This window comes from Ranitomeya variabilis, chromosome 4, assembly GCF_051348905.1.
Source record: "Ranitomeya variabilis isolate aRanVar5 chromosome 4, aRanVar5.hap1, whole genome shotgun sequence".
Taxonomy (NCBI): Eukaryota; Metazoa; Chordata; class Amphibia; order Anura; family Dendrobatidae; genus Ranitomeya; species Ranitomeya variabilis.
The window spans coordinates 444,978,800-445,267,157 of record NC_135235.1 but is presented as its reverse complement, the minus strand read 5'-3'; the positions used below and the strand labels follow the sequence as shown (position 1 = coordinate 445,267,157).

At 44.2% G+C, this 288,358-nt stretch overlaps 2 protein-coding genes across 4 annotated transcripts; one reads left to right on the top strand and one right to left on the bottom strand.

Moving 5' to 3' along the window:
* Nucleotides 1-89,652: 89,652 nt before the first annotated feature.
* PLCG1 (phospholipase C gamma 1) lies at nucleotides 89,653-206,205 on the top strand. Its single transcript, XM_077251520.1, has 32 exons — nucleotides 89,653-90,282; nucleotides 153,970-154,122; nucleotides 154,366-154,459; nucleotides 157,380-157,427; nucleotides 159,663-159,747; nucleotides 161,922-162,005; nucleotides 162,414-162,436; nucleotides 168,612-168,684; nucleotides 171,632-171,733; nucleotides 171,822-171,940; nucleotides 172,065-172,150; nucleotides 172,894-173,014; nucleotides 173,346-173,514; nucleotides 174,520-174,642; nucleotides 174,720-174,821; nucleotides 175,117-175,304; nucleotides 176,332-176,532; nucleotides 176,718-176,837; nucleotides 176,933-177,113; nucleotides 177,202-177,279; nucleotides 177,392-177,495; nucleotides 177,965-178,061; nucleotides 178,565-178,634; nucleotides 178,725-178,882; nucleotides 189,578-189,674; nucleotides 189,796-190,020; nucleotides 190,326-190,474; nucleotides 190,989-191,103; nucleotides 194,706-194,867; nucleotides 194,955-195,043; nucleotides 195,501-195,664; nucleotides 203,665-206,205. The coding sequence occupies exons 1-32, from the start codon at nucleotides 90,069-90,071 to the stop codon at nucleotides 203,705-203,707; spliced, it is 3,837 nt and encodes a 1,278-aa protein (XP_077107635.1). The 5' UTR covers nucleotides 89,653-90,068; the 3' UTR covers nucleotides 203,708-206,205.
* Nucleotides 206,206-254,853: 48,648 nt separating this feature from the next.
* On the bottom strand, nucleotides 254,854-287,659 carry ZHX3 (zinc fingers and homeoboxes 3). Of its 3 annotated transcripts, none has more exons than XM_077251517.1 (3): nucleotides 287,488-287,659; nucleotides 265,829-268,687; nucleotides 254,854-255,640 (listed from the first exon to the last, which is right to left on the bottom strand). In XM_077251517.1, the coding sequence occupies exons 2-3, from the start codon at nucleotides 268,572-268,574 to the stop codon at nucleotides 255,630-255,632; spliced, it is 2,757 nt and encodes a 918-aa protein (XP_077107632.1). In that variant the 5' UTR covers nucleotides 268,575-268,687; nucleotides 287,488-287,659; the 3' UTR covers nucleotides 254,854-255,629. The 3 variants fall into 3 exon arrangements, with proteins under 3 accessions (XP_077107632.1, XP_077107633.1, XP_077107634.1); XM_077251518.1 differs by lacking the exon at nucleotides 287,488-287,659 and adding an exon at nucleotides 287,291-287,371; XM_077251519.1 differs by lacking the exon at nucleotides 287,488-287,659 and adding an exon at nucleotides 287,321-287,355.
* Nucleotides 287,660-288,358: the final 699 nt, after the last annotated feature.

The window sequence follows — 288,358 nt, the reverse complement described above, 5'->3', positions numbered from 1 at the left end:
AGGCCTTTTTGGACTATCGAAAACACAATCCGGATGTTCTTTGTCTCCAGGAGACCCATTTTTCTAATTCTTCATGCTCGCACTATTTTTATTCTGCCTATTCTCGTTTTTTTTATATCCACCTGGGGACATAAGAAGAGAGGTGTGGCTACTGGCTATCTTCCTTAAGAATAGTTTTCCGTTACAGCCTGTAAGTTGCTGACCAAGAGGGCAGATTTTTGATTCTACAGGGACCATTACAGGAACAGAATATTTGTATTGTGAATAGTTATCTTCCAGCATCAGCCCAACTCTAAGTTTTTAAGTTGATCCTATCCAAACTTAACACGCTCTCTTTTCATCACCTGATCTGGTGTGGCGATTTCAACTTTACTATTAATCCAACTTTAGATAGCAGGGCCGTGAGACGCTCTGATGTTCCTAAAGTAGAGAGGAAAAAAATCCTTAGTCTTATTAGAGAGTAACATTTAACGGATTTGTGGAGAGAATTGAAAGGGGTGTCAAGTGGTTATACATATTTTTCTCCAGCACATAAAGCTTACTCTAGAATTGATCTTCAACTGTCAACAGCTACCTCTCTCCCGGCAGTTTTATATACACGTCATATACCCTCTTTGTGGTCTGACCACGATGCGATTTTTTCAATCTTCAAATTCAATATAACTACGTCCAGGCTGTATAGATGCAGATGAAATGAGTCTTCATTGGCTGATCCTGTCAATATTACCCTTATTAAGGAAGACTTAACTACATTTTTTTAAATTAATCCAACGGGAGAGTTTTTACCTGGAGTGATCTGGCTAGGATAAAAAATATATCACCGGCTCCTGAATCAAATTAGCGGACAACAAAAAAAGAGAGTTCAAATATTTGTACAAAACAAGGCACTCTGCAAGATGGTGAGGTTTGGTGCTCAAGTAGGGTGTCCAACCCGTCAATCAATATATGCAATAAACTTGGCACTCAAATTGGTTGTAAGGTGAAGTTAGTTATCTTTATTGCACATCCAGACACAGATTCAACAGTTAGTTAAACGTTTTCGGTCCCACTGGACCTTCTTCCGAACAATTTCCAATTATCAATAAATGGGAGAATGTGGGGGCGCATCCCTCACTGGCGGTTCAGCGCCACACAGTCTAGATCTCCTTCTCCTGATCATGGGCCATAGTCTCCATTAGCGGCTTAGTTCGCCTAGAGCCGCCACATTCTCCCATTTATTGACAACCAATTTGAGTGCCAAGTTTATTGCATATAACAAAAAAAAGAGAGTTCCGAGTTACAGACTAGATTGGAAAATAAACTTTTAAAACTAGAATTGACTAGTCAACTTTCTACATCCCCGTATTTAACAAAACAAATCCAAGATACAAAATTACAATTAGATGCTATTCTCACTACCAAGACAGAGAGGGCCTTGATCTAATATTACATCTTCCAAATAAGACCCTAATGGATGGATTTTGACACACCCTGATGCCATTTATAATATCATTCACGCGTACTACCAGAACCTATACTCCTCTACTACTGAAGTCATTCCTCCATGGATAACTGCTCATGGAGTGCATCAAAACAACGCAATACTGTCTATGGGAACACATTGGTACGCAAGGACATACGTACTTCACACTAATCATGTCCAGGAAATTATGTCACCACCTGCAAAATCCCTGATGTATTAAAAAGGGGTCTGGAGACAGGTAGTCCATTACTCTCAAGACTCAGGATGGAAGCAGAAGACTCAGCACTGAAGCACAAGACTCAGCACTGAAGCACAAGACTCAGCACTGAAACACCAGACTCTGCACTGAAGCACAAGACTCTGCATGGAAGCACAAGACTCTGCACGGAAGCACAAGGCTCAGCACTGAAGCACCAGACTCTGCACTGAAGCACAAGACTCTGCACGGAAGCACAAGACTCTGCACGGAAGCACAAGACTTTGCACAGAAGCACAAGACTCTGCTTGGAAGCACAAGACTGGTTGTCTCCTGGTGCTGCTATCTGTCTCTGGTGCTGGCGTCTCTCCCGGTGCTGCCATCATTCTCTGGTGCTGGTATCTCTCCTGGTGCTGCCGTCTGTCCCTGGCCTGTGCTGACTGCTGTGCTGTTGGGCTACTGCCTCTAATGTAAGTATTGGTGTCCATTTTTATATTTTCCAACATATTGTTTGGCTCTTAACAACTTTAATTTTTCTTCTCTGTTCTTTACTCTAGTGTTTCACTTGACTGCTGCCAGCTATTACAAGACGTCCTCCAATGAAGCTTCCGAATGCGGACATGACACTGACTATGTAATCTCATTTGATTACTGATTGGTATCTATTGACTGACAATACTATACATGTGGTAAATCATGTATTTTATTTACAGGTACCTTCCAGTGGGGACAATCAGGAGCAGTCAAGTGAAAATGAAGCTTCCCGGGGTTGTCGGGCCCATGTGTCTCAGGAGGAAAGATGGGGTGTAAGTATTCTTTTCAGCAGAGTTGTAATAAAATTTGTTTCCAGTTTTACTTAAAATGTATTTTTGTTCTATTTGATCTATAAGTTCCACAATGGGAAGAAGCCAATCAAGATATTGACAATGAGAAACTCATCAACCTTGTCCAAGAGCATCTACCGTTGTGGGACACCCGTGACCATCAGCACTCCAATGTGGTGATTCGATGACTCTGGGAAGAAGTGGCAACATCACTGCTGGCTGATTGGGACCGTGCCACGCCACATGCCAGAAATGATTTTGGTAAGTATTGTGTCGTAGCTGTTTGCTTCTGACCCAATGTCAGTACGCCAGATCACCAGTGAGGCCAAATTGTGGAAGGTTACGCCCATCATTTTACAAGCGCGCTTAGAGACAAAGGACACCTCACACATATTCCTGTGAGCAAGTCACTTTTATCTGATATATCAAAAACCAAGGCAATGTTTTATACCATTTACAACACATGCATTTCAATGTAACTCATGTAGCCCTCCACCATCACCCAGGGTCATACTTTATTTACCACGCACCCAGAACATATTGTGGCTGACTATTGAAAGCATACATGATAAGAAGTGTAGTCTCCTTGAGAGGAGACCATCAGACTACTGCGTCAACAGATTCTAGTAATTATAGCAATTAAAGGAAAAAGGCACTTAAAGGCAAACTATTAACCCTTCTATATCAATGTCCCCCTTTTGTAAATGGTATAACCTCTGCCACAGGGTCAGCTGATGTCCACAAAGGAGCTACTGTCTCATGGGTCTAGTACCCACAAGGGGGCTTTCTACCTGCTTCGCCCATCCACCCTCAGTGTGGACACTCACCTCCCCCGTCAGCAGTGGCCATACGGGGCCTATGATACACTACAGAAGGTTCAGCCTTAGGTAATACATATATTAGCGCTTTTACGGCCACATAAAACAATAAGCAAAGCAACAAAATTTGCGTACAAGTCTGTAAAATACCAAAAATAATCCATCCCTCTAGGCCGCTAAGCCAAATGGCTGGATTTAAAAAGGAGTCTCTATATTGTATTAGTCTTATTAAGAACCTTAAGGAACCAAGAAAATCTGAGTCCAAGTCTCATTGTGTATGCAGTGTGGTGTTAATACCTTCCTTGGCTCCTGGGGTAAGGCTAAGTACAGCATAGTCCTTGCAGATACTGGGCTGTGTGTACAGATCCAACAGTCCAGCAGTTTTTGTCCTTCCGCGTCTTTTATAAGAAAAGCAAGATGTTGATTAAGTTTGTTGTCCTTGTCAACATTTAAAAGTTTATCCAGTGTCTCTGTAAGGTGCAAACATCCTACCACTGCCAGCAAGGTGATTAGAACAACAGTCTTTCTGCTAGTGAAAAGATCTTTTTGCAGTGACTGGCATGGATCCAGGTGGGCTTTCCCTCAAGTTTACCTGAGGTGAATGTGGTCAGCTGGACTTTAAAACGGGCCGTCAAACCGTGGGTCTAGGCTCCTTCTCACGTGTCTGTGTATGACCACCAATCACCTGGATTCAGCTGATGTACGTCTGCACTGGCATTAGGATATGGAATGGATGAAAACACATGTTTATGCACCACATTAAGTCTTTCCTGCAAGGCCTGGACAGGGGCTGTCATAGCACCGTGTTGCATTTGTAGCACCTGTGGGAAGTACAGACCAGTCTTTGGCAAACTACTAAACAGGACTTCGAAAGGAGACAAGCCTGTCTTTCTATTTGGAGTGTGTCTGACTAGAAAGAGTGCAAGAGACAAGCACTCTACCCAGTTCTTTCCTGTGTCTGCCATGGCCTTTGAATTTTCAGTTTAATTGTCCCATTTAGTCTCTCCACTTTCTCACTACTTTGTAGTCTATATGGTGCATGATATGCTTGCTGTACTCCCAGGGCCTGCATGACTTCTCTCATTATTTCTCCCGTGAAGTGTGTACCCCTATCGCTCTCTATGGTTTCTGGGACACCATACCTGCAGATCAGTTCCTTCATCAGTTTGTCTGCAGTCGCTTTAGCATTTGCACATTTTACCAGATAGGCTTCCAGCCAACCAGAAAAGAGATCTACACATACTGGGACATTTTTCACACATACCTACCTTGGGTAGCTGTATGTAACCAGTGTATAATCTCTGAAACGGGTAGAGAGGCCTGGTTGTCGCTTTCTTAGGGATTTTTACTGTTTTACCTGGGTTGTACTGTGCACAGATGAGGCATGACTGTACGAGTTTCGCAGCTGCGTAACTGAAACGAGGAGCGATCCAGAAGGCATCTACCATGGACACATGTGACATTTTGAGGTGTGAGTGGGGCCATGTGCTGCTTGCGCCATAATTAGGAACAGGGACCTTGGTATATACAATTTATCCTTATTCTCCCATACTCCTTCTGAGTTCAGCTCAGCTCCCATTCTTCCACAGTGTTCCTTCTCTGTTTGGGCAGCTGGAGAGATTTCAGGACATCTAGGCTTAGTGTGGCTGGAATACGCTGACTCCCCGCCACAGTCCACTGCTCCCCAGGCCGCCTTGCTGCTACTTTACAGCCTCGTCCGTCCTTCTGTTGCCCTCTACCTCCACAGAGTCACCATTCGTGTGTGCTTTTACCTTGACGATGCCAACCTGGACTGGTAACATCAATGCCTCCACTAATTGTTTCACCAGCTCTGCATTTTTAATGGGCTTACCGGCTGATGTAAGAAACATTCTGCTTCTCCAGATAGGGCAATAATCATGGGATATTCCCCATGCACAATTCAAATCTGTGTAAATATTAGCGACTTTACCTGCAGCAGCTCTACACGCCTCAGTGAGTGCCTTCAACTCTGCCTCCTGCACCGACATGTGAGGAGGGAGTGGTTCAGCTCGGATTACCTCATGTGAGGATACTACTGCATATCCAGTGTAGAACCGCCCATCCTGGTGGTATCTGGAGCCATCTACGAAAATAAAAACCTCAAAATATGCATTAGGAACAGGTTTTTTTTTCCATGAACATGTGTAAAACCCACTGTCTCCTGACTCATCAGTTCCTATGCAGTCATGTTCGTGCGTCATGTCACCAAAGTACTTTTTTTTTTTTTTTTTTTCCTTTCTTTCCCACCTGCCAACGCTGTCACCAATTCCCCCTTTTCTTAATCCACAGGCAGATGAGTGGCTGGATTCAGAATATTATATCTTTTGAGGGTGACGTATTCAGGAATTAGTATTTGAGCACATTCAAGTGTGATCTGTCTAGCCATAGACAGGTGTTTTAGTTGAACTTGTACGAGTATGGCATTAATGTCATGTGGGGAACAAATTGTCAAAAGAAAAAGTCAGTGTGAGCTCACATGCCTAGCTGTAATACAGCAGCTCTTACAGCACGGACACACGTAGGAGACCCTCTAATCACTGGGTCTAATTGTGCTGAGTAGAAAGCTATCGGTCTCTGTTTTCCTCTATGCTGTTGTGTCAGCACTGCCTGTTTTTGTTTTTTTTTCCTTTTAATCAGGCGTCTTGTACCTTTAGCATACCTCCCAACTTTTGAAGACGGGAAAGAGGGACAAAGTTTGCGGCAAATTTTAGGCCACGCCTCTGACCACACCCATTCATAATTAGTCACACCCATATCCACGTCCCAACCACACCCATTTAGCACTGCTGATCACACTGTATCATATACAATAATTATAAACAAAAAAATATGGCCACACAGTGCTCCATACTGTATAATGACCACACATGATGCCCCATACTGTATAATGGCCACACATGACGCTCCATACTGTATAATGAACACACATGATGCTCCATACTGTATAATGACCACACATGATGCTCCATACTGTATAATGACTGCACATGAGGCTGCATACTGTATAATGACCGCACATGATGATCCATACTGTATAATGACCACACATTATTCTCCATACTGTATAATGACCACACATGATGCTCCATACTGTCTAATGACCGCACATGATGCTCAATGCTGTATAATGACCGCACATGATGCTCCATACTGTATAATGGCCCCACATGATTCTCCATACTGTATAATGACCACACATGATGCTCCATACTGTCTAATGACCGCACATGATGCTCAATGCTGTATAATGACCGCACATGATGCTCCATACTGTATAATGGCCCCACATGATTCTCCATACTGTATAATGACCACACATGATGCTCCATACTGTCTAATGACCGCACATGATGCTCCATACTGTATAATGACTGCACATGATGCTCCATACTGTATAATGACTGCACATGATGCTGCATACTGTATACTGGCTGCACATGATGCTCCATACTGTATACTGGCTGCACATGATGCTCCATACTATATAATGACCGCACATGATGCTCCATACTGTATAATGACCGCACATGATGCTCCATACTGTATAATGGCCGCACATGATGCTCCATACTGTATAATGACCGCACATGATGCTCCATACTGTATAATGACCGCACATGATGCTGCATACTGTATAATGACCACACATGATGCTTCATACTGTCTAATGACCGCACATGATGCTCAATGCTGTATAATGACCGCACATGATGCTCCATACTGTATAATGGCCCCACATGATTCTCCATACTGTATAATGACCACACATGATGCTCCATACTGTCTAATGACCGCACATGATGCTCAATGCTGTATAATGACCGCACATGATGCTCCATACTGTATAATGGCCCCACATGATTCTCCATACTGTATAATGACCACACATGATGCTCCATACTGTCTAATGACCGCACATGATGCTCCATACTGTATAATGACTGCACATGATGCTCCATACTGTATAATGACCGCACATGATGCCCCATACTGTATACTGGCTGCACATGATGCTCCATACTGTATAATGACCGCACATGATGCTCCATACTGTATAATGACCGCACATGATGCTCCATACTGTATAATGACCGCACATGATGCTCCATACTGTATAATGACCGCACATGATGCTGCATACTGTATACTGGCTGCACATGATGCTCCATACTGTATAATGACCGCACATGATGCTCCATACTGTATAATGACCGCACATGATGCTCCATACTGTATAATGACCGCACATGATGCTCCATACTGTATAATGACTGCACATGATGCTCCATACTGTCTAATGACTGCACATGATGCTGCATACTGTATACTGGCTGCACATGATGCTCCATACTGTATACTGGCTGCACATGATGCTCCATACTGTATAATGACTGCACATGATGCTCCATACTGTATAACGGCCACAGTTCTCCATACTGTATAATGACATACAGGCACGCAGCTCACACACACGCTCACACACATCTCACACACACGGCTCACACACACGCAGCACACACAGCTCACACACGCACGCAGCTCACACACATGCAGCATCACACACACACGCAGCCACACACACACGCAGCCTTCACACACACACGCAGCCATCACACACACGCAGCCATCACACACACACGCAGCCATCACACACACGCAGCCATCACACACACGCAGCCATCACACACACACAGGCAGCCATCACACACACACACGCAGCCATCACACACACACACGCAGCCATCACACACACGCAGCCATCACACACACGCAGCCATCACACACACACACGCAGCCATCACACACACGCAGCAATCACACACACGCAGCCATCACACACGCAGCCATCACACACACACAGCCATCACATACACACCAGATACCTCATACACACATGACACACACACATGCAGCATCTCACACACACACAGCATCTCACACATACACATGCAGCATCACACACACACACACATGCAGCATCAGACACACACACACACATGCAGCATCAGACACACACACACACACATGCAGCATCTCACACACACACACACATGCAGCATCTCACACACACAGACATGCAGCATCTCACACACACACACACACATGCAGCATATCACACACACACACACACACACACACTCCTCTGTGGTGCAGGGGCGGCTGATGTCCATGTGCAGCTCTTCAGTTTCTCCGGCTGCTCACAGCTCTGCACTGTCCCGGCACCTCCACCGTCTCTCCTTCTCTGCCGGGATAGCAGATAAGAGCAGGAGAAGCCGGAGCTCCGTGCACACACAGGAGGTAGTGAGTCGCTGACCTCTCATCTTGACCGCTGCTGGCTCTCTCCCTCAGCGTGGCAGGCAGCGCCGCACAAGGGGCGGGGTCGGTGGGGAGGTGACCCAGCTTTTATAAAAAAAAAAAAAACAGCCACAAACCTAAGTTACTCAGGTGCCGCCCCCTGCATTGTCCCCGCCCTAGGCACGTAGTGTGGGACAACTAATGTCCCTCCCGGGATCCCGGGGCTGACTGTCAAAATCAGGACAGTCCCGCGGGATCCGGGACGGTTGGGAGGTATGCCTTTAGCAATATTGTGGCCTAAAAATTTCACCTTTTGTTTGCAAAACTGTAGGTTGTCACGTGAGACTTTGCAACCCTTTTTGGCTAAAAAGCCAAGGACATCTGGTCCGGGCAGCAGAGCAGGAGGTCATCCACGTACTGTAATAGTACAATCTGTGGATGAGGTGAAGAATGCATTTGACAAATCAGTGATTGTGAAACATTTTGATGTGGCTGGGATCTGTGACCGTACGGTGTGTGTATTAGGGACAGTTGAGGTCACACTCACTGTAACATCATTAATAGCCTGTGAGCCATGAACTATTCTGTAAGTGTCAGGGGAACCCTTGGGTCCTTTTTCTTCTTAATGGGATACAAAGGGGTGTTGCAGGGGGAAGATTTCTGCACTAGAACCCCTGCCTTAACATACTCTTTAATATCCCTGCTCAGGGCCATTGATTTGACTAGGTTCAAAGGGGTATTGCCTTAACCAAAAGGGAGTGGTTCCTTCTTTTAATTTAATCATGACAGGGGGAATGGGCAGCTGACCCACATCAGATTTTCCCCTTGCCCAAACAGTGTCTGGTACCTGACTCATTTCCCTGTCCTCAGACATTCTGGTGTCAGGTGTTACTTTCACTACTCTTGCCATATACACCATTTCTGCAATATTTCACAAGTCACACATTAATGTCCAAATATTATTTACACCCGTATTTGATTGGGTAGAGTACGCCTTAAGAACTAAATTTGATTCACAAAATATGTTACCAAAAGAAAATTATATATATTAAAATATATATATAATTACGAAATGTGCTGAGTCATAAAATGGGGGAGCACAATGTCATAGGGCACAGCAAAGCACAAGCTTATTCTAAGAAAGTAGCAGCCCTATATAAATCCATAACTAACAGTTTCAAATACAAAAAGAAAGGATTTGAAAAATACCAAATATCAATGCCAGTTGCTTGAGATAAGGTATAAGAAGTGGAAAAGACAAATAAACAGTGACTAGGGTTTGAGCCAATATAATGAATGGCTAAAAAAAACCTATATACTGTATCATATGAAGACAACCTAGAAATACACGGTAACTATACCATCTTGTGTAAGGAAACTACTAAACTGGCAAATTAATGGAATTAAGTGTAACTATAATTGGGCATGATTTACCTGTGGTATAATATGCACGTGGAAGACCCTGGCGTCCCTCTGCCCCAAGTGTTTAAAATGAAAGGGGACTTGTGACTGTAATACCCTCAGGAGAGTACTGTATGGTGGCCTGGATAGCACTCAACACATCTGCTCCCAGCAAATTCATAGGGGTATTGTCACTAATGTAACAACTCTGCTGGCATCACGGCATGGCCTCGCATTTCTCACACTATCTTACCCACTGCTCCAGGCCATGATGTGGTTTCTGTTTCTTGCCAGCTCCATGTTCTGTGTCTCTGCTCTCTGCATGCTTCATAGTTCTGTGTATAGAGGGGCGGTGCCTGAACTCTCTGGTTCTTATAGCAATCAGGTGCATCTGTCCAATCTGTTCCTGACCAATTGCCAGGAGACCTCCAGTATTTAGTTCAGCTCCACCCAGTGGTCTGGGCCTGTGCAATGTGTTAGCTCAGTTAGTGTCTTGCTTCTGAGTTTGCCTGGCCTTTCTCTGAGTTACTCCCTCTCTGGAGGATTCTCTGTGTTATTTCCTTGGTCTTGTTGTCCGCCCACCAGGAGGCAGTATATCCTGGTCCCAGTGTCTTTGTCCTTGTGTCTTGTTCCATTGCCTTGTCTGCACTTAGTCTTACCTCGGTCTCCTAGTCTTTGGCTTCCTTCCCTGTTGTCTTTCCTTGTATTCTCAGTCTGCTTACACTCCGCACTCTTGCAGCTCTGCCTGCTCTGAACCTTTGTTACTTTACCTCTGCTCCTCACTTCTGCGTTTCTGCTCCTTTCTACTCAGCTTATCTTCTGCTGTTGCAGTTATCCCTTGCTGCAGCTTCTCTCCACATTCTTTGTGGCTCTGCTCAGCTTTGCTGCAGAGACCCCTCCCGCAGCTCCTCTACGCTCCTTGCGGTTCTACCTGGCTCCGCTCCTTGCGGTTCTACCTGGCTCCGCTCCTTGCGGTTCTACCTGGCTCCGCTCCTTGCGGTTCTACCTGGCTCCGCTCCTTGCGGTTCTACCTGGCTCCGCTCCTTGCGGTTCTACCTGGCTCCGCTCCTTGCGGTTCTACCTCTCCTGCACTTGGCTCCGCCGCCAGCTCTTGGCTCCGCCTCCTGCCTGTCTGCACTTGGCTCCGCCTCCAGCTCTTGGCTCCGCCTCCTGCGGTTTTGCTCTTGGCACCGCCTCCTGCATTTCTGTTCTTGGCTCTAGCTCCTGTGCTTTCGCTCTGCATCCGCTCTTGCGGTCTTTATCTACTTATTCCTAGGTCCTCGTGTCTGAACAGGTTCTTACCCGTTCTACATACCTGCCTGCAGACCGGTCCCTACCGGTTCTTCCAGTGTACCAGTCTTGTCCACCAGTCCTGCCAGAGAGCCAGCCGTGCCCGCCTGCCTACCAGAGAGCCAGCCGTGCCCGCCTGCCTGTGTTCCTGTTGTACCCGTCTGCCTGCCTATGTGCCATCCGTGCCCGCTTGCTTGTCTATGTTCCGTTCCCCGGTGGGATCAGCAGCCACAACCAGACTCCACCCTGGAGTGGTACCTGGTAGCTTCCTATTGCACAAGTCTGACCTCACCATCAGAGGCTCCAGCGAACACCTAGGAAGCTACTTAGTTACGCCCCTTCCAGGGAGGTTTGGTCTGTGGCACAGTGGGGCCACACATACCCCCGCGTGCTCACGCCTTCCAGTCAGGGCGCGAGCGTGACAGTTTGCACAGGCCATGGTCCCCGCTGAGTCCCATGTGCCTTCGCTCTCGGAGCAAGATGCTTTAATCGTTGTCTCTGATGCTATCTTTAATAAACTTTTGGCCTATGAAAAGCAGGCTCCTGCGGATCCGCCAAGGTACTATGGGGATCCGAAGCAGTGCCATGTGTTCCTGGAGCAGTGTATGCTGAACTTCGAATAGTATGCTTCTGCTTTCCCCTCTGATTTGTTCAAGGTTGGATACATAATGTCTTACCTAAGAGGAGATGCTTTGCAATGGATCAACCCCTTGTTTGAAGCAGGGGATCTCATCATCATGGACTTGGAGGCCTTCCTGGCGGCCTTCCGTAAAGTCTTCGATGTGCCTACCTCTGCGTCTCCTGAAAAGTCTTCCCCTCCAAGCTCACAGAGACGGTCCAGACAAAAGAAACCTGAAGATAAACCGTCGCTTCCGTCCATGACCATCCAAGACTCACCTGTTCCACAACCTGCCGAAGCAGCTACCCGAGCAAGATCCGAGAGGTCTAATAAAAGGGGGCTGGCAAATCTGCAGCCTGAATCTGGTGCTGAGATTGAAATTCGGTATCCCTGTGGTTGTAAAGAACATTCAGGTGGTCTTTGCCCTGTGAAGCCTGTACTCCAAAACCCTGGGCCAGTAGGAGAGGCTGCCCCTGGTGAGAGTACTCCCTCTCCATCTAAGTTAATGACTGTTTCTCTGCCTTCTGGGAGCTTTGGTGTGTTTAAGCCGCCTGTCATGCGGAGTCAGTGTATGGTCTCCGTTCTTCAGCTCCAGAACCCGGTGTGGGCGTTGCCTGATAATGGCCGAACCCTGCTAAAGAGCAGTCTAGTCCTGCAAGGACAACTACAGCTCCAAATTGGAGCCTTATACACGAAGAAGTTTGTCTTCCACATGCTGTCTGTTATGCCCATGGGTCATTCTGAGCCAAGGACTCTACCACCCGCTCTGGTCAAGGGTTCCAGTAAAGTGCTTCGTTTGAACTTACCCAGTCTTGAGAACTGTCTGGTTCCCATGCGTCAAAGACACTCAGCAGTGTCATCTTCTTCAGCTGGTCTGCTAGTCGACGAGTCAAGGTGTGCTGATGTCACCGAAGATGGGGAAACGGTGACGATGTCTCCACACATCTCCAGCGACTATACCAGTAAACACTTAGTCGTCGAGTCAAGGTGTGCTGACGTCACCGAAGATGGGGAAACGGTGACGATGTCTCCACACATCTCCAGCGACTATACCAGTAAACACTTAGTCGTCGAGTCAAGGTGTGCTAATGTCACCGAACATGGGGAGGCGGTGACTATCTCTCCACACATCTCCAACGACTATACCTGTAATCCGTTCCTAGGAACATCCCCGCCGCTTGGACGATTTCTTCTGGATAACGGGCAGAAGATGGTTCCTATGTTTATACCTTCAGCGTCCTTGTGGTCGGCTGGTGAAGACTTCAAAACAGAAGTTTGTTCTCCTCAACTTTTTCCCTTCCCCATGACAGCACCGGTACATGAGAGATGGTCCCGCCCCCAAGAACAGGAAACCTGCATAGGAGATAAAAGATGGGGGCGGCACCTCTCTCCTCAGTTTGGTTTCCTGTTCTTGCGGGGAACCTGCGGTGCTGCATGGGGAGAGGTCTCCCTTGCTTTGCCGGTCTCTGACCGAGGTCCGCGGTGGGAGCAGCGGTGGCGGCGTGTGCGCGTCGCCTCCATACCTGGAGCTGCAGATGCGTCTTTCCCACTGGGGACTCCCCGGCGTCCGCTCCTGGCCGGAGGCTGGGCCGAGGGAGAAAAGTGAGCGTACCCATCACGACGCTGGCGCCGACTGAATGGGGGAACTTCCGGGATTGAACCGGAAGTGACGCTACACGCTGAAGAAGCGGTGTGCTGACACTCCCCGGGGGGGAGAAAGTTCAGAGACGCACACACCGCTTCCTGCCCGCCATATTTAAAAGTGCAAGGCGGCAAGCAGGCGCTGGGAACAGTCTCCTGCAGGATGGCAGATCTGAAGGAATAGACGATCCCAGCTGAAATCCCACAGCCTGTCGTGGTACTAAGGGTCCGGTGGGTGAGTGCCTTTGTAAGGCAAAAAACATGTCAGTGACACTGTGTTTTTTGTATATATGCAGGGAAAAAAAGTCACCTCTAAACAAAAGCATAAAGTATGTGCACTCTGTGATAGAAGCCTCCCCAAAACGTATGAAAAGCGTATGTGCCGCTCATGCATAGAAAAAACTGTGTCTGAAGAGTCTTCATCTTTGCTTCAGAATATAAAAGATATTGTTAGAAGCGAAGTACAAAGCACTGTAAAGGAGCAGTTAAAACATCATGGATTGCAGAGCTCCGTAAACCCATTCCCTACGTCTGCCCAGGCATCTGACGTAGAATCCGAGGGTGAACTGGGTGAGCTTCCGCCCGACGAGGGTTCGGACCTGGACTCTTCAGATGAAGAGTGTGGCCGGCCTTATGTGTTATCAGAAGATGTGGGGAAGTTGCTAAAACTGGTCAGGTCCACCCTGGGGGTTGAGACGCCAAAAGAGAAGCAAACAGTTCAGGACTCTATGTTCAGTAATTTGGAGGATAAGAAACGAAAAGTTTTCCCGTTTCATGATAACATTCTAAATCTCATTAAAAAAGAATGGAAAAAACCGAATAAAAAGATTTCAGTTCCCCAGGCCTTAAAACGTAAATATCCCTTTAGTGAGGAAATTTGCGAGAAATGGGAAAAGGCGCCTAAGTTGGACGCGGCTATCGCAAGTACCTCCAGGGGCATAGCACTTCCCTTCGAGGACATGGGGGCCCTAAAAGACCCCCTAGATAAAAAGGCGGATGCCTTTCTAAAATCAACCTGGGAGGCCTCAACTTGGGCGTTTAAACCTGGAGTAGCGGCTACTTGTACTGCCCGTGCCATGGTTAAATGGCTGGAGGAACTTAGCGACCAAATAAAAAACAAATGTCCAAGAGACAGACTTCTAGAAGTCATCCCTCCACTTCAAAATGCAGCGGGATTCCTGGCGGACGCTGCCATTGATTCTGTGCGGTTTGCTGCCCGGGCTAGTGCCCTTTCAAATTCAGGAAGAAGGGCGTTATGGTTAAAGAACTGGAATGCTGATTTCCAATCCAAAGTGAAGCTCTGTGCAGTCCCCTGTGAGGGTCAATATCTATTCGGCAGCGCTTTAGATGAGATTTTAGAAAAAGCGGCGGACAAGAAAAAACACTTCCCTCCACCTCCCTTCTTTAGACGACGTTGGTATGACAATCGTCGGTCCTTTCGAGGATCAGGTAGGGGCCGAGGCCGCCCAACGGATAGAACCACACGGGGGAAACCCTGGGGTGAGAAAAGAGAAAGAGGTTTTCTTTTCAATAAACCCCCAAAACCAGATCCTAAACAATGACGCCATATTCCAGGTGGGAGGAAGGTTACGATTTTTTGTCCATCAGTGGGTAACCTTACAGCCGTCCCAATGGATAATCAACTTGTTATCAGACGGTCTACGGTTAAATTTCATCTCCCTTCCTCCCCACCGAATAAAAGTTACTCGTGTGGCCAAAAAGAACCAGTTAGTTCTCGAAAAAGAAGTTCGTCATCTTCTAGACAAAAAAGTCCTGGTAAGAGTACCTTCACAGGAAATAGGAAGGGGATTTTACAGCACCCTTTTCCTCACTCCAAAACCGGATGGATCTTTAAGAACTATTTTCAATCTAAAAGAATTAAACAAATTCATCCGAGTAGAAAAATTCAAAATGGAGACTCTGAGAACGGCGGTAAAACTGCTGTATCCAGGATGTTATATGGCAGTGATAGACCTTACCGATGCCTATTATCATGTGCCAATCAGCAGAGAGCATCAACAATTCCTGAGGTTGGTTGTGCAGCTGGGGCAGGTCTACACCCATCTACAATACCAATGTCTCCCCTTTGGGGTATCGGTAGCTCCTCGTATTTTTACAAAAATAATTTCGGAAGTAGCATCCTTCGTAAGGAGAGAAAACATTCTGCTAGTGCCCTATTTAGACGATTTCCTCTTGATAGCAGACAATCAAGAAGATTGCATAAAAGCAGTTACGACAGTACGAGAGCTACTAACCAAACTAGGGTGGATAATAAACTTAAAAAAATCAAGATTGATTCCGGCCCAGATACAGGAGTTCCTGGGGATCCAATTAAATTCAATCAAACAGATCTGTATCCTTCCAGACAGGAAAATCGAGGTCATAAAACAAAGAATAACACAAATACAGGTGGCCCAATACGTCTCGGTGAGGGAAGCCATGTCTCTCCTAGGCATGCTTACTGCAACAATTCCGGCGGTCCAATGGGCACAACTTCATTCAAGAGACCTACAGTGGGAGATCCTGTCAGAACAAACAAGAATACCCTACAATCTAAACCGAAAAATCGTATTGTCACAACATGTCCGGGACTCTCTAAGCTGGTGGCTAGATTCCGGGAATCTAAAAAAAGGGGTCCCATGGTCAATCCAGAATCCGGTGGTACTGACCACGGATGCGAGCCCGTTAGGTTGGGGAGCACACCTATCAGATCGGATCCTACAGGGTCTATGGGATCCACAGATGCAATCAGCCTCCTCAAACCTGAGGGAATTGACAGCAGTAAGGCAAGCAATTCTTCAATCAGAAGAAGACCTCAAAGGAAAACATTTAGTAGTATTGTCCGAAAACAGCACAACGGTGTCGTATATAAATCGACAGGGAGGAACCAGATCAAGTTCCCTAATGGAAGAAGCAGGAAGATTATTTCTTTGGGCCGAAAACCACCTTTTATCCCTCACAAGTACACACTTAAAGGGGTCGGAAAACTTTGTCGCAGATTTTCTGAGTCGTCACGTCCTGCACCAGGGCGAGTGGTCGCTAAATCAAAGAATATTTGGAGAAATCTGTGCAGTCTGGGGGCTTCCTCAAGTGGATCTTTTTTCCACAAGGCAGAATCGAAAAGTAAAAAGGTTCTACTCTCTAAACCCGAAAGAGAACCCGGAAGGAGTAGATGCGTTACTACACCAATGGAAATTCCAACTAGCCTATGCGTTTCCCCCGATCCCATTGATCCCTACAGTCCTGAAGAAGATCCGAGAAGAGAAATCACGCATAATCTTAATCGCACCCTTCTGGCCAAAGAGAGCTTGGTTCACTTGGCTCAGACGTATGTCCATCTCGGACCCGTGGATACTTCCAGAGGTCCCAGACCTTCTGCACCAGGGTCCGGTGACACATCCTCAGGTTCACAGCCTACACCTCACTGCTTGGAACTTGAGAGGGGACTTCTGCTAGCAAAGGGGTTCTCGGATCCGTTAATTACTACTCTACTGTCCAGTAGAAAAAAAGTCACAACTGATAAATACCAAAAGGTATGGGGAAAATTTTTTGAATTCTCAGGCCGAGGGATAACTGATACCGTTCAGAAGGTCCCTATATCTGAAATCCTAGAGTTTCTCCAAAAGGGTCTGGAGAGGGGATTATCTACCAGCACTCTAAAAGTGCAAGTTTCGGCGCTTAGCGCCTTGTTTGACCAAAAATTGGCTGATCACCCCTGGGTGTGTAGGTTCATTCGGGCCTCCTTTACAGCCAGACCATTCAAACCTCGTCCAAAGGTCGCTCCCTGGGATTTAAATTTAGTTTTAAACGCCTTGACCTCCTCTCCCTTCGAGCCTCTTTCCTCCATATCGGAAAAAGCACTGACTCTAAAAACAGTTCTCCTGATTGCCCTTACCTCAGCCAGACGCATTAGTGAGCTTCAGGCTATATCTATTGACCCTCCGTATACTGAAATTCTGGAGGATAGGGTAATTATAAAATCTGATCCGGCCTTCTTACCTAAGGTCAACTCGAAATTTCACAGGGACCAGGAGATAATCTTGCCTTCATTCTGTGCCAATCCAAAATCCCAGGGAGAAGAAACCTTCCATTGCTTGGACGTCAGACGTTGCCTTCTTCAATATATAGAAGTGACAAAACCATGGCGACAGTCTACAGCCCTTTTTGTCTCCTTTCAGGGGGCAAACAGGGGAAAAAAGGCCACAAAATCGACTATTGCACGTTGGCTCCGTATGGCTATATCACTTTCCTATTCCTCTTCGGGACAGGTCCCTCCACCTGGTGTTACGGCCCACTCTACGAGGGCTATTTCCACATCTTGGGCAGAGAGGGCAAATGCATCGATAGAGCAAATCTGTAATGCAGCAGTATGGTCTTCTCCCTCTACTTTCTTCCGCCATTATAGATTGAATCTGGGGCTATCAGATCTTGCCTTTGGTAGGAAAGTACTATCTGCTGTTGTCCCACCCTAGAGGTTCTTTCTATTTCTTCCTCTCATGTACCGGTGCTGTCATGGGGAAGGGAAAAAATGATAATTACTTAAGGGTAATTTGATTTTCCAGATCCATGACAGCACCGCTCTAGTTCCCGCCCTATCTTGGTGATGGTGTGTGATTCACAAAAAAAAAAAAAAAAAAAAAAAATCTTAAAAAAAAAAAAAAAAAAATCTTAAAAAAAAAAAAAAAAAAGAGACACAAATGAAAGATGGGGTAATAACCACTTAACATAACAATAGATAAATAGTCTTAGAGTTAAATATAATTTTTTATATGCCTAAAACTAACATAGCGGTTACCTTACATTCTCTGTAAACAAACTGAGGAGAGAGGTGCCGCCCCCATCTTTTATCTCCTATGCAGGTTTCCTGTTCTTGGGGGTGGGACCATCTCTCATGTACCGGTGCTGTCATGGATCTGGAAAATCAAATTACCCGTAAGTAATTATCATTTTCTCTGACCCGGTGGAGCTGTTGTTCTCCACACTCATTTCTAGTGATTTTTCCTGTGTTCAGTACTCTAGAACATCTCTGCTATCTGAAAGTTTGTCTCTGGATATCGGGCAGAGGGTGTATCCTGTGAGTATTCATTTGGCTTCCATGTGGCCGGCTGGTGAAGATAACAAGTCGGTAGCTTCCAAGTCCCTGCTTCTTGTCTACCCTGAGAAAATGGTCCAGTCCATTGAGAAGGCTAACCCTATTGGGTACAATGAGACTTTGCTATCTGAGATTTCTGATGAAGCTAAACCTGGTGAGCACAAAGAGACTTTGTTTCTTGAGATACCTGGTGACCCTCCTGCCGCCTTCTACCCTGAAGATATTATGTTGGCCTGGACTATGTATGCTCCCATCCTTCTTCTACAAGTTATTCTGGCGGGATTGAAGAAGAGGGGCCGTAAAGGGGGGGGGGGGTACTGTAACAACTCTGCTGGCATCACGGCATGGCCTCGCATTTCTCACACTATCTTACCCACTGCTCCAGGTCATGATGTGGTTTCTGTTTCTTGCCAGCTCCATGTTCTGTGTCTCTGCTCTCTGCATGTTTCATAGTTCTGTGTATAGAGGGGCAGCGCCTGAACTCTCTGGTTCTTATAGCAATCAGGTGCATCTGTCCAATCTGTTCCTGACCAATTACCAGGAGACCTCCAGTATTTAGTTCAGCTCCACCCAGTGGTCTGGGCCTGTGCAATGTGTTAGCTCAGTTAGTGTCTTGCTTTTGAGTTTGCCTGGCCTTTCTCTGAGTTACTCCCTCTGGAGGATTCTGTGTTATTTCCTTGGTCTTGTTGTCCGCCCACCAGGAGGCAGTATATCCTGGTCCCAGTGTCTTTGTCCTTGTGTCTTGTTCCATTGCCTTGTCTGCACTTAGTCTTACCTCGGTCTCCTAGTCTTTGGCTTCCTTCCCTGTTGTCTTTCCTTGTATTCTCAGTCTGCTTACACTCCGCACTCTTGCAGCTCTGCCTGCTCTGAACCTTTGTTACTTTACCTCTGCTCCTCACTTCTGTGTTTCTGCTCCTTTCTACTCAGCTTATCTTCTGCTGTTGCAGTTATCCCTTGCTGCAGCTTCTCTCCACATTCTTTGTGGCTCTGCTCAGCTTTGCTGCAGAGACCCCTCCCGCAGCTCCTCTACGCTCCTTGCGGTTCTACCTGGCTCCGCTCCTTGCGGTTCTACCTGGCTCCGCTCCTTGCGGTTCTACCTGGCTCCGCTCCTTGCGGTTCTACCTGGCTCCGCTCCTTGCGGTTCTACCTGGCTCCGCTCCTTGCGGTTCTACCTGGCTCCGCTCCTTGCGGTTCTACCTGGCTCCGCTCCTTGCGGTTCTACCTGGCTCCGCTCCTTGCGGTTCTACCTCTCCTGCACTTGGCTCCGCCGCCAGCTCTTGGCTCCGCCTCCTGCCTGTCTGCACTTGGATCCGCCTCCAGCTCTTGGCTCCGCCTCCTGCGGTTTTGCTCTTGGCTCCGCCTCCTGCATTTCTGTTCTTGGCTCTAGCTCCTGTGCTTTCGCTCTGCATCCGCTCTTGCGGTCTTTATCTACTTATTCCTAGGTCCTCGTGTCTGAACAGGTTCTTACCCGTTCTACATACCTGCCTGCAGACCGGTCCCTACCGGTTCTTCCAGTGTACCAGTCTTGTCCACCAGTCCTGCCAGAGAGCCAGCCGTGCCCGCCTGCCTACCAGAGAGCCAGCCGTGCCCGCCTGCCTGTGTTCCTGTTGTACCCGTCTGCCTGCCTATGTGCCAGCCGTGCCCGCTTGCTTGTCTATGTTCCGTCCCCCGGTGGGATCAGCAGCCACAACCAGACTCCACCCTGTAGTGGTACCTGGTAGCTTCCTATTGCACAAGTCTGACCTCACCATCAGAGGCTCCAGCAAACACCTAGGAAGCTACTTAGTTACGCCCCTTCCAGGGAGGTTTGGTCTGTGGCACAGTGGGGCCACACATACCCCCGCGTGCTCACGCCTTCCAGTCAGGGCGCGAGCGTGACAACTAACAATAAGTTTGTAAGCACCTCTTGGCTGTCTTGTGATTCTAGTCTTATTTGTTTAGTCATAGGGGCTTCAGTCGCTTGTCCCTCTACCCTCACGCGCTCCACAGTCTCATCAATAATCATGTCTGGCATTATCAAGTCTTTGTGTACCACAGTTCCGGCTGCCCCAGTGTCAATTAAGAATTTTGTCTCTTTCCCTCCCGGCATTGGTATGGTGGTCATCAAGGCAGGACCAGGTCCGGAGGGGACAAGAACAGGGCACACATTTCTCACTGGGTTGTCAGTTTCCTAGTCTGAAGGTGAAGGAGGTGGAAGATTGGTCTGAGTGTCCATTTTCTCCACAATTCCAGCACTTCACTGTTTCTAAGTCTTTAGGACCCTTACTACGTCTCTACTGTTTTCCTTGTACTCCAGCATACATGACACATCGTCTTATTGTCCTAGTTTGTTCAACTCCTTTAGGAACCTTCAGGTCTTTTGGATCTACATTTCTCCATTCAGGTCTGGCTGTCTGTACTGCGTCTTGTAAGCCTTTGGTCATACCGTCAATGAATGCATTTACCAATATTTTAACATCAAGTGGGTTTACTGGACTGTACCCCATGTCTGCCCATTTCAGCTGTAACTGTCCAAAGTACATCTGTAAAAGTCTTAATTTGTGTCCTAGCACGTCACCTGCTTTTGTGCTCACTAACTCTCTAGGTCTGCCCGGGTGTACTTATACGTCCATCATATTGTCTTTATTTGTCTGTAAAATGGGAAAGGTTGGTTCTCAGGGTCAGCCAATTGTTTTAGCGTAGCTAGCTAGTCAGAGGGCCTCCAGGGATAATACTCCTGTATCTGTCTTACCCTACCTGAGGTGGTTGGTTCTCTGGTGGTGGGGGTGCCTAGGTGACCGGTTGGGGGTGCCATGACATGCTGGTCTACAGCTCCTTCCCAATTGGATTACTGTCAGCTTACTCCCCAAAAAGTCAATGTTCCCACTACCCACTAACCATTATCCTGTGTCAGCTTCTTATGTCACTACATGTGATCTTGTCTGGACAGGATTCAGGGCAATTCACTTAGGTCGGGTTGCAGCATAGATCATACAAGTATTTCTCCAGTCTGGGTTTGTCTGACCACAGTGTTTACAAGTCCATCTGTCTTGTCTGGGTCTCTGGTTATACAAAGGTATAACGGTAGCAGTAATGTGTCGGTCATAGTCGGACTTTTGAGCATCAAAACATTAATAATATACCTTACTTCCGTCCTGCTGCACTCTCTCAGACGCCATTTATTCACATGCTATTTTCTTCCCTTGTCTGTGCCTTTTTGTACATCCAAACATCCACACTCTGGCATTTTTGCCTTTTTCAATATTGGTCTCACATCTTTCACTGCTTCCTTTTTCAATCTGTACAGCGGTTCTGGAACCCATTGGGGGCCCTGACTGCACACAGAACAAGTTGCCCATGGCTTCAACTTATTCGCTCAAACTACTCACCTTTATTCTGCAAATGCCCTTTTTAGTGTGCCTTGCCTTCACCAGGCGGCCACACGTGACAAGTCAGAGCGAGTGTCAAGGTTTAACGGGCAGGTTAAAACCACCTACCACCCGGTAGACCTAAAGGATTTAGCGGGCAGGTTACTCCACCTACCACCCGGTAGATCAGCTGGCTAGCTCAGCTCCATGGAACAGCAAGGTTAAAACCACCTATTTGCCGTAAGCTGACTGTAGCAGGAAGACTCTCACCTACTACATCAGCCGTGAAGTTGGCTACCTCCTCTGTTGATCCTCAATGTGCTATATATATACATATCAATTACTCAACTTGAAGCAGGTGAATCTTTTACCAATTTTTCAATCACACTGATAACCAAACAATCACTTACAAGTTTCCTTCTAAAACTAGGCACAGTTCTTTTACTTTCAATGTCCAACTTCAACTTACAATATTTCTTTCTACTTCAATACATACAGTACTATTGCTTTAAACACAAATCTCTCAGCGCGTACTACACCAAGGACAGAATATTTGAGCGCAGCTCCATGCCCCCCTTCATCTGGCACTCAGCACAGATAAGTAGAGAGGAGAAATCACAAGCAAGTCGCGCAGGGGTTTGACTCACCCCTCCCATCAGGTATTCAGTAGAGATCTTAGAATCTAAAGAGCTTAGTGTCTTACACACAGAAACAGAATGCAGCAGTTTTCAGACTTAATCTCTACAAAACATTCATTCTCTCGGAACTAAAAACAGTTTCTCTATACAGGCAGATCACTGCATAACTTGAATAAGCTGATTCTGACCGCATCCGGCCAAAGCACATATAGAAACCTATCTAATGTCAAACCATATATAACACGGGTTTCACTGAATCTCAGATGTAAGTTAAATGTACATTAAAAATATCCACAACTCATTCATCCTGGACCCTCAACAACAGTTAGATAAGTAATGATACTTCTGTGATCATTCATTCATAAGTGCTCATTCAGGGATTGTTTTTTTTCTTTTTCCTTTCACTTTTCAGTTGATTTTTTTACAAGAAGAAAATCCCTTATCTCAATCACTCCACCTAACTCAGCTCAAATTGAGTTGAATAATGTCTTCTGTCACATACAGAGGACCACACCTAACGGAACCCTATTGGACAAACAATCAGTAGATTTGGTTTCCAGTACCATCTCTATGCTGACGACACCCAATTATATACCTCTTCTCCTGTTATCACGCCGACCTTTTTAGAAAACACCAGTGATTGTCTTACCGCTGTCTCTAACATCATGTCCTCCCTCTATCTGAAACTGAACCTGTCAAAAACTGAACTCCTCGTGTTCTCTCCCTCTACAAACCTACCTTTGCCTGACATTGCCATCTCTGTGTGCGGTTCCACCATTACTCCAAAGCAACATGCCCGCTGCCTTGGAGTCATCCTTGATTCCGAGCTTTCATTCACCCCCCACATCCGATCACTGGCTCGCTCTTCTTATCTGCATCTCAAAAACATTTCCAGAATTCGCCCTTTTCTTACTTTCAACTCTGCAAAAACTCTTACTGTCTCACTTATTCATTCTCGTCTGGACTATTGTAACTCTCTACTAATTGGCCTCCCTCTTACCAAACTCTCCCCACTCCAATCTGTCCTGAATGCTGCTGCCAGAATCATACTCCTCGCCAACCGTTACACCGATGCCTCTACCTTGTGCCAGTCATTACACTGGCTACCCATCCAATCCAGAATCCAGTACAAAACTACTACCCTCATCCACAAAGCACTCCATGGCTCAGCACCACCCTACATCTCCTCTCTGGTCTCAGTCTACCAACCTACCCGTGCCCTCCGCTCTGCTAATGACCTCAGGTTAGCATCCTCAATAATCAGAACCTCCCACTCCCGTCTCCAAGACTTTACACGTGCGGCGCCGATTCTTTGGAATGCACTACCTAGGTTAATACAATTAATCCCCAATCCCCACAGTTTTAAGCGTGCCCTAAAAACTCATTTGTTCAGATTGGCCTACCGCCTCAACGCATTAACCTAACTATCCCTGTGTGGCCTATTAATAAAAAAACAACAACATAATCACGTTCCTCCATCATGTTCTCATACACTTTATGCAGTTAATAGCCTCTGTGTCTGTACTGTTACATACTTAGGCAGTTAACTGGTTCATGCAGCTTTACATGAACACCCGAGCCTTACACTATGGCTGGTCCAAACAACTAAAGCAATTGTTACCATCCACCTCTCGTGTCTCCCCTTTTCCTCATAGATTGTAAGCTTGTGAGCAGGGCCCTCATTCCTACTGGTATCTGTTTTGAACTGTGATTTCTGTTATGCTGTAATGTCTATTGTCTGTATAAGTCCCCTCTATAAGTTGTAAAGCGCTGCGGAATATGTTGGCGCTATATAAATAAAATTATTATTATTATTATTATTTTAATATGATTCACCATATAGCCTCCTATATACACACAGACCCCTACATAAAGTATGAGTCCACACAGAGCTCCTACACAGTATGAATCCTCACATAGCCTCCAATATACAGTATGAGTCCCACATAGCCCCCTAGATACAGTATGTGCCCCCATATAGCCTGCTATATAGTATGAGCCCACACATAGCTACCTATAGACAGTATGAGACCCCATATAGCCTATATACAGTATGAGACCCCACATAGCTGCCTATAGACAGTATGAGACCCCATAATGCCTCTATACAGTATGAGCAAGTTGTAAAGCGCTGCGGAATATGTTGGCGCTATATAAATAAAATTATTATTATTATTATTATCAATCAGGGGTTTATTTATTTATCCCTTATACTCATTTACTCTCCTCTCATCTCATTCAGAGGTTCTCATAGACATACATACAAGGTTCACACAGCCTGCCTATTTTGGAATTAACACAACTCTATATTAAAAAACTGCAGCAGTGTCTACTGACACTCTGAAAGCACTTAAGGCCAAACAACAAAAACCACAGCCCTATACAAAATACAGCTTCATATAATGTACTGCCAATCCAAAATGACCAAAACAACAACACTGCACAGAGTCTATCCCAGCTCTGTACTTCACACTTACACAAATACACAACCAATTAGTATAGTGACAGAAAATACAGATAACAATTATCATCTTAATACTCTATTATTCAACTCTCATATGGACATAAACAGACAAAACACAAAACTCACTGGTGATGTGGATTCTTTGAACCGTGTTGGCAGCCTTTACCCAGAGATATGGAGAGATCCAGAAGAGAGATTGCAAGTGCAAAACAGTGTAAGAATAACATTTCTCACCTTGCTGCAGCTGGTGTTTTGCATGTCCAATCTCCCAGGAAGCTCCCACATACGGATTCCGAATAGGCTGGTTACCACGGCCCCCGTTCGGGTGCCAAAACTGTCATAGCTGTTTACTTCTGACCCAATGTCAGTACGCTAGATCACCAGTGAGGCCAAATTGTGGAAGGTTACGCCCGTCATTTTACAAGCGCGCTTGGAGACAAAGGACACCTTACACATATTCCTGTGAGCAAGTCACTTTTATCTGATATATCAAAAACCAAGGCAATGTTTTATACTATTTACAACAAATGCATTTCAATGTAACTCATGTAGCCCCCCACCATCACCCAGGGTCATACTTTATTTACCACGCACCCAGAACATGTTGTGGCTGACTATTGAAAGCATACATGATAAGAAGTGTAGTCTCCTTGAGAGGAGACCATCAGACTACTGCGTCAACAGATTCTAGTAATTCTAGCAATTAAAGGCAAAAGGCACTTAAAGGCAAACTATTAAGCCTTCTATATCAATTGCAATGTGGTCTGCTGCGGCAGTGAAAATATTAATGTATTTTTTTTACAATTAATTTTTAACTTTTTTTCCCTTCACAGTGAAAAAAATCAAATTCTGCTGGCGTTCGATTAAGGACCGCTTCAACAAGGACATGAGAGATGAGAATCAGGCTAAAAGTGGTGCTGCACCAAGGTTAAGAAAATACAAATACCACAAGAACCTTGCTTTCCTGAGGCCTGCGCTTGCTACGTGAACGTAAGTATATATATATTTTTTATGTTGTTTTTAAAATGTTTGATTTTCTTTTCCACACAGAACCTGGAGCAACACAACACAACACAACATGTATTTTTTTACTAATGTGTTTTTTTCTTTTCCACACAGAACCTGGTGCTGCACAACACAACCTGGATCATCCTCTGTTGAAGCGGCCCCTCATCAACAACCCACTCGACAGACGCAGTCCTAATGATCCACCAGCAATGAAGCAACCTGGCAGGCTTCACAGGCTGGGGAAGAGGCAGCCGGTCGATCTGGTTTTCCCCTCTCCCAGCCCTCTTCCTCTGCTGTGTCTTCTCGTCAGCGGCAGAGGACCTGGGAGAGGGTAGGCATGCCCGAGTTTATGCACTTAAGCTCGGTCTTCCAGGGTGGAATTAGGGTGCTTGGTGATAGACTGAAGAGTGGGTTCACCCATGTGAACACACTTTTACAGGATGTCAACAAACGCCTTGACCGCCTGGAAGCCGACCTTGAGAGACAGGCGCAACATTTTTTTTCAGCTTTTGAGCGGAGCGTGTCGCAAAACCTTACGCCTCAACTCCAGCTGGGCGTCATGCAGTCCTGCCAGGCTGCTTACAGCTATGCATTTCAGCAGCAGCAGTCCCGAAGCTTCCATCCACAGGTCGGAAGATATTACCAGCAGCCGATCATCTTTCCAACTTCCACAGCACCGAACTATCCTCCTTCACCACCACCGCCTCCAGTTCACCAATCCACCATGCTGCCAAGTCTAGCACCCCTGCCCACTCCAGCACACATGCCCACTCCAGCACCCCTGCCCACTCCAGCACCATGGCCAATCACTTCAACAGAGGCAACCACTCCCACTGGGCCAACAAAAAAGAGGATAAAAACACATCATCTTAGGACCAGGACGAAGACCCACAGACAGAAATCCCTCCCAAAATTGTACCCACCACCTCCACCCTCACAAATGTTTCCCTATCTTGCTTCCCCAATGTGTCCACTCCCATCCCTGATCCAATCCTTCAATTTGTTTCCCCTTCCCCTGTAACCCCTTCCTCAACTACCACCCAATCCTCACAGCTCCACACCCCCAAGGTTCACCCCATTTCACCCTCTGATACACCCTGACCCTAAACCTAATCACCAACCCGAACCTTACCACCCTTTTTTTTGTTATTATTGTAAATAAAATGTATATATTTTTTCAACAATATCTTGTGTTTTCTTTTATAGTTGCGCCGCCGCCCCAAAAACATACATATGTCTATTGTATTTTTGAGGGAACTTGTAAGTTTTAATGGAACACATTTTAATATAACAGGTACATTTGAATAGAACAGGTAAATTTTAATATAACAGGTACATTTTAAAATTACATGCACATTTTAGCATAACACGTACATTTTAACATAACATGTACATTTTAACATAACATGTACACTTTAAACTTACAGATATATTTTACAATTACAGGTAAATTTTACTTAGCTGCTTAAACCATTGTGTCTTGCCATTCTGTAAGAGGGTGGTGCTGTTATGGATAGTAACACGCTGCCACTTTAAGAGACAGCACCCCCTTGTCTGGTGTGATGGAATGTCCTGCTTCCCCCTGCTATAGGTTGTGAAGATGAACTGCCCTAGAATTAGGGGAGGAGTTGAGCCTGAACTGTGTGTGTGAGCTGAAGCTGCTAGAGAGAACTGTGTGCTGTTTGCTACAAGAAAGATCCCACAGCCTGGGTCAGAGTGTACTTGTGAAATTTGCAAGACTTTTCCGGGTACAGCAAAGGTGGCTGTTCTGTGCTAGTTTGTGAAGCCACGAAGTTACTGAGAAAGGGACTTACAGTTTCGAGGAGCATCCCTAGGATCCAGAAGCAAGGAGAAGACCACGCTTCACAGAGCTGACAGAAAGACGTGCGCACCGCCATATTAGACTGCTGGGGGCCCCCCTGGGACTGGACCTGAGTCCCCAACATCACCGTGAGTCTGTTTCTTGTTTGGTGCACCTGTTAGGGCCTAGCGAAGGCTTCAGTAGTCAGTACACGGGAGCCGTGTGGCCTGCTTATTAAGGGACAGGGAGGTTATACGTAGAGTAGTATCGTTATTTGTTTATTGTTTAAAGTTGCTTGTGAGACATTTTCTGAGTCTGTAATAGTTGGAGCACCGTGCTATTTTACGGACAAGATAAAGTTTATAACTCGTGTAAAGTGTCTCTTGCCATTGCATACCCCTGTTTGCATCTTCCTCACCCACTTCATTCCTTGCCTCCCAATAAATCTACCCTTTGTTGTTTGCACCTCATCTTGTGTACAGTAGTCTTCCTGCACCGTGGTGGACCCCCAGCCATCGCTTCAAGTGGCGCTGCGAGCAGGGTACTGTCACCAAGATGGAGGCAGCAGACAGCAATGGAGGGAATGCTAATGTTAATCGAGATGCCGTGGGCATTGGTGGAACCCCTGCAAGGACACTCCCTATGGGTACCATATTTAGTGTGCTACCAAAGTTTGACGGCAAGAATATGCCACTGTCCAACTGGGTGTCCCGGCTGCAAAGCACCCTGAGGATTTATAACATCAGCCCAGCCCTTGAAGTGGACATTGCGTTAACTGCCCTAGAGGGGGAAGCCCGTAGAAACATCTGCCTACAACCAGAACTCACCCGCAGTACCCTGAAGGAGCTAGTGAAGTTCCTGGAAGAGATCTACGGCGAGACTGCTAGCGCCGGACACCTTCGCGCCAAATTTTTCTCTAGGCTGCAGCGGGAAGAAGAAGGAATTTCTCAGTATGCAACAGCACTGCAAGAAGTGTTAGCAGAGGTTCAGAGAAAGGAGGCGGATGGATTTGGTGGCATGGGCTCTAAAGACCGGATACTCCGGGAGCAATTCATTCTGGGACTGCACAGCACATCCTTGAGGCGAGCACTGTCAGAATGGGTCCGGGCAGATCCGGCTCTTAGGTTTCGTCAAATCCTGGCGGAAACAGTGGCCCGAAGTAAAGAAGAGAGCTATGCGTCTGGGGTGATGCGTGTCCAGGGCGCCAATACCAGAGGGGACCCAAACTATCAGGAGGTGCTGGTCCAGGTGGTGCAAGATTTGCAGCGGTCTCTTGTCAACATGCAAGAGAAACTGACCCAGGTGGAGCAAAGAGTGGGGGAACTACAACAGTCTGACCCACCATGCTCATGCAACTATTTTTCAGCCCGACCGATAAGGGATCAGTGGGAGCAAGCCCCCTCCTGTCAGGAATCGGAGGCACGAGGACAGGCTCGAAGTACCCCCCGGCGAGGAGGAGGCATCCAATGCTGGGAATGTGGAGGACGGGGGCACCTTGCCAGAGACTGTCGGAACTATACTCAAGGCCAGCGGAAGCCGCCGTTAAACTACCAACCCCTTCAGTAGTGCGGCACTCTGCGGGGGAAGCAAGAAGAGAGGACGCTCCATATCATAACGAACACTTGATTGCTGGGAGCCCCATCCTACGTGCTGAATTCAAAGGAGTTCTAGTGGATTGCCTGATAGATACCGGGTCACAAGTGACAACGATGCCAGAAGCGTACTTCAAGCAGCATTTCCAGGACCTGGCCAAGCCAGAAAAAGAGACATTGATCCGGTTGTTGGCTGCCAACCAACAACCGATCCCGGTCACAGGGGTCATGTGGATGAATATTCGAATCTGTGGGCAAGAAGTTGGGAGAAAAGGGATCCTGCTAGTCCCTGAACCTATCAAGGAAGATGTGCCTGTAGTACTGGGAATGAATATCCTACGTGAACTCAATCAGATTATGTTTACCAAACGGGGACCTGGATATTGGAAGAAGGCTACTCCACATAAGCCTACTCAGGAAGCCCTTCAACAACTGATCTGATCCGCGTCTGTGGGACGCAGAAGAGTGCCATCTTATCAGACGGTAGGGGTCATCAGTATAGGGTTGAGCGAAACGGGTCGACCATTTTCAGAAGTCGCCGACTTTTGGCAAAGTCGGGTTTCATGAAACCCGACCCGACCCCTGTGTGGGGTCGGCCATGAGGTCGGCGATCTTCTGAATCTGGTATCGGGATTCCGATACCGAGTTCCGATATGTTTGCGATATCGGAAATCGGTATCAGAATCCACATTTAAGTGTAAAATAAAGAATTAAAATAAAAAATATTGATATGCTCACCTCTCCGACGCAGCCTGGACATCGCCGCTGGTAACCGGCATCTTCCGTTCCTAAAAATGGCGCTTGAAAGACCTTTCGAATGCTTCACGGCTTGTGATTGGTCGCGGCGGCCCACGTGACCGCTGAGCGACCAATCACAAGCCGGTGACTTAATTCTCAGGTCCTGTTCTGGTTCTCAGGTACATGAGAATTACGTCACGGCTTGTGATTGGTCGCTGAGCGGTCACGTGGGCTGCCGCGACCAATCACAAAGCCGTGACGTCATCGGAAGGTCCTTCACGCGTTCATTCTTAAGAAGCCGAGGGTGAGTATATTCCTATTAGGTATATACTCACCCTCGTACGCGCCCTGCTTCTTTCCGGCAGCCTTCCTCAGGACCTGAGAATTACGTCACCGGCTTGTGATTGGTCGCTCAGCGGTCACGTGGGCCGCCGCGACCAATCACAAGCCGTGAAGCATTCGAAAGGTCTTTCAAGCGCCATTTTTAGGAACGGAAGATGCCGGTTACTACCAGGGTGTGTCAGAGGGTGAGTATATCAATTTTTTTTATTTTAATTCTTTATTTTACACGTAAATATGGATCCCAGGGCCTGAAGGAGAGTTTCCTCTCCTTCAGACCCTGGGAACCATAGTATCCCATTGCACTGCATTGGGTTTCGCGTTTCGGCCGACCCCGACCCCGACTTTTTTATAGGATCGGCCGATTTCGCTCGACCCGACTTTTGAGAAAGTCGGGTTTCGTGAAACCCGACCCGATCCTATAAAAATAAGTCGCTCAACCCTAGTCATCAGGGCTCCTGATAAAGAACCTGTAATCCTACCTCCCGAGCGAGAAACTATAGTATACCTTCCAGTGGGGACTCACCGCAACCTTGATGGGTTGGAAGTGGTTGTTCAGCCTGTGGTAGGTGGAGGAGTGGACCAAGAAGTCATGATAGCTCGTACGATAACTGTGGTCCAGCGAGGACATGTCCCCATAAGAGCTTTGAATGTGGGCCCCAGGTAGGTCACCTTGCCACGAGGGACAGATCTGGCCCTGGTGTACCTACATAAGGGTGAAGTGGTGAGTCAGGAGATGTCTTTATCACCGAAAGAAGGTGTGGGGAGGACCCTAGCAGTTGCTGCGGGGGACGAAGAGACACCATCCCTGGAGTGCAGTGGACGGGTCATCCTTGATCAAATGGAAGTGGATGTGAAGGCTATGGGCCCTGAGCGTGTCCAAGCAATAGAAACTATGCTGTGGGAAAATCATGCCGCATTCGCCCGTCACGCCGAAGATTTCGGCTGTACTGAAGCCATCACGCATGAGATCCTGACTGGGGAAGCTCGTCCAATTCGAGAACGATATCGGCAGATTCCGCCCAAAATGTACCAAGAGGTGAAAACATTACTGAGGCAGATGCTGGATTCAGGAGTGGTACAGAGTAGTCAGAGCCCTTGGGCAGCCCCGGTGGTGCTCGTCAAGAAAAAGGATGGGACCATCCGGTTCTGTGTAGATTACAGGAAGCTCAATGCCTGCACTGTTCGAGACTCGTATCCGTTGCCCTGCATCAAGAAATCCTTGACAGCGTTGGGGAAAGCCAAGTACTTCTCCACCCTGGACCTAGCAAGCGGATACTGGCAAGTAGCCGTGGCAGAGAAAGACAGAGAGAAAACTGCCTTCATCCTCCCTATGGGGCTGTTCGAGTTTAACCGAATGCCCTTCGGGCTCTCCAATGCTCCAGGCACCTTTCAAAGGCTGATGGAAAAGTGTTTGGGAGATTAAAATTTTGAGGCTACCCTGATCTATCTGGATGACATCATTGTGTTTTCAGCCTCATTCGAAGAACACCTTGCCCGGCTTGGACAGGTACTCGGAAGACTGTGGGCCCATAACCTGAAGGTGAAGCGAAAAAAATGCCACCTCTTCAAGAGAGAGATCGAGTACCTAGGCCACATAGTGTCACAAGATGGAGTTCTACCCTCGCCAGAAAAAGTGGCTGCTATCCAGAAGTGGCCAGTCCCTCGAACAGTGAGAGAACTCCAGGCCTTCCTGGGACTCGCTGGGTACTACCGCCGGTTTGTTAAAGACTTCGCAAAGGTGGCAGGTCCTCTCAATGAGTTGCTGAGGGGGACCGCTGGAGTGCCGAAGACCCAGCGCATCCCCTGGGCACAGGCCCTGATTTTGGCCTACGCAGACTTCGATCAACCGTTCCTGTTGTACACAGATGGTAGCCTTCATGGACTCGGTGCCAGAGGTGTATCTAGGGTTTCTGGCACCCGGGGCAAGAATTCAGTTTGGCGCCCCCCCAGAACATATGCGATTTTCACACTTAGTTATGTACCCACAAGCTCCTCTCCCTAATGCTCACAATGTTCAGTGAAGAACTGAGAGAAGCAGAAGAGAAGCTCGTTGTCACAGGACCACAAGTATGAAAGTGGCATATGAGTGAAGTGTCCATGTGACGACGACTGGAACCTGCAGAGCTGAATCCTGACATCGCAGCTTCTGAATTCTCACAACGCATGCACTGCACACTTTTAGGATTCTCCCTTGCCAGTGGACAGTCATGTCAGCACAAGCATGTGATTTGTATACCTCTGGCCACATTCCGACTAGATGTGCCTGGCCTCGCACAAGTCCATTTTCATTGAGTGAGGCCACACATATCTAGTCAGCATGTGACCGCATGTATGTAAATCACCAGCACGAGAGAATCCTGACAGCGTGCAGTGCGCACTGTGAGAATTCAGAAGTCTGCAGTCACAAAGAATGACTGCAGACTCATCACAAACCTGGACATCCCCTTTAATGCTCCTAACATAAATAAAAACATGAGAGTTAGTCAGTATCACAAATAACATTTACATCCAGGTACCTTTATAGATGACGTCGTCTCTGAAGTCGTTCTCCTTTTCTTCATGTTGTCCAGACCCCATGATGAGTTTTCTCATCCACAGCCGTCTCTGCAGACTTACATCTTCTCCGCTCTTTTGCAGAAAATCTCCACATGATACCCTTAAAGATACAAGTGTCATTATAATGCTCCGGAATAAAAAATTGCCCTTCACTATATTGTCTGCACAAAATATGACCCCCACACTGTCCCTCTTATGGTACATGCTCTTCACACTGATCTCTCCTTTCCATACTGGCCCCCATTTTCACACTGTCCTCTCACACTGTGTCCCCCTCTATATTTTTCCCAGTTTTTATACTGTACTCTCTCATCACACTCCCCCTCCTTGGTATACTGTCCCCTCTTGGCTGTGCCCTTACACTGTCCCTCCATGCTACGCATGCACACATCCCAACACCCTCACTCCCCGTACTCTGTCCACATACGTTTTTCACATCGCTACTCATACTGTGTCTGCATATATTCCCCCGTTTGCTCCCCAAACTGTCTGCACCCATCCCCCATACTGTTTCCTCATAAATGCCCCCCATCTCCTCCTTTGCTCTTCATTTTGTGTCCTCAGATCTCCCCCACACATTAAATCCCCCCATCCCCATGACAAATCTCCCCCCACACACATTCAATCCCCCATCTCCACTCCAATTCTCCCCCCCCCACAATAAATACCCCCTTCTCCACTCACATTAAATCTCCCCCCCCACAATAAATCCCCCCTCCCTACTCACATTAAATCTCCCCCCCACAATAAATCCCCCCCGTCTCCACTCACATTAAATCTCCCCCCCACAATAAATCCCCCCATCTCCACTCACATTAAATCTCCCCCCCACAATAAATCCCCACTCACATTAAATCTCCCCCCCACAATAAATCCCTCCATCTCCACTCACATTAAATCTCCCCCCCACAATAAATCCCCACTCACATTAAATCTCCCCCCCACAATAAATCCCCCATCTCCACTCACATTAAATCTCCCCCCCCACAATAAATCTCCCCATCTCCACTCACATTAAATCTCCCCCCACAATAAATCCCCACTCACATTAAATCTCCCCCCCACAATAAATCCCCCCATCTCCACTCATATTAAATATCCCCCATCCAATAATATATCCCACCACCCCCACTCACATTAAATCCCCCCACAATATATGCCCCCCATCCCCAGTTACATTAAATCCCCCCCACAATATATGCCCCCCATACTCACTCACATTAAATCCCCCCACAATATATCCCCCCATTCCCACTCACATTAAATCCCTCCCTGCACCTTCGGTGTCTTCAGCTCCACTGGAGCACTTACCACCGATGTGCATCTCCTGCTCTGCCGCGCAGGTGAGTGACGTCAGCAGCGTGATCACATGACCTGATCACACTGCAGGCGTCGCTCTGACCCGGCAGTCAGAGCTTCAATTGTACTCGCATCTCAGATACGAGTACAATTGAACACTGGGAGCCGGCGGGCTGCAGCTTCTCTGTGCCGGCTGTCAGCTTGACAGTCAGCACAGAAAACAGCTGACTCCCAGTCCGGGGGGCGGCAGAATGCAGCCGCTGGGGGAGACACTGCGGACCGCCGCTTTAGGCGGCCCGACTGCGCCCCCCCTGCTGGCTGCTCCCGGGGCACATGCCCCGGCTGCCCCCCCCCCTAGATACGCCACTACTCGGTGCAGTACTTTCTCAGATACAGGATGGACATGAGAGAGTCATCGGGTATGCTAGCAGGTCCCTGCGAGACAGCGAAAGAAACCCTCACAATTACAGCTCCTTCCGGTTAGAGCTCCTGGCCCTGGTGTGGGCCATGACAGAAAAGTTTGCAGGCTTCCTGACAGGTACCAAGATTCAAGTTCGAACAGACAATAATCCCCTGGCCCACCTTGAGAATGCTAAATTGGGGGCCTTAGAACAACGGTGGATGGCTCGCTCGACTTTACCATCCGTTATCGCTCTGCTACCGAAAACGCAAATGCTGATGGGCTGTCAAGAGTGCCTGTGGAGACTCCAGTGGGGGAACTTGATGAGCAACTCGAAGAGGAGGAAACCCCAGACTTTAATAAGTTTAAGCCCCCAATGGTTGCGGCCCAGTCAAGAAGGGAGGTGTCATGGTTCCCAATGGCAGGGGAACGTCAGGACACATAAATAACGGACGAGCTCTTGGGTGATGGAATCTCGAGCTGACCGTGAGCTAAACCTACCACACAACTAATAGTGGCCGGGGGGCGTGCCTAAGTTTTATCCCTAGACGTCTCTCGCCAGCCGGAGGACTAACTAACCCTAGTAGAGGAAAAAACAGACCTGGCTTACCTCTAGGGAAATTCCCCCAAAAAGGAGACAGAATCCCCGCACATATATTGACGGTGAGTTCAGAGGAAAAGACATACGCAGTATGAAGGTAGGTTCAGCAAAGCGAGGTCCGCTTACTAGATAGTAGAAAGATACAAAAGGGAACTGCACGGTCTGCTGAAAACCCTTTTAAAATACCATCCTGAAATTACTTTAAGACTCATGTGTCAACTCATGACACCGGAGTGGTAATTTCAGCCCACAAGAGCTTCCAGCTACAGAGAATGATATAACTGTAAACTGGAACAAAAAATGCAAACAAACTTAGGACTAAGAGTCCAACTTAGCTGATAGTAGTCTAGGAGCAGGAACAAGCAACAGGAAGGCTCTGGTTACATTGATGGCCGGCAAGGAAATGACTGAAGAGCAGGAATAAATAGGAACTCCCCACTACTGATGAAAACAGGTGAACTGAGAAAGAAAACACACCCGAGTCACCAGTACCACTAGCCACCACCAGAAGGAGCCCAAAAGCAGATTCACAACAGTACCCCCCCCCTCAAGGAGGGGGCACCGAACCCTCACAAGAACCACCAGGGCGATCCGGATGAGCCCTATGAAAGGCACGAACCAAATCAGAGGCCTGAACATCAGAAGCAGTTACCCAAGAATTATCTTCTTGACCATAACCCTTCCACTTAACCAGATATTGTAGTCTCCGTCTGGAAATACGGGAGTCCAAGATTTTCTCCACAACATACTCCAATTCACCCTCAACCAGCACAGGAGCAGGAGGCTCGGTAGAAGGAACAACCGGCACCTCATACCTCCGCAACAACGACCGATGGAAGACATTATGGATAGCGAAAGATGCCGGAAGGTCTAAACGAAAGGATACAGGGTTAAGAATCTCCAAAATCCTATAAGGACCGATGAACCGAGGCTTAAACTTAGGAGAAGAAACCCTCATAGGGACAAAACGGGAAGACAACCACACCAAGTCCCCAACACGAAGACGAGGACCAACACGACGACGGCGGTTGGCAAAATGCTGAGTCTTCTCCTGGGACAACTTCAAATTGTCCACCACCTGTCCCCAAATCCGATGCAACCTATCCACCATAGTATCCACTCCAGGACAATCCGAAGACTCCACCTGACCGGAAGAAAAACGAGGGTGAAACCCCGAATTGCAAAAGAAAGGAGAAACCAAAGTGGCAGAACTAGCCCGATTATTGAGGGCAAACTCTGCCAACGGCAAAAAGGCAACCCAGTCATCCTGATCCGCAGACACAAAACACCTCAAATAAGTCTCCAAGGTCTGATTAGTTCGCTCCGTCTGGCCATTAGTCTGAGGATGGAACGCAGATGAAAAAGACAAATCAATGCCCATCCTAGCACAGAATGCCCGCCAAAATCTAGACACGAACTGGGTCCCCCTGTCAGAAACGATATTTTCCGGAATACCATGCAAGCGAACCACATTTTGAAAAAACAGAGGAACCAATTCGGATGAGGAAGGCAGCTTAGGCAAAGGTACCAAATGAACCATCTTTGAAAAACGGTCACACACCACCCAGATGACAGACATTTTCTGAGAAACAGGGAGATCAGAAATAAAATCCATAGAGATGTGAGTCCAAGGCCTCTTCGGAATAGGCAAAGATAACAACAATCCGCTAGCCCGAGAACAACAAGGCTTGGCCCGAGCACAAACATCACAAGACTGCACAAAAACTCGTACGTCTCGAGACAGGGAAGGCCACCAGAAGGACCTAGCCACCAAATCCCTAGTACCAAAGATACCAGGATGACCTGCCAACGCAGAAGAATGAACCTCCGAGATGACTCTACTGGTCCAATCATCAGGAACAAACAGTCTACCAGGCGGGCAACGATCAGGTCTATCCGCCTGAAACTCCTGCAAAGCCCGTCGCAGGTCTGGGGAAACAGCAGATAATATCACCCCATCCTTAAGGATACCTGTAGGTTCAGAATCACCAGGGGAATCAGGCTCAAAACTCCTAGAAAGGGCATCTGCCTTCACATTTTTAGAACCTGGTAGGTATGAGACCACAAAATTAAACCGAGAGAAAAACAACGACCAGCGCGCCTGTCTAGGATTCAGGCGTTTGGCAGACTCAAGATAAATCAGATTCTTGTGATCGGTCAATACCACCACCTGATGTCTAGCCCCCTCAAGCCAATGACGCCACTCCTCAAAAGCCCACTTCATAGCCAAAAGCTCCCGATTACCAATATCATAGTTTCGCTCGGCGGGCGAAAATTTTTGAGAAAAGCACGCACAAGGTCTCATCACGGAACAGTCGGAACTTTTCTGCGACAAAACCGCCCCAGCTCCGATCTCGGAAGCGTCGACCTCAACCTGAAAAGGAAGAGCAACATCAAGCTCCTGAAAGGCAGAGACAGCCACAGAGGACCAATTTGTCACATCAGCGCCTTTCTTCGTCAAATCGGTCAAGGGTTTAACCACACTGGAGAAGTTAGCAATTAAACGTCGATAAAAATTAGCAAAGCCCAAAAATTTCTGAAGGCTCTTCACAGATGTGGGTTGAATCCAATCATGAATGGCCTGAACCTTAACCGGATCCATCTCTATAGATGAGGGAGAAAAAATAAAGCCCAAAAAAGAAACCTTCTGCACTCCAAAGAGACACTTAGACCCCTGTCACACACAAGGAATTAGCCCGCAAAACCTGAAAAACCCTCCTGACTTGTTGGACATGAGAGTCCCAGTCATCCGAAATAATCAAAATATCATCCAGATACACAATCATAAATTTATCCAAATATTCACGGAAAATGTTATGCATAAAGGACTGAAAGACTGAAGGGGCATTTGAAAGACCAAAAGGCATTACTAAATACTCAAAATGGCCCTCGGGCGTATTAAATGCGGTTTTCCACTCATCCCCCTGCTTAATTCGCACCAAATTATACGCCCCACGAAGATCAATCTTAGAGAACCACTTAGCCCCCTTTATTCGAGCAAACAAATCAGTCAGCAGTGGCAAAGGATACTGATATTTGACTGTAATTTTATTCAGGAGTCGATAATCAATACACGGCCTCAAAGAGCCATCTTTTTTAGACACAAAGAAAAAACCGGCTCCTAAGGGAGATGAAGAAGGACGAATATGTCCCTTTTCCAGGGACTCCTTAATATACTCTCGCATAGCAACATGTTCAGGTACGGATAAATTAAACAAACGACCCTTTGGAAATTTACTGCCTGGAATCAGATCTATGGTACAATCGCAATCTCTGTGAGGAGGGAGTGAACCAAGCTTAGGCTCCTCAAAAACATCACGATAATCAGACAAAAATGCCGGAATCTCAGAGGGAATAGATGATGAAATGGAAACCAAAGGTACGTCCCCATGAGCCCCCTGACATCCCCAGCTTAACACAGACATTGCTTTCCAGTCAAGGACTGGATTATGAGATTGTAACCATGGCAATCCGAGCACCAAAACATCATGTAGATTGTACAACACAAGGAAGCGAATCACCTCCTGATGGTCTGGAGTCATACGCATAGTCACTTGTGTCCAGTATTGTGGTTTATTACTAGCCAATGGCGTAGAATCAATACCCTTCAGAGGTATAGGGACTTCCAGAGGCTCTAGATTAAACCCACAGCGCCTGGCAAAGGACCAATCCATAAGACTCAAAGCGGCGCCAGAGTCGACATAGGCGTCCGCGGTAATTGACGATAATGAACAAATCAAGGTCACAGATAGAATAAACTTAGACTGTAAAGTGCCAATTGAAACAGACTTATCAACCTTCTTTGTGCGTCTAGAGCATGCTGATATAACATGAGTTGAATCACCACAATAGAAGCACAACCCATTTTTTCGCCTAAAATTCTGCCGTTCGCTTCTGGACAGAATTCTATCACATTGCATATTCTCTGGCGCCTTCTCAGAAGACACCGCCAAATGGTGCACAGGTTTGCGCTCCCGCAAACGCCGATCAATCTGAATAGCCATTGTCATGGACTCATTCAGACCTGTAGGCGCAGGGAACCCCACCATAACATCCTTAATGGCATCAGAGAGACCCTCTCTGAAATTCGCCGCCAAAGTGCACTCATTCCACTGAGTAAGCACAGACCATTTACGAAATTTTTGGCAGTATATTTCAGCTTCATCTTGCCCTTGAGACAGGGCCATCAGGGCTTTTTCAGCCTGAATCTCTAAATTAGGTTCCTCATAAAGCAACCCCAAAGCCAGAAAAAACGCATCCACATTGAGCAACGCAGGATCCCCTGGTGCCAATGCAAATGCCCAATCTTGAGGGTCACCTCGCAGCAAGGAAATTACAATCCTAACCTGCTGTGCGGGATCTCCAGCGGAGCGAGATCTCAGAGACAGAAATAATCTACAATTATATTTGAAATTCAAAAAACGAGATCTATCTCCGGAGAAAAATTCTGGTATAGGAATTCTAGGTTCAGATATAGGAGCATGTATAACAAAATCCTGTAAATCTTGAACTTTTGTGGCAAGATTATTCAAACCTGCAGCCAAACTCTGAGGATCCATTTTAAGCAGGTGAGATCAGAGCCATTCAAGGGTTAGAAGGAGAGGGAGACAAAGACTGCAATTAGAGCTGAAATGCAACTGATTCAACTATAGAGCAAGCACCAAGGAAAAAAAAAAAATAATAAATTTGCAGACTTCTTTTTCTCTCCTTTCTTCTGCCAACAGTTTTAACACTTGGCCGGCCATACTGTCATGGTTCCCAATGGCGGGGGAACGTCAGGACACATAAATAACGGACGAGCTCTTGGGTGATGGAATCTCGAGCTGACCGTGAGCTAAACCTACCACACAACTAATAGTGGCCGGGGGGCGTGCCTAAGTTTTATCCCTAGACGTCTCTCGCCAGCCGGAGGACTAACTAACCCTAGTAGAGGAAAAAACAGACCTGGCTTACCTCTAGGGAAATTCCCCCAAAAAGGAGACAGAAGCCCCCCACATATATTGACGGTGAGTTCAGAGGAAAAGACATACGCAGTATGAAGGTAGGTTCAGCAAAGCGAGGTCCGCTTACTAGATAGTAGAAAGATACAAAAGGGAACTGCACGGTCTGCTGAAAACCCTTTTAAAATACCATCCTGAAATTACTTTAAGACTCATGTGTCAACTCATGACACCGGAGTGGTAATTTCAGCCCACAAGAGCTTCCAGCTACAGAGAATGATATAACTGTAAACTGGAACAAAAAATGCAAACAAACTTAGGACTAAGAGTCCAACTTAGCTGATAGTAGTCTAGGAGCAGGAACAAGCAACAGGAAGGCTCTGGTTACATTGATGGCCGGCAAGGAAATGACTGAAGAGCAGGAATAAATAGGAACTCCCCACTACTGATGAAAACAGGTGAACTGAGAAAGAAAACACACCCGAGTCACCAGTACCACTAGCCACCACCAGAAGGAGCCCAAAAGCAGATTCACAACAGGGAGGCCTGCGCATTACCCCGGTCCCTGGGGAGAACCAATGAGGAATGGGGACACGTTCAGGATGAAGACGAAGGGCTGAGACAGATGAAATGGTGGGTAACGCAAAAGTGGAAGCCTGGCAAGCAAGAGAGAGATGATCTGGACTCTGAAATGAGGAGTGTGTTGCACCAGTGGGATAGACTGGAAGTGCGAGAGTCAGTGTTATATCGTAAGAGGCAACAGCCAAAAGATATGGAAGTAAGGTGGCAAGTGGTCATCCCAGGAAGAATGGCTCAAGAAGTAGCTAAAGAAGCCCACGAATTCGGAGCGCACTTCGGCCCCACAAAGACCTACCAATGGTTACAGCGGTATGTGTATTGCCCCCGGTTGGAGCTTGTGGTGAATGAGGTTTGCCGGCAAGGTTGAGTATGTAACCTCATTAAGAGTACTGAACAGAGGGCACCCAGCCAGACCATACAAACTAAGGAACCGCTAGAAGTCTTGATGATCAACTATCTCCTCGTGGGACACTCGGCCCGGGGGCTGCAATACTGTTTGGTGAGGACCGATCATTTCTCTAAGTTCGCAGTACTCACTCCGACTAGAGATCAGACTGCGGAATCAGCGGCGCGAGCCATCTATCAAGACTTCATCCGAAGCGCGTCCACTCCGACCAAGGCGCACGTTTCCAAGGCAAGGTGATGGAAGAATTGTATCGCATGTATGTGGAGCGCCCCCAGACGCAGGGCAATGGGGTACTCGGTACCGGGTCCCTCTGTCTCGGTTCTGGGGATGTCACGGTGGCTCGACCCGGTCCGTGGCCCTGCTAAGGGGCGTCCAATTAAAGGTGTAGGTGGTGGTGATTTAGGTCGCGGTAAATAACGAGGACAAAAGGTTGCAGTCTCTTTACCTTTTACTGTAGACTTTGGCATCCACAATCCAGAGCACTGCTAACAGGGCTTGCTGAGACCGGCCGGTCCGAAGGCACATCCAGAGTTCCCTTTGCAGGTGGAAATCAGTAGCCTTCCTACTTGCGCCTGTGTGTTGTAGTACCTCCCTGCTGAGCACCACGGGATAGTCCTCACAACTCTTGTATCTGTTTCTGATGTTCTCTCTCTCCGTCCCCCAGTTTGGATAGGACGCACCCGTATGACAGGGGTAGGCCTGGAGCTATTTTATAGGGACCCTAGAGACGCCCCTCCCCCACAATTTGCCTCCGTTGTCTGCTTAGGTGAAAAGGTGAGACAGCCAACCTAAAGTCAACTGCCCTGCCATGATTGAAGTAAAGTGTAGAGCCAGTACTCCCTCGGTGTTCCGGCCACCGGCTACACGCCTCAGAAGGATGTTGCCACGATCTTAGGGCACGACTCCTCCCGGTATTATCTCCTTTGTTGCTGTGATCTCGTTTCTCACTTCTCCACAATATACTTCGCTTCTTGTCCTTTCTTAAGATACTACCGCAATTAAGTGCAGGTGCGGCTCTGTAACGATCTGTCTCTTGCTAGGCCTCTGTCAGGATCCCACCCCTGACAGGGACCCCCTGAATCTTTCCCCGCAGCACCCTCTCTCACTGGATGTTGCCTGGACAAAACCCAGTCAGCTTTCTTCCTAACTTCCTATCCAACCCCCAGTTTTACCAGAGTGTGAGGAGTGACCTAATACATAGAACCTTTTGCTCCCCCTGGTGGCCGGAGTGTGAAGTGTAATGTGTGACTGTGATACCTGGTCAGGTGAACTCCTTTAGTACAATCAGACGTACCATCACTCCCCTTAGCGGCAGAGCGACAATACTGCACGACCAGGACTCTGGGGTGCTGCATATGGCATCAAGCGGTCCCGGACCACCCCTTACCACCCTCAAGGCAATGGAGCTTGTGAATGCTTCAACAGAACCTTACTTCAAATGCTGAGAACGCTGGAGGAGGATAAGAAGGCGGGTTGGCCAGACTATCTGCCAGAATTGGTCTGGACCTACAACAATCGGGTCCACTCCACCACGGGTTATACCCCCTATCTACTGTTGTTTGGAAGAGCTGGATGAGAGATCATTGAGCTGAATTTGGAACAGCCAGAGGAGCTGATGGAGCGAACTGTCACCTCATGGGTGAAAGAGCATCGGCAACGATTGCAAACGATGCGGCGGTTGGCGGGTCAGCAACTGCAAGAAAAAGAACATACGGGCCGCAAACCGACTCAAGAGTTACCGCTCCAACCTGGAGACCGAGTATTAGTCAGAGAGAAACGCCCTAAGGGAAAACTAAGTGAGAGATGGGAAGTACAGCCGTACAAGGTTATCGAGCGAGTGTATGCTAATGGCCCTGTCTACAAGGTACAGATTGAGAATGGGGCATCCGCCCCTAGAGTACTTCACAGAAATATGCTGCGGCCTTGCCGGTCTGAGGTCTGTTCTACGCCATTGTCGCCTGAAGGCGCCACTCCACTTCCTGAATCTGTCATGCCTGATGGTGAAATCAATGATGAGTGGTGGACCGTCCCTGACACAGTAGGGGATCCTCAGCCGCACAGAGACGGTAATCTCATGGATGTACCAGTCCCGCCATGCAAGGACGAGACCAGACAAGAGCTCACAGTCTCCTACAACAAGTGTTCCTCTGGAAGATAGTCAAGCCTTGCCTGACAGCCAAGAGCTTCAGAGATCCCAGAGGTCTAATGCAGGGGTTCCACCAGTCCGATAATGTAGAACAGTGTGCTCTGTCTGTTGTTACACCTTTGTTGCCTCCTCTATAGGTGCTGTTCCGCATTGCACATTCCTTCATTACGCTTCAACCTTGATTCTGTGATGGTCGAGGACAACCATCATTAAGAAGGAAGGCATGTAAGAGGGTGGTGCTGTTATGGACAGTAACACACTGCCACTTTAAGAGACAGCACCCCCTTGTCTGGTGTGATGGAATGTCCTGCTTCCCCCTGCTATAGGCTGTGAAGATGAACTGCCCTAGAATTAGGGGAGGAGTTGAGCCTGAACTGTGTGTGTGAGCTGAAGCTGCTAGAGAGAACTGTGTGCTGTTTGCTACAAGAAAGATCCCACAGCCTGGGTCAGAGTGTACTTGTGAAATTTGCAAGACTTTTCCGGGTACAGCAAAGGTGGCTGTTCTGTGCTAGTTTGTGAAGCCACGAAGTTACTGAGAAAGGGACTTACAGTTTCGAGGAGCATCCCTAGGATCCAGAAGCAAGGAGAAGACCACGCTTCACAGAGCTGACAGAAAGCCGTGCACACCGCCATATTAGACTGCTGGGGGCCCCCCGGGACTGGACCTGAGTCCCCAACATCACCGTCAGTCTGTTTCCTGTTTGGTGCACCTGTTAGGGCCTAGTGTAGGCTTCAGTAGTCAGTACACGGGAGCCGTGTGGCCTGCTTATTAAGGGACAGGGAGGTTATACGTAGAGTAGTATCGTTATTTGTTTATTGTTTAAAGTTGCTTGTGAGACATTTTCTGAGTCTGTAATAGTTGGAGCACCGTGCTATTTTACGGACAAGATAAAGTTTATAACTCGTGTAAAGTGTCTCTTGCCATTGCATACCCCTGTTTGCATCTTCCTCACCCACTTCATTCCTTGCCTCCCAATAAATCTACCCTTTGTTGTTTGCACCTCATCTTGTGTACAGTAGTCTTCCTGCACCGTGGTGGTCCCCCGGCCATCGCTTCAATTCCACACGTCCATTATTATCAGACACTAAGTAATCAGCACACTTATCTCTAATCTGGGCAATTTCCACAGTAGTCCTCAGAGGGTGACTTTGGTAATCATGCAATGTAACAGGTTCCTCAGTTTCTAAGTTGGGCCGCTCTTTTGCCATGATGTAGTTGTGTAGAAGAACACATGCTTTCACAACCTCATCAATAGTTTTCAATTTTTAGATTAATAGATGTTCCCAAAATGTGCCATTCACATACCAGCAATCCAAAGGCACACTCCACAGTTCTCCGTGCCCTTGTCAGTCGGTAGTTGTAAAAAATTTTTTTGTGTGATTTAAGTCCCAACTTGAATACGGTTTTAGGAGGTTGGCACACATTTGGAAGGCCACAACACACGGCATTGGTGATCCTTCAGTGTTGGGAAGAGGTTGTGGCTGTGGGAAATTAAAATCATTACCATACAACCGTTGGCCCATGTACGACTTTTTGAAAGTTTGTGAGTCATTTCCTCATCCAAATGAGCCAATGTCTATGGCGACAAATCTACACTGAGCATCGGCAATCGCCATTAGAACAATGGAATAGTCATAGTTACTCACCGATAACGGTGTTTCTCCGAGCCCATGACAGCACTACCAGAGAGAGAGGGGATCCGCCCTTCAGGGACAGGAAACCTACAGGATAAAAGGGCGGTACCTCTCCCCTGCATCAGTTTTGTTTACAGAGCATCGGAGGTCCTCCAGGTTAGTCACAACAATAAAAAATAAACAATTTTATCATATCGCTTAGCAAGTAAACACCGTGTCTATATGGAAAACCACTTCACACAAAATAATGTGCTCACCGCACACATGATGAGGGGGGGAATAAGCAAGTGCTGTCATGGGCTCTGAGAAACACCGTTATTAGTGAGTAACTATGACTTTCTCAGTCGCCCATGACAGCACTACCAGAGAGAATTTCAGAGATTATTGCTTAGGGAGGGACCACAGCCTGCAGAACCCTTCTCCGAAGGTTAAGTCAGATGAAGAGGCTAGGTCTAAGCGGTAGTGTCTGAAAAAGGTTGAAGGTGATGACCAGGTGGCCGCCTTACAAATTTGATCTAATGGTACCTCCGACCTTTCAGCCCAGGAGGTCGCCATAGCCCTCGTAGAGTGGGCCTTCAGTCCCTGTGGAACGGCGTTTCCGGTGGATGAGTACGCCAAGGCTATTGCGTCTGTTACCCATCGAGCAATAGTGCCCTTAGAAGCTTTGAGTCCTTTTCTGGGCCCCTGAAAACAGATAAAGAGAGACCCTTCCTTCCTATGCTGTTGGGTGATTTTAAGGTATTGGACTAGACACATTTTCACATCTAGTGTGTGGAATTTCTCTTCTTTCTCATTTCTAGGGTTTGGACAGAAATAAGGAAGGATTATTTCCTGAGACCTATGGAATGTGGAGACAACTTTTGGTAAATAGGCAGGGTCTGTTTTTAGTATAACCTTATCGTCCAGGATTTGTGTAAATGGAGGGTTTGCAGATAGGGCTTGGAGGTCACTTATCCTACGGGCCGATGTCAGTGCTATTAGAAGGGCCGTTTTAAGTGAGAGAATCTTAAGGGGTAGAGATTCTAAAGGCTCGAATGGGGATTCTGTTAAGGCTGACAATACCAAGTTCAAATCCCAGGATGGTAATCTATTTATAGTTATGGGTTTAGACCTTGCAGCTGCTCTGACAAACCGCACTACCCAAGGGTTGGCTGCTATGTTTTCACAGTATAATGCTCCTAGAGATGCTATTTGTACCTTTAAGGTACTTACTGAAAGGCCTAGGTCTAACCCTCTTTGTAGAAATTCTAATATTTCAGCAACTGGAACCCCGTCCTGCAACCTTACCCCAGAAGAGGATAGGAATTTCTTCCAGGTTTCCCCGTAGATTTTTTTGGTCGCAGGTTTCCTACTTTTCATTAGAGTAGATACTAGTTTGTCAGAGAAACCTCTTTCCCTCAGTAGTGACCTCTCAAATTCCACGCTGTCAGATGGAGATCTCTGACTGAGGGTGGAATACCGGTCCCTGTGACAGAAGGTCCGGAAGATCCGGAAGAACCCAGGGATCGGTGATCAATAGCATCCTCAGCCATGAGAACCAGGCTCTCTTGGGCCAGAAGGGGGCTATTAGGATGAGTCTGGATCTGTCCTGCCTGATCTTCCGTAGGACTGCTGGAATGAGAATAGTGGGGGGAAAAACATACGCAAGTGTGTGTGTACAGGGAATTGTGAATGCATCCACTGCCTGAGGGTTCCCCCTGGAATCTAGGGAGCAGAAGGCTTCCACCTTCCTGTTGTGAAGATTGGCAAAGAGGTCTATCACTGGGATTCCCCATAGATCTGTGATTTTGTTGAAGATCCCCTGATTTAGAGACCACTCTCATGTTTTAATTGGGTACGACTCAAGAAGTCCGCTTTCTGGTTTTCTACCCCCTTTATGTGTAGGGCCGATAGGGAAAGAAAGTTGTTTTGAACCAAGCTGAAAATTTCGGAGGTGGTTCTCATTAATGTTTGGGATCTGGTTCCCCCTGGTGGTTTAAGTAAGCCACCACTACTCTGTTGTCCGAGAATACTCGGACATGATGTCCTTGTAGCTCGCCTAGAAAGTACAGTAACGCATGATTTACCGCTCTCAGTTCTTTTTGATTTGAGGAAGACTGGAGCTCCTGATTTGTCCATAACCCCTGAGCGATTCTGTTGTCCAGGTGAGCCCCCCTGTTATGACCTGGTGGTTAAGAGGCCACACTGATATGACCTGGTGGCTAAAACGCAACATGGGACGAGCTCTGAGAAGATGGTATCTCTACTGACCGCAGTCCCTAATCCTAACAACAACACTAGTAATAGCCGTGGGATGTTCCTAACTCTCCCTAGACACCTCTTCACAGCCTAAGAACTAACTACCCCTAAAGAAGGAAATAGAAAGCTATCTTGCCTCAGAGAAAACCCCAAAAGGAAAGATAGCCACCCACAAATATTGGCTGTGAGTGAAGAGGGAAAAGACGTACACAGAAATGAAATCAGATTTCAGCAAAGGAGGCCAATACTAAACTTGATAGACAGAGAGAAAAGGATACTGTGCGGTCAGTATTAAAAACTACAAAATCCACGCAGAGTTTACAAAAATGAACTCCACACCGACTCACGGTGTGGAGGGGCAAATCTGCTTTCCCAGAGCTTCCAGCTAGCCTGAATATGACATAGTGACAAGCTGGACAAAAAGACACATATTTGCAGAGAAATAGAGTCCAAAAAAATGGACAAACAAGGACTAGCAAAAACTTATCTTTTGCTGACAAGGACAGGCCATATGAGAAATCCAAGGAGAGAACCAAATCCAAGCCAAGGACATTGACAGCTGGCATGAACTAAAGCCCAGAGCAGGTTTAAATAACAAACCCAGGCAAGGCGATTAGTGAAGGCAGCTGCCACAGCTACCCAAAGGAGCAGCAGTTCCACTCGAAACCACCAGAGGGAGCCCAAGGGCAGAACTCACAAAAATACCATTAGCAACCACAGGAGGGAGCTCCAGAACGGAATTCACAACACCCCCCACCCTGTGGGACTTGCGTCTGTAGTGACTATCTGAGACGCCTCTATCACCCAGGGAACCCCTTTTGATAAGTTGCTGGGATCTAACCACCAAGCTAGGGAACGAATAGTAGGCAAATCTAGAGTCATGCGACCCTCTAACCGCCCTCCCAGTAGTTTCTGGTTTCTTAAAACGTCCCACTGGAGGGGTCTTGTGTGGAGCTGTGCCCACTGAACTGCTGGAAGACAAGCAGAGAGGGACCCCAGTAATGACATCGCCTTCCTTAGGGTCATGGTAGGGTTTGCACGTGCTTCTGACACTAAGTGGATTATTTTATTTTTTTTTCTCGTGCGGAAGGAGACACATTTGAGAATTTGATTCCAAGGTGAGACCCAAAAATTCCTGAACCCTGGCTGGTTCCAGCTTCGACTTTTGGAGGTTCACTAACCACCCCAATTTTTTTAAAATGTCTATGACTCTGTCGCGTTGCTGGCGGCAGAGTTCGGCCGAATTGCTCACAATCAGACAGTCGTCTAGATATGGAATAATCAAGACGTTTTCCTCTCTCAGATGCGCCATCATCTCTGCTATCAGCTTGGTGAAGACGCGAGGTGCAATTGATATGCCAAAGGGAAGAGCCTTGTATTGGTATTCCCTTGTCTGTCCTTTCATGACTACCGCCAGTCTGAGGAATTTCTGAGAAGACTTGTGGATGGGGACGTGATAATACGCGTCGCTGAGATCTAGAACTATCATAAAACAGTTTGGAAACAGATTTTTTTATCGTTGACTTTATTGACTCCATTTTGAATCTCTGTTTTTTAACATAGGTATTCAACTTCCGTAGGTTTATTATGGTCCGGAAGGTTCCGTCTGGTTTGGGCACCAGGAACAATGGAAAGTAAAATCCCTTCCCCCTCTCCAGAAGGGGGACCTCTTGGATGACAGATTTGTTTAACAGTTTTACGATTTCTAGCTCCAGAGCCTCTTGTTGTAGGGGAGACGACCTCAGCGGTGTTACCACATAGTTCCTTGGGGGTAAGGATAGAAAGTTTATGTGAAGCCCCTTCTCGTAATAAATTTAAAATCCAAGGGCTGGTCGAAATTTTCTCCCAGACCGGGAGGAATTGAGATAACCTCCCTCCCACCCTGGGAGAGATGTCACTTGGAGGGGGGTTTTCTATCGCGAGGGGAGTTACCAAAAAGGAACCCTCTATCCTTCCTTCTCCCGTCATCCCATCGGGTTTGTTCTCTTGGCGGTCTCCTTTTAAAAAATTTCCTATTCCGAAAGGGCCGCTTATTATATGTTGGGGCCAGGATGGGAAAACCTTTCTTTTTATCACCCGCTTTTTGCAGGATATCGTCCAGAGTTTCTCCAAAAAGAAACTTGCCCTCACACGGGATGGAGCAAAGTTTCTGCTTAGTTTGTAAGTCCCCTGGCCAGGTTTTTAGCCATAAGGTTCTACGCGCTGCATTTGAAAGGGCTGCAGATTTAGATGTCAATTTAATTGAGTCAGCCGAAGAGTCCGCTAAGAACACCGTAGCTCCTCTAATCATAGGGATAGACTCTAAGATTTTATTTCTGGGGACCCCCATCTCTGAGCTGTTTCTCTAGGTTATCGACCCAGATCATTAGAGACCGTGACGTGCAAGCTGCCGCTATGGTAGGCCTTAAGCATCCTCCTGCTGACTCCCAGGCCCCTTTGAGAAAGGTATCTGCTCTCTTATCGAGAGGATCTTTCAGGGTTCCCATGTCCTCGAACGGTAAGGCAAACTTTTTTGAGGCTTTAGCCACCGCACCGTCTAGTTTGGGGGCTTTATCTTGTTGGGTTGAACAATTAATAAAATGTTCAATTCTCTAGTTGCCTACTCCTGGCCTAATGGATATTGATCAGGTGCGCACCAAAAGAAATACACCACACAGTTGGATGTATACTCCTTGATCAATCTGTGGCTCAGCTCCAAGAAGGAAGTTTTATTAGTCAGACACAAATTTATATATCTCCTGTAAGGGGGCTCGGTTAGCTCTCAAATGGGAGTGATCGAATGTATTTCATTGGTTAGTGGGTTGGGCAATGAGCAAGTCCATGGGCATATCCATGAGGTCATCAGGGTGGGTTGGTCCATGAGGTCATCAGGGTGGGCGTCACTGTGGGTGGATCCATGAGGTCATCAGGGTGGGCGTCATCTTGGATACCAGAGCACACGGCATGCTGACACAGGAAATGGCAGCCATCTTTAGTTTCTTCATTGTTCATCTTGGATACCAGAGCACATGGCTCTGATACAGGAGATGGCAGCCATCTTTAGGGTCTCACTATCATCTGAGGAAAACTTATGTAAGGTTAAACAATACATGTTATGGGTTGCTTCTCTCAATTACCTTATGTCTTGAGGTTAATTAAGTATTTGATCTTATGGCTCTCCTCAACAGTCCCCCCTAAATACTTTATTAACCACCTTTTTTTTATCTTGATCCCACCGTGGTTCCCTAACCCACCGGTGTTAAGTGTCACTATGACATCAGAGGCTTCATGACAATACGGATGCTATAGACACCAGAGAATGTGCGACCAATTATGGGTATACCGAGGAGGTATATCGGAGCGCGTTACCCACGTCCTACCTGCTGGATCTATTACTCTCCAATCTCGCATCTCCATGGTTACATAAAATACACATGTCACTCGCCCTGATGTACACATCCTAGATCTGACCGTCTTGCCCGGGGGAGGAAATTGGAGTTTTCACCAGTTTGAGACAAGTTTTCCCTTGTGGAAAACCTCCCTTTGTAGCTGGACTTTGACAAGCAGGTCAGATCCTACTCTGTCCCTAACTGTCTAACAAGTTTATAATGTGAGAGATGGATCCAGGAGGCGCTCAGCAACCCTGACCGAAATAGGAGTAATCAGGAGCACTTGGTAGGGACCCTTAAATCTCGACTCCAGGGATGTCTTTCTGATGAACGTCTTTACCAGCACGTAGTCACCAGGTTGGAAAGTATGGGTACCGTCACTGGAATCTGGACCTGGAATGGATGATAAAACTTGTACATGTGTTATTGACAGTTCTTTAGTAAGGGCAATGGCATATTTTACCAGAGTATCACTTCCTAAGGCTAGCTGTTGTGGAAAATATTGACCCAACCTTGGAGGCCCCCCAAAAAGAATCTCGTATGGTGTGAGTTTAGTGGGACCCCTTGGAGTGTTTCTGACTGAGTATAAGGCAACGGGCAAAATGTCTGTCCAAGTCTGACCTCCTAACTGGCTTTCAGTATTTTATTTTTGAAGGTGCCATTCAGTGTTTCTACTTTCCCACTGCTGTGTGGGCGATATGGAGTATGTAAACCCAAATCAGCTCCCACTAATGTTCATAGTTCCTTAGACAGTGCTGCAATGAATGCGGGTACTTGGTCACTCTCAATTACCTCTGGGACCCCATATCTGTATACTACTTCAGTCATCAGTCTCTTAACAGTCACCCTGGCAGTCATGTTTGTTACTGGATAGGCTTCGGGCCATCCTGAGAACATGTCAGTCACTACCAGTACATACTCGTACTTCCCTACTTTTGGCATTCGAATGTGGTCAATCTGAATTCTCTGAAAGGGATAAAGTGGTTTAGCCAAATGTTTCTGAGTAACTTTCTGGGGTGGTGCTGGATTGCATTCTGCAGACACAAGGCAGGACTTGAAATAATTTTGGGTGACAGTAGAGATCCCAGGTGCCATATAAATCTTCCAAATCAGGTCATTCATCCGATTCTTGCCTCTGTGGGTGATACCGTGTGCCCATTCTGTCACTGAGGGGTACAGATTACGGGGTAGACAGAGCTTTTTGTTCACCCTCCAGACTCCATCTTCATCCTTTTTTAGCTCCTCCTTCTTGCCATGACTGCTTGTCATCATCTGATGTCTTGTCTTGATGTAGATGGATGATCCTCATAAGAGAGCCTTTAGTCCCTTCTTCAGCGTCTTGTGACACGTACACCGCTGCTTTCTCTTTCCCAAATGGATCCACAGCATAGGTTTTTGCTGTTTTGTCAGCAAAGAAGTTCCCCCTTGCTTCTGGAGAATCCAGTCTCCCATGAGCTTTGATCTTGATCACTGCAACCTCCAAAGGTAGATCTAGAGCGGCCACAAGTTCTTGTATGATAGCAGCATGTTTTACAGGAGCTCCACTGGACGTTAGGTATCCTCTGGCTGCCCAGATACTGCCGAAGTCATGAGCCACTCCGAAAGCGTATCTTGAATCCGTGTAGATGTTGACCACCTTCTCCGTCGCTTCCTGACAAGCCAACGTCAAAGCTTTAAGTTCCGCTTCTTGTGCAGACATGTGCGGTGGTAGCGATCCAGCTGAGATGACCTGGTCATGTGTAACCACGGCATATCCCGTATGGAATCTTCCTGTTTCATCTGCAAATCTGGAACTATCAGTGAAGAACGTCAGGTCAGCATGTGGGAGTGGGTCTTCAGACACGTTTTTCTTGGAGGCTGCTTCTTCCTGCATTTGTTCGAGACAGTCATGATCCTCTGAGTGTGTAGAGGCATCTTCTCCGAGAGCATCAGTATCATCATCCACATCCCCCCTGGAAAGAGGAAGCAGCGTGGACGGGTTGAGGATGGTGCAGCGGACAAGAGTGACATTATCCGGAATCAAGAGGGAACATTGGAGTCTCATATGACGCTGTAGCGACAGGTGTTTAGGTTGAGTCTGGCCTAGAATAGCTTTTATGTCGTGTGGAGCCATTAAGAGAACCGGATGTCCTAAGATGATATCAGAAGTTTTGTCCAGAAGCATATGTGCAGCATGAACGGCTCTGAGGCAAGTCGGGGAAGCTTGAGACACAGAGTCCAGGCGGGCAGAGTAGTAGCCGATTGGTCTTGTTCTTCCCCCATGTTTTTGTGCTAGGACTCCGGAAGCATGTCCTGCTACTTCACTGACAAACAAGTAAAAAGGTAGTTGATAATTTGGGATTCCAAGAGCTGGTGCAGACTGTATGGCCTGTTTAAGAGCGTAGAAGGCTTCAACAGATTTGGGACATAGTGGAAACGCTGACGTCTTAAGGTCATCGTACAATGGTTGCATCAGCTTGGAGGCGTCTGGAATCCATTGGCGACAATATGTGATAAGTCCTAAAAAAGCTTGTAACTGCTTAGGTCCTTTTGGTAGAGGAACGGTCTTAATAGCAAGCTTCCTTTCATCCGTTAGGTGTTTAAATTTTGGAGAGAGACAGTGGCCTAAAAACACGACTTTAGGCTGACACCACTGGACTTTGTTGAGGGACACCTTACAGTTTTGTTGTGCAAGATGAAGAAGAAGACTGAGACTTGACTCTTCAGCGGTCGCCTGGTTAGGACAGCATAGTAGGAGATCATCCACATATTGAAGGAGGACAACTTGATGGTTAATCTCTCTCCACGGCTGTAGACAAGTGGCAAGGGCCTGAGAGAAATGACTTAGTGAGTTCTGTGCTCCTTGTGGTAAGACCGTCCAGGTATATTGTGATCCTCTGTAAGTGAAAGCAAACAGGTACCAATCTTCTGGATGCAGTGGTATGCTGAAGAAAGCATTGGCCAGGTCTATGACAGTGAAACGTTCTGCATCTGATGGTATTTCCGACAGCAATGTATGTGGATTGGGCACAATTGGACTTTCTAGTACAGTTGCTGCGTTAACAGACCGGAGATCTTGAACCATACGATACTTTGGAGCTTCTCCTTTTAATGTCCTCTTGTTTACTGGAAACAAAGGTGTGTTACAGGGAGAGTTACATTTGACTAGTGCCCCGTTCTCCAAGAGAGGCTTGATTTGAGTGGCCAAAGACTCTTCTTGGACAGATTTGAGTGGATATTGGGGCACCCTTGGAAGCTGAGCTCCAGGTTTAAGAATGACCCGTATCGGGGGCACAGCAAGACGTCCAATATCTTCAGGGCCAGTAGACCATAGAGTAGATGGAACTTGTGACATCACTTCTGGCGGAACACTCGAGACTGTTTTAGCAGCTTCATCCATCATCATAAGCAGAGGTGCAGCTTGAAGTTGACACTCTTCGCTCGGATCGAGCGGGTCAGTGATGGTGATGGTGAGACCATCTGATGAATAGGCTATAGTTGCTCTCAGCTTTTGGAGAAGGTCTGCTCCCAGAAGCTTGGTAGGACAAGTGGGGGACACCACTAGACGCATAAACACATCTTCGTATGGTCCAGCCTGTATCTTACGGGTGAGCTTGTTAGAAGTAGGCTTGCCATCCACTCCCACGCATGTCACGGCTTCAGAGGATATCAGATCGGGAAAAGGCAGGTCCTGTAATCTGATAACACTTCTGGCTGCACCTGTATCCACAAGAAACGGTAAGGGTTTGCCTTGAACGTTGATCGTTACTTTGGCTATAGGACCAGACATAGAAGCCAAAGTAGTGGACACGGGCTTGCCCTTGTCCTATCGGGTACATAGATCCATCAGAGCTGCGGTGTGATTGACATCGGGATGCATCTGAGCTTGTAGTGGTCGTTCGTAGTATTGGTCATTGTAATGAGGATAGTTGAATCTGCGATTATCCTCGTTGTAATTCCTGAATCTGCGTCTTGGAAAAGGGACCCTACAATCTCGTTTTTGGTGACCTGGGTTGCCACAATTGAAGCAGACGTCTTTGCTATGAGGTGATAGAAGTCGCTGGTTTTGATATTGCACATCAGTCCATAGAATATGGGTCTTTTTGTTCGAGGCTATCGATTTCTCAGGGAGTGTTTTTTCAAATCCCTTAGCTATTGTTAAAACATCCTTAGGATCCAATGTAGCATATTCAGGTCTGATTGCTTGAAATTGCTTCCTCAGGGCTTCTCGAAGGCCTTCAACAAAAGAGGAGACGAGCAGTGTCCGTTGAACTTTTATTTGGTTACTGAAGCCAAGGTCATTAAACATTTGGGCTAAGCGAGCATGATATCTCTCCACCGATTCCCCTGGTTCCTGCGTGACATCCTTGAAAGATGTTGACTGATCAGCCAACTTATCCGAGGCCCATGTCTTAAGTTGTTGGCAGAACAAAATACCAGAGTCCCATGTGATGTCACTGGTAAGTGAGGCATCATTGAATGCGGCCTCCATAACAGGCCAATACGCATCGCCCGCTTTAAGATTTACCAGGGAAATGAGATCTTGCCACGTGGCTGAGTAATTCCTTTGTATTTGAAGCATGCTTCTGTAGAAAGGCATCGGCTGTTTTTCTGGATCTGGAAGCAAGTTCAACAGAGTAGCAGCTTGCTGGGGTGTAAACTTGACATAGAGGGTGGGCTCTTCAGACATGAGCATCGGCACTGTTGGTGGTGGCACCTGAGGCGGGAGTAGAGATGGCACCGGGAGTACAGATGTAATCCCTTGTTTATGAGGAGCAGGAGGAGGTAACAGTCCTGGAATGAGGGGCTCTATTTGGGCAGCTCCAGTATCATGGTGTGGGGTCCAGGTTATGCAGGCAGTCTTAAAAGCTTTAACAGTCCTGTCCTCATTACTAATTAACCTGATTTCAGAGAGGCAGCAAATGCTTGGGGGGCTACACTTGTTTATTATAATTTCAACGATTTCCCTTGTACATGCATGAACAGGGAAACCGAAAATGCCAACACCAATGGCGGGCATTGTCATGGTCTCAATGTGCTCACTAATATTTGCATACTCTAAAATGCGAGTTATTGCTGCACGAAGTTGTTGAACACTAACGTCTGGATGAATAGGGTCATAAGTAGGGGTCACAGCGTGTATGATCATTCTACATGGAAGATTGCCAGCTTTAGTCACCGCTATGTCCCCAACAGCTATCTGACCACGTGACTCAACAATGATTTGACTGTCAGCTTGAATAGTCGCCCCTCCTGCTTCCACTATAACTCTAGCTACACCTCCATTGTGCTCTGACCGAGAATTGGCAGCATTAACAATAGCATCTGTCTCCATTGTTGTTATGTCACCCTTTCCCACCACTAACAAGGGTCCCTCAGGAAGTTCTTTTTCAAAAATAGGTTGCCAACATTCCCTCCCCTTTGTGCTTCCTGTGCTATTGGTATCCTCCTCCCAGATTGAGCCCCCCTTGTTACAGTTGCCACCGTCCCATACAGGTGTGCGCTTGGCTGAGAGACAGCCTGTGAGGTACCGGGTATAGGGTTAGGTAGACTGCGTGAGAGTGCTGTTGTAGTGGAAGCGTTGGGAGGAGAGGCCGCTGCTTGGAGCATCTCATGTGGGTGTGTGGCTAAATTAGCAGTGGAAGTGACAGTAGAAAGGGTCGGGGCCGGGGACGATCCAGGTGGGAGTATTGCTGGATTCACGACAGGAGTGATAGGGGAAAGGGTTGGTGCCCCATTGGAAACCACTGAGATAGGAAACATGGGTAAAGCCTGTTCACTTCCCGAAGGAATATAGTATTGGCCGTTAGTGGTCATTACCGGGTAACAAGGATTTGGTGATGTGGTGTGTAGCCTTAGTCTGAGACATTCACCACCAGGAGCAGCACATTTGCCATCCACAAAATGGCCGGTGCCAGCATTAACACATTTGCCATCCACAAAATGGCTGCCGTCAGAATTACATTTGCCATCCACAAAATGGCTGCTATTAGAATTAAAACATTTGCCATCCACAAAATGGCTGCTATTAGAATAAGCACATTTGCCATCTACAAAATGGCTGCTGCCATCAGAATAAGCACATTTGCCATCTACAAAATGGCCGCTATTAGAATTAAAACATTTGCCATCCACAAAATGGCTGCTATTAGAATAAGCACACTTGCCATCCACAAAATGGCCGCTGTTAGAATTAAAACATTTGCCATCCACAAAATGGCTGCTGTCATCAGAATAAGCACATTTGCCATCTACAAAATGGCCGCTATTAGAATTAAAACATTTGCCATCCACAAAATGGCTGCTGCCATCAGAATAAGCACATTTGCCATCTACAAAATGGCTGCTATTAGAATTAAAACATTTGCCATCCACAAAATGGCTGCTATTAGAATAAGCACATTTGCCATCCACAAAATGGCCGCTATTACATTTAGCACATGGCTCTGGGCCACCATTATGGCTGCTATTACATTTAATACATTTGTCATCAACAAAATGGCTGCTATTACATTTAGCACATGGCTCTGGGCCACCATTATGGCTGCTATTACATTTAACACATTTGCCATCAACAAAATGGCTGCTATTACATTTAGCACATGGCTCTGGGCCACCATTATACGGTGGTGGCCGCTCACAGGATATATTTTTGTAATACACAACTCAAAACTCTACTCTTTCTATTCCTTTTCTCTTCTACCCAATTTCCAATTTTTTTTTTTTCTACAGGCTTTCAGAGACTCTTTCTCCTGCCCTAGCAATAGACAACAATCCATTATCTTCTAGGATACATTTTCTTTCTTTTAAGACAATCTTCTACTCCAGGGGCTGTAACCATCCCCCTTCTGGCATTCCACACAACTTCCACTAATTTACACGAGTCTAACTTGCCATCTGAATTTGGCTTAGTGCCAATACGGCAGAACTGCATTAATTTCTCCATCTTTCTATAGATATACTATATATATATCTATCTATCAAGATAACAAACACCAAACAAACAATAAGACGGGGGAGATGACTCAAACCTGAGATTCTAAAAGGGAACTGAGTCTGCAGTACTCAGTTCCTATTGCTTCTTGTCACGTGGTCCCTGTCTGACTTCCGTGCTCCGTACTTTACAAACCAATTATTCCCTACTTTGTCAAATTGCTCCCTAACTTACCAGTCCCCGTGCAGAGTCACTCACTCGATGTCACGGGGCAAAAACTATAAATTTATTTATTTGGCTCGAACTGAGTCATTCACTCTAAGTTTTAATGAGCCGCTACACAATTTATTAGGCCCGAACAGAGTCATTCACTCCAAGCTTTACCGGGCCCCCCTAGGCCGAGTCAATCACTCCAGGTCCTAGTCTCTCTTATACAGAACTGAAAATCTTATCACAGGCGACAACCGTATGCCACAGACAAAAATTTATTTATTTATTTTTATTTCCCTCTTACACTTGCTCTCCTTCTCTAAAAAACCTGGACGCAGAACTTCAACTAAAGCACGGCAGGTGTCTCCAATAATCCCAGACAGTGTGGAGACTCCAATCCTGAATTGAAAATGGATTGATAATAATGTCTCTCCAGTAGCCAGGAATCTGCGGAACAGAAAATGAGAAAAAAAGTCAGCACATGGCTTTTTGAAAAAAATGGAAAAAAAAAAGGGAAAAAAATCCGGACATGGCTTTTATTACAATAATACTAATGACATGTGTTTGTTTTTCAAAATTACATACCTCAGGGTGACCAACAGCCGTTCTTCAGCAGGAATTGCTCGACGGGGCTGTGTATCCTGCCTGGCCATTGATCCTTGGACACGTTGCAACAAGTCATCAAAGCTCTGTTCTGTCATCCTTGTATAGTCTAAAAACTTCTGATGCAGCTCTGTGTACAAGGAGTGGTATGCTCCACGGCTCTCTCAGAGTTCAAGGATGGGGTGTTGCCAATATCGAGTACACTCCCTGACAGAAGTTTTGTTGCTTATCCATGTTATGTAAATAAAAGCTTATAACATGACGTTAAATTCATCTATTGGTTGTATAAATAATTATTTTGAAAGCTGAAACCCTCCAAAATGTGGTTTAGGTTAGGAAAATAAATTGGCATCAATGCAGAAATACTGATCACTTAATGGACACAGAATGGTCAGATTTTGGCAAGACAAAAGTTTTGTCGCCTGGTCATATAATGCACCCAATCATAGTTTACATCCTCACCTGTGCTCAGTAAATGATCGGTTAATTAGTGTGTGTGTATAAAAAGAAACCCAGCACCCCAGACCTTCACTTGAACTGCAACTTGAGCTCTGACAACATGCCAAAAATCCACCCTGCGACCAAAGCCTGGTCTAATCTCTCTGGTATTTATTAATTTTGTTGCCCTACTTTGTGCTCGCTCTGGTTCCAATATATCCTTTCTGAGCACCGGTGCCCAAAACTGTACAGAGTACTCCATGTGGGGTCTAACCAGGGATTTGTACAGAGGCAGTATAATGCTCTCATCATGTGTATCCAGACCTCTTTTAATGCACCCCATGATCCTGTTTGCCTTGGCAGCTACTGCCTGGCACTGGCTGCTCCAGGTAAGTGTCATGGCTCTGGACGAGAATTCCTTTCCCTGTCCTGGGCTGTACGGAGTTAATTTTGCTGGCCTCTTTTTGGTTTGGAGAGGGCTATATGTTATGATCCCAATGGCAGAGGATCTCTGATATTCCGACAAGATAGCAAAAATATAAATACTGCTCTAGGGAGGTGGAAACTGGGCTAACCGCATACCTGATCCTGACACAAACAACTAAAAGTAGCTGGTGAACGTGCCTACGTTGGTTCTAGACGTCTCGAGCCAGCCGGAGAACTGACTACCCCTAGAGGGAAAAAATAAGACCTCGCTTGCCTCCAGAGAAATTGAACCCCAAAGATATAGAAAGCCCCCAACAAATAATAACGGTGAGGCAAGAGGAAAACACAAACGTAGAGATGAACTAGATTCAGCAAAGTGAGGCCCAATTGTCTAGATAGCAGAAAATAGATAGTGGACTATGCGGTTAGCAGAAAACCCTACAAAACATCCACGCTGAACATTCAAGAACCCCCACATCGACTGACGGTGTGGAGGGAGAATATCAGCCCCCTAGAGCTTCCAGCGAGTCAAAAATCAAATGTAAAGCAAGCTGGACAAAAACACTGAATAATGCAAACGATCCAAATTGTACAAAACAGACTTAGCTTTTCTTGCATAAGGCAGACTGAAAGGAATCCGGAGGAGACCAAATAGGTCTGGATACAACGATGCCAGGCAAGAGACTGAGTCCAGAGGAGACTCAAATAGGAAACACCCGCTGCTTAACGACACAGCTGGAGCTCAGGCCTGCAACAAGACATACCTAACACAATACCGTTAGTGACCACCAGAGGGAGCCCAGAAACACAGTTCACAACAGTACCCCCCCTTGAGGAGGGGTCACCGAACCCTCACCAAGACCCCCAGGGCGATCAGGATGAGCAGCGTGAAAGGCATGAACCAAATCAGCCGCATGAACATCAGAGGCGACAACCCAGGAATTATCCTCCTGACCATAGCCTTTCCACTTAACTAAATACTGGAGTTTCCGTCTAGAGATACGAGAATCCAGAATCTTCTCCACCACGTACTCCAACTCGCCCTCAACCAAAACCGGGGCAGGAGGCTCAACAGCAGGAACCATGGGCACCACGTACCGCCGCAACAAGGACCTATGGAACACATTATGAATAGCAAAAGACGCTGGAAGGTCCAAGCGAAAAGACACCGGGTTAAGGATTTCCAAAATCTTATAAGGACCGATAAAGCGAGGCTTGAACTTAGGAGAGGAGACTTTCAAAGGAACATGCCAAGAAGACAACCAAACCAAATCCCCAACACGAAGTCGGGGACCCACACCGCGGCAGCGGTTGGCAAACCGCTGGGCCTTGTCTTGTGACAATTTCAAATTGTCCACCACATGGTTCCAAATCCGCTGCAACCTATCCACCACAGAATCAACCCCAGGACAGTCAGAAGGTTCAACCTGACCCGAGGAGAAACGAGGATGAAAACCAGAGTTGCAGAAAAAGGGTGAAACCAAGGTGGCAGAACTAGCCCGATTATTAAGGGCAAACTCGGCCAGTGGCAAAAAGGTAACCCAGTCGTCCTGATCAGCAGAAACAAAACATCTCAAATAAGTCTCTAACGTCTGATTAGTTCGCTCGGTCTGGCCATTAGTCTGAGGATGAAAAGCCGACGAAAAAGACAAATCAATACCCATCTTAGCACAAAAGGATCGCCAGAATCTGGACACAAACTGGGATCCTCTGTCAGATACAATATTCTCAGGGATGCCATGCAAACGAACCACATTCTGAAAGAACAAAGGTACCAAATCAGAGGAGGAAGGCAACTAAGGCAAGGGCACCAAATGGACCATTTTAGAAAAACGATCGCACACCACCCAGATGACAGACATCTTCCGAGACACCGGAAGATCCGAAATGAAATCCATGGAAATGTGCGTCCAAGGCCTCCTTGGGATAGGCAAGGGCAAAAGCAACCCGCTGGCACGAGAACAGCAAGGCTTAGCCCGAGCACAAATCCCACAGGACTGCACAAAAGAACGCACATCCCGCGACAAGGAAGGCCACCAAAAGGACCTGGCCACCAAATCTCTGGTACCGAAAATCCCAGGATGTCCCGCCAACACCGAAGAATGAACCTCAGAAATAACTCTGTTGGTCCATCCATCAGGGACAAACAATCTCTCTCGTGGACAACGATCAGGCCTATCAGCCTGAAATTTTTGCAGCCCTCGTCGCAAATCTGGGGAAATGGCAGACAAAATTACTCCCTCTCTGAGAATACCAGCCGGCTCAGAGACTCCCGGAGAATCAGGCACAAAACTCCTAGAAAGTGCATCAGCCTTCACGTTCTTCGAACCAGGCAGGTACGAGACCACAAAGTCAAAACGGGAGAAAAACAACGACCAACGGGCCTGTCTAGGATTCAGGCGCTTGGCAGACTCGAGGTAAATCAGATTTTTATGATCAGTCAAGACCACCACACGATGTCTAGCTCCCTCGAGCCAATGTCGCCACTCCTCAAATGCCCACTTCATGGCCAACAACTCCCGATTACCAACATCGTAGTTCCCTCAGCAGGTGAAAATTTCCTTGAAAAGAAGGCGCATGGCTTCATCACGGAGCCATCAGAACTTTTTTGCGACAAAACAGACCCTGCACCAATTTCAGAAGCATCAACTTTAACCTGGAAGGGAAGAGAGACATCCGGCTGGCACAAGACTGGCGCTGAAGTAAACCGACGCTTCAGCTCCCGAAAGGCCTCCATGGCCGCAGGAGACCAATTCGCAACATCAGAACCCTTCTTGGTCATATCCGTCAAAGGTTTAACCACGCTGGAGAAATTAGCGATAAAACGACGGTAAAAATTAGCAAAGCCCAAGAACTTCTGCAGGCTCTTAACAGACGTGGGCTGAGTCCAGTCATGAATGGCACGGACCTTAACTGGGTCCATCTCCACAGTAGAAGGGGAAAAAATAAAACCCAAAAAAGAAACCTTCTGTACCCCAAAGATACATTTTGAGCCCTTCACAAATAGAGCATTCTCCCGCAAAACCTGAAACACCATCCTGACCTGGTTCACATGGGACTCCCAATCATCAGAAAAAAACAAAATATCATCCAGATAAATAATCATAAATTTATCCAGATATTTCCGGAAGATGTCATGCACTGAAACACAGAAGGAGCATTAGATAATCCGAAAGGCATCACCAGGTACTCAAAATGACCCTCAGGCGTATTAAATGCCGTTTTCCATTCATCTCCCTGCTTTATGCGCACAAGGTTATACGCACTACGAAGATCTATCTTGGTGAACCAACTGGATCCCTTAATCCGAGCAAACAAATCAGACAACAATGGCAAAGGATACTGAAATTTAACAGTGATCTTATTCAGAAGACGATAATCAATACAAGGTCTCAGAGACCCGTCTTTCTTGCCCACAAAAAAGAATCCTGCACCAAGAGGGGACGAGGATGGGCGAATATGTCCCTTCTCCAAAGACTCCTTTATATAACTCCGCATCGCGGCATGCTCTGGCACAGATAAATTAAAGAGTCGTCCCTTAGGAAACTTACTACCAGGAATCAAATCTATAGCACAATCACAGTCCCTATGAGGAGGAAGGGCACTGGACCTGGCCTCATTAAATACATCCTGAAAGTCTGACAAAAACTCAGGGATCTCAGAAGGAGTAGAAGAAGCAATAGACACCAATGGAGAATCGCCATGAATCCCCTGACACCCCCAACTAGACACAGTCATAGCTTTTCAATCTAAAACTGGATTATGGGCCTGTAACCATGGCAGACCCAAAACGACAACATCATGCATTTTATGCAGTACCAAAACACGAATCACCTCCTGATGTACAGGAGTCATGCACATGGTCACCTGCGTCCAATACTGAGGTTTATTCTCTGCCAATGGCGTAGAATCAATTCCTCTAAGAGGAATAGGATTTTCCAAAGGCTCCAGGACAAAACCGCAGCGCTTGGCAAACGACAAATCCATCAGACTTAAAGCAGCACCAGAATCCACAAAAGCCATAACTGAGTAAGAAGATAATGAACAAATTAAAGTCACAGACAAAATAAACTTAGGCTGAAAAGTACCAATGGCGACAGGATTAACTTTTTTCTTTAAACGTTTAGAGCATGCTGAGATAACATGTGTTGAATCACCACAGTGGAAACACAACCCATTTTGACGTCTATGATTTTGTCGCTCGGCTCTGGTCAGAATTCTGTCACATTGCATAGAATCAGGTGACCGTTCAGACAGCACCGCCAAAGGATTATCAGATTTGCGCTCCCGCAAACGTCGATCAATTTGAATGGCTAGAGCCATTGAATCATTTAGACCTGTAGGGATAGGAAACCCCACCATCACATCTTTAATGGCTTCAGAAAGACCATTTCTGAAATTTGTGGCCAGTGCACACTCATTCCATTGAGTAAGCACGGACCATTTCCGAAATTTTTGGCAATATACCTCAGCTTCGTCCTGACCCTGAGAGATAACCAGCAACATTTTTTCAGCCTGATTTTCAAGATTAGGCTCCTCATAAAGCAAACCAAGTGCCAGAAAAAACGCATCAACATTCACCAATGCAGGATCTCCTGGCGCCAGAGAGAAGGCCCAATCCTGAGGGTCGCCGCGCAAGAAGGAAATAACAATCTTAACTTGCTGAGCGGAATCACCAGAGGAACGAGGTTTCAGAGACAGAAACAATTTACAATTATTCCTAAAATTCAGGAATTTAGATCTATCTCCAAAAAACGGCTCAGGAATAGGTATTTTTGGTTCAGACTTAGGGCTATGGATAACAAAATCCTGAATGCTTTGCACCCTAGCAGCAAGCTGATCCACACTAGAAGTCAAAGTCTGGACATTCATATCTGCAGCAGAGTTTAAGCCACTCAGAGAAAAAGGGGATGGAAGAAGCTAGGCAAACTGCAGCAAAAAAAAACAAACTCAGAACTTCTTTTTAATCCCGCTTCTGCGATGCATTAAACATTTTCTTTTGGCCTGGCATTCTGTTATGATCCCAATGGCAGAGGATCTCTGATATTCCGACAAGATAGCAAAAATATAAATACTGCTCTAGGGAGGTGGAAACTGGGCTAACCGCATACCTGATCCTGACACAAACAACTAAAAGTAGCCGGTGAACGTGCCTACGTTGGTTCTAGACGTCTCGAGCCAGCCAGAGAACTGACTACCCCTAGAGGGAAAAAATAAGACCTCGCTTGCCTCCAGAGAAATTGAACCCCAAAGATATAGAAAGCCCCCAACAAATAATAACGGTGAGGCAAGAGGAAAACACAAACGTAGAGATGAACTAGATTCAGCAAAGTGAGGCCCAATAGTCTAGATAGCAGAAAATAGATAGTGGACTATGCGGTTAGCAGAAAACCCTACAAAACATCCACGCTGAACATTCAAGAACCCCCACATCGACTGACGGTGTGGAGGGAGAATATCAGCCCCCTAGAGCTTCCAGCGAGTCAAAAATCAAATGTAAAGCAAGCTGGACAAAAACACTGAATAATGCAAACGATCCAAATTGTACAAAACAGACTTAGCTTTTCTTGCATGAGGCAGACTGAAAGGAATCCGGAGGAGACCAAATAGGTCTGGATACAACGATGCCAGGCAAGAGACTGAGTCCAGAGGAGACTCAAATAGGAAACACCCGCTGCTTAACGACACAGCTGGAGCTCAGGCCTGCAACAAGACATACCTAACACAATACCGTTAGTGACCACCAGAGGGAGCCCAGAAACACAGTTCACAACAGCTATATTAACCCGCTCTCCTGTGGGGGGTTTGTCAGTGATAGTTCTGTCCTCGGCTGAGCAGCTACCCTTGCTATACCTGTGTATACCGTTTGTTCCCGTGTGCTTGTCTAGTGTATGATCCGGCTTGTCCCTTGTTTTGTGTCTGCTCTCTGAATCTGTACCTCTACTATTTCTCTGGTTCTGATCTCTGGCTTGCTCTCTGACTGCTCTCCTTGTCTGTGCACTTGGTTGCTGCGTTCATGTCTGGCTTTTCTGACTTCGGCTTGTATTTGGCTATTCTTTAGTCTGTGTCCTTGGATACTGTGTTGCCCTCTGGCTATTGTACCCGGCTTGTCTGACCACTCTCTCTCTCCCTTGCATGGAGCTTAGCTCCTTCTCCAGCCACTCCCCCTGTGATCACGTGTCTCAGGTCCTGTTAGTGCAGCTCGCACTCTGCAGCAGCTATACACTTCTATTAGTTACTGCAGTCTCCCCATTCATTCCCTCTAGCGTTCATTCCCTGGACACGCATGTAGAAAAGCCGCGGAGACACCATCACGTGTTTCTCAACGCAAGCAATTGACAACCTGTGTGTCCATCACAACACATATCATGTGTCATTACAGTAAGTTTATCATTACTTAGGATCTCCTAGTCTTTCTCTATGTCAGATTTACCCAGTGGTTTCCCGTTCAGTGTGTAATGGTGATATTGATTCCTTCTTCCCATATATATAACTTTACATTTATCATTGTTAAACCGCATCTGCCACCTCTCGGCCCAAGTTTCCAACTTATCCAGATCCATCTTTAGCACAATACTATCTTCTCTTATATTGACTGCTTTACATAGTTTTGTATCATCTGCAAATATTCACCGGAGTTCATCAGCTGATCAGCTGCGATGCTCTCACTTACAGCACTGCTGCGTGGGAAAGTTCTCACACAGCGGTAGTGCCATATGTGAGAGCACTGGTGCTGATGAACTCCAGTGAACTCTTACAGCAGCTCGGTGATACACTACTGGAGTGATTACCTTTTGTCAGTGTATCGCCGAGGCCAGGTAGAGCAGTCACATCTCTCGATGTGACTGTTCGACACGTGAAATCGACGTGGGACATTTGGTATTAAATGGACTACGTCGGACAGATTAGTATTATATGTTAGTTTATTAATTTTTGATTGTTTGCAGGACACGAGGGTGTCGGGGATTAGGCATTCAGTAAGTATGGTTAATTTAGATTCAATAAAGGAGTCTGTGTGATTATTTCAAATAAAGGACTTTATTCTGGCTGTGTGCTTATTTACCATAGAACTATAGGATTAGTAATGAATAGGTGTCTTATAGACGCCTCACCATTACTAACCTGTGGGCTTCATGTCACCTGACAATACAAAGGTGACATCAACCCCACAAATATGAACCCCACTTGCCACTGCTACAGCCTGGGAACCTTTATGGCTATTGGCTCCTTCCCAGAATATTAACATCAGCCCTCAGCCGTTGGCTTTTCCTCTGATGGTTATTAAAATTACGCGTGAGCTCACGCAATTTTTTTTTAACATTTTCTGAAAAATAAACATATTGTATTTCACGCAGATTTCAGAGGATATGTTCCCACGGTCAGTAAACTCTGTAGGTTGGACGCTGCGTACATCCGCAGCGTTCAACCCATAGCGGCCAGATGTTACAGCATAATGGATGGGTTTTCAAGAAATCCCATGTCAACTATGCGTGCACTGGCGCCCACGGCTTCCCTGCAGAGACGGACACGCGATGCGTCTTTCCAGACTGCAACATGTCTATTTATCTTTCGGAGGCGCTCAGTCTCCGCAAGAGAAAAAACACCCGTCCAATGCATAGGGTGCAGTGATTCCGCATGGTTCAATGAACACATGCGAAATCACCTGGGTTCAAAAGCCGGAAGCGCTTTGGACAAAGCGGACATGTGCTTTTTCCAAAGCGCTGCCGATTACTGACCGTGTAGACGTAGTCACAGTTGCTGTTTTGTTACAGCATATGTAGGTTAGTTATGTTAATGCTCCTACATATGCTGGTGACTGAGTGTGTGTGTGTCTTTATTTATTATTAATGAGGGTATCTGGTTGAAGAAGTTGAACAAGGAAATGGAAATTACATCACAATTCTTTTTTTTTTAATAATATATCTTTATTTAGCTTACAGAAACGCATACAAAACCACATGAAAAACGGTATCAAAAACGCAACAAAAACGCATAAAAATCACATAAAAACTGCGCAGAATTTTCACTGCATTTTCTGCCAGATTTGCTATGGCAAATTTCTGCGCAGATTCTGCATTGCTTGACAGAAAACTCAGTGTAAATTCCACCTGTTTGTTATGCGGATTTGATGGGGATTTTCATGGGGTGCTGTAGATAAATAAAGATATATATTGAAAAAATAGAAAACAGCTACCTGCACTACTGGTCCGGTGATCCTTCAGCCTCCTGGCTTGCTGCGCTCCAGCTGGTCCGCTGACGTCGGGTGCTATGGCCGTGAATGGAAATCCACCAATGACTGCATACAAACGAATAAAGATTCAGCCGCACTCACCAATCTCGGTTTTCCAGGTACTTTATTGTGCAAAATACTTCACGGCACGGGGGTGTTTACATGACAAAAAGAGGTGCAGGCAGAACGACGGCCGTTTCGCGCCCGTGTGGCGCTTCAACGGGTTCTAAGGGTGGACGGACGTGACGCCCTAAGAAGTGCATGAAACGAACACCACTCCCCCTGACGTCACTGCATCCAACCCCCGGTACGATACAGATTTAAAAACAACATTGTTTAAAAAGACAAACTCATTTAAAAACAAATATAATCTATAAGCACAAACCTATAAGTGAACAATATTGTGAGCAAATACTGACTATTTATTGATACTCCTTACCTAAACGCATTACGGAATCTCAAAAGTGCACTCAGATTCTCATATGAGACACCAAATATAAGCTTACTTAAGGAATGTTGCGCTACATTGCTCTATCCTTCAAATTTCACCTACATGCTGATATTCTTACCAACTGCGACAAAGGTAATACTTTAGCCAAATATTAACTAGGAATATAAAGTACATTAATTAGATGTCCACACCAATATGGAGATAACCAGGCTGCCTTATGAACATGCGGACCAGTAACTTATAGGAAGATGGACATGTCGACTTTGTCATTCAGACCTGCGGGACCAGTGGCTCCGGTCCGCATAATCCAGGACGCTTCCCTCCTTAACAATAAATTATGATGGTCTCCCCCTCTATTGGGAGATTTAACCTGTTCTATTCCCGCAAAAGTCAATACTTCAGGGTTACCACCATGTGCCTCTAATATGTGATTGATTAATCTCGGTACTCCTTTACCTGTTTTGACCGACCTCAGATGTTCACTAAACCTGACATATAAACATCTGATAGTTTTGCCTATATAGTACCTGCCACACGGGCATAGCACCACATAGACAACATATTTCGTATGGCATGTAATTAATTGTTTCACAGTATGTGTGATGGAACCAAACCGCAACTCTTTGTCAGTGACATGAAATTTACAGTAAGAGCAGTGTCCACACCGATGATTTCCAACAGGGGTACAACGTTCCAGCCAATTGCTGGTACTTCCCTCCGTTATACGATTTCTAACTAGTATATCCCTGATTCTAGTACTCCTTCTATTAGAAATTAGAGGACCTCTGACCACCATCTCACCTAATTCTCTATCACTGTCTAACAGGTGCCAGTTATTTCTAATAGCGGCCCTAATCTGTTGGTCCATTGGGCCATACTGGAAGCAAAAAGTGAACCTTTTGCCTATCGGTTTGGGCACGTCACTAGTTCTACCATGTAAGTTATCATTCATTTTCCTCCGTGCTCCCTGCCACATATAGTCAGGATACCCTCTTTGCTTAATTCTCTGTTCGAGATCTCCTAATTGTTCTGCCATGCCTTCCTGTGTATTATTGGCCCTTCTAGTTCGCACTATCTGGCCATAAGGTAGGGCGCGTTTTGTATGGCTAGGATGATAACTATCATAATGCATGAGGGCATTGGTAGATATGGACTTACGGTATAGCGAGGTGTGTATCCTATCATCTACTATTTGTACGGACACATCGAGAAAGTCTAAATGGGAGCCCCCAAACGTCGATGTGAAGGCCATACCCATACTGTTATCATTCAGATAGGTGACAAATTCTCTGAATTGTTCTTCAGTCCCGTCCCACACAAGAAACATGTCATCGACGTACCGTAAGTACATCTTGACATGTTTTAAAAAAAATAAATAAATAAAGATATATTATTATTTAAAAAAAAGAGAATTGTGATGTAATTTCCTTGTTCAACCTCTTCAGCCAGATACCCTCATTAATATTAAATAAAACACACACACACACACACACACACACACACACACACACACACACACACACACACACACACCAGCATATGTAGGAGCATTAACATAATGAACCTACATATGCTGTAACAAAAAAGCAACTGTCAGAAAGCTGCGTGAAATGCAATATCTGTTTTGTTTTGTTTTTTAATTAAAAAAAATTGAGTGGGCTCCCGCATAATTTTCATAGCCAGCAGAGGGAAAGCCGATGGCTGAGGGTAGATATTAATATTCTGGGAAGGAGCCAATAGCCATAAAGGTTCCCAGGCTGTTAATATCAGCGCACAGCTGTTTGCTTAGCCTTTACTGGCAAATTTACCCCAGAAAAAAATTGACATAGGATACCCCTATGAAATCGAACCAGAAAAGGCTACGCAGACAGCTGCGGGCTGATATTAATAGCCTGGGAAGGGTCCATGGATATTGGCACCCCCCAGGCTAAAAACATCAGCTCTCAGCCACCTCAGAAATGGCGCATCTTATAGATGCGCCAATTCTGGCACTTAGCATTGCTCTTACCACTTGCACTTTAGCAGTGGCAAGTGGAGTTCATATTTGTGGGGTTGATGTCACCTTTGTATTGTCAGGTGACATCAAGCCCACAGCTTAGTAATGGAGAGGCCTCTATAAGACACCTATCCATTACTAATCCTATAGTTACATGGTAAATAAACACACAGCCAGAATAAAGTCCTTTATTTGAAATAATCACACAGACTCCTTTATTGAATCTTAATTAAGCATACTCTCTGAACGCCTAATTCCACCGAAGAACTTTCCCACGCAGCGGTGCCATAAGTGAGAGCACTGGAGCTGAGCAGCTGATGAACTTCAGTGAACTCTCACGGCAGCGCAGTGATACACTGCAGGAGCGATTATCTCCTGTCAGTGTATCGCCGGTGGCCGGGTGACAACAGACATAGCCGGATGGGAGTAGTCAGGGGTAGATTAAGGGTAGCCAGAGCCCTGGGCTGTTCAGACACTGTGGGCCCCCGGTCATGTGACGGGGTCATGTGATGGGGTCATCATACACCGGAACCAGATTATTCCAGAAAAATAGTTGCTGTGTGAAACTATAACCTGTCATACATCCATTGATCTAGTCAATTTACCCTTCAGTTAGGAAGAAAAAAAAAACAAATAACAAAAACACAATACTATTATTATAAGTGCCAGTATTCACAGGAGATCTGTACTTAGTATGCAGTGTCTGTGTAGAGGTAATACAGTGATCACCAGTGACATTATACACAGGACCTCTGTATATAGTATACAGTGTATAGTGTCAGTGTATAGGTAGCACAAGTACTCACCAGTGACGTCTCTAGGTGAAGTCCTTCATCTTTTATCCAGCACAGACCGCCATCACTTCATCCAGCCAGGACTCGTCTCTGCAGGAAATAACACAGTTATCTCGAGCTCCGCTTGCAGAACACATTACTTAATTTTTCCCAACTTCTACATTACACCACATGAAGAAAAAGAGGCAACATAGTATCACTCTACACAGTAACAGAACCGCCCCCCATTTAAAACAGTGTCCTCAAAAAATAAAATAAATACATAATTGCAGTAATAATATCCCTTAATTAGCCCCTATGGTAATAATAATATCCCCCATCCTGGCCCCGTGTATCTCATTCCTGGCGTCAGCCATATGTTCTCCCATCCTGCCCTCATGAGTATCCATCCTGCCCTCATGAGTATCCATCATGCCCCATATGATCTCCCCATCCTGCCCCATCAGTCTCCATCGTATCCATCCTGCCCCATGATCCTGCACGATCTGTCTCCAATCCTGCCCCATGTCTTTCATTCTGCCCCGTGTCTCAAGTCCTGCCCCCAGTGTGTCCAGCATCTCTGCCCCCAGTGTCCAGCATTTCTGCTCCCAGTGTAGCAGCATCTCAGCCCCCCCAGTGTCCAGCATCTCTGCCCCAGTGTGCAGCATCTCTGCCCCCAGTGTCCAGCGTCTCTGCCCCAGTGTCCAGCATCTCTGCCCCCAAAGTCCAGCATCTCTGCCCCCAGTGTCCAGCATCTCTGTCCCCAGTGTCCAGCATCTCTGCCCCCAGTGTCCAGTATCTCTTCCCCCAATGTCCAGCATCTCTGCCCCCAATGTCCAGCATCTCTGCCCCCAATGTGTCCAGCATCCTGCCCCCAATGTGTCCAGCATCCTGCCCCCAGTGTGTCCAGCATTCTGCCCCAGTGTGTCCAGCATATTGCCCCCAATGTGTCCAGCAATCTGCCCCCAGTGTGTCCAGCAATCTGCCCCAGTGTCTCCAGCATATTGCCCCCAGTGTGTCCAGCATTCTGCCCCCAGTGTGTCCAGCATTCTGCCCCCAGTGTCTCCAGCATATTGCCCCCAGTGTCTCCAGCATTCTGCCCCCAGTGTCTTCAGCATATTGCCCCAGTGTCTTCAGCATATTGCCCCCAGTATCTCCAGCATTCTGCCCCAGTGTGTCCAGCATTCTGCCCCAGTTTGTCCAGCATATTGCCCCCAGTGTGTCCAGCATTCTGCCTCCAGTGCTCCAGCATTCTGCCCCCAGTGTGTCCAGCATATTGCCCCCAGTGTGTAAAGCATATTGCCCCCAGTGTGTCCAGCATTCTGCCCTCAGTGTGTCCAGCATTCTGCCCCAGTGTGTCCAGCATTCTGCCCTCAGTGTGTCCAGCATTCTGCCCCAGTGTGTCCAGCATATTGCCCCCAGTGTGTCCAGCATTCTGCCTCCAGGGCTCCAGCATTCTGCCCCCAGTGTGTCCAGCATATTTCCCCCAGTGTGTCCAGCATATTGCCCCCAGTGTGTCCAGCATTCTGCCCTCAGTGTGTCCAGCATTCTGCCCCAGTGTGTCCAGCATTCTGCCCTCAGTGTGTCCAGCATTCTGCCCCAGTGTGTCCAGCATATTGCCCCCAGTTTGTCCAGCATGCTGCCCCAGTGTCTCCAGCATATTGCCCCCAGTGTGTCTAGCATTCTGGCCCGGGCCCCCCGGATTGCCGTTCGCAATTTAAAAAAAAAAAAAGTGTTCTCCTCACCTGTCCGGGCTCCTTTGGCGAAGCAGCTCCCTCCAGCAGCGCGCACTCGCTGGCGACTGACAATGACGTCAGATGCCGGCGACCTGCGCGCTGTGGCTGATATCAGCTGCCAGGCTCCGATTGGCTGGCGGCTGTTAACTATTGACGTGCCGGCGCGCGCCCGCACATCAATAGCGTTTAACTGCCGCAGTGCCGGTAGGGGCCCGGTGAGCACATGACCACCGGGCCCATACGCCAGTCAGGGCAGTAATGCCCTGATGGGGGCGGGCAATCTGAGAAGTATCCCAGGGCCCCCCCACACCACTGGGCCCTGGGCTACCGCCCAGATTGACCCTATTATAATCCGCCCCTGGGAGTAGTAGTCCCATCAGACGACACCTGGGTACACACGTCGCATGGGTACACACACAGACACCCGCAGATAGACAGACAGACTCGCACATATTCTCCGCCCACACACATATTCTCCGCCCACACGCTCTTCCTCCTTCTGACATAATTTCCTTTCTGCAGGGTTTGTCACGCAACTCCGCAGAAAATCCACAAACCTTTTTACACATGCGGTTTTGCTGTAGATTTGACTGACTCAATGGAAGTCAATGGGTGTAGAAACTCTGCAGATCCGCAAAAAGAATTGACATGCTGCGGAAAATAAAATGCTGCAAATTAGGACGGAAATTTCCGCAGCATGTGCACAACAATTCAGGAATGCCATTGATTAACATTGCTTTAATAATCCATTGTGGATTTATAGCATTTCAGTGGGGAAAAAAAGCTGCGGATCTGCAAAAAATCTGCAACGTGCGCACATAGCCTTAGAGTTATTACTTTTATGGTAAGTAAATAGTTTTTTTTTGCACCTGATTATGTATACTCTCTTTTATTACATCCATATGAAGGTCACTGATCACTTTTAGGCTATGTGCCCACGTTGCTGATTTCTGTGCGGATTTTACCGATCAGTTTTTGAAAAAGCCACAGGTAAAATGCACTGTGTTTTACCTGCGGATTCACTATGGATTTCCAGCATTTTTTTGTGCGGATTTCACCTGCGTTTTAACATCTGCGGATTCCTATTGAGGAGCAGGTGTAAAACGCTGCAGAATCCGTACAAAGAATTGACATGCTGCGGAAAATAAACTGCAGCATTTCCGCAGCAGGTGCACTGCGGATTTTGTTTTCCATAGGTTTACATGGTACCGTAAACCAGATGGAAAACTGCTGTGAATCCGCAGCGTCCAAACCGCTGCGGATCCGCAGGCAAATCTGCAACGTGTGCACATACCCTAATAGCCTTCTTCTGCTTTCTGGGAGCCACCATTTTCAGGGTGCTAGGCAGCTGTTTAGAAGAACCTATGGCTGCTGTTTTTTGGCACAAGGTTAGAGGAGGCAGGTTTTTATAAAGTTGGAAAATGTACATCACCTGGCCTTTCCTAACGATGATAGTGGACAAGCCATCACCCTTAGGGCTCATACTCACTTGCGAGAAACTCGGATGAGTCTCGCATGTTAATACCCGGCGCTGCTGCTGACACTCGGATCGGAGTGTGCGGCCGCACACTCCTAAGTGTCGGGTGCAGTGCCGGTATTGCCGTGCGAGACTCATCCGAGTTTCTCGCAAGTAAGTATGAACCCTTAGGCCGGGGTCACACTAGAAAAGAATACAGACGTATGAGAGGCGCAAAAAAAAACCGCATTACACACTGACCAATGTTTCTTTATGGGCTCATACTCACCTGCGGAAACTCAGATGAGTCTCGCACGTCAATGCCCGGCACTGCACCCGGCACTCAGGAGCGGAGCATGCGGCTGCATGTATTGCTATGCGGCTGTACGCTCCGCTCCTGAGTGCCGGGTGCAGTGCCGGGCATTGACGTGCGAGACTCATCCGAGTATCCGTAGGTGAATATGAGCCCTATGGGGCCGCTCCTATCTGGCGTATATTTCACGGCTGCATTTTACGGGCTAAAAAAATGGCAGCATGCTGTGTTTGTCAGTGTATTGCGCAAAAATCCACCACTGAAAGTCTATGGGGCCAGAAAAATACGGATTACACACAGACCATGAGTGTGACTTGAGAGAAATACGCACCGGTGTTCTATAGAAAAGCTGGTAATTCAGCGCGGTGTACAGTAAAATCACACTTACAGGTTAGAATAGAATAGATAAAATAAATGTCTACACATAGTATAGGTATATATATATATATATATATATATATATATATATATATATATATATATATATATATATATATATATACTAGATGGTGGCCCGATTCTAACGCATCGGGTATTCTAGAATATGTATGTAGTTTATTTATGAAGTTTTCAGAATAATGCAATTTATACACAGGATTCAGCCAGCCGGGCGAGACCAATTAGCGAAGCGTGGTTCAAATTCCACGCCAATTTGCGGCCGGACTGCGCCTGTCGCTGATTGGTCGTGGCTGTTTTACCGCGACCAATCAGCGACTTGGGATTTCCGTTACAGACAGACAGAAAGACAGACAGACAGAAAGACGGAAGTGACCCTTAGACAATTATATAGTAGTAATATATACACTAGATGGTGGCCCAATTGTAACGCATCGGGTATTCTAGAATATGTATGTAGTTTATTTATGAAGTTTTCAGAATAATGCAATTTTTACACAGGATTCGGCCTGCCAGGCGCGACCAATTAGCGAAGCGTGGTTCAAATTCCGTGCCAATTCGCGGCCGGACTGCGCCTGTCGCTGATTGTTCGTGACCGGCCAGACGTGACCAATCAGTGACGCCAGGGCCGGCTCCAGGTTTTTGAGGGCCCCGGGCGAAAGAGTCTCAGTGGGCCCCCTTCTTTAACACATACCACGATTCATGATGCACAGATACAGCAAAGAAATATACCACAGCCAAGTAGCATATAACACAGAACACATAGCATATAACACAGCCCACGTAGCATGTAGCACAGCCACATAGCATATAGCACAGGCCATGTAGCATATAGCACAGGCCACGTAGTATATAGCACAGGCCACGTAGCATATAGCACAGCCACGTAGCATATAACACAGCCATGTAGCATATAGCACAGCCACGTAGTATATAGCACAGCCACGTAGTATATAGCACAACCCACGTAGTATATAGCACAGCCCACGTAGTATATAGCACAGCCCACGCAGTGTATAACACAGCCCACATAGTATATAGCACAGCCCATGCAGAGTATAACACAGCTCATGTAGTATATAGCACAGCCCACATAGTAATAGCACAGGCCATGCAGTGTATAACAGCCCACGTAGTATATAGCACAGCCCACGCAGTGTATAACACAGCCCACGCAGTATATAGCACAGCCCACGTAGTATATAACACAGCCTACATAGTACATAACACAGGCCACGTAGTATATAACACAGCCCACGTAGTATATAGCACAGCCCACGTAGTATATAGCACAGCCACGTAGTATAAAGCACAACCCACATAGTATATAGCACAGCCCACGTAGTATATAGCACAGCCCACTCAGTGTATAACACAGCCCATGTAGTATATAGCACAGCCCACGAAGTGTATAACAGCCCACATAGTATATAGCACAGCCCACATAGTATATAACACAGCCCACTCAGGGTATAGCAGCCCACGTAGTATATAGCACAGCTCACACAGTATATAGCACAGCCCACACAGTATACAGCACAGCCCACACAGTATATAACACAGGCCATGTAGTATACAACACAGCCCGCATAGTATATAACACAGCCACGTAGTATATAACACAGCCACATAGTATATAGCACAGCCATGTATATTGCACAGCTACATAGTATATAGCACAGCCCACATAGTATATAACACAGGCACGTAGTATGTAGCACAGCTCACATAGTGTATAGCACAGCTCACGCAGTATATAACACAGCCATGTAGTATACTGCCCAGCCACGTAATATATTGCACAGCTATGTAGTATATAGCACAGCTCACGTGGTATATAGCACAGCTCACGCGGTATATAGCACAGCCACGTAGTATATTGCCCAGCCACATAATATATTGCACAGCCCCGTAGTGTATAGCACAGAGACGCAGTATATAACACAGCTCATGCAGTATATAACACAGCACATGTAGTATATAGCACAGCAATGTAATGTAGTATATAGCACAGCCCACGTAGTATATAACACAGCCACGTAGTATATAACACAGCCATGTATATTGCACAGCTGCGTAGTATATAGCACAGCCCATGTAGTATATAACACAGCCACGTAGTATATAGCACAGCCCACGCAGTATATAGCACAGAGACGTAGTGTATAACAAAGCCCACTCAGTATATAACACATCCCACGTAGTATGTAACACAGCCCACGTAGTATATAGCAATGTATGCACCATATCCCTGTTAAAAAAAAGAATTAAAATAAAAAATAGTTATATACTCACTTTCCTTCGGCCCCCAGATCCAGGCGAGCCATTTAGCGATGCTCCTCGCGACGCTCCGGTCCCAAGAATGCATTGCGGTCTCGCGAGATGATGACGTAGCGGTCTCGCGAGACCGCTATGTCATCATCTCGCGAGACCGCAATGCATGGCCCGAAGCGTCGCGAGGAGCGGCAAAGATGCCGAAAGGTGAGTATATAATGATTTTTTATCTTTTTAATTATTTTTAACATTAGATCTTTTTACTATTGATGCTGCATAGGCAGCATCAATAGTAAAAAGTTGGTCACACAGGGTTAATAGCAGCGTTAACGGACTGCGTTACACCGTGGCATAACCCTGTGCGAGCGCTGACTGGATGGGAGTATGGAGGGAGCACTGACAGAGAGTAGGAAGTGGCGAATTCGTGGCCGGACTGTGCCCGTCGCTGCATAACCTCGTATGAACGCTAGCGTGGGAAAATATTCTGAAAAATTCCCACGCTAGAGTTCATATGAGGTTGTGCCAGCAGGGGGCGCAGCACCGCAAGTCTAGGTAGCTACGTTCCCCTGCATTCCATTCATTGCCCAGTTTTTACAGCCAGGGGCAGCTGCATTAGCAGGCTCCTGGTTGTAAAATTATTTAACCCTTTCAGATGGATTTACATCGTGGGACATAACTGTATGGTGGACAGGTATGGGATATTGTTTTTTTGTTTTAACTTTTTTTCAGAAGACAAGGTGCGTCATTTGGATTGAGCATATAGTAAAGCTATTACAACACCATGTGTATTTAATTCATTAAAATACTTTTTTCCTAAGGTGTGTGTAGGTGTGTGTGTGTTTAACCCTTTATTAATATTGGATTAAAATGGAGAGGTGTCTTATTGACACCTCTCCATTATTAACCAGGCTTAATGTCACCTTACATTACCAAGGTGACATTAACCCTTTATTACCCCATATCCCACCCCTACTCGGGAGTAGGAAGAGAGAGGCTAAGTGCCAGAATAGGCGCATCTTACAATTGCGCCTTTTCTGGGGTGGCTGGAGGCAGATGTTTTTAATTGGGGAGGGGGGGCAATAACCATGGTCCCTCTCTAAGCTATTAACATCTGCCCTCAGTCACTGGCTTTCCCACTCTGGCGGAGAAAATTGCACGGGAGCCAACACCAGTTTTTTTTTGTGATTTAACCCTTTATTTTAACACCTAGAGCTCCCAAATTTTACACACAGACTCTTCTAACATTATTAGTGAGGAATATGTAAAAATATAAGGGATATGAAATGGTTTACTGTATGTAAACCATGTCTCATATCCTGTCCAGGAGATTGCAAAAGCCGGCAATTGAATTATCGGCTTTTCTGCTATCTAGCTCTGTATTAATGGGAACCTGTCACCCCCAAAATCGAATCCCACCAGCATCAGGGGATTATCTACAGAATTCTGGAATGCTGTAGATAAGCCCCCGATGTAACCTGAATGATGAGAAAAAGAGGTTAGATTATTCTCACCCAGGGGCGGTCACGCTGCGGTCCGGTCCAATGGGCGTCGCGATCTGGTCCAGGGCCTCATATCTTCTTACGATGACGTCCTCTTCATGTATTCATGCTGCGGCTCCGGCTCAGGCGTACTTTGTCTGCCCTGTTGAGGGCAGAGCAAATTACTGCAGTGCACAGGCACCAGGAAAGGTCAGAGAGGCCCTGCGCCTCAACAGGGCAGACAAAGTACGTCTGCGCCAGAGCCGCAGCGTGAATACAAGAAGAGGACGTCATCATAAGAAGATGGGAGGCCCCGGACCGGACCGCGACGCCCATCGTACCGGGACCACCCCTGGGTGAGTATAATCTAACCTCTTTTTCTCATCTTTCAGGATACATCGGGGGCTTATCTACAGCATTACAGAATGCTGTAGATAAGCCCCTGATGCTGGTGGGCTTAGCTCACCTTCGATTTTGGGGGTGACAGGTTCCCTTTAAATATAAATATATGTATATATGTGTCTCACTGACATATATATATATATATCATCGTCTAAAGGGCACTTCCGTTTGTTTGTCTGTCTGTCTGTTTGTCTGTCTGTCACGGAAATACCAAGTCGCTGATTGGTCGCTGCCAGCCGGCCGCGAACAATCAGCGACGGGCACAATCCGGCCACGAAATGGCCGCTCCGCACTCCCCTGCAGTCAGTGCCCCCTCCACACTCCCCCCCCAGTCAGTGCCCGCTGCCCACATAGCGTTTTAGCAGTCCGTTAAACCGACTGCGTTACACCGCGGCATAACGCGGTGTAACGCAGTCTGTTAACGCTGCTATTAACACTGTGTGATGAACTTTTTACTATTGATGCTGCCTATGCAGCATCAATAGTAAAAAGATATAATGTTAAAAATAATTTAAAAAAAATAAAAAATGGTGCTATTCTCACCTTCCGCCATCCACCGATGCGCGCGAGCGGCTAGGCTGCCGCCAGCTTCCGTTCCCAGAGATGCATGCGAAATTACCCAGATAACTTACCCAGAAGCTGGCGGCAGCCTCGCACGCATCGGGACAACTTCGGTGGACACCGGAGGGTGAATATATAACTATTTTTTATTTTAATTCTTTTTTTAACAGAGATATGGTGCCCACAATGCTGTATACTACGTGGGCTGTGTTATATACTGCGTGACTGATATATACTACGTGGGCCGTGTTATATACTGCGTGGGCTGTGCTATATACTGCGTGGGCTGTGTTATATACTGCGTGACTGATATATGCTACGTGGGCAGTGTTATATACTGCGTGGGCTGTGTTATTTACTGCGTGGGCTGTGCTATATACTACGTGGCTGCTATATACCACGTGGCTGCTACATACTATGTGGCTGCTATATACTACGTGGCTGTGCTATATACTACGTGGCTCTGCTATATACTATGTGGCTGTCTGTGTTATATAGTACTTGGGCTGTGTTATATACTACGTGGCTGTGCTATATACTATGTGGCTGTGTTATATACTACGTGGCTGCTCTATACCACGTGGCTGTGCTATATACTACACGGCTGTGCTATATACTACATGGCTGTGCTATATGCTACAGGCTGTGCTATATACTATGTGGCTGCTATATACTACGTGGTTGTGCTGTATACTACGTGGCTGTGCTATATACTACATACTACATACTACGTGGCTGTGCTATATACTACGTGGCTTTGTTATATACTATGTGGCTGTACTATATCCTGCACCCCGAACCCCTGACATCCAGCACCCGGAACCCTGACATCCTGTGACCAATCAGCGACAGACGCAGTCCAGCCGCGAATTGACGCAGGATTTAAACCACGCTTCACTGATTGGTCGTGCCCAGGAGCGACGACCAATCAGCGATATTGGCACGGGATTTAAACACCGCTTCAGTGATTGGTAGCTCACGGCCGGCAGCGACCAGTCAGCAACAGGTGCAGTCCGGCCGCGAATTGCGCCAGATTTGAACCACGCTTCGCTGATCGGCCAGCCGGGCGCGACCAATCAACTATATTGGCGCGGAATTTAACCCCCACTCACAGTGCGACGTACATACATACATACATATTCTAGAATATCCGATGCGTTAGAATCGGGCCACCATCTAGTGTATATATATCTACTATATAATTGTCTAAGGGTCACTTCCGTCTTTCTGTCTGTCTGTAACGGAAATCCCAAGTCGCTGATTGGTCGCGGCAAAATGGCTGCTCCTTCCTTCCCGCAGTCAGTGCCCAGCGCCCGCTCCATACTTCCCTCCAGTCAGCGCTCACACAGGGTTAATGGCAGCGGTAACGGTCCACGTTATGCCGCGGTGTAATGCACTCCGTTATCGCTGCTATTAACCCTGTGTGGCCAACTTTTTACTATTAATGCTGCCTATGCAGCATCAATAGTAAAAAGATCTAACGTTAAAAATAATAATAAAAAATAAAAAATAGTTATATACTCACCGTCCGTCGGCCCCCCCGGATCAGGAACAGGCCTTTCCCGCTCCTTGCGACTCTCTTGTGACCACTCCATCCATGCATTGCGATCTCTGTCATGATCTCAATGGCAAGAGAACATAGCATCAGCCTATATAGGAACTAGCTCTTGGAAGATGGGAACTGAGCTGACCATGAACTAAACCTAACGCACAACTAGCAGTGGCCGGGTAGCATGCCTACGTTGATTCTAGATGCCCAGCACCAGCCGGAGGACTAAATAATGCTAGCAGAGGAAAATATAAGTCCTAGCTCACCTCTAGAGAAATACCCCGAAAGGAGACAGAGGCCCCCCACATGTATTGGCGGTGAATTAAGACGAAATAACAAACGTAGTATGAAAATAGGTTTAGCAAATTTGAGGTCCACTTACTACATAGCAGAAGACAGAAAGGACACTTTCATGGTCAGCTGAAAACCCTATCAAAACACCATCCAGAAATTACTTTAAAACTCTGGCATTAACTCATAACACCAGAGTGGCAATTCCTGTTCACAAGAGCTTTCCAGACACAGTAACGAAACTACAGCTGTGAACTGGAACAAAAATGCAAAAACAAACATGGACAAGAGTCCAACTTATCTAGTAGTTGTCTAGGAGCAGGAACAAGCACAGAGAGGCTTCTGATAACATTGATGACCGGCAAGCAACTAACAGAGCAGCAAGGTTATATAGCGACTCCCACATCTTGATGGGAACAGGTGAACAGAGAAGATGAAGACACCAGTTCAATTCCACCAGTAGCCACCGGGGGAGCCCAGAATCCAAATTCACAACAGTACCCCCCCCTCAAGGAGGGGGCACCGAACCCTCACCAGAACCACCAGGGCGATCAGGATGGGCCCTATGAAAGGCACGAACCAGATCAGAGGCATGAACATCAGATGCATTCACCCAAGAATTATCCTCCTGGCCGTATCCCTTCCACTTGACCAGATACTGGAGTCTCCGTCTGGAAACACGAGAGTCTAAGATTTTCTCCACAACGTACTCCAACTCACCCTCAACCAACACCGGAGCAGGAGGCTCAACGGAAGGCACAACCGGTACCTCATACCTGCGCAATAATGACCGATGAAAAACGTTATGAATAGAAAAGGATGCAGGGAGGTCCAAACGGAAGGAAACAGGGTTAAGAATCTCCAATATCTTATACGGGCCGATGAACCGAGGCTTAAACTTAGGAGAAGAGACCCTCATAGGGACAAAACGAGAAGACAACCACACCAAATCCCCAACACAAAGCCGAGGACCAACACGACGGTGGCGGTTGGCAAAAAGCTGAGTCTTCTCCTGGGACAACCTCAAATTGTCCACCACCTGCCCCCAGATCTGATGCAATCTCTCCACCACAGCATCCACTCCAGGACAATCCGAAGATTCCACCTGACCAGAGGAAAATCGAGGATGAAACCCCGAATTACAGAAAAACGGGGACACCAAAGTGGCAGAGCTGGCCCGATTATTGAGAGCGAACTCCGCCAATGGCAAAAAAGCAACCCAATCATCCTGGTCAGCAGACACAAAACACCTCAGATATGTCTCCAGGGTCTGATTAATCCGCTCGGTCTGGCCATTCGTCTGAGGATGGAAAGCGGACGAAAAAGATAAATCTATGCCCATCCTAGCACAGAATGCCCGCCAAAATCTAGACACGAATTGGGTCCCTCTGTCAGAAACGATATTCTCAGGAATACCATGCAAACGAACAACATTTTGAAAAAACAGAGGAACCAACTCGGAAGAAGAAGGCAACTTGGGCAGAGGAACCAAATGGACCATCTTAGAGAAACGGTCACACACCACCCAGATGACAGACATCTTCTGAGAAACAGGCAGATCTGAAATAAAATCCATCGAGATGTGCGTCCAAGGCCTCTTAGGAATAGGCAAGGGCAACAATAATCCACTAGCCCGAGAACAACAAGGCTTGGCCCGAGCACAAACGTCACAAGACTGCACAAAGCCTCGCACATCTCGTGACAGGGAAGGCCACCAGAAGGACCTTGCCACCAAATCCCTGGTACCAAAAATACCAGGATGACCTGCCAACGCAGAAGAATGAACCTCAGAGATGACTCTACTGGTCCAATCATCAGGAACAAACAGTTTATCAGGTGGGCAACGATCAGGTCTATCCGCCTGAAACTCCTGCAAGGCCCGCCGCAGGTCTGGAGAAACGGCTGACAATACCACTCCATCCTTAAGGATACCTGTGGGCTCAGAGTTACCAGGCGAGTCAGGCTCAAAACTCCTAGAAAGGGCATCCGCCCTAACATTCTTAGAACCCGGTAGGTATGACACCACAAAATTAAACCGAGAGAAAAATAATGACCAGCGCGCCTGTCTAGGATTCAGGCGCCTGGCGGTCTCAAGATAAATCAAATTTTTGTGGTCAGTCAATACCACCACCTGATGTCTGGCCCCCTCAAGCCAATGGCGCCACTCCTCAAAAGCCCACTTCATGGCCAAAAGCTCCTGATTCCCAACATCATAATTCCGCTCAGCGGGCGAAAATTTACGGGAAAAGAAGGCACAAGGCCTCATCACGGAGCAGTCAGAACTTTTCTGCGACAACACTGCCCCAGCTCCGATCTCAGAAGCGTCGACCTCAACCTGAAAAGGTAGAGCAACATCAGGCTGACGCAACACAGGGGCAGAGGAAAAACGGCGCTTAAGCTCCCGAAAGGCCTCCACAGCATCAGGGGACCAATCAGCAACATCAGCACCCTTCTTAGTCAAATCGGTCAATGGCTTAGCAATATCCGAAAAACCAGCAATAAATCGACGATAAAAGTTAGCAAAGCCCAAAAATTTCTGAAGACTCTTAAGAGAAGAGGGCTGCGTCCAATCACAAATAGCTTGAACCTTGACAGGATCCATTTCAATGGAAGAGGGGGAAAAAATATATCCCAAAAAGGAAATCCTCTGTACCCCAAAAACACACTTAGAACCCTTCACACACAAAGAATTAGACCGCAAAACCTGAAAAACCCTCCTGACTTGCTGGACATGAGAGTCCCAGTCATCCGAAAAAATCAGAATATCATCCAGATACACAATCATAAATTTATCCAAATAATCGCGAAAAATATCATGCATAAAGGACTGGAAAACTGACGGAGCATTTGAAAGACCAAAAGGCATCACCAAATACTCAAAGTGGCCCTCGGGCGTATTAAATGCGGTTTTCCACTCATCCCCCTGCCTGATTCGCACCAAATTATACGCCCCACGAAGGTCAATCTTAGAGAACCACTTGGCCCCCTTTATGCGAGCAAACAAATCAGTCAGCAACGGCAATGGGTATTGATATTTAACAGTGATTTTATTCAAAAGCCGATAATCAATACATGGTCTCAAAGAGCCGTCTTTTTTTGACACAAAGAAAAAACCGGCTCCTAAGGGAGATGACGATGGACGAATATGTCCCTTTTCCAAGGACTCCTTTATATATTCTCGCATAGCAGCATGTTCAGGCACAGACAGATTAAATAAACGACCCTTTGGGTATTTACTACCCGGGATTAAATCTATGGCACAATCGCACTCTCGGTGCGGAGGTAACGAACCAAGCTTGGATTCTTCAAAGACGTCACGATAGTCAGACAGGAACTCAGGAATTTCAGAGGGAATAGATGATGAAATGGAAACCACAGGTACATCCCCATGAACCCCCTTACATCCCCAGCTCAACACAGACATAGCTCTCCAGTCGAGGACTGGGTTGTGAGATTGCAGCCAAGGCAATCCTAGCACCAAATCATCATGTAGATTATACAGCACCAGAAAGCGAATAATCTCCTGGTGATCCGGATTAATACGCATAGTTGCTTGTGTCCAGTATTGTGGTTTATTATTAGCCAATGGGGTGGAGTCAATCCCCTTCAGAGGAATAGGAGTCTCCAAAGGCTCTAAATCATACCCACAGCGTTTGGCAAAGGACCAATCCATAAGACTCAAAGCGGCGCCAGAGTCGACATAGGCGTCCGTGGTAATAGATGACAAAGAGCAAATCAGGGTCACAGATAGAATAAACTTAGACGGTAAGGTGCAAATGGAAACAGATTTACCAAGCTTTTTAGTGCGCTTAGAGCATGCTGATATAACATGAGTAGAATCACCACAATAGAAACACAACCCATTTTTCCGTCTAAAATTCTGCCGCTCGCTTCGGGACAGAATTCTATCACACTGCATACTCTCTGGCGACTTCTCAGTGGACACCGCCAGATGGTGCACTGGTTTGCGCTCCCGCAAACGCCTATCGATCTGAATAGCCATTGTCATGGACTCATTCAGACCCGCAGGCACAGGGAACCCCACCATAACATCCTTAATGGCATCAGAGAGACCCTCTCTGAAAGTCGCCGCCAGGGCGCACTCATTCCACTGAGTAAGCACAGACCATTTACGGAATCTTTGGCAGTAAATTTCCGCTTCATCTTGCCCCTGAGATAGGGACATCAAAGTTTTTTCTGCCTGAAGCTCCAAATGAGGTTCGTCATAAAGCAACCCCAAGGCCAGAAAAAACGCATCCACATTGAGCAACGCAGGATCCCCTGGTGTCAATGAAAAAGCCCAGTCTTGAGGGTCGCCCCGGAGCAAGGAAATCACAATCCTGACCTGCTGTGCAGGGTCTCCGGCAGAGCGAGATTTCAGGGACAAAAATAATTTGCAATTATTTCGAAAATTCTGAAACCCAGATCTATTCCCCGAGAAAAATTCCGGCAAAGGAATTCTCGGCTCAGATACAGGTGCATGACAAACAAAATCTTGCAAATTTTGTACCTTTGTGGCGAGATTATTCAAACCTGCAGTTACACTCTGAAGATCCATTACAAACAGGTGGAAACAGAGCCATTCAGAGAAAAAAAAAAAAAAAAAAAAAAATTTCAGCAGACTACTTATTTCTCTCCTTTCTCAGCCAAGGATTTTAACCCTTTAGTGGGCCGGTCAAACTGTCATGATCTCAATGGCAAGAGAACATAGCATCAGCCTATATAGGAACTAGCTCTTGGAAGATGGGAACTGAGCTGACCATGAACTAAACCTAACGCACAACTAGCAGTGGCCGGGTAGCATGCCTACGTTGATTCTAGATGCCCAGCACCAGCCGGAGGACTAAATAATGCTAGCAGAGGAAAATATAAGTCCTAGCTCACCTCTAGAGAAATACCCCGAAAGGAGACAGAGGCCCCCCACATGTATTGGCGGTGAATTAAGACGAAATAACAAACGTAGTATGAAAATAGGTTTAGCAAATTTGAGGTCCACTTACTACATAGCAGAAGACAGAAAGGACACTTTCATGGTCAGCTGAAAACCCTATCAAAACACCATCCAGAAATTACTTTAAAACTCTGGCATTAACTCATAACACCAGAGTGGCAATTCCTGTTCACAAGAGCTTTCCAGACACAGTAACGAAACTACAGCTGTGAACTGGAACAAAAATGCAAAAACAAACATGGACAAGAGTCCAACTTATCTAGTAGTTGTCTAGGAGCAGGAACAAGCACAGAGAGGCTTCTGATAACATTGATGACCGGCAAGCAACTAACAGAGCAGCAAGGTTATATAGCGACTCCCACATCTTGATGGGAACAGGTGAACAGAGAAGATGAAGACACCAGTTCAATTCCACCAGTAGCCACCGGGGGAGCCCAGAATCCAAATTCACAACAGATCTCGCGAGATGATGATGTAGCGGTCTCACGAGACCGTTACGTCATCATCTTCCGAGACCGCAATGCACTCTTGGGACCGGAGCGCGCGAGGAGCATCGGTAAACGCTTCGCCTGGATCCGGGGCCAACGGAAGGTGTGTATATAACTATTTTTTATTTTAATTATTTTTTAAACAGGGATATGGTGCCCACATTGATATATACTACGTGGGCTGTGCAATATACTACGTGGGCTGTGCGATATACTACGTGGGCTGTGCAATATACTACGTGGCTGTGCAATATCCTACGTGGGCTGTGCAATATACTACGTGGGCTGTGCAATATACTACGTGGCTGAGCAATATACTACGTGGGCTGTGCAATATACTACGTGGCTGTGCAATATACTACGTGGGCTGTGCAATATACTACGACTACGTGGGCTGTGCAATATACTACGTGGGCTGTGCAATATACTACGTGGGCTGTGCAATATACTACGAGGGCTGTGCTATATACTACGTGGGACGTGGGCTGTGCAATATACTGATGTGGGCTGTGCAATATACTACGTGGCTGTGCAATATACTGCGTGGCTGTGCTATATACTACGTGGGCTGTGCTATACACTAGTGGCTGTGTTATACACTACATGGGCTGTTATATACTACGTGGGCTGTGCTATATACCATGTGGGCTGTGCTATATACTACGTGGGCTGTGCGATATACTACGTGGCTGTGTTATATGCTATGTGGGCTGTTATACACTCCGTGGGCTGTGCTATATACTCCGTGGGCTGTGTTATATACTACATGGCTGTGCTATATACTCCGTGGGCTGTGCTATATACTACGTGGCTGTGCTATGTACTACGTGGCTGTGCTATGTACTACGTGGCTGTGCTATATACTACGTGACTGGCCGCGAACAATCAGCGACAGGCGCAGTCTGGCCGTGAATTGGCGCGGGATTTGAACCACGTTTCCCTAATTGGTCGCGGTTGGCCAAATCCTGTGTATTCAATGTATTATTTTAAAATCTTCATAAATAAACTACATACATATTCTAGAATACCCGATACGTTAGAATCGGGCTACCATCTACTATATATATATATATATATATATATATATATATATATATATATATGTGTATAAATATATATACTTTATATATGTTTTCACGAATCTTTGAGCTCATGGATCCATTTGTATGCCCGTTTTGCAAGCCGGCGAGAAAATCTTGCTGTACGGATGCCATACGGATGACACACGGATAATTTTTTGAGAAAAAATCGCATCCTCGCGTTGAATATGGATCACTGTTCATGAACTTTTCTGCGTATCTCGGCAGTAAAAACGGACCGTATTTTCCTACGCTAGGTGTGACCTCGGCCTTAGGGTATGTGCCCACGTTGCAGATTCCATTGCGGATTTTTCTGCATGGATTCGGCAAAATCCGCAGGTAAAATGACCTGCGTTTTACCTGCGAATTTTGCCTGCATTTTACACCTGCGGATTCCTACAATAAAATAGGTGTAAAATGCTGCGGAATCCGCACAAAGAATTGACATGCTGTGGAAAATAAACCGCTGCGTTTCTGTGTGGAATTTTCCTCAGCATGGGCACAGCGGATTTGGTTTTCCATAGGTTTACATGGTACTGTGCACTGCATAGAAAACTGCTGCGGATCCGCAGGGCGAAACCCGCTGCGGATGAGAAGCCAAATCCGCAACGTGTGCACATACCCTAACTGGCCAATCAAGGTCTGAAAGTAACCCTGGTCAAAGTTATGAGTGCACAAATATCCAAAGGTGCCCAATCTTTTGCATTGACCCATTTTCCTTTTTTGCTATTTTTAAAATATTAAAAAATAACTATATATATTTATATATATATATATACATATATATTGCCTAAAATACAAAGGAAAAGTGTTATCTTTAACTTTAGGCTTTTTAGAGATCATTCCATATTCTACTTAAAGGGTTTTCTAATGAACAAATGTTAATTTTATTCACTAGACCGTGGAATGACAATAAGGTCCACAATAGGAGGTGATTTAAAAAAAATGTTCCTGTGCTGAGATAATCATATAAATATGTCCCTGCTGTGTACTGTGTAATGGCCGTGTCTGACCATACAGGGACATGGTCTGATCTTACCACAGCTCCTGGGCAGGGGAGGAAGCAAAAGAGTATACAGGCAGGACAGCAGGGGATCACAGCTGATTGTTTTTGAGAAGTAAATAATTCCTCTGCCTGTTTTTAAACGTTTTACCTCTCAGAATCAGCTGAGATCCCATGCTGTTTCACTATCTATATAGTCTGTTGGTCCTCCCCTGTCCAGGAGATATGATATAATCAAACCATGTTTGTCCACATGCAGCTGCGGCGCCCGACACCTGATTATCGGGAGCGCTCCAGGTATCCGGGTTCCTGATGCAGCTATTCGGGAAGCACTATAGCTATTCGGATAAGGAGTTATCCAAAGCTATTCACTCATCCCTAATTATTTGTAATGTGAACTATCTTACGGCCGCATACACACATTCAGTATTTGGTCAGTATTTTCCATCAGTATTTGTAAGCCAAAACCAGGAGTGGGTGATAAATACAGAAGTGGAGACGTGTTTCAATTATACTTTCCTCTCATTGTTCCAGTCCTGGCTTTGACTTAAATACTGAGGTAAAATACTGACCAAATACTGAATGTGTGAACGTGGCCTAACACAGAGACTGAATGAAAAGTGAATGTTGTGACTATAACAACATTCACATAAGTTGACTATTGCTATGTTTCGCTCTAGGCAAAACCCCCCTTAACCTTCAAAGCTTAGTGCCTCAGGTCAGGTGGAAGCAAATGTAACCCAGCAGTGTCTGCTCCATAGGCCAGCACGGAGTTAAAGTGTCTATCCCTTTAAGAGGCAGTCCCAGTATGGAAGGGGTGTGGAGTGCTGGCTCCAGTTCCTCTTTGCTTTTAATCCCACTGGAATCTCTATGGATTCACTCACTGCAAGGAAGCACTGGGTGGGAATGTGCTGATTGCAGTCTGTGCCTCCCCAGATGAGACACTGGCCATATTTGCTGGATCCTTGCATGTACATGTATGCACTGCAGATGTTTGCTTTAGGGGCAGGGGAGATGTGAGGGTCTGCAGGAGGGACACTTCCTCAGATCATGTTCCTGTGACCAGTGCATGAATGCAGAGAAGGAGGAGGAGGGGAGAAGAGGAGGAGGAGGAGGTGGAGGTGGAAGAAGAGGAGGAGGGAGATCTCAGCTCAGTCTGTGGCAACAATAGAGAGGGCTGGAAATCCTTCTTCCCTGGGCTGATATTGCACGCAGCAGCACTTGCAGGATTGCATTGTCCTCTCATGGCCTCTGATTTGGATTGTGCACTCTGAGAAGCCCCTGGAGTGGAAGGATGATGGATGCTGGGGCTATTTTAAATGGCTTTGCCCCTTCTGGGCAGAGTGAAGCTGAGCTGACCCATCTATGCAGAAGCCTGGAGGTTGGCACAGTGATGACCCTCTTTTACTCCAAGAAGTCTCAAAAACCAGAGAGAAGGACCTTCCAAGTGAAGCTGGAGACGAGACAAGTTACATGGAGCAGGGGGGCTGACAAAGTGGAAGGAGCAGGTAAGAAGCCATGAAGCCTGCTGTCTGTCCTCCATGTACAGTGCACATGCCTGTGTGTAATTGCTGTGTGCAGTCACTCACTCTTCTGCACCATGGAGCAGTGATAGACACATTTCTGGTCTATGTGCTCTCCTCATATTCCCACCCTGCTACAGAGGGGCCTCTCTGAGAACAAGTCACAAGTTACTCCATTGTATGCCACCGCTTAAAGGGTCAGATACAAAAAAAATGTATCCAGGTAATATTATGTCTCATATGAGACCGTTATTGACTCCTAATTTTTGCACCGCTGTCAAACATTTCTGACTTGCTGTACTGCAAAGTGGTGCTCGACGACTGACTCCTCATTAAAAGTTGGGTTTTTTTTTCAGACTGAAAAGTATAAAAGTGTCCTAATTACCAAAGGTTGTTTTTTTTTAAATTAAAAATAGAATGTTGCCTCCAAATTTTGTCATTATGGGCACAGGTAAATAAAATAATACACATGCTGGACACATCAGGTCCGTTATACAAGTGCCCAAGTTTATTGACCTGTATATAATCATTTATTTTACATATTTTCTTATTTTTACTTTTAAGGAGCATTTTCCATGATATATAATTTTTTCCTTTTCACTTATTTTTGGAAATATTTTTATTTTCTGCAACTGTTTTATATGATGTATGGGCTTATTATTAGACGAGAAGCCTTCGCACCCAGCCTGGGACACGTTCTTGTCTCCGGTCCTGGTGGAAGTACACTTGGAGTCTCCTCTAGTTCTGGGAATAGCTCTATATTTCCCCTGTCTATTTGTGGCTTCCAGGTGTATCCTGGATGTTATTGTCCCACTTCCACCCCTCAGTTAACTCCTACTCCACTGGTGGAGCGGATATTGACCAGTAGGCCTCTTATTCTGCAGCCTAGGAGCTGGCTTCCAGATCCCTGGGTAGTTTATTAACTCCTTGGATTGCAGCCTGTATCATTTGCCGGGGCAGGTTCACCACGGTGTATGGTGGCCACTCCACTATGGACAGAAGAATCTAATTCAGCAATATTGGACATCTGTTGGCAAGCATTAGGCCTACATCACTTTAAGCCCCGTAGTCACAGTAGTGGCTTGGCTGAGAATTGCAGCACCAGATAGCTTAAGCTTCTACTGCACCTTTTCCACATGATTTTATTTCTCCCACAAAAAAATTATACTAATATTCCTAAAACTATTTCTTTTAAAAAGCATTGCTTTTACACAGAAGTCTGTCTTCTCATGGAATCCATGTAAATGTGAATTGTAGGATCTACCAGTACCTTACCTATCACGGAGGTGTAGGACATAGTGTTTAATTGCTCCAAAAATGGGTATTTTCCTATGCTTGGCCTATAATGTAAGAATAGTTGATATCAGTTTTATTAAAAAGAAATGTACTTGAAATTGAGAAGATCCTAAGGTTTTGCACATAACCTTCCGAGGAGATTAAACTTGACCAAAATCTTGTTATTTTTAATGGGGTTCTCCTCTACCGTTCTTTAAGATAATGGCGATCAATGGTCAAAATAGTTTCAGGCTTGATGACTTCTATAAGTGGAACATTTTGGTTTTATTTATCAAGGCATTTTTGAGACATCATCCAAACCCCATCAATACAGAAATGTAAGATCTCATGTTTCAACGATACTTCTGGGGCCTGTAATGGACCATACCTTGGCTTTTTGTGATCACGGTTTTACTATGTAAACCTCTGTATACCTAGATATGAAATCGGAGATACGGTAGGATCCAACTATTTCTATAGCTACTGTATTCCAGATCTGGACAACATAAGGCCTCATAAATCAGGCCTAAAGGGGTCTGTTTAAGACCGTAATAAGGCCTATTATACTTTATAGAAAAGTTATAGCTCCAGTTCATCAGCTTTGCGTCACGTCAGAACTGTTAATTTTGTAGTACCTACCAAATTAAGTAATTATCTTCTCTTTGTCCATGAGAGATATTTCACAAGTAGACCAAGGGATATTTGGCGTTGTTCTTCTTACCAACCAATTACATTGCATCCATTATTGTCCAAAAAGCCTGTGAAAGTCTTTTTGATTGCTCACTATGGCAGCTCCTCCACTTCTTAGGCTACTTTCACACTAGCGTCGGGCTCGGCCCGTCGCTGTCCGTCGGACCGACGTTCCCGACGCTAGCGTTGTCTCCGCCGCACAACGGGGGCAGCGGATGCATTTTTCCAGCGCATCCGCTGCCCCATTGTGAGGTGCGGGGAAGTGCGGGGAGGTGGGGGCGGAGTTCCGGCCGCGCATGCGCGGTCGGAAAAAGCGGACCGTCGTGAGCAAAAAACGTTACATGTAGCGTTTTTTGCTCCCGACGGTCCGCCACTGCACGACGCATCCGTCGCACGACGAGTGCGACGTGTGGCAATCCGTCACAATGCGTCGCTTTATGTTAATCAATGGTGAAAAAACGCATCCTGCAAACACTTTTGCAGGATGCGTTTTTTCGGCAAAAACGACGCATTAACGCTAGTGTGAAAGTAGCCTTAATTAAACGACTTTTAATAAATCCTCTTCAGTGAGTGATAAATGCTTTTGGCTAAAAGTGAGAAAACATCTTAAACGTTTTTTAAAATAAGATAATTTTTATTGATTGTTTATGAAATCAAATGATGACATACATTATAGTACAAGCACAATAAACTTAAACAAGTTTTAACCCTGAAAGTTTATATAGTCTACCAGGGTAGTCCATGCCAAACAAAGTTATCAATTTTGTCCAAACACTGGTGACACGTTATTAAATACAGGGATTATACCAATATTAGTATTGGTTGTATGTTCACTAACAACATGTTTATGAACAGAAAATAATTGGTAACTATATGTCCTCAACACACAAACATCTTACACTTTTAGAAGCGTTTTTTGTGGTTTATCGGTAATACTTGCAAAAGCTAAGCCTCATTCAGACATTATTTGTCCTATTCCTGTTTTTCAAAAAAGGAACATTCACCCATTATAGTCTATGGGCATGTTCACATGTTGTGTTTTACTGCAGACCGAGTGTCTGAAGAGAAAGAAAATGGGAACGTCTGTTTTGTTCGTGTCACTGATCAAACTTTAAAGGGAACCTGTCACCGGAAAAATCACTGTTAGGGTATGTTTCCACCTTCAGGATGGCCGGCGGTTTGGACGGAGCTGCAAACCCGCTCCACCCTAAGCCCCGCCCCCTTCTGTGACGCGATGATGCCGGATGTGTTCATTGCACACATCCGGCATCATCGCACCCCACACATAGGGCCCTGTGATATACCTTGCAGCGGCGCAGCAAGGTACACGGACATGCTGCGATCTAAAAAGACGCGCAGCATGTCCGGAATCGCAGGGCCGCCGGGTGCGTGTTACCACACATAGTGGAGACGGGATTTGATAAAATCCCCTCCACTATGCTGTAACATCTGGAAGCTGCGTGTTTGACGCTGCGGCTCTGCGCAGCGTCAAACGCGCATCGTTTCCTGCACGTGGAAACATACCCTAAATCTGCAGGTTAATGGCGTTATGATGCTGCCTGGCTCCAGCACCTAAGCCAAACACTGCGGGGAGAAAGTGAACTTTATTCCCCCTCCAGCGTTTTGGTTTCAGTCACGGGGGTGGCACTTGCGCTGGTTCAGTCACTGCTCTGAATATACAGAGCGGCGTCTGTAGCCGTGGCCCAGGCACTTACTGAGAGACGGCCCTAATGCCGGGGACACGGTTACAGCTGCCGCTCAGAGCGGTGACTGAACCAGTGCTGCCTCTGTGACTGAAACTGCACCCCGGGCCCTGACTGGCATTGGCTCTACATTGGGGCCGACTGTCAGTCAGGGCCGGGGGCATGGTTTGTCACTGGGGCGGCGCTTGTTCAGTCACCGCTCTAAGTATACGGAGTGGCGGCTGTAACTGTGCCCCCCAGCCCTGACTGGCAGCTAGCCTCAATGCAGAGCCAGTGTCAGTCAGGACCAGGTGTACGGGTACAGCCGTCGCTCTGTATACTTAGAGTAGTGACTGAAACCTGTACACTGCCTGGGAGAAAAAAATTCATTTTCTTCCCGCAGCGTTTGATTACGTATAGGCGACGGGCATAATAACTATTTACCCCATATAAGCAGGTTAATAGCATGTTTTTTTTTACTGGTGGCAGATTCCCCTTAAAGGGAATCTGTCACCCCCAAAATCGTATATGAGCTGCACCCACGGCATCAGGGGCTTATCTACAGCATTCTGTAATGCTGTAGAGAAGCCCCCGATGTAACCTGAAAGATGAGAAATAAAGGTTAGATTATACTCACCCAGGGGCGGTCCTGCTGCAGTACGGTCCGATGGGCGTCGTGGTCCGGTCCGGCGCCTCCTATCTTCATCAGATGACGTCCTCTTCTTGTCTTCACGCTGCGGCTCCGGCGCAGGCTTACTTTGTCTGCCCTGTTGAGGGCAGAGCAAAATACGGCAGTGTGCAGGCTCCGAGCCTCTCTGACCTTTCCCGACCCCAGCGCACTGCAGTATTTTGCTCTGCCCTCTACAGGGCAGACAAAGTACGCCTGCGCCGGAGCCGCGGCAAGAAGAGGACGATTTGCCAGGGTTGCCCACATGCATTTTTTAGTACTCATTTACAGACACATTAGGAATATGTAAATCTCTACATGATCTGATATAAAATATAAGTAACATTTACCGCGACTTGTCACACAGTAATATTTAGGCTATGTGCACACATTGCGTATTACGCTTAGGAATTTTTGGTGCGGATTCTGCATCTCTTGGCAGAAAATGCAGGTGTGGATTTGCTGTGGATTTACTGCGTTTTTTACCCCTGCGGATTTCTGTAATGGAATGGGTACAAAAACGCTGCAGATCCGCAAAAAAGAAGTGACATGCTACTTCTTTTAATCTGCAGCGTTTCCACACAGAATTTTCCGCACCATTAGCACAGCATTTTTTTTCCTATTGATTTACATTGTACTGTAAATCACTTGCGGGTCTGCAGCGTTTCTGCGCGGAAAAAAACGCTGCGGTTCCGCAGGAAATCCGCAACGTGTGCACATACCCTTACTAACATCATAAAAACAGCCCGCCTTACTCAGTGATTGGAGCACTGGTGCACATGTGCAGCCAGTACCGATGATGGTCAGATTCTGGTGATCACTGTTATTACCTATCCAGTGGTTAGAGAAGTAGTAATTCCATATAAATCCCTGATTCCAGTGATGTATCACTTACTAGGCTGCTTGCTGTAGTGGTTTTTTTTTTTTGTTTGTTTTTTTAAATCATTGATTTCTCTGCTGCAGATCTACCAGTTCTCTGAATTCTGAGCTCTGTATAATCTCGTCCACACCACTGGTTGCTTTCTGCCTATGCACATTTTACTAAGGCCAGGTTCACATTACATTTTTGGCGTCCGTTAGACGACTACGTTACACCGCGGCGTAACGCAGTCCCTTAACGCCGCCACCCTTAACGCCGCCATTTAGTCCAATGTCGGACGCATCGCTAGCGCACGCCCATTGTGGGCGTGCGCTAGCGATGTGCCGTCATTGAGTCACGGACCCTGAGACGCGGGCTGCAGCGTTTCCGGGTCCGTCACTGCTAGCGCAGATAGAGCATCTGCTAGCTCTATCTGCGCTAGCGTGACGACATAACGCAAGTGCCGATAACAGCAGCTCGTTAACGCATGTGTTGAACGGGCTGCTGTTAACGCAGTGTGAACCTAGCCTAACAGTTGCCATTCAGTGGTGGGGGGCCAGGGAGAGTGTATGAATATTGAGGACTACATGGCAGCAGTTTCCTAGTCCTCTTGTGATTAATTTATTAATAAAACTTTTATAAAAACTACAGCAAGCACCCAGTAAGTGATACATCACTGTAATCAATATCTCTTCATCTAAATTGTTCTGTTCTCAAATTAGGTGGCAAAAAGCTGTTGACAGATTCCTTTTAAGAAAATTTTCATATACGTATAATATCGGTCATAAATTCTGGCCCAGATGAGGAAGTACCGTAAATGTGCAATCTAAGGCCGGCCTCACACTGGCGAGTTTTACGGACGTATGAGCGCATAAACTACGTCCGTAAAATACGCATAACACATGGCCCAATGATTCCCTATGTCCCAGCTCCTATCAGCCGTATTTTACTGATCCGTATTATACGGTCTTGTACGGCCGTACAAAATCGCAGCATGCTGCGTTTGTCACCGTATTGCGCAAAAAAAATCGCCAATGAAAGTCTATGGGGGCGAGAAAAATACGGATTACACACAGACCAGCAGTGTGACCTGCGAGAACTACGCAGCAGTGTTAGAGAGAAAAGCCGGTAATTCAATTGCCGGCTTTTCATTTCTCCTTCCCAAACCCGACAGGATATGAGACATGGTTTACATACAGTAAACCATCTCATATCCCTTTTTTTTTTTGCATATTCCACACTACTAATGTTAGTAGTGTGTGTGTGCAAAATTTGGGCGCTGTAGCTGCTAAAATAAAGGGTTAAATCGCGGAAAAAAATTGGCGTGGGCTCCCGCGCAATTTTCTCCGCCAGAGTGGTAAAGCCAGTGACTGAGGGCAGATATTAATAGCCTAGAGAGGGTCCATGGTTATTGGCCCCCCCCTGGCTACAAACATCTGCCCCCAGCCACCCCAGAAAAGGCACATCTGGAAGATGCGCCTATTCTGGCACTTGGCCACTCTCTTCCCACTCCCGTGTAGCGGTGGGATATGGGGTAATGAAGGGTTAATGTCACCTTGCTATTGTAAGGTGACATTAAGCCAGATTAATAATGGAGAGGCGTCAATTATGACACCTATCCATTATTAATCCAATTGTCTGAAAGGGTTAAAAAACACACACATGATTACAAAGTATTTTAATGAAATAAAGACACAGGGTGTTGTAATATTTTATTAGACTCTTAATCCACCTGAAGACCATTGTTCTGTAACAAAGTTAAAAAAACAAACAACAATATTCCATACCTTCCGTTGTTATGTCCCACGATGTAAATCCATCTGAAGGGGTTAAATCATTTTACAGCCAGGAGCTGTGCTAATGCACTCGCTCGTGCCTGTAAACCCCGGGTACTGAAAGGAAAGCTGGGTGATCTGTAGTTACCTTGAATTGCGGTGATGCGCCCTCTGCTGGATGTCCTCATATGAACTCGAGCGTGGGAACTTTTCCAAGGCTCCAGTTCACCCAGCTTTCCTTTCAGTACCCGGGGGTTTACAGGCACGAGCGAGTGCATTAGCACAGCTAAAATACTTTGTAATCATGTGTGTGTTTTATTAACCATTTAGTACTATTGGATTAATAATGGATTGGTGTCATAATTGACGCCTCTCCATTATTAATCTGGCTTAATGTCACCTTACAATAGCAAGGTGACATTAACCCTTCATTACCCCATATCCCACCGCTACACGGGAGTGGGAAGAGAGTGGCCAAGTGCCAGAATAGGCGCATCTTCCAGATGTGCCTTTTTTGGGGTGGCTGGGGGCAGATGTTTGTAGCCAGGGGGGCCAATAACCATGGACCCTCTCTAGGCTATTAATATCTGCCCTCAGTCACTGGCTTTACCACTCTGGCGGAGAAAATTGCGCGGGAGCCCACGCCAATTTTTTTCCGCGATTTAACCCTTTATTTTAGCAGCTACAGCGCCCAAATTTTGCACATACACACTACTAACATTAGTAGTGTGGAATATGCAAAAAAAAAAGGGATATGAGATGGTTTACTGTATGTAAACCATGTCTCATATCATGTCGGGTTTGGGAAGGAGAAATGAAAAGCCGGCAATTGAATTGCCGGCTTTTCACAGATATCGCGCTGAATTAAGTATAAATACAGAATATATATATATATATATATATATATATATATATATATATATATATATATATATATATATATATATATATATATATATATATATATATATATATTATACACACACACACACACACACACACACACACACACTGTATATATGTTTTAACGAACATTTGTGCACATAAATCCATTAGATGTCGGTTATGCAAGCCTGCGAGAAAATCGCGCAGTACGGATGCCATACGGATTACATACGGAGGATGCCATGCGCAAAATACGCTGACACCCCCTGCCTACGGATGACATACGGATCACTATTTTGGGGACTTTTCTGCGTATTTACATACGCTGAGTGTGAGGCCGGCCTAATAGTGTGTTAGATCCCTATTTATAAAAACAATCAATTATGCTGTATCATATAGAGACAGCTCTGGTCTCCAGTTCTAGCTGTACATGATGCCTTCGCGGATAGTATAAAGCCAATCTCCGTCCACCTGCCCCTTAACATGACATATAGGATCAATGTCTTATCACCAGGGTCTGAGCACTATCAACCTTGCCGATTTGCTCCTGTGTGTAGTACTTTTAAAGTAGTTGTCCATTACTCGAACACCCCTTCTCAATCCGTATGTTTGCTCCAGTACAGTAATGACACTGATCGTCGCCTCCAATTTCAGCACTGCCTCTCCCAGCGATTGTGTGATTTAACAATGTCCCTGCAGCCATTCAGCCCTGGCAACACTCTCTCCCCTGTGTTCAGTAATATCCTTTTTTAAAACTTAGGCTATGTTCACATGTAGTGTGGTGTTTTTTTTTTCTTTTTGCAGCCGAAACCTTATCACTAGGCAGTAAAACACTACAAACAAAACCCAGATTTTTGCTGTTCATCTTTGGTGCAGATTACCTATGTGATTAGTTCACGGTACACGTTTAGTAAAGTTAGTTTTATTCACCAAAAACGCAGCAAAACCTGGTTGCAGTCTTAAGGTACCTTCACACTGAGCAACTTTCCAACGAGAACGACAACGATCCGTGATGTTGCAGCGTCCTGGATAGCGATCTCGTTGTGTTTGACACGCAGCAGCGATCTGGATCCCGCTGTGATATCGCTGGTCGGAGCTAGAAGTCCAGAACTTTATTTGGTCGTCAGGTCGGCGTGTATCGTCGTGTTTGACAGCAAAAGCAACGATGTCAGCAATGTTTTACATGGAGCTAACAACCAGCGAGAACAATAAGTGAGTCACCGTTACGTCACAGGATCGCTCCTGCATCGTTCTGGAGCTGCTGTGTTTGACGTCTCTACAGCGATCTAAACAGCGACGCTGCAGCGATCGGCTCGTTGTGTATATCGCTGCAGTGTCGCTGAGTGTGACGGTACCTTTATACAACTTTCTAATTGCTTGCAACTGGTGAAAAAACGCTGAAAGAATTGACATCCTGCAGTGCTCAAATGCAAACAGGAAAAAAAAAAGCGTGTGCATTAGTGTTGAGCGATACCGTCCGATACTTGAAAGTATCGGTATCGGAAAGTATCGGCCGATACCGGCAAAGTATCGGATCCAATCCGATACCGATACCCGATACCAATACAAGTCAATGGGACTCAAGTATCGGACGGTATTCCTGATGGTTCCCATGGTCTGAAGGAGAGGAAACTCTCCTTCAGGCCCTGGGATCCATATAAATGTGTAAAAGAAAGAATTAAAATAAAAAATATCGCTATACTCACCTCTCCGACGCAGCCTGGACCTCAGCGAGGGAACCGGCAGCGTTGTTTGTTTAAAATTCACGCTTTTACTTGGTTACGTGAAGTCCCGGCTTGTGATTGGTCAGGGCGGCCATGTTGCCGGGACGCGGACCAATCACAGCAAGCCGTGACGAAATTACGTCACGGCTTGCTGTGATTGGTCCGCGTCCCGGCAACATGGCCGCCATTAACCAATCACAAGCCGTGACGTCACGGGAGGCTGGACACGCGCGCTTTTTAAAATGGGCGCGTGTCCAGCCTCCCGGCTTGTGATTGGTTGCGCCGCGATCAACCAATCACAAGCCGGGACGTCACGGGAGGCTGGACACGCGCCCATTTTAAAATGCGCGCGTGTCCAGCCTCCCGTGACGTCACGGCTTGTGATTGGTTGCGTCTCCCATGTGACTGCGACGCAACCAATCACAAAGCCGGGACGTAATTTTAAAATCCTTAAGGACCTGAAATTACGTCACGGCTTGCTGTGATTGGTTGCGTCCCGGTCACATGGGCGGCACGCAACCAATCACAAGCCGGGACTCACGTAAAGGAAAGAAAAGCGCGAATTTTAAACAAAGAACGCTGCCGCTTCCTTCGGTAAGGTGCAGGCTGCGTCGGAGAGGTGAGTATAGCAATATTTTTTATTTTAATTCTCTCTTTTACACATTTTTACATTAATGTTGTTTCGATACCGATACCCGATATCACAAAAATATCGGATCTCGGTATCGGAATTCCGATACAGCAAGTATCGGCCGATACCCGATACTTGCAGTATCGGAATGCTCAACACTAGTGTGCATGAGATTTCTGAAATCTCATGGCTCTTGTTGGTACTTTAAGGCTGTGTGCCCACGTTGCGTGTTTTTTTTTTTTTTTTTTTTTTATTATGCATTTCTGCCACGTTTTTTTGCTTAAAAACCACATTCCCATGCAATCCTATGGGATTCCGCAGTTGCTGTGCCCATGTTGCGGATTTTCTCCCTGCAGAATCGCATAGTGGTAAAATCCGCAGCATGTTCATTATGTCCGAACAGCGCCAGAGCAGTGTTTTAACTTGCGAGACCCAGACATATTTCACGCAAGTGAAAAGGAGCCCTAAGTCCTGTTATAATCACCACGTGTCCATATCATGTGTAGACGACACACAAGCCACTTCTGCTACATTGACGAGTGGATGAATGGCGCATTATTCTCTGCCTACTACTTAATAACATCATTCTGTGTAGGCAACAAAGTTCTGGGTGTTTAGGAAATAGACATATTTCTGTGTGTGCTACACTTGCTTTGTTTGCCTAGAGAGCTCAATTGCCAGCTTGTTTGAAACATACGGATTGCTTTTTCCTGTTTTAATGCCCGTTTTGGCTGAGGGCACTGACTTTGTTGGTAAGACCAGCGTATTGCTTATGCCCGTACATTGTCATCATGTGAGGGGCAGTTTGCATTCTTCATATTTTACAAGCTGGTATGCTTAATATATAAATTAAGGATAAACTCGGATATGATTTTTTTTCGGAAGTGATGTGGCTTTGCAGCTCCTGGCAACTAATCGCAGTACAACTTTTATTTACTGCTTGAGTAGTTTAATTACTAATTGGTTACCTTGGACAAAGCACCAGACTTTCAGTAAAAATAAATTGGTCCTATTGTATCAATTGCATTGTTTCAAATCTTATCTATTTGCAAGACCTTGGCTAATAGAAACTCTCTAGTTTCTGTTTGCACAGCTAGCCCTTCTCGCTAATGCCCCTTTCACACATCAGTTTTTTGCCATCAGTCGCAATTTGTCGTATAGACTTGTATTTGCCGTTCGCTGGATCCGTCACAAATTGTTTGTCTGGCGGCCAGAGAAAACGGACATAGTAAAGTTTTTTTTGTGTATGTCAAAAAAACATTTGCTAGAATGGAGAAGCCTATGGCGTTGGATCCGTCAAACGACGGAATCCGGCGACAGATTCCGTTTTTTTTAATTGAGCATGCTTCGATCCAATTAGCCGGATCCGCTAGTTGGATCCGTCGCATCAGTTTTTCACAATCTGCGACCGATCCATTAAGCCAAAGGATTGTGACCGACAGCAAAAAACTGATGTGTGAAAAGGGCCTAAGAAGAAATTTATTACCTTTGACAAAAAATAGTGGTAGTGACTGCTACATACATCTCCTCTGTTCTGGCGACTAGTAGGAGTCCAGGTGGCGGGAGCTGTAATACCCCTTTTGTCATCAAAGATTGCATACTGTGTGTAGGAGTCATATTGGCGAGATGCCACATGTATTATATAGCTGACATCTACCTGTAACAGCAGGGACCAGAGCTAGCTCTGATTGTTGCTGTTTAAACCACTTATATGCCAAGGTCGCTGGCACCCATTTTCCCCACTTTAAAAACTAAAACATATTTCATGTGGTCATGTCCGTAACAGTTTGATCGATCAAAATCTAAAATTACTTAAGCTGCTGGAAAGTAAATAGAAGCACAAGAATGGTTGTACTTCCTAAAAGTAATGCAATAAAAAGTGGTAATTTTTGCTGTTCAGTGTTCGCTGTGAAAACAGAACCCAAGAAACAATAGTGGAAATTCTGTTCTTACACCCCCACTTGTAACTTGTAACAATTTTTATTATGTAATGAGGTAATTAAATGTAACTTGTCCTGCATAAAACCAGGCCTTGTGAGGCTGTACCGATGTCAAAAATTATGGCTAGCAAAAGAATTGGAGGTAAAAAGATCGCCCTTTCATAAAGGGGTTAAGATGCTTTTGATCTGACTTGAAAATTCGAGTCACTAGATTGTGCATGCAGATTCTTATCCGTCCTCTATCTGGTGGTGTCTTCTAGACACGTACACTCATTTAGGAAGCCTTTCTTTCTGAGTCAAGGAGGTGACACACCTCTCGCCCCATACGTGGTGACACATTCCAGAAGTATCTTTACCGCTCTCCAAACAGAATGATTGATTTCTCCTGTGTTCAGATCATCCTTGTATTAGAATCAATAGAGCTGCATAATGGATGTCGTCATCCCAACCTTGGTCAGCAGTCTGGTCCTCGGGAGGATAAGCACCTTCATACATTTGGGATGGGCTCTGGGCAGCCTTAGAGCCCTGCCGCAGTTCATCGGTTTGCATGTTTGTGGCGATGGCGGTAGCACTGTCTGTGGTCAGGAGTGAAAGGCCCTATTCACGGTCAACACTTTTACTGCAGTTGAAAAACATTGGTGTACTCTATATAAAGTCGTCATTTCCTGCTTGTGCGGGTATCATAATAAATACATTTAGGAGGGCTGAATAGGTGTTACACTCCTAGACTGGCATATTTTTGCACTATCTGGGCTAAACTTGCCCACACATTTGCCCAAGAGGCAGTCGCCAATCTATTAACTGTCAGTATGTTTAGCAATTCATGTACTAGTGGAAAGCCCCTTTAAAGTTAGTCTTAAAGGGAGTTTGAAGGCTTTGGACTCTGACTGCAGACTGCTGAAACGTGACCGTGAGCGCTGTGCATGCTGTCAAGATTCCCTTGTATTGCCAGTGCAAATGGGTGGTCACATGCAGACTAGAAAGTGTTCGGTTGCTGGCAACTCACTTTTATGGAGAGAAGCCGACCGTGTCTAGTCAGGATTCCTTGACAAGTTTGCAAACCGGTCACGTATTTGTCATTATGTGACCTCCTTCACGCATCGGGAATTGCAACACTGACATGATTCAGCAGTTTCATTGGTTGACTGCAGAGTTTGCCAAAACTCCCCCCCCCCCCCCCCCCCCAACCTGCAAAACACCTCTAAAGTATAAAGTCGGATAATGGCGGGATAGACGCAGACTAATGTGTATAGGAGGCTACTAACTCTTCCCCCAACAGAGAGGGATCCAGCCTTCCGAATTTGAGTGGTCAATACTTTTATTCTCCACCTCTACTCTGTCGATGCGGCAATCAGTATGACATCAGAGAAGATGCTGCCCTGGCGACATGATGTCAGCGGAAGCCACGGAACAAATGATGCCGTTATTAATGGTCAAGGCCTCTGGTACTACTACTGCTCCTGTACCTCTTATAGCCACAGCTGTGATTGCTGATAGGCTTACAGAATGCAGACTACTGTAAGCCATAAATGCATGGCCTCAAGGTGACGGCGCACTGTAGGATTTCTGTAGCTGGGAGCATGGTTATGCCCAAAAAGAAAATGCTTGTGTCTTTTTTCATTATTATAATACTTCTTCCGTCTTAAGATGCCTATTGGTGCTGTTCTAAGCAGTGTTTGTGATAAATGAGCAGGTCTGTGCTGGCCGGGCATTTTCCAGCAGTGGATTATAACCTGTAATGATGTGCATACCTCCGCACAGCTTGCCACCCTGGCAATAAGTTGTACACAGAATTCTGTGTCCTTTTTGGTAACAGGGAGTCTTTGTGTTCTCCATTACCCCTCCCATGTCCCTTATGTCTGTTTTCCAAACGTCATTCACCCCTTCAGTGCTGTGATCCTGAAATACCGTATATTGCTGAGTGAATACTATAATTTATCCAGCTACTACTTCTGTTGCGGAAAAGGAAATGAATGAGTCAAATTGCAAGTTATAGGGTTGCTTTACTGGGAACCAGTTTCAATGGTCAGTATTAGTGTTCTTTTTTTTTTTTTTCATTTTCCTAGTGCTATGTGGCTTGTATCTTGTGTCCTTGGCCGGGTCCCTATGGGACGCCCTCTCTGATGCGTATTGATTTATCTCTGCAGATTCCCTTACCTGCAGATGAGCCAGTAATTGATATGGTGATGGGGCTGATTTTTATCTCACCATTTGTAAACTTCCTGTGAAGTCAGTCAATTGTTTTTAAGACTCATCACTTTTCGCTGGCTTGTCTATCATTTTGTGCTATATACATTTTCTGGGGTCCTAAGGACCACATCAGTCTCTTTATCCAAAAGGGTCTATTCAAATAGCTTGATGGCTCGTGACGTGAGTAATTGATAAGGGCCATGATCTCCTTTACTGATGATCTCCATCCCATTCGATATGTTTTAGTTTGATTGCAACTTAAAATTGCCCTTTCCAAATAACTCAGTGTCATCGGTCACATGACGCGGGGGCAGGTGACTTCTGGTTTCCCCAGACATGCATGCGCTGACCATTTCCGGACCCTCTCCTATCGGCGGCCCACATTAAACACTATATAAACCCCCGGTATACACCAGCTGATACCCTCTGACGAAGGACAAGCTTCCGAAACACGCGTTGGGGTGTGCTATACACGGTGAATCTAATACACCCAGGTATTCTACTGTTTTTTGCCTATGGATCTGGCTTAATACTTCTTGTTCGCTGACCATTTTATGCCGTAACTCTTCCCATATACAGCTTTATTATATATATATATATATACACTCACTGGCCACTTTATTAGGTACACCTGTCCAACTTCTTGTTAACACTTAATTTCTAATCAGCCAATCACATGGCGGCAACTCAGTGCGTTTAGGCATGTAGACATGGTCAAGACAATCTCCTGCAGTTCAAACCGAGCATCAGTATGGGGAAGAAAGGTGATTTGAGTGCCTTTGAACGTGGCATGGTTGTTGGTGCCAGAAGGGCTGGTCTGAGTATTTCAGAAACTGCTGATCTACTGGGATTTTCACGCACAACCATCTCTAGGGTTTACAGAGAATGGTCCGAAAAAGAAAAAAAATCCAGTGAGCGGCAGTTCTGTGGGCAGAAATGCCTTTTTGATGCCAGAGGTCAGAGGAGAATGGGCAGACTGGTTCGAGCTGATAGAAAGGCAACAGTGACTCAAATCGCCACCCGTTACAACCAAGGTAGGCCTAAGAGCATCTCTGAACGCACAGTGCGTCGAACTTTGAGGCAGATGGGCTACAGCAGCAGAAGACCACACCGGGTACCACTCCTTTCAGCTAAGAACAGGAAACTGAGGCTACAATTTGTACAAGCTCATCGAAATTGGACAGTAGAAGATTGGAAAAACGTTGCTTGGTCTGATGAGTCTCGATTTCTGCTGCGACATTCGGATGGTAGGGTCAGAATTTGGCATAAACAACATGAAAGCATGGATCCATCCTGCCTTGTATGGAGCATCTTTGGGATGTGCAGCCGACAAATCTGCGGCAACTGTGTGATGCCATCATGTCAATATGGACCAAAATCTCTGAGGAATGCTTCCAGCACCTTGTTGAATCTATGCCACGAAGAATTGAGGCAGTTCTGAAGGCAAAAGGGGTCCAACCCGTTACTAGCATGGTGTACCTAATAAAGTGGCCGGTGAGTGTGTGTATATATATATATATAGCATCTGTGTTCTATTAGTTCTTTGCACGTATTTATATCATCATTCTGTGACCGGACAATATTCTCCTTCCTTCCTCCCCCATTTTTTTTCTATTTTCTGCACATGCACATTATTTGATATACATTATATGTTGCTTTATTTATATTCCATTCATCATGATTTATGATTGCACTTGGTTTTAAATGATATCACAGTTGTTTTCTGTTGTCACTTCGTACATGCACTTTATTGTGTGACATATACCGTATATTTATTTTTATATAACTTTAGCATTTTTTGCTGTGTTCACATATACTCACACTTCTTGCACTTTTTATCGTTAACAAATTATAATAATATATCCTTTCTATCACACTGACAGTAGAAAATTGTTCCTCCCCTCCTTTTTTTTTTTTTTATCATTATGTACAACATATCTATATTTCTTTTTGACTAATTTTTTTTTTTTATCATTTTTTGTAATTGTAATCTATATCATATCAATTGCTATTTTTTTTTTTTTCTGTCGGCACCTCGTTTTATTTGTAGTGCTACATTTTTACCCTCCCTAATAAAGGTATTTTAGCTGTAATTTCTTGACCCTTGATCGGTGCTCTCCGCGTTTGGTTTTGCACTATTTCTGAATGGTCTGCCATTCCCTTTGATACAGCAGATATATATCACCTTTGACTTCACTTTACACCTTTAGCGATATACATCTATTGCTGTGTCCAATATATACTCCTTTCCAAACAAGGCAAATCTTTCTATATGAGGCATACTTCTGTATAAGACTTCAGATAGCCAGAGAAAAAAAACTTTGCCACCAAATGTAATAGTCACACACAAAATATATATAATATATAATTTTATTGCGTGTGTATTATACACTTAAAAGACCAAGGTGTGTGTAAGAGGCCAAAATAATTATGGGCATGCATAAATCAGTTAAGTATTTAGATCTAGAATCTATTTGCTTGAGCGATAGTCAGTGGTGATGAAGACTATCAAGGAAATTAAAGTAAGCTACCTTATACGGAAGAACGTATCGAACGTCAACACATTACATCTACAAAATATTTTATCACCTAAACCCATAAGCGTTATTATTGAGTCGGTCCCCACTTTGCTCTTGCTCTTAAAGTAATCAGTGACTTACATAGGGATGTATTAAGAGCCCATAAATTGAGATAATTAGATATTATAGGCAGTTTTCTAATCCATGCCTGTCAGGGGCGCTGCTCCTGAACTCAGGAGTGCCAGAGATGCACCTGACACAGGGTTTAAAACTGTTACTGAAAGCCAGGAAATAGGAGTCTAAAAAGCGCCAGTGGCTACAGTGAATAATTGCAAGATTTCTATTTTAATCATACACAATAGGTCCTGGGATTGTAGGCACCACAGGACTCCCGTCCAACTATAAACCCCAAATTACCCCAAAAAAAAGACTACCGACTCTCTTCTGGTAAATAAAGGCCATAGTGTTTAATGGGTTACCTAATAATTAAAGGGAACCTGTAACCCCCAAAATCGAAGGTGAGCTAAGCCCACCAGCATCAGGGGCTTATCTACAGCATTCTGTTAGGCTAAGTGCACACGTTGCAGAATTGCCGCGGAAATTTCCTCTGCAATTCCGCAACTCCTGCTGCGGGTATATCGCATGCGGAACTGGCATGCGTATTCCCGCTAAACACTAGCATTTTACAAGCGTAATTAGCTTGCAGAATTCTAGCGTTTTCCAAGTGATCTGTAGCATCGCTTGGAAAACTGATTGACAGGTTGGTCACACTTGTCAAACACAGTGTTTGACAAGTGTGACCAACTTTTTACTATTGATGCTGCCTATGCAGCATGAATAGTAAAAGATCTAATGTTAAAAATAATTTTAAAAAAATGGTTATTCTCACCTTCCGGCGTCCCGATCTCCTCAGTGGTGCACACGGCGGCTTCCGTTCCCATGGATGCTGTGTGCGAAGGACCTGCGATGACGTCAGTCATGTGACCGCGACATCATCGCAGGTCCTTCGCACACAGCATCCCGGGGAACTGAAGGCGCCGCGTGCACCGCTGAGAGGCGGGAGGACTTCGGGGGCCATCGGAAGGTGAGTATATCACTATTTTTTATTTTAATTCTTTTTGTTTAACAATTATATGGTTCCCAGGGCCAGGAGGAGAGTCTCCTCTCCTCCACCCTGGGTACCATCCGCACATGATCCGCTTACTTCCCGCATGGTGGGCATAGCCGCATGTGGGAAGTAAGCGGATCAATGCATTCCTATGAGTGCGGAATCCCCGCGATTCCGCAAATTAATGAACATGCTGCGTTTTTTTCTGGAATGCGTTTCCGCTCAGGAAAAAAACACATGTGCATACAAAATGCGGATTGCATTCTTTTAATAGGATGCTTAATGTGAGCGTTTTTATAGCGAAAAATCTGGAACGTGTGCACACAGCCTAATGCTTTAGATAAGCCCCCGATGTATCCTGAAAGATGAGAAAAATAGGTTAGATTATACTCACCCAGAGGCGGTCTCGGTACGATGTCCGGTCCGGGGCCTCCCATCTTCTTTCGATGACGTCCTCTTCTTGTCTTCACGCTCTGGCGCAGGCGTACTTTGTCTGTCCTGTTGAGGGCAGAGCAAAGTACTGCAGTGCGCAGGCGCTGGGTCTTTCTGACCTTTCCCGGCGCCTGCGCACTGCAGTACTTTGCTCTGCCCTCAACAGGGCAGACAAAGTATGCCTGCGCCGGAGCCGCAGCGTGAAGACAAGAAGAGGACGTCATCGTAAGAAGATAGGAGACCCCGGACCGCAGCGGGACCGCCCCCTGGGTGAGTATAATATAACCTGTTTTTCTCATCTTTCAAGATACATCGGGGGCTTATCTACAGCATTACAGAATGCTGTAGATAAGCCCCTGATGCTGGTGGGCTTAGCTCGCCTTCGATTTTGGAGGTGACAGGTCCCCTTTAAACATCCAAATAAATGATCATAAAACCAATCAAATCACATGTAAAACAAAATTACTTATTAAAATTCCACAAACTTATAGTTCAGATGATGTCCACCTAACTAAAGAACACTGCGACTAAAATAAAATATCCAAGTGCAGGTGAGGGAGCTGCTCCCATCTGCTTCACTGGCTGGCAAAGATGGGACTCGCTGGCTTACATCCATCTAAGATTCGCGCTCACAACCATCTGCCAATCAAAGGACTGTTACTGAAAACTGGGGTACCATTTAACCCCCGTGAAAAAGAGGTGGGGGCAGAACATACCATAACTGTACTCCTGAGGTGAGGTAACTGTCATTGAACATATAAAAAACACTGCCTTCCTTAATATAACACCTCAACTACAAGGGGAGAATGAATGGCGTGTAGGGTGCCACAATCCCATGCGTCCCCCATGCTAATTGCTCTAAAGGGGTCTATATATTTTCTGATGATGGCTTCCCATTAAGCTTTCTCTTCACTGGAGGGAATGGAGCGAAGGTGCTTAGGCCACCGCTGAAAAGCAACTTCATAATATTGTCCCTCCTCTTCCTAACTTTACAGCTGGCACAGTGCAGTCAGGCAGGTGACATTCTCCTGGCATTCACTAAACCCAGACTAGTCAATCAGCCTGGCACATAGAGAAGTGTGATTTGTAAGGCCTCTTTCACATTTCCGTCATTACGGGGCCCGTCGCAAACCGTCGTTACGGGGCCCGTCGCAAACCGTCGGCCCGACGTACCGACGAACGTTGTGCAAAATTGTGCACAACGTGGGCAGCGGATGCAGTTTTCCAACGCATCCGCTGCCGATTATGAAGTCCGGGGAGGAGGGGGCGGAGTTCCGGCCGTGCGTGCACGGTCGGAAATGGCAGATCCGACGGACGAAAAAACGTTCCCTTGAACGTTTTTTCGTCACGACGGACCGCAAAAACACGACGCATCCGTTGCACGACGGATGCGACGCGTGGCCATCCGTCGCAATCCGTCGTCAATAAAAGTCTATGGCAAAAAAACGCATCCTGCGGGCACATTTGCAGGATCCGTTTTTTTTTACCAAAACAACGGATTGCGACGGATGGCAAAAAACAGAAGTGTGAAAGAGGCCTAACAGAACACCTTTCTGGTTCCAGAGTCCAGTGGTGGCTTTACACCTCTCCATCCGATGTTTGACATTGTGCTTGGTGATGTAAGGCGTGCATGCAGCTGCTCAACCTTGGACATGCATACTATGAAGCTCCCGGCACAGTTTATTGTGTTGATGTTAACTGGAAGCTGTGAAGTGGACTTACTGCTATAATGTACCGTATTTTTGTGGACTAGAGGACACACTTTTTCCCCAAAAAAATTGGGAGGAAAATGCGGGGTGAGTCTTATAGTCCGGACGCAGGTTTACCGGGGGGGGGGGGGGGGGGGGGGAGTTGCAGCAGTGGTGTAGTAGCGGAACCGGCGACGGAAGAGGTGTGGTGATGCTGAGGCTCGGTGTCGGCGGTGCGGAGTGCGCAGATTAATTACAGAAAATTACAATATAAGCACTTTATCGGCCAACAAATATCATTTTTAATGATGCCTTTGTTGTAACTAAATGTTACTGGAGTGTTGTGTAACAATGTTGAATCGCGTATACCTGGACTAGTCCTGGAGTGTCGTCGTTCATCCTTGCAGTTTACTGTTCTGTAAGAATGTGTTATGTATATAAATGAAAAATAATAATCTATGAATTATAATTCATTTTGTTTGGGGCCGATTCGTTAAGGTCTTAACAGAGTTCTGGCGTAAAACGCCTTGAAAAGTCAAACATTTTGTGCAACTCAAAAAAAAAAAAAAAAAAAAAATTGCACAAAAATATTAGACCTTTTTAGCATTTTCATGAGTCCTGGCCAGGATGGGGCATAGCTAGGCCCATATGTCAGTCATGAGACTAACTAGCTATAACTAACTCCTTGACTGGAGAAAAATTTTTGGACGCTGCACACACCAGTTAGAGGATGTGCCTAATTCATTTAGTGGAGTTCTCAAAATGGAAGGTGCATAGTACTCCAATGAGGCCATTCCTTAAAACTGGAACACGCTGCCTCGGTCTTCATGAATCGTCGACCTAGTGTGTGAACTTTTTACAGCACGTCCCTTAAAAATCTAATTTATCAGTAATATAATTCAGAATTCTGCATGCCTGTGTGCTGTAGCCCACCATACATACTCGCAGTGGGGAGCTACTGCACCACAGCTCTGCTCTTATGTTCCCCTGGGTCTGTCTGACTGGAAATACATCAGGCTGATCTGTCAGGCTCTTCGGACAAGTCCTAGGCAGGATATGAGGAGATAATGTAGCTGCCCCCTGGGGCCCACATGATGTTTAGAGGATATCGGGAGCTGCCTTGTGTCCGTTCCACCGATGCTGCCTGTGTCTCTTATTACATAAGCTGTAAAACATATATGGTATGGTAAAAGCGATTAAGTAATTAAAGATTGATTTTCTTCTTTTTAAGAACGTAAATTTAATTTGTTGAAATCTATTAATATAAGTGGAAAGTAGAGAGCACTTCATCTTTTGTGAGGTGACAGGCCTGTTTTGGCCTTTGTGAGCCACTTGTGCTGGAATTGACTGCAGTAAGGCAGGATTACATAAATAGCTGGCTCCTAGTAGTCAATGTGGCTAGAAATGTGCCACAGTAGCACAACTATAAAATCTCTTCTAAGGCTACGTGCAAACGTTGAATATTTTGAGTTTTTTACCTCAGTATTTGTAAGCTAAAACCAGGAGTGGAACAGTTAGGAAAAGTATAATAGAAACACGTCTCCATTTTTTTTGCCTTTTACAGTTACTGAAGTAAAAGCTCCCCAAACAATCAGCGTTTGCATGTGGCCTTGGATACCTGGAAGTTTTACTAGGTTGCTAAGTTTTACTAGGTTTACTAGGGGGTAAACAGAAAAATGTAGTATAGTAAGATAGACCTCTAATATTTGGGAATAGGACCTGCCACTTTAGCGCACAATTATTTAACCCCTTCCCGACCTTGAACACGCCCAGTACATCATGGTTGGGAAGTACTTCCCTGCCGATGACTGGGACCGTCCTATCGATATTGCGCACACAGGAGCCATGCGCACACTATCGCTTCCGGGTGTTCAGCTGATATCACGACTGACATCCAGCTCTCATGCTGTCACTGCTTCCGGCAGTTTAATCTACTAAATGCTGTGATCGATATCCATTGCAGCATTTAGAGGGGGCTCCCTCTGCTCTCCAATCGGCGCCCATGCGACGTCATCATGGGGGCCCGATTGTTGCCATGGTGATAAGATGTCGTCACCAGGCTATGGCAAGCGCCTTAGACCACGCGCAAAGCATGATCTCAGGGGCTTGTCAGTGCGTCACTGACCGGTATAAACCATTTCAATGCTCGCGCATTGCAATAGTTTCTAACAGTGATCAAGCTGCTGAAAGTCAAAGTCCCATGGAGGGACTAAGTTAAAAAGTAGAAAACGTTTAGAGAAAAAGAAAAAATGTGTAGATTTTTTTAATTTTTTTATTATTATTTTTAAATCACAATAATAATCAAATGTATGTAGTAACCGTTCATTTGTACTTTTATATAACAAAAAAGTACACGTTTGGTATCGCCACCGTAATGACCCACCCACCTCATAAAACTGTCACACTAGTTAAACCCTTTAATTAAAAAAAAAAAAAAGCAAAAAACAACTTTTTCATCATACCTCCGAACAAAGTGGAATAAAATGCGATCAAAAAGATGAATGTAATTAAAAATTGTATCACTGAAAACTAAAAAAAAGTTATAGCTCTCAGAATAAAGTGATGCAAAAGTAATTTTCTTTCTATATTATAGTTTCTATTGTGTAAAAGCTCAAAAACATTAAAAAAAATGCCGTTTTGCTGTAATCGTACTGACCAAAAAAAGAAAGTTGCCTCGTCAATTTTACCATACGCGGAACGGCACTCAAAAAAATCCTGAATTACTGTTGTTTGTTTATTCTGCCTCCGAATAATTGGAATATAAAGCGATCAAAAATGTAATGTGCCTGAAAATGGTACCAATAAAAATGTCAACACATCCCACAAAAAACAAGCCCTCACATGACTCTGTGGGACAAAATATGGAAAAATTATAGCTCTCAAAATATGGCGATGAAGTTAAAAAGCGTTTTTTTAGTGCGTAATAGCAGCCAAAGAGGAAAAAAAAAGAGATAAATCTGGTATCGCTGTAATCGCACAAACCTGAAGAATAAAGTCATCTAATCATTTTCTATCGCACGAGGAACGGCGAAAAAAAACAATTCTTCACCTGATTTTTAATTTTTTTTTGTCCTCCCAAACATCACAGTAAGGTTTGGTGTACATTTATCCTGCACTGAGCATTTACACCAGAATTTCCGTGTAAATCTCTGAAATACGTGATTCAGCCGGAACCCCCAGCCGAAGATTCCATATAATGAGGCAGATGGAGACACTGTGGACGCAGTCTGACCTATAATCTGGCGATTGTCAGTCTTTTTAGGATTGCATAAAAGTGCGGTTAGCCACAGTTTTGTGCACTTCTGAAAAGGACAACGCTGAACAGAGGCTAGATGGAGTCCAGAGTAAGGCTGTGTGCACACGTTGCAGATTTGGGTGCAGAATTTTCTGCATAAAATCTGCATCTCCTGGCAGAAAATGCAGCTGCGTTTTTGATGCGTTTTTTCGCGGTTTTGATGCGTTTTTTGCGCGGATTTTATGCAGTTTTTACCACTGCGGATTTCTATTAGGCTATGTGCACACCTAGGGAGGGTCCTCTGCGGGTTCTCCCGCAGCGGATTTGATAAATCTGCAGGGCAAAACTGCTGCTGTTATCCCTGCAGATTTATCGCGGTTTGTTTTGCGGTTTCCGCTGCGGGTTTACTCCTACTATTGATGCTGCATATGCAGCAATATGCAGCATCAATAGTAATGTTAAAAATAATTTAAAAAAATGGTTATATACTCGCCCTCTGACGTCCCGATCTCCTCGGCGCTGCACGCGGCGGTCCGGTTCCAAAGATGCTGTGCGAGAAGGACCTTTGTGACGTCACGGTCATGTGACCGCAATGTCATCGCAGGCCCTGCTCGCATAGCAACCCTGAGACCGGACGGCCGCGTGCAGCGCTGAGAGGTGAGTATATCATTATTTTTTAGTTTACCGTATATACTCGAGTATAAGCCGAGATTTTCAGCCCAAATTTTTGGGCTGAAAGTGCCCCTCTCGGCTTATACTCGAGTCACGGTCGCCGGGGGAGAGGGCACTGAGGCATACTCACCTAGTCCCGGCGCTCCTGGCGCTCCCCCTGCCTGTCACACTGTCTTCGGGTGCCCCAGCTCTTCCCCTGTTCAGCGGTCACGTTTGACTGCTCATTAGAGAAATGAATATGGACTCCACTCCCATAGGGGTGGAGCCACAAATTCATTTCTCTAATCAGCGGTGCCAGTGACCGCTGACAGAGGAAGAGCTGGGGCACTCGAAGACAGTGTGACAGGCAGGGGGAGCGCCAGGAGCGCCGGGACTAGGTGAGTATTTTATATTCACCTGTCCACGTTCCACACGCCGGGCGCCGCTCTGTCTTCCCGTCCTCTGGCTCTGACTGTTCAGGTCAGAGGGCGCGATGACGCATATAGTGTGCGCGCCGCCCTCTGCCTGATCAGTCAGTGCAGAGAGACGCCGGGACGGGACGCTGAGGAGCTGCAAGCAAGAGAGGTGAGTATGTGTTTTTTTTTTGTTTTTTTTTTATTGCAGCAGCAGCGTTATATATGGCACAGATTTATATGGCACATCTATGGGGCAACAATGAACAGTGCAGAGCATATATGGCACTGCTTTATAAGGAGCATCTATGGGGCAATAATGAACAGTGCAGAGCATATATGGCACAGCTTAATAAGGAGCATCTATGGGGCAATAATGAACAGTGCAGAGCATATATGGCACAGCTTAATAAGGAGCATCTATGGGGCAATAATGAACGGTGCAGAGCATATATGGCACTGCTTTATATGGAGCATCTATGGGGCCATAATGAACAGTGCAGAGCATATATGGCACTGCTTTATATGGAGCATCTATGGGGCCATAATGAATGGTGCAGAGCATTCTATATGGCACAGCTATATATGGAGCATCTATGGGGCAATAATCAACGGTATGGAGCATTATATATGGCACAGCTTTATATGGAACCTCCTTTGGGGCAATAATGAACGGTATGGAGCATCTATTTTTATTTTTGAAATTCACCGGTAGCTGCTGTATTTTCCACCCTAGGCTTATACTCGAGTCAATAAGTTTTCCCAGTTTTTTGTGGCAAAATTAGGGGGGTCGGCTTATACTCGGGTTGGCTTATACTCGAGTATGAACAACAAAGGAAAAACAGCGACAAGAAATCCCATACAAAAAATGATAATAAATTATTCTTTTTATTAAAGTGACCAAGTACAAGGGACAAGGGGAGGGGGAAGAAAGAGAGGAAGATGTACCCTCTCACACATGTCCGAGTAGGACAACCCACAGAAACCAAAGTATATATGTGTCTCACAAGAGGCCATACAAATATAAATTATAAGGTAATCTGACAAATATTCATATATAAAACTCATATGGCCATGCAAGGGGAACAATTCCGGCAACCTTCATCTATCAAACAAAATCATAGCCACAAGGGCTAGTATAATTACCAGTAGGACCGGAGCTGTAACTGTGGGCGTCCTTCCCGACGCGCGTTTCGGCGGTGCAGCCTTTCTCAAGGGCTTTCCCTTGCATGGCCATATGAGTTTTATATATGAATATTTGTCAGATTACCTTATAATTTATATTTGTATGGCCTCTTGTGAGACACATATATACTTTGGTTTCTGTGGGTTGTCCTACTCGGACATGTGTGAGAGGGTACATCTTCCTCTCTTTCTTCCCCCTCCCCTTGTCCCTTGTACTTGGTCACTTTAATAAAAAGAATAATTTATTATCATTTTTTGTATGGGATTTCTTGTCGCTGTTTTTCCTTTGTTGTTCATGTTATGTGCGACATTCCTCCTTATGTCCTTTAACACCACAAGATTGCTACATCTCTTACTATTGTGATGTTTGTTAACATAAGGTTTGTTCAATTTATACTCGAGTATATACGGTAATTCTTTTTTTTTTTTTTTTTTTTTTTTTACACAAATATGGTTCCCAGGGCCTGGAGGAGAGTCTCCTCTCCTCCACCCCGGGTACCATCTGCACATGATCCGCTTACTTCCCGCATCGTGGGCATAGCCCCATGCGGGAAGTAAGCGGATCAATGCTTTCCTGTGTGTGCAGAATCGCCGCGATTCTGCACAAAAGAAGTGACATGCTGCGGAATGTAAACCGCTGCGTTTCTGCGCGGTTTTTCCTGCAGCATGTGCACAGCGGATTGCGGTTTCCATAGGTTTACATGTAACTGTAAACGCAATGGAAACTGCTGCGGACCCGCAGCTGCAGAAACGCTGCGGTTCCGCGGTAAAAACCGCAACGTGTGCACATAGCCTTAGGCTATGTTCACACGTTGCAGATTCCGCTGCGGAATTTCCCGCAGCGGATTTGATAAATCCGCAGTGCCAAAAGTACTGCAGATTTTAGTGCGGTTTTTAGTGCAGTTTCCACTGTGGTTTTAAACACCTGCGGGTTTCTATAATGGGGCAGGTGTAAAACCGCTGCGGATTTCGCACAAAGAATTGACATGCTGCGGAAAATAAACCGCTGCGTTTCCGCGCGTTTTTTTCCGCAGCATGTGCACTGCGGTTTTTGTTTTCCGTAGGTTAACATTGTACTGTACACCGCATGGAAAACTGCTGCGGATCCGCAGCGTCAAAACTGCTGCGGATCCGCAGCAAAAACCGCAACGTGTGAACATAGCCTAAATGGAGGGGTGCAGAAACGCACAAAAGTGACATGCACTTCTTTGAAATCTGCAGCGTTTCTGCTCGGATTTTTCTGCACCATGTGCACAGCTTTTTTTTCACATTGATTTACATTGTACTGTACATCACAGTGCAAATCTGCAGCATTTCTGCAGCAGAAAAAAACGTTGCAGATCTGCACTAAATCTGCATCGTGTGCACATAGCCTTAGGGTATGTGCACACGCTGCGGATTTTGCTGCGGGTCCGCAGCAGTTTCCCATAAGTTTACATTACAATGTAAACCAATGGGAAACGCAATCCGCAGTGCACATGCTGCGGAAAAAAACGCGCGGAAACGCAGCATGTCAATTCTTTGTGCGGAATCCGCAGCGGTTTTACACCTGCTCCATAATAGAAAACCGCAGGTGTAAAACCGCAGTGGAATCCGCACAAAAACCGCGATAAATCCACAGGAAAAATGCAGCGTTTTTGCCCTGCGGATTTATCAAATCCGCTGCGGAAAAATCTGCAGAGGACCATTCTATGTGTTCACATAGCCTACCTGTGTTACATCCTGATAGTGAATGGATCCCTTAGGGCAGGGCTATTTGGATATTTATACCATCCTTCGGGGGTCGTACAAACTCTGCCCACAAAGTGCATTTTGACTCTGGCAATGGTTTCTGGATGTAATCTTTCATTGCATGCCCTTCAATGTTCAGTAGTGAACACTGCATGTGTGTGCTAACAGAACAAGAAGAAATTAACAAGCTGGTTGTAATCAAAATACACCACCCTGCCCAAGAGTGCGGTCCCTGATAATCTGCTCAGGGGCCTGATTAAAGGTCATCAAGGGCTGTACATGGCTCTGGGGCCTGAGGTTCCCCACCCCTGCCTTAGGGGTTTCATCTGAATCAGGTCACTCAGAGATTTAGATGGAAACCGCAATGTAAGGGCTCAGCATACAGCGCAGGATAAATGTGATCTCAAACGTTATGTAAAATGTTCCCAATAAAGGCTTCTACTTAATCCACAAAAAAAGCAAATCCCCATTCGGGTCAGTCATCTGTTAAAGGAAATATAGGCGTCTTCTATGTTACTGGTAGTACAAAGGCCCCTCAAACAAAAATTCAGCAAATTTTGAGCTCCCAAACGAGACTTAGATGGAAACCCCAAAGTAAGTGACTGATAAATGTGATCCCAAACTTTACATAAAATGTTCCCAATAATACCTTCAAATCAATCCACCAAAAAAGCAAGTCCCCATTCAGGTCTGTCATCTGTTAATGGAAATAAAGGCATCTTCCATGTTACTGATAGTACAAAGGCTCTGGAAAAGCAAAATGGCTCCTCGCACCCCAAAAGAAATTCAGCAACTTCTGCACTCACAAATTCAAATGCCCCTCTCTCTTCTGAGCCCCAGTGTGCCTAATCTACACTTAGGCTATGTGCCTACGTTGCGGATTCGTGTGCGGACTTTTCCGAACCGTTTTTGAAAAATCCTCAGGTAAAACACACTGCATTTTAGCTGCGGATTAACCGTTTTTTTGTGCGGATTTCCCCTGCATTTTTACACCTGCGGATTCCTATTAAGGAGCAGGTGTAAACGCTGCGGAATCCGCACAAAGAATTGACATGCTGCGGAAAATAAACCGCAGCGTTTCCGCTCGGTATTTTCCGCAGTATGGGCACTGTGGATTTGGTTTTCCATAGGTTTACATGGTACTGTACAACACATGGAAAACTGCTGCCAATCCGCAACGGCCAATCCGCTGCGGATCCGCAGCCAAATCCGCAACGTGTGCACATACCCTAAGCATCCACATGTTTTGCATTTCTATAGTGAAGAGAGCCAGCCTAATTTGCAGGAGTGTGTCTCTAGAAGCATGAGCTGGGCACTACAATGTACTGAGGACTACAATTGCAGTTTAAATTTTCACTCGGCAACATCCACTGCTTCTTGTTTCTGAAAAGCACCCATGGAAAAATGATCGCTATACCTGTAGATAAATTCACAAAAGGGTATAATTTCCAAAATGGGGTCATTGAGGGGGATTCTGCTCTTCTAGCACTTAGGGGCTCTGTATATGGAGTCTGCAAACTATTTTAAGAAAATCTGTGCTCCAAGAGTTAAATGGCACTCCATCCCTCCCGAGTCTTGCTGTGTGGCTTAGCAGTACTCTACAGAAGCTTATGAGATGTCTATATTCAGCAGAAATTGTGGGACAAATTTTGGTACCATTTTTACGCGTGAACATGGAAAATTCTGTGAAAATGTAAAATCTTCGGCTAAAACAAAATTTTGGAGGTAAAGATATAATTTTTTTTTATTTCTTCACTACCCAATGGTATAAAATTCTGTGGCACACCTGTGGTGTCACTATGATCACTGCACCCCTAAATGAATTCAACGAGAGGTTTAGTTTGTAAAATTGGGTCACTCATGGGGGGGTTTCTGCTGTTCTGAAACCTCAGGGTATCTACCAGTGGGTCATGGCACCTGCAAACTATAACAGTAAAATGTGCACTATAATATGCAGATTCTCAGCTTCCCTTCTGAGCTTTGTACTGTGCCTGAAAAATTATTTCCGGATTACACTGGATTGGAACACTCGGGAGAAATTTTTACAACAAACTGAGGTCCGTGTTTCCTATTAGTACTTAAAAAAATTAATAACTTGGGCTAAAGCAACATTTTACTGGTAAAAATGTAATTATTCATTTTTCACTGCCCAATGGTATAAAATTCTGTGAGGCATATGTGGTGTCCATCGGGGCTGTGGAGTGGGAGTTGGTGTCCATTTTGGTGGAGTCAGTCAATATGCTCACTGCACTCCTAGATTAATTAATTGGATGTGTAGTTGGTAAAATTAGGTCAATTATGGGGGGGGGTCTCTCCAATTTAGCACTTCTTCCCTTCTGAGCTTTGCACTATGCCTCAAAAGTCTTTTCCCCCACATATGGTGTATGTGTACTCAGCAGAAATTGTACAACACATTTTGGGGTACAATATCCTGATATCTTGTGAAAATGAAAACATTTAGGTCTAAAACAACATTTTTGTGAAATTATTTTTTTTCCATTTTTACAGATTAATGTTGCTAAATTGTGTGCAGCATCTGTTGGTTCAAGCTGCTCACCATGCATCTAGGTAAATTCTTTGAAGGGTCTACTTTCCAAAATGGGGTCACTTATGGTGGAATTTCCACTGTTTACACACATCAGGGGCTTCCCAAATGCGACAGGACACATTCAGACCATTCCATCAAACTCTGTATTGTATTCCAAAATATCATGCCTTCTTTTCGGAGCCCTGCCGTGTTCCCAAACAGTAGTTTTCCTCCACATATGGGGTATCTGCGTACTCGGGAGAAATTGCACAACAAATTGTATGGTTCAATTTTTCCTGTTACCCTTCAAAGAATAAAAAATATTGGGGCTAAAAGAATATTGTGTGGAAAGTGTTTTTATTTGTTTTTTTTTAATATATTTTCACAGCTCAACGTTATACATTTCTGTGAAGCACCTTGGGGGTTCAAGGTGCTTGCCACACATCTATACAATTTCCTTGAGTGGTCTAGTTTCCACTGTTTAGACCTATCAGGGGCTCTCCAAATGCGACATGGCGTCCACTCTCCATTCCAGCCAATTTGTGTTCAAAAAGTCTAAACAGTGCTCCTTCCCTTCTGAGCCCTACTGTGCTCCCAAACAGTAGTTTTCCCCTACATATGAGGTAACATAGTAACATAGTTGTTAAGGTTGAAGGAAGACTTTAAGTCCATCTAGTTCAACCCATAGCCTAACCTAACATGCCCTAACATGTTGATCCAGAGGAAGACAAAAAAAAAAAACCCGTGGCAAAGAGTAAGCTCCACATTGGGGAAAAAAATTTCTTCCCGACTCCACCTACGGCAATCAGACTAGTTCCCTGGATCAACACCCTATCAAGGAATCTAATATATATAACCTGTAACATTATACTTTTCAAGAAAGGCATCCAGTCCCCTCTTAAATTTTAGTAATGAATCACTTATTACAACATCATACGGCAGAGAGTTCCATAGTCTCACTGCTCTTACAGTAAAGAACCCGCGTCTGTTATTATGCTTAAACCTTCCTTCCTCTAGACGTAGAGGATGCCCCCTTGTCCCTGTCACCGGTCTATGATTAAAAAGATCATCAGAAAGGTCTTTGTACTGTCCCCTCATATATTTATACATTAAAATAAAGTCACCCTTTAGCCTTCGTTTTTCCAAACTAAATAGCCCCAAGTGTAATAACATATCTTGGTATTGCAGACCCCCCAGTCCTCTAATAACCTTGGTCGCTCTTCTCTGAACCCGCTCTAGTTCAGCTATGTCTTTCTTATACACCGGAGACCATAACTGTACACAGTATTCTAAGTGTGGTCGAACTAGTGATTTGTATAGAGGTAAAATTATGTTCTCATGAGCATCTATGCCTCTTTTAATGCATCCCAATATTTTATTTGCCTTTGTAGCAACTGCCTGACACTGGCCACTAAATGTGAGTTTGTCATACACCCAGGTCTTTTTCATTGATGGTTTTGCCCAGAGTTTTAGAATTAAGCACATAGTTATACATCTTATTACTTCTACCCAAGTGCATGACCTTACATTTATCCCCATTAAAGCTCATTTGCCATTTGTCAGCCCAAGCTTCTAGTTTACATAAATCATCCTGTAATATAAAATTGTTCTCCTCTGTATTGAATACCCTGCAGAGTTTAGTGTCCTCTGCAAATATTGAAATTCTGCTCTGTGTGCCCCCTACAAGGTCATTAATAAATATGTTAAAAAGAAGAGGGCCCAATACTGACCCCTGTGGTACCCCACTGCTAACCGTGACCCAGTCCGAGTGTGCTCCATTAATAACCACCCTTTGTTTCCTATCCCTGAGCCAGCTCTTAACCCAGTTACACATATATCCCCCTATCCCCATTATTCTCATTTTATGTATCAACCTTTTGTGTGGCACCGTATCAAAAGCTTTTGAAAAGTCCATATACACTACGTCCCCTGGGTTCCCTTGGTCTAGTCCGGAACTTAATGTACCTCTTCATAGAAATTGATCAGATTAGTCTGACAGGAACGGTCCCTAGTAAATCCGTGCTGATACTGGGTCATGAGGTTATTCCTCTTCAGATACTCCAGCATAGCATCCCTTAGAATGCCCTCCAGGTATCTGCGTGCTCAGGAGAAATTGTGCAAAATGTGTTGTGGTCCATTTTCTCCTTTTACCTTTGTGAAAATAAAAAAAATTGAGTCTAAAGTTAAAATTTTTGTGGGGGGGGAAAAAAAAAATTAGTTTTTTCCTTTCACATTCTTTCAGTTCCTGTGCAGCAGCTGAAGGATTAATACACTTATTGAATGTAGTTTTTGAGCACGTTGAGGGTGCAGTTTGTTTTTTAGTCTAGTGTAAATTTTGGGCATTTTGTGTCATATAGGCCCCTCAAAGTCACTTCAAATGTGAGTTAGTCCTTAAAAAATGGTTTTGTAAACTGTCGGTAAAATCACTTGTCAACTTTTAACCCTTCTAACTTCCTAATAAAAATTTTAAAAAAATTGCATCATTCAAAATTTTTGAACCAAAGACGTGGTAAATGTTCTTTATTAACTATTTTGTATGGCATAGCTCTCTGGTTTAAAGGGAACCTGTCGCCCCCAAAATCGAAGGTGAGCTAAGCCCACCGGCATCAGGGGCTTATCTACAGCATTCTGCAATGCTGTAGATAAGCCCCCGATGTATCCTTAAAGATGAGAAAAAGAGGTTAGATTATACTCACCTGGGCGGGCGGTCCGATCCGATGGATGTCGCGGTACAGTCCGGGGCCTCCCATCTTCTTACGATGACTTCCTCTTTTTGTCTTCACGCTGCGGCTCTGGCGCAGGCGTACTTTGTCTGCCCTGTTGAGGGCAGAGCAAAGTACTGCAGTGCACAGGCGCTGGGCCTCTCTGACCTTTCCTGGTGCCTGCGCACTGCAGTACTTTGCTCTGCCCTCAACAGGGCAGACAAAGTATGCCTGCGCCGTAGCGTGAATACATGAAGAGGACTTCATCGTAAGAAGATGGGAGGCCCCGGACCGGACCGCGACACCCATCGGACTGCCCCGGGACCGCCCAGGTGAGTATAATCTAACCTCTTTTTCTCATCTTTCAGGATACATCAGGGGCTTATCTACAGCATTCCATAATGCTGTAGATAGGCCCCTCATGCCGGTGGGCTTAGCTCACCTTCGATTTTTGGGGTGACAGGTTCCCTTTAAGGACAGAAAAATTAATAGAAGTTTGAAAAAATTCAAAATTTTACGCTATTTAGAAAAAAAAAATCTCTACAAATGATCACAAGTCATATCAAACAAATTTTACCACTGTCAGTAAGTACAGCGTCACAAGAAAGCAATCTCAGAATCTTTAAGATCCGTTAAAGCGTTCCAGAATTATTACCGCATAAAGTGACACTGGTCAGAATTGTAAAATTTTGGCCTGGTGAACACAGGCTTGGGAGACAAGGGGGTTGCTCTATTTCAAGGCTTAGCCCCTCATGAGACCACCTCTGTCCCCCTCCTGACCCCCCCCCCCCCCCAAAAAAAAAAAAAAAAAAAAAGCATTAAAAAAAAAACTAGACAAGGCCTGGTCACCACCGCTCTGGCAGTATTGTTTTTTTTTAGATACTCACAGAAACATTACTGTGTTTATGTGCCTGTCTGAAAAAGACTAAGGACCGATTCATCAAAGCGATTAGACATAAATTGGTTTGAAGAGTCTCCAATTTTTGGTGCAATGTAAACTTTCGCAAACATTTTTTTTTACTTTTGTCATTTTAACACCAGTTTCCTGTTTTGGTGGAGCTGGGGCAGGACAGGGACATGGTGAAAGCGTCACTCCACAGCTTGTCTAATTCATTATGATCTGTGGCATTTCTTTACTGGAATAAGATTTGTGGCGAAGAGCCTGCCACTTGTTAGACGCTCCTGAATCTTTAACCCCTTCACGACCTATGACTTGTATATATGTCATAAGTTGTGTCCATTAATTCTATGCAGGCTCCAGCGCTGAGCCCGCATGTTTTCCGGCAGCTGACATGTGCCCCCAACAGTGGAATTGCGGTCCACTCGCAGCTGGTAACATGTTAAATTCTGCTGTCAAAATTTTGGCATTTAATATGCCCCTGTTGCATGATTGTGGGGCGCCAGTGGGTTGGCATTGCAACTCTGGGTCTACAGTAGACCCCTGTGTAATCATAGCTGCTCTAGTAGATGATCAATTCTGCTATGTGTAACACAGGCGATTTGGTATCGCCGCGTTCAGAAACGACCGATCTATCAAAATATAAAAAGAATTAAGCCGATCGGTAAACTGCGTAACGAAAAAAAGTCAAAATGCCAGAATAACTTTTTTTTTCGGGTCGCTGCAACATTGCAATAACATGCAATCACAAGATCGTATGTACCCCAAGATGGTATTGGTAGAAAGGTCAGCTTGGCGCATAAGAAATTAGCCCTGACCCAGGAACAAATCTCGAAAAATAGAGACGCTATGGGTCTCTGAAAATGGCGTCATTTTTAAATTTTTTTTACAAACTGAATTTTTGTTTCACAACATAAGTAAAAAAGAACCTATACATGTTTGATATCTGCAAACTTGTAATGACCTGGAGAATTATAATGGCAACAGGTCAGTTTTACCACTTGGTGAACATGGTAAAAAAAAATTTTTTTCTTTTTTTTTTTTCAGTTTCATGGGACTTAGATTTCAAGCCCTCATACTGCCATATTGACTGAAGGGGGAGAAAGGGATCAATAAAGGAAACTGCAAAAACAGAAAATCCCAATGTGGTGAAGGCGTTAAGCAGCATGCTCCTTTTAGGCTATGCGCACACGTTCGGAATTGCCGTAGAAATTTCAACGGCAATTCCGCAACTCCCTGCCATGGGAAATACGCATGTGTATTCCCGCTAAACACTAGCGTTTTGCAAGCGTAATTAGCTTGCAGAATGCTAATGTTTTCCAAGCGATCGGTAGCATTGCTTGGAAAACTGATTGAGGCTATGTGCACACGCTGCGGATTTTGCTGCGGATCTGCAGCGGATTTGACGCTGCGGATCTGCAGCAGTTTTCCATGAGTTTACAGTACCATGTCAACCTATGGAAAATAAAATCTGCAGTGCCCCTGCTGCAGAAAAAAAGGCGCGGAAACGCAGCGGTTTATATTCCGCAGCATGTCAATTCTTTGTGCGGATTCCGCAGCGGGTTACACCTGCTCCTCAATAGGAATCCGCAGGTGGAATCTGCACAAAAAATGCGGTAAATCCGCAGTGCGGTTTCCCTACGGATTTACCAAAAATAGTGCGGAAAAATCCGCACCCCATTCCACAACGTGTGCACCTACCCTGAGTCCAGTCCACCGTATAGGAAACCATGTCACTGCGGGGGCACTGGGCTTTCACAAGATGTCGGCAGAGCCCCCGCAGCCCCGGACACCTGCAGCGGTGTGGCGCACCACACATTTGAACACCCCCTCATCCCAGCCTGCGGCCAGTAAGGTATATCCACATTATAATACGCACCCCCATTTTCCCCCAAAATTTGGGCGGGGGGAAATTGCGTCTTATAACCTGAAAAATATGCTATATAGCGCCATTAATTCTACAATGCACCGCACATCCAAACACCCCCTCATCCCAGCCTGAGACCTGCAGCAACGCTCTACTCTTGCCTCCTCCAATGGCGACCCTGGGACCCCTCTTCACCCCAGCCACCACCCCCGGTAAGCAATAAGACGCATGGATTATAAGAACCACCACCATTTTATTAAAGTTGTTTTTTTCCTACTTTTCTCCTCAAAATTTGGGGTGCGTTTTATAATCCGCAAAATACGGTAAGTGAGTGAAATAAACATTGAATATGCTAATATATGTAATCACCATAAAAACATTCATGGTTTAAAAAAAAATCCAGCCTCTGGCAATTACAAGAACCACAATTAAAAGTACAAATTTGTACAGATTTAAGATATAAATCCCTTGTGTAAATTGGAACGGATTCTGTCATTTGCATAGCTAGAAAGCAAACACGTCTTGTGGGTTACGCAATAAATTGGTGACTGTAGATTCATTAAAAACCACAAATTACTGTAATAGCTGTGGTGGTTACCAGTTAGAACCATTTATATGTACAAGTAGTTCCACTTTTTACATGTGCTGTTTACAGATAACAAACTTGAAGGCTTCAGTTACATAAACCATGTGGTTTACCTAAAGCAGATGTTTCTCTCAAGGGAATCTGTCCCCAGTTCTGTTTTTCTGCCTCTACCGGTCCGTTCACATTACTCCATGTGCGCAGCACTTATCGACCGACGAGCATCAACTTTACTTTGAAGTACACTATGTTCCAAATTATTATGCAAATTATATTTTTCTCGGATTTTCCTAAATGGTCGGTCCAAATGACAGTCAGTCTAATAAAAGTCATCACCCTTTAGATTATACATCGAATTTTATTGAAGAAACCTCCCAATGATAACAGTATAATCTCCAAAATGAATAAAAACTCAAAATGCACTGTTCCAAATTATTAGGCACAGTAGAATTTCTAGACATTTGATATATTTTAAAGAACTGAAAATGCTCATTTGTGGAATTTGCAGCATTAAGAGGTCACATTCACTGAACAAAAAAGCTATTTAACTCCAAAACATCCTAACAGGCCAAGTTACATGTTAACATAGGAACCCTTCTTTGATATCACCTTCACAATTCTTGCATCCATTGAACTTGTGAGCTTTTGGAGAGTTTCTTCTTGTATTTCTTTGCATGAAGTCAGAATAGCCTCCCAGAGCTGCTGTTTTGATGTGAACTGCCTCCCACCCTCATAGATCTTTTGCTTGATGATCCTCTAAAGGTTCTCTATAGGGTTGAGGTCAGGGGAAGATGGTGGCCACACCATGAGTTTATCTCCTTTTATGCCCATAGCAGCCAATGACTCAGAGGTATTCTTTGCAGCTTGAGATGGTGCATTGTCATGCATGAAGATGATTTTGCTCTTCAAGGCATGTTTCTGCTTTTTATACCATGGAAGAAAGTTGTTAGTCAGAAACTCTATATACTTTGCAGAGATCATTTTCACATCTTCAGGAACTTTAAAGGGCCCTGCCAGCTGTTTCCCCATGATTCCGTCCCAAAACATGACTCCTCCACCTCCTTGCTGACGGTGCAACCTTGTTGGGACATGGTGGCCATCCACCAATCATCCACTACTCCATCCATCTGGACCTTCCAGGGTTGCTCGACACTCATCAGTAAACAAGACTGTTTGAAAATTAGTCTTCATGTATGTGTGGGCCCACTACAACCGTTTCTGCTTGTGAACACTGTTTAGGGGTGGCAGAATAGTAGGTTTATGAACCACAGCAAGCCTTTGAAGGATCCTACACCTTGAGGTTCGAGGGACTCCAGAGGCATCAGCGGCTTCAAATATCTGTTTGCTTGTTTGTAATGGCTTTTTAGCAGCTGCTCTCTTTATCCGATGAACTTGCCTGGCAGAAACCTTCCTCATTATGCCTTTATCATCACGAACACGACTGTGCTCAGATTCAGCCACAAATCTCTTAACAGTATGCTGATCACACTTAAGTTTTCAGGAAATATCTAATGTTTTCATCCCTTGACCAAGGCATTGCACTATTTAATGCTTTTGCTTGAAACCTGTGGCCTGCTTAATAATGTGAAACATAATTTTTAAGTAGTTTTCCTTTAATTAGAATCACCTGGAAAACGAATTATCACATGTGTTAAAGATTGATTTCAGTGATCCATTGAGCCCTGAGACACAATGCCATCCATGAGTTTATTTGAAAAACAAAACAATTAAATCATTTTGACACTTAAATCCAATTTGCATAATAACTTGGAACACAGTGTAGATTGTTCAGTGCACATAGGCTGCCATTGTTAAAACACACACACATGATTACAAAGTATTTTAATGAAATAAAGACACAGGGTGTTGTAATATTTTATTAGACTCTTAATCCACCTGAAGACCCTCGTTCTGTAACAAAGTTAAAAAAACAAACAACAATATTCCATACCTTCCGTTATGTCCCACGATGTAAATCCAACTGAAGGGGTTAAATCATTTTACAGCCAGGAGCTGTGCTAATGCACTCGCTCGTGCCTGTAAACCCCCGGGTACTGAAAGGAAAGCTGGGTGACCTGTAGTTACCTTGAGTTGTGGTGAGGCGCCCTCTGCTGGATGTCCTCATATGAACTCGAGCGTGGGAACTTTTCCAAGGCTCCAGTTCATGAGGACATCCAGCAGAGGGCGCATCACCGCAACTCAAGGTAACTACAGATCACCCAGCTTTCCTTTCAGTACCCGGGGTTTACAGGCACGAGCGAGTGCATTAGCACAGCTCCTGGCTGTAAAATGATTTAACCCCTTCAGATGGATTTACATCGTGGGACATAACGACGGAAGGTATGGAATATTGTTGTTTGTTTTTTTTACTTTGTTTCAGGACAATGGTCTTCAGGTGGATTAAGAGTCTAATAAAATATTATAACAACATGTGTCTTTATTTCATTAAAATACTTTGTAATAATGTGTGTGTTTTATTAACCATTGAGTACTATTGGATTAATAATGGATAGGTGTCATAATTGACGCCTCTCCATTATTAATCTGGCTTAATGTCACCTTACAATAGCAAGGTGACATTAACCCTTCATTACCCCATATCCCACTGCTACACGGGAGTGGGAAGAGAGTGGCCAAGTGCCAGAATTGGCGCATCTTCCAGATGTGCCTTTTCTGGGGTGGCTGGGGGCAGATGTTTTTAGCCAGGGGGCCAATAACCATGGACCCTCTCTAGGCTATTAATATCTGCCCTCAGTCACTGGCTTTACCACTCTGGCGGAGAAAATTGCGCGGGAGCCCACGCCAATTTTTTCCGCAATTTAACCCTTTATTTTAGCGGCTACAGCGCCCAAATTTTGCACATACACACTACTAACATTAGTAGTGTGGAATATGCAAAATAAAAGGGGATATGAGATGGTTTACTGTATGTAAACCATGTCTCATATCCTGTGGGGTTTGGGAAGGAGAAATGAAAAGCCGGCAATTGAATTACCGGCTTTTCTCTCTAACACCGGTGCGTATTTCTCGCAGGTCACACTGCTGGTCCGTGTGTAATCCGTATTTTTCTCGCCCCCATAGACTTTCATTGGCGATTATTTTTTTTTTTGCGCAATACGGTGACAAACGCAGCATGCTGTGATTTTGTACGGCCGTACAAGACCGTATAATACGGATCAGTAAAATACGGCTGATAGGAGCTGGGACATAGGGAATCATTGGGCTGTGTGTAATGCGTATTTTACGGACGTAGTTTATGCGCTCATACGTCCGTAAAACTCGCTAGTGTGAGGCCGGCCTAAGAGTGCATAAAGTAGGGGAAAATTCTCTGATCTTATTGCTGTGTTATGTCTTGGGCTTCTTGCTGTAGTTTTGATAAAATTACTTACAGTGCCTGCAAAAAAAATCTTTACACTTGCGCAGCAAAAAAAAACTTTACATATAAAATCCACATCATAATTTCACTTTTTAAAAGTGTACACAATGGGGGAGATAAAAAAAAAAACTGTCTAATATTAAAGCTGGCTTTGTTGCAAATATCAACCAATCAACTCTGTTTTCACTTCTCTGGTAAAGCGAAAGCTGCACTCTGGTTGTTATGTGCAGCTCAGCCAGTTTTGCTATTAGGCAGTCTTTTATTATCTCCCTCAGTTTTTTATTATCTCCCACAATAGGTCGAAAAAAGCTTAAAATGGAAGAGAAATCCCGTGCCTTGACTCTGCTCGAGAAGGAGGATTCGGTGATTGCTGTAGCTAGAGATCTGGGAGTGTCAAAAGAAGCAATTTATCAACTGAAGCGGTCGGCGGCATCATTGCCTCCTGGGATGGTACCGCAGAGGAAGTCAGGCTCTGGCGCACCTAAAAAGACTTCACCAAGGACTGATACTGTATCAGTCCTTGGTGAAGTCTTCTTGAGTGCGCCAGAGCCTGACTTCCTCTGCGGTACCATTGCCTAACCACAAGCAGTCAGGCCCCATTATTTAACATTTACACTGTGTTCCAAATTATTATACAAATTGGATTTAAGTGTCATAAAGATTTAATTGTTTTTCAAATAAACTCGTGGATGGTATTGTGTCTCAGGGCTCAATGGATCACTGAAATCAATCTTAAACACTTGTGATAATTAGTTTTCCAGGTGATTCTAATTAAAGGAAAACTACTTAAAAATTATGTTCCACATTATTAAGCAGGCCACAGGTTTCAAGCAATATGGGAAATAAAAAGGATCTCTTTGCTGCTGAAAAGCATTAAATAGTGCAATGCCTTGGACAAGGGATGAAAACAATAGATATTTCACAAAAACTTAAGAGTGATCATCATGCTGTGAAGAGATTTGTGACTGAAACAGAGCACAGACAGAGTTCATGCAGATAAAGGCATAATGAGGAAGGTTTCTGCCAGACAAATTCAGTGGATTAAGAGAGCAGCTGCCAAAATACTATTACAAAGCAGCAAACGGTTATTTGAAGCTGCTGGTGCCTCTGGAGTCCCTCGAACATCAAGGCGCAGGATCTTTCAAAGGCTTGCTGTGGTGCATAAACCTACTATTTGGCCACCCCCAAATAGTGTTCACAAGCAGAAACGGTTGCAGTGGACCGACATACATGAAGACTAATTTTTAAACAGTCTTGTTTACTGATGAGTAGGGTTGAGCGACTTTTATTTTTATAGGATCGGGTCGGGTTTCACGAAACCCGACTTTCTCAAAAGTCGGGTCGAGTGAAATCGGCCGATTCTATAAAAAAGTCGGGGTCGGCCGAAACACGAAACCCAATGCAGTGCAATGGGATACTATGATTCCCAGGGTCTGAAGGAGAGGAAACTCTCCTTCAGGCCCTGGGATCCATATTAATGTGTAAAATAAAGAATTAAAATAAAAAATATTGATATACTCACCTCTCCGACGCAGCCTGGACCTTACCGCTGGTAACCGGCAGCCTTCTTTGCTTAAAATGAGCGCGTTCAGAGCCTTCCATGACGTCACGGCTTCTGATTGGTCGCGGCCACCCATGTGACCGCCACGCGACCAATCACAAGCCGTGACGTAATTCTCAGGTCCTAAATTCCTAATTCTAGGAATTTAGGACCTGAGAATTACGTCACGGCTTGTGATTGGTCGCGTGGCGGTCACATGGGCGGCCTCGACCAATCACAAGCCGTGACGTCATCTAAGGCCCTGAACGCGCTCATTCTTAGGAAGGAAGGCTGCCGGAAAGAAGCAGGGCGCGTCCGAGGGTGAGGTGAGTATATCAATATTTTTTATTTTAATTCTTTATTTTACACTTAAATGTGGATTCCGATACCGATTTCCGAGATCGCAAACATATCGGAACTCGGTATCGGAATTCCGATACCAGATTCAGAAGATCGCTGACCTCATGGCCGACCCCACACAGGGGTCGGGTCGGGTTTCATGAAACCCGACTTTGCCAAAAGTCGGCGACTTCTGAAAATGGCCGACCCATTTCGCTCAACCCTACTGATGAGTGTTGAGCAACCCTGGATGGTCCAGATGGATGGAGTAGTGGATGGTTGGTGAATGGCCACCATGTCCCAACAAGGCTGTGACGTCAGCAAGGAGGTGGAGGAGTCATGTTTTGGGCCGTAATCATGGGGAAACAGCTGGTAAGGCCCTTTAAGGTTCCTGAAGGTGTGAAAATGACCTCTGCAAAGTAAATAGAGTTTCTGACTGACAACTTTCTTCTATGGTCTAAAAAGCAGAGACATGCCTTCAGGAGTAAAATCATCTTCATGCATGACAATGAATACCTCTGAGTCATTGGCTGCTATGGGCATAAAAGGAGATAAACTCATGGTGTGGCCACCATCTTCCCCTGACCTCAACCCTATAGAGAACCTTTGGAGGATCATCAAGCAAAAGATCTATGAGGGTGGGAGGCAGTTCACATCAAAACAGCAGCTCTGGGTCTGGGAGGCTATTCTGACTTCATGCAAAGAAATACAAGCAGAAACTCTCCAAAAACTCACAAGTTCAATGGATGCAAGAATTGTGAAGGTGATATCAATGAAGGGCTCCTATGTTAACATGTAACTTGGCCTATTAGGATGTTTTGGAGTTAAATAGCTTTTTTGTTCAGTGACTGTGACCTCTTAATGCTGCAATTTCCACAAATGAGCATTTTCAGTTCTTTAAAACATATCAAATGTTTAGAAATTCTACTGTGCATAATTATTTGGAACAGTGCAGTTTGAGGTTTTATTCATTGGAGATTATACTGTTATCATTGGGAGGTTTCTTCAATAAAATTCGATGTATAATCTAAAGGGTGATGACTTTTATTAGGCTGACTGTCATTTGCATCAACCATTCAGGAAAATCCGAGAAAAATGTCATTTGCATAATAATTTGGAACATGGTGTATAACCTGTCCAGGTGATTAGCAGGCCAAGTCATCTACAGCAACAGTATTTTACTTTTCTTATTAAAGGTCAAGTTTAGACATGAGTGAATATGATTGGCTCGCTTCTTATTAGGCAAGCTATAGCGCTTACTGAAGAAGCTGCAGCGGGAACCCGGATGCCTGGAGCGCGCCGATAATCAGGTGTCCGGCACCGCAGCTGCATGAAGGGAGCCGATCATATTCGCTCATGTCTAATCAAGTTTACCAAGGAAATCTTCTTTTTTTTTTTTTTTTCTTATTTTTCTGAAGAGTTTCTCTGTAGCCTTCTTATTGAACAGTATCAATATTACAGGGGGATTCCTTCAGGAACCGCTTCAAAGTAACAAAAAAGAAAACTTTACCAGCAGAGGATGGCTAAATTATACAGCCATAATCTGCCTCTAATAGCCAAATGTGGAGCAGAGCTCCTCTCATGGCTGTTAACATGTTAAATGCTGCTGTCAATCTCTGACAGCAGCATTAACATCACGTGGCCCAGGAGCGAGCTATTTTAACCACCTATCGACTCCACCATGACACAAATGCAGATCACCGATGGGTTGGCATGACAGCCGGTCTGCTGAAGATCCCTATGATGGCCAGGTTCTGGCTGGTCTATATATTTACTGTATAGAGCTCTGTACATAGTACAAACAGACAATCACAGGCTCAAATCCCCTCTGCCGAATATTGGCATAGTTATGGATCTCGGAAATTGGTAACACAACTACCAAAAAATTATATATATTTGCGTAACCTCACGTTGGCAATCATTTTTCTAAGCGTTTTCTGGTGTAAACACTTATGAATTGGGGCCTGCGTGCACACAGCCTAAGCCATGTAAGAGTTGTGGTTTTGGAAGTCTTTCTACTAGCCTTTTAATAAAATATACAGTAAAATGAAAAAAACAAACCTTTACCATTTTAAATCCAGATAAATAGCCTGGTATACTATATGCCACATCCATGTTTTTGATAACCTTCGTGATCTCCCCCAGGCCTCTGTTTTGCTGAAGCCACTCCCGACAGTAAACATTCACATCCATTCTGAAGTCAGAAAATGTCTGTCCCAAATAAAAAGTGCTATTTGGAGCCATGTGTGAGGGAAGAATTTCCTGTGTACGTCGGGCTTCTTGCAGGGAGCTACCGAGTGATTGCAGTGGCTCTGGTCTGCGGTTTACACCCTGTCATTCCGAATATAAATGTAGGTCTCTGAACCTGCCATTGTTGCCTCTATGTCCTTAAAACATAGGACGTACCTTTCTCAAACTGAATCCTTCAAAGTGCTCAACCCCTTTTCAAGGAGTTTATAAACCCTTTATATGCTTCAAAGGGGTTAAAGCAATGTGGAAGGAAAAAATGAACATTTTACTTTTTTTGTGCCAAAAAATGTTTTTAACCCCAATTTTTTTTTTTTTACAAAGGCAATAGGAGAGAATGGACTGCAAAATATGTTGTGCAATTTCTCTTGAGGGCGCTTATATCCCTTATGGGGATGGAAACTACTGTTTTGGCACACCGCAGTTCTCAGAAGGGAAGAAGCACCATTTTACTTCTTGAATGCAAAACTGACTGGAATAGAGAGTGGACGCCATGTTGTGTTTGGAGAGTTGATGTAGAACCCCCTCCCTATATTGGAATTGATCTAGCTCTGCAGTTTTGGAATGTCTACCTTTTGTACAGGGGTGGTTAATGGTGATGAGCGAGTGTACTCATTGCTTGGGTTTTCCCGAGCACGCTCTGGTGGTCTCCCGAGTATTTGATTGCTCGGAGATTACATTTTCATCGCCTCAGCAGCATATTCACAGCTATTAGCCAGATTGATTACATGTGGGGATTCCCTAGCAACCAGGCAACCCCCACATGTACTCAGCCTGGCTAGTAGCTGTAAATCATTCAGCTGCCGCAATGAAAACTAAATCTCCGAGCACTAAAAAATACTCGGAGGTCACCCGAGCAACGAGTACACTCGCTCATCACTAGTGGTTAACACTGTTTTTTTTTTTTTTTTTATCAGTAGGGTTAAATTCATATTTTCAGTCAATTTGTGCTGATTAATAAACTAATATTAAGATGCTCTAATAAGAGGGCAGTAACTGGAGAAGGACATCATGATTGGAAGAATAGAAGGATCAAGGTGAAGAGGAAGACCAGCAATCCAGTGGCTTGATACTATCAAGATAATGGTGGAGAAAACCCTGGTGGACCGATCTAGGCTTGCACAAGATTGATCTTCCTAAAGAGCGTTCATTCATCAAGTCAAGTTAAATTATATAAATAATAAATGGACAATAGTCTTGCTTTAGGATGTCTTATTCCAGCAAGGTAGACAGTCAAAAACAGGGGAACACTTTGCCAGAAACTGAGGATTAGTCTAATCTAGTGTCAGTTATCGCTGTACATATTTTCCTGAAAATCCACTTGTAAACTGATTTTGGCTGTCTATATATTTGTTACATATTCAGGACATTCCAGAGAATGGTATTTCCTAGTCTCTAAAAACAAGCAAAAAGAATTGAACCAGAGATCTACATAAATGCTGCAATATATATCCTAGATCTGGTAAGACTGGTGTAGTTCAAAATCCATGCCAGAATAGCTATGTAATCGTTCTTGAAAGTTGTTTTCCCCCCCCCTCAGTGTCTTTCCTCCCTGCTGCTGAATTCTCACACTGCTCAGTACAAGCTGCTGATGTAATACATGCTGGCTGAGCAGAGATTTAGTAAACTTGCACTCATGGACTCCCTCAGTTTTTAGCTTGACTGAAATGCTCCTTCTAATATCCGCATTATATAGCAGTTATGACATGGATTTTTACAGTAAGTTTACTCTTCAGTTCTAAGAGATTCATTTAACAATTGTAGGGTATGTATTGTGAAATTTCGTGACAAATCCCATTTTAAAAAGTTCCCTAGAACATCCTACATGACTGACAAAGCACATACTGTAGTAGCAGAGGCGACAGCGTGGTGGCTCAGTTACTTCTCTGCATTGGGATCTTGGATTCCAGTGATTTTCCTTTGTTTCCAAGGATCTGACTGCTTTTGTCATCTACGGTATATCTGTCTGAAAGATTTCCAATAGAAAGCTCTGACATTGTCTAAAGGTCCCCCAAAAAATTATACCCTACTACTGAGGACTCTCAATTCTAAATATTTTTCTACCCTACTACTGTAATTTATCTTTTTTGGGGGGGCAAGTCACTGTGTTTTGCCTAGCCTACTTCAGCAGAAGGTGGAACCCAAGCTCATAATTTGCTTTGGGTTTTCAAGTTCTTGATTTTAATGTTAGCATGGTGGAATAAAATATCGAGCGTTGTGTGATAAGTTTATGGAGTTAACCGAAGGTGTGAGCTTGCAGCATACATTTCTGCATAGGATGTGATCTAGGGAAGGAGTGGGCACAGCTAGAGGATGACAGATGAAGTACCCCATCTGACACAGGATGCGGGCAGGCAGGAAGCACAGATGCTGCATGTGGTTTTAGTGCAGCTGAGCATCCTGTCTCACTGCCTCTGGGAGCAAGATATGTGGGGAGTGATTAGTTAATGTCATGTACCTTTAGGAGATTTATATTGGTGTCCCTTAAGTAAACTACCTTGCATGTCAGTGACCTATGCATCTATCTGGTGCCCTCAGACTTAGTCTGACTTGTGTGCAGTAAGTGCTGATGGATCAAGCTTCTGTAGAGGAGTCTTGTAGGACTTCAAGTCTTGGCGTTATAAAGTGTAAGGATTATCTATGCCCTCCATAGTACAGTTAAGAGACTGTGACCTTGATGTATGACCTTGATGCCATTCTAGTTCTGATTAGGAAACCCCCTGAGTAGAAGACCACTGTTGGCTATTATCCAAGTTGAATAGTAAGAGTCGAATCCTTCTCTTATTGTTATGATGATTGTTCCAAATGGTTGAGGTTTTGTGCCCTAGTTTTTGCATTAAAGGTGTTTTCCTACTATCACAATTTATCCCAGAGATGGGTGCGAACGGTTTAATCAATGTGAAATCACCAATTACAAGAGGGCTCCTGTTCACTCGGTTGGATGGATGAAGTCTTAGCACATGAGTGCTGTCACCCTATTGTCAATGAATGTACCGTATGTACGATTGACTCAAAGGGAGACTCAGGACCTTGTTCTCAATAAAGGTCACTGTCATCAGACATTTCTCGCCTAGCCTGTGGACAGGTAAGAAGTTGTGATGTGGGACAACCCCTACTAATATAGTCTTCTGAAATTTGTCCAACAATGATATCAATGTATCAGTATTTATCGCAGACACAAATCATTGATCAAATATGGTTTCTTGAATTCCATTGGTATGTCTCCTATTTCTTGATTCCAACATCCCTCAAACCTGATTGATTGCATTAACCCCTTCATGACCTTGGGATTTTTCGCTTTTCTGTGTTCGTTTTTTGCTCCCCTTCTTCCCAGAGCCATAACTTTTTTTTATTTTTCCGTCACCATGGCCATGTGAGGGCTTATTTTTTGTGAAACAAGTTGTACTTTTGAACGACATCATTGGTTTTAGCATGTCTTGTACTAGAAAACGGGAAAAAAATTCCAAGTGCGGTGAAATTGCAAAAAAAAGTGCAGTCCCACACTTGTTTTTTGATTGGCTTTTTTACTAGGTTCACTAAATGCTAAAACTGACCTGCCAACGTGATTCTCCAGGTCAGTACGAGTTCATAGACACCAAACATTTCTAGGTGCTTTTTTATCTAAGTAATGAAAAAAATTCCAAACTTTGCTAAAAAAAAAAAAAAAAAAAATTGCGCCATTTTCCGATACCCGTAGCGTCTCCATCTTTCATGATCTGGGTTCGGGTGAGGGCTTATTTTTTGCGTGCCGAGCTGGCGTTTTTAATGATAGCATTTTGGTGCAGATACATTCTTTTGATCGCCCGGTATTGCATTTTAATGCAATGTCGCGGTGACCAAAAAAATGTAATTCTGGCGTTTCGAATTATATTTCGTACCAAATATGTGTAGGTTTGATTTATTTTTTTTTTTTTTTATTGATTTATTTTGAATTTTTTCACATTTTTTTAACTTTTTTTTTTTTTTTAACCTTTGCCATGCTTCAATAGCCTCCATAGGAGGCTAGAAGCTGGCACCACTCGATCGGCTCTGCTACATAGCAGCGATCTTCAGATCGCTGATATGCAGCAGAAATGCAGGTGTGCTGTGAGCGCCGACCACAGGGGGCGCTCACAGCAGGCCGGCATCAGTAACCACAGAGGTCTCAAGGACCTCTATGGTTACAATGAAGCATCGCTGACCCCTGATCATGTGACGGGGTCGGCGATGCACTCATTTCCGGCTACCTGTCCGGAAGCGCCGTTTAAATGCCGCTGTCAGTGTTTGACAGCGGCATTTAACTAGTTGATAGCGGCGGGTGAATCACGATTTCATGTGACAGCTGACATGTCCCGGCTTTGATGCGGGCTCACCGCCGGAGCCCTGCATCAAAGTGCGGTGTCAGACCTCGGACGTACTATCCCGTCCGAGGTCAGAAAAAGGTTAATCACCATCCACACCTCTGTATCAATCTATCTTAGTTTGTGTTTTCATCCCCTTCCCTGCTGTGTAAGCTAGCAAATACTGTAAATTATAGTAAATACTTTCACAAAGTTCATCCCTCCCTTTGATGCTTTGATTTGATTCTCCCATTTGGTCACACCTGGTATCTTTCATGTGCACTTTAAAGGTGTACAAATATGGAGCCATAGATCCTTTTCACTGTAGTCTATGCTTGAAGCTGTATTTTACTGCAGTGACTTAAGGCACATAAAAAAACGAGACTCCACAGCACTGGTCACTACTGAGCATGTGCAAAAAGTGCAGCACTGATTCATCTCAACTGAAAGCTGAGACACTTAGATCAGGAACAGAACAGACATTTCAGAACTTTCCCAAATTCTTCTGAAAAATTTTTACAGCACATTCTGCATTGTACTACTGCACCCAGTTTATTTTATATTATCTGAGTCAGTCCATTTTATGCCACCAAAATGGCCTCTGACTCCACAGCCCTGCCATACGTGACCAGTCGACAAGGAGAGAATATCCATTAGTAACCACACCTCACCTTCTCATTCTTTTGCAGTTCATCTTTTACTATTCTTGTATATGCTCTTACAGGTATTGCTTCAATAATCCTTAGGCTATGTGCACAGATGCAGATTTGGTGCGTTTTTTTTTTATTATTCTGCACGGAATTGTAACAAAACCTGATGACAGCAAAGTGAATGAGAAACCTGCAGTGTCATGCACACTGACAGAGGTGTATCTAACCTTTCCAGCACCCGGGGCAAAGGATCAGTTTGGCGCCCCCCCCCCCAAACCCTCCCCCATTTGAACCTTAACTCTATTGAAACTGTATGACCAAGCCAAGGTACATTCCTGTGTCTCCATAATAATTGAGACATCAGTAGGTTAAGTGTTTTTGAATATCCATATTGAATAAGGAGCCCCATATAATTCTGCATAAAGGTTAATAATGGCCCCATAAGATGCTCCATAGACACATTTGCCCAATATAGTGCTGCAGAAACGTTGATTATGGCCCCATATATGCTCCATACAGACACTTGCCCCACATAGTGCTGCACAAAGGTTATGGCCCCATAAGATGCTCCATACACACACTTGCCCCATATAGTGCTGCACAAATGTTATGGCCCCATAAGATGCTCCATACAGACACTTGCCCCGTTATAGTGCTGCACAAATTTTATGGCCCTATAAGATGCTCTATACAGACACTTGCCCCATATAGTGCTGCACAAACATTATGGCCCCATAAGATGCTCCATACAGACACTTGCCCCGTTATAGTGCTGCACAAAGGTTATGGCCCCCATATAGTGCTGCACAAACGTTATGGCTCCATATAGTGCTGCACAAACATTATGGCCCCCATATAGTGCTGCACAAAAATTATGGCCCCATATAGTGCTGCACAAACATTATGGTCCCCATATAGTGCTGCACAAAAATTATGGCCCCATATAGTGCTGCACAAACATTATGGCCCCCATATAGTGCTGCACAAAAATTATGGCCCCATATAGTGCTGCACAAACATTATGGTCCCCATGTAGTGCTGCACAAACGTTATGGCCCCCATATAGTGCTGCACAAATGTTATGGCCCCATAAGATGCCCCATACAGATATTTGCCCCATTTGCTGTTACTGCGATTAAAAAAAAAAAAAAAAATCACATACTCACCTCTCCGTCGCTCAGGCCCCTGGCACTTTCAATATTCACCGCTCCTCGTTCCAGCCGCCGCTCCATCTTCCGCCTCCTCTGCACTGACGTTTAGGCAGAGGGGGCGCACTAGAGCGGTGCAGTCCCTGCTTCCTCGGCGCTGCTGCTTCTTCCTGTACTGAGCGGTCACCGTTACTGCTCATTACAGTAATGAATATGCAGCTCCACCCCTATGGGAGGTGGAGCTGCATATTCATTACTGTAATGAGTGGTACCATGTGACCACTCAGTACAGGAAGAAGCCGGGGCGCCGGGCAGCCAGGGACCGAGCCAGGAGTAGGTGAGTATAATTAGACAGCCCCCGCTCCCTGGCCCTGCCAACCCCCTCCTTGGACCGCCACATCATCAGGTGGCCCGCTGGCGCCCCCCTGTCGGCTGCGCCCGGGGCACATGCCCCGGCTGCCCCCCCCCCCTGGATACGCCACTGCACACTGAGTATTTTGGACTTGCAGATTTGATGCAGAAAATAATCTGAAGCATGTCAATTCTCTGTGCGTTTTTTTCGCTCTGTGTTTTTCACCATTGACCTCACTCAAATCAGTCAAAAACGCAGACAAAAATACAGAGCAAAATAACTCACCAAAAATGCTCATTTTTTTTTGCAGCTGTTTCTTTTTGCCAAGATATGTGGTGCAGAAATTTTACTCAACGTGTGCACAGATTTCGTGATTTTTGCCATGCAGATTTGCTAGCAAAACCTGAAGCAATTCTGATGCCAGCAAAGTGAATGAGAAACCTTAACTCCTTAGTGACCAAGTCAATTTTTACAATTCAGACCACTGCCTTTTTATGAAGTTATAACTCTGGAACGCATCAACGGATTCCGCTGATTCTGAGACTTTTTTTTTTTTCATGACATATTGCACTTCATTTTAGTGGTAATATGTCTTCAATATATATACCATAAATTTGGTAAAAATGTTGAAAATGTTGCAATTTTCAAACTTCTCATTTTTGTGCCCTTAAATCAGAGAGTCTTGTCACACAAAATACATTTCCCACATGTCAACTTTACATCAGCACAATTTTGGAAACTTTTTTTTTTGTAAGGCTGTTAAGTTTACCAGCGATTTCTCATTTTTCCAACAGAATTTACAAAACTGTTTTTTTAGGGACCATCTCACATTTGAATTGACTTTGAGGGGTCTATATGATAGAAAATACCCAAAAGAGAGACAATTCAAAAACTGCACGCCTCAAGGTGCTTCACGAGAACAAAAGCAATGTGGAAGGAAAAAACTAACATTTTTAAATTTTTCACAAAAAATTATTTTAGTCCCAATATTTTTTATTTTCACAAGGGTATCAGGAGAAAATGGACCACAAAATTTATTGTGCAATTTCTTTTGAGTACGTTGATATGCCATATGTGTGGGAAAGCCACTGTTTGGGCACATGGCAGAGCTCAGAAGGGAGGAAGCACTGTTTGACTTTAGGAACGCAAAATTGGCTGGAATCAATGGCGGGCGTCATGTCTCATTTGAAGACCCCCTGATATACCTACTCAATGGAATTCCCCCCCCCCCCCAATGCGACAGCCCTAACCCCAACTAAAGAATTTTTTTCAACTTTATCAATTCTATCTAAGGGGGTGACAAAGGGGGTGTTCATTTTCTTACAGGAAGAAGATGCGGAGGGCCGGGGGATGGAGTCGGAAGGTGCGGGGATGGCGGAGGTAACGGGGGACCCCATTTCTCTCTCTATATCAGTGGTCGTTAAGTGGTTAAGTCTCATGGACATGTTGCTTATTTATGACTTGCAGATTTGGTGCAGCAAATAATCTGTAGCATTTCCATTCTCTGTACATTTTCCCCCTGAGTTTTTCCTGTGAAGAGATGCAGAAATGGTGCAGACATTTCTGCATCCATTTACTCTACGTGTGCACATAGCCTAACTCTTCTATCCACAAACCCCAGCACTCTAACAAATAATTATCTCCCCTTCCCTCTTAGGCCGGCCTCACACTCAGCGTATGTAAATACGGTCCGTTTTTTACAGCCGTAATACTCAGAAAAGTCCCCAAAATAGTGATCCGTATGTCATCCATAGGCAGGGTGTGTCAGCGTATTTTGCGCATGGCATCCTCCGTATGTAATCCGTATGGCATCCGTACTGCGATATTTTCTCGCAGGCTTGCAAAACCGACATCTAATGGATTTTTGTGCTCAAATGTTCGATAAAACATATGTACAGTGTATATATATATGTATGTGTGTGTATATATATATATATATATATATATATATATATATATATGTACACTGTGTTCCAAATTATTATGCAAATTGAATTTAAGTGTCATAAAGATTTAATTGTTTTGTTTTTCAAATAAACTCGTGGATGGTATTTTGTCTCAGGGCTCAATGGATCACTGAAATCAATCTTAAACACATGTGATAATTGGTTTTCCAGGTGATTCTAAATAAAGGAAAACTACTTAAAAATGATGTTCCACATTATTAAGCAGGTCACAGTTTTCAAGTAACATGGGAAAGAAAAAGGATCTCTCTGCTGCTGAAAAGCATCAAATAGTGCAATGCCTTGGTGAAGGGATGGAAACATTAGAAATTTTCCAAAAACATAAGCGTGATCATCGTACTGTTAAGAGATTTGTGGCTGTATCTGAGCACAAATGTGTTTGTGCTGATAAAGGCATAATGAGAAAGATTTCTGCCCGGCAAGTACATCGGATTAAGAGAGCAGCTGCTAAAAAGCCATTACAAAGCAGCAAACAGATATTTGAAGCTGCTGGTGCCTCTGGAGTCCCTCGAACCTCAAGGTGTAGACTCCTTCAAAGGCTTGCTGTGGTGCATAAACCTAATATTCGGCCACCCTTAAACAGTGTTCACAAGCAGAAATGGTTGTATTGGGCCCACACATACATGAAGACTAATTTCCAAACAGTCTTGTTTACTGATAAGTGTTCAGCAACCCTGGATGGTCCAGATGGATGGAGTAGTGGATGGTTGGTGGATGGCCACCATGTCCCAACAAGGCTGCAACGTCAGCGAGGAGGTGGAGGAGTCATGTTTTGGGCCAGAATCATGGGAAACAACTGGTAAGGCCCTTTAAGGTTCCTGAAGGTGTGAAAATGACCTCTGCAAAGTATATAGAGTTTCTGACTGACAACTTTCTTCTATGGTCTAAAAAGCAGAAACGTGCCTTCAGGAGCAAAATCATCTTCATGCTGACAATGCCCCATCTCATGCTGCAAAGAATACCTCTAAGTCATTGGCTGCTATGGGCATAAAAGGAGATAAACTCATGGTTTGGCCACCATCTTCCCCTGACCTCAACCCTATAGAGAACCTTTAGAGGATCATCAAGCAAAAGATCCATGAGGGTGGGAGGCAGTTCACATCCAAACAGCAGCTCTTGGAGGCTATTCCAACTTCATGCAAATAAATACAAGCAGAAACTCTCCAAAAACTCACAAGTTCAATGGATGCAAGAATTGTGAAGGTGACATCAATGAAGGGTCCTATGTTAACATGTAACTTGGCCTGTTGGGATGTTTTGGCGTTAAATAGCTTTTTTGTTCAGTGAATGTGACCTCCTAATGCTGCAAATTCCACAAACGAGCATTTTCAGTTCTTTAAAACATATCAAATGTTTAGAAATTCTACTGTGCAAAATAATTTGGAACAGTGCATTTTGAGTTTTTATACATTTTGGAGATTATACTGTTATCATTGGGAGGTTTATTCAATAAAATTAGATGTATAATCTAACAGGTGATGACTTTTATTAGACTGACTGTCATTTGCACCGACCATTTAGGAAAATCTGATAAAAATGTAATTTGCATAATAATTTGGAACATAGTGTGTATGTATATATGTGTGTATATATATATATATATATATATATATATATATATATATATATATATATATATATATATATATATATATATATATATATATATATATATATATATATATATATATATATATATATATATATATCATTGAGACACGTGTATATATACACTGTGTTCCAAATTATTATGCAAATAATATTTCCTCATATTTTCTCTAAATTACCTATCTGAATTTCAGTCATTGTTATTTTCCAGTCATCTACTATTCTAGTATAATTGCAATGTTTTGGAAAAAAATGCCTATGAAAACAGTATCTTTTTAAAAAAAATAAACACTCAAAATGCATGTTCCAAATTATTATGCACAGCAGAGTTTTCAACCTTTTTTTATTTTGAACAAAAAAAAATGGTCAATTGTGAAGTTATAAGCATTATCAGCTTACTACAAAATGAAATCAAACAGTTTTCAAGTGAAAACTTTATTCTAGGTGATGTTACATTTGCACATAGAACCCCTTGTTCGAAAGAAGCTTCTGAACTCTCTCGTCAATTGAATTTGTCAGTTTTTGGATGGTTTCTGCTTCAATTGTTTTGCATGTGGACAGAATACCCTCCCAGAGCTGTTGCTTAGATGTGAACTGCCTCCCGCCATCATAGACACTCCTTTTGATGATGCTCCAGAGGTTCTCAATGGGGTTGAGGTCATGGGAAGATGGTGGCCACACCATAAGTTTGTCCTCTTTTATGCCCATAGCAGCCAGAGATGCAGATGTGTTTTTTGCAGCATGAGACGGTGCATTATCATGCATGAAAATGATCTTGCTGCGGAAAGCACGGTTCTTCCTCTTGAACCATGGCAGGAAGTGTTGTTTTAGAAACTCCACATAGATTATGGAGTTCATCTTCAGGGTATGTGCACACGTTCAGGATTTCTTGCAGAAATTTCCTGAAGAAAACCGGAAATTTTCTGCAAGAAATCCGCATTTTTTTTTTTTTGCGTTTTTTTTCCGTTTTTTTCGCGTTTTTTTAGCATTCTGCAAGCGTAATTAGCTTGCAGAATGCTAAAGTTTTCCAAGCGATCTGTAGCATCGCTTGGAAAACTGACTGACAGGTTGGTCACACTTGTCAAACATAGCGTTTGACAAGTGTGACCAACTTTTTACTATAGATGCAGCTTATGCAGCATCTATAGTAAAAGATAGAATGTTTAAAAATAATAAAAAAAATAAAAAAATGCTTATACTCACCCAGACATCTCCTCACCGGCGTCCGGCTCCTCTTCCTATAGCTGGTCTGTGCGCACAGGACCTTCCGTGACGTCACGGTCACGTGAGCGGTCACATGACCGCTCACGACCAATCACAGGACAGTGACGTCATCGGCAGGTCTTTCGCCGCACACAAGCTACAGGAACCGAACGGCAGCGTGCAGTGGAGGCGGGAAGACATCGAGGGTGAGTATAGGACTGTTTTTTATTTTAATTCTTATTTTTTGACCACTTATATGGTGCCCAGTGCGTGGAGGAGAGTCTCCTCTCCTCCACCCTGGGTACCAACCGCACATAATCTGGTTACTTCCCGCATGGTGTGCACAGCCCCGTGCAGGAAGTAAGCAGATCAATGGACCCCTAGGTGTGCGGAATCCCCTGCAATTCCGCATTTTAATGAACATGTTGCTTTTTTTTCCGCGATGCTACAGGCTACATTTGCACAAAAAATGCGGAATACACTTAAAATAATAGGAGGCATATGTAAGCGTTTTTTTCGCGTTTTTATCACGTTTTTATAGCGAAAAAACGCGAAAAAAACGCGAAAAATACTGAACGTGTGCACATGGCCTTACCCCTTCAGGGATCATAAAGGGGCAGACAATCTCTCTCCCCATGATTCCAGCCCAAAACATTACTCCACCTCCTCCTTGTTGGCGCCTTAGCCGTGTTTTCATGGGGTGTACATCCTCCACTCCATCCATCTGGACCATCGAGCGTTGCACGGCACTCATCGGTGAACAAAACAGTTTGGAAGTCAGTCTTCATGTATCATTTGGCCCACACTGGAGCCGTTTCTGCTTGTGTGCAGTGGATAGAGGTGGTCGACAGGATGGCTTACGCACAGCTGCAAACCTCTGAAGGACCCTGCATCTTGTTGTTCTGGGGACGTTGGAGGCACCAGCAGCTTCAAAAACTTGTCTGCTGCTATGACAAGGCATTTTTGCAGCTGCTCTTTTAACCTTACGCAATTGCCTGTTGGAAAGAGTCCTCCATTTTTCCTTATCAGCACGCACACGTGTGCTGGGAATCAGCTACATACTTCTTGATTGTGTGATGATCACGATGAAGTGTCTTGGCAATGTTGATTGTAGTCATGCCTTGACCTAAATACTCCACAATTTGTTGCTTCTCAGCAGCCGACACATCCTTTTTCGTTGCCATTTTGGCAAAAAATGTAGGCTGCTTAATAATGTGGAACAGCCTTCTTAAGTAGTCTTGCCTTTATTTGGACACACCTGCCAAACTAATTTGCACAGGTATCTGCAATTGCTTTCAGTGATATAAAGAGCCCTGACACACATCACCATCAATGAGTTTAAATGACAAACAAAGAAATTCTATCCTTATCACTCCTAAACTCTTTGTGCATAATAATTTGGAACACAGTGTATATTCTGTATTTATATTTAATTCAGCGCGATATATGTGAAAAGCCGGTAATTCAATTGCCGGCTTTTCATTTCTCCTTCCCAAACCCGACAGGATATAAGACATGATTTACATACAGTAAACCATCTCATATCCCCTTTTTTTTGCATATTCCACACTACTAATGTTAGTAGTGTGTATGTGCAAAATTTGGGCGCTGTAGCTGCTAAAATAAAGGGTTAAATGGCAGAAAAAATTGGCGTGGGCTCCCGCGCAATTTTCTCCGCCAGAGTGGTAAAGCCAGTGACTGAGGGCAGATATTAATAGCCTAGAGAGGGTCCATGGTTATTGGCCCCCCTGGCTAAAAACATCTGCCCCCAGCCACCCCAAAAAAAGGCACATCTGGAAGATGCGCCTATTCTGGCACTTGGCCTCTCTCTTCCCACTCCCGTGTAGCGGTGGGATATGGGGTAATGAAGGGTTAATGTCACCTTGCTATTGTAAGGTGACATTAAGCCAGATTAATAATGGAGAGGCGTCAGTTATGACACCTATCCATTATTAATCCAATTGTATGAAAGGGTTAAAAAAACACACACATTATTAAAAAGTATTTTAATGAAATAAACACACAGGTTGTTTTAATATTTTATTGCTCTCTCAATCCACCTGAAGACCCTCGCTCTGAAAAATAATAAACCAACAATATACATACCTTCAGATGATCTGTCACATCCCACGAAGTAAATCCATCTGAAGGGGTTAAATCATTTTACAGCCAGGAGCTCTGCTAATGCACTCGCTCGTGCCTGTAAACCCCGGGTACTGAAAGGAAAGCAGAGTGATCTGTACTTACATTGAGTCGCGGTGATGCGCCCTCTGCTGGATGTCCTCATGAACTGGAGCCTTGGAAAAGTTCCCACGCTCGAGTTCATATGAGGACATCCAGCAGAGGGCGCATCACCGCAACTCAAGGTGTTCAAGATGAGAAAAAGAGGTTAGATTATACTCACCCAGGGGCGGTCCCGGTCTGATGGGCGTCGTGGTCCGGTCCGGCGCCTCCTATCTTCATCAGATGATGTCCTCTTCTTGTCTTCACACTGCGGCGCAGGCGTACTTTGTCTGCCTTGTTGAGGGCAGAGCAAAGTACTGCAGTGCGCAGGCGCTGGGAAATTTTATTTATTTATTTATTTTTTTCTTTACTCCTGTGTTACGTTTAGTTTGAAAGCCCCCAGTGCTTTATGGATGCTCAAACAAGTCTTCATAGAGGGGCATCATTGCCACAGCCTCTGGCACTGCCCTGAAACGAGGAGTCATCAGTGATGTCCATTTCAGGGGCTCGGCTAGTCCCTACTGTTGTGAGCATGCGTTTGTTGGCTGAGCATGCCAGGTTGGTCTCTGCCTGCTGGGTTCTCTCCTTATAATGCTCACTGACAGTGTGCTCTCTGGCTGACTTGTCACTTCCCATTAGAGCAGACGTGTTTGCGTTTTTTTTTTCTGGCCCCTTTTTTTACATGAAATTAAGGGTGCTTTAACCCCTTCCCGACCTTTGACGCCACGTAGGCGTCATGAAAACCCGTGCCAATCCGACCTATGACGCCTATGTGGCGTCATGGAAAGATCGCATCCCTGCAGATCGGGTGAAAGGGTTAACTCCTATTTTACCCGATCTGCAGGGAGAGGGGGAGTGGTACTTCAGCCCAGGGGGGGTGGCTTCACCCCCCCGTGGCTACGATCGCTCTGATTGGCTGTTGAAAGTGAAACAGCCAATCAGAGCGATTTGTAATATTTCACCTAAAAAACTGGTGAAATATTACAATCCAGCCATGGCCGATGCTGCAATATCATCGGCCATGGCTGGAAACACTAATGTGACCCCCCCCACACCCCACCGATCGCCCCCCCAGTGCTCCGTTATAGGGTCCGGTCCCCTCCGTCCGCCTGCCGGCTCCCCCGTCCTGCTGTCCGCTCCCCCGTCCTCCTGCCCGCTGCCCCCCTGCTCCTATGTCACCCCCCCCCGTGCTCCGACGCCCCCCTCGTGCCCCGATCTCCCCCCCCTTATACTTACCGAGGCTCCCGGTCCCCGTCCGCCTCCATCATGGGCGCCGCCATCTTCCAAAATGGCGGGCGCATGCTCAGTGCGCCCGCCGGCCGGCAGATTCATTAGAGGTACATTTTGATCGCTGTGGTAGGTTCTATCACAGCGATCAAAATAAAAAAATAATAAATAAACCCCCCCCCCTTTATCACCCCCATAGGTAGTGACAATAATAAAATAAAGAAAATATTTTTTTTTCTTTTTCCATTAGGGTTAGAACTAGGGTTAGAACTAGGGGTAGGGTTAGGGGTAGGGTTAGGGTTACGGGTAGGGTTAGGGTTAGGGGTAGGGTTATGGCATGTGCACACAGAGCGGATCGGCCGCGGATCCGCAGCGGATCGGCCGCGGATCCGCAGCGGATCGGCAGCGGATCGGCCGCGGATCCGCAGCGGATCCGCAGCGGATCCGCAGCAGATCGGCCGCGGATCGGCAGCGGATCCGCAGCGGATCCGCAGCGGATCCGCAGCGGATGGGCCGCGGATCCGCAGCGGATGGGCCGCGGATCCGCAGCGGATCGGCCGCGGATCCGCAGCGGATCGGCAGCGGATCCGCAGCGGATCGGCCGCGGATCCGCAGCGGATGGGCCGCGGATCCGCAGCGGATCCGCAGCGGATCGGCCGCGGATCCGCAGCGGATTGGCCGCGGATCCGCAGCGGATTGGCAGCGGATCCGCAGCGGATTGGCTGCGGATCCGCAGCGGATTGGCCGCGGATCCGCAGCGGATTGGCCGCGGATCCGCAGCGGATTGGCCGCTGCGAATTCGAAGCAGTTTTCCATCAGGTTTACAGTACCATGTACACCTAAGGAAAACCAAATCCGCTGTGCCCATGGTGCGGAAAATTCCGTGCAGAAACGCTGCGTTGTATTTTCCGCAGCATGTCAATTCTTTGTGCGGATTCCGCAGCGTTTTACACCTGTTCCTCAATAGGAATCCGCAGGTGAAATCTGCACAAAAAAAACACTGGAAATCTGCTGTAAATCCGCAGGTAAAACGCAGTGCCTTTTACCTGCAGATTTTTCAAAAATCGTGCGGAAAAATCTCACACGAATCCGCAACGTGGGCACATAGCCTTAGGGTTAGGATTAGAGTTAGGGTTGGAATTAGGGCTAGGGTTTGAAATAGGGTTAAGATTAGGCTTGTGGTTAGGGTTACGGATAGGGTTAGGGGTGTGTTGGGGTTACAGTTGTGGTTAGGGTTGGGATTAGGGTTACGGTTGGGATTAGGGTTAGGATTAGGGTTGGAATTAGGGTTACGGGTGTGTTGCGGTTAGGGTTGTGGTTAGGGGTGTGTTGGGGTTAAGGTTGTGATTAGGGTTATGGCTACAGTTGGGATTAGGATTAGGGGTGTGTTGGGGTTAGTGTTGAAGTTAGAATTGAGGGGTTTCCACTGTTTAGGCACATCAGGGGTCTCCAAACGCAACATGGCGCCACCATTGATTCCAGCCAATCTTGCGTTCAAAAAGTCAAATGGTGCTCCCGCCCTTCCAAGCCCCGACGTGCGCCCAAACAGTGGTTTACCCCCACATTTGGGGTACCAGCGTACTCAGGACAAACTGGGCAACAACTGTTGGGGTCTAATTTCTCCTGTTACCCTTGCAAAAATAAAAAATTACTTGCTAAAACATAATTTTTGAGGAAAGAACAATTATTTTTTATTTTCACGGCTCTGCGTTATAAACTTCTGTGAAGCACTTGGGGGTTGAAAGTGCTCACCACACATCTAGATAAGTTCCTTCGGGGGTCTAGTTTCCAAAATGGGGTCACTTGTGGGGTGTTTCTACTGGTTAGGCACATCAGGGGCTCTGCAAATGCAATGTGACGCCCGCAGACCATTCCATCAAAGTCTGCATTCCAAAACGTCACTACTTCCCTTCCGAGTCCCGGCATGTGCCCAAACAGTGGTTTACCCCCACATATGGGGTATCAGCATACTCAGGAGAAACTGGACAACAACTTTTGGGGTCCAATTTCTCCTGTTACTCTTGCAAAAATAAAAAATTCTGGGCTAAAAAAATATTTTTGAGGAAAGGAAACACATTTATTATTTTCACGGCTCTGCGTTATAAACTTCTGTGAAGCACTTGGGGGTTCAAAGTGCTCACCACACATCTAGATTAGTTCCTTGGGAGGTCTAGTTTCCAAAATGGGGTCACTTGTGCGGGAGCTCCAATGTTTAGGCACACAGGGGCTCTCCAAACGCGACATGGTGTCCGCTAATGATTGGAGCTAATTTTCCATTCAAAAAGCCAAATGGCGTGCCTTCCCTTCCGAGCCCTGCCGTGCGCCCAAACAGTGGTTTACCCCCACATATGGGGTATCATCGTACTCAGAACAAACTGGACAACAACATTTGGGGTCCAATTTCTCCTATTACCCTTGGGAAAATAAAAAATTCTGGGCTAAAAATCATTTTTGAGGAAAGAAAAATTATTTTTTTATTTTCACGGCTCTGCGTTATAAACTTCTGTGAAGCACCTGGGGGTTATAAGTGCTCACTATGCATCTAGATAAGTTTCTTGGGGGGTCTAGTTTCCAAAATGGGGTCACTTGTAGGGGAGCTCCAATGTTTAGGCACACAGGGGCTCTCCAAACGCGACATGGTGTCCGCTAACGATTGGAGCTAATTTTCCATTCAAAAAGTCAAATGGCACGCCTCCCCTTCCGAGCCTTGCCGTGCACCCAAACAGTGGTTTACCCCCACATATGAGGTATCGGCATACTCAGGAGAAATTGCCCAACAAATTTTAGGATCCATTTTATCCTGTTGCTCATGTGAAAATGAAAGAATTGAGGCTAAAAGAAATTTTGTGTGAAAAAAAAGTACTTTTTCATTTTTGCGGATCAATTTGTGAAGCACCTGGGGGTTTAAAGTGCTCACTATGCCTCTGGATGAGTTCCTTGGCGGGTCTAGTTTCCAAAATGGGGTCACTTGTGGAGGAGCTCCAATGTTTAGGCACACAGGGGCTTTCCAAACGCGACATGGTGTCCGCTAACGATGGAGATAATTTTCCATTCAAAAAGTCAAATGGCGCTCCTTCCCTTCCGAGCCTTACCATGTGCCCAAACAGTGGTTTACCCCCACATGTGAGGTATTGGTGTACTCAGGAGAAATTGCCCAACAAAATTTAGGATCCATTTTATCCTGTTGCCCATGTGAAAATGAAAAAATTGAGGCTAAAATAATTTTTTTGTGAAAAAAAAGTACTTTTTCATTTTTACGGATCAATTTGTGAAGCACCTGGGGGTTTAAAGTGCTCACTATGCTTCTAGATAAGTTCCTTGGGGGGTCTAGTTTCCAAAATGTGGTCACTTGTGGGGGAGCTCCAATGTTTAGGCACACGGGGGCTCTCCAAACGCGACATGGTGTCCGCTAAAGATTGGAGCCAATTTTTCATTCAAAAAGTCAAATGGCGCTCCTTCCCTTCCGAGTTCTGCCGTGCGCCCAAACAGTGGTTTACCCCCACATATGAGGTATCAGCGTACTCAGGACAAATTGGACAACAACGTCCCTGGTCCAGTTTCTCCTTTTACCCTTGGGAAAATAAAAAAATTGTTGCTAAAAGATCATTTTTGTGACTAAAAAGTTAAATGTTCATTTTTTACTTCCATGTTGCTTCTGCTGCTGTGAAACACCTGAAGGGTTAATAAACTTCTTGAATGTGGTTTTGAGCACCTTGAGGGGTGCAGTTTTTAGAATGGTGTCACTTTTGGGTATTTTCAGCCATATAGAACCCTCAAAATGACTTCAAATGTGAGGTGGTCCCTAAAAAAAATGGTTTTGTAAATTTTGTTGTAAAAATGAGAAATCACTGGTCAAATTTTAACCCTTATAACTTCCTAGCAAAAAAAAAAATTGTTTCCAAAATTGTGCTGATGTAAAGTAGACATGTGGGAAACGTTATTTATTAACTATTTTGTGTCACATAACTCTCTGGTTTAACAGAATAAAAATTCAAAATGTGAAAATTGCGAAATTTTCAAATTTTTTGCCAAATTTCCGTTTTTTTCACAAATAAACTCAAAAATTATCGACCTAAATTTACCACTAACATGAAGCCCAATATGTCACGAAAAAACAATCTCAGAATCGCTAGGATCCGTTGAAGCGTTCCTGAGTTATTACCTCATAAAGGGACACTGGTCAGAATTGCAAAAAACGGCAAGGTCATTAAGGCCAAAATAGGCTGGGTCATGAAGGGGTTAAAAATAAAAAAAAGATAATTATGTGCCTTCCACCCACTTATCCTCTGTTGTACTTGTAGCTATAGTTGTGCACTTCTTGGACAACTTCTCATACCCAACGCTTGGCCCCGATATCACAATAAGGCCGGAATCACACTACCGTAGAATACAGCCGAGTGCTATGCGAGAAAACATCACATAGCATTCGGCCCAGTGTTAATCTATTGTGCAGCTCGCATCAGATTTTTTTTTTTCTTAGGTGTATTCGATGTTCATGTGAAATCGCAGCATGCTGCGATTGGTACCGAGACTCGCCAATGCAAGCCTATGGGTGCGAGAAAAAAAATCGCACAGCACTTGGACCTTGCGAGTGTTGTCCGATTTTTTTTTTTTTTTTTTTTAATTTTTTTTTTATATGCATCGATCTCCTTTGAAAAGCCGGCAAATCATCTGCCGCATACAGTAAAATCACATTGTGACAGGTTAGAATAGATACATACACATAGAATAGATAGATGGCTATATAGATGTCAGTGAGACACACATACGTATGTGTGTGTGTGTGTATATATATATATATATATATATATATATATATATATATATATATATATATATATATATATATATATATATATATATGTGTGTGTGTGTTTTGAAGAATATTTCCTTTGAAAATGATGTGTAAATGACAGAGCAATTCTCTGTGTAAAAGCTCATGTTAAATCGCACTGCATTTGGATGTGAATCGGATGCAAAGTGTGAAAAATCAGATTGTAGTCTCGTTACACTCGTGTGCCTCTCTGCAGGGAGACTCGGACCAATTTTTCATATGTTTAGTGTGACTCTGACCTTAATGTTTTTCTGAGAGTTGCACCTCAATCTCGTAATGTCACAGGAGCCCAGGATGACAGGTGCAGAAGTGAAGCCCGACTTCCATTGAGCATCAGACTGGACATTTGGACTACGGCAACGCAAATTGAATTGCTCAGCATTACTGTCTGCCCAAAGCGTATTCAGATGACCACTATCTCTTGTATGCCCAGCTTTAGTACCATGATGAGAAGACAATAGCCACCTTTTAGAGTAGTCATGTGTATATTTGGAGACACAGCTACTCATCTTCCATTCCCTCTGGAGCAAAATATTTAAATAAAACATTGAGCTATGTAATTCAGACAAGTTAGGTAATGTTCTAAAAAAATGGAAAACACATTAATGTTTGTGGACAGAGTGGATGAAGAACTCTTTACACAGATTGAGGCTGCAGGCATTTATTTAATAATTGGAGATAAAAGCATGTTCTTCTGGTGGGCTTAAAGAAAATCACATTCAGATGTGCAATCTTCATCCTGGATCTGATGGCTCATCCATATACTGTACCAATTCTTTTCTCAGTGGACATCAGGGAGATAAAGGAAATTCGTCAAGGAAAGAATTCTCGGGATTTTGATCGTTACCAGGAAGATTCTACTGTACGCCTTGAACCAGATCACTGCTTTGTTATCCTCTATGGAATGGAGTTCAGACTTAAGACCTTGAGCCTGCAGGGTAAGTCCCCTCCATATCACTTTCATGCTACCTCATTCACTGATTGCCTATTTGATATTGGTACTAACCACTGGGGTATAAATGTGCTGCAGGTAAGTAATGCATCTTCATTAATATTGATTTCTTTGGCTTAAGCCATTTCCTGGGAAAGTGTGTGCCTGACTGTGTGTACTATTTTTTTTATGATGGCGATCTATTAAAGCTTCTGCGTTTTCACTTTATTTTTATTCTTTTGTGTTGCAGCAACATCTGAGGAAGAAGTGACTATGTGGATAAAAGGATTAAATTGGTTACTCCAAGACACTCTCCAGGCCCCAACACCACTGCAGATAGAGAGGTAGTAAAGGGGGGCGTAACAGGTGTTCTCTTCTAGCCTGGGTTCTCCATTGATCTAGTGTCTGTGGTGGTGTCTCCTCCTGGTTGTCACCAAATAGCCAACATCGTAGGGTTGTATTTCCACATGGCAATTCCTTTGGCGGGAAAGAAGCCGCTGCCAAGAGTAAATACTTCTAAAGCACATGGAGTGTTTGGCTGTTGGCTTCATAAACTTTATAAAATGTACAGCCAACTGTGCCAAGAAAAACATGAACATCACACAAAAAAAAAATACGGAAGTGAACGCATGTCCTGATTGTTGAAGGATTGACAGATGGCTTCTCACCAAAACTTATCCAAAGAACCATGTCAATGATGTTTCTATTTTTCTGATCTGAGAGTGCCACTGGGTTGTCTACTCTACATGTATGATGATTTTTTATTTTTTTTGTGTGCCGGCATGGTAGCGTGGCTATGTCAGGAGTTATTCACATATGGGCAAAGTCAGCCAAAACAATGGACTGAACCATATGTATGTGGCCCTCTTGGCTCTTATTAGTCGCATAACAAGGACAGATTATGTCAAGGGTAAAAGGAATGACCCAATCCTTATATTTTTCTGAGAGACGAGCCATCTTTATTATCTGCTATCTACTTAGTTCCCCTCTCCTTTTTGAGAACATGCTCCTCAGACAGGCCAATAATGCCTGTGTGTTCAGGGGAAGAGGTGATGTGTCAAGAGAAACTATTGTCATCCGAAGGGTCAACAACTATTCAAGTGTATGGGTAAGGCTAAGTTCACATTGGTGTTCGGGGGCTTTGCGGAGGCCTGGTACGTCCTCCACTAAGCCCCGCCTACTTCCGCATACTTCTGCATGTGTCCTGCATACCTATCTTTAACATTGGGTACGCAGGATATGCGGATGTATGCGCCGGCGCATCAAAACAACGCATCTGCATACATCCGCATGTCCTGCTTACCTAATGTTAAAGATGGGTATCCAGGACATATGCGGAAGTAGGCGGGGCTTAACGGAAGACGTACGCAGCCCTCTGCAAAGCCCCTGAACGCTAATGCCTAATTTAAAATTTGTTCTAGGATTGTGAATGGAGAGGAGCATATTGTTTCTGCCCCTAGTAACCAGGTATGCAACTTGCATACAACTATTTAGAACTTCTTATCCTTCATCAATATACAGTGGGTACGGAAAGTATTCAGACCCCTTTAAATTTTTCACTTTGTTTCATTGCAGCCATTTGGTAAATTCAAAGAAAGGTTTTTTGTTTTTTTTCTCAACAATTTTTGCAAATTTATTAAAAAAGAAAAACTGAAATATCACATGGTCATAATTATTCAGACCCTTTGCTCAGTATTGAGTAGAAGCACCCTTTTGAGCTAGTACAGCCATGAGTCTTCTTGGGAATGATGCAACAAGTTTTTCACTCATGGATTTGGGGATTCTCTGCCATTTTTCCTTGCAGATCCTCTCCAGTTCCATCAGGTTGGATGGTGAACGTTGGTGAACAGCCATTTTCTGGTCTCTCCAGAGATGCTCAATTGGGTTTAGGTCAGGCCTCTGGCTGGACCAGTCAAGAATGGTCACAGAGTTGTTCTGAAGCCACTCTGTTGTTATTTTAGCTGTGTGTTTAGGGTAGTTGTCTTGTTGGAAGGTGAACCTTCGGACAAGTCTGAGGTCCAGAGCACTCTGGAAGAGGTTTTCATCCAGGATATCTCTGTACTTGGCTGCATTCATGTTTCCTTCAATGGCAACCAGTCTTCCTGTCCCTGCAACTGAAAAACTCCCCCATAGTATGATGCTGCCACCACCATGCTTCACTGTTGAGATTGTATTAGGCAGGTGATGTGCAGTGCCTGGTTTTCTCCACACATACCGCTTAGAATTGTCACCAAAATGGTCTACCTTCGTCTCATCAGACCAGAGAATCCTATTTCTCATAGTCTGGGAGTCCTTCATGTGTTTTTTAGCAAACTCTATGCGGGCTTTCATATGTCTTGCACTGAGGAGAGGTTTCCGTCTGGCCACTCTGCCGTAAAGGCACTGGTGGAGGGCTGCAGTGATAATTGACTTTGTGGAACTTTCGCCCATCTCCCTACTGCATCTCTGGAGCTCAGCCACAGTGATCTTCGGGTTCTTCTTTACCTCTCTCACCAAAGCTCTTCTCCAACGATTGCTCAGTTTGGCTGGATGTCCAGGTCTAGGAAGACTTCTGGTGGTCCCAAACTTCTTCCATTTAAGGATTATGGAGGCCACTGTGCTCTTAGGAACCTTGAGTACTGCAGAAATTCTTTTGTAACCTTGGCCAGATCTGTCCCTTGCCACAATTCTGTCTCTGAGCTCCTTGGCCAGTTCCTTTGACCTCATGATTCTCATTTGGTCTGACATGCACTGTGAGCTGTGAGGTCTTATATAGACAGGTGTGTGCCTTTCCAAATCAAGTCCTATTAGTTTAATTAAACACAGCTGGTCTCCAATGAAGGAGTAGAACCATCTCAAGGAGGATCACAAGGAAATGAACAGCATGTGACTTAAATGAATGTCTGAGCAAAGGGTCTGAATACTTATGACCATGTGATAGTTCAGTTTTTCTTTTTTAATAATTTTGCAAAAAAAATCTACATTTCTTTTTTTTTTCAGTCAAGATGGGGTGCAGAGTGTACATTAATGAGAAAAAAATGAACTTTTTTGAATATACCAAATGGCTGCAATGAAACAGAGTGAAAAGTTTAAAGGGGTCTGAATACTTTCCGTACCCACTGTAAGGGAATCGTACATCTAATGCCATATAACTTGGCTAGGTAGGAATTTCTAGACCAGAATTGCCTGGAGAACTATCGTGACTATTTTTCAATATTGTGGTATTGTGCCATTTGTGTTTAATTTTTCTAATAGTAATTCTTTTTTTCTTTCTTTTTGTTATAGGTGGCTACGGAAGCAGTTCTACTCTTTAGATAGAAATCGTGAGGACAAGTAAGTATCTTGTACACTGGAAAACTGTGGCATTGGTCCATGTATAATAAATTGATGCTGTTTTTTCATACTTTAGGCCTCATTCAGATAATCATGTACCTGTTCTATCTGTGTTATTCATTGATACAACACGTACCCAATATAGTGTAAGGAGCTATTCACATTTCAATGTGTTTGTGCGGCCCAATCATTAATCAATCATTCATTCAACTTTTCAACTTTTGGTTTTTGTCATGACTCAAAATTCCCCCTACAAGTCTTTGGGTCCGTAAAAATCACAGACAGCACACGATGAGCATCAGTGTGCTTGTCCATGATTAACATTGTAATTTTAAGGAGAAACGATGTTTTGTTTTTTTTTCATCCATGAAAAATAGCTGATGGTAAAAACTGACCAAACACTGATGCAACTCTGATTCAAAACACTGATGAATAACATTATACATATACATGCATAGGCAGCATCAATAGTAAAAAGTTGGAGACACACAGGGTTAATAGCAGCAGTAACGGAGTGCGTTACCCGCGGCAGAACGTGGTTCGTTACCGCTGGCATTAACCCTGTTTGAGCAGTGACTGGAGGGGAGTATGGAGCGGGCGCCGGGCACTAACTGCAGGGGAGTAGGGAGGGACTAATCGGACTGCCCGTCGCTGATTGGTCGCGGCAGCCTTACAGGCAGCTAGTGAGACCAATCAGCGACGCGGGATTTCCGTGACGGAAGTTGCCGACAGAAAGATGGAAGTACCCCTTAGACAATTATATTTATAGATCTGTATGTCAGCATTTAGGCTCTTGCATAAGGCACAGGTGACCAAGTATTTGGATTGGAGGTACTTGCATAGTTATGAAATTATGGATGTTAAAAATATTAATTTTTTTATTCATTTGTTCTAAATAAACTTGTACGTTTTGAACTAAACATTCTGTGGCCTGTGTAATATCTTGGGGGGCCCTTTTTGAGTATAATTTTACAAAATGGTAAATTGTAAAAAATATATAGAATAATACATTTGTCTGCTTCTCTAGCTTTGATTTTTTTTTTTTTTTTTAAATACCCAGTTGATTCTTTTATGGAAATTCTTTTACATGGTAGAACATTGGGTGGAAAATGTTTTCAGCTCATTCTCCGAGCATCAGCAATTGATTAGTCAGTAAGGACGCCACAGCTTGATAAGAGACCTAAATCCAGATGTGTGGTGACACTGAACCAGATGTCTCTTGACTTGTCGGTAACCACCCATATTTTAGCATGACTAGATCAAAAAATAGATAAAACGCAAGCTGTTGTGGAATATATAGCAAACAAGAATGATAGGTCAATTGGGGTTACTACTGAAGGCTATGTACATGGCAAGCACTATTTGTTTTTTCGTTTCCGTGCACCAAAAATTAACCAACTATGAAAACCAGCTTGATAGAATCTTTTCTGGTGCTCCTTTTGAAGACCTATGCATCTTGTTAATACACTACTAACAAACTCTCTAGTCCTGCCATTCCATCTGTACATCAAAAGGTTCTAATATAGGCTTCTAGGTATTATGCATTTTTGCTACCCTTCTATTTGTCTATGACTTGTTTCTGAGCTACTTCATATGAAAGGCAAAAGGAGTGCCGAGAGTGCTCTGTTATCATGGAGACACATAGATCTACAGAGGAGCTGCATGCTCAAAATAGGGAGACCATTTTAATTTAAATTACTTGCAAAGTTGCTTCATGTTGGCTGAACTGGAACACTTAAATGGTTGGAAAGATGGACATTGCCTTTAAAAGACATGTATGTTTCCATAAAATAATGAAATGCTGCAAAGACTTGGTTAGACCAAAGGGATGGGATTGCAAGGACTAGGATAGATGAGAATGTTTGACCCGTATTCCTAGAATTATAAACATCAGGCCTAATTGTTCTTACAAAGCAAGGAGACCAGTGTCCTTCCCCCTACAAGCTGGCAGTTCCCATCGGCTTACACGCTATTTCCGTGTCACATATATAGTCGTCTCTGCCCGCAAACTCCTGTTTATATTTTCTCCTTTAGAATGCGTTGTCTGTAAAGTTCATAGTATTATTATTGATGTCAGGCTGGCTCCTCTGTACATGTTTGTTCTCTATCCTATTGTCCTCACTTCCTCGCATAAATTCTTCACATCTGATATCTCAGTAGGATAAAGTCTTTCAATGACTGAGCCACTTGACTATGCGGCAATGTAGACAATTAATGTTCTCTCTGTTCCATTAGGATCTCTGTGAAGGACCTGAAGAGTATGTTGTCCCAGGTCAACTATAGAGTTCCCAACATGAGGTTTCTACGTGATCGGCTTATTGTGAGTTTAAGGCTTTCACTTGCCTCTCTTTTTTTTGTCCATACATAGTGAGACTGTATAGAAACTATTTATAAAAGGGATGTCTCATCATGGGCAATTGTGAAGAATCGCTAGGATATGCCACCTATGTTCAAATTGAGCAGCTGTAGAGCTAATGCTAGAGTGGCATATATGCTAAGAAAGTACCATGTCTCTCCATTTTCTATTAGCATCACTGTTCGTTTCCCGGAGTTGCATGGATTACGTTGACTATAATAAAATACCATTGACTAATGGCACCCTTGCAGCCAGCTAGGAAAATCAAATTGGAACTGACGGCAGACAAAGTGGCATGGTGCTTTTCTAGTTGCCACTTTGGATCAGCTCATCAGACTTTTGCTGATCAGACAATGTCTATAATGAGAGAACCCTTGAATAACATTAGTCTAAATGCATAACTCACATTTTCTGTCTTGTCTTATGTACACCACAAATCAGTAGGCAGTGGTGCACCACAAAGTTCTTATTTTAAGCTTTTATTTTTCTTCTTTACTGACCTTGTGGATGGAACTGAAAGTTAAATGTCAGGTTTTGCTAATAAGCAGATGTTTTGTAGAATACTTTAAGGGGTTTTCCAAGTAAATAAGGTCATCGGACAGGTTCACAGAGAAACTACTTTACTTCATGGTGACCTCTAAAAATTGCAACATAAAATGGTCTTCTAGATAGGAGGTCCTCTTAAAAGAATATGGCAAGTGTATAGGGCAGATATAATGACACTAAAAATCTGTCACAGAAAGTTGGGTGTAGATAAAGCGTTAGTTTTCTTAAATATGTGGGATTTTTGACACGTTTTGCCTGTGTTTACATGCTAATAAACATGTATGTGACATTTGGTGGGTTCCTTCCTGTAGCATTTCCAACAGTATCATATTGTATCCAGTATAGAAAGGCTGTAGTTCTTGTCTTCCCTTGGTGGCATATTGTAATAATCTTAACCTAACGTCCCAAGGGCACAATTAAGAGTATGGCCATACAGGGCAGATGAGTTAGCAGCAAAATAGATGAGATTTCTCCAAATCTCATCCACTTGCTGCAGAGATATGTCCGTCTTCAATCCCATACCCATCATAGCTATTTCAGATCCACACTACCAGTAGCCGCTGCAATCTTTCTTCTCATATCCATCACTTTATCCTATTATAGGTAATCTGGCCTTGCACGGAGATCCCATCCCTTTTTGACCCTGGAATGTAGCAGAGAAAACACAAGCTAGAGACTTCTTACTAAATACGATCTTGAAAATCATTGCACACTTAATGGATACTGAAAACCCCTGTCCACTACACCTCTTGCAGTTGAGCCATTTCCTCATCTCGCTGCCACTGCTGACAAAATGTGCCCCTTTATTCACTTTTTTTTTTTTTTTAAATATGTACTCTGGGACTTAATTATGGGAAAGAGACTCACAAACTCTGTCAGAAGTCTACATTTTGGGGGTCAGCTTGAGAAATTCTTCAAAAGTCAGACTATCTAAAACCCAGGTACTCTTTCTGCTCCAGCTTTCGATATTCCTCATATTTCTTCCAGAAAGTGGATAATGTGCTTCCAAATCTTGTATCCTGGCCATATGGAAAGGGGTGACCCACCTACAATGCATCTTTGTTTCCCATAAGTTCAGGATGTGAAGCAAAAAGAGGATCTGTCGGCCTCGTTATGAGCTTTGTCAGGACTAATGCCTTCGCTCTTGGCATCATTAGACCTCTTCGGGAACTTCCAGGGATATATAGCTTTTATTTTTAAAGTCCTCCATCAACACACTACCCTTCTCACAAGGGCCATGAGAGAGTTCTACCTTTCTTGTGACTCCTAGTCCATCCTACGTTATCCTTGTTGTTGTGGATTTTCACAATGGGTCTGATTTTCTTTTTTTGCAATGCTGTGGTGAAACCAGTGGCGGCTTCTCGCTCTGTTTCCCTATTCCTGTGTGAACATTCACAATCCTGCACCAAATGAGTCCATGGAGCCGGCTTGTGGACCAGACAGCGAGTGTGGTTAGCAACCGAAGCTATCGTTGTAATGGCTGCCATGTAAATGATATTCTTGGAAGAAGCTTCTAGTAATTGTGCAGACTTCAATCATTCATCCATACTCTCGTTTTGTCTCACTTATTTCTCCTTCTTCCTTCATTACAGGAAGTGGAACAGAGGAACCAAGAAATTAACTATGCCCAGTTTGCTCAGCTGTACCGTTCCCTCATGTACAATGCCCAGAAAACGGTAAGTAATGTTGAATGTGACCAATGTATTTTGATACCATTTTACCACTCATCTAGCCATTCTTTAGACAGTGACCTGTTATGGAGGGTGGTGAAATCTGATTATGGTGGAGACGTAGGAAATTTATAGTTTAATATTTTTAACCAGTTAATGGACAATTTGAATTAAGCAAAAGAAACCAAACAATTCAGTAACCGACTGCAACATAAATGAAAGGTGGTGCTGACCTAATTAGAGGCTGCTGTGGTTTGTAAAGATGCAGGATGTCGCTTGTCATTAGCTCCTTTAACGTTTCTGTAGGCCTTGGTTACTGAAGATCTACAGTACTGTAACCACAGTCTATTAGCCAGAGAAATGTGTCTGAAGCTATGCATAAATTCATGCTCCTCACTTGTCTTTTGCTTTTAGATGCCGCTTCCGTTCTTGGAAAGGTGAGTGTCCTCAATCGAGTTATTCCTAAATCAAAGGTGATCATGAAGTACAAGGTAATTTGGCCTACCTACCTGACCAAGTGAGTGTTAGCAGTAGTGCCTCTATGAAAGAGGGCCATACACATTACATACAGGTTGGCTGACATCGGACAGATATCTATGGCGGTGGTCCCCAACATTTTTTAACTTTTTTTTTTAAAGAGCTAAATTTAGCTTTGAGAGATAGCAGTGAGCCACATCCAGTGACTACCTATCCCCCGCAGAAGTGACACCGAGTCCCCCATTACCTGTATAACGACAGCCAAAGCTTCCCAAGAGAAATCCCGCCGAGACTATGTGCCCGTCTTTCTTTTAGGCACTCTCATTAGCCCCAGGCCTTCCCACTTTCCCTCTGTTTCTCAAATTAAGCAGACACTCCCCACTATCGGGTCCAGCGTCAAACAACCCTCTAAAGCCTCGCTCACATCTTAGTAAAAAAAAAATGCTCCAATGTCGATCCAGAAAAGCATAACTAGTGTCATGCGACTGTGCGATTTCCCCACCCCAGCATCCGTATGGCATCCATGTCGCATGTTTATGCAATCCGTATGTAATGCGTTTTTAACATCATCTTTTACATACTGTATTTCTCAATATACAGTAATTTAAAGCTACTTTACAAAACTAATCAAACAATCTTATATATGCAGATATAGATAGATGATAAAATAGTTAGGCTAGGTTCCCATTGCGTTAATGGGATAGCGCTAACGGACAGCGTTGCATGGCGAAATTAACGCCGTGCACCGCGTCCGTTAGCGCTCCCATTGCCGGCAATGTTAGAGCGTATTGCTAGCACGTGTCATTTTCGGCACGCGCTAGCGATGTGCCGGTCTTTTGTAGCGCGCCTCGGACGCTGCTTGCAGCGTCCGCTGCGCGCCAGAGGTCCGTTCCCCGCTCTCGCAGATCGGGGATCTGCGAGAGCGGGGACGTTAACGCGACCCCTGAACGCGGCCCTGAAAAAGACATTGCGTTAGCGCAATCCGCTAGCGCTCGCGCTAAACGGATTGCACTAACGCAATCTGAACCTAGCCTTAGATGTCTTGTACATGTATAATGTTACAAGCCCCCTACATACCCTGTCAATCGCCGCATACTGTTATTTTTTTTCCTCCGTCCGATTTAGAGCTGTGTAAGAACTTGCAGATGAGCATTGACTCGTGTAATAACATTGGTGTGAGTGCAATGCGATGGTTTCTCACATTGTACCCTCCAATTTTATGCGCAAGTGGGGGTGAGGCCTAACTGGCAGTATTAACCTATCTCCAATTTACCATATTTATCCCCCTTCAGGTATATGAGCATTCCGATCTGATCTTCCATGTAGGGCTAGTCACAACTCACTATTTGGAGACTTGCACTTCATAGATGTTTGCTAGACCTGGTATTAATGCACCAAAATGGCAGACAACTACAAGTCACCAAGCCAAAAATTGGCAGTGGCGTAACTTGAAACTCATGGGCCCCGATGAGAAAGCTCCAACGGGCCCCCAAATATTTTAAATCTTTAATAGCAATAGTCTTTTTCCCTAGGCCAAAGGGACTTTTAGAGCCCCCTAGGCTCCAGGCCCCGGGTGCGATTGCAACCCCTGCACCTGTTGTAGTTACATCCCTGCATGTTGTGTTTTAATATGCCCAATCTGTTCCTGCAGGAAACAATTGCTGCTATTGTAGCGCCGCCACTGTCGCAGGGCCAAAGGGTACCCGGTACCGGGCCTCTGAGTCTCTGTTCTGGGGTTGTCACGGTGGCTAGACCCGGTCCGTGACTCTGCTGAGGGGCGTACAATGAAGGTAGAGGGAATGGTGATGATGTTGTGGTGGTGCGGTGCAGGATAAATAACGAGGACACCAGGTTGCAGTCTCTTTACCTCTTTACTGAAGGTCCCAGGATCCTCAGTCCGGAATACGGTTAACCGGGCTGCGCAAGTCCGGCCGGTCCGATGGCACCTCCAGAGTTCCCTTTGCAGGTGGAAATCTGTGCCTACCTTCTAGCGATTGTGTGTTGTGGTCCTCCCCTGCTGTGCTTACGGGATAGTCCCCACAACTGTTGTGTCTGTTTCTGAAGTTCCCTCACAACTCGATTCTGATGTTCTTCTTCGTCCCCCAGATGATATGGCTAGGACGCACCCGTATGACGGGTAGGCTCGGAGTTCTTCCGGGACCCTAGCGTCGCCCCTCTCCTATTGTTGCCCCCTGTGTCTTCGTAGGTGATTTGTGTGAGACAGCCCGCCTATAGCTGACTGTCCTGCCGTAGGTTTGAAGTATTGCTTGGAGCCTAATACTTCCTCGGCGTTCCGGCCACCGGCTACGCGCCTCAGTAGGATGTTGCCTCGTCCTACAGCACGACTCCTACTGGTATTTCTCCTTGTTGCGTTGATCTCGTTTCTCACTCAGCACAATATACCTCGCTTCTTGTCCTTTCTTAGGGTACCGCCGCGATCAGGTGCAGGCGCGGTCCCGTAACGTTCTCTCTGTTCGCTAGGCCTCTGTCAGGATCCCACCCCTGACAGGGACCCCCCTGAGTCTCTCCCCGCAACACCCTCTGCCACAGGATGTTGCCTGTTCGATTCCCAGTCAGCTTCTGTTTAACTTTCTGCCTAACCCCCAGTTTTACCAGATTGTGAGGCGTGGCCTAATACATAGCACCCTTAGCTCCCCCTGGAGGCCAGACTGTGAAGTGTTTTGGTGACTGTGATACCTGGTCAGAAGAACTCCTTCAGTGCCATCAGACGTACCATAGCCCCCCTTAGCGGCGGAGCATCAGTACTGCAACGACCAGGACTCTGGGGCGCTGCACTATAACATTCTAGTGGCTGCTAATTCCTCTCTCCATTGAAAAAAATAAAACAAAAGGATGCTCACCTGTGTAATGTAGTCAGGAGGAACAGCTGATGGTAGAAGTGCATTGCCATCGTAAACGGTCACTTTTAACCCCTTAGTGACAGAGCTAATTTAGTACTTAACCCCTTTACCCCCAAGGGTGGTTTGCACATTAATGACCAGGCCAATTTTTACAATTCTGACCACTGTCATTTTGAGGTTATAGCTCTGGAACGCTTCAACGGATCCCGCTGATTCTGAGACTGTTTTTTATTTCGTGACATATAGTAATTCAAGCTAGTGGTAAAATGTCTGCGATATGACTTGCGTTTAGTTCTAAAAAAAAAAAAATGGAAATTTGGCAAAAATTTTGAAAATTTTTCAATTTTCAAAATTTTTATTTTTGTGTCCTTAAAGCGAACCTGTCAGCTGTTTTGGTCGATATTAGATGCGGCCACTGCCTTTCAGGGCTTATTTTAGGTTATATATACTAGATTCCTTGATAAGGTGTTGATCCAGGGAACTAATCTGATTGCCGTATGTGGAGTCGGGAAGGAATTTTTTCAATGTGGAGCTTAGTGTTTGCCACGTGGGGTTGTTTTGTTTTTTGTTTGTTTTTTTTTTTGCCGTCCTCTGGATCAACATGTTAGGGCATGTTAGGTTAGGCAATGGGTTGAGCTAGATGAACTTAATCTTCCTTCAACCTTAGTAACTATGTTACTATCTGCAGCATTCTATAATGCTGTAGATAAGCCCCCGATCCGACCTGAAAGCTAAGAAAAATAAGTTTTATTATACTCACCCGGGGGCAGTCTGGTCCAATGGGTGTCGCAGGTCCGGGTCCAGCGCCTCCCATCTTTTTGTGATGCTGCCCTCCTGCTTGTTTCACAGGCTCCCCGGCATCGCGCTCCTGCACAGGTGTACTGATCTGCCCTGTTGAGGGCAGAGCAGAGTACTGCAGTGCGCAGGCGCTAGGCCCTGGCCTTTCCCGGCGCCTGCACACTGCAGTACTTTACTCTGCCCTCAACAGGGCAGATCAGTACACCTGCGCAGGAGCGAGATAGCGTGGAGCCTGTGAAGCAAGCAGGAGGGCAGCATCACAAGAAGATGGGAGGCTCCGGACCCGGACTTGAGTCACCCATGGGACCAGACCGCCCCCCGGGTGAGCATAATATAGCAGCCAAACCTGGTGACGGGTTCCCTTTCAATCAGAGAGTCATATTGCACAAAATAGTTAATAACATTTCCCACATGTCTAGTTTACATCAGCACAATTTTGGAAACATAGTTTTTTTTTGTTAGGACGTTATAAGCGTTAAAAGTTGACCAGCGATTTCTAATTTTTCCAACAAAATTTAGAAAACTTGAAAAATGAACATTTAACTTTTTTTCACAAACCTTTAACTTCGGACACAATTATTATTTTTTTTTTCACAAGGGTATCAGGAGGAAATGGACCACAAAATTTGTTGCGCAATTTCTCCTGAGTATACCGATACCCCGTATGTGGGGGGAAAGCCACTGTTTGGGAGCGTGACAGGGCTCAGAAGGGAGGAGGAACCGTTTGACTTTGTGGATGCAAAATTGGCTGGAATCAATGACAAACGCCATGTCCCGTTTGGCAACAACCTGATGTACCTAAAAGGTGGAAACCCCACAATTCTAACTTCATCCCTAACCCCAACACACACCCTCAGCTCCGCAACCCTAACCCCCAGCACCACAACCCTAACCCCCGCAAGCACCACACACCACAACCCTAACCCCTCCAGCACCACACACCGCAATCCTAACCCCCAGCACCACAACCCTAACCCCCCAAGCACCACAACCCTAACCCCCCCCAGCACCGCAACCCTAACCCCCAGCACCGCAACCCTAACCCCCAGCACCACAACCCTAACCCCCCAAGCACCACAACCCTAAACCCCCCCCCCCCCCCAGCACCACACACCACAACCCTAAGCCCCGCACCACAATGCTAACCCAAATGGAATAATGGAAAAAAAATACATTTTTTTATTATTTTTACCTAAGGGGGTGATTTACTATTTTTTTTTCTCTCTTTTTTTTGTGGTTGGCATTATTCTGTGAAAAACGGCAATCACACCACTGGGGAAGGTAAAAACCAACCTGAATCCTTTTCAGACACTGGGGGGTGCTATACCCTTATTTCTCAGGGCCGTTAAAAAGTGGCGCTGAGGAATAAGTACCCTTAACTGCCGCCGTTAAAAGGCGTATCAGCGGTCGTTGAGGGGTTAACTAATGGAAAACTGTTCAATCAGACTGAAGGGTTTTTTTTTAACAAGGTAATAGATTTTTTTGAGGATAATCTGCTAATCTTCCTCTACAATGCGGGGTATCGATCATGCTCTCCGCCAGCGGTTTTACTATACTGATGTTCATGATAAATATAGTAATTTATTGTGATCTGGGTCTTTTACTGCAGTTCTAATCTGGACAGTAGCATGCGTCTGGGTCATCTGAACCTTATTGGGTAGACTGTGAGCTTCTGAGACTGGCTCTATGGCTATTATTTAGATGTTCCCCCTTTTTGAATGAACACCATATTTAGAATGCTGGTTTAGAAGACGTTGCTCAACATGGGAAATAGGATTGATTTATTAGTAGGGTAGGAATGATGAAGCCTGCTGTACGTATATAATGAATGCTGACACCAGTCCCTGACTGCACATTATATACGTGATTTGAGAGTCTCCGCATTTACGTTCTTACAGAGCTGTTATAGGAGGCCCCTGACAATTGCAGATAAAGATGCAGAATTGCATCTGTTCTGGTGTCTTCCAACAGTTGCTTGCATTGCGGCCTTACCATCTCAGTGAGGAAGCCTGAGATCATGGTTCATCATTATTAAAAAAAAAAAAAAAAAAAAAAAACCTAAAAAATAGCAAATTCACTCTGGCCACGAAATTTAATATTAGGTTAATTCACCTTGCTCTGTCCAGATCACTTTTCTTCTCATTCGAATCACAAGCAGGATAAAGAGATGGCACACTCACTATGTAGTAGATGGCAGAGGATCACGGCTCATCTCCTCCAGCTCAAATGCTCAAAAGCTATATGATAGAGGTCAATGAGTCAGATTCTGTGCCTTGGTGGGTAACATGTTAGCAGCCAAGATGGCCACCCCATAGTCTTTTTGAGAAAATAAAATTTAAAAATCTACAATTGTAGAATAAAAATAGATTAGGAATAATATGTATCAATATTAATTTAATTTATCACAAAATAATGTAGGAGATACATTCTGATCAAATGTATGTTCAATTACATAATTTTTTTTTGTCCCTCCCAGAGGTGGAGAGCGCCCAGAGCTTTACAGAGTAACATTACTGGATTTCCAGAGCTTTCTGTTGGAATATCAGAAGGTAAGCTACAATAATCATGCATTTTGGGGTCCAGATACCATATGAAATGATGAAGGCTTTTTAAGGGAAGTTTCTAATCACTGCAAGTACTGACAATTTGCTGGAATTTCCACCATCACTAGACTGAGGGGGTTGTGGTACCTTATACAGAAATTCTATGTAGTATTCTGGGGTGGAACAATGAAGTGTTTGCTTAAAGTCCTAAAACACTAGGCCACTGGGGTCTCAGAGATCAGACTCCCAGAAATCTGCAAATCAAATGGGAATGGGGTAACTTGTTTTTCAAATAAACTTTATTGGGTTTTATAGTTAACAGGGTGGGAAAAAGATAGGCATAAGGGGTATGTGTGGGAGGGAAGGGAAATAGGAGGGGGGGTTGGATAGAAGGGAGGAGAATAATGGGAAAGAATGGGGTAACTTGTGACAACTCTGCTCATGGAGTACTGTGTACAGTTTTGGGCACCAGAGCTCAGGAAGGATATAATGGAACTAGAGCGAGGAGGGCAACAAAATGAATAAAGTGGATGGGGGAACTACAATACCCGGAGAGACTAGCAAAATTAGAATTATTTAGTGTAGAAAAAAAGACTGAAGGGCCATCTAATAACCACGTATAAGGGGACAATACAAATATCTCACCGAGGATCTGTTTATACCAAGGAAGGTGACGGTGACAAGGGGGCATTCTCTGCGTCTGGAGGAGAGAAGGTTTTTCCACCAACATAGAAGAGGATTCTTTACTGTTGGGGTGGTGAGAATCTGAGGAGGTGGTGATGGCGGACTCAGTCGAGGGGTTCAAGAGAGGCCTGGCTGTCATCCTGGAGCGTAACAATATTGTATCTTACAATTATTAGGTTCTATAGAAGGACGCAGATCTGGGGAATTATTCTGAAGGAATATAGGCTGAACTGGATGGATGAATGTCTTTTTTCAGCCTTGCTAACTATGTTACTATGTTAGAATAACCGAGACCGAAAAGTGCTCCTCTTACTGTCCCTTGTCTTATGTAAGCAACGGACGCTTACTGAGTTATAGAAACTCATGTAAAGCTGGAAAAATTAGCTGGAAGATAGCCTCTCTTCACATGGGATTCCACAACCTCACGTCCAAGCTCTTGCCACCTCCTGTCGCCTCCAACTCAAAAATATTGCCAGAATCCGTCCCTTCCTCAGCCCACAATCTACCAAAACTCTTGTACATGCTCTCATCATCTCCCGCCTCGATTACTGCAACACCCTCCTCTGTGGCCTCCCCGCTAACTCTCTTGCACCACTCCAGTCTGTCCTCAACTCTGCTGCCCGCCTAATCCACCTCTCTCCTCGCTACTCCCCTGCTTCTCCCCTCTGCAAATCCCTCCACTGGCTCCCAATCCCCCAACGAATCCAGTTCAAACTACTAACACTGATCTACAAAGCCATCCACAACCTATCCCCTCCCTATATCTCTGAACTAATCTCCCAATATCTGCCTTCACGTAATCTTCGTTCATCTCAAGACCTCCTACTCTCCTCCGCACTTATTCGTTCCTCGCCTCCAAGATTTCTCCCGAATATCCCCCATCCTCTGGAATTCCATGCCTCAACACGTCCGATTATCCACCACCCTCAGATCCTTCAGACGGAACCTGAAAACCCATCTCTTCAGGAAAGCCTACAGCCTACAATAACCGAGCCGCCGTCTCACCACCGCCAGAGCCGCCGCCGCCCACCCCTACCTTCTGTATCTTCCCCACTATCCCATAGAATGTAAGTCCGCAAGGACAGGGTTCTCTCCCCTCTGTACCAGTGTGTCACTGTAAACCTGTTTACTGTAAATGATAGCTATAACCCTGTATGTAACCCCTTTCTCATGTACAGCACCGTGGAATTAATGGTGCTATATAAATAAATAATAATAATAATATGTTCTAATCTCAGAGGGGCTTGTCCGTAATATGAGATATGGTTATTTAAATACATCAGCTTCACATTTGTCTATAATTAGAGGTAAAGTATAGAAGCAATATGATGGCTATGGAGGAACATAGCCCTAACCATCCTGTAAATACAATGGAACACCCTACAACACCTACCAATCCTTATGGTGTAGGGATATAAAAGGTTTCCAAGGTATTGCCTGAAAGTAGAAAAAACATGAATGTGTCCGATATGTAAATGCATTATATGGACAAAAGTATCTGGACACCTACACATTACACCTACAGGAGCTTTTATGGCACATCCAAAATCCACTTTTGTGCAGATGTTTAATGCCAGAGGAGGTTTGGACCCTGCAGTTATAGCTAGCCCATCGTTGGTGCCTCTTATACACTATGAGCCTCAGCACTCGGTGACCCCACTCTTTAAGTTTACGTGGTTTGACACGTCGTGGCTGAGTTGCTGTGGTTCCTAAATGCTTTCACTTTTCAATAATATCACTCAGTTGATTGTGAAACATTTATCAGGGACGAAATTTCATGATCTGACTTGATACAACGGTGGCGGCCTAGTACAGTACCACACTCTCTCGTTCAATGAGCTCCTTAGAAGGAGCCATTCTTTCACAAATTAATGTAAAGGCCAAGTGCACGGAGAGAGGATGGATTTTATACGCATGTGGCAATGGTACTGAATGGAAAAACGTCAATTTAGTAATTAAGATGTGTCCCAATACTTTGGTCCATATCTTGTACTCTAGGGATATAAACATAAAGTCCATATTGAAGATGGTCATTACTACAAATCACTGGCCCCTCATAATGTAAATGCAGTGCCTCACACAGAACGATGGGAGTTGTGGATGGAGAGCGGCTTCAGGTCGTTTAATTTCTTGTATCACTGTTGGTTTCAATAGATTATATATATATATATATATATATATATATATATATATATATATATATATATATATATATATATAATATTCGTTCTCCGCTTTTTTTTTTTACATTATTTTTGACTTCTTACAGGAAAAGTGGGCAACTGACCTGCTTCAGGTCCAAGAATTCATGTTCCATTTCCTGCGTGACCCTCTGAGGGAGATAGAGGAGCCGTATTTCACTTTAGAGGAGGTGAGGGCCCTCAGAACTTCACTTCTGTCCCTTTTGCTGGTTGTATGATAGATACTTGTATTTTTACCATTTTCTATTGTGTGTGCAGTTTGTTACATTCCTGTTCTCCAAAGAGAACACTGTGTGGGATTTAGCACTGGACACTGTGTGTCCCCAAAATATGGACAACCCTCTGTCTCATTACTGGATCTCCTCTTCCCATAACACGTAAGAAACCTTGGGGGTTGTTTCCCTCTTCCCTTCAACATTTGGGTCTCTTGGTCTTCTTTGTCCAAACTTATGGTCACATATGCCTTTTAACCCCCTTGTCACTCATGATTTCTGTCACCAGGTACCTTACAGGGGATCAGTTCTCCAGTGAGTCCTCTCTTGAAGCATATGCCCGTTGTTTACGGATGGGCTGCCGCTGTATAGAATGTAAGTTTTGAAGTGCACCACCTTGTAGAGAACCTGTTTTGTTTTTTTTGTTTTTTTTTTCGAATCCATTTTTATTCATAAGTGATAGGATGATTAATTAAAGTCTAACATTGCCAAATATTTAGATTTATTGGCTGGTCAGACACAGATGGGCAACGTTTCTTAAAGTAATTAAGCTTTTAGTAACCCTATTGATTTGGGTAGTACTACACCTGTTTTATCAATCTAGATCATAGTTTTTGCAGAAACATATACTTCATCAGATGTTAGTGTCTCAATGATTAGCACTTTGGCCACTTTTCTAAGTGATGACCGCTCTGAAAACATGGGCAGTATGGTGCATTGGGGTTAGCATTACTACAGGGCACGGTCTTTGATTGTATATGTACTTTGGGCATGCAGTGTCAATGAAGTGACAATATTCTAGATGCATTTTTTGGAACTGTTAATAAAAAAAAAAATGTCTCCACGGATACCTGAGCATGGAGATTAAGTGGCATCACTAGCTAGCTTGGCAGCGTTTTCTGGGCAGCCACCCAACTAAGCACATCATCTGCAGAAATGATTCCTTAGTGTGTCCGAATGACTCCCTGATGAGTGATCAGAATGGAAAACTCTAGTTTTCACACCATTATTTTAAACCTTAACCAGTTTATCAATCTTTTCTGGATTTTGTGTACAAATTCTCTTAATGTTTTGGGCATCATGTGAGCACAGAGACCATTAATGTCCTCTTTTTCCAGTGGATTGCTGGGATGGACCAGATGGGATGCCAGTAATTTACCATGGACATACCCTGACCACCAAAATAAAGTTTTCTGAAGTCCTTTTGACCATCAAGGAACATGCCTTTGTAACGTCAGAGTAAGTGTTATTGAGTTTCTAGGGAGCACAATGAAGCTATGACCTTAATTGAGTGTTCATTGCTATAAGTGTAAGGGGTCGTGGTCATTAATGTACATCTGATACAGTGCCCCAAATCCATGTCTGTCTGAAGTGGGCACTGCAAGGAGCTTGCTGTATACTGATTCCGCTGAACTCCATCAAAAAGTATGCAGTAAACTCTGAAGCTCCCTCTAGTGGTGGCTGAAGGCAGAGAGAATTTTATCTTGAAACTGTACACGACGGATTTGGAGGACTGTATCAGAGAAATCATTTCTAGTGTTTTCACAGTGTGCTATTTTCTTTTATTAAGGTACCCAGTTATCTTATCAATTGAAGATCATTGTAGCATAGCCCAGCAGAGGAATATGGCCCAGTACTTTAAGAAAGTGTTTGGGGACATGCTTTTGACCAAACCAGTGGATGTCAATGCTGATGGGCTCCCGTCACCAAACCAGCTTAAACGAAAAATCCTCATCAAGGTTCGCATTTTGTTTTACTTCAAAATATTGAAAATTATTACGGTATTTGTTTTTTAACATTCTTGCATTTCTGGACTTTAATGTGCCTTCTCACTATTCTACAAGGCACAAATCCTAAAGACTAAGGACACCTTTGACATGGGGAAAAAAAACATTGCGTTAAGTCTTCGGCTGCATTCCTCATTAATTTGTAGGCTTCCTGATATACAATTTTTAGCCTAATCCATATTTCAGATTTTTCTTACGAGTGTCTCTCCCTGTAATACATGCTGGATGTGAGGTCTGTGTATATCAGGGGTGTTGCTGTCTTCATGTATCGGCAATCCCACAAGGTTGTACTTTCTTGTCCATGCATTTTCCTCCTTGTCTATAGCCTGTTCTCTGCGCCCTCCAAGATACTTTCTCTCCTGTCCACTTCAGATCTGTGTACAACACCCTCCTTGCTGTGATCATTATCCGTGAGAAGGGAGCAGAGAAAATAGTCAGGTGCAGGAGCTTATGCTGGATTTGTAAAGTTCGGATGTTATACACATGCTCACTTAATTAGGCCAAACGTTTTTGTTTTCTATAAGAAAGGGAAAGTAAAATAAATATGAAATTTTAAGGTAAATTTAGACAACCACCTTTTGTCCCAGTTATGAATGCTGATCGACTACAGCACTTGTTTACTGTGACTTACGACTGAGAATTGAGCAATCACTGCTAATGTTGTTCTGATTCCTACTTCATCATGTTATCGGCAGCACATTCCCCGTTTAGGTGATGTGCTGATGATTTTTCATGCTGGCATAAACTATCTAATCATCCGACGAACCGGCTTTTTGATGATCACCAACATGTTTGCTCAGGCCGACAAAAACAGGAATGAGCATTTTTTAATGGATGCCCAATCCTTATCTATCGTAATCCCATAATGCCCCTACTTGCCAGAAGAGTCAGGAAGCTCCCCATGCACATTAGATGGGCACCCCGAGCTGCCTTAACCACTTCATCTAATCTTTACAGCACAAGAAGCTTGCAGAGGGTAGCACGTATGAAGAGATCCCAACTTCTACCGTGTATTCAGAGAATGATATCAGCAATTCAATCAAGAATGGAATCTTGTACCTACAAGATCCTATAAATCACGTAAGTTTTAGAACAAGAATGACCTGTGACATGTTTGATGGTCTCTTAAGGTTAACTCTTTTGTCTCCTCCATACAGGAGTGGTATCCTCACTTCTTTGTACTTACAAGCAGCAAGATCTACTATTCGGAGGAGACCACTGGTGGACAAACCAATGATGATGAAGAGGAGCAGAAGGAGGTATGATTGACCAGTAAAAGTCCATTAAAAGCTGACATTTAAGGACTTGGACCACATTCAAATGGGTGTAATTTACAGAGGATCTTTTGGATTTCGAGCTAAGAGCTGGATCAGATCCTGACAGGAGTCCTGCATTGCTTTTCTAAATCTGATTAATTTCTTGGTGCCAGGTGTAAGTAGAATCACAAGGATCGGAATGTGGACCTGGTCTATATTTATTAACTTTTACACTCATAATCCAGAAAACAAGAGTTTAATATAGATGGATATATAGAATATAATTCATCCCATTCAGGTCAGCAACAGTTCCGAGCTACACTCGGCTGAAAAATGGTTTCATGGGAAACTTGGTGCCGGCCGGGATGGACGTCACATTGCTGAACGCCTCTTGACTGATTACTGCATTGAGACCGGAGCCCCAGATGGGTCATTCCTTGTGCGGGAAAGTGAAACCTTTGTAGGAGATTACACACTCTCGTTCTGGTAAGTGTAGTGTAAGGCTTTGTTCACATGACCATACTCGAATGTAAGAGGGTTTTTTTTAGACATTATATTTTATTGGGCTGTTAAATATCAGGGATGTTTTTTCCATTTTTTTTCTTTTATGTGAACAATCAATAAATCAATCAAGTCTTTCAGCACAAAGACTATTCAAACCAAGCACAGACTCTCAGTGCATCCTTGGCATGGCCAAACAGCTCAGTGCCTGTCATCGCCACGCATTGTGGGACGTTCTGAGATGTTTTGCCTGCTCCAAATGAAATTGTAAAATCTAAGTACATGTACAAACAGAGAGAGTCACACTGACACTCTTCGTATCAGAATAGAACTCCTTTATTACATCATTTGGTCAGGGTTTATATAGGCTTCTAATGGTCATGCATTGTAACAGTATCATTGGCTAAACTTATCTATAAATATGTGCTGTCATTAATACTATCAGATGTATGTATGCTAACTTTAGCCTATCTGCACCCAGCTTTTGGATCAAAGTGTGGCTCTACTTCATTGGTTTCACTTCTCCATTTTCTCGAACTCTCTGGACAAAGAAATTCCTAAGATTCCCCCTTACATAAACTCCACTTTGCAAGCAAGTAGATGCATGTACAAAAACTAAAATGGAGTCAGGATAGATAAATATCAATCCTGCTCTCACAGAGCCCCTTCTCACATATTTTCCATCTATATTTGCCCTTTGATTCCTGTAAAACTTAAGATTTTCAATCAAGAAAGAGGGGAGCAGAGATGGATGGAAAACAAGTGGGTGCCAATGTGCAATGAACTGTTCGGCCCATGCCAAGAGTGCACCCAAGCATCTATTTTTGAGTTGATCAGATATTTTTTTTGCTGACACTCCCTTTAAGAATAGGAAACCGTGTTTCATTATACTGTTTGGTACCGTTGTTATTCAGAAATGTGGACTTGTCTCAACATTTGCCATACTATTTAGACATATTGAAATTCGTGACTTTTTTAGATTTTGACTCCTTTTTGTTGTTGTGTTACATAGGAGAAATGGAAAAGTCCAGCACTGTCGGATACACTCCAGACAGGAGGCGGGTAGCCCCAAGTTTTTCCTAACAGATAATCTTGTCTTTGAAAGTCTGTACGCACTGATCAACCACTACCAGCAGATGCCATTGAGGTGTAATGAGTTTGAGATGAGGCTGACCGAGCCTGTTCCACAAACCAATGCCCATGAGAGCAAAGAGTGAGTTATGGGAATGATGCACATAAGTGGTTGTGATTAAATTATGGGCAGCATTATATGGCGGTAAAAGAGGAGGGTTTAGCATGGTGTGAAAAGTGTTCTACAAAGCTAGTAAAAAGAAATCTAAGTGCACTTTAGGTAGATTTGCTTACTTTTTGAATCGGCATATGATGTCCTTTTTGCAGGTGGTACCATGCCAGCCTTACCCGAGCTCAAGCTGAACACATGCTGATGAGAGTACCGCGGGACGGTGCTTTCCTAGTACGTAAAAGGAGTGAGCCCAACTCTTATGCAATATCATTCAGGTGAGACCCGGGATATTGTGTCTTCATTTAGGATGTTCCAAGAAGCCGCTTGTTGAAGGACTTTTTCTTACCTTCCTTACATTGACCTGGTGCAGAGCGGAGGGGAAGATCAAGCACTGCCGGGTGCAGCAGGAAGGTCAGAGTGTAGTACTGGGCAGTTCAGAGTTTGACAGCTTGGTGGATCTCATTAGTTATTATGAGAAGCATCCCTTATACCGTAAGATGAAGCTGAGATATCCAATCAATGAAGAGACTCTGGAAAAGATCGGCACAAATGTGAGTGATCTCTTTTTTTTTTTTTTTTTTTGCCTATTAATCTTTTCTCTTGGAAAGCATGCACCCTTCACTAAACTCTGTGCTGTAGGAACCAGATTATGGGGCACTTTATGAGGGGAGGAATCCTGGTTTCTATGTGGAGCCGAACCCCATGCCGGCATTTAAGGTATTCCTACATAAGATTCCATATCTCCTTTTACCAGTGATACTTTTTTTTTTTTTTCATTTCCTAATATTCCTTTTTTTTCTTCTTGGTTCTCACATATCGTCTACCTCAGTGCTCTGTTAAAGCACTCTTTGATTATAAAGCTCAGCGAGAGGATGAACTTACTTTCACAAAGAATGCGGTCATCCAGAATGTGGAGAAGCAGGAGGGTGGATGGTAAGCACATTGCCTCCCATGTTCCTTAAAGATCTGTTTTATCACATCAGGACATCCCTTACCTATGTGTCCTGCAATGGCGTATTGAAATCACAGAGAGGGGTCTCAAATTTAGGACCTCTAATATGAGCTAGAACATAGAGATGATGAGACATATTAGGAGTTCATGAATTTGGATGATTTGGATTTGGTCCATCCATGTACAATATAAACTGTGGTGTATTTAGAAGGGCACCTATGTAATTGTACATTGCCTCTGCATGTGTTGCTGACCACAACTTTATCCGACAATATTAGCAACTTCCTAGAGGCTTTAGAAGCTTATCAATGGGTTATGTCCATTTTCTTAAGGGGATGAAAAGCCCTTTAATTGTTGAAATATATTAATAGATTATTTGGAATCTACTAATGTTACTACCCTTCTTTGCTTTTAAGATTTGTTGTGTTTTTAAAAAAATTTTTTCTGTAGGTGGAGAGGAGACTACGGGGGTAAGAAGCAGATGTGGTTCCCTTCCAATTATGTGGAAGAGATCTTCAACCCACCTGAACCTGAACCAGAGCGACCAGTAAGTCATACTCGGACATAAATGTCCCACATCAGCAGTCGTATAGCTGCACTCATCCATCCAACCTAACATAGTTGTGATGCCGTTGCAGGTACTGATCCTTGATGCCAGATCATTCCCAATAATATTAGGAAATAAGGAGAACAGTGCTTCCAACTTGTCTTACAGACAGAGGTTTCATTACCTTGACAGGTTTCCAATAAGTGTCATGCAGTGCAGCCATGCTTCAGACTAAATTATGACTCTTCTGTATTATAACTGTTCCATAAGCAGGATCTGTTCTGTTTAGTGCCTGGACAAGGCTAAGGATTTAGCTTTATACAGAAAGCTGTATATCAGGCCTGATGGGTGGTGGCCATATCTCATATCGGCCAAACTTGGTGATCGGTGCCCTTTAAGTAATCAATACAAATTCTGAGACCTCATAAATGAGGTTGGCACAATACCGGGCTATGATTTATCCATTTCATGAACTACAGCACTGTTATTTTCTGTATTCCCAGCATCTGGATGAGAACAGCCCGCTTGGAGACCTCCTGGGTGGAATATTGGACGTTCCATCTTGTCAAATTGGTAAGAAGTTTTTTATATACATGATCTGTGCATAATGTAGATGCAGGTTGTTACCAGCCCATTTGGTGATTTCACTTATGTTTATTTCAGCCATCCGACATGAAGGGCTGAACAGTCGCCCATATGTTTTCTCTATAAATGTCCCATCTGTGACCAGATCTCCACTTGATGTTGCGGCTGACTCAGCAGAAGACATGCAAGACTGGGTGAGAAAAATCCGGGAAGCGGCTCAGACAGCAGACGCTCGGGTATGAAGATTGACATGTTGTGTGTGTGGTCTATTTTTGTTGTTGTTGTTTGTTCTCCTTTTTCTTTTTTTTCTTTTTTTTTTGCACTTCTGTTTTTACCACCTTCTTTTTTTTTTTTTTTCAAGAGCAATAACTTTTTTATTTCTGTATCCACATATAACCGCATGAGGGCTTCTTTCTTACAAGACGAACTTTGGTTTTGAATGTACCATTCATATTAACATATAATGTGCTGAACAATGGGAAAAAGTTTTGGATTTGTTGTGACAAAAATGACCTGACAGCATGACTTTCTATGACCGTATGATTATGGTGTTGCCAAACTTAAGCGCCATGTAAAATTAACACAATGCACAGCAGTGTCAAAATGACATTGCTGTGCACATGTTTTATCTCATGTCACATCTTTTAACCACTTCAGGGTTTAGAAACTCTGTAGAGCTTAAAAGAAGTGACCTATCCATTCTCTGGGTGTCTTCTAGGAAGCCGCCGGCTCTCTATACTTGAAGTGATTTTGTTATTTTATTTATTTTAATTCAGAACTTAGTAGAAAAAAATTAGTTTGTGTTGCCATTTTCTGAGACCTGTAACTTTTTTACATTTCCATTGCCTGACCAGGGTAAGGGCTCCTTATTTTGCGCATGGAGCTGACATTTTTTTATTGAAACGATTTTTGATCGTTTTCCACTGCATTTTTGGAGTGAAGTGCAGCTACCTTTTTTGTTTCAGTGCTTACTGTTTGGTATGACTATTTTTATATTAATTCAGGCAATTACACACTCAGTACTGCAAAATATGTTTGTTTGCTTTTTTAATACATTTGCTATTTTTATTTGCGGAAATGGTGGGTGATTTTTTTTTTCTTATATTTGTAATTAGTTTTTAGGTGATTTAAACCTGCCATATTTTGATCACTCATACAGTACAATAGTTTTGCAGTATATTGTGAATTCAGCGGTCACCTATAACATCCGATCACAGTCTGAGCTTCATAGGAGATTTCACATGGTAGGCACAGAGGACCCGTCTGTCACCATGATCGAGATGTGCTGGATGCCGATAGCCATCAGAAGTTAGGCCACTGTGTTAAAGACAGGGGCATTTTAAGGGATAAACATACGTATCCATTAATGTTGTGTGCCAGCTAAGTAGCTGAGTCGGCACTCATGCTGAATGGAGTGTGCTACTTGGCCCACTCAGTACATAGATTGCACATGTCATCAAGTGGTTTAGACCACACACTAAAAAATAGTTCAACTTCACAATTGTGTTCCACTTGTTGTTGATTCTTCACCAAAAATTTACATTTGGTATCTTTGTTTGAAGCATGATATGGGAAAAGGTTGAAAAGTTCCAGGGGGCCGAATACTGTCTATTTTACTTTGTGTTCTCCATTCCATAACAATCTTTTTTTATTTTCATTCAGGGCAAGGCTAACAACTGATTTAGACCTGAAGTGACTTTCTTTTCTATTTTATTTTTTCTTTATGCTTTTTGTATGTTTTGCTTATTTCACACTTTGTGCTCGCCATAAAGTCCTAAAACAGGTACATGTAGCTATATACAGTTGTGCTTAAAAGTTTACATACCCAGCAGAATTTTTGCTTTCTTGGCCTTTTTTCAGAGAATATGAATAAGTCCAAAACTTTTTCCACTCATGGTTAGTGGTTGGGTGAAGCCATTTATTGTTAAACTACTGCGTCTTCTCTTTTTAAATCATAATGACAACCCAAAACATCCAAATGACCCTCATCAAAATTTCACATACCCTGGTGATTTTGGCCTGATAACATGCACAGAAGTTGACACATATGGGTTTGAATGGCTACTAAAGGTAACATCCTCACCTGTGACCTGTTTGCTTGTAATCAGTGTGTGTACATAAAAGCTGATTGAGTTTCTGGGATCCAGACAGACTATTGCATCTGTCATCCTGCCACTGACTCTTCAGGATCGTGAGTCATGGGGAAAGCAACAGAATTGTCAACGGATCTACATGAAAAGGTAGTTGGACTGTATAAAACCGGAAAGGGATACAAAAAGATATCCAAGGAATTGGTAATGCCAGTCAGCAGCGTTCAAACTGTGAATAACAAATGGAAAATCAGGGGCTCTGTAAAAACAAAACCACGGTGAGGTAGACCAACAAAAATGTCGTCCACATCTGCCAGGAAAATTGTTCGGGATGCAATGAAAAACCCACAAATAATGTCAGCTGAAATACTGGACTCTCTGAAAACTAGCTGTATGGCTGTGTCAAGATACACAATAAGGAGGCAAGTGAAGAAAAATGGGCTGCATGATTGGGTTGCCAGAAGAAAGCCATTACTGCACAAATGCCACAAAGTATCTCACTTACAATATGCAAAACGGCACAGAGACAAGCCTCAAAACTTTTGGAACAAGGTAATTTGGAGTGATAAGACCAAAATTGAACTTTTTGGCCGCAACCATAAACGTTACATTTGTAGAGAGGACAACAAGGCCTATGATGAAAGGAATACCATTCCTACTGTAAAGCAAGGAGGTGGATCGCTAATGTTTTGGGGATGTATGAGCTACAAGGGCACAGGAAACTTGGTCAAAGTTGAAGGAAAGACGAATGCAGCACTTCATCAGCAAATACTGGAGGCAAATTTGCACTCATCAGCCCCGAGGCTGCTCGTACTTGGACGTTCCAACATGACAAAGATCCAAAATAGAAGGCCTAGTTGACCTGTCATTGGCTAAAGCAGAACAAAGTGAAGGTTCTGGAGTGGCCATCTCAGTCTCCTGACCTCAATATCATTGAGCCACTCTGGGGAGATCTCTAGCTCGCAGTTCATGCTAGACAGCCCAGAAATTTACAGGAACTGGAGGCTTTTTGCCAAGAAGAGTGGGCAGCTTTACCATCTGAGAAAATAAAGAACCTCATCCACAACTACCACAAAAGACTTAGAGCTGTCATTGATGTTAGAGGGGGCAATACACGGTATTAAGAAATGGGGTATGTGAACCTTTGATCAGTGTCATTTGGATGTTTTGAATTGTCATTATTTAAAAAGAGATAACACAGTAGTTTGATAATAAATGGCTTCACCCAACCACTAACCATGAGTGGAGAAAAAGTTTTGGTGTTATCATTCATATTCTCTGAAAAAAGGCCAAGAAATCAAAAATTCTGCCGAGGTATGTAAACTTTGGAGCACAACTGTATAGTTAATAATAATAATAATAATAATTTTTATTTATATAGCGACAACATATTCCGCAGCACTTTACATTATTGAGGGGACTTGTACAGACAACAGACATTACAGCATAACAATAAACATAGCTATGTGTGTATGTGTATATATAGATAAATGTATGTGTAATAAAAATATATATTATAATGTGTGTGTCTATCTATCTATCTATCCATCTATCTCTATAGTATAGTAGGATGGCCTACTGCTTTCTATATGGGGAATTCGGACTTCCCACACTCGTACGGCTGCACGATCTTATGTGCTGTTTACTGTGCAATGAGATTTTAGACTATTGTTGCAAATGTGCATGTTGACTGCCTGGATGTTTACAGTCTGTGGCCAGTACAGAGTAGTTAACGGGAACCTGTCAAGGCGTTTTTAACTAAAAGAGCCACCTTGTGCAGCAGTAATGCTGCATTCTGACAAGGAGGCTCTTTTAGTTCTGTGTGCTGTAACTGCAGAAATAATCAGTTTTATAATTTGTCCAAAATACCTTGTCTTCAGACAAGGAGGCCGGCGTTTTCCCCCTGCTGCAGACGCCACACAGCCGTCACTCAAATCTTCTTGGCGCCGGGCGCCGCCTCCTCACCGCTGTTTTGAAATGATGCGGCGTGTTGTAAATTAGACTTTTTGGCTCCCTCTTGTGGTCACTAGTGATATGACTCTGGGATTTTCTTTCTTCAGTTTGGCACTCACCTGGGTCATTAGTCCAGGGGTGTCGCTATATAAACTTCCTGGATCCTTAGTCCAGTGCCTGGCATCATTGTAATCAGATCCTTCTGTTGCTCCTGTCTGCTGGTCCTGGCTCTTGCAAAATTAAGCTAAGTCCTGCTTCTTTGTTTTTTGCTTTGCTCCTATTTTTGTCCAGCTTGTACTAAATGTGATTTCTGACCTTGCTGGAAGCTCTAGGGGGCTGGTGTTCTCCCCCCGGCCGTTAGTCGGTTCGGGGGTTCTTGAATATCCAGCGTGGATATATAATAGGGTTTTTGCTGACCATATAAGTCATCTTACTATATTCTGCTATTAGCTAGTGGGCCTCTCTTTGCTAAATACCTAGCTCATTCTTATGTTTGTCTTTTCCTCTTACCTCACCGTTATTATTTGTTGGGGGCTTGTATCCATCTTTTGGGGTCTATTCTCTGGAGGCAAGAAAGGTCTTTCTTTTCCCTTCTAGGGTTAGTTAGTTCTCCGGCTGGCGCGAGATGTCTAGAACCAACGTAGGCACGTTCCCCGGCTACTTCTATTTGTGGTGCTAGGATTAGATATATGGTCAGCCTAGTTACCACTGCCCTATGAGCTGGTTTTTTGTGTTTTGCAGACTTGGTATTTATTCCTGAGACCCTCTGCCATTGGGGTCATAACAGTATGCCAGGCCAACATTGCATTGCAGAAGTGGGATAATAAGAAAGGAAATTCTGAGGTTTTTTTTTTTTTTTTTTTCTTTCCTCTCTTCCTCTCTTCCTCCCCTTTACCTCTGAGTGGCTTGAGCTTGCTGCAGACATGAATGTCCAGACCTTGATTACAAGTGTTGACCAGCTTGCTGCTCGTGTGCAAGGCATACAAAATTTTGTTACCAGTAGTCCTATGTCTGAACCTAAAATACCTATTCCTGAACTGTTTTCTGGAGACCGATTTAAGTTTAGGAATTTCAGGAATAATTGTAAATTGTTTCTATCTCTGAGACCCCGTTCATCTGGAGACTCAGCTCAGCAAGTTAAAATTGTTATCTCTTTTTTACGGGGCGACCCTCAGGATTGGGCTTTCTCGCTAGCGCCAGGAGATCCGGCATTGGCGAATATTGATGCGTTTTTTCTGGCGCTCGGATTGCTTTACGAGGAACCCAATCTTGAGGTTCAGGCAGAAAAAGCCTTGCTGGCTATTTCTCAGGGCCAGGATGAAGCTGAAGTGTATTGCCAAAAATTTCGGAAATGGTCCGTGCTTACTCAGTGGAATGAGTGTGCTCTGGCCGCAAATTTCAGAAATGGCCTTTCTGAAGCCATTAAGAATGTGATGGTGGGTTTCTCCATTCCTACAAGTCTGAATGATTCCATGGCGCTGGCTATTCAAATTGACCGGCGTTTGCGGGAGCGCAAAACCGCTAATCCTCTGGTGGTGTTGTCTAAACAAGCACCTGATTTGATGCAATGTGACAGAATTCAGACCAGAAATGAGCGGAAAAATCATAGACGTCAGAATGGGTTGTGTTTTTACTGTGGTGATTCTACACATGTTATATCAGCATGCTCTAAACGCCTAACAAGGGTTGTTAGTCCTGTCGCCATTGGTAATTTGCAACCTAAATTTATTTTGTCTGTGACTTTAATTTGCTCATTGTCCTCTTACCCTGTTATGGCGTTTGTGGATTCAGGTGCTGCCCTGAGTCTTATGGATCTGTCATTTGCCAAGCGCTGTGGTTTTGTTCTTGAGCCGTTGGTTAATCCTATCCCTCTGAGGGGTATTGATGCCACGCCATTGGCGGAAAATAAACCGCAGTTTTGGACACAGGTAACCATGTGCATGACTCCTGAACATCGGGAGGTGATTCGTTTTCTTGTTCTGCATAAAATGCATGATTTGGTTGTTTTGGGTTTGCCATGGTTACAGACTCATAATCCAGTCTTGGATTGGAAGGCAATGTCTGTGTCAAGTTGGGGCTGTCAGGGTATTCATGGTGATTCCCCGCCGGTGTCTATTGCTTCCTCTACTCCTTCGGAAGTTCCGGAGTATTTGTTTGATTATCAGGACGTGTTCAGCGAGTCCAGGTCCAGTGCTCTTCCTCCTCATAGGGACTGTGACTGTGCCATAGATTTGATTCCAGGTAGCAAATTTCCTAAGGGAAGACTATTTAATCTGTCTGTACCTGAGCATACCGCAATGCGTTCGTATATCAAGGAATCTCTGGAGAAGGGGCATATTCGTCCATCCTCTTCCCCTCTTGGTGCGGGATTCTTTTTTGTGGCCAAGAAGGACGGATCTTTGAGACCTTGTATTGACTATCGGCTTTTGAATAAAATCACTGTTAAATTTCAGTATCCTTTGCCTCTGTTGTCGGACTTGTTTGCCCGAATTAAAGGTGCCAAGTGGTTCACCAAGATAGATCTTCGTGGTGCGTACAACCTTGTGCGCATTAAGCGAGGAGATGAATGGAAAACCGCGTTTAATACGCCCGAAGGTCATTTTGAGTATTTGGTGATGCCTTTTGGGCTCTCTAATGCTCCTTCAGTGTTTCAGTCCTTTATGCATGATATTTTCCGGAAGTATCTGGATAAATTTATGATCGTTTATCTGGATGATATTCTGGTTTTTTCTGATGACTGGGACTCGCATGTAGAGCAGGTCAGGATGGTGTTTCAGGTTTTGCGTGAGAATGCTTTGTTTGTTAAGGGCTCAAAGTGTCTCTTTGGAGTACAGAAGGTTCCCTTTTTGGGGTTTATTTTTTCCCCTTCTGCGGTGGAGATGGACCCAGTCAAGGTCCGAGCTATTCATGATTGGACTCAACCCACGTCAGTTAAGAGTCTTAAGAAGTTCTTGGGTTTTGCTAACTTCTACCGTCGTTTTATTGCTAATTTTTCTAGCATTGTTAAACCTTTGACGGATATGACCAAGAAAGGTTCTGATGTTGCTAACTGGGCTCCTGCAGCCGTGGAGGCTTTCCAGGAGTTGAAGCGCCGGTTTACTTCGGCGCCTGTTTTGTGCCAGCCTGATGTCTCACTTCCCTTTCAGGTTGAAGTGGATGCTTCTGAGATTGGGGCAGGGGCCGTTTTGTCGCAGAGAGGTCCTGGTTGCTCTGTGATGAGACCTTGTGCCTTTTTCTCTAGGAAGTTTTCGCCTGCTGAGCGGAATTATGATGTTGGCAATCGGGAGTTGTTGGCCATGAAGTGGGCATTTGAGGAGTGGCGTCATTGGCTCGAGGGTGCTAAGCATCGTGTGGTGGTCTTGACTGATCACAAAAATTTGATGTATCTCGAGTCTGCTAAACGCCTGAATCCTAGACAGGCCCGCTGGTCATTATTTTTCTCCCGTTTTGACTTTGTGGTCTCGTATTTACCAGGTTCAAAGAATGTGAAGGCTGATGCTCTTTCAAGGAGCTTTGTGCCTGACTCTCCGGGAGTCGCAGAACCAGTTGGTATTCTTAAAGAGGGAGTTATCCTGTCAGCCATTTCACCGGATTTGCGACGTGTGTTGCAGAGATTTCAGGCTGGTAGACCTGACTCTTGTCCACCTGACAGACTGTTTGTTCCTGATAAGTGGACCAGCAGAGTCATTTCCGAGGTTCATTCCTCGGTGTTGGCAGGGCATCCGGGAATTTTTGGCACCAGAGATCTGGTGGCTAGGTCCTTTTGGTGGCCTTCCTTGTCACGGGATGTGCGGTCGTTTGTGCAGTCCTGTGGGACTTGTGCTCGAGCTAAGCCTTGCTGTTCTCGTGCCAGCGGGTTGCTCTTGCCCTTGCCTGTCCCGAAGAGGCCTTGGACGCACATTTCCATGGATTTCATTTCAGATCTCCCGGTGTCTCAGGGCATGTCTGTCATCTGGGTGGTATGTGATCGCTTTTCTAAGATGGTCCATTTGGTACCCTTGCCTAAGCTGCCTTCCTCTTCCGATCTGGTTCCTGTGTTCTTTCAGAATTTGGTTCGTTTACACGGCATTCCTGAGAATATTGTGTCTGACAGAGGATCCCAGTTTGTTTCCAGGTTCTGGCGATCTTTTTGTGCTAGGATGGGCATTGATTTGTCGTTTTCGTCTGCCTTTCATCCTCAGACTAATGGACAAACGGAGCGAACTAATCAGACTCTGGAGGCTTATTTGAGGTGTTTTGTTTCTGCGGATCAGGATGATTGGGTGACCTTTTTGCCGTTGGCTGAGTTTGCCCTTAATAATCGGGCTAGTTCTGCTACATTGGTTTCGCCATTTTTCTGCAACTCTGGTTTCCATCCTCGTTTTTCCTCGGGACATGTGGAGCCTTCTGACTGTCCTGGGGTAGATTCTGTGGTGGATAGGTTGCGGCAGATCTGGAATCATGTGGTGGACAACTTAAAGTTGTCACAGGAGAAGGCTCAGCGTTTTGCCAACCGCCGCCGCGGTGTGGGTCCCCGACTTCGTGTTGGGGATTTGGTGTGGCTGTCTTCCCGATTTGTTCCTATGAAGGTCTCCTCTCCTAAATTTAAGCCTCGCTTCATCGGTCCTTACAAGATATTGGAAATCCTTAATCCTGTGTCCTTTCGCTTGGATCTTCCGGTGTCGTTTGCCATTCACAACGTGTTCCATAGGTCTTTGTTGCGGCGGTACGTTGTACCTGTGGTTCCTTCTGTTGAGCCTCCTGCTCCGGTGTTGGTTGAGGGTGAGTTGGAGTACGTGGTGGAGAAGATCTTGGATTCTCGTCTCTCCAGGCGGAGGCTTCAGTATCTGGTCAAGTGGAAGGGCTATGGTCAGGAGGATAATTCCTGGGTGGTTGCCTCTGATGTGCATGCGGCCGATTTAGTTCGTGCCTTTCACGCTGCTCATCCTGATCGCCCTGGTGGTCTTGGTGAGGGTTCGGTGACCCCTCCTTAAGGGGGGGGTACTGTTGTGAATTAGACTTTTTGGCTCCCTCTTGTGGTCACTAGTGATATGACTCTGGGATTTTCTTTCTTCAGTTTGGCACTCACCTGGGTCATTAGTCCAGGGGTGTCGCTATATAAACTTCCTGGATCCTTAGTCCAGTGCCTGGCATCGTTGTAATCAGATCCTTCTGTTGCTCCTGTCTGCTGGTCCTGGCTCTTGCAAAATTAAGCTAAGTCCTGCTTCTTTGTTTTTTGAGTTATTTGCTTTGCTCCTATTTTTGTCCAGCTTGTACTAAATGTGATTTCTGACCTTGCTGGAAGCTCTAGGGGGCTGGTGTTCTCCCCCCGGCCGTTAGTCGGTTCGAGTGTTCTTGAATATCCAGCGTGGATATTTAATAGGGTTATTGCTGACCATATAAGTCATCTTACTATATTCTGCTATTAGCTAGTGGGCCTCTCTTTGCTAAATACCTAGCTCATTCTTATGTTTGTCTTTTCCTCTTACCTCACCGTTATTATTTGTTGGGGGCTTGTATCCATCTTTTGGGGTCTATTCTCTGGAGGCAAGAAAGGTCTTTCTTTTCCCTTCTAGGGTTAGTTAGTTCTCCGGCTGGCGCGAGATGTCTAGAACCAACGTAGGCACGTTCCCCGGCTACTTCTATTTGTGGTGCTAGGATTAGATATATGGTCAGCCTAGTTACCACTGCCCTATGAGCTGGTTTTTTGTGTTTTGCAGACTTGGTATTTATTCCTGAGACCCTCTGCCATTGGGGTCATAACAGCGGCGCCTGCGCTCTTTTCTCCTGCCTTGGGCAGGTGCAGTGAGCGCTGGCCGTCTGTCCTCTGTGTGTGTATATACGCCTTGCCTGTGAATCCCAGCTCCGCAGTGTCTTATGATTTATTCATACTACGGGGCTGGGATTCCTGGGCATGTGCATTGCGTGTCTAAGCCTCTCACCCTCTCCCACCATCTGCTACACACACACACACACACACACACACACACACACACACACACACACACACACACACACACACACACCAGCTGTGAGGATTTGGCAAGGTTCCAGGCGATTGCACGGAGGAGGAATCACCTGAGGATGCACACGCTGTAGCAGGCGGTGGGAGAGGGTGAGAGACTTAGACACGCAATGCGCATGCCCATTTCAAAACAGCGGTGAGGAGGCGCCGCCCGGCGCCAAGAAGACTTGAGTGACGGCTGTGTGGCGTTTGCAGCAGGGGGGAAAGGTCGGCCTCCTTGTCTGAAGACAAGGTATTTTGGACAAATTGTAAAACTGATTATTTCGGCAGTTACAGCACCCAGAACTAAAAGAGCCACCTTGTCAGAATGCAGCATTACTGCTGCACAAGGTGGCTCTTAGTTAAAAACGCCTGGGGGGGTGACAGGTTCCCTTTAAAGGGCTTCTCTCCTCTGATCACTCTATTTTTGATTAGTGTTCGTAGTGATGAGCGAGCATGCCCGAGTGCTAACACTGTTAGTCGCCGTGGCTACATGTCCCGTGGCTGTTGGATAGCCGCAACACTTGCATAGATTGCCTGTTTGCTAGGCAATCCATGCAGGCAGGCGTTGCGGCTTTCGAACAACCGTGAGACACGCAGGCGCCATGTCTCTAACATACTGTTAGAGCACGCCGAAGATGCTCTGAGCACGCTCGCTCATCACTAGTGTTCAGCTCTAATCTATACTCTGACATGGCAGTAAGTATTCAGTTTCTCTACTGCACAACTACATGAGTGGCCAGGAAACTACATTACCACCACTACATTAATATGCCAGGTTTTCTGCAGTGAGAGGTGCTTTTTGTAATTGCTCTACTTTCTAGCTGGCTAATTGAACTTTGAACAGGGTAATTCTTTGCTTGAAAATAGGTTTTATAAATAACTTTTTTTTTGCAATTTATCAGCTCACAGAGGGGAAAATCATGGAGCGAAGGAAGAAAATTGCCTTAGAGTTGTCTGAACTTGTCATTTATTGTCGTCCTGTGCCCTTTGATGAAGAGAGTAAGTTTATGGGTTTAACATAACGAGATCATATTAGTAACTGTTTTAAATATCCAGGTCGGAGAATATTAGACCTTGAGATATAGCACTAGCACCATTGATACCTTTCGTTCTTCAACAGAGATTGGCACAGAGAGGGCATGTTATCGAGACATGTCCTCTTTCCCTGAAACTAAAGCAGAGAAGTATGTCAATAAGCAAAAAGGCAAGAAGTTCCTGCAGTACAATCGACGTCAGCTATCTCGCATTTACCCCAAAGGTCAACGTCTAGATTCCTCGAACTATGACCCACTGAATATGTGGATATGTGGTAGTCAGTTGGTAGCTCTTAATTTCCAGACACCAGGTAACTTACCTTTATTATTGTTTTTATTTTTTAGCCTCATATTTAAGCCTCACACACAGCAGTATCAAGGCTCCACACATCCTCCATTGTGCCTCAGTAGTACCCTCGCTGTACCTCCTGGTTCTGCTGCATTGGGCATCATATTGTGGAGGTATTCTCTTCTAGGAGCATATCTCCAGCACATGACATCCCTGACAATGTGAAGTCCATGGGCTGCTGGGTTCATGAGGTCAAAGTCTGTCTTATTGCACTATTCTAAGTTCTACATTTTCCTATGGCATTTATTTTCTTTTTTTTTTCTTCAGACAAACCGATGCAGATGAACCAAGCTCTGTTCCAGTCAGGCGGCCGATGCGGCTATGTATTTCAGCCAAACGGAATGAGAGATGAAATGTTCGATCCATTTGACAAATGTTCCCTTCATATCTTGGAGCCAATCATTATCTGTGTCGAGGTAAGGGTACCGTCACACAGTGCCATTTTCATCGCTACGACGGCACGATTCGTGACGTTGCAGCGTCGTATAAGTATCGCTCCAGCGTCGTAGACTGCGGTCACACGTTGCAATACACGGCGCTGGAGCGATAATTTCATGACGTATTTGCGATGTAGAAGCCGTTGGTTACTGTGCGCACATCGTATACAACCTGTGTCACACAATGCAATCATGCCGCCACAGCGGGACACTAGACGACGAAAGAAAGTTTCAAACGATCTGCTACGACGTACGATTCTCAGCGGGGATCCGGATCGCAGTAGCGTGTCAGACACAGCGATATCGTAAATGCATCGCTGGAACGTCACGAATCGTGCCGTTGTAGCGATCAAAATTGCACTGTGTGACGGTACCCTTAGACTTTGGAGTTCAGTCTAGACTAAAAAAAAAACAAAACTGCTTATATGTAATAGTTGGTAAAGGACTATAGCCAGGTCATTCAGAAACTGATGATATTCTTCTCTGTTCTCAGATACTTGGTGCTAGACACTTGCCTAAAAATGGCAGAGGTATTGTGTGCCCATTTGTAGAAGTGGAAATTTGTGGAGCGGAATATGACAATGCCAAAGTGAAAACAGAAATTGTCGGTAAGATAATGTTGGATATGTGTAGGACACGCTCATGTTGAAAGAACTTGTGTTGTTTTTTCCTTCGGGGTGAAATGGTGTTATGTATTCTATTGAGTGCAAAATAGACAGTGGTACCTCTGTGTGCAAGAATTTATTAAGGCATCTGCTTTGTCATTCTAATATTTTTCATACATTTTGATTACACTATTGATGTATCCGGATCTCTGCTTTGATTCTTTACCTCCATTATTTATTTATTTATTTATTCTTTTTTTTTCTTTTAAATTAATAATGACACATTGTTCTGCATTTTGCACTGTTGAACATTTGTTGTTTTTTAAGGAAAGTTTTTCAATCCTTCATACACCCAATATTTTATACCGTTGGTTTAATAAAGATGATATTGGTTTGATCATTTGGATGTTTTGTGAGGGTTATTCGTAGGGACGTTTATAAAATACTGCTTGAAAGTTTGTGAACCTTTCCAAATGTTCCATATTTTTGCTTAAATTTGACTTGAGACTGCATCAGATTTTTGCGCAAATCCTAAAAGTAGATAGAAAAGCAAATCAAATAAATGAGTTAAAAAATACTAGACTTTGTCATTTTTATTTTTTTTTTAATTAAGGAAAATTACCCAATATCATTTTTGTGAGTGGCAAAGTATGTGAACCTTTTTGAATTAGAAGATAATTTGAAGGTGACATTCGAGATTGGTGTTTTACTTAGGTGTGAGTAAACAAGATGTTTTATTTAAAGAATAGGGATCTAACAAAGTCTAACAGTTACAAAACATTTATGTGGAAATATATTTATCATGGCATTAATAAAAGAGATTTTAAGAGCTCAGATGAGATTGTAGGTGCTCATCAGTCTGGAAAGGGTTAAAAAACATCTCTAAAACGTTTGCGCTCCACCAATGCACAAATAAGATAAGTTGTGCATAAATGAAAAAAATCAAGACCATTTAATTCTTCCCAGGAGTGGCTGACCAACAAAGATCACTCCAAAATGTATAACAGTCCAAGGAGTCACATAGGAACCCAAAGTAACCTCCAAAAAACTAAAGGCCCCTCTCTCACAATTGGCTAATGCTAATGTTCATTAGTTCATCATCAGGAGGACACTGAACAACAATGATGTGCATGGCAGGATTGTAAGGAGACACTGCTCTCCTAAATAATGAACATTGTTGTCCGTCTGCAGTTTGCTAAAGATCACCTGGACATGTCAGAAGACTACTGAAACAATGATTGAATTCTAATAGAAAATGCTTAAGGGAATTGTCAGGATATCTGTCTGTAAGCTGAATCTCAAGAGAATGTGGATCATGCAACAAGACAACAACCCAAAGCACACAAGTTGTTCTACAAAAGAATGGTTAAAGAAGAATAAAGAAACTTGGAATGGCCAAGTCAATGTCTTGACTAGAGATGAGCGAACACAGTTGGCTCCCTCCTTATTCGGCAAGCTATAGCGCTTACTGAAGAAGCTGCATCGGGAACCCGGATACCTGGTTTGCTCCTGACGATCAGCTGTTCGGCGCCCCAGCTGCATGTGTCACGGCTGTGTGACAGTCACAACACATGCTTGGAGATCCTGTGTGTTGTGACTGTCGCACAGCTACGACACATGCAGCTGCGGGGCCGAACAGCTGATCGTCTGGAGCTCTCCAGGTATCCGGGTTCCAGATGCAGCTCAGCTTCTTCAGTAAGCGCTATAGCTTGCCGAATAAGGAGGGAGCCAACGGTGTTCGCTCATCTCTAGTCTTGACCCTAATCCTATGCAAATGTTATGGAAGGATTTGATGGAAGCAGTTAATGGGAGAGAAACCCACATACATAACTGAGTTGAAGCTGTTTTGTTGTGAGGAATGGGTTAAAACTCCTCCAAGCCAATGAACAGAAGTAATCAACAATTACTGGAGATTTGTACTGAAGTTATTGTTGCACAACAGAAAACGGATACTGAAAACAGTCACATACTTTTGCAACTTACAGACAATGTAGTTTTGGATCACTTTTCTCAATAAAAAATAAAATATATTTTTTAGGTGAAATTTGTAACATTGTGGTGACCTAGCAGTCACCAAAGGCTCCCATTATGCTGGCGTTCAAGTGGTGGGCTAAGGAAATTCATTTTTCCCCTCGTCTGGCTACAGTGGAGTACTGTTGTGGACATATACTTAGTTGTAAGAGTGAAAATTGTAAGACTTCAGGATTATTTATTTTTAAGAATTTAGCTCATAATAGTGAAAATAAATTCAAAATTGCTTAAAAATACGTGACTTTTCGTTGTTGGCAAGCATTTCCCATCACACAATATACAGTTATATATGTAGATGGGAAGCAGACTTGGTGGTTCCTGGAATAATCAATGTGACGTGGTTTCTTCCTGCTCTGTAAACTCTAGTGCAATGGAATCTGTGTGCAAAGTCTTCCTGTGGTGGTTCATGGTCCCCAAGGATTGCACATTATTGTCCCTGGTTATCCTGACAAGTGTTTTTTAGGAGAGTTCTTCCAAAGCTGATATGCTGCTTATGTGTTGGTCCTGCCCGTGGATATCTTGCTTCTAGTATTGAATATACATTTTGGCCCATGATATCTTGCCTACCCTTTGAAAGCTTTGTACTGAGACCATGTGAGCGTGGATGATTTGTGGTCCAACATGCGCTTTATTTTTCTCTTTTTAGCGGCAAAGCAAACTCTAGCTCATGTATGGGGAAAAATGCAAATCCCATTCCCAAAATTTCTAGGCCTTGCAGATATCTTTATGAGCAACCCCAACTTACAAGTGTCTTGAATGACACGGGCTAAATTTTTCAAAATTTGGCACCCTTGGATAGCATGCTCTCATCCACACTTATCAAGTCCTTGTCTGTGCTTTTGTTTAATTGTGTGCCATAACACATCAACTCCTAGTCTCTTCATTCTCATTTTTGGTTTCCTTCTTCCTCCCTTATCCCCCTTATCTATACTGCCTTCTCCCCTTTTTCATTTTGGTACTTCTGTAGACTCCAAATTTACTACTGTACTGAAGTTATATGCCATTACTTTCTTTTGTGTTCAGTAAAGACTTTTATTTGTGTAAAGTGCCTGAGTCGTATACCAAATTTTACATTTGGTTATATTCATGAAACACAAAATATTTGAACGAAAAAAATACCCAACATAAAACTTGATAAACAATAGGCTATTTTATTATATTTCATTTAAAAAATGTACTCTACTGGGAAACAATTATACAATTTTTGTCCAATGAATAGATTTGTGAGAAGTTAGATCAGTTTGGGGGTGATATCATATCCTCTCTAGGTTGACTCCCCTGTCCCAGCGATCAGTGGGGGGTCCCAAAGGTTGTTTCTCCAATTTACCATCGGTAATAGTTTCTGCAATAAAAAGGTTTTTTTTTACTTTCTGGGATGCTGTCTTTAAGCACCCATACACTTAATGAGTTTATTCATGTCAGTACAACCTCTTCCCACCTTAAGACATTCTTCGAATCTGTAAAATACTATGGTACGATTAAGCTTCTCTAATTGTCAGAAGATCTTGAGAGATGAGGCTTTTTTACTGTGATTTTTTTTCTTTTTTCTTATCTCTTTTTGGCATTCGCCACAGTTGACAATGGTCTGAATCCAGTGTGGCCTCAAAAACCTTTCCAGTTTCTTATTGCGAATCCAGAGTTTGCCCTCCTGCGATTTGTTGTCTATGAAGAAGACATGTTCAGTGATCAGAACTTTCTGGCCCAAGCGTCTTTTGTGGTGCGTGGCCTTAAAACAGGTACAGTATAAAATGAGATGGTACACCAGCAAGAATGCCTATGTGTTTGAGTTCTTCAAATGAGTAAAAATTTTGTACAAATTCAAGGTTTCAGAGCAGTTCCCCTGAAGAATAATTACACTGAGGACTTGGAGCTGGCTTCTCTCCTTATCCGGTTAGACATCTACTCCAGTAAGGTAAGACCTCATGGAGGAGCAGTTTACATTTAAAGAAGTGTCCAGGTGTTGACTAAAACAATTAATTTTCAAATTTTTTTTTTTAGAACTTGAAGGTCAAATTGAAACCTAAAAATCGCTATCGCGTTTTTAGACTCCCAAGAAGTAGTAACCTGTAGTTGTGGCCTCTCCTAGATCCCCAGATCCAATAGTAACCTCTGATTTCCCAGGTTTACACTGGGCAGTCTTCCCCCTACTAATTGAATGTTTATTCCCTATCATGGGGATCTTTGGTTCATAGTATTGTATTAGGCCTAGCCTCATAGGCCTAATGTAGATTTAACAGTTTTAATTATATGTGAAGTTGCTGTTGCAAAATTCCTTTTTATTCCGTTTTTGTTTTATATGTTTTATAAGTAGCTTTAGTCATGGATATGTTACTATGGCTGTTATAACGTACATTTAACTATTATTTTAGCAGGAGAATGGTGAACTAAATGGGGCTACTGCACCTCGAGAGCGTGTCGGTGATTCCACTGCGAGGTTACGGGATGGTTTTGCAGATTCTCGATATGCTGCACATCAGCTGGATGACTTTCGAATCCCTCAAGAATTTACAGATGGGTTTGATAGAGATAGGAGGTAAAGTCACAACTCGGGCTGTTTATTGTGAAAACTTTAAGTTGTTGTTGGCTTAGGTGATTTTATTTTCATATTGTCTGCTGGGGCTTAAGTTTATCATCAAGGGAGGTCATCTGCCTGGGACCCACACTCTCAACTAGGGTAAAGCTCTGCTAAGAAGAGTAGTTCTCTCTTTGGAGCAAGCCTCTTTGCATGTACTACATGGACAGCCATTAATTTGAAATGTCTTAACTGAATTAATTGATCATTGGCTTTTGCAAAATGTTTCCTTTAAGCTCCTATATAATTTACAGTTGTGTGAAAGTGTTTGCCCCCTTCCTGATTTCCTATTCTTTTTCATGTTTGTCACACTTAAATGTTTCAGATCACCAAACAAATTTAAATGTTAGATGACACAAGTAAACACAAAATGCAGGTTTTTTTTAAATAAAGTCTTTATTAAGGGAAAAAGAGATCCAAACCTACATGGCCTTGTATGAAAAAGTGATTGCCCCATAAAACTAATAACTGGTTGGGCCACCCTTTGCAGCAACAACTGCAATCAAGTGTTTGCGATAACTGGCATTGAGGTTTTTTTTTTACAATGCTCTGGAGGAATTTTGATCCGCTCATCTTTGCAGAATTGTTGTAATTCAGCCACATTGGAGGGTTTCCGAGCATGAACTGCCTTTTTAAGGTCATGCCACAGGATCTCAATCAGAATAAAGCGAACCTGTCAGCTGTTTTGGCCGATATAAGATACGGCACTGCCTTTCAGGGCTAATTTACAGCATTCTATAATGCTGTAGATAAGCCCCCTATCCGACCTGAAAGATAAGAGAAACAAGATTTAATATACTCACCCAGGGGGCTGTGTGGTCCATTGGGTGTCGCAGGTCCGGGTCCAGCACCTCCTGTCTTCTTGCAATGCCATCCTCCTGCTGCGTCGTGTCTCCCTGCACCGTGCTCCTGCGCAGGCATACTCCTTGGGTTCCATAGAGGCAATTGCTGAACGGAAGCCTAATATGACATCGGCGCACCCACTGGTAGTAGCTTGAGTTCCAGTATCAGACAGAGTGAGCCATCCTTCTTTGGGACCGAAAAGAGGTTGCAGTATAAATCTGAGAAGTGTTCCTGAGAGGGAACAGATACGATGGCCTGTGCCCAGAGAAGAGAGTCGATGGCTTGAAAGAAACCGGGAACTTGGGCTGGGACCTTTTTGGAGGTCGGGACATGAAGAAATGTCTGCATCGGAGAAAATAAAATTCTATCTTGTAGTCTGTAGTAACAATCTCCCTGACCCAGACATCGTTAACTACGAAGAGCCATACGTCCCGGTAAAGAAGACTGTCACCTACCTTGAGAGGATTCCCAGGTGGGGATGACCCGTGATGCATAAGAGACTCTACAGTTGAAACCAGTTTACATACACTATATAAAAAGACACATATGCATGTTTTTTTCAATATCTGAAATGAAATCAGAATAAACCTTTCCCGTTTTAGGTCAGTTAGGATTATCATAATTATTTGCCAAATGCCAGAATAATGAGAGAATGTTTTTAAGACATTTTTTTATTGCTTACTGCAAAGTCAAAAGTTTGCATACACTAAGATTACTTTAAACAATTCTGGACTGCCCATATGATGTCATGTGTTTTTGGCAACATCTAAGTTAAGTAGACACACCTGTGGATGTATTTTAATTCACACCTGAAACACACTGCTTTTTTGTGTAGCATCAAGGGAAAGTCTAAAGAAATCAGCCAAGATATCAGGAAGAGAACTGTGGACTTGCACAAGTCTGGCTCATCCTTGGGTACAATCTCAAGATGCCTGAAGGTACCTTGTTCATCTGTGTAAACAATTATAGCAAAGTACAAACAAGATAGGAATTCCCAGTCATCATGCCACTCAGGAAGGAGACGGGTTCTGTGTCTCAGAGATGAATGTGCTTTTATCCGACATGTGCATATCAACCCAAGGACAAAAGCAAAAACCTTGTGAAGATGATGGTGGAAGCTGGTAACAGTGTCAATATCCACTGTGAAACTAGTACTGTTCCAACGTGGGCTGAAAGGCCACTCTGCCAGGAAGAAGTTATTACTCCAAAATAAACATAAATAAGCCAGATTAATGTTTGCAAATGTACAACGGAACAAAGACTTTCATTTATGGAGACATGTCTTGTGGTCTGATGAAACTAAAATAAAACTTTTTGTGCATAATGACCATCGTTGCATTTGGAGGAAGAAGGGAGAAGCTTGGAAGCCTAAGAACACCATCCCAACTGTGAAGCACGGTGTTGGCAGGATCATGTTGTGGTGTTATTTTGCTGCAGAAGGGACTGGTGCACTTCACAAAATAGATGGCATCATAGGAAAAGAAGATTATGTGGTAATACTGAAGCAACATCTCAAGACATCAGCCAGAAGTTAAAGCTTGGGCGGAAATGGTTCTTCCAAATGGACAATGACCTGAAGCATACTTCCAAAATGGTAACAAAGTGGCTTAAGGATAGCAAAGTCAATGTTTTGGAGTGGCCATCACAAAGCCCTGACCTCAATCCTATTGAAAATGTATGGGCAAAGCTGAAAAGGCAGGTGTGACCTACAAACTTGGCTCAGTTACACCAGTTTTGTCAGGAGGAATGGGCTCAAATTCCGACCAACTATTGTGAGAAACTTGTGGAAGGATATCCCAAATGTTTGACCCTAGTCATTCAGTTTAAGGGCAGTGGTACCAAATACTAATGAGGGTTTGGCCGAGTGACCCTTAGACCACCATGATGAGGTGAGTTTGAAGGACTGCTTCCTTTTCTCTCTCTGGGTAGGAGACCAGTCTCGCTGTGCAGAGGTCCCAGAGGAGGGGAAGCGACGAAACGAGCGAAACTGAAGAGAACGTCTCCTGGTGAATGAACGTTTAGGCTTAGACTGGGCAAGAGAGGTGCTCTTACTGCCGGTGGCATCCAAGGTGAGGTGCTGCAGCTTAGACCCAAAGTGTCATGATGCCTGAAAGGGGAGATTGGTAAGTCACTTTTTTAGATGCCGGGTCTGCATTCCAAACATTGGACCAGAGAATTCTGAATATGGCTACAATATACAATATTGCTAGTAACAGAACTGGAGACGTCAAGAGACACTGCGAGCAAATATTTACCTGCGTGGACATTCTGGTCTGCAAGAGCCAGTTGGTCTGATAAGATGCCCTTCCAAAGGAGCTTCGTCGAGGCGGAAACCAACTTGGCTACCCATGTGGAAGTGAAAACGGGACACGGAGAGGCACAAGCCGCCTCAAGAGCAGTCTTGGCCAGGTCCTCAATCTGTCTGTGGAGTCATTGAGAGAGGAACCATCAAGGAGTGACTGGACAGTCTTGGCAGACAAGCATGAGACCCGTGGGTCCACGGCCAGGGAATCTGCCCATTTGCTGAGAAAATTTTAACCAAAAGGATATAAGATATCCAACTGCCTTCTACCTGGGAAGCACTTTTCCTGGTGTTCCCACTGTTTGGTAAAGGTTCCCTCAAATTCCCTGTGGTTGGATTGGAAAACACCTAGGGAGGACATTTTGCTTTTTTTTGAATGAGATGAAGCGATTCGGGGGAGGAGACTCCTCATCCTTAATATTGAGGGTCTGATTGATGGCAAATATGAGGCTGTCGACCATATCCTGGAGTTTGGAAATTTGGTCCGTGTCGGGATCAGATTCTTATTTACAAATTGCCAATGGCAAATAATCTCTAACTAAAGATTCTTATAATGTGGCTAAAAATTAACTTTTGACAATTTCTAAAACCACAGTGTTTAGGTTCGCCAAATATATGGATTTAGAATCAATGGTGCTATATAAATAAATAATATGGATTTCTATTAGGCAATAATAGGGGAAATCTCTACAAACATCACTTTGTGTGTTCATTAATAAATGAATGCTGTTTTTTTGAGGTGACCACCGTCCGAGATTTCAATTTGCAAATATATTACCGTAGAAATACTAGATTCAGTTGAATCCACAATATGGTATGATATTAATTGATGTTATTCCTCAGATCTTACTATTTTCACACGGTTATTGTTTAATATCCTCTGGCTATTAGCCTTTTACACATTCTCATCTCAATAGACGATTTAAGATCCACTCTTAGTAAATTCCTAATCTAATTTCCCTTTCTATCTCCGTATCACACTATTAAAGGTCAAGCCTATATATTCATCCTATATCTCCGCTACAAACACTTGCTATTTAAAATATGTAACCAGCTGCCTCCTCAACATTTTTCACTAGTACTGGCATCTTCAGGGTAATGAGGCTGCAATGGCCACTGGGCGGAGCCCTCTAGCTTATATAAGGTAGGTTAAAATGAAATATTCATCTTGAACTGTCCTCCCACCTCTCCTCCTGCTCCCTCTTTGACTGGTTACAATCTGGCTTCCGACCGCATCACTCAACTGAAATTGCCCTAACTAATGTCACCAATGACCTACTAACCGCCAAGAGCAAGCGACACTATTCTGTTGTCCTTCTCCTGGACCTGTCTTCTACCTTCGACACTGTCAGCCATTCCCTCCTGCTACAGATTCTCTCATCTCTTGGCATCACAGACTTGTCCCTATCTTGGATCTCGTCATATCTAAAGGACCGAACATTCAGTTTCTCCCTCTCCCATACCATCTCCTCACCTCGCCCCCTGTCTGTCGGTGTTCCCCAAGGCTCAGTCCTAGGGCCCCTGCTCCTCTCCATCTACACCTTTGGCCTGGGACAGCTCATAGAATCCCACGGTTTACAGTATCATCTCTACACTGACGACACGCAGATCTACCTCTCTGGACCTGACCTCACTTCCTTACTGACCAAAATCCCACAATGTCTATTTCAGCTTTCTTTTCTGCTCGCTTTCGAAAACTGAACATGGACAAAACCGAATTAATCATCTTTCCCCCATCTCACGCTGCCCCTCCACGAGACCTATCCATCAATGGCTGCTTACTTTCCCCAGTCCCACACGCTCTTTGCCTCAGGGTGATCTTCGACTCTGCCCTCTCTTTCTTTCAAGCCACAAATCCAAGCCCTTGCCTCCTCCTGCCAACTCGGACTCAAAAATATTTCCCGGGTCCGTGCATTCCTTGACCATGAAACCACAAAAACACTAGTGCACGCCCTTATCATGTCCCGCCTCGACTACTGCAACCTCCTACTCTCTGGCCTCCCCTCTAGCACTCTGGTACCTCTCCAATCCATCCTACACTCTGCTGCCCGACTAATCCACCTGTCTCCCCGTTATTCCCCAAACCTCCCCTCTCTGCCAAGCCCTTCAATGACTTTCTATTGTCCAGAGGCTCCAGTTCAAAACCCTAACTATGACATACAAAGCCATCCACAACCTGTCTCCTCCATACATCTGTGACATGGTCTCCCGGTACTTACCCACACGCAACCACCGATCCTCTCAAGATCTCCTTCTCTACTCCCCTCTTATCTCTTCTTCCCACAACCTCATCCAAGACTTCTCCTGTGCTTCCCCCATACTCTGGAACTCTCTACCCCAACACATCTGTCTCTCGCCTACCATGGACACCTTAAAAAAGGACCTGAATACCCACCTCTTCCGACAAGCCTACAACCTGCACTGATCCTTACCCTGCTGAACCGCAGGACGACCAACTATACCCTATCCTAGTGTATCCTCACCCATCCCCTGTACACTGTGAGCCCTCGCGGGTAGGGTCCTCTCTCCCTCTGTACTTGTGTGGCCTTGTTTTTCTCATGTTTATTGTACTTGTTTATATTTGCCACTTCCACGTGTAAAGCGCCATGGAATAAATGACGCTATAAAAATGTGTAATAATAAGTAATAAAATAAATAAAATATCGGACGGTGGTACCCCAGTAAAACAGGATTAACTCAGTGTTGTTTAAAGAGATCCCCTCTATTATTGCCTAATAGAAATCCATATATTGACCAACCCAAACACTGGGTTATATAATTGCAATTAACTTTTATTTGACAATTTAATAATTTTTTGTCACATTATAAGAATCTTTAGTTAAGGTTTATTTGTCATCGGCAATTTGTAAAGTATCAAATACTCGACGCTGATTCTTTTTGGACAAGTAAAGTTGTAAAGGATCAGATTCTGACTCTGAATTCAGTTCGGATGGGGGGACCACCTCCGGGAAGTAATGAGGTACTGAGGTGCTCCCGTAGGAGGTAAAAGCGCAAACAAGCCTTTGCTCTCATAGCGTGCATGAGGCGGGGGTTGGACGTGTGAAAAGTGTAGATGCCTGGAAAGCCAGGGATTAAATTTTAGAGATTTTTCAGATTGTTGGAAATCGCGCTCTGAAATGAGAGGAGCTGGTGCTCCTCGATCTATGCAGATTCCCCCAGCCGCCTTAAAGAGGGACTGTGGAGAAAGAGAGAGGGACTATATCTGCTGGTCAAGATCTTGACTCCTTCTCCATCCCAAGGATGACATCAGGAGCCCCCAGGTGAGGAGGGGGTCACTGGGAAAAGGCATCCTCCTTCCCGCATTTCTGTGGTCCCAGATGGTGCAGAAGAAGGTGTTGACCCTGAGGGTAGAGGGTCACTGACAAGTGGCAAGTCTTCCTCCCGACCCGCTCCTAGAAGAGGGCTGGGTTGGGGAACAGGCAAAGACCAGCCACCACGAACCACCCGGAGATATGCTTGAAGTGTTAGGAGGTAAGGTTGTGCCCCACAGAACATTACACCCTTTTACCCTGAAAAGAGTAACCCGAAAGACAAAAGGAAAAGATGAATAAATCACAATAAGGTGACCTAAGGAAAAAAAAACATCTGGAATCAGATCTAGGTCTGCCTCATTCAGACCCTAAGGGAAAACTGACAAGCTTTGTGCCAGTCGGTGGGTTTACCCTGCTGAGGAGGAGCTAACTGCTTTTTTTGCCTAATGTCCGCCTCCTAGCGTGTCCCTCAATAAAGCGATAAAGAAAAGATCCACCAAGAAAGAACAAGGGCAAACCTTCCCTTCGCACTTGGTATGTTTTCCACTTCTTCTTCTACTACGATTCCTAATGAAAGTACAGGTCTTTTTAAGGCTGACGAAGCGTCATATAAGAGTCGTAATAAGTCATAATAAGAGTCGTACTTTTGTAAATGTGATACTTTAAAAAGTCCTGTGACCTCCCCTGACAAGTTTTTTTTTTTATTATATACTTGACCTCCTCCATAAAAATAATTGTAGGGCCTCTGTTCTTAGGACTTAGTTCTTCCGTTCCTCTGTTGTTCCTCCTAGAAATCTAGAAATCAATTTGTTTCGTGATTGGCCATATCAGAGGGGTGTGTCTTTCCAGTGTGACACGGTCACTCTGAATTGGTCAGCCAGACTGTGTAGGGACACACCCCTGACAGGTAACATCATGTCAACCCATTTAGGCTCCTTTCACACATCAGTTTTTTGCCGACAGTCACAATCCGTTGGCTTACCAGATCCGTCGCTGATTGTGAAAAACTGATGCGACGGATCTGACTAGCGGATCTGGCTAATTGGATCAGAGCATCTCAGTTTAAAAAAATGGAATCTGTCGCTGGATTCCGTCATTTGATGGAACCGGCGCCATAGGCTATCTTTGTAGCAAATGACGGACGGTGATGGATCCGTTGCTGTCCGTTTTTTCACATACACAAAAAACGTTACTTTGTCCGTTGTCTCCGGCCGCCGGACAAACAATTTTCAACATATCCGGCGAACGACAGATGAAACGTGAGGCCATCCGTCGCGAATACAAGTCTATGAGAAAAAGACAGATACGGCGGCATCAGTGCCGGATCCGTTTTTTTTTTTCAAAATTCAACGGATTACGACTGATGGCAAAAACCTGATGGTGTGAAAGGACCCTTATTCTTCTCTAGGAGGAATAACAGAGGAAAATCACAATGTTCACTTTTTAGAAAAGATGCTCCTGATTTTATTTACTAAAACCAACATGGCATGAGAGGTGCTGTGCATCTTTAAAGAGTTTAATCTTCAGTATTCTTTTCTTTACAGGGTGCCACGAAAGACACGATTGAGTGGAGATAACAGACTTTAAGGATGCTCGGTAACGGAGACTGATAACTTTCTGCAACAAGAATCCTTTTGGAAAACAGTGCCTCGATGTGGAACACTGCTGCCAGGCAGCTTGATTTTTGCACATTCGGTGTCGCAACTTAACATGACCCCAGAAAGGGTCGTTTTGCTTAAGTGTCTCCAATGTTTCCGCAGCACAAACTGTAGGAGCTCTTTCTATATATAATGCCTTGTATATTAGTATGGCTGCTCTCCAAGACTGGGTTTCCAGTAGGCCATTTCCAGAGTAGAATACCGCAACTGCTTGATCTTTGGTCATCCTCTATCAAACTGTCAAAGAAGAAGCTAAGGAATACTTTGTATTATTATTCCAGGTATTTCCCGTTCTTTGAGTACTGCACCACATTCCAGGGACTCAAGCAGTACAGGAATGCTATATATTATATTTTTGTTCTTACTTTTTCGTGTGCACGGCCTTCGACCTCTCAATGCAATAGTTCTATTGGAACCATGGAAGCAAAATGTGGTATCTTGCTGCAATTACACCAAGCTTTACGTTTCATATTACACAGGAATGTTGGACTCCAGTACACCGTGTTAATTGTTTTTTGGACCTATCATCACAAAGCCAGCCATTTTAAACAGATTTGGACAATCGCACATTGCAGCTTGAACAATTCCAAGAAAGCCATCGTTAAGGTTTCTGTTCTGTTCAAGAAAATCAATAGTGGTTAAAGAGGGTTGTCTGAGTTCAGGATAAAAGCCTATTGCCTACCCCCCACCCCCCAAAAAAATTAAAAAAACATAATTGTGCCACTTCTACCCATTAGGTAAGGATGGGGCTTTTTGGAAGGAGAGCCTTTGTTTTTTTCCTGAATATCAGACCAAACAAGTGGCCAGCTATTTTATTCTAAACGAGACATTCTTGGTCTTTAAGGGGTACCTGACTAGAAGTATGCTCGAGGACAAAGCATCTTAAGTATTTGTTTTAATTTTAAAAAAGTATTAAGGTTTAAGGTCTTTAAATTAGTGTGGCCATATTTTATATGCCAATGTCCAGCCAATTATTTGGCCAGTCTTCAATTCATGAGGCCATATTAATTAATCGCGTTTTTGCATTTTTGTTGTTTTTCATTTCTTTAGAAATTGAATGTTAAGTAGGGGGGACATGCCTGTTTTTAGATAGTGGAATTGTGGCCATAATACCTGGACCTCCCAGTTTTAAATTGGATTACCATGGAATGCAACAGTGACCCGAGTCTGGTATAATAGTGCTGCAGTAGATCTGGGTAGTGCAGCCAGAATATGGATGTTGCGATGTGCCTGCCTTATAAACTTGCATTCCCGCTTTAGTAAGTGTATATAGAAATGCCCCACAACCTTATTGTTCTGTGAGGCCCAATAGACAGTTCTGCAAAAAGACACAATATTCCATTTTCAAAAGCGCATGTGCCTTATTTCCGTTCAGATTTCCCTAACCGAGTGTCATGTAGTCCTTCCAGAATTTTCTTTTAACTCTTTGGCTGGTTCACACAAGCAAGTTTACACACCATCCTGATTGGCTCAGGAGGTATGGCATCCACCATGCCAGTGAGCCTTGTGACATTGCAGTATTATCAGTAGCACTTGCATTGGAAAGTCAGAATTAATTGTATACTTTCCACCAAACACAGTAGTTTTTAACAAGATCTTAAAGGGTATCTCACAGTGGGCTTTTGCCACCCCCATCTGAGATCAGCATGATGTAGAGGCAGAGACCCCAATTCCAGCAATATATCACTTACTGATCTGCTTGCTGTAGTTTTGATAAAACCAGTTTTATCTGCTGCAGATCTACCGGTTCTCTGAATGGTGAGCTCTTTATAACCTCACCCCCACCACTGATTGGCAGCTTTCTGCCTATGCAATGTGTACAGAGAGCTGCCAATCAGTGATGTGGGTGGGGTTATTCTTAGCACAAGAATATGAAGAACACCTGATAAAATAGTGACTTTATCAAAACTACAGCAAACAGCCCAGTAAGTGGCACATTGCTGGAATCAGGGTCTCTGTCTCTACATTATGCCGATTTCAGATTAAATGGCTAAAACCTGGTGACGGATATTCCCTTTAAAGGCTATGGACAACTATGTGACATGGACATTGAATTCAATATATCCACAGCCTTTAAACAAGTTGTATGTTATTGGATTAAAAAAAACATTGGCCCTCCCCTTTGTATATTTCTCTGTAGCCTAGTTCATCATTTTATAATTATAGCCTAGTTCAAAGGGGTTATCCAGCATGAGAAAAACTTGGCCCTTGGTCCTTAGGTTGCAAATGATTTTGCAGCTCAGATCCATTTAATTCAATGCCAGGGAGGACCCATGGACAAAGGTGGCTATGTTTCTAAAAGCAAGCCGCCAAGATTTTCCAATCCTGAAACAGCCCCTTTGTCACTTTGAGGTTCGGTGTTGTTTTTACATTTGCTTATATTTTTTTCATGTTGCAAACTGAAGTGTCAATAAGCTGCTGTTCACAGATCTTGTGTCCATTTTATTCGCTACTGTGACTGGGATGTGGGTTTGATTTGTTTTTATTCTTTATTCCTGAGATTTAGGCTTCCTTATCAAAAGCTGTTTTTCATTCCCCCACTGCCAGCCTTCATGGATTGTGATTTGGTGTCTCGTTTAAGAGACCCTTACTGATCTCTGGAAGGAAAGCGCCTCACTTGCAGTACTTACACAGCCCCACTTTCTTACCTAGGAACAGGGGGAGGGGATCCAAGGTGTCCGCTGTGAAAATAGGATCTATGACAATGATGCTAAATTTCCCTTTCGCTTACATGGTCTTTATGGTCAGCCCTGTCCAACAAAGAAATGGGAAGTTCTTAGCTACTTCTTGTGCTAAATATTATTAGATGAGACGATCATTGTTAAACAAGTATCGTTCCCTCCCAATTTATCAACATGCTGACAATCACCCGACAAATGAGCAAAATGTTCATTTGTTGGGTGGTTTGATTATTTTTATCAGGATAGGGTAGGATTCGTTTTCTGCAGCACATCGCGCCTTACAAACTGGAGCTGCGCTGCTGATCTCCTGATATTGTAAGGGAACAGAACAATCATAATGGCATTCATTCTGTTTCCATCATTTTTGGATGCCAGTATGAACCAGCCAGTAAATGAGCATCGAATGACTTTTTTATAGTCGGTCGGTGGTGGATTAATGGCCTGAAATCAGCCCGTCTAAATGGGCCGTAATCCTGGAATATTGGTTGAAGACCAATGTATGGCAGATACACCTTGTGAATAGTGATGGGTCATTGGCGACTGGTCCGGCACAAAAAGCCAGCTCCCTTCTATGCACGATGGAAGCCAGCACCACAGTGAGAGACGCTTATAGTCTCTGAACGACTCAGAAACTTGGAAAATGATGGTGATCGGATGCCGATGGAACTGAAAGATGCTCAGTTAATGGTGGGGATTTGACCTCATTGGATGCCATTGATTTTACTGTAAATGTGTTCACTTACTGGTGTACACATATTAATTGGGATGAAAAAGAACTGACTCCCCAAAAAGAGCCAGACTGCTTATCACTGCTTGTGAAACCAAGACCTCATTTATCAAAACTCTCTTCAGAAAAGCTAGCCGCGCTGCCCATTGCAACCAATCGCATGATAGCTTTCTTTTCTTCAGCTGATCTGAAAACATACAAGCTGTATTCTGATTGGTTGCAATAAGCAATTAAATACTCTTGCTCAGGCTATGCAGGTGAACATGGCCAGCTGCATTTTTTTTAAGCAGTGACCACACGTTTTGATGTTTTGTACAGATGCAGCCGTTAAAGAAAACTTATCGTAATAAAAAAGCTAAAGACCGTACACTCACTTTTTATGAATCTTCTACCGTTCATGTGCCAAGGCTTCACTCGTCCCCTGCGGTTCTTGTGTTTATTTTTATTTTTTTTCCAGCACTTGACACGTGACGGTTTCATCGCTTGATTGGCTATAGTGGTCAAGTGTCGACAAAACACATCATCGGGGGAGGACGGTAAACCGGATCTGGGAGGGAGACCAGTAAAGCCTTGGACGGGAGAGGCAGAGGATTGATGTGTGTGGTTTTTTTTTTGTTTTTTTTTTAACAAAATGATCCACAACAATAGTATTTTTTATGTAGCGAAGATCTGTTCAAATCTTGTCGAATTTGCCAATGACTGTATTCTACAGCGGATTTTTGAAGCACAAATCGGCAAAGAAAATTCACAGCATTTCCAAATAAAGGTACTAGAATTCGGCAGATCAATTTGCACGGCTCCGACCCATTGGCTGAGTCGGTAGTCTCTGGCCACCGAATGGGAGGCTGGCAAATTTCTTGCCTTCCAGGATCCCAGACACCGCTTTTGATTATAGCCGAGCTGGTGCAATGTCATCTCTGCATCAAGCCACTCACCGGCCCGCGTAATCAAAAGCCTAGGATCCCGAAAGGTAAGAGGTTCCCATCTGGTGGCTGGAGACTACTGACCTTGCCTTGGACCGGAGTCCTGCACATCAATCCACCCAATTCTAAAGGGTACTCTAAGGCTATGTTCACACGATCCTTTTTTCGCTGTGGATCCGCAGCGGATTTGCAGCTGCAGATCCGCAGACGTTTTCCATGCAGGGTACAGTACAATGTTACCCTATGGAAAACGAAATCCGCTGTGCCCACTATCCTTTTTTCGGCTTGAAAATCAGCGCGGATTTTCAGTGGAAAAAAAGAAGTACCATGTCAATAATGTCTGCGGATTCCGCAGCGGGTTTCCACCTGCACCAATAGGAAAATGCAGCTGGAAACCCGCAGTGGAATCCGCAGTAGAACGTTCAAGTGAGTGATCAGATGGATTGATTCAGTTGGAAGCAAGCACATACCTTAGTGTTCAAAATAATAGCAGTGTGTTCAAAAACATGAGTTAATCACAAAATCTTTATACTAGTTTTTATTTCCATGCATTGGGAATATTGCACACAGTTTTCTAATTGAAAACCGAAAGAGAAATGTGTATCCTTTTAACTACTTTACAGAAAATAACAAAAAGGAACATTGGGATCTTCTAAAAAAAATGTGTACCCAAATAAATATTAAGTTAGCGATTCAAAGGAATGCTAATTCCTCAAAAAAATAGTACATATTGTGAGTTTGTAAAGACAAACGCAGACACTGCTATTTTTTAGAACGGCTTCAGATCTGTGTTGCATAGTCAACCAACTTCTGGCCCCTGTCACCTGTTGTTCCAGCCGAGGATGCTTGGACTACATCCCACAATTTTTTGGCATTTGTTGGCTTTGCTTCAGAAACGGAATTTTTAATGTCACCCCACAAGTGTTCTATCGGATTAAGGTCTGGGTATTGGGCTGGCCTCTCCATAACCTCAATTTTCTTGGACTGGAACCAAGATTTTGCTCATCTACTGGTGTGTTTAGGGTCATTGTCTTATTGAAACCCCCCTTTCAACGGTATATCCTCTTCAGAGTAAGGTAACATGACCTCTTCAAGTATTTTAATACACTGTGTTCCAAATTATTATGCAAATAATATTTCCTCATATTTCCTCTAAATTTCTGAATTGCAGTCATTGTTATTTTCCAGTCATCTACTATTCCAGTATAATTGCAATGTTTTGGAACAAACTGCCTATGAAAACAGTATCTTTTTAAAAAAAATAAACACTCAAAATGCATGTTCCAAATTATTATGCACAGCAGAGTTTTCAACCTTTTTTATTTTATTTTGAACAAAAAAATGGTCAATTGTGAAGTTATAAGCATTATCAGCTTATTACAAAATGAAATCAAACAGTTTTCAAGTGAAAACTTTATTCTAGGTGATGTTACATTTGCACATAGGACCACTTGTTCGAAAGAAGCTTCTGAACTCTCTCGTCCATTGAATGTCAGTTTTTGGATGGTTTCTGCTTCAATTGTTTTGCATGTGGACAGAATACCCTCCTAGAGCTGTTGCTTAGATGTGAACTGCCTCCCGCCATCATAGACACTCCTTTTGATGATGCTCCAGAGGTTCTCAATGGGGTTGAGGTCAGGGGAAGATGGTGGCCACACCATAAGTTTGTCCTCTTTTATGCCCATAGCAGCCAGAGATGCAGATGTGTTTTTTGCAGCATGAGATGGTGCATTATCATGCATGAAAATGATCTTGCTGCGGAAAGCACGGTTCTTCCTCTTGAACCATGGCAGGAAGTGTAGTTTTAGAAACTCCACATAGATTATGGAGTTCATCTTTACCCCTTCAGGGATCATAAAGGGGCCGACAATCTCTCCCCATGATTCCAGCCCAAAACATTACTCCACCTCCTCCTTGTTGGCGCTTTAGCCGTGTTTTCATGGGGTGTCCATCAACCAGCCATCCTCCACTCCATCCATCTGGACCATCGAGCGTTGCACGGCACTCATCGGTGAACAAAACAGTTTGGAAGTCAGTCTTCATGTATCGTTTTCCCCACTGGAGCTGTTTCTGCTTGTGTGCAGTGGATAGAGGTGGTCGACAGGATGTCTTACGCACCTCTGAAGGACCCTGCATCTTGTTGTTCTGGGGATGTTGGAGGCACCAGCAGCTTCAAAAACTTGTCTGCTGCTATGACCAGGCATTTTTGCAGCTGCTCTTTTAACCTTACACAATTGCCTGTTGGAAAGGGTCCTCAATTTTTCCTTATCAGCACGCACACGTGTGTGCTGGGAATCAGCTACATACTTCTTGATTGTGCGCTGATCAAGATGAAGTGTCTTGGCAATGTTGATTGTAGTCATGCCTTGACCTAAATACTCCACAATTTGTTGCTTCTCAGCAGCCGACACATCCTTTTTCTTTCCCATTTTGGCCAAAAATGTAGGCTGCTTAATAATGTGGAACAGCCTTCTTAAGTAGTCTTGCCTTTATTTGGACACACCTGCCAAACTAATTTGCACAGGTATCTGCAATTGCTTACAGTAATATAAAGAGCCCTGACACACATCACCATCAATGAGTTTAAATGACAAACAAAAAATTCTAACCTTATCACTCCTAAACTCTTTGTGCATAATAATTTGGAACACAGTGTATATACAAACTGGTCCATGATCCCTGGCATGTGGTAAATAGGTCTGGCGCCATAGTAAGAGAAATATGCCCATATAATGATGCTTGCACCACCATGCTTCACTGTCTGCAGGGTGTACTGTAGCTTGAATGCAGAGTTTAGGGGTTGTCTGACGAACTATCTGCAGTCCATGGACCCAAAAAAGAACAATTTTATTTTTATCAGTCCAAAAAATGTTTCTCCAGTTCTCTTTAGGCCAGTTTGTGTTCTTTGGCAAATTGTATCCGCTTCAGTACATGTCGTGTTTTGGTTTTTTTTTTTGGTTTTTTTAACAGCGGTAACTTGAGCCTGTCTTTTATCATCTGGGATCTGATCATTGGCTGAGCCTTTGCCATTCTGGCTATACTTCCATCCATTTGAATGGTAGTCGCCTCTCTGGTTTTCTTTACATTTTAAAGCATTGGGGATCATTTTAGCTGAACAGCCTATCATTGTCTGCACTTCTTTAAAAAGTTGGTTGGAGAGGGTAAAACTTATAATCAAAGTACGCTGTTCTTCTGAACAATGTCTCAAACTACCCATATTTCTCAGGCTTTCAAGGAGAAATGCATGTACAACATGTCCTGGCTTCACCCTTAAATAAGGGCCACTTGATTCACACCTGTTTCTTCACAGAATGATTGACCTCACTAATTGACCTCCACACTGCTATTTTGAACACACCCCTTTCGATTACCGTATTTTGCAGATTATAAGATGCTCCGGATTATAAGGCGCACCACAAATTTTGAGGAGAAAAATAGGAAAAAAATTTTTTTTATATTTTTTAAAATAAAATGGCTTCTTATAATCCATGCGTTTTACCGGGGGTGGTGGCTGAAGTGAAGCGGGGTCCCAGGGTCGCTTCTTGAGGAGGCAAGAGTGGAGCGCTGCCGCAGGCTGGGATGAGGGTGTGTTCGCATGTGCGCTGCTGCGGTTGTTCGGCGGTGTGGGGGCTCTGCCAACATTTTATGAAAACCCACAGCCCCCCGCACTTACATGGTTTACCATGCGGTGGACTCCAGGAAAATGGCTGCCGGGGCGGTGCATGTACAGATGGAAATCTCGGCACCAAAATTTCGGGAGATAAGATCTCAGCGGTGCACATCTGAGCACCCCCTCATCCCAGCCTGCGGCCTGCAGAAACGCTCCACTTTTGCCTCCTCCACCAGCGACCCTGGGACCCTGCTCCACCACGGCTGGTAAGGTATATCCGCAATATAAGAGGCACCCCCATTTTTCCTCCAAATTTGGTAATTATTCTAATACACACTCAAAAACAGGCAGATCATGAATCCTGAGTCTGTTGGTTTTCTTAGAATCTACTGCACCAACTGGTAAATTGTTTGACATGCTGTAATATAATTAATACCAAAAACAGTGATTAATCTGGTTAGTCACATTGGACTGCTATGATTTTACACTACTGTATTAAGGTATGTTCAGGCCCGACATTTGTTGCAGACTTATTAGGAAAGTTTCTGCAACACGTTTGCGGTCTACATGCCCCCAATGTACCTGATGTATCGGGTGTAATGACACATTTTTCACATGGAAATCCTCAAAATGTGATACACTAAAAGTATTGTCGATATAGGGCTATTATTTTGCAGGGACCAGACATCTGATACAAAGCATTCATATTTCCATAAGTAAGGCACATTCTGACCTAAAGTCACTATTCTTGACCATTGACTTCCTTGTATTTGTAAAGAAGAGGCTAATGTACAGCAAATTATTTATCATTTCAATTATGGCAAAAAAAAACAAACATCACTATGTTAGTAATAAAGCACATATTTATAAAAAGTCTGTGTACACTTACCATTATCCTTTTAAAAATTTAGGTTTTAACTTTTTTTTATTTTTGCAAACTTTTGATGTAAAATACTGACTTGATAACGAACATAATATAGTCAAATAGGATTGTCTGCTTAGACTAACTAAATTTTTTTTTTTTTAATGTTGTCCAGTATGGAAAGTTATGAAATTTATCAAATCATTTTATGAGGGAATTTGTCTTCATTTTTGGGAGAAAAAAAATTGCATGTAAGTGGCTTCCAAACTGCTGCCTTTCCTCAGTCTATTTGTCTGCCTTCCGCTGCACTGAAATCGGAATGTACTCACTTGGCGCACAGATGTCAGTGTCTCCTAATCCGACTGTTGTGCTTACACGGTAATGGAAACCTTTTTCATTCATTGTATGCATCAAATAGTATAGGGGATAAGTTGCTGATTGCTGGGACCCCTAGCAAACCCTAGGGGCTTTTGAACCTTGACAGAGGGGCGCAGTAGCCCTGCCCTGTCCTGAATGGAGCAGAGGTGTGCATGTGAGGCCTCTGATCCATTTAGGCTATATGCACACGTTGCGGATTTTTCCGCACAGTTTTTGCAAAATCTGCAGGTAAAATGCACTGCGGATTTACTGCGGTTTTTGTGCGGATTCCTATTGAGGAGCAGGTGTAAACCGCTGCGGAATCCGCACAAAGAATTGACATGCTGTGGAAAATACAACGCAGTGTTTCCGTGCGATATTTTCTGCACCATGTGCACTGCGGATTTTGTTTTCCATATGTTTACATTGTACTGTACATCGCATGGAAAACAACTGCGAATCCGCAGCGTCCAATCCGCTGTGGATCCGCAGGCAAATCCGCAACGTGTGCACATAGCCACATTGTCTAAGGAACTGCGAAGTACAGTGCTGAGCTTCCTACAGCAGCACCACAGACAAGAAATGGAGCTGTAGCCATGCATGCCTTTCAGGACATGTTGGGATTGCTGGGGCTCCCACTGCTCAGACCACTAGTGGTCAGCAGGTTATCCACGATCATAAAGAATAACTTTTTTTTTTTTTTTTAGAAATAATCCTTTAGCTGCAGGAAAATAACAATGTTTTGCCATCAGTGTATAAAAAAAAGCGATGCACCCTACTCTAAACAAGTTATGCTTATACTGTATAGCGCAATCATATTCCACGGCACTTTACAGATATTGTGGTTGCTGTGCCCATTGGGACTCATAATCTAAATTGCCTATCAGGATGTCTTTGGCGTGTGTGATGAAACTGAAGTACCTGAAGAAAACCCAGGCAAACACAGGGAGAACATACAAACTCCTGGCAAGTAATGTCTTTGGTGGGATATGAACCCAGGACCCCAGCACTGCAAGGCTGCAGTGCTAACCACTGAGCCACCACCTTATGAACTGTGACCTCTGCCAGGTAAAGATCACAGAGTTCTAAGACACTTGGTTTAGTAAATAGTTTACATGGAACCTGTCAGCAGGATTGTGCACAGTAACCTACAGTGTCAGGTCGGTACTGTTATACTGATTACAATGATACCTTGGCTGATGAAATCTGTCTTGTGGTTGTTGTTTAATCTTTATTTTCAGTTAATGAAATTCTCGTGCTTTGGGGGGCTTTATGTGGTACTCTGCTTACATATTCATACTGATGGATTATGACAGGTCGCTGATGGCTCATTTTACTGCATAGAATATTGTGTGGGAAAAAGAACATTCATCAGGCAGGTGCCCGTGCTGTAGCATGATACAATGGATAATATGCATGCATTCACTTACGATTTAGTGATAGTAATGTGGGGAGAAAAAAAAAATCATCATGATCAAAATGGCGCCTGAGCCGTAGCATCTATCCCATTCTGATAGATGCTACGGCTCAGGCGCCGCTGCCATTTTGCTAAAGGAAAAGAAAATTCACTGCATCAAAATGTCGCCGGTGCCATTTTGATGGAGCTAATAAAAGAAAGTTTTCTCAAGCAAAATGGTGCCTGTGCAGTAGCATCTATCAGAATGCGATCAATGCTACTGCCCAGGCGCCATTTTGATGAAGATTTTTTTTTTCTCCCCACAATACTATGACTAAATCATAAATGAATATATGCATACTATCCATTGTATCATGCTACATTGGAAAAAGTACTGAGGGCACTCCAAAATAATTTACAGGAGCACTAGCCACACATTTGGTGAAGTATGGAAAACATGGGAGAAAAAGAAGTGTGCAAACACAATGCTAGGATCACCGTTAAATAACATCAATAATTATATTTACCGTAAATACGAATTTGTACGCAAGACAAAAAGACACGTTTAAAAACAATTAAAAAGCCATTAAAGCTAATAAGAGTCCTAGCTGGAGGACCATGTAAGGAGCAACCAGACTCCTCCGCTGTGTGCACCTGGGAAAGGATATACTAGGAATGTTTTGCGTAAAATACACACAAAGAACAACTCCTGGGAAAAAAAACGTTCAAGTAATCATAGCAATCGATCCAATATAAAGTGGTAGGCTATATGCATGAATCTGTGAGCCTGAACAAACAAGATTTTCCTGAAATAAAACAGTTCAAGTAGCAAAGCAGTAAGTCAATAATAAAGTAACAAAATGTAAGTCAATAATAAAGTAACAAAATATATATATATATATATATATATATACTTATAGAATACTCCCAAGCAAGTAGGCCCCCCCCTGAAGCAGTATAAGAAAGGAGGCAAAATGACGGTGTCCTGAATGTAAAAGAAATGACACCTATAGTAAAAAGACAAAGGTCCCAGGAGAAGGCTTTGTAATAGACCTGTTGGTGAATAAGATGAATGAATATCACCCAGTCATAGCATTGTATGTGGAGGAAGGAGCCCCACGCTTATTGCCACAGAGCGTGGCTTCCTCAGGAGAAAGTGAGGGGTGAGTGTCAAATGTCAAGCTTATATATTCAATATACCGTATTTTCTGGTGTATACGACGACCCCCAACTTTTCCATATAAAATATGGAGTTTGGGATATACTCGCCCAGTCATCTTATACGGCGTGTGCGGTGCGGATGGTTTCCAGGGTCTGGAGGAGAGGGGACTCTCCTTCAGGCCCTGGGATCCATATTCATGTAAAAAAAAAAAGAATAAAAATATGGGATATACCGTATTTTCCGGCGTATAAGACGACTGGGCGTATAAGACGACCCCCCAACTTTACCAGTTAAAATATAAAATCTTCTTAAAAGTCGGGGGTCTTCTTATACACCCTATGTCGTCTTATAGGGCCGGTGAATATGTGCCTTTTGGGGGGGGGGGGGGGGGAGTGATCCTGATGACGAGGGGGCGTCTCACAGGAAAGTGAGTATCCCCCATTACCTTATCGTAGCGGTGCAGCGTGGGGGTCTCAGTGCTGGGAGTGGCGGCGGCGGCGGCTGCTGCTGTGCTCTGGTGCGGCGGCTGCTGTGCTCTGGTGCGGCGGCTCCTCTTCTGTGTGGGGCCTCTGTGCTGTGGGGTGGCGGTGGCGGCGGCATATCTTTATCCAGTTGGGGCTCCTCCGGCATCTCCTTAGCCCTGGAGGCCCCGCCGCAACTCCATCGGTGCAATGCAGCGGCCATTTTCCCGGAGGCAGCTCAATAGGTGCGATGCGGTGGCCTCCGGGAAAATGGCCGCTGCTCAGATTCAGATCTCGTCCCGAAATCTCGGGACACGAGATCTGAATCTGAGCAGCGGCCATTTTCCCGGAGGCCACCACATTGCACCGATGGAGTTGCGGCGGGGCCTCCAGGGCTAAGGAGATGCCGGAGGAGCCCCAACTGGATAAAGATACGCCGCTGCCGCCGCCACCCCACAGCACAGAGGCCCCACACAGAAGAGGAGCCGCCGCACCAGAACACAGCAGCCGCCGCCGCTCCCAGCACTGACACCCCCACGCTGCACCGCTAGGATAAGGTAATGGGGATTACTCACTTTCCTGTGAGACGCCCCCTCGTCATCAGGATCACTCCCCCTCCCCACCCACCATATACACCGGCGTACAAGACGATTCCCGGCGTATAAGACGACCCCCGACTTTTAAGAAGATTTTCGGGGGTTAAAAAGTCGTCTTATACGCCGGAAAATACGGTACTTACCCTCCGACGGCCCCCGGCTCTCAGCGGTGCAAGCGGCGGCCTCCGATCCTAAGGATGCATTGAGCGAAGGACCTTCGATGACGTCGTGGTCACATATCCCATATTTTTTTATATATATATTTTTTTACATGAATATGGATCCCAGGGCCCGAAGGAGAGTCTGGGAACCATACAGGACCACTCCCTGCACACGCCGTACCTGGTGTATAAGACAACCCCCGACTTTTGAGATGATTTTCAGGGGTTAAAAAGTCATCTTATACGCCGGAAAATACAGTAATTTTATTTTACCTATACAATATGTACTTCCTCTATATAGGATATGGATCCTCCGAGCTGCACCATTCGCTTCCTCTATATTGGATACACGTGGATACTTATGGTAACCAGCTGATTTCTTTGTGCCTGCATATCTGTTTTCTTTGGACGCTGCTTCATTTGACAACACCTGTTACATAGGTAAATCAAACAACTACAAACCGGATTTCATCAACCAAGTATTTAATCCCGTAATGACCGAGACAATTTTTATAATTCTGACCAGTGAAACTTTATGTGGTAATATCTCTGCAACGCTTCAACGAATCACACTGATTCTGAGTGTTTTCTCGTGACATATTGTACTTCATGATGGTGGTAAAATTTCTTCAATATGACTTGCGATTATTTGTGAAAAAAATGGAAACTTGGTGAAAATTTCACAATTTTAAAACTTTTAATTCTTATGCCCTTAAATCAGAGGGTTATGTCATACAAAATAGTTAATAAATAACATTTCCCACATGTCTAGTTTATATCAGTACAATTTGGGAACATATTTTTTTTTCGTTAGGAAGTTATAAGGGTTACTGCTACCTCAGCCTTTGTGCAAGGAGGAGCAATGCCAGAGCCCAGCAAAATGACCTCCAGCAGGTCAGAAATGTGCATGTGTCTGCACAAACGGTTAGAAACTGACTCCATGAGGATGGTCTGAGTGCCCGATGTCCACAGTTGGTGGTTGTGTTCCCAGCCCAACACCGTGCAGGACGCTTGTCATTTGCCACAGGACGCTTGTCATTTGCCACAGAACACCAGGATTGGTAAATTTGTCACTGGCGCCCTGTGCTCTTCACAGATGAAAGCAGGTTCACACTGAGCACATGTGACAGACGAGACAGAGTCTAGAGACGACATGGAGAGCGACCTGCTGCTTGCAACATCCTTCAGCATGACCGGTTTGGCAGTGGGTCAGTAATGGTGTGGGGTGGCATTTCTTTGGAGGTCTGCACAGTCCTCCATGTGCTCGCCAGAGGTAGCCTGACTGCCATTAGGTACCGAGATGAGATCCTCAGATCCCTTGTAAGACCATATGCTGGTTCGGTTGGCTCTGGGCTCCTAATGCAGGACAATGCCAGACCTCATGTGGGTGGAGTGTGTCAAAAGCTCCTGCAAGATGAAGGCATTGAAGCTATGGACTGGCCCGCCCGTTCCCGAAACTGAATCCGATTGAACACCTCTGGGACATCGTGTCTCGCACCATCCACCAATGTCACATTGCACCACAGACTGTCCAGGAGTTGACGGATGCTTTAGCCCAGGTCTGGGAGGAGATCCCTCAGGAGACCATCCGCCCCCTCATCAGGAGCATGCCCAGGCATTGTAGGGAGGTCATACAGGCACGTGGAGGCCACACACACTACTGAGCATCATTCCTGTAACTTCATTTTCCACTTTGATTCTGAGCATGATTCAACTCCAGACCTCCGTGGGATATTATTTGTGATTTACGTTGATCATTTTTAGGTTTTATTGTTCTCAACACATTCCACTATGTAATGAATAAAGATTTACAACAAAATATTTCATTCAGTTATAGCTAGGATGTGGGATTCTAGTGTTTCCTTTATTTTTTTGAGCAGTGTATATGTGTGTGTGTGTATATATATATATATATATATATATATATATATATATATATGTATGTATGTGTGTATATGTGTGTATGTGTACATACACACAACTTATTGCCCTTAATACAAAAAAAATACATGAAGCTATTAAAGCAGTCTATACGCATCTGTGCATCAGTCCTTCATATGTGCCTATAATGCTACCTTTTATATGGGCTTTCCCAGGGGGCACTGAAATGGAGGAAAAAATCATTGTTTCCAGGCAGGGCCGGCTCCTGGTTTTCATGGGCCCTGGGCGAAAGAGTCCCGGTGGGCCCCTTTAACACATACCACAATTCATAATGCACTGATACGGCAGAGAAATATACGTATAGTACAATGCCAAAGATTTCACTTCTTACATTACATGAGTGACATCTATTGTGCATTCTACATTAGCTCAGAAACCGGACAGTATAGTCCTCTATACAGAATGAGCCCCATATATTGCCCCATACAGTATAATGGCCCCATATAGTGCTCCATACAGAATAATTGGCACTACATTGTCCTCTATACAGAATAATGAGTCCCATATATTTTGCTTCAAACAGAATAATGAGCCCAATATTATGCTCCATACAGAATAATCAGCCTCATAATGCTCCATACAGTATAATGGGCACCACAGAGTACTCCATACAGAATGAGCTGCATATATTGTTCCATACGGAATTGAACCCATATAATGCTCCATACAGTATAGTGAGCCACATATAATTCTCCATACGGTATATGATGGGGCCCATCTATTGCTCCTTATATAATGGGCCTCATATACTGCTCCATACAGTATATGATCAGCCCCATACAGTGTACTCAGTCCCGTATATTGCTCCATACAGAATGGGCCCTATATGATGCTCCATACAGAATGGGCCCCATATAATACTCTTTACAGAATGGGTCCCATATAATGCTCCAAAAAATATTGGCCCCATAAGATGCTCCATGTATAATGGGCCCTATATAATGCTCCATATAATTGGCCATATAAAATGCTCCATATATAATTAGTCACATAAGATGCTTCATATATTATTGGCCCCATATACTGCTCCATATGTAATTGGCCCCATATACTGCTACATATTGAATTGGCCACATGAGATGCTCCATATTAAATTGGCCCCATATAATGCTCCCTATAGTATTGGCTTCATAAGATGCTCTCTATATTATTGCCCCCATAAGATACTCCATAAAGAATTAGCCCCATATAATGCTCCATATATGGGCCCCTTCTGATGGTCCCCATATATCGCTCCAAATATTAAAAAAAAAAATAATGAAATACTCACCTCTCGTTGCTTGACGCTGCTCTGCTCTGGACTCCTCACAGTCGGCGTCTTCCTACTCTTTGTGCTGTGACTGCTCAGGCAGAGGGCGTGCACTGATGACATCATCGCGCCCTCTGACCTGAACGTCAGAGGATGGAAGACGCAGCGCTGGAAGCGGGAGAGGTAAGTATCATAAGTGCCGGGGGCCGGAACCATAGCACGCCAGTGTCCCTGGCGGCGAATGGGCCTCCTGCCTGCTCAGGGACCCGGCACTTGCCCGGGTGCTGACGCTGGCCCTGTTTCCAGGGAATATCAGTTTGTAGTACAGACTTGTAGGATCTCTTTACCACCATTTATGGGTCTGTGTGAAAGATGAAAGACTCTAGCTATTGTGTGAGTCTGCAATCTTCTGCCTGGTCACTTCTCTTCAGCCACTTCATTAGGGCTGTAATCTGCTGACTGATGAGAAGATAAAGTTGTTGGAAATTTCTAAGGCCACGTGAAAACGTTGAGCATTTGGTGAGTTTTTTTTTTTGTCAGGAGTGGGTGAAAAATGCAGAAGTGGGGACATGTTTCTATTATACTTCACCACCACTGCTGGTTTTGGATTACAAATGATGAAGTAAAAAAAACCTTGCCAATTACTCAACATGTGTGCGTGTCCAAGATGGTAAGATTACAGATAAAATGCTACTGTCAGGGCTGTGTAATCGGTAAGACAAACCTCCGACTCCTCAATTACACTGACTTCCGACTCCAAGGCATTGGTCACTACTGAGTATGTACATAAAGTGAAGCACAGATTTATCTCCACTAAAAGCCGAGATCCTTAGATCAGTAACAGAACAAACATTTATAGGACATTTCATAACTTTCCCAAATTATTATGAAAACATTTCCAGCACATCCTGCATTGAAATACTGCACCCAATTTATTACCGTATATATTTTAGGAGACGAAATTGGTCCATTTTATTACGACTTCACCAAAATGGACTCCAACTCCACAATCTGGCAACTAGAGCTATACAGCAATTCAGAAGTAAATTGGAGATTTTCCTTTTCAGCAGTCCTCTCTGTATTTCTGTGCAGCACAATCCAATGCAGACTATACGCAGTAATGCTGCTCAGGCCCACTCAGAAGTAGCTATAAAAAACTGCTTTTTCATTTTTCAAAGGCATTAAAAAGTGAAAGTTGTGCTGTGATTGGCTGCTGTAGACAACAGATTATCTTTCATTCATAAATCTTCCTAATTAAAGAGGATAGCTAGGTAGTTGCTAACCTTGGCATCTCCCTGCCTCTTTTACCCGGCAAAGGTTATTCACCGCTCTTGCCAGAGATTTAGCTGCTCCCTGGCAATAGAGCAGCAGTTTCTCTTTCTGTTGACAGGGCGGGACTACTGGTGTCATGCTGATTGACAGCCATCTTCTCCCAATTAGGCAGCAGAGAGCCAGCTGTCAATCAGCATGACACCTTTAGTCCTGAGCCTGTCAACAGGAAGACAAACTGCCTCTGCTTTGATGTGACGTCAGCGGAAATCTGTGACTGCCCTATGGCGCGGAGAACGGTGCCAGGCACAACAGGTAGGTAGGTAGCAACTATCTGCCTGTTAGTGCTTGGGCATATTTTTTTTTTAAGTTTTGGATATCCCCTTTAACTCACAGTTGATGTCATCCTCCATTGAAAGGATTTGTCTGGTGTGTCAGGTTGGACCATCATTGTAAGCAATGTCTGTTTTCATGCCAGAAAAGAACCATGGAACTGATTAGGTTTATGCAAACACGTCAGCACGTCGGTATTCAGCACCTTTCCTCCAGTAGTGACATCAGAATCCTGCTGCATACCTCTCTGTCCATTTGTGACACCATGACCAGTCACAGATGACAGAACCACATTCCCCTCTCGTCCTGACACCACCATCCAATCACAATATAAACAAGTTATTTTAGAACCTTATTCCGCTGCCGGAGTAGCAGTAATCCTAATATTCATTAGGAGACATTAGCATAAATTACATAATAACTAGGGACGTTATAAAATGTAGTGGTGGGGTTTCAATTCCCAAATATGTCCATGATCGGGACAGGAGGGCCTTGAGCAGTATGGACAGCACTGTGTAGGTTGTTGGCGATTTCATAACTGGCTGCACAACTGGATTTCAAAATCTTTTGGCTATTCGGTCTCGTGATGGGTGACATTTTGGGCTCAGACACAGCATGTGATATCCTCCTAAGGCCTTGTTCGGACGTCCATTTTTCACGGATAGAACACGTATCCATTACATCTATGATGCGATTCACGTGTCTTTTTTAGGAACGTCGCCAAATAAATAAAATCACAAGTGTAATTTTGATCTGAATCACAGATCACAGTCAACCATGTGTTTGGGTGAATATTGGATAACAAGATGACAAAAATCTGTTTTTTTCTTTTTCACCTTAAAAGCTTTGAACTTAGAAAATTACTTGAACCCTAAAACCATCCATACGCGTAAGTATTGATAGAGCGGTCAATCAATCATGTCTGATCAGCAAGGATGCCAGACTAATCTGTTGGAGCAAAAAAGAAAATATGAAAAGTAGCAAACCATCAGACACATATATCCGATCATGTCATACTCCTGTCCAGAATTTTTGGAAGGCCTGTGAATAATATCCAAACAATTATTGGTCAGAATGGGTCATTTTGTGTGTATGGGCAGCTTCATGCTGCTCCTTTGCCATATTCCCATCATTTATTGAATGAGATTGGATTCCATCAGAATAAATCAATATATTTTTGCACCAACAGATCAGCAGCGCACCTACATGTTATATTTCCATGTACATATGGGGGGTCCGGCTTCCTTACCTCTGCAAGGATGCAATTGTACTTCAACACAGAAAGTGTGAACATAGCCATCAGCCTTAACACTGTGAATTACACCTATGTGATTACTGTGAAACTAGTTAATGGAAGTGCAGGGAAACCTTTTCCACAGGGATCTCATTTTTGGCACTAAATATATACATGGAGCTGTTATTAGATCCTGCAAGAAATCTCCAAAAGCAGGTATTGTAGCAAAGCAGCCCCTCAAGATGGCACAGGTCATTGTGACATGACGCAGAATTCAGGTGTTTCTATGTGTTTTACTAATGTACTGTGTTATGATAGTGGTCTGATGGCATCGGTGGTCTTCGGTTCAGAAAACTCCACTTCCATCTTTATGCAAGGCCAGAGACCGCTTTCTCCCCTCCCTGTGTGAATAGCTGCGTGGCTCAATTCATGGTTAAGCCCACCTCCTTTGCATCAGCGTAAAAGAGAAAGGGGCTGACTTATCTAATGAACTAAGCAAAATGGCCGACCTCCTTCAAACAAAATACCAGTCATGTACCAATACATGGGAAGTCCATGGAGAAGATTCCAAAACAGAAAGGGAGCTAACAGAGAAGTGACGCTTCCTGAACTCTGGACCCCAACTGATATTGGAACATCAGGACAGTATTAATAAAATTATTAGTGTTAAAGGGAACCTGTCACCTGTTTTGGTCGCTATAAGATCCGGACACTGCCTTTCAGGGCTGGTCTACAGCATTCTATAATGCTGTAGATAAGCCCCCGGTCCAAACTGCAAGTGAAGAAAAATAAGTTTTATTATACTCACCCAGGGGGGGCGGTCCGGTCCAATGGGTGTCACGGGTCCAAGTCCGGCGCCTCCCATCTTCTTGCGACACCGCCCTCCTGCTTCACCGCTCCCCGACATCGGCACTCCTGTGCAGGCGTACTTCTATGCCCTGTTGAGGGCAGAGTAAAGTATTGCAGTGCGCAGGTGCCAGGAGAGGTCAGAGAGGCCCGGTGCCTGCACACTGCAGTGCTTTACTCTGGCCTCAACAAGGGCAGATGTGTACACCTGCGCAGGAGTGGATGCCGGGGAGTGGTGAAGCAGGAGGGCGGCAGCGCAAGAAGATGGGAGGCGCTGGACCTGTGACACCCATTGGACCGGACCGCCCCCCCGGGTGAGTATAATAAAACTTATTTTTCTTCACTTGCAAGTTGGACCGGGGACTTATCTACAGCATTATAGAATATAGTGGCACAATCTGCTGACAGGTTCCCTTTAAATGTTTTTGCTACCTCATCTGAGAACAGCATAATGTAGAGAAAGAGACTACAATTCCAATGATGTGTTACTTAGATTACTGGGTGTAGCAGCTGTGATGCAATCAGAGTTTTTAGATGTAACAGGTTTCTGAAGGTTAACCCTGCTCACACCATAGATTTCTATATACATTGGCTATTGACAGTGAGCTGCTTATCAGAGGAGGAGGCGTGGTTGGACCAGGATGCACATGAGCTGTAGTCCAGGCAGTGATAATCTTCTGGTGATAAAGCATTCATTGTATTGAAACAGCACACAGCCTAATAAGCGATACATCCATAAAATCTGTGTCTTAGCCCCAACCTCATACTTCCCTCGGATTACATAGAAAAACATGCTGACAGATTACCTTTAATCCATTTCAAACTGAACCATATGACAACAACTTTTGATCTGCCTTGACATCACATTTAGGGTAGGGTCTCACATAGCAGCCACATGCAGTGAGAAGTAAAACTAATGCATTGCCATCAAACGGGTGGCCACTGGTCATATCATGTGGATGTGGTTTTTGGTATTCACCACCTGGGATCATACTTTTAAAATCTTAAACACATATTTGCAGTACGGATCAGCAGGCGCTAGCTTGTTAACAGTTTCCAGGCAGCAACATAAAAATAAATATTACATAGATGTTACATGTATGATCAGGTGATCGCTTCTAAGCATGCTCCCTTTGATGTCACTATTTGATGATTCACTACAAGTGATTTGCAAAATTCTAAAAAAAAAAAACACGTCTATAGTACTCTTGTCCAGAGATACAAAGTGATTCCAGCAGAATGTAATAAAAAACAATAGTTTATTGACATATATTAAAATTAAACAGAGTGGGAATAAACCTCAAAAGGGGAGAGGTGAACATAAAGGCTGGGCCAACAATTGGATCACTGAATTACTAACCAGTGTGAAGTAAATTGTTGCAGATTTAGAGTATACACTTCATTGCAAAGGCTATGTTAAATTAATATCAATGGTTTCCAATAAAAAGCAAAGTGCTTAGTGCAAATAAGGAAATCCAATTTACCTTTGGAGGTTTATTTACACCCCGTTTTCTATAATTATTTTTATTTTATGTTTAATTTTAATATACGTCAACATAAAATATTGTTTTTATTAAATTCTGCTGGAATCACTTTGTATTTCTGGACAAGAGTACCATACATGTCACAGATACTGCATTTAATCATGTTCTTAGTGTCTAGCATCTCATTGTTCGTGGACCCCCCTTTTTATAACAAACATACCGTAAAACCCAGCAAAACCATTCCTTTAGTTTACATATTTACGTACTCTTCAGAGTCTCCGGCTCACTCTATGCTCTATACATGCGCCAGAAGTTTCTTACAAATGTATGTCTTTGTAGCCTCGTTCTGACGCTCCATAAACTTACATTGTAAAGGCCACAGCCGGGGCACGCAGAGCGCAGTATGACCCAGAGAGTTAGCAGAGCAGCGGTATGTGAGTATTTTAATACACACAGTACATTCCATATACTCCGATTTAAGGAAAAGAAAAACTTAAGGGGATTGCTTCCTTAAAACATGTTCAATATGCCTCCCTAATACAGAGATTATCATCTCCCAATAACTCATATTGAGTTTCTGCAAAAAAAAACACAAAAAAACAACAACATAACTTGCAATAGAAAAGGCATAGTCTACATAGTCTACAAGGGGTCTCGAACACACGGCCGTGAGGCTCCATTGGATGGGGACATTACTATATGATGGCAACCAGGATGGGGACATTACTGTATGATGGTAACCAGGATGGGGACATTACTGTATGATGGTAACCAGGATGGGGACATTACTGTATGATGGTAACCAGGATGGGGACATTACTGTATGATGGTAACCAGGATGGGGACATTACTGTATGATGGTAACCAGGATAGGGACATTACTGTATGATGGTAACCAGGATGGGGACATTACTGTATGATGGTAACCAGGATGGGGACATTACTGTATGATGGTAACCAGGATGGGGACATTACTGTATGATGGTAACCAGGATGGGGACATTACTGTATGATGGTAACCAGGATGGAGACATTACTGTATGATGGTAACCAGGATGGGGACATTACTGTATGATGGTAACCAGGATGGGGACATTACTGTATGATGGTAACCAGGATGGAGACATTACTGTATGATGGTAACCAGGATGGGGACATTACTGTATGATGGTAACCAGGATGGGGACATTACTGTATGATGGTAACCAGGATGGGGACATTACTGTATGATGGTAACCAGGATGGGGACATTACTGTATGATGGTAACCAGGATGGGGACATTACTGTATGATGGTAACCAGGATGGGGACATTACTGTATGATGGTAACCAGGATGGGGACATTACTGTATGATGGTAACCAGGATGGGGACATTACTGTATGATGGTAACCAGGATGGAGACATTACTGTATGATGGTAACCAGGATGGGGACATTACTGTATGATGGTAACCAGGATGGAGACATTACTGTATGATGGTAACCAGGATGGGGACATTACTGTATGATGGTAACCAGGATGGGGACATTACTGTATGATGGTAACCAGGATGGGGACATTACTGTATGATGGTAACCAGGATGGGGACATTACTGTATGATGGTAACCAGGATGGGGACATTACTGTATGATGGTAACCAGGATGGGGACATTACTGTATGATGGTAACCAGGATGGAGACATTACTGTATGATGGTAACCAGGATGGGGACATTACTGTATGATGGTAACCAGGATGGGGACATTACTGTATGATGGTAACCAGGATGGGGACATTACTGTATGATGGTAACCAGGATGGAGACATTACTGTATGATGGTAACCAGGATGGGGACATTACTGTATGATGGTAACCAGGATGGGGACATTACTGTATGATGGTAACCAGGATGGGGACATTACTGTATGATGGTAACCAGGATGGGGACATTACTGTATGATGGTAACCAGGATGGGGACATTACTGTATGATGGTAACCAGGATGGGAACATTACTGTATGATGGTAACCAGGATGGGGACATTACTGTATGATGGTAACCAGGATGGGGACATTACTGTATGATGGTAACCAGGATGGGGACATTACTGTATGATGGTAACCAGGATGGAGACATTACTATATGATGGTAACCAGGATGGAGACATTATTATGTGATGGCAACCAGGATAGGGACATTACTGTATGATGGTAACCAGGATGGGGACATTACCGTATGATGGTAACCAGGATGGGGACATTACCGTATGATGGTAACCAGGATGGGGACATTACCGTATGATGGCAACCAGGATGGGGACATTACCGTGTGATGGCAACCAGGATGGGGACATTACCGTGTGATGGCAACCAGGATGGGGACATTAATGTGTGATGGTAACCAGAATGGGGACATTATGATACAATCAGAGAAAGCTTTGGCCCACAGCGCCCAGTGCCCCCCTTAGCTGCTCAACCCTGCTCTTCCAAAACCAGCTTCTCCACCATGACAGACGATCAGCTCTCCACCCTCCTGTCAAGATCACACCTCACCACCTGCACGCTCGACCCGCTCCCATCCCACCTCATCCCTAACCTTTCCACGGTCTTCATCCCAACCCTTAAGCACCTCTTCAACCTCTCACTCATAACAGGTGTCTTCCCCTCATCCTTCAAGCAAGCCAAGATCACACCCATCCTCAAAAAGCCCTCCCTCGATCCATCCTCTGTGTCTAGCTATAGCCCGATATCTCTTCTCCCTTACGCCTCCAAATTACTGGAGCAAAACGTCCATCTTGAACTGTCCTCCCACCTCTCCTCCTGCTCCCTCTTTGATCAGTTACAATCTGGCTTCCATCCCCATCACTCAACTGAAACTGCCCTAACTAAAGTTACCAATGACCTACGAACTGCCAGGAGCAAGCGACACTACTCTGTCCTCCTTCTCCTGGACCTGTCTTCTGCCTTCGACACTGTGGACCACTCCATTCTGCTACAGATCCTCTCATCTCTTGGCATCACAGACTTGGCCCTATCCTGGATCTCGTCATATCTGACAGACCGAACATTCAGTGTCTCCCTCCCCCACACCACCTCCTCACTTCGCCCCTTGTCAGTTGGTGTTCCTCAATACTCTGTTCTAGGACCGCTACTCTTCTCCATCTACACCTTCTGCCTTGGATAGCTCATAGAATCCCATGGTATGCAGTACCATCTCTACGCCGATGACACGCAGATTTACCTATCGGGACCTGACCTCACCTTCTTACCAAAATCCCGCACTGTCTGTCTGCTATTTCAGCCTTCTTTTGTGCTCGCTTTCTACAACTGAACATGGACAAAACAGAATTCATCATCTTTCCCCCATCTCACTCTACCCCTCCACCAGACCTATCCATCAATGTCAATGGCTGCTCACTTTCCCCAGTCCCACACACCCAGTGCCTCGGAGTGATCCTCGACTCTGCCCTCTCTTTCAAGCCACATGTCCAAACCCTTGCCTCCTCCTGCCATCTCAAACTCAAAAATATTTCCCGGATCTGCACATTCCTTGACCGCGACACCACAAAAACACTAGTGCATGCCCTTATCATCTCCCGCCTTGACTACTGCAACCTCCTACTCTCTGGACTCCCCTCTAGCACTCTGGTACCACTCCAATCCATCCTACACTATGCTGCCCTACTAATCTACCTGTCTCCCCGCTATTCCCCAGCCTCTCCCCTATGCCAAACCCTTCACTGGCTTCCTATCGCCCAGAGACTCCAGTTCAAAACCCTTACAATGACATACAAAGCCATCCACAACCTATCTCCTCCGTACATCTGTGACATGGTCTCCCAGTACCTACCTACATGCAACCTCCGATCCTCTCAAGACCTCCTTCTCTACTCCCCGCTCATCTCTTCTTCCCACAACCGCATCCAAGACTTCTCCCGTGCTTCCCCCATACTCTGGAACTCTCTACCCCAACACATCAGACTCTCGCCTACCATAGAAACCTTCAAAAAGAACCTGAAGACTCACCTCTTCCGCCAAGCCTACAGCCTGCAGTGATCCTCAACCTACTGAACCGCCGCACAACCTGCTCTACCCTCTCCTGTGTATCCTCACCCATCCCCTGCAGTCTGTGAGCTCTAGCAGGCAGGGTCCTTCCTCCTTATGTACCTGTGTGCCCTGTTTTTTGCTCATGTTTAATGTATTTGTCTATATTTGCCCAGTATTCACATGTAAAGCGCCATGGAATAAATGGCGCTATAAAAATGTATAATAATAATATAATAATAAATTGGTGCCAGAACTACTATAAGGGGCTAATTGTAAAACAATAATACTGTATGGTGCCAGTTGGGGACAAAAAAAAAGAAAAGCAATTTAACAAAAAAAAAAAATCAACAAAGTATTAAAAAATAACGGAAAAATATTTTGCCAATAAGAATGCAGTTTTATGTAAAAAAGAATAAGTAAAAAAAGAAGACCTGTACTACAACCCATATGATAAATACAATATAAAAAAATGCAAAATGTGCAAAAAAAATGTTCAAAAAGATATAAAGGAAAATAACGGTATCACTGAAAACGTATTCTTCCACAAAGAACGAGGCCCTTTATATTAAATTTTTTCCTATGTGCAACCCATTTATCCAGAGAAAAGAATCATAGAATGGCAGAGTTCGAAGAGACCTCCTGGGTCATCTGGTCCAACCCACTGCTCAAAGCAGGATTCACTAAACCATCCCAGACATCCAACTGAGTTTGAGATCCCTGGTCTACACAGATTATTCTAGTGTCTGGTGTAAAGCACACACAGCAGAGGGCATTGCATTAAAGGGAATCTGTCACCACATTTGACCTATCTAAACTATTAATATGGGCATACAGGCGATAGCATGATGAAAACAATCCTCCCTGTGTGTCTCATATCAGCTGTGTTGTTGCTGAGAAATCATCTTTTATCACTTTATATAATTGACCTCTTCCAGACTATGGGGAGGATGGTGCCTGTAAGATGGCTCTGCCTCCAGAGCGTGTTTTACAATGAAGGGGGAGTTACCAGTGAGACAAGTAACTAACACAGAAAAGGAGAAATTATATTTGTCTTCTTGCAAACATTTCTTGTAGTTCTATCTCTGCTCTGCTGGATCACAACAATATTGCAAACAAATGCCTCAGCTGCATGCTAGATGCAGGGTAGTGGTACTAAGTAGTAACCAGCCCTGAATAGAACAACACACCAACTCCAAAAAAGATCATGCGGAAATAGGAGAATCAGGAGTAACCAGGTTAATAAAGTTAAACAATACATGTTTAATAAGAAAAAGATCAAAAGATAAATATGACAATATAACGTGACGCATTACAAGAGTACAACAGAAGTACCAAGGTCACCACTCCGAAATACAACAATTACACATAAGCTATGCATCCAAACATCTGAAATGTAAAGTGCGATGTATCAAGGAGTGAACCCTGGCAAGGGCCATCCCAGAGAAGTCACTAATATTAGAGAACGTGAATCTATATATATATAATCGTCTAAGGGAAACTTCCGTCTGTCTGTCTGTCACGGAAATCCCGCGTCGCCAATCAGCGACGGGCACAGTCCGGCCGTGAATTCGCCCCTTCCTACTCTGTCAGTGCCCCCTCCATACTCCCCTCCAGTCAGCACTCACACAGGGTTAATGGCTGCGTTACACCGCGTTATGCCACAGTGTAACGCAGTCTGTTAATGCTGCTATTAACCCTGTGTGACCAACTTTTTACTATTGATGCTGCCTATGCAGCATCAATAGTAAAAAGATCTAATGTTAAAAATAATAAAAAAAATAAAAAATCATGATATACTCACCGTCCGGCGCCTTTCCCGCTTATCGCGACGCTTCGGGCCTTGCATTGCAGTCTCGCAAGATTATGACGTAGTGGTCTCGTGAGACCGCTAAGTCATCTGGGTAATTTTGCAATGTATCGCTAGGAACGGAAGCCTGGCAGCCGAATCGCGCGCATAGGGACAGCTTCGCTGGACGCTGGAGGGTGAGTTTGTAACTATTTTTTCTTTTCTTTTTTTTTTTTAATAGGGATATGGTGCCCACAGTGCTATATAGTACTTGGGCTGTGTTATATACTGCGAGGCTGCTATATACTACATGGGCAGTGTTATATACTGTGTGGCCTGTGTTATATACAACGTGGGCAATTTTATATACTACGTGGGCAATTTTAAATACTACATGGGCTGTGTTATATACTGCGTGGATACTATATATTACGTGGGCTGTTATATACTACGCGCGCAGTGTTATATACTACGTGGGCTGTGTTATATACTACGTGGGAAGTGTTATATACTACGTAGGCAGTGTTATATACTACGTGCACAGTGTTATATACTACATGGGCAGTGTTATATACTACGTGTGCAGTGTTATATACTACGTGGCAGTGTTATATACTACATGGCAGTGTTATATACTATGTGGCAGTGTTATATACTACATGGGCAGTGTTATATACTACGTGGGCTGTATTATATACTACGTGGGCAGTGTTATATACTACGTGGGCAGTGTTATATACTACATGGGCTGTGTTATATACTGTGTGGATGCTATATATTACGTGGGCTGTGTTATATACTACGTGGCAGTGTTATATACTACGTGAGCTGTGTTATATACTACGTAGGCAGTGTGATATACTATGTGGGCTGTGTTATATACTACATGGGTTGTGTTATATACTACGTGCGCAGTGTTATATACTACGTGGGCTGTGTTATATACTGCATGGATGCTATATATTACGTGGGCTGTTATATACTACGTGGCAATGTTATATACTATGTGGGCAGTGTTATATACTATGTGGGCAGTGTTATATACTATGTGGCAGTGTTATATACTACGTGGGCAGTGTTATATACTACGTGGCAGTGTTATATACTACGTGGGCTGTGTTATATACTACGTGGCAGTGTTATATACTACGTGGGCTGCGTTATATACTACGTGGGCTGCGTTATATACTACGCGGCAGTGATATATACTACGCGGCAGTGTTATATACTACGTGGGCAGTGTTATATACTACGTGGCAGTGTTGTATACTACATGGGCAGTGTTGTATACTACGTGCGCAGTGTTATATACTACGTGCGCAGTGTTATATACTACGTGGCAGTGTTATATACTATGTGGCAGTGTTATATACTATGTGGCAGTGTTATATACTACGTGCGCAGTGTTATATACTACGTGGGCCGTGTTATATACTACGTGGGCAGTGTTATATACTATGTGGCTCCTATGTACTACATGGCTGTGCTATATACTACGTGGCTGTCTGTGTTACGTGGCCTCTGCTATATGCTACATGGCTGCTATATATATACATACATACATATTCTAGAATACCCGATGCGTTAGAATCGGGCCACCATCTATTAAGATTATAATTACAAGTCACATCAAGGAATGGCGCTTACCAGAGATGAAAAGTAGGACCCTGGACCGGGTGGCAGCACCCCATTGTTTAATTTTATTAACCTGATTACTCCCGATTCTCCTATTTCAGCATTACAACAATATTGCAGTCCTGTCTGCCTGTGAGATAGAAGCTGAAGCTGAGAGGAACCTGCAAATGTGTCAGGTCTAATCACACACAGCTCTGCAGTAAGAGATCATGAGAGTAGACAATGGCAGTTACACATCACACTGGTAACTCCCCCTTCTTGTAAAAATAAGCTCTGGAGGCAGAGTTATCTTCCCCAAAGCCTGGAAGAGGTCATTTATATAGAGTGATAAAAGAGGATCTCTCAGTAACATGGCATCTGATATGAAATATACAAGACTTTTTTTTGTTTTTCAGCTGTCGATATCCTGTATGGCCATATTAACAGTTTGGATGAAATGTGGTGATATATTCCCTTTAACCCCTTCATCCCAAAGCCTGTTTTCACTTTCCTGACCAGACCAATTTTTCTCAATTCTGACCAGTGTCAATTTATGAGGTAATAACTCTGGAACACTTCAACAGATCCTTGTGATTTTTTAGTTGTTTTTTTCTCATGACATATTGTACTTATTTGTGAAAATATTAGAAATTTAAAGAAAAGTTTGCAATTTGCCCATAAACCAGAGAGTTATGTTACACAAAATAATAAATAACATTCCCCACATGTACACTTCACATCAGCCCAATTTTTGAAACTTTTTTTGTTAGGAAGTTAAAGGTTTCAAAGTTGAATAGTAATTTCTCATTTTTCCAACAAAATTTACAAAACCATTTTTTTTAAGGACCACCTCACATTTGAAATGACTTTGGCTACGTTCACATTTGCGTTGTTGGGCGCAGCGTCGTCGACGCATACCGACGCATGCGTCATGCGCCCCTATCTTTAACATGGGGGTCGCATGGACATGCGCCGGTATGCGTTGTACTGCGTTTTACGATGCATGCGTCATATAGACGCACAAGACAGGGCGCAGGGGACGCTCAGGGCCGGCTCCAGGTTTTTGAGGGCCCTGGGCGAAAGAGTCTCAGTGGGCCCCTTTAACACATACCACGATTTATGATGCCCAGATACAGCAGAGAAATATAGGTATAGTACAATGCCAGATTTCACTTCTTACATGAGTGATAGCTATTGTAAATTCTGCAGTGTATATATACAGGACAGGAGGAGTGGTACTGTGCAGTGTATATATACAGGAGGAGTGGTACTGTGCAGTGTATATATACAGGACAGGAGGAGTGGTACTGTGCAGTGTATATATACAGGAGGAGTGGTACTGTGCAGTGTATATATACAGGACAGGAGGAGTGGTACTGTGCAGTGTATATATACAGGACAGGAGGAGTGGTACTGTGCAGTGTATATATACAGGAGGAGTGGTACTGTGCAGTGTATATATACAGGACAGGAGGAGTGGTACTGTGCAGTGTATATATACAGGAGGAGTGGTACTGTGCGGTGTATATATACAGGAGGAGAGGTACTGTGCAGTGTATATATACAGGAGGAGTGGTACTGTGCAGTGTATATATACAGGACAGGAGGAGTGGTACTGTGCAGTGTATATATACAGGAGGAGTGGTACTGTGCGGTGTATATATACAGGAGGAGAGGTACTGTGCAGTGTATATATACAGGAAGAGTGGTACTGTGCGGTGTATATATACAGGAGGAGTGGTACTGTGCGGTGTATATATACAGGGGAGAGGTACTGTGCAGTGTATATATACAGGAGGAGAGGTACTGTGCAGTGTATATATACAGGAGGAGAGGTACTGTGCAGTGTATATATACAGGACAGGGGAAGTGGTACTGTGCGGTGTATATATACAGGAGGAGAGGTACTGTGCGGTGTATATATACAGGAGGAGTGGTACTGTGCGGTGTATATATACAGGAAGAGTGGTACTGTGCGGTGTATATATATATACAGAAGGAGAGGTACTGTACTGTGCATTGTATATATACAGGAGGAGAGGTGCTGTGAAGTGCATATATACAGGAGGAGAGGTACTGTGCAGTGTATATATACAGGAGGAGTGGTACTGTGCAGTGTATATATACAGGAGTGGTACTATGCAGTGTATATATACAGGAGAAGTGGTACTGTGCAGTGTATATATACAGGAGGAGTGGTACTGTGCAGTGTGTATATATACAGGACAGGAGGAGAGGTGCTGTGCAGTGTATATATACAGGAGGAGTGGTACTGTGCGGTGTATATATACAGGAGGAGAGGTACTGTGCGGTGTATATATACAGGAGGAGTGGTACTGTGCAGTGTATATATACAGGAGGAGAGGTACTGTGCGGTGTATATATACAGGAGAGGTGCTGTGAAGTGTATATATAAAGGAGGAGAGGTGCTGTGAAGTGTATATATACAGGGGGAGTGGTACTGTGCAGTATATATATATACAGGAGGAGTGGTACTGTGCAGTATATATATACAGGAGTGGTACTGTGCAGTATATATATACAGGAGGAGTGGTACTGTGCAGTATATATATATACAGGGCCGGGGGGAGTGGTACTGTGCAGTGTGTATACTTCAGCAGCTCAGCTGCAACCTGCAGCCGCCCAGCTCACCCAGAACCCCAGAATACAGGGATATTATTGCACTTATTCAGGCTCGGAGCTCCTCCGAAATCTGCAGTTCAGCAGTGCACTCAGCCAGGGACCAAGAGCAGAGCAGGAGAACGTGCTCTCTCCGCCCACAAACAGTCACGCTGGCTGCTTTCTCTTAACCCCTATGTGCCTGGTCCTGCACTGACCAAGTGAGAAGATGCTTGTGCTGTATCCCAGACAGCGTGAGTGCCCCCCCCCCCGTCTTGCCAGGGCCCCGGCACTTGCCCGGGTACGCCGGGTGCTGACGCCGGCCCTGGGGACGCTACTTGTTTTCCCTGTGCCGAAAGTCCCGATCTGTAGGATCTTATGACAACGCATGGGTCGCAAAACGCTGCGTTGTGTACATGCGTTGTAGGTTGCGTCGCGTCGCCGACACTGCGCCCAACAACGCAAATGTGAACGTAGCCTTTGAGAGGTCTATATGACAGAAAATACCCAAAAGTAACACCATTCAAAAACTGCACACGTAAAACTCATCAAAACCAGATTCAAGAAGTTTATTAACCCTTCAGATGCTTCAAAGAAATGAATGCAATGTGAAAGGAAAAAATGAACTTTACTTTTTTTCACAAAAATTTTATTTTAGCACCAATTTTTTTTATTTTTTACAAGGATAACAGGAGAAAATGGAATCCAAAATTTGTTGTGCAATTTCTCCTGAATATGCCTGTGCCCCATATGTTGGAGAAAACTACTTTTTGGGCGCACGGCAGGGCTTGGAAGGGAAGGTGCACTTTTTGAACGTAAAATTGTCTGGAATTGAGAGCGGATGCCATGTTGCATCTGGAGAGTCCCTGATGTGCCTAAACAATGGAACCCCCCACAATTGACCGCATTTTGGAAACTAGACCCCTGAAGGAATTTATCAAAATGTGTGATGAGCACCTTGAATCTCCAGGTGCGTCACAGAAATTTATAATGTTGAGTTGCGAAAATGAAAAAAAAAATCATATTTTATCCACATTTCTTTATTTTCACAAGGGTAGCAGGAGAAAATCCACTCCAAAAAATGTTGTGCAATTACTCCTGAGTACAGCGGTAACCCATATGTGGGGGAAAACTACTTTTTGGGCACATGGCACGACTCGGAAAGGAGCATCGCTAGTCTTTGTCACGCAAAATTGGCGGGAATCGAGAGCTGAAGCCATGTCGCATTTGGAGATCCCGTGATCTGCCTAAATAGTGGAACACAAATGACCCCATTTTGAAAACTCAAGGAATTTCTCTAGATGTGTAGTGAGCAACTGGAACTCCAAGGAGCTTTACAGAAATGTATAACGTTGAGCCTTGAAAATGTAAAAAAAAAAATCACATTTTTGTTCTACAAAAATGTTTTAGCCCCAATTTTTTTTTAACAAGGGAAATGGGAGAAAATGGACCCCAATAATTGTTATGCAATTTCTCTTGAGTATGCCGATACGTCAAATGAGGTGGAAAACTACCATTTGGGTGCATGGCAAGGCTCAGATAGGTAAAGAGTGACGTTTTGTAGCGCAGACTTTGATGGAGTGGTCTGACCCCATGTCGCGTTTGAAGAGCCCCCTGATGTGCCTGTACAGTGGAAATCCCCCACAAGTGACCCTATTTTGGAAACTAGGCTCCCCAAGGAATTTATATAGAGACATAGTTTTATAGTAATGATTATGCTTTTGGATTTACTGGTGTATGAATTTATAATGTGGTGGCATGTGTAAGTTGTGCGGAGTACATCAGATTATAAAAATGTGTTGTGTCAGCAGGGTTAAAACAAATTTTATTAATTTATGGTTGTGTGGTACGCTTTGAAGCAATCCTTAATGCGAAGGCCAGGTTTCTCAGGGCAGGCTTCAAAATAGTAAATTGTGTCTTTTCATACTCCCCTGTTGGAGTATACTTTGCACCTTTTTGTGATCTTCCCTTTTTCGCTGTTGGGGAACCTCTCCTGGAAAATGTTGAGCTGGGGCGATACGGGAACCATCAGTTTCAGAAGTACTGGGACCCTCACCTTCCTGAGTGCCAAACATTAGGAACTTGATGACGACCTCCTGAAACTGAAGGAAGTCCCCATATTGCCTGCAGATCAAAACAGCACAGAAGCATTGTACAGTGCCATCTGTACAATGTGCACAGACAATTTTTTGCACCATACTTTAGCTTTTCACATGGCACTGTATGGTTTGTGGACCTGATCGGAGACATCTACACCCCCCATGTACTTAATGTAATCCAAGATACATTCTGGCTTTGGGACTGGTGTTTTGGTACCTCGGACAGTGACAAGGGAGCGGTTATCATGATGTATGGTGGTAAAGATAAGGAGATCCCTCTTGTCCTTATACTTGACCACCAGCATGTTGTCGCTGCCTTTTGAACAGTGGGATTCTGGTGTAAAAGTTATCAATGTAGAGGTGATAGCCCTTATCCAGCAGTGGGTGCAGCAATTCCCACACAATTTTCCCACTCACCCCCAAGACAAGGGGTCAATCTGGGTATCTTTCCTTTCATAGACCCTAAATCTGTGGGTGTACCTTGAGGTACTCTCGCACAACTTGTACAATTTAATTCCATACCTGGATCTCTTACTAGGCACGTATTGTTGGAATTTTAGCCTCCCTTTTAGTGATGAGCGAGTGTACTCGTTGCTCCTGTTTTCCCCGAGCACGCTCGGGTGACCTCCGAGTATTTATGACTGCTCGGAGATTTAGTTTTCATCGCAGCAGCTGAATGATTTACAGCTACTAGAAAACTTGAATACATGTGGGGATTCCCTAGCAACCAGGCAACCCCCACATGTACTCAAGCTGGGTAGTAGCTGTAAATCATTCAGCTGCCGCGATGAAAACTAAATCTCTGAGCAGTTACAAATACTCGGAGACCACCCGAGCGTACTCTGGAAAACCTGAGCATCGAGTACACTCGCTCATCACTATTCCCTTTGAAATGAAACAGAGATTCATATATAGAGATGTCCTTTTGGGGGTTGTACACACCAGCAAATTTTCTGCTGAAGTGGTCAACTTACTGGCCGAATTTAATATAGACGATCAAAGTTAGGATCGTCTCAGGCCATGTGCACACGTTCAGTATTTTTCGCATTTTTTTCGCTATAAAAACGTGATAAAAATGCGAAAAAAATGCGAAAAAAAACGCTTACATATGCCTCCTATTATTTACAGTGTATTCCGCATTTCTTGTGCAAATGTTGCATTTTTTTCCGCGAAAAAATCGCATCGCGGAAAAAAAAGCAACATGTTCATTAAATTTGCGGAATTGCGGGGATTCCGCACACCTAGGAGTGCATTGATCTGCTTACTTCCCGCACGGGGCTGTGCACACCATGCGGGAAGTAAGCAGATCATGTGCGGTTGGTACCCAGGGTGGAGGAGAGGAGACTCTCCTCCACGGACTGGGCACCATATAATTGGTAAAAAAAAAGAATTAAAATAAAAAATAGTGATATACTCACCTTCGATGGCCCCCGGAGTCTTCCCGCCTCAGCGGTGCATGCTGCCGCTTCCGTTCCTATAGATGGTGTGTGTGAAGGACCTGCGATGACGTCGCGGTCTTGTGATTGGTCGCGTGACCGCTCACGTGACCGCGACGTCATCGAAGGTCCTGCACACACACACCATCTATAGGAACGGACGCCGCTGAGATCGGCTGTCTGCAGGGGAGTATAACCATTTTTTTTATTATTTTTAAACATTCTATCTTTTACTATTGATGCTGCATAAGCAGCATCTATAGTAAAAAGTTGGTCACACTTGTCAAACACTATGTTTGACAAGTGTAACCAACCTGTCAGTCAGTTTTCCAAGCGATGCTACAGATCGCTTGGAAAACTTTAGCATTCTGCAAGCTAATTTCTCTTGCAAAATGCTAAAAAAAACGCAAAAAAACGCAAAAAAAAAAGATGCGGATTTCTTGCAGAAAATTTCCGGTTTTCTTCAGGAAATTTCTGCAAGAAATCCTGACGTGTGCACATACCCTCAAGGAGGACAGTGCGCATTATCACTATAATGCAAAAATATTCGGATTGCTTCAAATCGTGTCCTTGTCATGGCCATACAGAATACCGGTGTACTGTAGAGTATATCAGTACTCCAGATTTGCCAAAGACATACTGATAGGGAATTTAGATTGTAAGACCCAATGGGGACAGCGATGATAATGTGTGCAAACTGTAAAGCGCTGCGGAATATGTTAGCGCTATATAAAAATAAAGATTATTATATATTATTTGCCGAAGCTCTGGTTTTCTGACAATGCCCATATGCAGCACAATGCCCTGGCGTATGATGACGTGGGATTTTAATTGAAAAATTAATGGGCATATACATTTGTCTGGTCCACCATAAGATTTATTATTTCTTCGCTGAAAACTAATTTTGAGGCCAGTGGTGTCAAACTGTATTTCTGAGCTGCCGATGCAATCAGGAATAACAGGCTGATAATTTTTTGGGGGTGGAGTCCATATGGGATCGATTGCTGCAGGTGTTGCCTGGGTCCTAGGGCGCCTTGCTGTGGGTACCTCCTCATTAGATGAGGAGGAATAGAGGAATGTGGTATTTTCACTGGCTGACTCAGCGTTCGAAGCAAGGAAAGTATATGCCCCCTCTGGTGAATAGTGTTTTCTTGTCAAATGGGACATTTCATTTTTACATTTCAAATATTACAAAAACGAAGATAGGCCGATTCAAAAGTTTGGGCACCCTTGGAAATTTGTGTGCTCAGACAACTTTGACTAAGGCTTCAGATCTTAAATTGCATGTTAGGGTTATGGCTTGCTCACGATCATTGTTAGAAAACATCAGATTATGCAAATTTCCTAGCTTTATAAAAACCCAGCCTGCTCTAACTTTGTGCCAAAAACAGCAGCCATGGGTTCTTCCAAGCAGTTGCCTTGCACTATGAAAATGAAAATGGTGAATGTCCAAGATAAGGTCTGGAAGCCCAAGCAAAATTTCAGGGAGAGCTGCTTGTAGGATTTCTAGAGAGGCAAATCAGAACCCCCCACTTAACTGCAAAAGACTTTCAGAAAGATCCAGCAGACTCTGGAGATGTGGTACATTGTTCTACTGTTAAGAGACAAATATGGTCTTCATGAAAGAGTCATCAGAAGAAAACATGTCGTGTCCTCACCATAAAATCTGGTGTCAGAAGTATGCAATTGAACATCGAAACAAGTCCTGTGGATCGATGAGGTCAAAATAGAATTCTTTGATCAGGTGGGCTTTGTCAAGGGCCGGGAGGCGCGGGACAGCATTATCAGGTCTCTTCTCCTTATTGAGAGGACCAAGATGCAAAAGTCCCCTCTTTGTCTTCTGTCGATTGACGCGGAAAAGGCCTTTGATAGAGTCCATTGGGATTTTCTACGGGAGACCCTGACCCATATTGGCTTACAATCCAATTTCCTGGGGAAAATTATGTCATTATATTCAAAACCCTCAGCTCGTGTTAGAGTCAATGGATCTTTGTCCGATTGTTTTTATATCCAGAACGGTACTAGACAAGGCTGCCCGTTGTCGCCCCTATTATATGTTTTAGTTATTGAGCATTTGGCTAAGGCTATCCGAGTTAATGACAGTATCTCAGGGATTCAGGTTGGAAACTCTAACCATAAAACGGCCCTATTTGCCGACGACATCCTCCTCTTTGTCTCTAACCCAGTCGTCTCTTTTCCAGTGCTTATGAAGGAGTTCGAATCCTTTGGGGATTTAAGTAACTTCAAGATTAATTACTCCAAAACTGAGGTCCTAAACATTTCTCTATCTTCTTTCGTGGTGGCTTCCTTGAAGCAGGCCTTCCCCTTCAGATGGCAACGGGATCAGATTTCATATCTCGGGGTGAACCTCACCTCGGATGCTCTTCAATTATTTTCTTTGAACCATCAGGTCATTTTGAACAAGGTGGGATCCCTTCTGGAGTCTTACGGCCCATTGAGGCTGTCGTGGCTCGGTAGGATTCAGGTGGTAAAGATGGATATCCTGCCGAGATTTCTTTATATCTTTCAGGCAATTCCCATCTGGCCACATAAATCCTTTTTTATTAAAATACAGTCCTTGATTTCCCGTTTTATCTGGAAGGGGAAAATACCGAGGGTGAGTTACAAGGTTTTATCTAGGCCACGCCAGTTTGGTGGGGTTGGTCTACCCAACCTCCGAAACTATTGCAGGGCGGCCATATTAGTTCGCCTCTTGGACTGGAAATATAAAATTAAATTTAAAAAATGGGTAGAGTTGGAACAAGAATGGTCCGATTTGCCTCTTCAGTATCTTCAGTGGATCCCAAAGCAATATGCTCTTCAACAGGGGAGATTTTCCTTCCTAACCTCAGAGGCTATGAGGGCATGGCACTGCAGTGGGGTGAAGGGGTCCGCTCCTTCTGGGGCCAGCCTTCTTACACCTATTTTTTGCAACCCGGCATTTCCTCCGGGCATTCACAGGAAAGCCTTCATGGGATGGAAATACCAGGATGACATACGGGTTGGTGATATCTTACAGCGTGGCGAGATTCCCACCCTCTGTTCCCTCCAAACCCAATCTCCCTCCACTAAACTTCTATGGTGGGAGTACTTGCAGGTCCGGTCTTTCCTGGCCTCTTTGAATTTGACTAGGGGTTCGAACTGTAGACTCTCTCCCTTGGAACTGTTGTTTGCCGGTGGTGACACCCCGAGCAGGGGAATCTCTTGTCTCTACTCAATTTTTTCAACACCTGACTCTGACGCAAGGCTCTATTTCCAGTCTGCTTGGGAGAAGGATTTAGGGCGGACTCTGTCGGATGAGGATTGGGAGCGTTGCTTCCTGATGAACCATAAACTCCCGAGTTCCAGTGAGGCCTCGAAAAAGGGGTATAAACTGCAATATAGGTGGTACCTCACACCTGACAGGTTACACAAATTTTCTCCCTCAATTTCAAACTGCTGCTGGAGGTGTGGAAATGGCATTGGCTCCCTTTTGCATATCTGGTGGGACTGCCCCTTGATTAGAACATTCTGGGACCAAGTGTTCTGAAATTATGGTTTGATCACAGGCAAGCACATCACCGGTACTCCGGAGATGGCATTGCTCTCCATGATTCCCGGTTCGGTGAGATCCCAAAAAAAGGACATCCTTAAATTTTGCCTAGCAGCTGCTAGAACAGTCATCCCCCGCCGATGGCGAGACCCGGTTCCCCCCGATGTTGTGGAGTGGTTTTCAGAATTTGAAATCATCTTTAAGATGGAGGAAATTGAAGCAGACCTTTCACAGACAAGGGTCTCCTTCTTAGGTACCTGGACTGAATGGATTCTATTTAAAGATTCTGCTCGTTTCCCTGACCTGTTTACCTGAATACACCTGTCTATTCTACAGTCGATTACTAAGCTACTCTTCCTTTCTTTTCGTGTTCTCATTTTATATATCTTTTCTTGAGCCCCACCTAATTGGGCTCCCCCCTCTATTTTTTCTTCTTTCTATCTCCCCCCTGGGTGAGCTGTTCACCTTCCACCAGCTCGGTGTGATAGGTCTGTACCATGATTTACCAGTTACTTTTATAATGATACTATCTGCGTGCATGTCTCGCTTTAGGGGACATGGGCGAACTGATTTTAGGTATGCTTTACTTTATTTACGGTAATGAAAGTCCTCGCCTGTTGCGGGGGCAAGGAGTCATTGCTTATATGTTAAAGATACCGTAGTCATTCTTGAGGGTTTACTCCCTCTAATTTTTTTTTTTTTTCTCTCTTTTTTGTAAGATTTATGCAAGGTTTGTGAATGAGTGTTTTTTTGTGTTACTCTTCTCGAATTGTTTATTATAAGAAAAAGTACTTTGATCATTGACGTAGTTTTCAACTACTGTTTTTCTTGTAAAATTCTCTTCTCTTTAATAAAAATATATTTAACCACAAAATAGAATTCTTTGGCGACAATGGTCAAAGGCATGTGTGGAGATAAAAAGGGCACAGAATTTCAGGAAAAGAACATCTCGCTAACCATTAAGCCTGGGGGTTGATTAATCATGCTTTAGGGTTGTGTTCCAGACAATGACACGTGGAACATTTCATGTTTAGAAGGAAGAATGGATTCAATGAAATTTCAACAAATTTTTGATGCAAACATTACACCATCTGTATAAATAATAAAAAAATTTAAAAAAAACTGAAGTTGAAAACAGGATGGCTTCTTCAAATGGATAACGATCCTAAATTCATGTCAAAATCCACAATACACTACCTCAAAAGGTCACCATAACAACTTCATGGAAATTATACCCATAGAAACTTATTTTAGATAGTTAAGTAAGATTACATATTATTATGGGCTACATCGGGATTATAAATAATGCTGGGGTAATCGCAAACTACTAATGAACACAACCGCAAAAAAATACGATCAAACAAACACCCAAACAAAATAGCATTTTTTAGAAAATTACAAACAACTTTATTAAATATTCCAGGATATTTGACAAAAGCAGGGGGGAATGGATTCAAGCCACGTTGCACATGTAGGAAACGCAAGGGTGCACAACCATGGGTAGAGTAGAAAAATATTATATGGATTTCACAACCAGTATAATGCTAGCAATGTGACTCCAAATATATAGTAATGTACACAAATCTAGCCTAATTATATTCAGTAGCAGGCATACAATTTCAGTTAGATCAGTCCATACCAAGATCACAATAATAAGTTGAGTAATTACCTGAACAGGCTAGGAAGTTAAAGACCCACAGAGTGCGCCCACCCTGACGCGCATTTCAGCGTGAGGCCTTTTTCAAGGGGTGATGGGAAAAGGGAAGTGCGAGTATAAAAAGACCCCATCTACCAATCACCTACTAGCTATTGGTGTCTCCTTTGCCCCGGCATATGCACCTGTTCCTGGGGCTGTGGGAGAGGGACCTCCCCCTGTCAGATCGGGGTTTGTCGATGGACCGCATCCCCTTTTGGGTGCGGTACATCGACAACATTTTCCTGATATGGCAGGGGAACTCAATACAATTAGTTGAGTTTATGGAGGCAATCAATCTAAATGATAAAAACATCCACATCACCTATCATTCTGATGTGGTAAAGTTTGATTTCCTAGACGTAACGGTATGGAGGGACTCAGATGACATCTTGCAGACCAGTATTTTTAGGAAGGAAGCAGCATCTAACATGTTGCTACACGCCTCCTCTGCCCATCCAAAGCCTCTGATGAATTCCATTCCTATTGGATAATTCCTGCGTCTCCACAGGATTTGTTCAAATGATCATGATTTCGAAAGAGAAGCACAGGACCTCGCTGTACGATTTCATGAAAGATACAGTAGGCGTGTGATCAAAAGAGCTTATAATAGAGCAAATACTCTACACGCCAATCCTTACTATATAAAAATAAGATCCAAAAAACAAATCAAAAAGTGAGATTTATTACTAATTATAATGCACAATTTGCGTGAATGAGAAACTGTCTCCAGAGGGCATGGCCCATCCTTCAGACTGACCCTATTCTGAATAAATTCCTTCCTGCGACACCAAGTATCACGATTAGACGGGCCAAAAATCTCAGAGATCATCTTGTACACAGCCATTATCAGAGTGAGCCTGTTGTGAATTATATTTTGGGGCTCCCTCTAGTGGTCACAAGCGGTACTGTGTAGTGTTGTCTTTCTGCAGGTTGGCTGCATCAGCTGGTTCGTTATCCTTGGTTGGTTTCCTATTTAGCTCACCTGAAGACTCAGTTCCTTGCCTGCTATCAATGTATTCAGTGCTCTTCAGATTCCTTGTGGCTATTTTGCTCCCAGTCTCTCCAAGACAAGCTAAGTTTTTGTTTGATCATTTTTTGATTATCAGTGTTCATTATGTTTTTAGTCCAGCTCGCTAAAATGTGATTTCCTCGCTTGCTGGTTGCTCTAGGGGACTGAGTTTCTCCCCCCACACCGTTAGTTGGTGTGGGGGTTCTTGAAATCTCAGAGTGGATATTTTGTAAGGGTTTTTTACTGACCGCATAGATTCCCTTTTCTATTTTCTGCTATCTAGTATTAGTGGGCCTCATTTGCTGAATCTGCTTTCACCCCTGTGTATGTGCCTTCCTCTTACCTCACCGTTATTATCTGTTGGGGGCTTCTATATCTTTGGGGATTATTTCTCTGGAGGCAAGAGAGGTCTTTCTTTCTCTTTAGGGGTAGTTAGTTCCTCAGGCTGGCTCGAGACGTCTAGGATTTTTAGGCACGTTCACCGGCTACTTCTAGTGTGTTTGGATAGGTTCAGATTTGCGGTCAGTCCAGTTTGCCACCTCCCTAGAGCTTGTCCTATGTTTGTTACTTAGTGGTTGAGGATCACAAATTACTCCAGCTAAGGATCATAACAGTATAGCAGGCCAAAAAGTGTTTAATGCATCGCAGAAGTGGGATAAAAAGAAGACCTGAGTACATTTTTTTTTTCTCCCGCTTTTCCTTTGCTGCAGTCTGTTTAGCTTCTTTCATCCCCTTGAACTCTGGGTGGTTTTGAGCTCAGCTGCAGACATGAATGTTCAGACTCTGACTTCTAGTGTGGATCATCTTACTGCACGGGTGCAAAGTATTCAGGATTTTGTTATTCGTAGCCCTATGTCAGAACCAAAGATACCCATTCCTGAGTTGTTTTCTGGAGATAGATCTAGGTTTCAAAATTTTAAGAATAATTGTAAGTTATTTCTATCTCTGAGACCTCGTTCCTCTTGTGATTCCGCTCAGCAAGTTAAAATTGTTATCTCCTTGTTGCGTGGCGACCCTCAAGATTGGGCTTTCTCTCTGGCGCCAGGAGATCCTGCTTTGCTTAATGTAGATGCATTTTTTCTGGCTCTTGGACTGCTTTATGAGGAGCCTAATCTTGAGAATCAGGCAGAAAAAGCGTTGCTGGCTATCTCTCAAGGTCAGGATGAAGCAGAGGTGTATTGTCAAAAATTTCGGAAATGGTCGGTGCTTACTCAGTGGAATGAGTGTGCCCTGGCTGCAAATTTCAGAGGTCTTTCTGAGGCCGTTAAGAATGTTATGGTGGGGTTTTCCACCCCTACAAGTCTGAGTGATTCTATGGCTTTAGCCATTCAGGTTGATCGGCGTTTGCGGGAGCGCAAATCTGCTCATCCTTTGGCGGTATTTTCTGGACAGAGACCTGAGTCTATGCAATGTGACCGAACTCTGACCAGAATTGAGCGACAAAGTCATAGACGTCAAAATGGGTTGTGCTTCTACTGTGGTGATTCTACTCATGTTATCTCAGCATGCTCTAAACGCTTAAAAAAAATCGCTAAACCTGTCACCATTGGTACTATACAGCCTAAATTTATTTTGTCTGTTACTTTGATTTGTTCTTTGTCGTCCTACCCGGTTATGGCTTTTGTGGATTCGGGTGCTGCCCTGAATCTGATGGATTTGTCGTTTGCCAGGCGCTTTGGTTTTGTCCTGGAGCCTTTGGAATTTCCTATTCTTCTGAGGGGAATTGATGCTACGCCATTGGCTGAGAATAAGCCTCAGTATTGGACGCAAATGACCATGTGCATGACTCCCGTACATCAGGAGGTGATTCGCTTTCTCGTTCTGCATAATTTGCATGATGTTGTCGTTTTGGGTCTGCCATGGCTGCAAGCTCATAATCCAGTTTTAGATTGGAAAGCTATGTCTGTGTCAAGTTGGGGTTGTCAGGGAATTCATGGCGATACTCCGTTGGTGTCTATTGCTTCTTCCACTCCTTCTGAGGTCCCTGAGTTTTTGTCTGACTACCAGGATGTATTTGATGAGCCCAGGTCCAGTGCCCTGCCCCCTCATAGGGATTGTGACTGTGCTATAAATTTAATTCCTGGTAGTAAATTCCCTAAGGGACGACTTTTTAATTTGTCTGTACCAGAGCATGCCGCGATGCCGAGTTATATAAAGGAGTCTTTGGAGAAGGGACATATTCGCCCATCCTCTTCCCCTCTTGGTGCAGGATTTTTTTTTGTGGCCAAGAAGGACGGTTCTTTGAGACCTTGTATAGATTATCGTCTTCTGAATAAAATTACAGTCAAATTTCAGTATCCTTTGCCACTATTGTCTGATTTGTTTGCTCGGATTAAGGGTGCCAGTTGGTTCACCAAGATAGATCTCCGTGGTGCGTATAACCTTGTGCGCATTAAGCAGGGAGAGGAATGGAAAACAGCATTTAATACGCCCGAAGGCCATTTTGAGTACTTAGTGATGCCTTTTGGACTCTCTAATGCTCCTTCTGTGTTTCAGTCCTAAATGCATGACATCTTCCGAGAATATCTGGATAAATTTATGATTGTTTATTTGGATGACATTTTGGTCTTTTCTGATGATTGGGAGTCCCATGTGAAGCAGGTCAGGATGGTGTTTCAGGTCCTGCATGCCAATGCTTTATTTGTGAAGGGCTCAAAATGCCTCTTCGGAGTACAGAAGGTCTCCTTTTTGGGTTTTATTTTTTCTCCTTCTACTGTGGAGATGGACCCAGTCAAGGTCCAGGCTATTCATGACTGGACTCAGCCCACGTCTGTTAAGAGTCTTCAGAAGTTCTTGGGGTTTGCTAATTTTTACCGTCGTTTCATCGCTAATTTTTCTAGCATGGTTAAACCTTTGACGGATTTGACCAAGAAGGGTTCTGATGTGACTAATTGGTCTCCTGCGGCCGTGGAGGCCTTTCGGGAGCTGAAGCACCGGTTTTCTTCAGCTCCAGTCTTATGTCAGCCAGATGTCTCTCTCCCCTTCCAGGTCGAGGTTGATGCTTCTGAGATTGGAGCAGGGGCTGTTTTGTCACAGAGAAGCTCTGATGGCTCTGTGATGAAGCCATGTGCTTTCTTTTCAAGAAAGTTTTCGCCTGCCGAGCGGAATTATGATGTTGGTAATCGGGAGTTGTTGGCTATGAAGTGGGCATTTGAGGAGTGGCGACATTGGCTCGAAGGAGCTAAACATCGTGTGGTGGTCTTGACTGATCACAAAAATCTGATTTACCTTGAATCTGCCAAGCGCCTGAATCCTAGACAGGCTCGTTGGTCGTTGTTTTTCTCCCGTTTCAACTTCGTGGTCTCATACCTGCCTGGTCCGAAGAACGTGAAAGCTGATGCACTTTCTACGAGTTTTGTGCCTGACTCTCCGGGAGTTTCTGAGCCGGCTGGTATTCTCAGAGAGGGAGTGATTTTGTCTGCCATTTCCCCTGATTTGCGACGAGTGCTGCAGAAATTTCAGGCAGATAGACCTGACCGTTGTCCACCAGAGAGACTGTTTGTCCCGGATAGATGGACCAGCAGAGTTATTTCCGAGGTTCATTCTTCGGTGTTGGCGGGTCATCCTAGGATTTTTGGTACCAGAGATTTGGTGGCTAGGTCCTTCTGGTGGCCTTCCTTGTCGCGGGATGTGCGTTCCTTTGTGCAGTCTTGTGGGATTTGTGCTCGGGCTAAGCCTTGCTGTTCTCGTGCCAGCGGTTTGCTTTTGCCTTTGCCTGTTCCGAAAAGGCCTTGGACACACATTTCCATGGATTTTATTTCGGATCTTCCAGTATCTCAGAAAATGTCTGTCATCTGGATGGTGTGTGATCATTTTTCCAAGATGGTCCATTTGGTGCCCTTGCCTAAGTTGCCTTCTTCCTCCGATTTGGTTCCTCTATTTTTTCAGAATGTGGTTCGCTTGCACGGCATTCCTGAAAATATTGTGTCTGATAGAGGATCCCAGTTTGTGTCCAGGTTTTGGCGGACTTTTTGTGCTAAGATGGGCATTGATTTGTCTTTTTCATCGGCCTTCCATCCTCAGACTAATGGCCAAACCGAACGAACTAATCAGACGTTGGAAACTTATTTGAGATGTTTTGTTTCTGCTGATCAGGATGATTGGGTGACTTTTTTGCCTTTGGCCGAGTTTGCCCTTAATAATCGGGCTAGTTCTGCTACTTTGGTTTCACCTTTTTTCTGCAATTCTGGTTTCCATCCTCGTTTTTCCTCGGGTCAGGTTGAGTCTTCTGACTGTCCTGGGGTGGATTCTGTGGTGGATAGGTTGCAGCAGATTTGGAACCATGTGGTGGACAATTTGACAATTTGAGGTTGTCACAGAAGGCTCAGCGCTTTGCCAACCGCCGCCGCGGTGTGGGTCCCCGACTTCGTGTTGGGGATTTGGTGTGGCTGTCTTCTCGATATATATATATATAAAATTAAGTAACCAACTGTTAGTTAAAATATATTGATGATGTGATGCTGTGTTTTTTGATAGTTAACTTGTGTGCTAATTAGATATTTGTCTAAGGCCGGGATCACACATGCGAGAAATACGTCCGAGTCTAGCAATACATGCGGCCGCACACTCCGCTCCAGAGAGATGGCTGCAATGCCGGGTATTACCATGCGAGACTCGGATGTATTTCTCGCATGTGTGATCCCGGCCTAACTTTGAGTATCGTTCCTCATAGAATTTAGATTGATTGCATACTCCCATTTCATTGTATATGCTCAGTCTGCCATCAACAATATGTTATAAGTTAGATTCTATCCTAATATGGTAACTGTATGCACCTTTGGCTAGAATTATATGCCACTATATTATTTATATGCTGTGCAGGCGTCTTGTCCCATATTCAGCTTACCAACCGCTGGCACGCATGTGTGCTGCGGCTCGCTGGACGGCTTCCGGCGTCTATTGTCGCTATGGTGACTGGCTCCTCCTCTCACCACGTGCTTGACGCCAGCGCCGTCGTGCGTCCTGGGTTGCATGCGTCATCAAAAGGCGGACCCGGCCCGACTTGATCATGTGGCTGGGGATATCATATGACTGGGTCACGTGCTCATGACACCGGCATTACTATATACATTACTATATATTTGGAGTCACATTGCTAGCATTATACTGGTTGTGAAAGCTATATAATATTTTTCTACTCTACCCATAGTTGTGCACCCTTGCATTCCCTACATGTGCAACGCGGCTTGAATCCATTTCCCCCTGCTTTTGTCAAATATCCTGGAATATTTAATAAAGTTGTTTGTAAGGCCTCTTTCACATTTCCGTCGGTACGGGGCCGTCGCAAATCGTCGGCCCGACGGACATTGTGCAAATAGTGCACAACGTGGGCAGCAGATGTAGTTTTCAGACGCATCCGCTGCCCATTATGAGTTCCGGGGAGGGGGCGGAGTTCCGGCAGCGCATGTGTGGTTGGAAATGGCGGTTCCGACGGACGAAAAAACGTTACAATGAACGTTTTTTCGTCACGACGGGCAGCAAAATCATGACGCATCCATTGCACGACGGATGCGACGTGTGGCCATACATCGCAATGCGTCACTAATGCAAGTCTATGGAGAAAAAACGCATCCTGCAGGCAACTTTGCAGGATGCGTTTTTTTCTCCAAAACGACGCATTGCAACGTTGGCCAAACGACGGAAGTGTGAAAAATGCTATTTTGTTTGGGTGTTTGTTTAATCGTATTTTTTTGCGGTTGTGTACCTCAAAAGGTGCAAGCTGAAAGTGGCTAGACCTCAAAATGCCATTCCATGCAAGGCAAACCAAGAATCTTACAGAACTGGAAGGATTTTTCAAGGAAGAATGGATGAAAATCCTTCAAACAAGAATTGAAACATTTTTTTTCATAGCCAGCCAAAAATGTTTACAAGCTGTGATACTTTTAAAAGGGAGTGCTACTCGGTACTAACCATGCAAGGTGCCCAACTTTTGCGTCTGCCCATTTTTCTTTTTGCAATGTGTCATCTTTAACTTGAGGCCATTTACAGATAATTTCAGCTTTAACTTGCTTATCTGTTCACAATAAAAGTAATTCTGACCAGGGGTGCGTAAACTTTTACATGCCACTGTACTTGCAGGAACGTACTTCCGGCAGTGCTGTATGTATGGCGCATGTCATGAAGGGGTTAAGGGACTTTAGCCGGTAAATATGCATAGACATGGCATTGTGCTAAATGCAAAAATTATTTGAAAGATGTACATAGATGTAAATCTAAATGGTGAAACACAAACTAAACTGTGTGAATGGCAAGTCATTTCTTCTAAATAATGAAACGCGTTTGTACTATATGAAGCATAGGGATTTACCACTATCAACATTATAGAAGCTTAGGCAATAATTTATACCATCACGAATGTGTGAATTACAAAAAAAAGAGATTTAAGAAATCTTCAACCAGCAAAGTAGCCACAGTGGTTAATGGCCATCATGTGACCGAAAAAATAAAATGTGATCACAATTATTGCATATGGGGCCAATATTACCAATAAGCTGAAGAACTCCCAATGGCTTATCAATTAAAGCAGCTAGAAACTTTTACTTACCTTTAAGATGGTTAACATTAGCAAACACTTATTGCAGATAAATTGAAGACTTTCCTCTAGTTTTGTGTATACAACCCCCATGGTGTCCTGTGTGTCACTATAGTAGCACTCTGTAACCTGTCATATTTCCTTACATCTGTCATGATTTTTTTTTTCCTAAGAAAGATTAAAAAAACAAACAAAGTAGAAGTTGAAAGGCGAGATCAAAATTCTCATTGTTTTTGTAGTCTAGTTCAATGAGAAGAAATACGTCCGCACAGGAGAAGTAAACATAAAATTATTAATTGCAAAAATGAACTGTTTGCTTCCATAGCTGTTTTCTGGGTGTTCTTAAGTGCCTGGAGGCTATCATGAATTAAGGGGTTATTCCCAAAATTGTTAGCTTATTGATCGATGGCTCTGGATCTTGGGAAATAGACTCCTTTATAGGCCAGTTCTTCCTTCTTGAATGAAGTGGCAGTGTGAATATTCCACCATACGGCCATTGCCCAAGGAACTACCAGAGACCGTCGAGGACAACGCTAGGCTATTTTCAGCAAATCCATCAACAATGAATGGAGTGTAGGTCAAGTAAGAAGACCTCGGCTCTGTGAAAGAGGTTGTCCACTACTTGACCTAAGATAGGCCATCAATGATTAAGTCATCAATGTCTGATCGAGTGGGGTCAGAATTAATTGATTGCGGGCTGCTCCATCTTCTGATAGTGGCAGTGGCAGGGTACTGCACATCCGACCCCTACCAAATAAGAAGTGAAAGTGGCTGCAGCAGGGTACTGCTCAATCAGAAGACAGAACAGCTCCGGAATCGAGCAGTTCCAGCTGCCATCGAGGACAGCTGCTCGGTGGTGATACCAGACCACGACAATCAGACATTGAAGACCTATCCTAAAGGATAGGTCATCAATGATAAAGTAGTGGACAACCTCGTTAGTGGCAGGACTCTGCCAAGCCCCCTGTTCAGGATCGTTGGTAGATCCTAGTGGTCAGTATGTAATCTCTTATGCTATAGATATGGGATAACTTATGATTTTGGGAATAACTTTTTAATGAAACAAATCAAATACACTGCTGTAGTGACACATTTGAATCGTATTGAATACAATATTTTGCAGTTATGTTTGTTTCATAAACATGAGCAGATACCAAAAACTGAACATAATAGAGGACACTCTTGGCCTTTAGAAACACTTTGTAATAATTTACTATCCAGTTTAAGGGCAGCATGAATCATAGTCTTGCTCCCTCATTTCAGGCTGGTACATTTTACTCAAACTCTGTGGTATTTTACAGAAACCACATTTAAAAGCCGTCTGGGTACCCATGGCACACGGATGACTTGCCCAAGAGGCCTTGTCCGTGGAGGCTTTTCCCCACCCAGGTACCCTTGAGGAACAAATCTCTCCTTGTACACACACAAATGATAGTGGGGCAGGGAGGAGCCACCGGGGACCTGCCTTGGACTAGGCACCTGAAAAACATTGGTTCTGGTCAGCATTAAATTGTATGTTTGTTTCAAAGTGAAACATACCTGGCTGAAATTAGTGTCTGTTTCAGGCTGCCTATTTCTGCTGTCAGATTTGACAACCCTGTTCATATTTTAGGTCCATTCTATATGGTGAAGACTCTGCATAAACTAACTTTATAGCACTTGCAGTTTGGTTATTTTGACGATAGCCCCCAAACAGTTGCTAGTCTTTACACATTACAAAATTCTGGTTGCCAACAGCCACTAAAAAAGGGAGAAATGGAGGTAAGCGCATACACCTGTATTATTCCAGTTTTCATGTTAAACTTATCGGCCAGCAGTATGTTATAGAGCAGGAGGAGCTGAGCATACCAACATATAGGGTTGTGAGAAAAGTTTCAGCATAAGACCACATTCACTATTTGGTCAGTATTTTACCTCAGTATCTGTAAGCCAAAACCAGGAGTGGAACAATGAGAGGCAAAGTATGATAGAAACATGTCACCACTTCTGTATTCGGTCAGTATTTTACCTCAGTATTTGTAAGCCAAAACCAGGAGGTGAGAAATCCAGAACGTGTGAACGTGGCTTTACTTGCATTTTATTTCCAGACAAGACACGGACCCTTAATTTTAAAAATGGGTCCATTGATCTGATCTGTGAGAATCAGAATGTCCTATTTTTTCAAGTTTTCCTGATTGGATGCTGCTATCAGGCTACAGAAATTTGTATAGAACGTAAAAAAGAAAAAAAAAATACACAAGATAAACGTACGACTGCGTATCTTCTGTTATTAACAGATTCATTGTCAACAGCTAATTAAATTTAAAAAAAAAGTTCACTCTCCCTTCTTCAATATTTAAAAATGGACGAGGAAAAATAAGTGCAAATCAAAAGGTTAGAAAAAACAAACAAACACAAGGATGAAAAACTTCACACCGATGTGTGAATATAGCCTTATTCAGATATTTTTTTTCCCCAACGTCCTTGTGAAAAAATTTACTCATCTCCTCCGGCTCTATAACATGATGTGAGCAAATCATCAGACCCCATGTTCCACATGAGACTCCCTTTAAGGCTATGTGCACACGTTCAGGATTTATTGAGTTTTTTTCGCTATAAAAAACACAATAGAACCACGAAAAACCGCTTACATTAAGCTTCCTATTATTAGAATGCAATCCGCAATTTTTGTGCACATGCTGCGTTTTTTTCCGCGGCGTAATCGCATTCCGGAAAAAAAACGCAGCATGTTCATTCTTTGTGCGGAATCGTGGGGATTCTGCACACATAGGAATGCATTGATTCGCTTACTTCCCGCATGGGGCTATGCCCACCACGCGGGAAGCGGATCATGTGCAGTTGGTACCCAGGGTGGAGGAGAGGAAACTCTCCTCCAGGTCCTGGGAACCATATAATTGTTAAAAAAAAAAAAAACAAACAAAAAAAACATTTAAATAAAAAATCGTGATATTCTCAGCTTCCGGCGTCCCCCGCAGCCTTCCTGCTCCTAACGATGCTCTCGCTCCCAAGGATGCTTTGCGGCAATGATCTGTGATGAGAGACCGCTAAGTCCTCTGGGGTCATTGCCACAAGGCATTACTGAAAACGGGAGCATCGCGAGGAGCTGGAAGCCTGTGGGGGACGCCGGAAGGTGAGAATATCATGATTTTTTTAAATTATTTTTAACATTAGATCTTTTTACTATTGATGCTGCATAGGCAGCATCAATAGTAAAAAGTTGGTCACACTTGTCAAACACTACGTTTGACAAGTTTGACCAGCCTGTCAATCAGTTTTCCAAGCAATGCTACAGATCGCTTGGAAAACGCTAGCATTCTGCATGCTAATTACGCTTGTAAAACGCTAGTGTTTAGCAGGAAAACGCATGCCAATTCCACATGCGATATACCCGCGGCAGGAGTTGCGGAATTGCAGAGGAAATTTCCACGGCAATTCCGGACGTGTGCACATAGCCTAAAGACGTTCCTTCTAATGACAGCTGAAGAAAGTCGGAACGTTGTAATTTAACTTTATGGCTGTGTTCATGGAAACAGGCAACTCAAGAGTTCTGGATCAGAATACTATATGGGCTCCAACTCCTATATTTTATGAATAAAGAAAAATTAAAAAAAAAACAACTTTTAAACAGTAGACAACTTAAGGTTATGAACCAACTTTTAGATTGCGAAACATATAGTATTGTTATTTCCGGATCAAAAGGCAACACGTTTAAACAAAATTCTATTTTAATGCTTTCTTTTGTATCCCGTGCATTAGCAAAGAGTAAAGGGAGGAGGAAAAAAAAAAAAAAAAAAATTTTTTATTTACAACCAGTTAGTCCAAACAAGATTCTTTCTAGAAAGTTCTGTATTAAATCAGTTTAAGAATACTAAATGGTTATATTATTCTGTAATATAAATAAGCATCTGTACCGATACACAACAATGAACAGAACAGGGCATATAAAAATACAAAGCACTATAGGGGGGCACAAAGCCAGAAACTGAAGTAAGAATGCAGGGTCTTCATTATGGTATATACACTGAGAAAATGGCTTGCACTGGTCAGAGTTCTGCTCCTGGCACCAGGGTCCCTTTACTTCCTGTGCAATGCCACTGTGGTAGCCACGACTTGTGGGGGCACAATGCAAACATGTTATAGCTGAGAAAATCGCCATGGGGTTGGCTGCAGATCAGGTTCTTCTTGGCCAAGTGTCATTTCCTTGTGGTCAGTCAGTTTCTAAAAGACAAAATTCGGTAAAATTATCTTAAGGAAATTCCTCACACTATTCCCTTCCAATTAATTACACGATGTGACAAAGCCCAGTCCCACTTTTATCAAAACCATAACAGCCAAATTTGTTCAATCAGATCTAAGCAAGTCTATAGAAGCCGGGAACCGCGCCATGTGGGGGGCAAATCCACACATCGTGGCCAAGAAGGAAAAGATATAAACATGAGGCCACAGCCATGAGTAGCATTGCACAATAGCTGATTCCCAGTAGACTAAGTAGGGCTCTTAGGTGGATACAACAATGCCTAGTCTAGCCAATAATAGTGCTTGGTAGTGTAAAGCCACTGCGGCAGTGGTAAGTCTGAACCACGCCTACCCTGCTTTACCTGTGCTTTGTAGACTCGAGTCTGACTTACGAATGCAGGATTGGAATGTCTTTCTCAATGGAGGGCATCACGTAGGGTGACTCTACATGGCAAACTGTATAGTCACTTTTCAATGCCAGGGTGGAGGGTTGATTTACCACTAGGTACAGCAGGCGGCTCTCCCCACCCTCCCCTCTAAGGCACAGCAAGACTAACTACTGGGAAAGTGAGTATTACAAGACTAGAAGGGGCACTGTTACTTTACCAATAGAAACTCTACTCTGACTGGTGAGGTGAAGTTATATGTGGGAAAAACTTAAAGCAAGGTGCAATACTAAAATTGCAAATATAGCAAGTGAAATAGAAAACTGGTGACGGGTTCAATACTTAAGTACCGTATATATATTTAGGCTAAAAGTGCCCCTCTCGGCTTATACTCGAGTCATTGTTCCAGGGGGTCGGCGGGGGAGCGGTGGGAGTGGCTGCTGTCACATCATACTCACCTGCTCCTGTCGCAGTCTCTGCACATCCCTGCTTCTCCGACGGTCTCTGGCGCCTGCAGCTCTTCCTGTGTTCAGCGGTCACGTGGTATCGATCATTAAAGTAATGAATATGGACGCGACTCCACTCCCATAGGCGGAGCGCATATTCATTACTTTAACCCCTTCATGACCTTGGGATTTTTCGTTTTTCCGTGTTCGTTTTTCACTCCCCTCCTTCCCAGAGCCATAACTTTTTTATTTTTCCGTCAATTTGGCCGTGTGAGGGCTTATTTTTTGCAGGACGAGTTGTACTTTTGAACGACATCATTGGTTTTACCATGTCGTGTACTAGAAAACGGGAAAAAAATTCCAAGTGCGGTGAAATTGCAAAAAAAGTGCAGTCCCACACTTGTTTTGCTTAATTTTGCTAGGTTCACTAAATGCTAAAACTGACCTGCCATTATGATTCTCCAGGTCAGTACGAGTTCATAATGTAATGAACCCGGCACTCAACTTCAGTTTAGATGCTGAAAGATTTATTGTGTAGTAGTATCAACAATAAACGTTAAATAGTTAAATAGTCTGACTCCAGCAGAGGATACAGACTAGCGGTGGACACCGCGTCTACACCCTAAGACACCACAGCTTTAACCCCTTCATGACCCAGCCTATTTTGGCCTTAATGACCTTGCCGTTTTTTGCAATTCTGACCAGTGTCCCTTTATGAGGTAATAACTCAGGAACGCTTCAACGGATCCTAGCGATTCTGAGATTGTTTTTTCGTGACATATTGGGCTTCATGTTAGTGGTAAATTTAGGTCGATAATTTTTGAGTTTATTTGTGAAAAAAACGGAAATGTGGCAAAAAATTTGAAAATTTCGCAATTTTCACATTTTGAATTTTTATTCTGTTAAACCAGAGAGTTATGTGACACAAAATAGTTAATAAATAACGTTTCCCACATGTCTACTTTACATCAGCACAATTTTGGAAACAATTTTTTTTTTTGCTAGGAAGTTATAAGGGTTAAAATTTGACCAGTGATTTCTCATTTTTACAACAAAATTTACAAAACCATTTTTTTTAGGGACCACCTCACATTTGAAGTCATTTTGAGGGTTCTATATGGCTGAAAATACCCAAAAGTGACACCATTCTAAAAACTGCACCCCTCAAGGTGCTCAAAACCACATTCAAGAAGTTTATTAACCCTTCAGGTGTTTCACAGCAGCAGAAGCAACATGGAAGTAAAAAATGAACATTTAACTTTTTAGTCACAAAAATGATCTTTTAGCAACAATTTTTTTATTTTTCCAAGGGTAAAAGGAGAAACTGGACCAGGGACGTTGTTGTCCAATTTGTCCTGAGTACGCTGATACCTCATATGTGGGGGTAAACCACTGTTTGGGCGCACGGCAGGGCTCGGAAGGGAAGGAGCGCCATTTGACTTTTTTAATGAAAAATTGGCTCCAATCTTTAGCGGACACCATGTCGCGTTTGGAGAGCCCCCGTGTGCCTAAACATTGGAGCTCCCCCACAAGTGACCACATTTTGGAAACTAGACCCCCCAAGGAACTTATCTAGAAGCATAGTGAGCACTTTAAACCCCCAGGTGCTTCACAAATTGATCCGTAAAAATGAAAAAGTACTTTTTTTTCACAAAAAAATTATTTTAGCCTCAATTTTTTCATTTTCACATGGGCAACAGGATAAAATGGATCCTAAATTTTGTTGGGCAATTTCTCCTGAGTACACCAATACCTCACATGTGGGGGTAAACCACTGTTTGGGCACATGGTAAGGCTCGGAAGGGAAGGAGCGCCATTTGACTTTTTGAATGGAAAATTATCTCCATCGTTAGCGGACACCATGTCGCGTTTGGAAAGCTCCTGTGTGCCTAAACATTGGAGCTCCTCCACAAGTGACCCCATTTTGGAAACTAGACCCCCCAAGGAACTCATCCAGAGGCATAGTGAGCACTTTAAACCCCCAGGTGCTTCACAAATTGATCCGCAAAAATGAAAAAGTACTTTTTTTTCACACAAAATTTCTTTTAGCCTCAATTCTTTCATTTTCACATGGGCAACAGGATAAAATGGATCCTAAAATTTGTTGGGCAATTTCTCCTGAGTATGCCGATACCTCATATGTGGGGGTAAACCACTGTTTGGGTGCACGGCAAGGCTCGGAAGGGGAGGCGTGCCATTTGACTTTTTGAATGGAAAATTAGCTCCAATCGTTAGCGGACACCATGTCGCGTTTGGAGAGCCCCTGTGTGCCTAAACATTGGAGCTCCCCTACAAGTGACCCCATTTTGGAAACTAGACCCCCCAAGAAACTTATCTAGATGCATAGTGAGCACTTATAACCCCCAGGTGCTTCACAGAAGTTTATAACGCAGAGCCGTGAAAATAAAAAAATAATTTTTCTTTCCTCAAAAATGATTTTTAGCCCAGAATTTTTTATTTTCCCAAGGGTAATAGGAGAAATTGGACCCCAAATGTTTTTGTCCAGTTTGTTCTGAGTACGATGATACCCCATATGTGGGGGTAAACCACTGTTTGGGCGCACGGCAGGGCTCGGAAGGGAAGGCACGCCATTTGGCTTTTTGAATGGAAAATTAGCTCCAATCATTAGCGGACACCATGTCGCGTTTGGAGAGCCCCTGTGTGCCTAAACATTGGAGCTCCCGCACAAGTGACCCCATTTTGGAAACTAGACCTCCCAAGGAACTAATCTAGATGTGTGGTGAGCACTTTGAACCCCCAAGTGCTTCACAGAAGTTTATAACGCAGAGCCATGAAAATAAAAAATAATTTTTCTTTTCTCAAAAATGATTTTTTAGCCCACAATTTTTTATTTTCCCAAGGGTAACAGGAGAAATTGGACCCCAAAAGTTGTTGTCCAGTTTCTCCTGAGTACGCTGATACCCCATATGTGGGGGTAAACCACTGTTTTGGCACACGTCAGGGTTCGGAAGGGAAGTAGTGACGTTTTGAAATGCAGACTTTGATGGAATGCTCTGCGGGCGTCAGGTTGCGTTTGCAGAGCCCCTGATGTGCCTAAACAGTAGGAACTCCCCACAATTGACTCCATTTTGGAAACTAGACCCCCAAGGGAACTTATCTAGATGTGTAGTGAGCACTTTGAACCCCCAAGTGCTTCACAGAAGTTTATAACGCAGAGCCGTGAAAATAAAAAATGTGTTTCCTTTCCTCAAAAATATTTTTTTAGCCCAGAATTTTTTTATTTTTGCAAGAGTAACAGGAGAAATTGGACCCCAAAAGTTGTTGTCCAGTTTCTCCTGAGTACGCTGATACCCCATATGTGGGGGTAAACCACTGTTTTGGCACACGTCGGGGTTCGGAAAGGAAGTAGTGACGTTTTGAAATGCAGACTTTGATGGAATGCTCTGCGGGCGTCAGGTTGCGTTTGCAGAGCCCCTGATATGCCTAAACAGTAGAAACCCCCCACAAGTGACCCCATTTTGGAAACTAGACCCCCCAAGGAACTTATCTAGATGTGTGGTGAGCACGTTCAACCCCCAAGTGCTTCACAGAAGTTTACAACGCAGAGCCGTGAAAATAAAAAATCATTTTTCTTTCCTCAAAAAAGATGTTTTAGCAAGCAATTTTTTATTTTCACAAGGGTAACAGGAGAATTTGGACCCCAATATTTGTTGCCCAGTTTGTTGTGAGTACGCTGATACCCCATATGTGGGGGTAAACCACTGTTTTGGCACACGTCGGGGTTCGGAAGGGAAGTAGTGACGTTTTGAAATGCAGACTTTGATGGAATGCTCTGCGGGCGTCAGGTTGCGTTTGCAGAGCCCCTGATATGCCTAAACAGTAGAAACCCCCCACAAGTGACCCCATTTTGGAAACTAGACCCCCCAAGGAACTTATCTAGATGTGTGGTGAGCACGTTCAACCCCCAAGTGCTTCACAGAAGTTTACAACGCAGAGCCGTGAAAATAAAAAATCATTTTTCTTTCCTCAAAAAAGATGTTTTAGCAAGCAATTTTTTATTTTCACAAGGGTAACAGGAGAATTTGGACCCCAATATTTGTTGCCCAGTTTGTTGGGAGTACGCTGATACCCCATATGTGGGGGTAAACCACTGTTTGGGCACACGTCAGGGCTCGGAAGGGAAGTAGTGACATTTGAAATGCAGACTTTGATGGAATGGTCTGCGGGCGTCACATTGCATTTGCAGAGCCCCTGATGTACCTAAACAGTAGAAACACCCCACAAGTGACCCCATTTTGGAAACTAGACCCCCGAAGGAACTTATCTAGATGTGTGGTGAGCACTTTCAACCCCCAAGTGCTTCACAGAAGTTTATAACGCAGAGCCGTGAAAATAAAAAATAATTGTTCTTTCCTCAAAAATTATGTTTTAGCAAGTAATTTTTTATTTTTGCAAGGGTAACAGGAGAAATTAGACCCCAGCAGTTGTTGCCCAGTTTGTCCTGAGTACGCTGGTACCCCAAATGTGGGGGTAAACCACTGTTTGGGCGCACGTCGGGGCTTGGAAGGGCGGGAGCACCATTTGACTTTTTGAACGCAAGATTGGCTGGAATCAATGGTGGCGCCATGTTGCGTTTGGAGACCCCTGATGTGCCTAAACAGTGGAAACCCCTCAATTCTAACTTCAACACTAACCCCAACACACCCCTAATCCTAATCCCAACTGTAGCCATAACCCTAATCACAACCTTAACCCCAACACACCCCTAACCACAACCCTAACCGCAACACACCCGTAACCCTAATTCCAACCCTAATCCTAACCCTAATCCCAACCGTAACCCTAATCCCAACCCTAACCACAACTGTAACCCCAACACACCCCTAACCCTATCCGTAACCCTAACCACAAGCCTAATCTTAACCCTATTTCAAACCCTAGCCCTAATTCCAACCCTAACCCTAAGGCTATGTGCCCACGTTGCGGATTCGTGTGAGATTTTTCCTCATGATTTTTGAAAAATCTGCAGGTAAAAGGCACTGCGTTTTACCTGCGGATTTACAGCAGATTTCCAGTGTTTTTTTGTGCAGATTTCACCTGCGGATTCCTATTGAGGAACAGGTGTAAAACGCTGCGGAATCCGCACAAAGAATTGACATGCTGCGGAAAATACAACGCAGCGTTTCTGCACGGAATTTTCCGCACCATGGGCACAGCGGATTTGGTTTTCCTTAGGTGTACATGGTACTGTAAACCTGATGGAAAACTGCTTCGAATTCGCAGCGGCCAATCCGCTGCGGATCCGCGGCCAATCCGCTGCCAATCCGCTGCGGATCCGCGGCCAATCCGCTGCGGATCCGCTGCGGATCCGCGGCCGATCCGCTGCGGATCCGCTGCCAATCCGCTGCGGATCCGCTGCCAATCCGCTGCGGATCCGCTGCGGATCCGCTGCCAATCCGCTGCGGATCCGCTGCCAATCCGCTGCGGATCCGCTGCGGATCCGCTGCCAATCCGCTGCGGATCCGCTGCGGATCCGCTGCGGATCCGCTGCGGATCCGCGGCCGATCCGCTGCCGATCCGCGGCCGATCCGCGGCCGATCCGCGGCCGATCCGCGGCCGATCCGCTCTGTGTGCACATGCCATAACCCTACCCCTAACCCTAACCCTACCCGTAACCCTAACCCTACCCCTAACCCTACCCCTAGTTCTAACCCTAGTTCTAACCCTAACCCTAGTGGAAAAAGAAAAAAAAATATTTTCTTTATTTTATTATTGTCCCTACCTATGGGGGTGATAAAGGGGGGGGGTTTATTTATTATTTTTTTATTTTGATCGCTGTGATAGAACCTACCACAGCGATCAAAATGTACCTCTAATGAATCTGCCGGCCGGCGGGCGCACTGAGCATGCGCCCGCCATTTTGGAAGATGGCGGCGCCCATGATGGAGGCGGACGGGGACCGGGAGCCTCGGTAAGTATAAGGGGGGGGAGATCGGGGCACGGGGGGGGGGCGTCGGAGCACGGGGGGGTGACATAGGAGCAGGGGGGGAGCGGGCAGGAGGACGGGGGAGCGGACAGCAGGACGGGGGAGCCGGCAGGCGGACGGAGGGGACCGGAGGACTAACGGAGCACTGGGGGGGCGATCGGTGGGGTGGGGGGGGGTCACATTAGTGTTTCCAGCCATGGCCGATGATATTGCAGCATCGGCCATGGCTGGATTGTAATATTTCACCAGTTTTTTAGGTGAAATATTACAAATCGCTCTGATTGGCAGTTTCACTTTCAACAGCCAATCAGAGCGATCGTAGCCACGGGGGGGTGAAGCCACCCCCCCTGGGCTGAAGTACCACTCCCCCTCTCCCTGCAGATCGGGTAAAATAGGAGTTAACCCCTTCACCCGATCTGCAGGGACGCGATCATTCCATGACGCCACATAGGCGTCATGGGTCGGATTGGCACGGGTTTTCATGACGCCTATGTGGCGTCATGGGTCGGGAAGGGGTTAAAGCTTGAACCAGGAGCGATCCTGGATAAAAAGTTATTCCAATAGGGCTCTATTGGCAAAGAAAGCTTGCTCCCTATTCACCTCACATCTAGTTACTGAGGAAGGTCCACAGGACCGAAACGTTTATTGTTGATACTACTACACAATAAATCTTTCAGCATCTAAACTGAAGTTGAGTGCCGGGTTCATTACATTAATTAACTATAGGGTGTGGGAACCTACCCGTGCACCTACGCCAGCAGTGCTCACGGTTAAATTCACCGCAAAGTACGAGTTCATAGACACCTAACATGACTAGGTTATTTTTTACCTAAGTGGTGAAAAAAAATTCCAAACTTTGCTTAAAAAAAAAAAAAAAAAAATAAAAAAATTTGCGCCATTTTCCGATACTCGTAGTGTCTCCATTTTTCATGATCTGGGGTCGGTTGAGGGCTTAATTTTTGCGTGCCGAGATGACGTTTTTCATGGTAGCATTTTGGTGCAGATACGTTCTTTCGATCGCCCGTTATTGCATTTTAATGCAATGTCGCGGCGACCAAAAAAACGTAATTCTGGCGTTTCAAATTTTTTTCTCGCTTTTTTTCTCGCTACGCTGTTTAGCGATCAGGTTAATGCTTTTTTTTTATTGATAGATCGGGGGATTCTGAACGCGGCGATACCAAATATGTGTAGATTTGATTTTTTTTTATTGATTTATTTTGATTGGGGCGAAAGGGGGGTGATTTAAACTTTTATATATATATTTATTTTTTTTTCATTTTTTTTACTTTTGCCATGCTTCAATAGCCTCCATGGGAGGCTAGAAGCAGGCACAGCACGATCGGCTCTGCTACATAGCAGCGATCTGCTGTTTGCTGCTATGTAGCAGAAAATCAGGTGTGCTGTGAGCGCCGACCACAGGGTGGCGCTCACAGCTGCCGGGGATCTGTAACCATAGAGGTCTCAAGGACCTCTATGGTTACAATACTGAAGCATCGCTGACCTCCGATCATGTGACGGGGGTCGGCGATGCCGTCCGGATGCGGTAGTTAAATGCTGCTGTCTGCGTTTGACAGCGGCATTTAACTAGTTAATAGGCGTGGGCAGATCACGATTCTGCCCTCGCCTATTACGGGCACATGTCAGCTGTTCAAAACAGCTGACATGTCCCGGCTTTGATGCGGACTCACCACCGGAGCCCGCATCAAAGAGGGGCTTCTGACCTCGGACGTACTATCCCGTCCGAGGTCAGAAAGGGGTTAATGAGCGGTACCATGTGGCCGTTGAACACAGGAACAAGCTGCCGACGTTCGCCAGAGACCAGCGGAGAAGCAGGGACATACAGAGAGACCGCGCCAGGATGGAGCGAGTATGAGGGGGGAGGGTGAGCCATGCGATATTCATCTGTCCTCGTTCCACCGCCGCGCTGTTTCTCTCGCATCCTCTGGCTGCGACGTTCAGATCAAAGGGCACAATGACTTGTTTAGTGCGTGCCCTCTGCCTGAACAGTTACTGCAAAGACCCGGAAGACAGCGGCGTGCGGTGGTGGAATAGGGACAGGTGAATATCGTAAGTGCTGGGGGCCTGAGCTAGCGGCGACTCCGGCACCTGACCCCCCCATATCGCGCCGGTGTCCCCGCATGCTCAGGCCCCCGGCACTCAGCGATGAGAGGTTAGTATGTCATTTTTTTTTTTTTTATCATTGCAGCAGCATATGGGGCATATTATTCTATGGAGCATCTTATGGGGCCATCAACCTTTGTGCAGCATTATGTGGGGCATCATTCTATGGAGCATCTTTTGGGTCCATCAACCTTTGTGCAGCATTATATGGGGCATATTATGCTATGGAGCATCTTATGGGGCCATCAACCTTTATGGAGCAGCATATGCGGCATATTATTCTATTGAGCATCTTATGGGGCCATCAACCTTTGTGCAGCACTATATGGAGCATCTTATGGCAGCACTATATGGAGCATAATATTCTATGGAGCATCTTATGGGGCATCATTAACCTTTTATGCAGCATTATATGGGGCATATTTTAATATGGAGCATCTTATGGGGCCCATCATGAACTGTATGGAGCATTATATGGGGCTCCTGATTCAATATGGATATTCAAAAACATTTAACCTACTGATGTCTCAATTAATTTTACTTTTATTGGTATCTATTTTTATTTTTGAAATTTACCAGTAGCTGCTGCATTTCCCACCCTAGGCTTATACTCAAGTCAATAAAGTTTTCCCAGTTTTTTTGTGGCAAAATTAGGGATCTCGGCTTATACTCTAGTATATACGGTAAGTATATGGGCCAAAATAACACCAGCCCAATGCATGCAACTAGCTTCTCCAAATAAGAGGTGTCTTGAAGTTGTCATCACCAACAAAGGCTTTTGTACGAAGTATTAAATAAACTTCAGTAAGTGACACTTTTTCCCTGTGTCATGTCTCAATATGACACAATGTATAGACATTATGATTTGATTTCTTTTTGTGGATTAGATGGGTTGAGAATTTCATATAAACACCACCTTTAGAAATAGATTTACTTAGACAATTGGTGACATGCTCAATACTTATTTCACCCACTGTATTTAGATGGAATGATTTTGTGGCTTTAAAAAAAAAATACAAAAGTGGTTAGAATCCCCGTTGTTGTAACTGTACTAGGTCCAGATTTTAAATGCCGAGTCAGCTCACAAAATAAGGACCAAAGCCGTAAATATGACCTTCGTATTAGTAAAGGCATATCACTTATTTACAAAACTATGAAAAGAGGAAATCCAGGCCGCAAACTGATATGTTTTCTGCTGGTAAACCACTTCTATGAGAATATCTTGCTTTAGGAGTTATAATGGAAGCTATAAACCACTGCATTTCCTTACCTAGCTGGACATCTGATGGCCGAGATGATACTAAATCCACACTGGTTTCCTGAGGGCTGGGCTCCGAGGACTTGCTGTTTTCAGATGGCTCTAAACAACTATCCTCAGTTTTTATCGGCAGCTCTGTCTCTTGACAGACAGTCTTGAGCTCATCACTACCCTCATCCAATGGATGCAATTTGTCTTCAGATTTTTCTGCAATCCAAGATCTGATTTCAGCAGCAGACATGCCAGTCTTGTTACACAAATCCTCAAGATCGTCCTCATTCAAAGCTTGCCTCTTATTGTAGTAATCCACAAGGGGTTTTACGTACTGACGTTTAACACCCGCGTAGACCTTCTTATAGTTGTCATACCACTTTAAATTGCCATTTTTATAAGAGTACCTGCTGTCCCCAAACCAGCGTACAATTTCTGAGCGTGAAAGTGCAGTTTGCTCCACTAGGCTATCATACTCCTCAGTTGATGGCCACTGGGTTTTAACAAACATTTGCTTTAAGTAATCTCGCTGTTTGGCGGTTTTCTTCATGGGTGGTCGGCCTCTGTATAGTGATGACCTACTGCTCCCATTACTTGGCATTGTATAATCATATTTTGAGCTTTCGATGTTGTCCACAGATTCAGTAACACGAAGAGCTTTCAAATTGATCTTGATTGGGTTCACTTTTCTCTCAGATGCTGGGGAACTATTTTCTACTACATGTGACACAGGATCATCAAAAACTTTATCCATGATCTCCATCTCTTCAGCAGAAACCTCATCCTCCTCTTCTTCATACCGAGCTTGCTCCCTCTTGAGTTCTTCAGCTACTTTCTTGCGTTTTTCTGAGAACCAGCCATCTATTTCCCGTCTTGTCATTTTAGTTTCAGTCCGTAACCGATTTACCTCCTCCTCAGAAGGCTCACTATTTTGTGCAAAACTACTTTCCAAAGCTCTCAGCTGCTCTGGTGCCCTCTCTTTGTATCTTGTGACCGTGAAGTCAGGTGACTGATGCCATGACTGTCTCCTTGGGGTATGTGATGGTGTATGACTTGTTGGAAGCACAAAATCTGTATCTGGATCTTTTAACATGGTATACATCTCATCAGAGTTGGGGTCCCCTACATGGTCACTTGTGCCAGCCCCGTAAATGGGTGGCTTGTTGCGGAAATGGTATCGTTTATCACTAAACCATTTCCTAACGTCTCTTATTGTCAAGCCTGTTATTCTGGTCAGTCTTGAAACTTCCCCTTGAGAAGGAAATTGGCTTTTGCAAAAACTGCTTTTGAGAGCACTAAGCTGCTGTCGTGACTTTTTACAACGTGCCACTGGATCGTAAGCATTCGGTGATGGCATACTAGGAGAAGTAGTCGTAAACGTCTGGTAATCAAAATCTAGTCCGGATAAGGATGCTGTACTGGCCTCTGTTGTTAACTCATCTGAGACTAAAGAGGACATGGTTATGGGCACTGAAGTAGCAGGTCCTTGAATTCCATTTGTTAGAATGGGCTGAGCTACAAGTAAACCCCCAGCTCCCTGTGGCTGACTGACAAACTGGCCTGGAAGAGCAGCTTGGATGAGCTGTTGAACATTACTTGCATTTGCTACAAGTGGTGCATTCAGAACAGTTATAGTTGGCTGTGGTACAGGCTGAGGAATAGATTGGATTACAGTATTAAACATTTTCTTTCTTGAGTCTTCGATCTCCTCAGGTGACCAACTAATGCCCTGTTTAAGTCTTTGTGCTGTAAACCAGATTTTGATCTGCTCTTCTGGGTATTTTGTCACTACTGTTAGATAGCAAAGCTCAGCCTTTGTAGGGTAAGGGAACTTATTAAAAGAGTTTTTTAGGAAATTGTTGGAGTCCATGGATGAATTGTATGTAGGAATGCTACTTAAGGGAATCATTACTTTAGGGAGGGATTTGGCAGTGGGAAGTTGCGGACTTTGAATTTTCTGGACAAAAGATTGTTTAGGCATCACTGGTGTAATTATGGTTGCTGGAAGTTTTGGCTGTAAAACAGACTGTGGATGGTTTAAAGATACTAACTGTGTCACCCCTGTTTGCAGTACAGGAACTGTTCCTATTATGGAGCCATTTAATATGGTCGAATTGACTTTGTTGTTCACACTAGTTGTAGAAATAGACCCATTCCTAAGTGATGCACGGCTTTTTTTCTCAAAATCATCCCCCACGTGGTTGGCGAATGCTTTCTTTGTGTCTTGCTTGTTTTTCATAATCTTCATTATAGGCGCTTTACTAATTAATATGTCTGAATAATCACTGGCATGTCTGTCACCCCGATGGACACCCATATCCTGGTCGGCATTGTTGGTGCCGACACTTTGCTCCACAACAGTGTAATTCTCATGCCTTGCCACAGTCCAGGTGAGATCACAGCTTATAGAATGACTATCTGAGTTGTGAGATTCCAGTTCCTTAGGATCTTTGACTAGAAAGCTGCATGCAATACAAACATATGAGGGATCATCTCTAAAGTCAAGGTGCTTGGTGTTCATGTGTTCAACAAATGGTCTTGTCTCATTGGAGCCATAGTTGCAATATTTGCAAAAATAGCTCATGCCATCAATGTTTTCATGCCCAGTAGTCAGGATACCAGTTTCACCATCTATTAGATCTGTAGCTGGTAACATTTCCTGGGGGTCATCCTTGGAGTTTTCTTCAGATATTTCTGCATTATTATCCAGTGCCAAGGTTTTGATGGGGATCATACATGGTATGGTTGACTTTCTTTTGCTGGCCATAATGTTCTTTTTTTCCCCCACAAAGCCAATAAAAGGAAGAGACAGAAGGATTTCGCTCAGAAATCAGGTGGATGGTCTGCGAGACATTACACTTGAACCAAGAAGACTCAGGCCTAAGAGAAATAAATATATTGGTTACCATTTATTAACATTTCATACAGTGCAATATTCATATACTAGTAAATTATCTAATGGAATCAATTCTATATTTGTACTTTTTATATTTCTATTTAAGTGTCAGGTCATTCAGAGCATTACATAATCAATGAACTTACATAAAAAGGGTGGGCAAGGCCACGTTCATTATCTGATCAGTATTTTACCTTAGTATTTGTAAGCCAAAATAAGGAGTAGCAGAAATAAGAGGAAAAGTATAATAGTAAGACATATTGATAGGAAATTTAGATTGTGAGCCTCAATGGAGACAGTGATGATGAGGTCTGAAAAGCGCTGTGGAATATTATGGAGCTATATAAGCGAGTACAATAAATAAATTAATAAGTGCAACAAGTAACTCTGGCATCCTAATGATATATATTTAAATATTAAATTAGATTTATAATTTAATATACAACACACATTTACATATAGCAATTAAAAAGTTTTTTTATCTGCCATATGCACTTGTCTTTGATCCGCTGCTTGATCATAGAAAAAAATAAATGTAATGCCATAGTCATAAATATAGGCACTTCTGTATCGGATACAGATGCAACCTGCAGCCAATGTCCTTACATGTAGGCAGCCATATCAGTCCACATGGGGCTAATATCTCAGTTACGATCCTCAAGTATGGCTTCTCCTCACACTCCCTGCTCACATTAGCAACGAATCATCAAGAGACAACCCTAGTTAGTGGTCTCATAAAGGACATTAGCACCTGCTAACAGGATGTGTGATTAATGTCTTATCATTTGGGGCCAACAGTCACATAAAAGTTGGCCCAAGCCTCTGTTCCTTCTCGTACCTATCCAGAAGAAACCTTTATACTTCTACTCTCCGTTGAACTTACAATCTTGGCAATTACGCAGACAGCTAGCACTTTCCCCTGAGGTGTATGGCATGGTGCACACAGTAGTGGAATAGGCCCTCACCACAGTTTCCCCAGAAGTGGCGGTATATCCTCTTCCCTCAATAGTACAGTGATGGAAGTTGCAAGTTGCATAATTCCCAAATCTGTGCATACAATGGCCATTGTGCAATAAATCAATTTCCCCTGTGGTGGCGGGTGCAAGAAAACTGAACACTTGCTGCGTAGTTTCCAAATAAACTTAAAAGTTGATCGCTGGGGATTCCTACTACAATCACCCTGTTATTGGGGGACATTTTCAACAAAAGTAGGTTTATCTAAACAAGAAACCAATGCAAGCTTCAAATATAGCATGAAATAAAAGGAACAGTGAGTCAGTTGAAAACATTTATCTTACGGTTAGCCATCCATCCCGCTGTTGTCACACTAGTCTGCAGGAAATATGCCATCTCTACGTTTGCTAAGCTTCACAAAAGTCAGATTGTATGTGCGAATTTAGCATAGAGAGGTTGTACATACAGAAACCAGAAGACAACTGGTCACACTGTTGGCGGTACTTCGTGAGCTGGGAGGTGGAGCACAATGGTGTAGTGGATCATGCTAGCTCCTTCCAGTACTTTAGTTTTCCACAGAGATAAAACAGCGCGATCAGTCATCAAGAAACTAAATTACGGTACATCATGACTTTGTGAGAGTTTATCAATTATGTATAGCCATATACAACGAGTGTAATGTAACCCGCTGTTTTCTACAGGATCGGCCAACAATCTTCCCGATGGCAGTTGTCAGGGCAACGCAGGGCTGTGGAGTCAGAGTCGTTGACGGAGCCCATTTTGGTGGAGTCGGAGTCATGGAAATTGAGGAGTCGGAATCGGGAGTTTGGCTTACCAACTCCACAGCCCTGGAGCAAAGGAGAGTCTGTCATATAGAATTCAACATGCCCAATAGTTTTGTTTTCAAAGAAGTTGTCCAGAAAATGCTTTTAACCCCTTCACCCTGAAGCCTGTTTTCACCTCCTGACCAGGCCATTTTTTTCAATTCTGACCACTGTCACTTTATCAGGTAAAAATTCTGGAACGCTTCAACAGATCCCACTGATTCTGAGACTATTTTCTCGTGACATTGTAGTGGTAAAAATTTCTGTTCTATGACGTGTTTATTTGTGAAAAAAAACAAAACAGAAATTTGGTGAAAATTTTGAAAATGTATCCATTAGCGAACTCTGAATTCTTATGCCCTTAAATCAAAGTCCTGTCACACAAAATGGTTAAGAAATAACATTTCCCACATGCCCTACTTTAAATCAGCACAATTTTGGAAACAATTTTCTTTGTTAGGAAGTTATAAAGGTTAAAAGTTGACCAGCAATTTCTCATTTTTACAACAAAATTTACAAAACCATTTTTTTTTTTTTTTTTTAGGAACCATCTCACATTTGACATGACTTTGAGGGGTCTGTATGACAGAAAATACCCTAATGTGACACCATTCTAAAACACTCCACCCCAAAGGTGCGCAAAACCACATTCAAAAAGTTTATTAACCCTTCAGGTGCTTCACAGGAACCGAAGCAATGTGGAAGGAAAAAAAAAAAATGAACATTTAACATGGTCACAAAAATGATCTTTTAGCCCAGATTTTTTTTTATTATTTCCACAAGGGTATAGGGAGAAAATGGACCCCAAAAGTTGTTGTGCAATTTCTCCTGAGTACGCCGATACCCCGTATGAGGAGGAAAACCACTGTTTGGGCACACGTTTGGGTTCGGGAAGGGAAGGAGTGATGGTTTGGAGAACAGACTAATTAAATGGTCTGTGCACTTGTTACGTTTGGAGACCCCTTGATGTGCCTAAACAGTGGATAACCCCCACAAATGTCTTCATTTTGGAAACTACACCCCTGAAGGAATTTATCTAGAGACATAGTTTTATAGTAATGTAGTACCTGAAAATGTACTTGACAATTATTTGTTTGCAAAAGAAAAATGAACCTCACTAAGAATGCAACGTACACTCCCCTCATGCACTAGAAATTACCGGGAATTTTTTTTTTTTGTTAATGCAAAAGAAAGACACTACCTATAACACTACTCTATACCATTATTTGTTTCTCTAAAACAAAATCGGAGGTCACCAAACAGTGACGCCCGCTACTCTAATACGCTACTTCACTACCTATGAAACTACACTGTACTAACTACTATATATATATATATTTAAAAAAAAAAAAAAAGCAATCAGACGTCGACAAAAAGTAAATAAAGTTCCTTGTCACACTCTCTCTGATTAGCAGCAATACAGCTCACTGCGCTGCGACCACGGGAATGCTCTGCGTAGGATGCTGCACAGAAAAAGCAGGTGAGAGGAGGGGACTGGAACAGGGATGGGGGAGTTGCTGCTGCGATCACAGATAAGTCACACAGCAGTCAGATGGCAGATCGATAGTGATAGTGAGCCCCAATAAGGACAGCGATGATATCTGTCAAGAGCTGTGGAATTAATGGTGCTCTATAAGAGAGTAAAATAAAGATAATAACCAGTCACCTACAAAAGAACACACAAGCTAGCCATACACATGTCTGGCCTGATTCCCTGACACACATGAATGCTCAGCTAAGCTGTGCGCTCATGTGCTTTCAAATGGGAAAGAGGACAAAGATGCTGCCAGACACCTCTGGCAAGTTCTTCCCTCCACACCCTTGCCCGAGTACAAATGAAGCAAGTGTATAAATTCTGCCATATCTCCCCTGATATCATCTGCTGAGGGAGAAGCGTCCGCCATACACATCAGGCTGGTCAATTCGGAGGCAGTGTTTCAGCTGAAAGACACCCAATGTATATGGCTGGCTGGCTTTGCAGAAAAACACAATGGGTAATGTAAAATTTGCTCTGTGTAAAGCCAATTGTTGTTACCTTGGCTTCATTAAATCTGGCATAGAGACATTATGCCACAAACAATGGGAGACGCATTGATGCGGGCATGTACATTGCTGCAGAATACGTTGGCGTTATGTAGCGAGACATTAATAATCTATGCCGCTCCATTACACTCTGTGTTTTGGCTTGTATAAGCATTTTCTAAAGTGAACGTGGCAGCAGAAACAGGAGAATTATGAGAAAACGAGTCCTTAACCCAAAACAAAAAAGGAACATTCTCAGAAAACTAAACGTTAGGTCCCAGGAACGAAGGACACTTTCACCTGAACACTCAACAACACAATCACATTATGTAATAAAAAGGGCCCAATATTTCTGTAACTCCCAGTGACTGGATCGGAAAGGGATTGACACACAGCCAAGTAACGCCAGAACAGTGTGTTCTGCCATCTGCAGACTTTGCTTGGTTAAGTCATGGAAAAATACTGTGCAGAAATAAGCACAGAGCACCGAGAATCTAAAGCGCAAACGCTGACACTGAATAATATAGGAATCGTCATGAACACAAGCATCTGGGGCGCAGGGCTTCTTACACCAAGTGTTTATGGATCCATAGGGGGCGCCTATCATCTGATCAGATCAGGGGTGTGTTCTGGAGGATCACACTAAAGAAGCTACTAATGTGCGAAAACTGCTCACCGTCACCCCCCATCCCCCACATCAAATTGTACATTTGGCACAGAAAAACAGCAGTGTTGTTTCAATACAGGGAGGTGTGAATATGCTTGGCTGATATTTCCACACTGTTCAGTGGCTAGGAACAAAAGTCAAAAAGCAGGATCTGACCAAAAACTCTTAGCAAGCCTGCTTAGAACGATTCTCAATATAGACTTTTGCTGGATTTGATTATTCAGTCTTCCCTTTTTCACATAGAACTGACAACATGCAATAGGCTAAATCTACCAATTAGATTAGCTAGAAAATACTCACAATGTAACTGGTGGCCAAGTATGCTGACCATCTGCAGACCCCTCCAAACATAAGATTGGAGGAAGATTGTTAGATTAACCTACACCAGAGCTAGGAAAAGTGCGGCTGAAGGGCTAAAAACAGTGACCCATGGGCCATACTATGCCCTTGCCCGCTTCCCCATGTAAAGGCTATCCTCAGTCTGGGGATACAGACAGCAGTGAGTACATTGGTGAAGGATGGAGTCGCCGGCGCCTTCCACCAATCAGCAAGCGAGTTAACAGACGCAAGGACATCATTACAAAATGTCTGCTGTACGGAGAGTCAGTGCATCAGAGACCGGAGCAGAGCACCGGGGGAGCGGGAGCGAAGAGAGTATGCGTATGTAGAGGGGCTGTGCGGGGGCCTCATACTGTATGTAGGGGGGCTATGTGCGTGTTCATATGGTACATAGGGGGTGTCAGCATACTTAAATCTGGTCAATATTAAGTGATACAATATAAAATAATATATTAACATTAATATTGAGTATAATTAATTTCAGCCTATTGATAGGGTCCTCCACAATAGTTAGACTCCTCCTCGGGAAAATTAATTGCTCACCCCTGATCTATAAAGTGTCCAGCTGAAATCACTTTCCTTTCTAGATTCACACCCATACCTTTGACAATAGGGGTGGGATTGTCTCAAATTACCATTAGACTTTGTGCATAGGGTTGTCCGAGAAGCATAAAAGAGAAGCTTGGGAATCTATACCATAAGAAGGGACAGTTTATATGGACCGACTGGCAGCATGCTACGACCGATCAGTACATTTTTAACGATTGGCTATCATTTAAATGCCCATTTATGATACACACTGAGCAATCTATACTATACTGCCAAGGTTCTCGACAGTGGAAGTCCTGTTTACAAAGGACGATTCGCCGTGGACAATGATTTTTTAACACTGTGTAAAAGATTATTTCATGACTGGTAGCATATTTACATACCAAGAGAATCGTGAAATGAGCAATTTTAACAATGTTCATTCAGGATTATTGGGCAGTATAAATTCAGCTTTAGTTAGAGTTAAGTCATCATGTACATTTATTATACCATTCCTAGCTAAGGTTTTATTTTTATGTAAGACCAGAGCATCATTTCACTCTTAACATACGTTCACATGTCCAGTTGTAATAAATCCAGTTAAAAAATAATAATGTTAACAGATACTAAATGAAAAGCAAAGTTTCCCCTTAAAGGAAACATAAGCTTCCGTTTTGCATCCATTTGCACCACTAGGTTTCATTTTGAACAGACCCATTTTACTAAAGCAGGCTCAGAGCACCTCTAGATTTCTGAGCATCAGTAGTGATTAAAACCAGGTTCAATAAATGAATGACAACAGGTGACCAAACATTATGTCATCTGCTTCCTTTAAACTTTAATGTAAATGTTTAGCGGTTCAGACTAGGTTTTCCGGTCTGTCCAGAAAACGGATAGCAGACGGAATTGATGCAAACTGATGACATTTTAGGAAGAAGTACAATCCATTCAAATGAATAGATTCTGTAAATGAACATTTGAAGTTTCCCAACTGTTTCATAAAAATGGATACAAAACTGCCCAAAAGCTCCAAGGCAAAATATAGCAGCAAGCACGAATGCTACATGTGAAATTATTAAGCCTTCAATTGGTTTTTAGGAGACTGACACACAAAAATCAGATTTTTTGTGACTGCGATAGCGAGAATGCATGACACTGCATGTACAGGTGTGATCCCACTGCCGTGCAGTACATGCGATACCACACTGTGCCTCACAGAAAGTGGGGGAGGAGGAAGGATTGTGACATTTTGTGCTACCATTTTCTGCCATTTGCAAATGGTCACTAATTTCAATCACTGACAATGACAGAAAACTTGTCAATTTCTCAATCTTTCCAGCACACTAGCTGCTGTCCAATATGTTAGAAGGAAGTAAAATTAGGGCAACATCAATGACTAATGACAAAGTCCAGTCTTCCTGGCGCATGGCTTCCTAATACATCTATTACATGCCAAGAATTTATTTTATAGGCCTCCTCCTGTCTTATCAGAGACTAAATGTATCGAGAAATAAACAGATACGCACTGGAGTCTCATGCTAAGTGTCAGGGGAAAAGGTCAATTGGGGCAGCAAGTCCAAGCAGACAAGGACTTCAATAAACCAAATCTCACTTTATACTGTCTAAACCCAAATAAAATTCTGCTAAAGCTACTGGTGCTGCCGGCTAATCTACCGTCACTCTACTCGTGGGGCTCAGATCTCACGTTGTGTTTTTCCATCCTTGGTCTCAAAGTCCCACGGTATAAATAAATTATAGTGCGCATGATCAGATTCCTGCAGGAGGGCTGGAAGTAGTGAAGCATGTCGAAAATCTGACCCACAATCAGCCTGACAGGCAAAAGGAAAGAGTGAAGCGGAACTGATTGAGCCTGGCGGACATAAAGCATTTGAGCGCATGGAGGCCCAGCTAACAAGTAAAACTGAGGCATGAAGATGCTACCATCATATTCTACAGGGGACACAAACAAGTGACTCCACCCGAGAGCAAAAAACAGTAAATTAAAAGATTATTATAGACCAGACTAAAACAAGACAAAGAAAAGTCAAAACAGCAAGAATTTCTACACCAAGTGCGTACAACAGAGTGTAAGACGCCCCGGGAACCCGTCTGTAAGCTAGAGCCCCAAATACCTTCAGGTGTACCAGAAATGCCTGGCTATTCACTACAGGGATAGGAGGGCCCATACCTTCTCTGTCATAGGTTTATGGGAAAATAAAATCAATCCTTTAGGGGAGGTGTCCGACTACATGCATCATTGTGGGCCACCTCACATCAAGAGCCAACCATTGCCACTCCTTTACTAAAATCATCCCAGGTAAAACGAAATCTTATCGAAAGTGATCTTCAGGTTTTGGATGCAGAATCTGACAAACGTAATTTACAAGGTCAGCAGTAGGCCACAAAATGGGGACATTTGTGGGACAAGAACATTCAACCATCATGCACTACCATTTGCTTTATATACATTTTGATGGTTTTGTTTGCTAGGAAGGCACCCTTATATGATGAATTATCCACGTTCAAGTGATTTATTGAACTCAGAGGGCAAGAAGCATTTTCTACACTTACATGCATGCTATTCTAAGCTCCTAATGACCAAATGAAGGTTTTCCTCAACTGGACACACAACTGGCCTGAACTGACAGTGATGGGACTTGGCAATCTCCCATGTACGGTCATGGCCAAAAGTATTGACACCCCTGCAATTCTGTCAGATAATACTCAGTTTCTTCCTGAAAATGATTGCAACCACAAATTCTCTGGTATTATTATCTTCATTTAATTTGTCTTAAATAAAAAAAAACACAAAAAGAATTGTTCTAAAGCCAAATTGGATATAATTCCACACCAAACATAAAAAAGGGGGTGGACAAATGTATTGGCACTGTTCGAAAAATCACGTGATGCTTCTCTAATTAGTGTAATTAACAGCACCTGTAACATTCCTGTGGCACCTAACAGGTGTTGGCAATAACTAAATCACACTTGCAGCCAGTTGACATGGATTAAAGTTGACTCAACCTCTGTCCTGTGTCCTTGTGTGTACCACATTGAGCATGGAGAAAAGAAAGAAGACCAAAGAACTGTCTGAGGACTTGAGAAACCAAATTGGGAGGAAGCATGAGCAATCTCAAGGCTACAAGTCCATCTCCAAAGACCTGAATGTTCCTGTGTCTACCGTGCGCAGTGTCATCAAGAAGTTTAAAGCCCATGGCACTGTGGCTAACCTCCCTAGATGTGGACGGAAAAGAAAAATTGACAAGAGATTTCAATGCAAGATTGTGCGGATGTTGGATAAAAAACCTCAACTAACATCCAAACAAGTTCAAGCTGCCCTGCAGTCCGAGGGTACAGCAGTGTCAACCCGTCCTATCCGTCTGTGTCTGAATGAAAAGGGACTGTATGGTAGGAGACCCAGGAAGACCCCACTTCTTACCCAGAGACATAAAAAAAGCCAGGCTGGAGTTTGCCAAAACTTACCTGAAAAAGCCTAAAACGTTTTGGAAGAATGTTCTCTGGTCAGATGAGACAAAAGTAGAGCTTTTTGGGCAAAGGCATCAGAGTTTACAGGAGAAAAAAAAAAAGAGGCATTCAAAGAAAAGAACACGGTCCCTACAGTCAAATATGGCGGAGGTTCCCTGATGTTTTGGGGTTGCTTTGCTGCCTCTGGCACTGGACTGCTTGACCGTGTGCATGGCATTATGAAGTCTGAAGACTACCAACAAATTTTGCAGTATAATGTAGGGCCCAGTGTGAGAAAGCTGGGTCTCCCTCAGAGGTCATGGGTCTTCCAGCAGGACAATGACCCAAAACACACTTCAAAAAGCACTAGAAAATGGTTTGAGAGAAAGCACTGGAGACTTCTAAGGTGGCCAGCAATGAGTTCAGACCTGAATCCCATAGAACAGCTGTGGATAGATCTAAAAATGGCAGTTTGGAGAAAGCACCCTTCAAATATCAGGGACCTGGAGCAGTTTGCCAAAGAAGAATGGTCTAAAATTCCAGCAGAGCATTGTAATAAACTCATTGATGGTTACCGGAAGTGGTTGGTCGCAGTTATTTTGGCTAAAGGTTGTGCAACCAAGTATTAGGCTGAGGGTGCCAATACTTTTGTCTGGCCCATTTTTGGAGTTTTGTGTGAAATGATCAATGTTTTGCTTTTTGCTTCATTCTCTTTTGTGTTTTTTCATTTAAGACAAATTAAACGAAGATAATAATACCAAAGAATTTGTGGTTGCAATCATTTTCAGGAAGAAACTGAGTATTATCTGACAGAATTGCAGGGGTGTCAATACTTTTGGCCATGACTGTATACAGCTGCCATCTATATCCCGCATTCTCACTTGGCTCAGAGTATTTGTCTGGTGGTGAAGACAGAAAAGGTCAGTGGTAGAATGAGCAAGCCTGTGACTAGATCTATAAGATGACATTTGGACAACATTCACACACCCATTTCAGGTTTTACATTCATGTAAGGACTCGTTCACATGGTCAGTATTTTACCTCAGTATTTGTGAACCAAAAGTGGGTGATAAATACAGAAGTGGTGACGTGTTTCTATTAGACTTTTCCTCTGATTGTTCCACTCCTGGTTTTGGCTTACAGATACTGAGGTAAAATACTGACCAAATACTGAATGTGTGAACGTGGCCTAACATGGTTTTCTTCTCATGCCATCAATGTTGCCTTCATTTTAGGCAGATTACAGACGACTGTAAAACTTGGATCATTTTCAACAAATTTTCATCCATCTGTCATTCATGTGTCAGTTTTTTACGTCAGTGTGCAATCCGTATGATGTTCATGTGCAGTCAATTTTCATACATCGAAACTTACAAATGTACATGATCACATATACTTTAAAACTAGGAAACTGTATCTGTAGAAATTAAATACCACTCTTACAGTCCGTGTGGGATCCAATTTTTTTCACCCACGCATGGACTTTAATGTGTGCGTTATCCAAGACTCGGAAAGTGCATGCTGCGATTATTTTCTCACGTACAGTTTGGACAGAGGGGAAAAAAAAATGTTCATCTGAACAGAACAGCACCACCAGAACAACATGTTCGTGTTCTGTCCAATTAAAAAATAAAATAAAATCAGACAGCACACATTGATACATTCAACTGCAGTGTGTGTGTGTGTGTGTGTGTGTGTGTGTGTGTGTGTGTGTGTGTGTGTGTGTGTGTGTGTGTGTGTGTGTATATATTTATATTTTACATTAACACGTTCATCTGCTGCAGATCTATCATTCTCTGAGTGCGGAGCTTTGTATAAACCCCCCCCCCCCCCCCAACATCACTGATGGCAGCTTTCTGTGTACACTGTGCATAGGCAGAAAGCTCCCAATCAGTGCTACCGGCAGGGTTATACAGGACTACATGGCAGTCCTGTATAGATCCACTACTGTATAGGTCCACTAGTGATCTCTAATCTTCTAGTTAAGGGGTAATGCTTCTTTTTATGGAGAATGCCAAGAGAATTATAGGACATGCTATGCACTTCTAGGAATTTAAAAATTAAGAGAAGTGTTGCTTGACTAAGTATCTTTATGCCACCTTGGAACGCTCCAACATGGAGAAACTGTACCCATTAAACCCCATGTCTGAGGACTCTCGCTAAGCCAAACCAAGGGTTGACATGGACTTTTAGGCTATGTCCACACTTTGCGTTTTTGCTGCCTTTTATCCTGCAGGCAAAAAAACTCAGCAAAAATGCAATGTGTGAACATGGCCTTAGGATTGCTACTGCTAAGATGGCACTAGAGTTCCTTTCCTCTTCCTCTCCCTCTCCCAGGAGGCTATTTGCTTATCTCTTGCTGATAAGACAGTGATTTTAGAAAAACTTCACCAAGCAGCCACGTAAATGACACATTGTATGAATCAGGGTCTTTCTCTACATTATGCTGCTCTCCGATTAGGTGGCAAAAACCTGGTGACAGATTCCCTTTAATAAACAAAAAGCACAGGGATGGAGCCACATATTCATCACTGTAATGAGCGGTACCACGTGACCGCTCATACAGGACAAGCTGCGACGCTGAGAGGAAGCATCGAGGGAGCTGGGTGAGTATTTTAATGACAGCGGGCGGGCTCACAGGGGGTGGGAGGGAATTGGTTACCGGGAACTTTATTTCAACTGCAAAAAAAATAAAAAAACAATGATTTTTCATTCCTTCTCTCCAGCAAACGCTGCTGGAGAGAAGAAATGAATGGCGGCTTCAGCACCCAAAGCAGGGGACAGCGCTTACTGTAGCTCTGTCTCCTGCACGGTCCGTGTGGTACCCAGTCGGCACACGGCTGCCGCACGTGTGCCACAGTGATGTGCCACGTGAGGACACGGATAACTCCGGTACCGATTTTTCAGGTACCGGAATTATCTGGACGTGCGAGACTGGCCTTATAAGAAGGTAATAACCTTCTTATAAGGCTGCATTCATACAACTGTTTTACACATCCGTTCATGGCCAAAGATAGAGGAAAAAACGCATGCATTTCAAGCAATAGCTTGAAATGCATGCGTTTTTATCTCCATCTTTGGCCATGAACCAATAAGTGTGATATAATGCAGGCAGATTCTGTCAATGGAGAAGTAATTTGCCTGAAAGGAATGTGATGTGTTTAGATGTGAAAATGTTAACTCTGTTCTGTTTATAAGGATGAATAGACTGGTCAGAATGAAAAAATAAGTCACTCGAATGAAGTGTGGGAGAAAATAAGGTTTAGTGACTATTAAACATATCGGCATTTATATACTAGGTTTGTTTTACAGAAAAGTATTAGACCCATGAAATAGATGTGAACTGTGTACTTTGCCTATTGAAGACAAGAAGCCATAAGCCGTGTACCAGTAAACTGTAAATTAGCATTTTTTTTTTTTTACCAAGGGGCAAGAACCACTGCGTGATGGGCATCCCTATGGTAAACAATTGAATGACCCCATTCATACTAATAATCATCTAGTGTCTTTAGACAGCTGTATGTTAAGACTAGATCCACAGGATAACATTTATGCTGTATATGCTGGGGCAGGACCAAAATATTTAGATTTTTTATGCAGATTAGCTTGCACTCAATGTATTGCAATGACAGATATTTGTGGTGAAAACGTGCAGCATTTCTGCAACAGATCAGGCATGCCTGCTGTCCCATCACTAGCCTCACACTGTACTGTGTGATGTGGAGTTTGGTGTGAATCTAGCCTAACAGGGGTATCTGGTTTGTCAGCAACGTGAGAAAGGGAAGTTGTAGGAGGGATATAGGGGTGTATTCACACGCTACAGATCTATTGCAAACATTTATGCACATGCCCCATTTACCTGAATTGTACAGGAAACCTGCCAAGTGAAAATATCCCAACTGCTTATAATATCCTTGATCACCTCTAATTGTAATGAGGAAAGTATACAGAACACAAAATGGGGGGAGACTTCTGCAGGATATCCATTCCATGTTTGTGTTATGCACTAATTAGTTTATGCTATCCTCCAGCAACTAAGGAGTAGTCCACTACTCGGACAACCCCATCTCATTCACTATGTTCCCCTCCTTTCAAAATAATAACAGCTATACTCACCACTGGTGTGGGCCATTTTGGTGCAAACAGCCAACCAACTGATGTGCATAGGAGACATCAAACTTTCCCTGACTGATAAATACCGGGCAAGAGAAGGATCAGAAGTTTGAGGGGTTTTTATGCAATGCCTTCATTCTCCCAATGGATAACCCATCGCCAGTGGTGGTCTGGCAGCTGCCTTCTCCCCTCTCCCTACTGAAAACACATAAAAGGTTATTCTCATCTGGTTTACTCAGGAGAGCCTAGCTCCCTTGCCTCCTGCTCACTGGGGAGTACATGCTCATTATGATTGACAGTTCGGACCAGTTATCGTGGCGCTGGCCCAAACGGTTTGCCTCCCATGCGGCTATATGACAAAGGAGATGAGCGCAGCACCGCTGAAAATATTTGGAATTGGCGGCCAACACCGCAATCCAGTGATCAGGTCAGCTTCAGAGCAGTGCTTACAAGCACAGAACCATAGCTTGTAAACACTGCAAATGTTCGACCATCGCGACTGCGTTGGCCAGTAACCTAGGCAATGAGCAGTAAGCCACAAAATAGAGGAGAGCAGAGAGGAATTTTAATAACAAACAAATGCCAAATTGCTTGTTATTATAAGCACTTTTCAACTTTACCCATCTGAGAAGACGGCAATAACCCTATAATGCCTGGCCGAGTCAAACGTTTATGTGAATGAGGGTGTCATGTCATGGTAAAACTGGACATTTACATTAAAAGAGCCATCAAGTAAGACAATATGGTCGTCACTCTCGCTTACAGCTGGGGGCTCTGTAGTAAGAATAATCCTGTACAATATAAAGAACAAAAACAAGGCACTCCAAAGTGTTTCTTATCTTCCTGTAAATAGACTGACAGCGCTCTCCTGACTCCAAGCTTTTCTGTGTCCACGATGACAGAGCCGTTGTCAGAGTCCCCAACCACCTGATCCTTATATCCCCTGAAGATGTTGGGAGGACACTGGAGAGGCCCCCCACACACAGAGGGCCAGCCAATTCTGCCAAATCCCATCTGGTTTGGCTGACATTTATGTAATATGTATGGGGTCCATATCGCCCATCTTAGCCAACCACGGCACAGTATATGCCATAAAGGTCTGAGATGTGTGTCCCATCTCTGAGTTGCATTTTCTCTGGAATAGTGTCCCCAGAACCCTATCTAGCAGTCTCTATAAATTAGAGGAGGTCACACAGGTGCATGTTTCCATTAACTTCTATGGGAGTTCCAAACCAAGCAAACCATGTTCCTTCTGCCAGGGGAGTGGCAAAGTAAAGACTGGGCCTTTAGTGATTCTTCTTTCTTGACCAAAGATAAATGTCACCAGCAGTGACAGGCACCATGACTGTCCCCTCCCAATACAGCAGAAAGCCCTATACCCTATGCCTGCATTCTTACAAGTAGAGTCAGAGTGGTCACTAACAGGTCGTCACTAGCAGCTTTTAAGAAGGGACATCACTGTATGTCAATGGAAAGAGACAGTTCAGGTTTCATTCTATATCTTTCATATTACACCAAGATTCATGGATACCTGGGGTTGGCCGTGAAATGCGCAGACAACGACTGAATTTCCCCTGTAGCATTTATAAAGGAACAATTACAATAAAACGGGTTCATAAAACGTTTAAACCCTTTCATGTGACTGAACTTGAAAGGGCCTCAAAGGGGATTGTCCACCACTACTGGACAACCCAAGAGTAATCAATTCAGGACCCTAATTATAATAAAAACAACGGATACTCTACTCCTGTAGAGGCGCCATTCCAGAGATGTTGGCGCAGCTGCTCCGGGCGGCGATGTGATGTCAGCTGCAGCCTTTCCATCCACTCTGACGGAATGTCGCTGGGACATCACCCCTACAAAAGGGGAGTATCCATTGTTTTTATTTTAGAATTAGGGTACTGAATTGATTACACTGGAGTCGTCTCTAGTGGTGGACAACCTGGCTAGTAGATCAACTTTTTACATTTTTGCTTTTCAGCAGCCAAAACGTTATTCTTTCACTGCTGTGTCAGCATGATGCTGTTTTATGCAGAACAAAGTGTATTTTAAAAAGATAAAATAAATAGTAATTTTATGTGGAAATTTTCAGTTTGCAAAGCAAATACATAAAGAGAATTTAGTTTCATTTTTTACACTAAATTACATGTAGAGGTAGTTTTCCATGTTATGCTAAAGTACCTAATGTTGACACCCCTTAAAAAAGCATAAGTAAAATGCATGTTTACGATCTTCCCTTGAATTCTGCAGTCACTTTAACATGGGTAAGCACCTTATAATGATTAATTAACTAATTACCATCTTTTAGCTTGATGCAATCATACATGTTATCATGTGGTCATGGATTGAATGCTGGATAAATAGTAAGCTAGTCACTAGTGATGAGCGAATGTGCTCGGATAAGGCGTTATCTGGGCATGCTCATGTATATGCAGAAAAAGAGATAAACGGCACCACTCCACAACTCCGAGGCTTATTAAAACTCCAGAGACATGGGTGCTGATCAGCACAGAGTCAGGCATACGTCCAAATTCACCATTTCCAAAAGATAGCATGGCTCTCACCGTCCTACAAACAATGTCATTTTATTATGGATACATGTAAAACAGAGGCAGGGAGGCTTTCAAGTTATACCATTATAAAAACAGCACCCCCGACACATTGAAAACTGCTGTCAGGTAGTTTATTAACCCTTCAGGTGGTTTTCAGGAATTAATGCAAAGTGGCATGACAGGAATGAAAAAGTGTATTTTTTACCACCTAAATGTTGCTAACTTTGAACAGGCCACTGTAGCCGGCAGACGCCAAGGCTATTTGGTCATGAATTGCCATGGCAAACATCAGGACCACACAATCATGATCTCAGGGTGTCAATGGGGATAAATAGGAAGCCCCCACTCTGTTAACCATTTATGTGATGCAGTCACTACTAACAGGGGTTAAACAGATATGGACGATGCAAATACTGATCGTGGCTGATGCAGCAAGTTGTCAGCTATAGTGTACAGCCGACAGCTGCTGGATTGTCACCTGTAGGGGGGGATGCTATTCTCTTATATCTCAGGTCAGTAAAAAGACTTCTTGGCGGTCATTAAGGAGTTAATCTTCTAATATTCACCTTTTTTTAAATCATATCTAGATTTTTTTGTGTATTCATTGTATCTGATGTCATAATAAAAGTTTTTTTTTTTTTTTTTTTTTAATATAGTGAATTTAGTACACCAGTATGTGACTTAGAGTGATAAAGTAAGTAAAGTAAGTGTTTTGTTATATTAAATTATATTACCAGAATTTTTACGTGGGAAGTTATTTGGGGACCATTTTTAAAGAGGATACAGGGGACTTTAGCCAAAAAAAAAAAAAAAAAAAAAGCATGTAGTTGCTAACACAGGAAACTACCTACCTCTTGTAACCGGCACCGTTCATTGTACTGCTCCTGCCAGAGATTCAGCTGCTCCCGGTGAACAAAACAACAGTTTATCTTCCTGTTGGCAGGGCGGGGCTACTGGTGTAATGCTGATTGACAGCTGGCTTCCCCCAATTACACAGCAGGAGCAGGCTGTCAAATCAGCATTACACCAGTAGTCCCGCCCTATCAACAGGAAAAGAAACTGCTGCTCTGTTGACCGGGAGCAGCTGAATCTCTGGCAGGAGCAGTCAATAACTGACACTGGGTACAACAGGCAGGGAGTTGCCTCTGTTAGAAACTACATATTTTTTATTTATTTTTTACATCGTGGATATCCCCTTTAAGCAATATTTGTCCACTGTAACTGGTGCATTCATAGGAGCCTCAGTCACGGAGGAAAATAGTCCACTATATCACACCTGATGATTGAGAGTTATGCTCGTTGGTCAGGTGACTGTCGGCATGTTTAGATGAGCCAGCTTGTTCACTAATTATTGGCTCATCTAAGTAGGTCACTAGAACAGATCATCAGTATTCGGCTTCGCTCACATGAGCGCATAACATGGCTGAGCGCTGTCCGATGTTTTATCAGATGGCACTCGGACAAATGTTATACCCAGGGACAGCGTGGATCGGATATGTTTTACTCATATTTCTACGACGCTGCACCCTCAGGTCAGAAGACCCACGGCCAGCCCGTATATTGCGGTCCGATTTGCACGGTTGTCTGATGAGCCTTTAGGCAGGGTTCAGAAGAGCATATATCACGATCTATAGATGGACCAAAAGCCTGGATTGACCACCAGTGGTGTCTGAGGCTGTAAGCCTCAGGAGATCGGGCACTGCAGCCTGTGTACGGGCCATAAAATACATTCAGGTGATCCTGGTTTTAGTCCCGTGGGAGACTGACACCCCGTCAATCAGTTGTATGCAACTCCACACAGATGTAAACAGAGGATATGCAAACTGTAGGCAGGTTGAAAGTTCCCACTAAATCACCCTTTCCCATACAGCTTGCATGGACCCATGTAGAAGGAACGGAGCGCATGTTATGGGGGATACGTTATCTCCTGGGGGGCAGCTGCTGGCTGGAAGAGGGGACTGGGCTCAGTGCTAGATATCATTTCTGAGCATGTTAGCACAGGCAGCCAACGCATCCAAAAAAGTGAGTATCACCCAACTGGGTCACTGACTACTTTGGGAATAGGGAAAGTTGTGCTGCGGAGCCCAGTGTACCTGTTCCCATTCGCTCCTCCTGATAGACTGTGCCACACCATGAAGGACAGCGCTCCCTGAGGTGCCAGCACATCCATGCCAGGCTATAGGGTGCTACACCACGGAGGACCAGGCTCCCTGAGGTGCCAGCATATCCATGCCAGGCTGTATGGTGCCACATCACAGAGGACCGCGAGTTCTGAGGCGCCAGCACACCCACGCCAGGCTGTAGGGTGCCACACAACGGAGGACCGCGAGTCCTGAGGCGCCAGCACACCCGTGCCAGGCTGTATGGTGTCACACCACGGAGGACAGCGGTCCCTGAGGTGCCAGCACACCCATGCCAGGCTGTATGGTGCCACACCACGGAGGACAGCGGTCCCTCAGGTGCCAGCACACCCATGCCAGGCTGTATGGTGCCACACCACGCAGGACAGCGCTCCCTGAGGTGCCAGCACATCTACGCCAGGCTGTATGGTGCCACACCACGGAGGACAGCGAGTCCTGATGTGCCAGCACACCCATGCCAGGCCCAGCTATAGGGTGCCACACCACGCAGGACAGCACTCCCTGAGGTGCCAGCACACCCATGCCAGGCCCAGCTATAGGGTGCCACACCACGCAGGACAGCACTCCCTGAGGTGCCAGCACACCCACGCCAGGCTGTAGGGTGCCACACCACGGAGGACCGCGAGTCCTGAGGCGCCAGCACACCCGTGCCAGGCTGTATGGTGTCACACCACGGAGGACAGCGGTCCCTGAGGTGCCAGCACACCCATGCCAGGCTGTATGGTGCCACACCACGGAGGACAGCGGTCCCTCAGGTGCCAGCACACCCATGCCAGGCTGTATGGTGCCACACCACGCAGGACAGCGCTCCCTGAGGTGCCAGCACATCTACGCCAGGCTGTATGGTGCCACACCACGGAGGACAGCGAGTCCTGGGGTGCCAGCACACCCATGCCAGGCCCAGCTATAGGGTGCCACATAAGAGGACCCGACCAGGAGCACAGCCTGGAACCAGCCCTTACACGGCTCTGCACTGACTCACACTGTGACTGCTCCATGACTATCCTGTTACCTCCACTACCTCCAGCGCACACACAACTGCTCAGGTCCAGCCCCCTACAACTCATCCTGAAGACTACTGACCCTCCCCCACCATATGTATAACAAATAACGCGCGCACAGCGCAGTCCACCGCATGCGGCAATGACCGACACAAAAGTCCTTATCACTAGCACTCACCGACTGCCGGTGTCACAGCCTCTCCGCTCCTCTCTATCGACTGTTTCAGGGCCCCGGAGGAGGCGGAGCCGCAGCGAGGTGAGAACCCAGTCCTAAACGCTGATTGGCTAACTGCGGACCACGTGAACTCTCTCACGCTGGGCAGGGCAAAATCAAACCAGCGCCAACCGCCACCAGTATAGAGTGACCATGTGACTAATATGGGCGGGGCGAGCCTCCCAGCGCTTACTGTAACAGCCACGCCCCAAGTTTATCAATACAAAGCTTTATTTAAAAGGAGGTTGAGACACGACCATGTGTCTGTGTTTTGGAGAATGTTACTTAGTGTTGCTATGAAGAGGGACGTGATTTGTCTGACATTTTCCATATTATTGTATACTCACTGTTCTCTCCACCAGCATGTAACTAACCTGCATGATATATTCTGAGGAAATAAAGGGTGTTCCCTGTATGTACAGCCCATGGCGGATCTGGGGGCCGAGTCATTATTTCACTTGCACTTTTATAAGTTCTAGTTCTTTCTTTTTGCTTTGATCCCACCACTTTTCTTTTTAGTCCCTCACTTTAGGCATTCTTAGCCAGGTCCGGCTGTTATCGCTGGATTCAGCAGGTTTGGCCTTAGTGTGGCTGTGATGTATAGAAAACCTGCATGTGAAGGCAGGGTCACCCCAGAGAATCGGCCAATTCTGTCAGCCCTAGGAAATCGGGCTGCACTCAGTTGTCACATGAGTGCAGCCCGACGTTTTCTACGCACTCACTGACTTGCATGGCCGAGAGCGATCCGAATATTGAATCAAACTTGGACATGCTGCGATTTTGTTTTCCCAGGACAGGAAAAAATCTGACATGTGCGCGGCCCTATAGATACCAT

Coding starts and splice junctions, on each gene's coding strand:
- PLCG1 (XM_077251520.1), top strand. CDS start 90,069: ATGATGGATGCTGGGGCTATTTTAAATGGCTTTGCCCCTTCTGGGCAG. Junction 177,114..177,201: donor TGGAAAAGATCGGCACAAAT/GTGAGTGATCTC, acceptor TCTGTGCTGTAG/GAACCAGATTATGGGGCACT. Junction 178,635..178,724: donor CGTTCCATCTTGTCAAATTG/GTAAGAAGTTTT, acceptor TGTTTATTTCAG/CCATCCGACATGAAGGGCTG.
- ZHX3 (XM_077251517.1), bottom strand. CDS start 268,574: ATGGCCAGCAAAAGAAAGTCAACCATACCATGTATGATCCCCATCAAA.